This window comes from Ranitomeya variabilis, chromosome 4 (assembly GCF_051348905.1).
Source record: "Ranitomeya variabilis isolate aRanVar5 chromosome 4, aRanVar5.hap1, whole genome shotgun sequence".
Lineage (NCBI taxonomy): Eukaryota > Metazoa > Chordata > Amphibia > Anura > Dendrobatidae > Ranitomeya > Ranitomeya variabilis.
Window position 1 is genome coordinate 670705271 of NC_135235.1, and position 230390 is coordinate 670935660.

The following is a 230390-nucleotide window of genomic DNA, read 5'->3' on the forward strand; positions in this document are numbered from 1 at the left end:
CAATTTCTCCTGAGTACGTCGATACCCCATATATGGGGGTAAACCACTGTTTGGGCGCACCGCAGAGCTTGGAAGAGAAGGAGTGTCGTTTTACTTTTTCAATGTAGAATTGGCTGGAATTGAGATCGGACGCCATGTCACGTTTGGAGAGCCGCTGATGTGCCTAAACAGTAGAGACCCCCCACATATGACACCATTTTGGAAACTAGACCCCTTAAGGAACTTATCTAGATGTGTGGTGAGCACTTTAAACCCCCAGGTGCTTCACAGAAGTTTATAACGTAGAGCCGTGAAAATAAAAAAATCGCATTTTTTCTACAAAAATGATCTTTTTGCCTCCAAATTTTTATTTTACCAAGGGTAACAGGAGAAAATGGACCCCAGAAGTTGTTGTACAATTTGTCTTGAGTACGCCGACACCCCATATGTGGGCGTAAACCACTGTTTGGGCGCATGGCTGAGCTCGGAAGCAAAGGAGCGCCATTTGACTTTTCAATGCAAAATTGACTGGAATTGAGATCGGACGCCATGTCGCGTTTGGAGAGCCCCTGATGTGCCTAAACAGTAGAAACCCCCCAAAAGTGACCCCATTTTGGAAACTAGACCCCCCATGGAACTTATCTAGATGTGTAGTGAGAACTTTGAATGCCCAAGTGCATCACAGAAGTTTATAATGCAGAGTCGTGAAAATAAAAAAAAAATATTTTTTAACAATAAAGATTTTTTAGCCCCCAAGTTTTTATTTTCACAAGGGTAACAAGAGAAATTGGACCCCAAAAGTTGTTGTCCAATTTGTCCTGAGTACGCTGGTACCCCATATGTGGGGGTAAACCACTGTTTGGGCGCACGGCAGAGCTCGGAAGGGAAGGAGCGCCATTTTGGAATGCAGACTTTGATAGAATTGTCTGCGGGCGTTATGTTGCGTTTGCAGACCCCTAATGTACCTAAACAGTAGAAACCCCCAACAAGTGACCCCATTTTGGAAAATAGACCCCCCAAGGAACTTATCTAGATATGTGGTGAGGACTTTGAATGCCCAAGTGCTTCACAGAAGTTTATAATGCAGAGTAGTGAAAATAAAAAATATTTTTTTTCCCACAAAAAAGATTTTTTTAGCCCCCAAATTTTTATTTTCACAAGGGTAACAAGAGAAATTGGACCCCAAAAGTTGTCCAATTTGTCCTGAGTATGCTGGTACCCCATATGTGGGGGTAAACCACTGTTTGGGCGCACGGCAGAGCTCAGAAGGGAAGGAGCGCCATTTTGGAATGCAGACTTTGATAGAATTGTCTGCGGGCATTATGTTGCGTTTGCAGACCCCTAATGTACCTAAACAGTAGAAACCCCCAACAAGTGACCCCATTTTGGAAAATAGACCCCCCAAGGAACTTATCTAGATATGTGGTGAGAACTTTGAATGCCCAAGTGCTTCACAGAACTTTATAATGCAGAGTAGTGAAAATAAAAAATATTTTTTTCCCACAAAAAAGATTTTTTTAGCCCCCAAATTTTTATTTTCACAAGGGTAACAAGAGAAATTGGACCCCAAAAGTTGTTGTCCAATTTGTCCTGAGTATGCTGGTACCCCATATGTGGGGGTAAACCACTGTTTGGGCGCACGGCAGAGCTCGGAAGGGAAGGAGCGCCATTTTGGAATGCAGACTTTGATAGAATTGTCTGCGGGCGTTATGTTGCGTTTGCAGACCCCTAATGTACCTAAACAGTAGAAACCCCCAACAAGTGACCCCATTTTGGAAAATAGACCCCCCAAGGAACTTATCTAGATATGTGGTGAGAACTTTGAATGCCCAAGTGCTTCACAGAAGTTTATAATGCAGAGTAGTGAAAATAAAAAATATTTTTTTTCCCACAAAAAAGATTTTTTTAGCCTCCAAATTTTTATTTTTACAAAGGTAACAAGAGAAATTGGATGCCAATATTTGTTCTCCAATTTGTCCTGAGTATTCTGGTACCCCATATGTGGGGGTAAACCACTGTTTTGGCACACGGCAGAGCTCGGAAGAGAAGGAGCGCCATTTTGGAATTCAGACTTTGATAGAATTGTCTGTGGGTGTTATGTTGCGTTTGCAGAGCCCCTGATGTACCTAAACAGTAGAAACCCCCACAAGTGACCAAATTTTGGAAACTAGACCCCCTAAGGAACTTATCTAGATATGTGGTGAGAACTTTGAAAGCTCAAGTGCTTCACAGGGGTCCCTGCACCGCCATACAAGCTGCCGGCGCGTTGGCTGTGAGCTGACATCAGAGGTGCAGCCACAGGGAGCGGTGCATGAAATGGCACACACTCTGATGTCAGCTGCCGGGCTGTGCGGTGGCTACAAAAGACACTGGGCGACGTGGGAGCAGAGGAAAGGTGAGTAGAATGTTATTTTTAATTATGCATTAGGGTCAGAACGGGGATACATACACTAGGATTCGGGACCATGTAAACCAGAATAGGGACATATATACCGGAAAGGGGGCATAAATACCAGGATGGAGATCATGTGGATCATACATACTAGGATGGGGACCATATATACCAGCATTAGGACATATATACCAGGATGCAGACATATTCACCAGGATGATGGACATATATACCAGTATGGGGGACATTACTACATAATGAATGGGGAGAGGGGCAATTCATACGTCTTTATAGAATTTAGAACACTACAGGGGCCCATACATCTGACCAACGTGTGTGTGGGGGGGCAAGGTCCAAATTTTGCACTGGGGCCCATCGGACTCAACTGCAAAAGCATATCATACATTCTCAGCAAGAACACAGAGTGGTACAAGTGACAGAATCTCACCTTTCTGCTGTGCCTTCTGGGCTTCCAGGACCAACTTTCTCTGCCAGCAGCAGTGATACTTTTGTGAACACTGATAGCAGTGATGGCTCCTCTGGATCACACTGCTGCTGGTTCTGCATGTGCTGCTGTTTTGGGCTGGTGGGAGGAGTAAGGCAGAATCAGTGAGAGATGAGAGCAGACTAGATCTATCTATTGCTGATAATGACAGACTGCTGTAAACCACAGATCATCATTTTTGCAGTTTTGCACTAGGTCAACTGTAAATCACAAGTTGATCACATATTATGTGAACATCCTCACCTTGCACCTCAAATATAGATCTGAAACTTTGTGATGCTGCAATTGGCAATTTTCCATGTGGGTAATTTTCCATGTGGGCAAATTTCTGTGTGGGCAAATTTCTGTGCGGGTATTTTTCCATGTGGGCAATTTTCCGTGTGGGCAATTTTCCTGTGGGCATTTTTCCTGTGGGCAATTTTCCTGTGGGCATTTTTCAGGGAACCGAGTGGTTAGTGACGTGTTGCGGTTTCATACGACGTGACACGGGAATAACGTCCAGGCAATTTTCCTGTGGGCATTTTTCAGGGAACCGTTTCAGATGTTCATTTCTACACTTGTTTCCAAACTTACAGCAGCCCTCAATGAAGTATTTGCAGATCACCTTGTACAGCAAGTTGCGGTTCCCTGAAAAATGCCCACAGGAAAATTGCCCACAGGAAAAATGCCCACAGGAAAATTGCCTGGACGTTATTCCCGTGTCACGTGGTATGAAACCGCAACACGTCACTAACCACTCCAGACACATCTGGTTGGGAAAAGCCATGATGGGTCTCAGATTTGCAGCGCCCTGTAGGTGGCGCGCTGTGTGCGGCCGTAGTGACAGAATTTCGGCTGGTCACTCAGTCACACGGTGCGTTCTGATTGGGCGCTGTAAGGCCCAGGCTCTGTGATTCTTTACTAACCAGTTATTATAGTGGCCCATGGGAGGGGGAACAAACAAGGTCAAGAGGGAAAGGAGGGGTTGGTAGTCCTGTTGAAGAATAGCCTCAATTTCCTTATCTTTAAAGCAGAAACTAATACATATATTGTTATATATAGCATAAACATAGGTGGTAAAACAATTACACGGTTTAGAGCTTAATCTTGTTTTGGTATTGATGCCATCTTTCTCAAAGTTTATCTTGGTTGGGGTGAATCAGGCAATTTTTTTCGAATGAGTATATGATATGCTGTTTCATTCATTAATCCAGTCTGAAAGAGAGGGAGGATCAGTATCCTTCCAGTGCTAAGTATTTTAGCTGCATTAAGAAGATGGGATATTATAATATAATCACTAATATGCTGATATTTAGGATGAAAGTTAAGAAGGACTAGTTGGGGAGCTAAAGGGGGAGATATGTGGAGAGCTTTTCCTACATGTCTATGTATTATTTCCCAAATGGGTGTAATTCTAACACACTCATACCAAATATGGGTGGGTGTACCAGGTAGCAAATTACATCCCCAGCAATTGGGTGAATAAGAGCTGTCAATTTTATGAAGGATATCTGGGGTTTTATACCAACGAGATATAATTTTGTAGTTTAATTCTTGGTATCTGAGGGAGAGATAAAGTGAACCTTTTTTAGAAGTTTAGAAATCTCTTCTGTCTTCAGTGTTATATTTAATTCTTTCTCCCATTTGCCAATAAATTGTGGGGTTTCTCCTGAGTGACAATTAATTATATATATTTTAGAGATTATTTTTTGGGTTGTATTCATTCCAAGAAAGACGTTTTGTGTCAAACTATCAACTGTTTTACTAGAGATATTTGGAAGGTGGATTCTGGCTGTTTCTTTTATAATCTCAGGTTCAGAATCTGTCAAATTTATGTTATTAAATAAGGTTTTAAGTATGCTAGTGGAAAGAATATTGTTTTCCCAAAATAGTTGTCCGACTTGTATGTAAGAAGGTTTTCCTGAGAATTTGAACTTATTTTTGATAGATCTATATCTGTTTGGTATCAGATATAGCAGCGGGGTATATGTTCAGATATTACAGGCCAGGTTGTATTTTTTGTTAGTTTTGTTCCAAAGGTTTATGGATAAGTTTGGTGAGCGGATTTGTAACTTCACAGTATTTGAATTTGTTATGTGATGTTGGCCAGATATAAGGATTGATGTTTCTGTTTAGGGAAATGAGTTCAATGCCAACCCAGAGCTTCGTAGGAGGGACTATTCTTCCTTCTCTGATTCTAGCCAAGTGCGTAGCAAGTCTGTATTTTTCAAAATCCAGAAGTCCAAGTCTTCCATTGCTTTTCCTTTTTATTAGTGTGGAATATTTAATTCTGTAACCTTTATTTTGCCAAAAAAATTTGGAGCTCAAAGTTTTGCTTTTTTGAAAAAAGGATTGTGGAATGTCAATAGGTAGGACTTGGAAAAAGTATTGTAGTTTGGGTAATGTGATCATCTTTATTAGGTTGATTCTGCCAAAAAAGGAGATGGACCCCTCCTTCCATGAAGAAATATGCTCTACATTGTGGATTAGAGGTATAAAATTAAGTATATAGAGAGAGGAGACAGAATTACTAATCTTGGTCCCTAAATATGTAATATGGGAACAATTATTTTTGAATGGGGATGTTTTAGAAAGGAGGGTCCAACTTTCTCTGTTTACGTTGATATTTAAAGGGGACCGGTCACCCCCAAAATCGTATATGAGGTAAGCCCACCGGCATCAGGGGCTTATCTATAGCATTCTGTAATGCAGTAGATAAGCCCCTGATGTATCCTGAAAGATAAGAAAAAGAGGTTTTATTATACTCACCCAGGGGCGGTCCCGCTGCGATCCGGGTCCGATGGGCATCGCAGGTCCGGTCCAGGGCCTCCTATGTTCATAGGATGACGTCCTCTTGTCTTCACGCTTCGGCTCCAGCACAGGCGTACTTTGTCTGCTCTGTTGAGGGCAGAGCAAAGTACTTCAAGTACTGCAGTGCGCAGGCCCTGGGCCTCTCTGACCTTTCCCAACGCCTGCGCACTGCAGTACTTTGCTCTCCCTCAACAGGGCAGACAAAGTATGCCTGCGCCGGAGCCGCAGTGTGAAGACTAGAAGAGGACGTCATCCTATGAACATAGGAGGCCCCGGACCGGACCTATTTGATACAAAGCTAAATTCACACGTCTTTGAGTTTTTGGTTGATAGAGTTACATTGATCTGTGAGGTAAAAAAGAACATTGTCTGCAAATGCAGCTATTTTATGCTCTCTCTAGCCATATCTTACACCTTTGATTAAGGTATTCTGTCTTGTTTTTCACTCTTTTTTATTAAACAGTACATATCAACCCAATAACATGTCATAGACTCCATGTCAAGATGTCTTTTCCATTCTGTTCAATATGACATTATTGTCACAGCAATAAACTTATCTAAACTCTACCTATTCTGTAGTCCCTCCACTTAATCCCCCCATCCCTCTTTGTGCATCCAGAAAAATGTAGAGTTTATGGAATCGGGATGTGTCCATCAGTACACTTAAGGAGATACCATCTGGTGTCCTTTGACTGAGCTCTCAGTCTATCTTTGATAGCTGGTGATAATGTAGGAATAAGAAAAGACCAAGTCATGAGAAACTTCCTCGTTAGTCTGTCTCTGTGAGTTAATGATTCCAACCAATCCATTTTGAATAGGAACATTATTTTTGTCTGTATTAGTGATTGGGATGGTATATTAGGGTTCAACCAATGTTCTAATATACTCTTCCTAACTGCCGAAGTCCATATTACCAAAGTTGCCTTTATATTTTTGGGCAGAGATTGCTGAAATTCCCGTATGGAACAAGGGACAACAATTAAGCTAAGTGATCCAATGTGATCGTATACTTAAGAAAATGGGCCTATAGTTGTGTATGACGTACTAATATTTATTTTGCCTGCTTGTAATTTTGCCTAACACCACCTAACAAATAATTATGACTGCTCACCTTTTATATGGTGGTGACTTTTTGAAAGTGTTATGACCTCTCAATATTTTGCCTGCTTGTAATTTTGTGTATCACCACCTGACAAATAATTATGTTAGCTCACTTTGCTATACTGTGGTGATTTTTTTTAAAAGTGGTTATGTTATTACCTCTCAATAATTTTGCCTATCACAATCTGACAATTCTGTCAAGTTTACAGGCTATATTGTGATTTTTTGAGGGTGGCTTTTTCTATGAGATAGTACATGGGCATTTACATTTTCTACATTGATTTTTAGTCTTTCCTAAATAACAGAAATGGTGGATAGTTTAGCCCTTGGCCATTTAGCCAATTAGTTTGTTCATAGCCTATTCCTCTGAGAGGACAAGCAGAGATATTTTGTGTACCGAACCTAGAACAGAGATGATGGATAGTTTAGCCCTTTGCTATTTAGCTGTTAATTTGTTTATTCATAGCCTATGAGATACATCCTTCTGAGAGGACAAGCGAAGATATTTTGTGTATTGATTTTTGTCTCTCTCTGATAATGAGCTGATATTTTAGAGAAAGCTATTTAGCTATTAGAGTTATTCACAAACACTTAGTGTTATAGACAATTTATACATTGTATGCATGTTGGGTTTTTGCTTCTAATTTTAGAATAGGGGCTGGTAGGGATATAAGGGACCGCTGGCGTTAAGCGGGGGTGCCACATCAAATCATAGGGTGCCAACCTCCGCTTTTAGGTAGTCTATCAGCCTGATAGGGTCCTACTAGAGCCATTTTAGGAATAGTACATTTATATAAATTCTCTACTGAGTAATGTGATTTAATTATCTGCCCCATTCAAAAGATACAGGAGGTGCTGTTCCTTTTTAATTTTTTTTAATTAAATTGTGAATTTTTTATATAAATAATTAAAAGTTATATGTTGTAGGGTTTTTCAGCCACCATGGTGCATCCCTGTTTTGCCAAGGCCACATAATGTACAGGTGAATAATTATTCATGAATTTAGGGTTGCCTAGAAATGGCTGACAGGGAGACAGCTCGCCTGTCCCACCACAAATTTTTCTCCCTCTCCTCCATGTCAAAATAGTTTGCCATCAGACCGAGTGCTCTCTAATATCATCATAGAGCTCATCGTTATCCAGATGGATCAGAGCGGTTAGTGACACCCGAGGGCTCAACTGTTGCTCCAATTGTACGTTGGCAAAATGGGACACCCCGAAAATCCAATCCAAAATGTACCTAAAGTTAGCTGCCAGATTGTATCTTCCAATATCCGGAAAATTAATTTCTCCCTCTCTTCTGGGCAATTGTAGCTTGAGCAACCCTATGCTCATTCTTCCTTTCTCACTCCATATGAACCTCCTAAATGCTGCATTTAATTGTATAATATCTAGTTGTCACACTAGCAGCAGGAGAGCTTGGAATAAGTATAGCAACTTTGGAAAGATGACCATTTTAGTTTCAACAGTTTTTATTTCAAAGAAAACATCATTTAACATAGGACTCATGGATTATAAACTTCAAGGATCCCCTCGCAGGGGGAAATATTTGACAGACTGAGAATAAATTTAAAAAAAAAAAGGAAAAAGTATCCTTCATAATCCGATAATGATTGCTAGTGTCCAAAGAATCATGGGACTTATGGATTACAAATTCCAAGGATCCCCGCGTAGGGGAAATATTTAACAGAGTGTGATTCAAAGAGCAAAAACAAAGAAATAATATCCTTGGTAACACGATAATGATTGCAAGTGTCCAATGCATAACAGTTTTCATTTAGTTGAATTCAGATTAAGCCTGGGTTCACATTGCGCTAGGGCAGTCCGTCTAACGGACACGTTTTTAAGTAGTAAAAACGCAATGTAATGGACACTAACGTACCCATAGACTTTCATTTGTATTACGCATCGTAGCGCATGTCAAAATTGGCATGCGTTTGCAACATTCCGTTTTTTTATGACGTACCTTCGAACGCGGCCTGCAGCTTTTTAGGATCCGGTCAAGCTAACGCAAGATTAACGGAAGCGCTAATTCTAGCAAGTCTATTGCTAACGCAGCCAGACGCAAATCAAGCAAAATGTCCAAATGAAACCATACGTTGGATTGCGTTAATGAGGGTGGTGGGTGGTCCATGAGGGTCCATGTGGTCATGTGACAGAAAATATGATTGCAGCCATTTTGGAGCACATACTCTGCCAGCACATATTGTGAAAACGCCAGCAGCACAGTGTGTGTGTCTTGCAAGCGATCAGAGGCAATGTAAGTACAATTCTATGTATATATTTTTTTGTGTACATCATTTGAGTGTGTAGTGCCCGTCGGATGTGTGTGTACTAAATGTATTGTTTTGTTTGTACACAGATGTCGGATAGTGAGGGATCGAGCAGCAGCGTGTCTGCAGTGTTCTCTTCACAATCGGTATGCTTTCAATTTAAAAAGCCACAGTAATGTTGTGTGTCACTCCAGTGTATTGAGGTAATAATGTGTAATCATGTTTTTATTGCAAATAGGAATCTTCTGATCCCGAACCTGCCAGGCCACCCCCCAAAAAAATTGGCAAAAGTGACAAAGAAGGTACATGCCACACATTTTGTGTCTTTAATTAACACATAAATTACTTGATACAAGAATTGTAATTTTTTTTTTTTTTTTTACTACACCATAGGTTGTTGAAAAGGGAAAAAAAAGAAACAGCCTCGCCGTCTGTCTTCACCTCACCTTGAAGTGGTAAATATCACTCAAAATGTTCCTTTTTGACCAAAAAAAATACTAATTAGTTGTTTCCTTTTTTTTATTAAAAATATACCGGCGCACAGAAATATAATGTTTAGGCAAAGACTTAATGACCTAGTCGAGGAATTTTTGGGCCCCCAGGAACCATGGACATGCCGTCATACAAACCACAATACAGAGGCCAGGGTGAACGAATATGGAAATGCAAAGGCAATGTAGCAGTCCAGCGTACAATTGGGCAGACAAAAGCCCGCGCAATATCACAGTCTGTAACTACTGTTTAAACAATCACCAAACTTTGGCAATTCCTGCGTTTAAATTGTTTGTGTACATTTTTTTGTACCCAAGTTAATCGTGTATGTTTTTGTTCATCCCTATGGGATCTCATATGTTAAAATGTCTACCAACAATCAGGTTGGACGCACAATGTCTTCAGAATATTTTTTAGTAAAGTTAACTCTTATTATAACATTTCATATTCTTGTATGGATTGAACTTTTTACAATTGATTAAGGTAATATAAACAAATTTTAAAAAAAGAAAAAAAAAAGGAATTTCCCCACACATTGCACCAATATCAACAGGCTTCAACATTTTCACGCGTGTATGTCTTGCCATGGAACAAGACCTTCATGTATGAAGCAATTTACAAATTGATCACGAATCCTCATTATTTCAACTGTAGACCGAACAGTTGTCGAATCTATGCTCATGAGGTTTGACTCACAGTCATCGGAGTCAACCACCTGGGGTTCATGCCTGGAAACAAAATTGTGCAGACAGGTGCATGCATTCACTACACGGTCCACATTTTCAGGTTGTAGTTGCATGCAAGTTAGTAAGATACGCCATTTTAAGGTCAAAATACCAAAGACACATTCCACATAACGTTTTGCCCGGCTCAAGCGATAATTAAAAATGCGTCTTGTGTGGTTTAGATTACGGCTTGAGTATGGCTTTAGGAGATTTTGTCCAAGTTGGAATGCCTCATCCCCAACTAAAACATAGGGCAAACTTGGGCCTTCAGTCCCCGGAAGAGTTCGTGCTGAGGGTATGTTGAAGTTGTTGCTGTACAAACATTTCCCCATGTTGGACTCTTTAAAGACTCTGGAATCGTTCGTCCGTCCATATGCACCAATTACCACAGCAACAAAACGCTATCTAGCATCCGCAATAGCCATCAATACAATGGAAAAGTATTTCTTATAGTTATAGTAGAGGGATCAACTATGCACTGGTTTCTGAATCAGAACGTGTTTGCCATCCACAGCACCAATACCATTGGGGAAATTATCCACATCCTCAAAATGTTTGGAAATCGCTAGCCACATTTCTGTTGTCGGGGCTGGTAGCACAAGTGGTTGTAAGTTGTTCCAAATGGCATCACAAGTTTCACGAACTAGTTGGCAAACGGTTGATTTCCCCAGTTGAAAATGCAGTGACGCAAAAGATTCTCCGGTAGCCAGATATCTGTTGGAAATAAAAAAAAATAAATAAATTAGCACTATGGACATATTGATAAGATTTTAAAGGACAACTAAAATAAAGGCAAGTTAAAATGGAATCGGACAATTGCCAAAGTGTACATAATTATATGAGACATGCTCCACGATAAATTACATCCTGTCTTTTTCAATAGAACAATGTTAAAAAAGGATAATTAAATCAGAGTCACCACTAAACGTTGCTCCGCACAAATACTATCACGGAAAGTGCTGCGCTGATGAGGTATCTCATCCTTCACATGTGAGAACAGAATATCAAAGGTTTCAATGGACATCAGTAGATAACATTGAAATTTAAAGGGATGATCCTGAAGCTGAAAATACAGGGTGTGAAAGGCTCCATATGTAATCCGTAAAAAATTCACTTCATGGATCCAATATCTCATTTTGGAGATACGCCTTCTCCGCCGAAGTCGCAACTGCGTCAAGCGAAATATATCAAGCTCAGACACAAACATCTTGCTAGCAGAAGTTCACTCAATGCTTGCAAAATGGAGAATGTTTTCCACACACACCCAACGCTGACAAAAGAGCAAAAAAAAAGAACAACTTTATTGATAGTGCCTGAACGCAGACAAACGGATGCTTCACGAACGGACATCAAAATGACATAAACGCAGTCACATGTGTTAACGCATGAGTTAAAGTGAAGCCAAATTTTCACCAAATTTGGCTCATTTCTGGACATGTGTTTAACGGATCCGTTAAACGGATTGTACTAAACGCAATGTGAACCTAGCCTAAGAAGGGGGAGGGTAGGGAAAAAACAAAGATTTTGAGTGTTGGCGACAGGAAATAGGTTGGCATGAATAATCAGGTTATATGTACCAGAATTTTTAGATATCAGTCAATAAAGGTATTGCTATGAGTTATACAGCTAGAGACATTGTTCTAGAAAAAATATCAGCATCCTTTGCTTGGATCCAAGTATCTCATATGCTCTGGAACAGAACTGTGGTATCTGATTTAGTAGCCTCAATTTTTTTATATAGCATTATTAGATCAATCCGTCTCTTCACTTGAATTATTTATAATGTATTTTTTTCCATTTACATGCTATATGGTTTCTGGTAGCCATAGTAATAAAATCAATTAAACGACAAGTTTTGTTAGCATGAACTGGTCTGTCTCCCAAAAGTAATACTGACGGAGGAAGAGTCAGTTCTGTTTTTAGAACTGTGTTAATTAACTTTATCACATCCTTTCAGAGAGACTTCAATATTGGACATGTCCACCAGATATGAAGTGTATCTCCCACATCAGAGCATCCTCTAAAACATTTATTAGGGATTGTATGATAGATATTATGTAAAAAGCTGGGGACATAGTGTATTCTATGGAATAATTTAAGACATGTCTCGGTTAATGAAATTTGGTTACTTCCCTTTAATATATTTTTGTAACATTTAAACCATCTTTGAGGTGTGAGATTTATTCGTAGGTCTTCCTCCCATAGTTCCATAGCCTTCAGTTTCGAACCATCTCGTGGTTGGTTAGATGTAGAGTATAAATGCGATATGAGGCCATTTCCCAAAGGGTCATACAAACATTTTAATTCAAAGCGTGTGGGTTTTGGATTTGGTGCGCTGGTAGACAATGCGTGCAAAAAATGAAAACTTTGCTGAAGTCTAAAATTTTCGGACGTTTGTACTTGATATTTAGTAACAAATTCTTGTTTCAACATCAATTGGAAATGAGATGTTAAACGATGTAACCTGGTTAGTTTGTTTTGTTTCCACCAAGTATGGTTCTTAGAAGCCACACCCGGAGGGAACATGGGATTGTCAAATAATTCTAAAAGTGGGGAGAGTTGAGACTGGAGTGTAAATTGAAATCTATTAGCTCTCCAGACAGGGGCGTAGCTAGAGCTTTTGCCGCCCGGGGCTGTTCCCGAGTTTGGCGTGCGCCCCCCCCCCCCCCTAGCTCAATACACACAAAGGTTACCAAAAATAGTCAGGACAACACGCACAGAAACAAAACTCTTTATTGTTTAACTGAAACTTTAAATTGTCACTTTGGGAGTAAAGTTGATTTCAAGTGTTATAGAATTTTACTTTTCTTGCCGTTCTGTTTGCAAAATCGTTGACAACATCATCAAAGTCTATTTCTTCACTCAGCTGATGTTCAATAGTCAGAATGGCCATATTTCCTAAACGCATGGCGCTCATTGTGGATCTTAGGTAATTTTTAATTAGCTTTAACTTGGAAAAACTCCTCACAAGTAGCAACACTTACAGCAATAGTAAGAAAAATTCGAAGGAGTATGACAATATTTGGAACTGAGTTCTCTAGACTGTATTTTATAATAAACTGCAACAGTTCACGCGGACTGTCCTCCTTCCATGTCTCTTTTGTCTTGTGTAACAGCAACATAAAGAAAACTTTTAAGCCTTTTTCTCTCAATGAGGAACTCTTCCTTATTAATATCATCGTGATCTTGATTTAGCTGACACTCATACTTCTCGTCCAAAAGGTGTGATGGAGTAAGGAAGGCATATTTTTCAGCAAGAGCATGAAGCTGTTGAAATCTTGTTGTGATTTCCTGGATCACTCTGTCCAACGAAAGGTACATTTCTCTCATCAACTCCGTTTCATATGGCAATTCAGCGTCTTGCGATTCTTCACCTGCCATCTTTTTCTTCTTTCTAGAGCAGCGATCCATATCTATTCCCAAATCTTCACAAATTTCTTTTGCATAAGCTACTGAATGCTTAACTAATTCCTCTCTGTTTTCTGTTAAAAATGCTTTTAATGCTCGAAGTTTTGTGTCACATTGTTGGATATTTAATCCTTTGGTCTGTAGGTAGACCTGTGTGTCATTAATTTCTTTAAGCACAGATTCCCACAGGCCAAGAAAGCACAGGAAGGAAAAAGATTGTAATGCAACAAGCAACACGCCAGCATCTGACCTGGTAACTCTATTTTCTTCGTCATCAGTTAAATGTTCTACAGCCTGTAAAATTTTGGAGTAATTTTTTTCTTCAAGTGTAGTGTTGCTGCTTGTAGCACTTGCCGTTATGCTGTAACAAAAAAGCATTTTCAGAATAAAGAGGGAACTAAGTCTTATTATATTAGGGATTTTATTAATTGTCACACAAGCAATGTTGTTTATAAGATAGATTGTAACTCTTGTAACCTTTCATACATTGGATGTACCACCAGAAAATTAAAGGTGAGGATATCTGAACATCTTAGGGATGTAGGTAATATTAGCGCTGGAAATCGTAACATATCAGCAGTAGCTAAACATTTTGCCACATACCACGCAGGAGATATGTCTTTCTTGAGAATACAAGGCATTGAACAGGTTAAAATGACACCACGTGGAGGGGATGTCAAAAGACGGCTTCTCACTAGAGAAGCTTTCTGTGTCATGGTTCTCAATGGCAAGAGAACGTAATAAAGCATACAAAAGGACTAGCTCTTGGAAGATGGGAACTCGAGCTGACCATGAGCTAAACCTACCGCACAACTAACAGTGGCCGGGTAGCGTGCCTACGTTTTATCCCTAGACGCTCAGCGCCAGCCGGAGAACTGACTGACCCTAGCAGAGGAAAATACAGACCTGGCTTACCTCTAGAGAAATTTTCCCCAAAAGGCAGACAGTAGCCCCCACATATATTGGCGGTGATTTTAGAGGAAATTGACATACGAAGTATGAAGATAGGTTTAGCAAATTGAGGTCCGCTTACTAGATAGTAGGAAGACAGAAAAGGGAACTTCACGGTCAGCTGAAAACCCTTTCAAAATACCATCCTGAAATTACTTTAAGACTCTAATATCAACTCATGACACCAGAGTGGCAATTTCAGCTCACAAGAGCTTCCAGCCTCAGAAATATTCAATCACAGAGAACTGGAACAAAAATGCAAAACAAACTTAGGACAACAAGTCCAACTTAGCTGATAGTAGTCTAGGAGCAGGAACATGCAACAGAAAGGCTTCTGGTAACATTGTTGGCCGGCATAGAAATGACTGAGGAGCAAGGCTAAATAGAAAACTCCCACATCCAGATGGAAAACAGGTGAACAGAGGAAATGAAGCACACAAGTGCAGTACCACCAGAAACCACCGGGGGAGCCCAGAAACCAAATTCACAACAGTACCCCCCCCTCAAGGAGGGGGCACCGAACCCTCACCAGAACCACCAGGGCGATCAGGATGAGCCCTATGAAAGGCACGGACCAAATCGGAGGCATGAACATCAGAGGCTGTCACCCAAGAGTTATCCTCCTGACCGTAGCCCTTCCACTTGACCAGATACTGAAGTCTCCGTCTGGAAACACGGGAGTCCAAGATCTTCTCGACAACGTACTCCAACTCACCCTCAACCAACACCAGAGCAGGAGGCTCAACGGAAGGCACAACCGGTACCTCATACCTGCGCAACAGTGACCGATGGAAGACATTATGAATAGAAAAAGATGCAGGGAGGTCCAAACGAAAGGACACAGGGTTAAGAATCTCCAATATCTTGTACGGGCCGATGAACCGAGGCTTAAACTTAGGAGAAGAAACCTTCATAGGGACAAAACGAGAAGATAACCACACCAAGTCCCCAACACAAAGACGAGGACCAACACAACGACGGCGGTTGGCAAAATGCTGAGTCTTCTCCTGGGACAACTTCAAATTGTCCACCACATGCCCCCAAATCTGATGCAACCTCTCCACCACAGCATCCACTCCAGGACAATCCGAAGACTCCACCTGACCGGAAGAGAAACGAGGATGAAACCCCGAATTACAGAAGAAAGGAGTCACCAAGGTGGCAGAACTAGCCCGATTATTGAGGGCAAACTCCGCCAAGGGCAAAAAGGCAACCCAATCATCCTGATCCGCAGACACAAAACACCTCAAATAAGTCTCCAAGGTCTGATTAGTTCGCTCGGTCTGGCCATTAGTCTGAGGATGGAAAGCAGACGAAAAAGACAAATCAATGCCCATCCTAGCACAGAACGCTCGCCAAAATCTAGACACGAATTGGGTTCCCCTGTCAGAAACGATATTCTCCGGAATACCATGCAAGCGCACCACATTTTGAAAAAACAGAGGAACCAGCTCGGATGAGGAAGGCAATTTGGGCAAGGGAACCAAATGGACCATCTTAGAGAAACGGTCACACACCACCCAGATGACAGACATCTTCTGAGAAACAGGGAGATCAGAAATAAAATCCATGGAGATGTGAGTCCAAGGCCTCTTCGGAATAGGCAAGGATAACAACAATCCACTAGCCCGAGAACAACAAGGCTTGGCCCGAGCACAAACATCACAAGACTGCACAAAACCTCGCACATCTCGCGACAGGGAAGGCCACCAGAAGGACCTAGCCACCAAATCCCTGGTACCAAAGATTCCAGGATGACCTGCTAACGCAGAAGAATGGACCTCCGAGATGACTCTACTGGTCCAATCATCAGGAACAAACATTCTACCAGGCAGGCAACGATCAGGTCTATTCGCCTGAAACTCCTGCAAGACCCGTCGCAAGTCTGGGGAAACAGCAGATAATATCACTCCATCCTTAAGGATACCTGTAGGTTCAGAATTACCAGGGGAATCAGGCTCAAAACTCCTAGAAAGGGCATCCGCCTTCACATTTTTAGAACCTGGTAGGTAAGAAACCACAAAATTAAACCGAGAGAAAAATAACGACCAGCGCGCCTGTCTAGGATTCAGGCGCCTGGCAGACTCAAGATAAATCAAATTCTTGTGGTCGGTCAATACCACCACCTGATGTCTAGCCCCCTCAAGCCAATGACGCCACTCCTCAAAAGCCCACTTCATAGCCAAGAGCTCCCGATTACCAATATCATAATTTCGCTCAGCGGGCGAAAATTTACGAGAAAAGAACGCACAAGGTCTCATCACGGAGCAGTCGGAACTTTTCTGCGACAAAACCGCCCCAGCTCCGATTTCTGAAGCGTCAACCTCAACCTGAAAAGGAAGAGTAACATCAGGCTGACGCAATACAGGGGCGGAAGAAAAGCGGCGCTTAAGCTCCCGAAAGGCCTCCACAGCAGCAGGGGACCAATCAGCAACATCAGCACCCTTCTTAGTCAAATCAGTCAACGGTTTAGCAACATCAGAAAAACCAGTTATAAATCGACGATAAAAATTAGCAAAGCCCAAAAACTTCTGAAGGCTCTTAAGAGAAGAGGGTTGCGTCCAATCACAAATAGCCTGAACCTTGACAGGGTCCATCTCAGTGGAAGAGGGGGAAAAAATGTACCCCAAAAACGAAATCTTTTGAACCCCAAAAACGCACTTAGAACCCTTTACACACAAGGAATTAGAGCGCAAAACCTGAAAAACCCTCCTGACCTGTTAGACATGAGAGTCCCAGTCATCCGAAAAAATCAAAATATCATCAAGATACACAATCAAAAATTTATCCAAATAATCACGGAAAATGTCATGCATAAAGGACTGAAAGACTGAAGGGGCATTTGAAAGACCAAAAGGCATTACTAAATACTCAAAATGGCCCTCAGGCGTATTAAATGCGGTTTTCCACTCATCCCCCTGCTTAATTCGCACCAAATTATACGCCCCACGAAGATCAATCTTAGAGAACCACTTGGCCCCCTTTATTCGAGCAAACAAATCAGTAAGCAGTGGCAAAGGATACTGATATTTAACCGTGATTTTATTCAAAAGCCGATAATCAATACACGGCCTCAAAGAGCCATCTTTTTTAGATACAAAGAAAAAACCGGCTCCTAAGGGAGATGACGAAGGACGAATATGTCCCTTTTCCAAGGACTCCTTAATATATTCCCGCATAGCAGCATGTTCAGGCACAGATAGATTAAATAAACGACCCTTTGGAAACTTACTGCCCGGAATCAGATCTATAGTACAATCGCAATCTCTGTGCGGAGGTAGTGAACCAAGTTTAGGCTCCTCAAAAACGTCACGATAATCAGATAAAAATTCCGGAATCTCAGAGGGAATAGATGACGAAATGGAAACCAAAGGTACGTCCCCATGAGTCCCCTGACATCCCCAGCTTAACACAGACATTGCTTTCCAGTCGAGGACTGGGTTATGAGATTGCAGCCATGGCAATCCAAGCACCAACACATCATGTAGATTATACAACACAAGGAAGCGAATAATCTCCTGGTGATCCGGATTAATACGCATAGTTACTTGTGTCCAGTATTGTGGTTTGTTACTAGCCAATGGCGTGGAGTCAATACCCTTCAGAGGTATAGGAACTTCCAGAGGCTCTAAATCAAACCCGCAGCGTTTGGCAAAGGACCAATCCATAAGACTCAAAGCGGCGCCAGAGTCGACATAGGCGTCCGCGGTAATAGACGATAAAGAGCAAATCAGGGTCACAGATAGAATAAACTTAGACTGTAAAGTGCCAATTGAAACAGACTTATCAACCTTCTTAGTACGTTTAGAGCATGCTGATATAACATGAGTTGAATCACCACAATAGAAGCATAACCCATTTTTTCGCCTAAAATTCTGTCGTTCGCTTCTGGACAGAATTCTATCACATTGCATAATCTCTGGCGTCTTCTCAGTAGACACCGCCAAATGGTGCACAGGTTTGCGCTCCCGCAAACGCCGATCAATCTGAATAGCCATTGTCATGGACTCATTCAGACCTGTAGGCACAGGGAACCCCACCATAACATCTTTAATGGCATCAGAGAGACCCTCTCTGAATTTCGCCGCCAGGGCGCACTCATTCCACTGAGTAAGCACAGACCACTTACGAAATTTTTGGCAGTATATTTCAGCCTCATCTTGCCCTTGAGACAGGGCCATTAAGGCTTTTTCAGCCTGAATTTCTAAATGAGGTTCCTCATAAAGCAACCCCAAAGCCAGGAAAAACGCATCCACATTGAGCAACGCAGGATCCCCTGGTGCCAAAGCAAATGCCCAATCCTGAGGGTCGCTCCGGAGCAAGGAAATTACAATCCTGACCTGCTGTGCAGGATCTCCAGCGGAGCGAGATCTCAGAGACAAAAATAATTTACAATTATGTTTGAAATTCTGGAAGCGAGATCTATCCCCAGAGAAAAATTCAGGTAAAGGAATTCTAGGTTCAGATGTAGGAGCATGAATAACGAAATCCTGTAAGCTTTGAACCTTCATAGCGAGATTATTCAAACCTGTAGCTAAACTCTGAGGATCCATATTAATCAGGTGAAATCAGAACCATTCAAGGATTAGAAGGAGAGAGAGACGAAGGCTGCAGTAAGCAGAGATGCAAGTGAATCAACTAATGAGCAAACTCAGGAAAAAAAAAAAAAAAATTCTCTGCAGACTTCTTTTCTCTCCTTTCTTCTGCCAATTATTTTAACCCTTGGTCCGGCCAAACTGTCATGGTTCTCAATGGCAAGAGAACGTAATAAAGCATACAAAAGGACTAGCTCTTGGAAGATCCTGAAATTACTTTAAGACTCTAATATCAACTCATGACACCAGAGTGGCAATTTCAGCTCACAAGAGCTTCCAGCCTCAGAAATATTCAATCACAGAGAACTGGAACAAAAATGCAAAACAAACTTAGGACAACAAGTCCAACTTAGCTGATAGTAGTCTAGGAGCAGGAACATGCAACAGAAAGGCTTCTGGTAACATTGTTGGCCGGCATAGAAATGACTGAGGAGCAAGGCTAAATAGAAAACTCCCACATCCAGATGGAAAACAGGTGAACAGAGGAAATGAAGCACACAAGTGCAGTACCACCAGAAACCACCGGGGGAGCCCAGAAACCAAATTCACAACATTTCTGGATATATAACTTGCAAACCAGATATCTGTCTGGTCTCAACCGCAAAAACGAAATTATGTATCATTATTGTTAGAACGTTTATCAATTGTATATATTTTGTATTTCGTAACTTAGTTTTTGAAAAAACTTTTTTAAATGTTGTATATAGTTGTGAGAGAAAGATTTCCCGTGTAGGACCTGCAGTGATAGGTGACTTGAACTGCTTCCAGCATTGGTCCGGAAACAGTATAAAAAGTGTTGGATTTAAAATAGAATTATGCATTGACTAAGATCGGATTCGATCGAAACGCGTCGCATATTTCATATACCTGAGCATTCGCATTTATGCAAGGATGTATCTTATTGGAAGAATTTTAAAGAATAAAGTATCATTGTTTTATGGAGCTGGAACGCCCTTTTCTTTGCTGCTGAAATTTTTTTTCACTGCACTCACAGCATCTCCCCGTGCACTCCACCGAGTTTCTAATACACGCTTGACACTTTGACCAGTGACTGAAATCAGAACATCCCAGCGATGGGTAGAAGAAGAAAAAAATGTGAACAAAGGCTCCACAGTTCCAAAAAACGTAACAGAACTCAGTGCAACAGAATATGCATGTACACCTGCCAAATTCAGAGAGTGATTTGTACATGCAACAAATTCAGCTTTTTTGTTTATTTCCTTAATGCGTCTCTGAACGCCAGTATGTTGACCAGCCATTACAGCAGCATTATCATATGCTTGTCCTCTACAATTTTGGATGTCAATTCCGTATTTTTCTAATTGTTGCAAAATCACAGTTGAAATACTCTCTGAAGTTTTACCTTTTATTTCAATAAAATAAACAAATGATTCCACAACCTTAACTTCATTTCCATTGATCATAACGTAGCGTAAAACTTGGCACATTTGATCTTTATGAGAAATATCAGGGGTGCTGTCAAATATAATAGAAAAATACTTTGCTATTTTTACTTGCTCCACAACTTTGCTTCTAACTTTCCCTCCCAAAATTTCTATAAACTCATTCTGAATTGTAGGAGAGAAATATGATGTATCAAACTTTTTTCCCAACTTGATTCTTAGAATATGTTCACGTAGCACTGGATCATATTTCGCCAACAAATGAATTAATTCTAAAAAATGTCCCTTATTTCCAGTTGATTCAGGTTCAATCAGTCTCATGATGGATTACTTCTCTGTGACCCCGTAAAGCCAAATTTTGTTTAGCCAGGAATCTAATGATATCCAACAATCTTGAAAGTATCTCCCTCCACTTCTTCACATTATTTTCTACTTCTTCCTGTACTTTTTTATCAATTGTTACGCCATGTTGGAGTCTAATTTCTAACTCCTTCCATTTAGTGAAACATTCTACATGGGCCACACTACATTCATGGTTGTATACTTTAGGATTAAGGTTTTTTTCGCCACTTAGATAAAAAATAACCTAGACATGTTAGGTGTCTATGAACTCGTAATGACCTGGAGAATCATAATGGCAGGTTAGTTTTAGCATTTGGTGAACCTAGCAAAAAAGCCAAACAAAAAACCAGTGTGAGATTGCACTTTTTTTGCAATTTCATCACACTTGGAATTTTTTTCCCGTTTTCTGTTACACGGCATGGTAAAACCAATGATATCGTTCAAAAGTAGAACTCGTCCCGCAAAAAATAAGCCCTCACATGGCCAAATTGACAGAAAAATAAAAAAGTTATGGCTCTGGGAAGGAGGGGAGCGAAAAACGAAATAACGGAAAAAGCTCCGGGGGTGAAGGGGTTAATAGTAGGAGTATGCTCACACTGTGCAAAGAAAGTTTTCAGCATAATCTTGCAGTGTAGAAAGTCTCTAGCAGTGCTAGATGGTGTGTGGCTAATGTTTTATTATTAAGTGCAGTTCTAAAGTTAGCCACTAGATGTCTCTGTTGTTTCAGGGACAGTTCGATACTTGTAGATGGTCCTGTTGTAGTGTAGAGACAATGTTTTTTAGAGAGATTTGTGGAGAGATCTAAAGTCAATAAATTCTGGGGGTAATGGTCACTCAAACGATGAAGCTGTTTTCTCCCTTGTCCTTTCTTATCTTCTCTGACCTCTGTTATTTTCCACCTCCACTCTCTCTTCGCTCCCTCCTCCCAATTGTATACGGTCCCTTCTTGTTATTTTATATTATTATTACTTTCCTCTTCTTCCTCCATCAAAAGTCCCCATTTGAGTGGCAGGAACCGCTCTGAGGTGTTACCACACTTCTAACTGCGGTTAGAATCCGCAAGTCCTCGGCGCTCTGTGGCGTTTTTCAATATGGCGCCGGTTTGTGGCGGGAAAACTCCCAGCTCCTCCGCAGCCCCAAGTCCGGCCTGCCGACAACCCGTACGGTGGGGAGAGCAGAAGAAGCCGGCAGAGCTCCTCAGCGGTGAGCGGGCGCTGTGTGCCACCTGTTTGTGGCGTCCTCCCTGCTGGTTTAGAGGAGCCTGTGTGAAATGTCCGGGGAGTTTGTGGCAGGGTTCTGCACCACTCGGTGTGCCGGTGCTGGGGACTAGTGGAGGGGCAGCCCAGCCTGGGGACTCAGGTGCGACAGTGGGGAGAGGGCCAGACAATCCCGCTTTATGTTACCTCCGTGGTTTACACCACAAGCCAATCTTCTGGCAGCTGCAGCCCTCCGTCTCAAGAAGATGGCGTCCATGCTCCTCCTGTTTGGTCTGCACAGTCTCCCAGCTCGGCCAGTAATGCCACAGAAACACACACTGGTGTTGATTTCTTCTCCCTACTACTCAGGGTGAGTTCAAGACTATTTTGGTAGTCAATTGGGATCCTAGAGTTCACCTATATCCCACTATTCATCTGGTTTTTGCAGGAGCTCCTGGCCAGCATGTCCTTTCCTCTCAGCAGTCAGGCCACGCCCCCCGGAAAGATGACCATTTTAATCAAATAACAGCTACCTGAAAAGGATAGTACAAAATGTTTCCATGAGTTTAAAAGACCAATTGTCGATGCTATATGTGGTCTAAAATTAATTTTATATAACTTTGAGGGGTTTCTGGGAGTCGAATGCCCAAATACTTAATGGATTCTTCACTCCAGTGGAATGGAAATGCTGCATCTTTTATCCTGCCTGATCGAAACAGCGCTAGAGCCTCTGACTTACTATACACCTTGAAACCAGAATTTCCTCCAAATGAGTCCAGGATCGTCATTATAGCTGGGATGGCTTGAGCCGAGTTGGAAATAACAATATAATGTCAGCAACGGCTAGTAATTTAACTGATGTGTTACCTACTGTAATTCCTTGGAAAGCAGGTACATTTTGAAGGGTTCTGAGGAGGAGGTCCAATGCTAGGTTGAATAATCTGTCTTATTTTTTGTACAAAAGCTTCCATGACCAAGACAAATGAGGGGAAAGGAGAGTTACAAAAGTAACCATTACTGACTACCACATTTATTTTGTTCTTTATTTCTTTCAGGCTATGTGTGCACGTTCAGGTTTTTTGCGTTTTTTCGGCCGTTTTCCGCGGAATAAATGATAAAAAAATGGTAACATAAGTATCCCATCATTTTTAATGCATTCCGCAATTTTTGTGCACATGCTGCATTTTTTTCTGTGAAAAAAACGCATCGCTGAAAAAAATGCAGCATGTTAATTAATTGTGCGGATTTTTTGCGTTTTTGCCGCAATATTATTGCATTGGGGATGCTCCGGAAAAAAAAAGGCAAAAAAAAAAAGCAAAAAAAGCAAAAATTCCGTAAAGGATCTTGACGTGTGCACATAGCCTTAGTGTTTCTTAAAGCCATAATTTTTTCCCTCATAAGGAATGAGTGACTCCATAATTTTTACCCTATGCTTGGTTATAAAAAGTAACCATTACTGACTACCACATTTTTTGTTCCTGATTTTTTTTAGTGTTTCTTAAAGCCAGAAAGTTGCCATTTGAAATGACTGTAGTTTTGTGCCATGTCTGTGATCTGCTTTTTTTCTGCAAAATTACACAACTGATTGAACATCCTCCAAGGCCGGTGATTCCATAATTTTTGCCAGGGGTTGTATAACCTCATAAAGTGACAGTGGTCAGAATTGTAAAATTTGGCTTGGACATTAAGTACCAAATTGGCTCTGTCACTAAGGGGTTAAAGAGAGGGCTGGATGATTTCCTCAGTACACATAACATTGTGGGTTTTAGTTAATTTACTGAAAAACCTGTATAATTTGTGAATAAAGGTTGAACTTGATGACCTAGGTCTTTTTTTCAACCTATTTAACTATATCTGTAAGATCAGAGACCTGGTGGGTGCCCTCACTGTCTCTGGAGCAGATTCCTCAGGTTTTGTAGTAAGTCATAAATCCTTGTGACAGATTTAGTCCTGTGTGGAGGATATCACAGACTGTAATTCATTTTTGCTCCCAGACCCTTTGGTGTTTTCTGATTTGAAGTTGTCTTTTAATATGATATTTTCATATTGCTGATGTTTCCTGGAACACAGAGATGTTTGGCCTCAGGTAGATGTTTTTTTTTCTGTAATCGTATGGTGATGAGACCTCATCCTTGCAATCAGATTCTGTCCTGTTTCTCCAACATAGAGACCCTCAGTAGGACAAATAGTGCACAGAATTAAGTACACCATTGGAAAAGGAACATTGTAATGTCTTGGGAATCTTATATTCCTGCTGGGCTGATCTGTATCCTGTCTGTGGTCATTACATGAGTGCAGGTTCTGCAGCTCCTCACACTGCAAGGATAAGTTCCTCTTAGGGGATCAGAGGGCACTGAGCTTCTGATATTACTTATATTTGGCGGCTGTCTGTAGTAATGGGGGTCTTTGAATATTATTTTTAGCCGGTCATCTTTGTGTAGGTTATAGGGGAAGACCCCGTACACACACGGCTCCGCTCCGTACACCTCGTACACACACGGCTCTGCTCCGTACACACGGCTCCGCTCCGTACACCTCGTACACACACGGCTCTGCTCCGTACACCTCGTACACACACGGCTCTGCTCCGTACACCTCGTACACACACGGCTCCGCTCCGTACACCCTGTACACACGGCTCCGCTCCGTACACCTCGTACACACACGGCTCCGCTCCGTACACCTTGTACACACACGGCTCCGCTCCGTACACCTCGTACACACACGGCTCTGCTACATCCACCCTGTAAACCCCTCCTGACCCCACACATAAACTTCCCCTCATCCAGCACCATGACAACCAGCACAGCAGAGTCCTGCATACACTGAGGCCCCTGATCATGTGACCCCTGACTCCTCCCCTCCTGTGACCTCATCACAGGTCCTGTGCGCACAGAGCAGCCATATATGAGGAGTGCGGCTCTGCAGGTGGAGGTAGGTGCTGGAGCCCCGTTATTCTCTATCAGGATTAGCCGCTGGTCACACTCGGCCATTTTTCCTCCCCATATAATAAATGGCCTTTCCCATCTCTGTGCTGTTCCGTTTTCCATGTTTCCCCCCTGAATACACACGTTCTCCCCAGTTGCTGGTCGCTGGGCTCTGACCTGTGACCCGGAGACCCTGAGATTTGGGCTCTGCAGTCCTGGGTGTCTGGGGGGTTTGTGCTCGGCCTCCACTCATTATGGTGCAACATTAGGGGAATCTGTCACCACATCGGACCTGTCTGAGCCGCTGATATCCGGGTTACAGACAGCTGAGGACAGTGACCCCTGTTCATTTATGTAATTGACGTCTTCCAGGCTCTGGGCAGGACATTGCCTGGAAGATAACTCTGCCTCCACCATTCATCTCCATCTTCCGAGCAACGTCCTGCCCAGAGCCTGGAAGACGTCTATTACATAAATGAATAAAAATTTATCACCAACAAAGCCTCTGATGTTGGACATACAGGAATCACTCTTTTCAGCAGTCTATAAACTGTATGCCCATATTAATAATTTAGTTACGTCAAGAATGGTGACAGATTGCCCTTAAGGGTGTAAAAACTCATAAGGTTTATAGATGGAGAGATACAGACCTATTTTAGTGCTTACAAAATATCAGAATTATTTTTATTTGGCTTGCGCCACCATTTTCTAAGACCCACAAGTTTTTTTTTCTATTCACCTGTCTGAGGCTTTATTTCTAGTGTGGCTTTGATCACTTTTTTTTTATTTTAGATTTTTGGGGGGGTCTATAGTGACTGTGGGTTGTTGCTAGGGTAAAAGAAACCCCATCAGCCCAGACCATGAGACGTATATTATGCTGCTCTACCGAAACATAAAATGCCTCCTCACAGATAACAGCTTGCGAGCAGGGACCTCACTCCTAATGTCACTGTTTAAATTGTCTTAATTCGTACCGAATTTATTGTTTGTACATGTCCCCGCTTAATTGTAAAGTGCTGCGGAATATGTTGGCACTATATAAATAAAAATTATTATTATAATGATCTAAGGACACATAATGTAGTAGATGTGTATATATATATATATATATATATATATATATATATACAACGGCTACGGACGAATATTTTAAAGGGAATGTGTCACCCCCCCCCCCCCCACTGCGGGACAAATATGACCTATTAATATGGGCATACAGGTTATAGAAATGTTACACTAGTCCTACCTGTATGCCTCATGTTATTGGTCTTGTTGTTGAGAAATGTTATATTCTTTCTTCATGTTAATGATTTCTTCCAGGCTCCAGGATGGGCGGTGCTGTTAGAAATCCCTGCCTCCTCTCATTATAATACTACTCCCCTCCCATCAGAGACAGTTTCGGCCCCGGAATCCTGCGCCTGCACCCTGCACACCCTCAGAAATACATACTTCATCCTATCTTCTATGGGCACTGCATTCAGGGATCTTCTGCGCAGGCGCTGGCAACTTCCAATCCCCAGTGTGCACGTCGATAAGGTGCTCTCCCTGCATAGTCATCCCCGTATACACATGGTTCCTTGCGATGACTGTGCAGGGAGGAAGTGGGGAGAGCATATTATTGGCACGCACCGGAGGTCACAGTGACTCGCCTGCGCAGAAGATCCCTGAATGCTGTGCCCACAGAAAGGAGGATGAGGTATGTATTTCTTAGGGAGTGCAGGGCATAGGCGCAGGATCCTGGAGCCATAACTGACGTGCATGGGAGGGGAGTAGTATTACAATGAACACAGGAGGCAGGGATTTCTTCCAGGTACTGTACGCCCCGGATCCTGTAAGAAATCATTAGCATACAGAAAGAATATAAAATTTGTCAACAACAAGACCAGTAACATGAGGCAGACAGGAAGGACTAGTATAACATTTCTATTACCCGTATGCCCATATTAAAAGGTCATATACGTCCCAGGGGGACAGATTCCCTTTAAGAAAAGGGCGACTAATTTAAAATGGAATATATATAATTCCCTGTTAGTTATTTTTGTGACCTAAAAAATTCTGAAGTTTATTTAAAAAAATAAATAAATTGGTTTGTGTCGTCATTTTCTGAGACTGATCACCTTTATTTCTGTCAATGGAGCTGTATGAGGGCTTTTCTTGCTTAGTTGTAGATTTTATTAGTGCCATTTTGGGGTACATATAACATATTGTTCACTTTGTAGTGCTTTTTTTTTAGGAGTGGTACCAGGGTCAGCGTCAGCACCCGTGCAAGTGCCGGGGCCCTGAGCAGGCTGGCGCCCGCGAGTGGGCCCCCTCGCTTGATCAGGCCCCCTTGATTGATCAGGCCCCCTTGCTTGGTCAGGGTGCTGCCACCTCTCCCCGCTCCACCACTCTGCCTGAATAGTCACAGTGCAGACAGCCGGAAGATGCCAACACGGTGGAGCCGGGAGAGTCCGGAGCAGAGCAGTGACCAGAGGTATTTTTTTTAATGTTTGGAGCAATATATGGGGCATATTATACACTGGAGCATCAAATGGGGCCCATTATATATTGAGAATTATATGGTCCTATCATACACTGGAGCATCATATATGAGTCCCATTATATATTGAGCATTATATGGGCCCATCATATGTGGGGCTTATTATACATTGGAGCATCATACATGGAGCCCATTATATATTGAGCATTATATGGGCCCATCATACACTTGAGCTTGATATATGAGTCCCATTATATATTGAGCATTATATGGGCCCATCCTACACAGAGCATCATATATGGGGCCCATTATATATGGAGTATTATATGGGCCCATCATATACTGGAGCATCATATGGGACCCATTATATATGGAGCATTATATGAGGCCTATTTTGTATGGAGCATTATATGGGACCATTCTGTAAGGAGCAATACAGTATATGGGGCCCATCATATATTGTATTGAGTATTATATGGGAATCATTTTACTGTATGAAGCAATATATTGGGCTCATTATACTCTATGGGGCCCATCCTATACTGTATGGAGCATTATATGGGGCCCATCATATATGGGGCCTACTATACGCTGAAGCATCATATATGGAGCCCATTATATATTGAGTAATATATGGACCCATCATACACTGGAGCATCATATATGGGTCCATTATATATGGAGCATTATATGGGACATACACTGGAGCATCATATGAGTCCCATTATATATTGAGCATTATATGGAGCCCATCATATAATGTATGGAACATTATATGGGACCCATTATGTATGGAGCAATATATGGGGCTTATTATTCTTTATAGAGCATTATATGGGTCTCAATATACCGTATGGACCAATACATGGAGCTCATTATACTGTATGGAGCAATATATGGGGCCCAATATATACTGTATTGAGCAATATATGGGGCCTAATATATACTGTATGGGGCATTATATGGGACTCATTCTGTATGGAGCAATATATGTGGCTGATTATACTGTATGGAGCACTATATGGGGCTCATTATTCTGTATGGAGCAATATATGGGTCTCATTATTCTGCATGGAGCACTATGTGGTGCCCATAATATTGTATGGTGCAATATATGAGGCCCATTATTCTGTATGGAGCAATATATGGGGCTCATTATACTGTATGGAGCACTATGTGGTGCCTATAATACTTTATGGAGGACGATACTGTCCAGTTTTTGAGCAAAATATACCACTCATGTAATGTGAGAAGTAAGTGAAATCTTTGGCATTGTACTATACCTATATTTCTCTGCTGTATCTGTGTATCATGAATCGTGGTGTGTGTTAAAGGGGCCCACTGAGACTCTTTCGCCCGGGGCCAACGAAAACCTGGAGTTGGCCCTGGGTGGTACACTGACCAAAAAAAAATTTCCTGGTCGTCCTACTGCAGCACACAATGGTTTAATACCCTATCTCTAGCTGTGATACAGACTTAGCCAATAGACAATATAAACCTACAACTTGGTCACGGTGGCCAAACGGAACCTTACACCTTAGGCCTAACACATTCCACCAATAAAACTCCTTACTTTGGTCTCTATTATAAGCATATTCTACTTTATCAATGGACCATGCCGTATAAAAACTTGTAAACTAGAGATCCCAATAAAGAGTTAAAGAGTTAATGAAGAAAGTATAAATTTTATTGCACATATTTTAGCAGACAAAAAAACACACAAAGGCAATCAGATGTAAGAAGCAGCTAAAAGAATCATCAGTAGCATGAAAAGTTGGTAAATATGATGCCAGATAGAAAAATAACCGTGTCTGGATTGGCACTACAACGCAGGGCAGTAATAAATAGTAGGTAAATCTAGTGCACCATATTAAGTTATTGGGGCAGGTTAGAGGCTAATATGAGGACTGTGCCTAATAGAGAGCCTATGTGCAGAGTAAATGTGGTCTGCACCTATAGTTCCCAATTGCTCTCCATCATGACCCAATGAACGATATAAGGTTGGTGAACTGATCTGTCCGCGGTAAGAAGATGAAATAAGGTTCACATGTGAAGTTATTTACCTTGAGACATAGTAGCTGACGTGTGCTGGTGTGCCAGTGAGACATGCAGGAGCCTCGATGCGCGTTTCACCGCCTTCGGCTTCGTCGAGGCGTGGTTGAAAAGATGAGGTCAGGGGTATATATATGGAAGGGTAAGGATCAATCAGCGAATCGACGCGCCGCCTTGCGTGATCCCCCGCGGCGAAGCAGGCTGTCGCGCGACATGCATGATGGGAAGGAGGATGTGCGTCATCACTTCACATCACCATGGCGACACGTCCATGCCCGTGACGCTGCGGGGAGAGTGCAGCGCACGCATCGGGCTCGTCTGCGCATTAGTAGGTGCTTCTATTCTAAGCTGCAGCTGATAAGTAAGTACTTATATAACGGGGACAGAGCGTCTCTCAAATAGCCACGGCAGCAAATCGAGCTGTCAGTCCTATAAGCATATATTTGAAAGAATTTTTGGGTAAGTGCCAAAAGCTATTCTATAGAGATCAAGAAAGCCATACAATGGCACATAAATCCCTGATAGATATGCTTCTAGCTACAGAATAAACACAACAATAAATAACCCCCCAAAAAAGTAAAATGATAGCGCCTAATATAGCATAGGATATAGGTCAAACTTCCAATCATAACGACTGTCAATCAAATTCTGGAGTAAACATCTAAACCTTTGGCAGCGCAATAAATAATTACATAGCAAATGAATATTTCAATGCTGCTGCATCAGATAAATATTACATAGGTACCAGTGCCAATTTATTTGTCCATAGAATAGACACTAGAGTATTGCTATAATAATATATCTCCAATATACAAACAGACAAAAATCAACATACACATATCAAATATTGTATAACTCTTGACATATAAAGAAATCAAATATATAAAAAATCAAAATAAGAAAAAGTATAATAGTATTAATTATGACTCTATAGTCCAAGGTACATATCATGATCCGTCGTAGATTGACACAATGTATGTTGAGATTTTGAAGTCCCAAAACAGTTTTCTTGAAATTATCCAATAACTGTAATTAGTGCTGATGATTGATCCAGAATTATAGTACGATGATGATTTATCATGAAAATAGTAGGGTAGAATATATCTACAAAATTGAGAAAATTAATTAATCGCACAAAAAAACAACTAAAAAAAGGACCCATGACCCATATAAAATAGCGCACATATAGAAATTAGAGAAAAGACTTGAAACTGATGGCTTCATTAAGGCCGTTGGGTGTTAGTGTCCAGTGTAACCATCCAACGTGTTTCTGTAAAAGTTTTTCTTTAAGATTACCACCACGCATGCCCATATAGACGTGGTCTATGCCCCGAACGATAAATTCCATTGGGTTACATTGATGGGCCTCAAGGAAGTGTTTCGGAATGGTTTTTAAAAGGTGTGATTCCAGACAAGCTGCCGCATTTCATTTTTTATGCCCCTTATGTGCTCCTGTACACGAATTTTGAGGGGTCTGGTTGTCATGCCTATATATGTGAAACCACAGGGGCAGCTGGCATGACAGACAACTGCCTCTGTGTTACACATAATATGGTGAACAATTTTATAGGTTTTGTGACCAATATTTTTCAATCTAAACCGAAAAAAATGAACTGTAGTATAAGTTGGTATGCATGTAAAATGTAGGAGCATGTGCACACTGGCCATGAAACAGACAAAACCTAACATAGAAACAAAATGAACATATACCCTGCTGTAAATAAATAAGTAATTGCAATAGCACATATAAACAACATAAGGGGCTTGGTAAGCACCTGTGTTGCACAGCTTTTGGCTGGCCCACACAGCGAGGAGGTAACGACAAGCTAGCCAAGAGCAGTGAGGTATGTGACCAGGTGACCCAACTGTTCCAACCTGGATTCTTTAAGACATCTCTGGAGTTTCAGTGATGGTCCATGAAGCAGTCCTGTGTTCTTCCAGCTGGGGCTGTAGCCCCCTAAGCTGAGATCCTGAAGAGTCACAGGGACCAGAAGAAAAAGTCTCTTTATATAGTTCTCAACTGTCCATCTACCAGGATCCAAAGGCCAGAGAGAGATGTGAATGAGGCCAACTTGCATTGTTTGATTATGTAATCTATTTTCATAGTTTTTCCTCCTCTGTTTGAGAATGCCAACGAACTGTCTAGCATGGACAATGCATCTAATCAACATATCAGCAAACATCATTGTTCAGGGGCCATGCATTATTGTTTTGCAAAGATAACAGAAATTATCTGTAGAAGATAATATTGGAGGTAAATATTTGTCCTACAAGAAGAGTTAATACTTCAGAAAACAGTTTAAGATTCTGGACCTACACAATTTACGTCTGGCATAATTAAAAGAACCTAACCTCTAGTATGTTTCGATGAGTGATTTTTTTTTTTTCCACTAACCAAATCTGCATGTGAAGCTACAATGCGATTCTTTGACATAGGAAATTGTAAATTGTCTTAAAAAGAATTAATAGCTACTGATGTAAAAAAAAAAAAATGAATTGCACACGGATGACAAATAAGAAAAAAATAGTTCAAGTTTTCTGGATGAAACTCTGATTATTTCTTATGCGAGCCTTGTGAACATCGTCGTATGGCATTAGAGGCAGTTACAAGAGAATGGATTTAAGTAGAAAGCTAAAGGCTATGTGCACACGTTGCGGATTTACTGTGGATCCGCAGCGTTTTTTAACAAGCAGAAACATTGCAGATCCGCAAGTGATTTACAGTACTATGTAAATCAATGGGAAAAAAAATGCTGTGCTAATTGTGTGGAAAATTCTGCACGGAAAAGCTGCGGATTAAAAGAAGGAGCATGTCACTACTTTTGTGCGGATCTGAAGCGTTTTTGTACTCATTCCATTATAGAAATCCACAGGGGTAAAAACGCATGAAATCCGCAAGAAAATAAACGCACCTGCGTTTTCTGCCAAGAGATGCAGAATCCGCACAAAAAATTCCAGAGGCAAATCCGCAACATGTGCACATAGCCAAAAGCTTTCCCTTCACTGAATATTTATGACAGGACTTCAGTCACATCTGGTCTACTGGTATAACAGGCTCCGTACCAGAAAACTTCGGTCTCAATTCATCAATTGTGATGTTTTTGTTTTGTTTGTTTTTTTAAGTCCCTTTTTTTTTTGCCTTGTGGTATTCAGTGAAGTTTTTTGCTCCAAACTCTTCAAAATGGCGCATGTAGTTCATTAATTTAGCATAAAATAAAAATCTCTTATGCAAAAAAATCTCACGTTTTGCTTAATGGCACAAAATTTGCACCAAAATGCCTAGGATACATAAAGTAGCTCGGAGATGAACTGGAGTACATCTCTGACAAATTTTGTGAGTTTTTAAAAAGTTGCAGTAGTTGAATTGGCCAAAAACATCTGGAAACCCCTAAACCACGGCCTCAATGGTGAACAATAAAAAACAAAACAGGTGAACACATAAAATAGTGATGTGCCATACATGTTAGCATAATTTATCTGGCTAGCAATTGGATATAAAGTCTCCAGCAATTTGTAATATTACATTATTTATGATTTTACAGTGACAAGCTTTTTATTCAAGTCCCTAAAACATCAGAGAGCTTCTATAACAGAATATTCCTGACTGACCCATCGAGGATGGAAAAGAGCAGTGACAAGATGGCGGAGAGGATATTACACCTCACCCTAGAGATGCTCTTCCAGCTTACTGGAGAGGTGAGAGATTCTGATGACGTCACATTATATCATTCTCATCTATGGGAATAACAGATGGACAGAACTGGAGAGGTGAGGACTCTAGAAATGTCTGTAGTGAGATTTATTAATGTGTCTCTCCATAACCAGGATTACACAGTAGTGAAGAAGACCTCTAGTGAGCACTGTCAGGCCCCCATGTCTGATGGACATGGAAAACCCCTGAGCCCAATTGTGGGGCCTCCACCTCAACCCTTGATGCGTGAGGACATCAATGACCAGAAGATCCTAGAACTCGCCTACAAGATGATTGAGCTGCTCACTGGAGAGGTGACACTGCTGGGAATGTTGGGACATAATACAGTAACGCTATGAAGGGATCGGGGGGTTGACGGTATCATTGTATGTGTCAGGTTCCTATAAAGTGTCAGGATGTCGCTGTCTATTTCTCCATGGAGGAGTGGGAGTATTTAGAAGGACACACAGATCTGTACAAAGACGTCATGATGGAGGTTCCCCAGCCCCTCACATCACCAGGTAATAGGACTAAATAAACACAGCCTATAATTATCTGTATGTAAAGAATGAATTCAGTCCCTGTATGTGTTTCCCCCAGATATATCCAGTAGGAGGACAACACCAGAGAGATGTCCTCTTCTTCCACAGGACTGTAAACAAGAAGATCCCAATGTTCCTCAGGATCATCAGGTAGATGGAGAGAAGGTGTCATGAGATCTCCCCTATGATGTGTAGACGGCTGTAAAGGTCTCAGTCCTGTTTTATCCACCAGTATTATATGATTTATACTTGTGTAATCAGAATGGTGGAGATGGCAGGATTAGAGCTGATCATAGATGTGACATGTGCCTGTGACTTTTCCAATATTTGTTTCAGGGTGAAGAGCTGAATAATATTGATACTAAAGAAACATATGAGAGAGCTGATGATTGGTTTAAAGTGGAGATTATTACAGATGACAGCGCAGGTGACTAGTGACCTTTATATTTACTTATTCACTGGTTGGTACAATTATTTTGTTTAATTTTGTAGTCCTTCTTTTAAATTATTGTATACGTTTTGCTGTCCTGCCTGATAAGCTATGCAGTACTTAGCAGTCTGTTTTGCAATTGGTTCGGTTCTCAGGATCTGGACATTCACCAATCTACAGGACCTTTCATAATTTTTTTTACTAAGTGGTATATATCTCTGAAGATTGCAGTGATGCTGATTATTCAGTTTTTTTCTCCGCTGTATTGCAGTGTAATGGGTAATTGAAGTTTTGGGTGCCCATTATACAAATTTCCTTTCCTTCGAAACTCCTCTTCAACCAAAGGTGTTTAAGCATAGATTTCTTTGTGAAAGGGTTTACTTTTCCCCTCTATGACATTGCCCAATTGTAGAAAGGTAGTGTCAAAAAGGGTGAAAAAAAACAAACAAACGATCACAGAAAATGTCAAAACGGGCATTTTTAGCTTGACCACACTGAGAACTCTTCACCCATGTTGCTTTCTGTCATTACAGTGCTGGGAGAGGAGAAGAGTCGCAGTTTGTAGAGCCTGGAGCATTGAAGATCATTGTGTCAGCAGCATTTGTCATATACAGCATTCTGGTTCTACTACTGGTATCAACGCATACCAGCAATCCCCTTATTCCCCAATACATGTAGTAGGTCCAGAGCTTTATATTTGACAAAACGCTGTTCCAACAATGATCTTCACTGTTCTGGCAGCAGATTCGTGTTTGTTTTTACATACTATTTTTTACCAGTATAAGATAATTTTGTTCCCTGCAGGCAGCAGAACAATGAATAAAGAAGCAAAGCCTAATTTTGGTCTTGGAAAAAAAGTATGTTTTTGGGGTGCAGCTGTTTAATGTTTGAGTACATTTTTTTCCTGTGAAGTGTAGGCATCACTTCCAAGAGAAGAACAGTATAGGCCATAAAGAAGCAAAGGCTTCTTTTAGCCTTCCAAAAATTATCCCTTTTGTGGAGTTGTTTAGATTTACCCTGTGCAGGGCAAAGTTCCATCTCAGGAGCAGCACAGTATGGAACATAATTGACAGGAAAATATTTCTGGTTGTTTAGGGGCATTAGTAGCAGCAGTACGGGTTGAAACATAATAGGCAGGTAGAAGATTTCTAGAACTGGCTACTTATTGAATATAGTTTGGATCATTATGAAAAAGCAGACTGCAGCAGTGGAAATATGGGGCTGTTGATAAATTGCCAGTCTCTACTGGTAGATCTAATTATTGGAGTTTGCTGTCTTACTCACCTGTCCTGGCCAGGCTCGGCTACGTTCCTCTGTGGCCGCTGCCCTTTGTTTTACTCCACATCGGGTTTTACAACATCATTTCACTGAGAATTTGTAACCCAGTGATCAAAAAGAGTAAAAACGGTAATGCTCTTTTGGTTTTAGAAGGTTTGCACAGATATTAACTTTAGAGACCCAAGAGACCCCAAGAATACCCCCATCTAAGAATTCTCCTGTAATATAGAAATAGGAAGTCTAGCAAGTTGTTCAGAGCCGTAGGTTTGAGAGCAAAGCATTTATAACTTTACCAGGAAAAGCATGAATATCTTGCACTCTCCAGAAAATCATTCGGATGAGTTTAACATGAGTTCAGGAATAGCATCAGCCAGCATTAAGGAATACTTCCTCAGTTTGAATTTTGTTTGCCCCATTCACTCTCCAGCATTCCATTGACTTGATCCACTATAGATTGCAGATGGTCCATTCTTACATCTATCTTGTTACCAGCATAGTGAGGCAAACTGCAATGAGCTTGGTCAAGGTTACACCCGGAGATGATTCCTATAGATTCTTTGATGTCGAAACAAAGATTTAGACTTTTGCTGAAATATCGGTCACCAATTCAAGGTCAATAATGGCAGTCAAAATAGAAGTCAATCTGGAGATCATAGACAGAGTGGGTGTACTATGGTTTACATACAACCCCTGGCAAAAATTATGGAATCACCGGCCTTGGAGGTTGTTCATTCAGTTGTTTAATTTTGTAGAAAAAAAGCAGATCACAGACATGGCACAAAACTAAAGTAATTTCAAATGGCAACTTTCTGGCTTTATGAAACTAAAAGAAATCAAGAACAAAAAATGTAGTCAGTAATGGTTACTTTTTTTAATCAAGCAAAGGGGAAAAAATTATGGAATCACTCAATTCTGAGAAAAAAATTATGGAATCACCCTGTAAATTTTCGTACCCAAATTTAACGCCTGCATCAAATTAGATCTGCTCATTAGGCTGCATCTAAAAAGGAGTGATCACACCTTGGAGAGCTGTTGAACCAAGTGGACTAACATGAATCATGGCTCCAACATGAGCGGTGTCAATTGAAATAAAGGAGAGTATTATCAAACTCTTAAAAGAGGGTAAATCATCACTCAATGTTGCAAAAGATGTTGGTTGTTCACAGTCAGCTGTGTCTAAAATCTGGACCACATACAAACAACATGGGAAGGTTGTAAAAGGCAAACATAATGGTAGACCAAGGAAGACATCAAATTGTCAAGTCCGGAAACTTCAAGCAATATGTCTCCAAAACAGGAAATGCTCAACTAAGCAAATGAGGAACGAATGGGTGGAAACTGGAGTCAACGTCTGTGATAGAACTGTGAGAAACCTCCTAAAGGAAATGATATTTACATACAGAAAAGCTAAACGAAAGCCATCATTTACACCTAAACAAAAAAAAAACAAGGTTACAATGGGCCAAGGAAAAGCAATCGTGGACTGAATGAAAGTCATACTCCGTGATGAATCGCAAATCTGCATTGGGCACAGTGATGTTGCTGGAACTTTTGTTTGGTACCGTTCCACTGAGATTTATAAAGATGACAGCCTGAAGAGAACATGCAAATTTCCACAGTCTTTGATGATATGGGACTGCATGTCAGGTAAAGGCACTGGGGAGATGGCTGACATTACATCTTCAATAAATGCACAAGTTTATGTTGATATTTTGGACACTTTTCTTATCCCATCAATTGAAAGGATGTTTGGGGATGATAAAATCATTTTTCAAGATGATAATGCATTCTGCAATAGAGCAGAAATTGTGAAAACATTCCTTGAAAAAAGACACATAAGGTCAATGTCATGGCCTGCAAATAGTCCGGATCTCAATCCAATTGAAAATCTTTGGTGGAAGTTGAAGAAAATGGTCCATGACAAGGCTCCAACCTGCAAAGCTGATCTGGTTAACAGCAAATTTGGAGCCAGGTTGATAAAGAGTACTGTTTGACACTCATTAAGTTCATGCCTTAGAGACTGCAAGCTGTTATAAAAGCCAGAGGTGGTGCAGCAAAATCCTAGTGATCTTTTAAAGTATTTTTGTTTGTTTTTCATGATTCCATAATTTTTTCCTCAGAATTGAGTGATTCCATAATTTTTCCTCTATGCTTGGTTAAAAAAAGTAACCATTACTGACTACCACATTTTTTGTTCTTGGTTTCTTTTAGTGTTTCTTAAAGCCAGAAAGTTGCCATTTGAAATGTGTCACGGGGTCCTTCTCCAGTACCACACAATCAACGGGGCCAACGAAGAGTGAACAATCCCAAGACCTTTATTTAGGCAAAAATACGAAAGGTCCATATACGATCCACCACACAAAGGATAAAATACTCCAGAACACGAATGCAGTTCAGTAACAGGATACAAGTCCAACAATCCAGCAGACAGAGGATAGCATAGTCCATATACATTTCTTTATACGCCCTATATGAGTCTGGGGTGATAGCATGGTAATCCAGAATAGTCTGCTTTACAATGTTGTAATCCTGATTCCGCTGTGAGTCAATGGTTCTGTAAGTCTCCGCCATGCTACCGTTCAGGAGTCCCACAACCAAAACACATCCAGCCAGAGTGGGGCACCTCCATCACAGCAAACTGCTGCTCAAGGTCCTTGAAGAATCCCTCCACATCTCCAGAAGCCTCATCAAATGGCTTAAACTCTGTCTGGGTGATCCGTACAGGCTCCAGGTTTTACACTCCACATTGCATTACTCCCACTTTCAAGCTCCTTTGCTTCTTGTCTCCGCTGAGTCTGGCGGGCAGCCTCCTCCTTATACACCTGAGAGATGCCGGGGCCCAGAACCGCCATCTCTTCTTCGTACCACACCACCCACTGACTTTTTGGGGTGGGGGTCCTCGTCTCCTGGGCTTGTCCTTCAGACATATGGGAGTAGGTGGTCTGGCTAGCACCCACAAGTAGATCAATTAAGGCTTCTTTAGTCAGTCCCTGGTAGTTCAGGCCCAGGTTTCTGGCTCTCTCCTGTAAACTGGATACAGTCCAATTTTTGTACTCAGTCTGTGGGTTGTTCTCTATTTGGTTATGCTCTGTTGATCCCACCGCTGCCACCAGTTGTCACGGGGTCCTTCTCTGGTACCACACAATCAACAGAGCCAGCAAAGAGTGAACAATCCCAAGACTTTTATTTAGGCAAAAATATGAAAGGTCCATATACGATCTACCACACAAAGGATAAAATAGTCCAGAACACGAATACAGTTCAGTACCAGGATAAAAGTCCAACAATCCAGCAGACAGAGGATAGCATAGTCCATATACGCTTCTTTCTCTCTGAGGTGCTGTGAACACATCATTCCACACAGGACTGCTCTGTGTCTCACCTCCCTGATATTTTAAGTCTCCCTCCTCATTCACAGGTGAGGAGGGGTAAAGGTACCTTCACACTGACCAACTTTCCAACGATAGCGATCCGTGACGTTGCAGCGTCCTGGATAGCGATATCGTTGTGTTTGACACGCAGCAGCGATCTGGATCCTGCTGTGATATCGTTGGTCGGAGCTAGAAGGCCAGAACTTTATTTGGTCGTCAGATCGGCGTGTATCGTTGTGTTTGACAGCAAAAGCAATGATGCCAGCAATGTTTTACAATGGTAACCAGGGTAAATATCGGGTTACTAAGTGCAGGGCCGCGCTTAGTAACCCGATACTTACCCTGGTTACCATTGTAAAAGTAAAAAAAAAAACACTACATACTCACCTTCTGATGTCTGTCACGTCCCCCGGCGTCCGCGCTGCTGCTCAGAGCTTCAGAGTCAGTGCCGGACGTAAAGCAAAGCACAGCGTTGATGTCACCGCTGTGCTTTAGGGCCGGCGCTTACACAGTGCAGGGAAGCGGACGCCGGGGGACCCGACAGGCACCGAAATGTAAGTATGTACTGTTTTTTTTTTTTTACATTTACACTGGTAACCAGGGTAAACATCGGGTTACTAAGCGCGGCCCTGCGCTTAGTAACCCGATGTTTACCCTGGTTACCCGGGGACTTCGGCATCGTTGGTCGCTGAAGAGCTGTCTGTGTGACAGCTCTCCAGCGACCACACAACGATGAAACAGCGATGCTGCAGCGATCGGCATCGTTGTCTATATCGTTGCAGCGTCGCTTAATGTGACGGTACCTTAAGGTCTCAGGAGCTCATTGTTTCAACAAGCTAGGTCAACATGTTATTAGCATATTAGCAAACAATACTGTACTGTGGGGGCTGGTATCAGATGGCAGCAACAGCCATTCATCAATTAGCAACTAACTCCTTCTACAAGAGAACACCATGAAAATAAGTTTAATAGAAAAATACACAAAAATGATACCCACATAGCATATCACATCATCACAAAATGACTTTAGTTTTGTGCCATGTCTGTGATCTGCTTTTCTTCTACAAAATTAAACAACTGAATGAACATCCTCCAAGGCCAGTGATTCCATAACTTTTGCCAGGGGTTGTAGATTATGAGACCACGCAAATTGTGCACCCGTCGGGAAGCATCCCCACCAGTGCTGTTCAGGGTTCAGAAGATCATGGCACCTGGCTACACATGCACCTGCTCTGCATGAATCTGCTTTGCCTTCCAGGTAGTTGTGCAGATTTCCTTTCTACCAACTGTCAAAGATTGCAGCCAGGGGGTCGTAACTGAACCTCTCGTGCTGCTATTTTTGTGTCACAAACACCCCTCTGCTCCCCCTATCGTCCGGACAATTATGAAATTGACCGACGATTAACGGAGGAGGCTGTGGCTGTTTCCACTAAGGCTAGTTATTGGGGAACTAACACTAAGCGTATTGTATATACACCTCTAATTCCCATGCATGGGATATGTGTATGTACCTCTGGTAAGGTCATGGCTATCCCCACGATAACCCAAAAACTACTCGCTGCCACCACTAGTCATTTTTATACAGGCTGACTGCACGCCCAGGTCGGGTACCGTATGGCTTCGGGGTGTGGTTTTACATAACAAAAAGAGCATAAATATTACAGATTATATTTCATCCATAACTATACAATTACATAAAATTAACAGGATTAATAAGGAAACTACGCTGGACCCAAGGATGGTTCAGCTAGTGGATGGAAGAAATCTGATTACAAATGTTTGATTAATGGGATCAAACCTACACTGATATTTATCTTCCTTAGCATTGAGCACAGATCATAAAACACGCAGAATTTCGAGATCAATGCCATATTTTTTATCAGGATTTTACCTTTACCCAGAGACTAAACATGACATGGCTGTTGTCAGCGATCTGGCCACTATTGATTTACGACTTATAGGCAGATATCACAGTGATGAGAAAATATGCATATTTTTCCCCAATTAGTCCTGAAGTTGAAAATGTATGTCCCATTACTATCGGATCTATATGAACCCTGATATTCATAACTCTGTCTGTGCCTCTTTGTCTGGTTGCAGGTGTAACATTTCCTCTGAAGGGAACAAAAGTTTCCATTCACCTCAGGATGTGTTCCTGGGAACAAAGGGGACATCTACACTTCTCTATTTATGCGTAAACACTTGTCCCTTTTGTTATCTGAATCTCAAGAAAGATCTTTCCTGTCTAATTACCTGTACTCTGATGGGAAACTTGGCTTCAAACGGGATTTTAATTAAATTTGTCAGTTCCCAAATATAGGTAATTTACCCATTTCCCTATGTCCTCTGTGCAATTCTATTTCGATTGTAAGCTCTTTTTCATTACTGGAAAAGAGAGAGCGGCAGTAGGAGGGGGGTTAAAGTCCCTTCACTAGTGGCTTCAGGTATCTTAATATTTTCTATGACAGATTTGGTCCCTTATTTATCTTTAGCGGAGTTCGCAGAGAATAATTGTCATTATGAATCTAGACACAAGTCCCCGTTCTGTGGAGCATATGGCTTTCATCCTAAATTGTGCACCTTTTAATGGAAATTGTTCCCGGGGAGAAGGTTTTTTTTCCATCTATTACCTCTGTGTGGTGTGGTGTTCTTAACAATTTAACCCCTTCATGACCCAGCCTATTTTGACCTTAATGACCTGGCCGTTTTTTGCAATTCTGACCAGTGTCCCTTTATGAGGTAATAACTCAGGAACGCTTCAACGGATCCTAGCGATTCTGAGATTGTTTTTTCATGACATATTGGGCTTCATGTTAGTGGTAAACTTAGGTCGATAATTTCTGAGTTTATTTGTGAAAAAAATGGAAATTTGGCGAAAATTGTGAAAATTTCGCAATTTTCACATTTTGAATTTTTATTCTGTTAAAGCAGAGAGTTATGTGACACAAAATAGTAAATAAATAACATTTCCCACATGTCTACTTTACATCAGCACAATTTTGGAAACAACATTTTTTTTTGCTAGGAAGTTATAAGGGTTAAAATTTGACCAGTGATTTCTCATTTTTACAACACAATTTACAAAACCATTTTTTTTAGGGACCACCTCACATTTGAAGTCAGTTTGAGGGTTCTATATGGCTGAAAATACCCAAAAGTGACACCATTCTAAAAACTGCACCCCTCAAGGTGCTCAAAACCACATTCAAGAAGTTTATTAACCCTTCAGGTGTTTCACAGCAGCAGAAGCAACATGGAAGAAAAAATGAACATTTAACTTTTTAGTCACAAAAATGATCTTTTAGCAACAATTTTTTTATTTTCCCAAGGGTAAAAGGAGAAACTGGACCACAAACGTTGTCCAATTTGTCGTGAGTACGCTGATACCTCATATGTGGCGGTAAACCACTGTTTGGGCGCACGGCAGGGCTCGGAAGGGAAGGAGCGCCATTTGACTTTTTGAATGAAAAATTGGCTCCAATCTTTAGCGGACACCATGTCGCTTTTGGAGAGCCCCCGTGTGCCTAAACATTGGAGCTCCCCCACAAGTGAGCCCATTTTGGAAACTAGACCCCCCAAGGAACTTATCTAGAAGCATAGTGAGCACTTTAAACCCTCAGGTGCTTCACAAATTGATCCGTAAAAATGAAAAAGTACTTTTTTTCCACACAAAATTTCTTTTAGCCTCAATTTTTTCATTTTCACATGGGCAACAGGATAAAATGGATCCTAAAGTTTGTTGGCCAATTTCTCCTGAGTACGCCGATACCTCATATGTGTGGTTAAACCACTGTTTGGGTGCACGGCAAGGCTCGGAAGGGAAGGCGCGCCATTTGACTTTTTGAATGGAAAATTAGCTCCAATCGTTAGCGGACACCATGTCGCGTTTGGAGAGCCCCTGTGTGCCTAAACGTTGGAGCTCCCCTACAAGTGACCCCATTTTGGAAACTAGACCCCCCAAGAAACTTATCTAGATGCTTAGTGAGCACTTTAAACCCCCAGGTGCTTCACAGAAGTTTATACCACAGAGCCGTGAAAATAAAAAATAATTTTTCTTTCCTCAAAAATGATTTTTAGCCCGGAATTTTTTATTTTCCCAAGGGTAACAGGAGAAATTGTACCCCAAATGTTGTTGTTCAGTTTGTCCTAAGTACAATGATACCCCATATGTTGGGGTAAACCACTGTTTGGGCGCACAGCAGGGCTCGGAAGGGAAGGCACGCCATTTGGCTTTTTGAATGGAAAATTAGCTCCAATCATTAGCGGACACCATGTCGCGTTTGGAGAGCCCCTGTGTGCCTAAACATTGGAGCTCCCCCACAAGTGACCCCATTTTGGAAACTAGACCCCCCAAGGAACTAATCTAGATGTGTGGTGAGCACTTTGAACCCCCAAGTGCTTCACATAAGTTTATAACGCAGAGCCATGAAAATAAAAAATAATTTTTCTTTTCTCAAAAATGATTTTTTAGCCCACAATTTTTTATTTTCACAAGGGTAACAGGAGAAATTGGACCCCAATAGTTGTTGCCCAGTTTGTCCTGAGTACACTGATACCCCATATGTGGGGGTAAACCACTGTTTGGGCACAAGCCGGGGCTCGGAAGGGAGGTAGTGACGTTTTGAAATGCAGGCTTTGATGGAGTGGTCTGCGGGCGTCACATTCCATTTGCAGAGCCCCTGATGTGCTTAAACAGTAGAAACCCCCCACAAGTAGCCCCATTTTGGAAACTAGACCCCACCAAGGAACTTATCTAGATGTGTAGTGAGCAATTAGAACCCCCAAGTGCTTCATAGAAGTTTACAACGCAGAGCCGTGAAAATAAAAAATAATTTTTCATTCCTCAAAAATTATGTTTTAGCAAGCAATTTTTTATTTTCGCAAGAGTAACAGGAGAAATTGGACCCCAATAGTTGTTGGTCCAGTGTGTCCTGAGTACGGTGGTACCCCATATGTGGGGGTAAACCACTGTTTGGGCACACATCGGGGCTCGGAAGGGAAGCAGTGACGTTTTGAAATGCAGATTTTGATGGAATGGTCTGCGGGTGTCACGTTGCATTTGCAGAGCCCCTGATGTGCCTAAACAGTAGAAACCCCCCACAAGTGACCCCATTTTGGAAACTGGACCCCCCAAGGAACTTGTATAGATGTGTGGTGAGCACTTTGAACCCCCAAGTGCTTCACAGAAGTTTATAATGCAGAGCCGTGAAAATAAAAATTAATTTTTAATTCCTCTAAAATTATGTTTTAGCAAGCAATTTTTATTTTCGCAAGGGTAACAGGAGAAATTGGACCCCAACAATTGTTGCCCACTTTGTCCTGAGTATGCTGGTACCCCATATGTGGGGGTAAACCACTGTTTGGGCGCACGTCAGGGCTCGGAAGGGAGGAAGCACCATTTGACTTTTTGAACGCAGGATTGGCTGGAATCAATGGTGGCGCCATGTTGCGTTTGGAGACCCCTGATGTGCCTAAACAGTGGAAACCCCTCAATTCTAACTCCAACACAACCCTAATCCCAACTCTAGCCATAACCCTAATCACAACCCTAACCCCAACACACCCCTAACCACAACCCTAATCCCAACCCTAACCCTAATCCCAACCCTAACCACAACTTTAACCCCAACACACCCCTAACCATAACCCTAACCACAAGCCCATTCTTAACCCTATTTCCAACCCTAGCCTTAATTCCAACCCTAACTCTAATTCCAACCCTAAGGCTATGTGCCCACGTTGCGGATTCGTGTGAGATTTTTCCGCACCATTTTTGAAAAATCCGCAGGTAAAAGGCACTGCGTTTTACCTGCGGATTTACCGCGGATTTCCTGTGTTTTTTATGCGGATTTCACCTGCGGATTCCTATTGAGGAACAGGTGTAAAACGCTGCGAAATCCGCACAAAGAATTGACATGCTGCGGAAAATACAACGCAGCATTTCCGCGCTGTATTTTCCGCACCATGGGCACAGCAGATTTGGTTTTCCATAGGTTTACATGGTACTGTAAACCTGATGGAACACTGCTACGAATCCGCAGCGGCCAATCCGCTGCGGATCCGCAGCCAAATCCACACCGTGTGCACATAGCCTAATTCTAACGCTAACCCTAGTTCTAACCCTACTCCTAACCCTAGTTCTAACCCTAGTGGGAAAAAAAATATTTTCTTTATTTTATTATTGTCCCTACCTATGGGGGTGATAAAGGGGGGGTTCATTTACTATTTTTATTTTGATCAATGTGATAGGTTTTATCACAGTGATCAAAATGTACATGGAAGGAATCTGTCGACCGGCAGATTCGGCGGGCGCACTGCGCATGCGCCCGCCATTTTGGAAGATGGCGGCACCCAGGGAGAAGACGGACGGACGGACTGCAGGAGGATCGGTAAGTATGAGGGGGTGGTGGGGTGGATCGGAACACATGGGGGGTGGAGCGGAGCACGGGGGGAGCGGACAGGCGGACGGGGGAGCGGACAGGCGGACGGAGGGGAGTACGGGACAGAACGGAGGACTGGAGAGGAGATCGGTGGCAGTGGGGGGGGGGGGGGGCAGATCTGGATTTCCAGCCATGGCAGATGATAATGCAGCATCAGCCATGGCTGGATTGCAATATTTCACCATTTTCATAGGTGAAATATTGCAAATTGCTCTGATTGCCCCTGGGCTAAAGTACAACTCCCCCTGTCCCTGCAGATCGGGTGAAATTGGAGTTAACCCTTTCACCCGATCTGCAGGGACGCGATCATTCCATGACGCCACATAGGCGTCATGGGTCAGATTGGCACTGACTTTCATGACGTCTACGTGGCGTCATGGGTCGGGAAGGGGTTAAGGATGATGGCTTCCAAATATAAGAGTATGGCTGCCGTCACACTAGCAGTATTTGGTCAGTATTTTACATCAGTATATGTAAGCCAAAACCAGGAGTGGAACAATAAGAGGAAAAGTATAATAGAAATATATGCACAACTTCTGCATTTATCACCCACTCCTAGTTTTGAGTTACAAATACTGATGTAAAATACTGACCAATTACTGCTAGTGTGACGGCAGACCATGGCTGATCTGAAAGGCTTGGCTGGTCCGGACCTGTGTGTTGATGATTTGGTGTGGCTTTCTAACAAAAAATAATTAAGTTGAATGTTCCCTTTTGAAAATTGGGACCCAGGTTCATAGGTCCCTATAAGATAGTTGGCCTAGTCAACCCAGTAGCATTTCGCGTTGGTTTACCACCTACTTTCAGAATCCATAATGTGTTTCTCCGGTCACTTTTCAAGAAATGCATTTCATCCTCAGAATTGGTCTACAACCTCCTACCCCGGTTGTCGGTAATGGGAAACATAAAGCTATAAAAAAGCTAGCATTAGAAGAAAAACTATGAATTGAAAGTGCATGACCTTTTGGTTTAATCTATTAGTCTTTGCATTGAAGTCTACAGTTTGTACCCCTGTCTTCATCAGCTAATTATTGAATTTAAATGCAATTTGTTCCAAAAGGCAGAATTATATATATTTTTTTCTTGGCAGATGACTGTTCATCAGAGGGATATCCTACATTTACTGATTTTGAAGCGGCTGATTATGGTATCACACCATATATATATGAAGAGAATACCATTGTTCCAGATATACCTCCAGCCATTCACAGCAGAAATCTATCCTCTATTTCTTATGAACAGGTCCAATCTTCTAATTCATTACAGACTGTTAAGCAAAATGAAAATAACAAAAGGGATGCTGAATATCAAAAAACTCGTACAGGGGAGAAACCATTTTCATGTTTAGAATGTGGGAAATATTTTAACCAGAAAGCAAATCTTTCTGCACATCAAAGAATTCATACTGGGGAGAAGCCATTTTCATGTCCAGATTGTGGGAAGTGTTTTACCTACAAAACAAATCTTGTTAGCCATATGACAACTCACACAGATGAAAAACCATTTTCATGTTCAGAATGTGGGAAAAGTTTTACCAAGAAAGCAAGTCTTAGTGTACATCAGAGAATTCACACAGGGGAGAAACCATTTTCATGCCAAGAATGTGGTAAATGTTTTACTTACAAAGGAGATCTCATTAAACATAAGAGCACACACACAGGGGAGAAGCCATTTTCATGTTCAGAATGTGGAAAATGTTTTACCAAGAAAGCAAGTCTTACTGTACATCAGAGAATTCACACAGGGGAGAAGCCATTTTCATGTCAAGAATGTGGGAAATGTTTTACATACAAAGGAGATCTTGTTAAACATGAGATAAGTCACACAGGAGAGCAGCCATTTTCATGTTCAAAATGTGGAAAATCTTATAGCATTAAATCACAACTAGTTAGACATCAGATAAGTCACACAGAAGAAAAGCCATTTTCATGTTCCGTATGTGGGAAATGTTTTAACAAGAAAGCAAATCTTACTGCACATCAGAGAATTCACACAGGGGAGAAGCCATTTTCATGTCCAGAATGTGGGAAATATTTTACCTACAAAACAAATCTTATTGCTCATAAGAAAATTCACACAGGAGAGAAGCCATTTTCTTGTTCAGAATGTGGGAAACGTTTTAATAAGAAAGCAAATTTTTCTGCACACCTGAGAAGTCACACAGGAGAGAAGCCATTTTCATGTCCAGAATGTGGGAAATGTTTTACGGACAAAACAAATCTTGTTAGGCATAAGCGAACACACACAGGGGAGAAGCCATTTTCATGTTCGGAGTGTGGGAAAGGTTTTACCAACAAATCAAATCTTATTGCACATCAGAGAATTCACACAGCGGATAATCCATTTTCATGTCCAGATTGTGGGAATTGTTGTTCCTGTAAATCAACTCTTCTTATGAATCAAAGAATACATACAGAGGAAAAGCCATTTTCACATTGAGAATAGGAAAATGTTTTACAAGGAAATAACAGTTTGTTAAATTTTACATCAGATACATTACATAGAGTAATAGCCATTGCATATTTTATAAAATGATTTTATTGATGAAATGTACAAGAAACATTATAGTAAAAGTTAAAGTGAACTTGTCAGCAGGATTTTGCTAAGTAACCTACAGACACTGTCAGGTTGGCAGTGTTAAACTGATTAAAAGGATACCTGGGGTGAAGAAACCTGTCTTGTAGTGATGGGCAGTCCGGCTCTTTTTGGTGATCCGGCTCATTCGGCTCCGCTCACCATAAAGAGCCGGCTCTTTCGGCTCGTGAACCGACTCTTTTTGTAAATAAAAATAGATTTTACACTGTCATCGTTCCAGGTCTTTGCCTGTAAAGTGACAGCCTCATTATACACCTGTATAAGTCTCTAGTGAAGCAGTAGACTGTTTTTTAGCATTGCTGTTTCCTCAGATTGTTGGCTCTTGTGAACAGGGCCCTGCTACTCGGTTGTAGTCCTGACCTGTATTACTGTGTAATATGTGGCGTTTTTTGTACATGTCCTTTCTGAATTAGTAAGTGCTGTGATATATGTTGGTGCTGTATAAGATCGTATTAAAGATTCGTAAAAATAAAGGCATGCTGCAAGCACTGTGCTAAGACGCACACTGTATACACACACAAACACACACTGTATACACACACACTGTACACACACCAAAATATGTAAGCAAATCATACGGAATAGTAAACTCAGTTTATTTCAACACAACCTGGAACAGAAATGTATAAATGCTACTATACCATGGTATCAACTTCTGCTGCTGGTGGTGAACAGCACTACAAATCCCAGCAAGTCAAGCAGAATATGGCAATGCAACCCTAGTTACATACCAACTTTATTAACAGTTAAGTTACAGTAAATATAATTGAGGTAGTATTACACATAGAACAAGTTTAACCCCTTACTGACCTCGGACGGGATAGTACGTCCGAGGTCAGCTCCCCTGCTTTGATGCAGGGCTCCGCGGTGAGCCCGCATCAAAGCCGGGACATGTCAGCTGTTTTGAACAGCTGACATGTGCCCGCAATAGCGGCGGGTGAAATCGCGATTCACCCGCCGCTATTAACTAGTTAAATGCCGCTGTCAAACGCAGACAGCGGCATTTAACCACCGCATCCGGCCGGGCGGCCGGAAATGACGTCATCGCCGACCCCCGTCACATGATCGGAGGTCGGCAATGCTTTAGAATGGTAACCATAGAGGTCCTTGAGACCTCTATGGTGACTGATCTCCGGCAGCTGTGAGCGCCACCCTGTGGTCGGCGCTCACAGCACACCTGATTTTCTGCTGCATAGCAGCGATCTGATGATCGCTGTTATGTAGCAAAGCCGATCGTGCTGTGCCTGCTTCTAGCCTCCCATGGAAGCTATTGAAGCATGGCAAAAGTAAAAAAAAAAGTACAAAAAAAATGTGAAAAAAATAAAAAAAATATAAAAGTTTAAATCACCCCCCTTTCGCCCCAATCAAAATAAATCAATAAAAAAAATCAAATCTACACATATTCAGAATCGCCCGATCTATGAATAAAAAAAAAGCATTAACCTGATCGCTAAATGGCGTAATGAGAAAAAAATTAGAAACGCCAGAATTATGTTTTTTTGGTCGCCGCGACATTGCATTAAAATGCAATAACGGGCGATCAAAAGAACGTATCTGCACTAAAATGGTATCATTAAAAACGCCAGCTCGGCACGCAAAAAATAAGCCCTCACCTGACCCCAGATCACGAAAAATGGAGACGCTACGAGTATCGGAAAATGGCGCATTTTTTTTTTTCTTTTGCAAGGTTTGGAAATTTTTTTCACCACCTAGGTAAAAAATAACCTAGTCATGTTAGGTGTCTATGAACTCGAAATGACCTGGAGAATCATAGTGGCAGGTTAGTTTTAGCATTTAGTGAACCTAGCAAAAAAGCCAAACAAAAAACAAGTGTGGGACTGCACTTTTTTTGCAATTTCACCGCACTTGGAATTTTTTTCCCGTTTTCTAGTACACGACATGGTAAAACCAATGATGTCGTTCAAAAGTACAACTCGTCACGCAAAAAATAAGCCATCACATGGCCAAATTGACGGAAAAATAAAAAAGTTATGGCTCTGGGAAGGAGGGGAGTGAAAAACGAACACGGGAAAACGGAAAATCCCAAGGTCATGAAGGGGTTAAAGAGATTGTCCATGACTAACATTGATGGCCTGGCCTTACTATAGGTGATCACTGTGTGATCGCTGGAGCGCAGATGTGCAGTACCTAGCCGCAGTCACTACATAGAAGATGGAGCACCTTCATAAGGCCGGGGTCACACTAGACCGTAATACGGACGAGTGCTATGCGATAAAAAATCGCATAGCACTCGGCCCAATGTTAATCTATGGTCCAGCTCCCATCATCCGATATTTTCTCCACCGTATTTCGGATCCAAGGGAACTCGCAGCAGGCTGCGATTGTCAGCGTATCTCGGCCGAGACTCGACAATGAAAGTCTATGGGGGCTAGAATAAATGGGATTACACACGGACCAGCAGTGTGCATTGCGAGAAATACGCAGCGGTGTTCTATAGAAAAGCCGGTAATTCAATTGACGGCTTTGCATTTCTCCTTCACAAACCCGACAGGATATGAGACATGGTTTACATACAGTAAACCATCTCATATCCCCCTTTTTTTTGCATATTCCACACTACTAATGTTAGTAGTGTGTATGTGCAAAATTTGGCCGCTGTAGCTGCTCAAATAAAGGGTTAAATGGCGGAAAAAATTGGCGTGGGCTCCCGCGCAATTTTCTCTGCCAGAATGGTAAAGCCAGTGACTGAGGGCAGATATTAATAGCCAGGAGAGGGTCCATGGTTATTGGCCCCCCCATGGCTAAAAACATCTGCCCCCAGCCACCCCAGAAAAGGCACATCTGGAAGATGCGCCTATTCTGGCACTTGGCCACTCTCTTCCCACTCCCTGTAGCGGTGGGCTATGGGGTAATGAAGGGTTAATGCCACCTTGCTATTGTAAGGTGACATTAAGCCAGATTAATAATGGAGAGGCGTCAATTATGACACCTATCCAATATTAATCCAATTGTCTGAAAGGGTTAAAAAACACACACACATTATTAAAAATTATTTTAATGAAATAAACACACAGATTGTTTTAGTATTTTATTGTTCTCTCAATCCAGCTGCAGACCCTCGCTTGGCAAAATAATAAACGCACAAGATACATACCCTCAGATGACCCGTCACGTCCCACGAGGTAATCCATCTGAAGGGGTTAATTATTTTACAGCCATGAGCTGCGCTAAAGCACTCGCTCGTGTCTGTAATCCCCGGGTAATGAAGGAAATCTGAGTGATCTGTACTTACATTGAGTTGCGGTGATGCGCCCTCTGGTGGATGTTCTCATGAACTGCAGCCTTGGAAAAGTTCCCACGCTCGAGTTCATATGAGTTCATCCACCAGAGGGCTTTTTTGAACAACTTTTGGAGTCCAATTTCTCCTGATACCCTTGTGAAAATAAAAACTTGGGGGCTAAAAAATCTTTTTTTGTGGAAAAAAAAATATTTTTTATTTTCACGACTCTGCATTATAAACTTCTGTGAAGCACTTGGGCATTCAAAGTTCTCACCACACATCTAGATAAGTTCCTTGGGGGGTCTAGTTTCCAAAATGGGGTCACTTCTGGGGGGTCTCTACTGTTTAGGTATATCTGGGGCTCTGCAAATGCAACATAACGCCCGCAGACCATTCTATCAAAGTCTGCATTCCAAAACGGCACTCCTTCCCTTCCGAGCTCAGCCATGCACCTAAACAGTGGTCCCCCCCACACATGGGGTATCAGTGTACTCAGGACAAATTGGACAACAACTTTTGGGGTCCAATTTCTCTTGTTACCTTTGTGAAAATAAAAATTGGGCTAAAAAAAATCTTTTTTGTGAAAAAAATATTTTTTTTTGTTTTCACGACTCTGCATTATAAACTTCGGTGAAGCACTTGGGCATTCAAAGTTCTCACAACACATCTAGATAAGTTCCTTGGGGGGTCTAGTTTCCAAAATGAGGTCACTTGTGGGGGGTTTCTACTGTTTAGGTACATCGGGGGCTCTGCAAACGCAACATAATTCCTGCAGACCATTCTATCAAAGTCTGCATTCCAAAACGGCGCTCCTTCCCTTCCAAGCTCTGCCATGCGCCCAAACAGTGGTTTATTCCCCACATATGGGGTATCAGCCTACTCAGCATAAATTGCACAATAAATTTTGGGGTCCAATTTCTCCTGTTACCCTTGTGAAAGTAAAAATTTGGGGGTGAAAAGATCATTTTTGTGGAAAAAAATATGATTTTTTTAATTTTCATGGCTCTACATTATAAACTTCTGTGAAGCAGTTGGGGGTTCCTAGTGCTCACCACACATCTAGATAAGCTCTTTGGGGGGTCTAGTTTCCAAAATGGAGTCACTTGTGGGGGGTTTCTACTGTTTAGGTACATCAGGATCTCTGCAAATGCAACATGACACCTGCAGACCATCCCATCAAAGTCTGCATTCCAAGCGGCGCTCCTTCCCTTCCGAGCCCTGATGGGTGCCCAAACAGTGCCCTCCCCCCACGTATGGGGTATCAGCGTATTCAGGACAAACTGGTCAACAGATTTTGTGGTCCAATGTCTCCTGTTACCCTTGATAAAATAAAAAATTGCAGGCTAAAATTTTTTTTATTTTCACGACTCTACGTTATAAACTTCCGTGAAGCACCTGGGGGTTTAAAGTGCTCACCACACATCTAGATAAGTTCCTTAAGGGGTCTAGTTTCCAAAATGGTGTCATTTGTGGGGGGTTTCCACTGGTTAGGCACATCAGGGGCTCTCCAAACGCGACATGGCATCCGATCTCAATTCCAGCCAATTCTACATTGAAAAAGTAAAACGGCACTCCTTCTCTTCCAAGCTCTGCAGTGCGCCCAAACAGTGGTTTACCCCCACATATGGGGTATCGATGTACTCAGGAGAGGTTGCACAACAACATTTGTTGTCTAATTTCTCCTGTTACCCTTGTGAAAATAAAAATTTGGGGGCAAAAAGATCATTTTTGCAGAAAAAATGCGACTTTTTTATTTTCACGGCTCTACGTTATAAACTTCCGGGAAGCACCTGGGGGTTTAAAGTGCTCACCACACATCTACATAAGTTCCTTATGGGGTCTAGTTTCCAAAATGGTGTCACTTGTGGGGGGTTTCCACTGTTTAGGCACATCAGGGGCTGTCCAAACGCGACATGGCGTCCGATCTCAATTCCAGCCAATTCTACATTGAAAAAGTAAAACGGCACTCCTTCTCTTCCAAGCTCTGCGGTGCGCCCAAACAGTGGTTTACCCCCACATATGGGGTATCGACGTACTCAGGAGAAATTGCACAACAACTTTTGTGGTCTAATTTCTCCTGTTACCCTTGTGAAAATAAGAATTTGTGAGTGAAAATATCATTTTTGTGTAAACAAATGCGATTTTTTATTTTCACGGCTCTACGTTATAAACTTCTGTGAAGCACTTGGGGGCTCAAAGTGCTCACCACACATCTAGTTAAGTTCCTTTAGGGGTCTAGTTTCCAAAATGGTGTCACTTGTGGAGCATTTCCACTGTTTAGGCACATCAGAGGCTCTCCAAACGTGACATGGCATCCGATCTCAATTCCAGCCAATTCTGCATTGAAAAAGTAAAACGGCGCTCCTTCTCTTCCAAGCTCTGCGGTGCGCCCAAACAGTGGTTTACCCCCACATATGGGGTATCAGCGTATTCAGGAGAAATTGCACAACAAAATGTATGGTTAAATTTCTGTTTTTACACTTGTGAAAATAAAAAAATATGGTTCCGAATTAAAGTGTTTGTCTTCCAGATGTGCCTTTTCTGGGGTGGCTGGGGGCAGATGTTTTTAACCACGGGGGGGCCAATAACCATGGACCCTCTCCTGGCTATTAATATCTGCCCTCAGTCACTGGCTTTACCATTCTGGCGGAGAAAATTGCGCGGGAACCCATGCCAATTTTTTCCGCCATTTACCCGCCATATGGGGTATCAGCGTATTCAGGAGAAATTGCACAACAAAATGTATGGTTAAATTTCTGTTTTTACACTTGTGAAAATAAAAAAATATGGTTCCGAATTAAAGTGTTTGTCTTCCAGATGTGCCTTTTCTGGGGTGGCTGGGGGCAGATGTTTTTAGCCACGGGGGGGCCAATAACCATGGACCCTCTCCTGGCTATTAATATCTGCCCTCAGTCACTGGCTTTACCATTCTGGCGGAGAAAATTGCGCGGGAACCCATGCCAATTTTTTCCGCCATTTAACCCTTTATTTGAGCAGCTACAGCACCCAAATTTTGCACATACACACTACTAACATTAGTAGTGTGGAATATGCAAAAAAAAAGGGGATATGAGATGGTTTACTGTATGTAAACCATGTCTCATATCATGTCGGGTTTAGGCAGGAGAAATGAAAAGCCGGCAATTGAATTACCGGCTTATCACAGATGTCGCGCTGAGTGAAATATAAATACAGAATATATATATATGTGTCTCAATGATATATATATATATATATATATATATATATATATATATATATATATACTGTATATATGTTTTCCCGAACATTTGAGCACATAAATCCATTAGATGTTGGTTTTGCAAGCTTGCGAGAAAATCTCGGCATACGGATGCCATACGGATGTCACACGGATGTCACACGGATCATTTGATGCGAGGAAATCGCATCCTCGCACTGCACACGGATCACTGTTTTTGAAACATTTGTGCGATTCTCGGCTGTGAAAAACGGACCGTTTTTTTATACGTTAAGTGTGTCCCCGGCCTTACTCAGCAACTCTGGCCGGCATTGGGAATAGCTGATCATTGGGGTGCCAGGTGCCGCCCTCCCGTGATCACACATTGATTACCTAAAGCAGGTGTGGGGAACCCCAGGCCCCGAGGGCCGCCAACAGTGCCTGCTTTCAGCATTTTCTTAGTATTGCACAGGTGATAATATAATCACCTACACTGGTGATGATTCCAACCCCTGTGCAATGCTAAGGAAATGCTGAAAACATGCACTGTTGGTGGCCCTCGGGGCCTGGAGTTCCCCACCCCTGACATAAAGTAATGCCAGGCCATCACCGCTAGTCATGGACAACCTCTGTAAATATCAATAGCACCACAAAAGAAAACAACACAAAATAGTTGTACATAGTACAACTAAAACAAAGTGCAAACAAAATAAGTCACAGGTGTAAATGGGTTGTCCAATGAAAATAGGTAATTACTTATCCACAGGATCAGTGATCTCTTGTTGATCACTGGGTGTTCACCCCATTACAATATAGCAGCAGTGTGGCACATGTCTGACGACTACTGCTCTGTTTATTGTTTTTCAGCAGCCCAAAACAGAATGAGTGGGGCATCCAACCTACCATTCCATTTTGTAACAGCATTAAAATTTCACCTTTCTGCTAATTGGTGCAGGTCCCAGTGGTTGGACAACCACTTTTTAGATATTATTATTATTATTATTATTCATTTTTATAGCGCCATTTATTCCATGGCGCTGTACATGTGAAATACGGGGCAAATATAGACAAATACATTAGACATGAGCAAAAAAAACAAGGCACACGGGTACATAAGGAGGGAGGACCCTGCCCGCGAGGGCTCACAATCTGCAGGGGATGGGTGATGATACACTAGGAGAGGGCAGAGCTGGTTGTGCGGCGGTTCAGTAGGTTCAGGATCACTGCAGGCTGTAGGCTTGTCGGAAGAGGTGAGTCTTCAGGTTCTTTTTGAAAGTTTCTATGGTAGGCGAGAGTCTGATGTGCTGGGGTAGAGAGTTCCAGAGTATGGGGGAAGCACGGGAGAAGTCTTGGATGCGGTTGTGGGAAGAAGAGATGAGAGGGGAGTAGAGAAGGAGGTCTTGAGAGGATCGGAGGTTGCGTGTTAGTAGGTACCGGGAGATCATGTCACAGATGTATGGAGGAGATAGGTTGTGGATGGCTTTGTAGGTCATTGTGAGGGTTTTGAACTGGAGTCTCTGGGCAATAGGAAGCCAGGGAAGGGCTTGGCATAGGGGAGAGGCTGGGGAATAGCGGGGAGACAGGTAGATTAGTCGAGCAGCAGAGTGTAGGATGGATTGGAGTGGTGCCAGAGTGCTAGAGGGGAGTCCAGAGAGTAGGAGGTTGCAGTAGTCGAGGCGGGAGATGATAAGGGCATGCACTAGTGTTTTTGTGGTGTCACGGTCAAGGAATGCGCGGATCCGGGAAATGTTTTTGAGTTTGAGGCGGCAGGAGGAGGCAAGGGCTTGTATATGTGGCTTGAAAGAGAGGGCAGAGTCGAGGATCACCCCGAGGCACCGGGCGTGTGGGACTGGGGAAAGTGAGCAGCCATTGACATTGATGGATAGGTCTGGTGGAGGGGTAGAGTGAGATGGGGGAAAGATGATGAATTCTGTTTTGTCCATGTTCAGTTGTAGAAAGCGAGCAGAAAAAAAGGCTGAAATAGCAGACAGACAGTGCGGGATTTTGGTAAGTAAGGAGGTGAGGTCAGGTCCGGATAGGTAGATCTGCGTGTCATCAGCATAGAGATGGTACTGCATACCGTGGGATTCTATGAGCTGTCCCAGACCGAAGGTGTAGATGGAGAAGAGTAGGGGTCCTAGAACAGAGCCTTGAGGAACACCGACGGACAAGGGGCGAGGTGAGGAGGTGGTGTGGCGGAGGGAGACACTGAATGTCCGATCTGTCAGATATGATGAGATCCAGGAAAGGGCCAAGTCTGTGATGCCAAGAGATGAGAGGATTTGTAGCAGAAGGGAGTGGTCCACAGTGTCAAAGGCAGAAGACAGGTCCAGGAGAAGGAGGACAGAGTAGTGTCGCTTGTTCCTGGCAGTTAGTAGGTCATTGGTGACTTTAGTTGGGGCAGTTTCAGTTGAGTGATGGGAACGGAAGCCAGATTGTAATCGATCAAAGAGGGAGCAGGAGGAGAGGTGAGAGGACAGTTCAAGATGGATGTGTTGCTCCAGCAATTTGGAGGCATAAGGAAGGAGAGATATCGGGCGATAGCTAGACACAGAAGATGGGTCGAGGGAGGGCTTTTTGAGGATGGGTGTGATCTTGGCATGTTTGAAGGATGAGGGGAAGACACCTGTTGTGAGTGAGAGGTTGAAGAGGTGCGTTAGGGTTGGGATGAAGACCGTGGAAAGGTTAGGGATGAGGGGAGATGGGAGCGGGTCGAGCGTGCAGGTGGTGAGGTGTGATCTCGACAGGAGGGTGGAGAGCTGATCTTCTGTCATGGTGGAGAAGCTGGTTTTGGAGGAGCAGGGGTGAGCAGCTAAGAGGGGCAGTGGGCGCTGTGGGCCAAAGCTTTCTCTGATCGTATCGATCTTCTGTTTAAAGAAAGAGGCAAAGTCTTCAGCAGAAATGAGAGGGGAGGGAGGGGGTGCAGGGGGATGGAGTAGAGAATTGAAAGTGTTGAAAAGCTGTTTAGGGTTGTGAGACAGGGAGGATATGAGAGATGAGAAGTAAGTTTGTTTTGCGGCAGTGAGCGCGGACTTGAAGCTGGCGAGGGACTGCTTGTATGCGGTGAAGTGGTCAGCAGAGCGGGATCGCTTCCATCTTCGCTCAGCGATCCTGGAAGCCCGTCTCAGTTCTTTAGTCAGGCTGGTCAGCCAGGGCTGCCTGTTGACTGTACGAGTTTTGCTATGCATGAGCGGGGCAGCCGAATTGAGTGTTGCTGTTATTGTGGCGTTATAAAAAGCAGCAGCAGCATTTGTGTCATGAAGGGAGGCTATGTCGGTAAGAGGGAGAAGGGACTCAGAGAGTGATTGTAAGTTGAGATGTTTGAGATTTCTGCGAGGGAGTTCGTGGAGTGGGGGTTGCACACTAGGAGAGGAGAGGGAAGAGAATGTCAGTAGGTTGTGGTCAGACAGGGGGAGGGGTGAGTTAGTGAGATTAGTAAGGGAGCAGAGGTGGGTGAAGACGAGGTCCAGCGTGTGGCCATCTTTGTGAGTGGCCTCAGAGGACCATTGAGTGAGGCCAAAGGAGGCAGTCAGTGATAAAAGTTTAGAGGCAGCTGAGGTGGAAGTGTCAATCGGGATGTTGAAATCACCCATGATGATAGTGGGGATGTCAACAGAGAGGAAATGAAGTAGCCATGTGGTGAAGTGGTCGAGAAAGGTGGAGATGGCTAGTTCTGGGGGGCGGTAGATGACAGCCAGCTGGAGGTTGGAGGGGGAATAGATGCGGATGGAGTGCACCTCAAATGAGGGAAGAGTAGCGGAGGGTGGTAGCGGGATTGGAGTGAAGGAGCAGGTGTCAGACAGGAGCAAGCCAACCCCTCCACCACGATATCAAAAAGTTATCAGCTATACAGCAGATAAGCAATACTTTTTTTTAACCAGACAACACCACTATGTACTAATGCTAGTAACAGGTAGAAAAACAGCATAAAATGGCTGTAAACTGTGCAATCATTGTAAAAAAAAAGTCAGGTGTTATTGCCACTTTCAACTGGATTAGATTAAACCCATACGAATACAGCAAAAAAATACAGCAAAATAACATTAAGTAGTGCAACAAAGATATTTGAGTGAATAGATGGCTTCACCACTAACAGTTAAACAGTACTTTTAGCAGCCTGTAGGAAAACAGTATACAATTACTGTAAACAGAGCAATTGTAGCAAGTCATTCAGGTGGTATTGCCACCTTTAACAGGGTAACAAAAAATGTTCTTCCAAGCAGGAAAACTATGCCAAATATCTATTTTAGCACTATCACATTAACACCGCTATAGCAGTTTGCCTAACTGGGTGCTATGTGACAACTCATAGCAACCAACAGGAATGTTTTTCGAAATGAGCAGTTAAATTAAAGAATTGTCTGGTGAAGGCATATTGATGTCCAACATCCACCCAACACTCTCTCATGTCCTTCAATGGCTGCTGAATATAACACTATGAACTGAGCTGCAAAAAAAACACTCTATTTAGTTTGCAGTGACCACTGGTGGATACTGCAAAACAGCTTCTATTCAAAAGAAAATTACAGTACTCCACAGCAGCCACCATAAATTGAATAGATGCACTCTGCAACTGAGTTCAAATTGTTTACATGAAGTGGCCACAGGAGCCAATAAGAGCTGATAGGTGGAGGTGCTAGAGGCTGACACCAAAGATCTCAAATTGATGACCTATCCTGTCGATATAATGTCAATATGCGTGACTGGACAAAACTCTGAAAAATCACTGAGGTAATCTTGCCACCTTATACAGGATTATTTATTACTCATAAAACCTATATGGAAACAGCATAAGGTCAGGATCACACATGCGAGAAATACGTCCGAGTCTCGCATGGTAATACCCGGCCCTGCCGCCGTCACTCAGGAGCGGAGAGTGCAACCGCATGGCAATACATAGAGCCGCACGCTCCGCTCCAGAGTGACGGCGGCAATGCCGGGTATTACCATGCGAGACTCAGACGTATTTCTCGCATGTGTGATCCCGGCCTAAAAGTGCAAACAGTATTAAAGTAAATATTAATTTACAAGGGCTAGGAGTCACGTTTTCCATATACTGATACTGGCCTCAAGTAAACCTGTCACATTAGGCAGCATGTTATAGAGCAAGTATAGTTGAGCAAGTTAACATTTGTTTTTGAGTAGTAGACAAGACTGCATTTTCAATGTGAGATCACTTGAACACTAGATTTAGGGCAGATTGGCATTAAGAAAGACTAAGTACTTCTGTTTATCTGAGCTGATTCGGTTTTTTCGCTCAGTAATTATCTGTCCTGTTTTTGAGAAAACTCTTTCTGAAGGTACAGATGTTGCTACAATACACAGTCTTTCTGCCATCACCTTGACAAGTCTGGGGTGTATTGAAGTCTTGGACTTCCACCAGGTCAGTGGGTCTTCAGATCGTTGTATAAGGGGTTCTTCAACATAACTTCTTACCTTCAGTTATGGCATCTGCAGTGGGATTCCTTCTTGCGGTTTTTCCTGTTGCCCTTTCATCAAAAAAATTCCATGCAGAAGACACTTGTTGAGCCACTTCTAATGACATTGCCTCTTCTCTCCCTTGGTCTCTTGGTGAAGCTGGTTGGACGCTGAAGCTGCATTTGGCTGCTGCTGCAGTTATTCTTTTAAGTGCTTCATCAGCAGCTCAACCATCATTAAAGGCCAACCTTTTGAATTGTTGATCCAATATGGTGGATTCAGACAGTAAAATGTTGTATTCCATTCTGTGGAACCTTCTGTCCATAGATGTAATAAGTGAGGTCACAAGCTCTGTTGCCTGTGATGTGCCTACAGTTCCATCTGTCTGATGTTGGGCAGTGACTCTCTGCAGACCCCTGCACAAAATGAGCATTTTAGAGGAGGTCACGTACCTTAGAAAGAGAAAACAGTAATTTTTTAATACAACAAACAGGAGAATAAGCAAAAACAACGTCACCATACTAATCAGGTACGGACTGGGGCTGAAATTCTGCCCTGGCATTTGAAATCACACAGGCCCATGTTGTCCCCGTCCCCATGAACCAGATGGGATGTATTACTAATATTACCCTGGATGGAGGAAAGGAAGATTTTCTACAAGACCAATATTTCTAATGATACCCGTGGCCTGCTGGGGTAAGTGACGGAGTCAACGACTTTGTGCTCCATCACAACTCTTAACAGTATGGGGGTCTGGAGAACACTGATTCTGCTAACAACGTACCAGACAAGGCGGCCCATGACCAGACAGACCCTTCTGGCATTTGCAATAACATCAGAAATGTGCCCTAAGCCTGAGCAAGCGCTTTAACCTTTAGCTTTAATAAATTAGTAAATGTCTATTGTACCTTTCTGCACTGATCTCCACAGTGACCTGCTCCAACACAGTGCATGCCTCTCTCGCTACTTCCCATTCTTCTTGGTTTAGTGTTTCAAAAGGTGCAGAGATAATGGCCAGGGTTGAGATTATTGCATCTTTTGACTCCAGAATTCGTTTTAGCATATAATATGATGAATTCCATCGTGTAACACAATCTTGTTTCAGTCTCAACTCGGACATACTCATCTGTCGTTGAGTAGACTTCAGTTTTTCTGTGGCTATTGTGCTCTTATGGAAATATTCCACTATTATTTTGACTTTGTCCACAGTGGGCTTAATAACCTTCATGGAATCTCTCACAATCAGATTAATAGTTTGTGCCAGACAGGGAATGTGGACCCAATTTAGATTTCGAATAGCTTTTGTTATGTTAGCCGCATTATCACTAACACAACAAATAACTTTACTTTCTATTTGCCAATCTTTTGCGACTCTCGTTGTGTGGTCGCTGGAGAGCTGTCACACAGACAGCTCTCCAGCGACCAACGATGCCGAAGTCCCCGGGTAACCAGGGTAAACATCGGGTTACTAAGCGCAGGGCCGCGCTTAGTAACCCGATGTTTTCCCTGGTTACCAGTGTAAATGTAAAAAAACCCAAACACTATGTTATGATCTACGTAATAATGATAAATTACTGCGTGATGGCTATTGGGAACATTTCAGAAGTTGAAGTGCCATAAAGCATGAGTTATTGTGTGTGCACGCGCCATCGTGCCATAGAGCTGCTATACGCTGCTGGTTATTGGGTACAGTGTGCGCAAGCGCCATTGTGTTACTAAGTTTCCGTATGCTGTTTGTTGCTGAGCTACGGTGTGCGCATGCGCCACTGCGCTTCTAAGTTGCCGCACGCAGCCAGTTACCATGGGTACTAGACCGGAAGTGTGACGGCAATAGGTAGGGGGATTCTCTTGTATGTCTGAGGTATGATCCGGAGATAGCTGTGTTCTCATGGCCCCAGGATAAACGCAGTACACGTACATAGATAGAGATGAGAGTGATGAAGCCCTGCTAGTTCTTTAGCTGTGAGCGCACACAGCCGGTAATCGTGGGCATTAGACCGGAAGTGTGATAGCAAAACTCCTGTGTCAGACGCGGCGGATTAATGGGAGACTGCCGAGTTCCTAGGGCACCATGGCAACCACAGCATGTGTACTAAGATAAAGGTAGGAGGAGTGGTGGACTTCTGTATGTTCATTGGCCGTGTTTGAATGCGGCACCGCCCCTGGAAATTCTGAACGTGTCTGCCTCTGTTAGGCATCACAGCTGCAGCTGCTTAAAAAAGTAATCACTGGACTAAATAAGGATGCCGGATTCCCACAGGAGCTACCCCTGACGAAGCCACTGTTGTGGCGACACGCGTCGGGTCTTTGCTCCTCCTGTCGGCACCCCCCACTGAGAATGGGGCTTGAGCAGCGCTTGGGTTTGCATGCAAGTTGAATAGTCTTGTGACCAGGGACACATTTAATATGCTTTTTCCATCTACCAGCAGGCTGTCTATATGTCCCATCATGGGGGCTGTGGTATTGTATGCGTAAGGGTGTACCATATGACTTCATCTTTAAGAGAAATGCTATACAATCTATTGTGATCGCATATTGATGTGGTTTATAACAAGCAGAGTTGTTTGTCATCATTGGGGTTTGGAACCCAACTTATTATGCATTCATATTGATGTGACATGGTTTTTCTTATGCATCAAAATTGCTAGTGGGGGTATTTGTCCTACACACATCTGTTTGTTCATGTCATAAGTCAACCTGTTGAAGCAAGGTACTTATTCACTGGTGCAATTCCTTTTATGGGTAAATTGCTGCCCTAAGACACAAACACATTTTTATTGTAAAGGTTTTGTGCTGTTCATGCAGACGTCCCACACAACTATAGCTTCTTCATAACAGAAGGGGCGTGGGTGGTGTCGTACGAGGGGGAGGGTTCTATTGTGAGCCGAGTGTTCATGTATATAGGTCCTATGTGTGACCATTTTTAAATGTTTTTAATGTGTGTGCTCCATGTGGGTTTTTGTACGTCCATATATGACATTTCAATAAAGATTATATATTTTTTTCAAATTTAATCCATTGCCTTGGGTGATCCCCGTTCATGGTCTATCCTTGGTTTGTTTGTATGGTTTAGAAGTAGATAGGCCTGGTTGGATCCCCGGTTCTTATGTGGTGCCCCCGTTTCAGTAACTAGGTTGCGCAGGACACCAGTACACAGCGCAGGCGCCGGTTTTGAAACGATAACCGCTGAGGGGGCGGCGCCGAAAGCGCAGGAAGATGTGAGTGACGGCAGAGGATCTGGCCAAGCTGGGGAGTGAGGACCCGCCTACCTGGCTAGAGACAGCAATTGTGGCTAAGTATAAAAACGCTTTATTTGGGGTATACTTGAACCTAAAACTAAAAGAGCCACCTTGTTAGAATGCAGCATTACTGCTGCACAAGGTGGCTCTTTTAGTTTATAACGGCTGGAGGGGGGTGACAGTGGCCCTTTAAGTGCTTCATCAGCAGCTCAACCATCATTAAAGGCCAACCTTTTGAATTGTGGATCCAATATGGTGGATTCAGACAGTAAAATGTTGTATTCCATTCTGTGGAACCTTCTGTCCATAGATGTAATAAGTGAGGTCACAAGCTCTGTTGCCTGTGATGTGCCTACAGTTCCATCTGTCTGATGTTGGGCAGTGACTCTCTGCAGACCCCTGCACAAAATGAGCATTTTAGAGGAGGTCACGTACCTTAGAAAGAGAAAACAGTAATTTTTTAATACAACAAACAGGAGAATAAGCAAAAACAACGTCACCATACTAATCAGGTACGGACTGGGGCTGAAATTCTGCCCTGGCATTTGAAATCACACAGGCCCATGTTGTCCCCGTCCCCATGAACCAGATGGGATGTATTACTAATATTACCCTGGATGGAGGAAAGGAAGATTTTCTACAAGACCAATATTTCTAATGATACCCGTGGCCTGCTGGGGTAAGTGACGGAGTCAACGACTTTGTGCTCCATCACAACTCTTAACAGTATGGGGGTCTGGAGAACACTGATTCTGCTAACAACGTACCAGACAAGGCGGCCCATGACCAGACAAACCCTTCTGGCATTTGCAATAACATCAGAAATGTGCCCTAAGCCTGAGCAAGCGCTTTAACCTTTAGCTTTAATAAATTAGTAAATGTCTATTGTACCTTTCTGCACTGATCTCCACAGTGACCTGCTCCAACACAGTGCATGCCTCTCTCGCTACTTCCCATTCTTCTTGGTTTAGTGTTTCAAAAGGTGCAGAGATAATGGCCAGGGTTGAGATTATTGCATCTTTTGACTCCAGAATTCGTTTTAGCATATAATATGATGAATTCCATCGTGTAACACAATCTTGTTTCAGTCTCAACTCGGACATACTCATCTGTCGTTGAGTAGACTTCAGTTTTTCTGTGGCTATTGTGCTCTTATGGAAATATTCCACTATTATTTTGACTTTGTCCACAGTGGGCTTAATAACCTTCATGGAATCTCTCACAATCAGATTAATAGTTTGTGCCAGACAGGGAATGTGGACCCAATTTAGATTTCGAATAGCTTTTGTTATGTTAGCCGCATTATCACTAACACAACAAATAACTTTACTTTCTATTTGCCAATCTTTTGCGACTCTCGTTGTGTGGTCGCTGGAGAGCTGTCACACAGACAGCTCTCCAGCGACCAACGATGCCGAAGTCCCCGGGTAACCAGGGTAAACATCGGGTTACTAAGCGCAGGGCCGCGCTTAGTAACCCGATGTTTTCCCTGGTTACCAGTGTAAATGTAAAAAAACCCAAACACTACATACTTACAATCCGGTGTCTGTCGCGTCCCCCGGCATCCGCTTCCCTGCACTGTGTAAGCACTGGCCCTAAAGCAGAGCGGTGACGTCACTGCTGTGCTCTGCTTTACGGCCGGCGCTGACACAGTGCAGGGAAGTGGACGCCGGGGGACGCGACAGACACCGGAATGTAAGTATGTATTGTTTGGGTTTTTTTTACATTTACAATGGTAACCAGGGTAAATATCGGGTTACTAAGCGTGGCCCTGCGCTTAGTAACCCGATGTTTACCCTGGTTACCAGTGAAGACATCGCTGAATCAGCGTCACACACGCCGATGCAGCGATGTCAGCGGGAGATCCAGCGACGAAATAAGGTGCTGGCCTTCTAGCTCCGACCAACGATGTCACAGCAGGATCCTGATCGCTGCTGCGTGTCAAACACGATGATATCGCTATCCAGGAAGCTGCAACGTCACGGATCGCTATCGTTATCGTTGTTAAGTTGTTCAGTGTGAAGGTACCTTTAGCAGTTCTTCTGCCAATTTCTCTGAAGTGTGTCTTTCACACAACTCAACACAGTCCAGAAGACAGGACACCAGCTTATAGATTTCAATGAAATGGCAGGTAACTGACATGAATGCAGTGGTGGTCCTGGATGTCCAGCAGTCTGTCGTCAGGCACACTGCTGTAGCTCTTTTAACCCTCTCCTGCAATGAGTCACGTTCTCTGTTATATATTCTCGGAAGGAGTGTCTGGGAGATGGTTTTCCTGCTTGGAATATTATACATAGGATTGAGAGAAAAAATTAGTTTTCTGAATCCTTTGTCCTCCACAATTGAAAGTGGTTGAAAATCCCTGGCAATCATTGCAGCCAATTCCTCATCTACTGTAGCTTGCTTTAATGGTGTCATCGCTGTACTTATAAACTGTGTAATCGAGCTTTGAGTTTTTGCAACAGGTTGGGGATTAATTGGAGCAGGAGGAGTGGCTGGTGCTGTAGATGTAGACATTGCTGCTGAAACTGTTCCTGAAGTAGAAGCAGTGGCACTGACTTCATGTGCGGCAGCCGGAAGGCTAACCTGACCACGATCTTGCCTTCTTCCCTCTGTCGTTACAGTTGGATGCAGCAATCTCAGATGCCTGTGAAGGTTATTAGTAGACCCTGCTCGGAATGAAAGTTTTTTTTTTTTTTTACAAATTTTACATTCTGCCTTTATGTTGTTGAGATTTTTGAAATGGATCCAAATGTCACTTCTTTTTCGACACTCCGACATTTTCTTGTCTGTTATTGGTAGGCAGCCTTTCGTGTAAGTGGTATACTGCAAGGATAAGAATTGTAATAAAGCCATGTGCAGTAAAAATAGTTTCATATCGCCACTAGTGATCTGATAATTAACCAGTAGTAGCCCAGTATGACATCTATTCCCCCAGACTAGTACTCTGCACCTTCACTGCTGTAGTCATTCCCTCTTGGACATGATTTATCTGCATCCGTATTTTTTCTGCAAGCGCATGGAACTGCAGCCTGATCAGGATTTGGTTGAAAATGTGAAATTATGACTTCTGAGGCAGAGGGGAGAGGGGAGAGACTGGTGAAAGTGAAAGAAAAAAAAAATGGTTCTCCGAGCCTGCGCAGTATCACATCCACATGAAGATTGGACGCAGGCATCCTGATTCGGGGGCGTCTACATTGACAATCATATGTTTTTGGATGCGCTTCCACGGATCAGGATGTCTGCAGATTTTTTAACACCCAAAATTCGCAACAAACTGCATTTTGGGAGCACATGAAAAATCCTGATGCAAACGCAGGTCCATACGTCCCTATGTTAGGTATAGGGATGCAATCTGGATCAAGATTGCTACACATCACAACGTCCTGTTACCGTACCAAAACGCTAGTGTGAAAGCAGACCCACCCGTGCAGCCCCTAACCAGGAGCCCCCATGTTATATACGGGCTCCCAATACATTTTATTGACACACTATAACATAGGGCACAAGCTCCTCTAGTGCGGCCGTTCACTGTATGACAGCACAGCATGCATAGTCTACATTATGTCTGCAATGCATCCTGCTCCCATACAGTTTTATCACTTTCCCATACAGCACATCCCTTGTTCTGAGCATGCTTAGTCCCACATATCGGATCCCTGCACACGGAATCATATGGATCCGTGCATGTCCTGGATCCATGCTCCATGGTAATTCCAGACGTGTAGCCACGGATCCGTGCAGGTCCCTGTGCCTGCGTGTTTTTCAGATGACACAGAACTGCAACAAGTTGCGTTTTTGTGCGTCTGGTAAAATATGCAGATACACGGAATCCGAGGGAAACCGGTGACAACTGGATGCACATACAGGTCCCATCCATCAGAGACGAAAACGGATCTGCATGCCTCCATATTCACACAGATTAAATAAAATATGCAAGTGTGAAACCAGCATAACTCTATACACTGCTGTACTAGATCTCGCCACGGCCATAGGTTTTGTCTAAAATCACTTTGTAAATTACTTACTCTCCCCTCAGCAGCAACTGACGTGCATATCCTCCTCACTGTAGCATTGTCCTCCTCTGATGTCTGACTCCGTCACTCCTGATCCTCAGTTCTGAGACTATTCTAATACTTTTAGATGATACCAAATAACTTGCTGAGTCCCTCCTCCTAATACCATATATGTATATATGCCATGGATGAGGCCACAGTAAAGTGTATCTTTATTTGGGACAAAAGGTAACTCACATGTCATTGCAGATGATGATTAGTGCAGAGCCGACTCCTTTCGTTCACAGCAGGGAGCCGGCTCTTTGTGTCGGCTCGTTCACGAACGACACATCACTACTGTCTTGTGGTTCTTGTGTAATCAGAGTTAAACGTTTGCATCTAATTATGTACCCGGTACTGTAGGCAGAGTTCTATCTTCCTGCTCTTTCCTGCTCTAAGCCAGAGAAACGAAGGAGAGACCTGCCCACAGACCACCCCTAAGCGCAAACATGTTCCTCTTTATAGAGACAGACTGTTTCTGCTTCGGGGCGGCCTATGGGATGGTCTTTCCTTGGTTTCTTTGGCTTAGAGCAGGAAGATAAGACTCTGCCTACAGTGCCGCCCTAGAGCACGGGCATCTCATTAGGTGCAAACTTCATTGATTACACAAGAACCACAAGATGGATTTCTTCACCACAGATATCATTTTAATCAGTGTAACAGCACCATCCTGACAGTGTCTGTAGGTTACTTAGCAAAATCCTGCTGACAGGTTTGCTTTATGTCACATGTCTACAAGGGAAAGCAATTTAAAACACTTAAGGATAATGATTAGGAAATGTACTGTATGTAATGACAAATAAACATCAGCAAGTAGAATGCATATAACAATCTTAAATATTTCACCATGTATATAGAACACTTTATCATTATGTGAACACTACAACTGCATCTTAAAGGGGTTGACCAGCCCTTCTGTTATACATGATCAGGACAGTTGCTGAAGAAAACGTCTGATGCCAAGAATGTCATCTGCTATATAATTGTCTAAGGGTCACGTCTGTCTGTCACGGATATTCATTGGTCGCGGCCTCTGTCTGTTATGTAATCCAAGTCGCCGATTGGTCGTGGCAAAACAGCCACGACCAATCAGCGACAGGCACAGTCCGGCGGAAAAATGGCCGCTCCTTCCTCCCCGAAGTCAGTGCCCGCTCCATAATCCCCCTCCAGTCTGCCCTCACACAGGGTTAATAGCAGCGGAAACGGACCGCGTTATGCCGCGGTGTAATGCACTCCGTTACCGCTGCTATTAACCCTGTGTGACCAACTTTTTACTATTCATGCTGCCTATGCGGCATGAATAGTAAAACGATGTAATGTTAAAAATAATAAAAAAAAATAAAAAATCGTTATATACTCACCGTCCTTCGGCCCCCGGATCGACAACAGGCCTTTCCTGCTCGCGATGCTCCGGTAACCGGTCCATGCTGCGATCTCGCAAGATGATGACGTTGCGGTCTCGCGAGACCGCTACGTCATCATCTCGCGAGACCGCAATGCACTCTTGGGACCGAAGCGCACGAACAGCGTCGGTAACCGCTTCGCTTGGAAGGTGAGTATATAACTTTTTTATTTTATTTCTTTTTTTTTTTTTAACAGGGATATGATGCCCACATTGCTATATACTACGTTGGCTGGGCAATATACTACATGAGCTGGGCAATATACTATGTGGGCTGGGCAATATACTACATGGGCTGTGCAATATACTACATGGGCTGGGCAATATACTACGTGGCTGGGCAATATACTACATGGGCTGGGCAATATACTACGTGGCTGGGCAATATACTACATGGGCTGTGCTATATACTACGTGGCTGGGCAATATACTACATGGGCTGGGCAATATACTACATGGGCTGCGCTATATACTAGGTGGGCTGCGCAATATACTACGTGACTATACAACGTGGGCTGCGCAATGTACAACGTGGGCTGCGCAATGTACAATGTGGGCTGCGCAATATACTACGTGGGCTGTGCAATATACTATGTGGGCTGCGCAATATACAACGTGGGCTGCGCAATATACTACGTGGGCTGCGCAATGTTCTACGTGGGCTGCGCAATGTAATGCGTTGGCTGCGCAATGTACTATGTGGGCTGCACAATGTACTGCGTGGGCTGCGCAATGTACTGCGTTGGCTGCGCAATATACAACGTGGGCTGCGCAATATACTACGTGGGCTGCGCAATGTTCTACGTGGGCTGCGCAATGTAATGCGTTGGCTGCGCAATGTACTATGTGGGCTGCACAATGTACTGCGTTGGCTGCGCAAGTACTGCGTTGGCTGCGCAATGTACTGCGTGGGCTGCGCAAGTACTGCGTTGGCTGCGCAATGTACTGCGTTGGCTGCGCAGTGGGCTGCGCAATGTACTGCGTGGGCTGCGCAATGTACTGCATGGGCTGCGCAATATACAATGTGGGCTGTGCTATACACTACGCATACATATTCTAGAATACCCGATGCGTTAGAATCGGGCCACCACTCAGTATGTAATAAGAATGATTTCTTATTAATCAGATGAGACCAAGTGGGGACTGGATGGTTCCCTCTTCAACGGTCCTGATCAAGTTTAACAGCATCGACTCACACGTGATACCAGACAACATGGAAGAGAGAGGTGTCGGACCACCCCTTTAAAACTTGTAACCAATGATTACTGAACAACTACTTTTAATACCAATATCCATCTGTATATATATTTTATCTTTATATGTTAAGATATTGCCTTAAGCTCTGTATAGTTGAGGGACAGCAGGTATACAAATATTGAAGGCAGAATTACATTAAGGATCTCCGGTTTGTTAAGACACTTTTCTGTTTTTGAAATTATCCTTTTATAGGAGCCAAGCATAATTACCCAGCTTTGCATTGCCCTGTAAGATTTCCCGAGGACCTTTCACCAGTTTAGGCATTTTAACTGGCCACATCATGGAATAGTGGCTGCAGAGCAGAGTAAAACTTCTTAGCTTTTATTTTTTTAAATTTTCCTTTGTTGCTGAGATATTAGCTTGTAAAATTTAGGCCATTATTTATGTTATAGTTCAACTGGATGTTACTACAGATTTGTCTCTGGGGACTTGTACTTCTTGCCCTGAATGGGATTGGTAATCATAAGTAGGCAGCATCATGCAGGGGAGAAACGAGCATGCCCTCCTCTCCTGACTGATATCTGCAGCTACTATGTAGAGATGCCGCAGAGCTCTGAATCATTATAAACCCTTCCAGATCTCATCGAACAGCAGTCAGTGTGGGGGGAGGATTAGTGCTGGGATTCAGAAGGTGTGCTGGAAAGAGCCTCACTGAGTAAGTGCTGTCTTGTCATTGTTTGGATATCTGCAGTCTATTCTAAAGGTACCTTCACACTAAGCGACGCTGCAGCGATACAGACGACGATGCCGATCGCTGCAGCGTCGCTGTTTAATCGCTGTGTGGTCGCTGGAGAGCTGTCACACAGACGGCTCTCTAGCAACCAACGATGCCGAAGTCCCCTGGTAACCAGGGTAAACATCGGGTTACTAAGCGCAGGGCCGCGCTTAGTAACCCGATGTTTACCCTGGTTACCAGCATAAATGTAAAAAAAAAACAAACAGTACATACTCACATTCTGGTGTCCGTCAGGTCCCTTGCCGTCCGCTTCCCGCACTGACTGACTGCCGGCCGTAAAGTAAAAGCAGAGCACAGCGGTGACGTCACCGCTGTGCTCTGCTTTCACTTTACGGCCGGCACTCAGTCAGTGCGGGAAGCGGACGGCAAGGGACCTGATGGACACCGTAATGTGAGTATGTACTGTTTTTTTTTTTTTTTACGTTTACGCTGGTAACCAGGGTGAACATCGGGTTACTAAGCGCGGCCCTGCGCTTAATAACCCGATGTTTACCCTGGTTACCAGTGAAGACATCGCTGGATCGGTGTCACACACACCGATCCAGCGATGTCTACGGGAGATCCAGCGACGAAATAAAGTTCTGGACTTTCTTCTCTGACCAACGATGGCACAGCAGGATCCTGATCGCTGCTGCCTGTCAAACACAACGATATCGCTAGCCAGGACGCTGCAACGTCACGGATCGCTAGCGATATCGTTGAAAAATCGTTTAGTGTGAAGGTACCTTTAGTTTGTCGGTTGGCTCTCCTGTTTTTTGTTTGTTTGACCACAAGGGGCCCAGAGTGAAGACAACCGATTTATGGTAGCAGGGTTGACACTCACACAGTGTAAGCTTTTTTTCTTGTTGTTCACATCCCACTTTTTTTTCACGCTAATATCTTTGAAATATACATGAAAAATTAAATAACTATGTTTTACTAAGTGCCACAGCCACTATAACATGATGTGGCCAGTTTCACATGCTCAAACTGGCAAAAGGTCCTTCTTAATAGTTGATGTATGTGTGTGTGGTTGAAAAGTTTGCTACTGATTTGAAGCCAACATATCTGAGTTATGCGTAGAAATTTTATGCATCTGTAGTCGTGTTCCGAAAAGATTGAAATATTTTCTTTGTATTCCATTTTTTTGCTAATATGTTGAGAACATAAAACCCTATGTATCTGAATACCGTTTTGCCTATGCGGAAATTTGGGGCAGAATGGTCCTGCCGTAAATTCAAATTTGCTTTGTGTTGCGGTTTTTGATGATGGTTTTTGAAGATCTCAAGAACTGTAGATCACAGTAAGCCGAAATTCAGTCTAAAAACTTCCTATATGTCCGATTTACTGATAAGCTAAATTTGGTGCTGCTTGGTCTTGACTGTTGCATAACAGACAACAGAATTTCAATATATATATGTGTGTATGTATATATATATATACAGTACAGACCAAAAGTTTGGACACACCTCATTTAAAGATTTTTCTGTATTTTCATGACTATGAAAATTGTACATTCACACTGAAGGCATCAAAACTATGAATTAACACATGTGGAATTACAAACTTAACAAAAAAGTGTGAAACAACTGAAATTATGTCTTATATTCTAGGTTCTTCAAAGTAGCCACTTTTTGCTTTGATGACTGCTTTGCACACTCTTGGCATTCTCTTGATGAGCTGCAAGAGGTAGTCACCGTGAATGGTCTTCCAACAATCTTGAAGGAGTTCCCAGAGATGCTTAGTTGGCACTTGTTGGCCCTTTTGCCTTCACTCTGCGGTCTAGCTCAACCCAAACCATCTCGATTGGGTTCAGGTCTGGTGACAGTGGAGGCCAGGTCATCTGGCGCAGCATCCCATCACTCTCCTTCTTGGTCAAATAGCCCTTACATATCCTGGAGGTGTGTTTGGGGTCATTGTCCTGTTGAAAAATTAATGATGGTCCAACTAAACGCAAACTGAATGGAATAGTTTGCCGCTGCAAGATGCTGTGGTAGCCATGCTGGTTCAGTACGCCTTCAATTTTGAATAAATCCCCAACAGTGTCACCAGAAAAGCACCCCCACACCATCACACCTCCCCCTCCATGCTTCACGGTGGGAACCAGGCATGTAGAGTCCATGCTTTCACCTTTTCTGCTTCGCACAAAGAAACGGTGGTTGGAACCAAAGATCTCAAATTTGGACTCATTAGACCAAAGCACAGATTTCCACTGGTCTAATGTCCATTCCTTGTGTTCTTTAGCCCAAACAAGTCTCTTCTGCTTGTTGCCTGTCCTTAGCAGTGGTTTCCTAGCAGCTATTTTACCATGAAGGCCTGCTGCACAAAGTCTCCTCTTAACAGTTGTTGTAGAGATGTGTCTGCTGCTAGAACTCTGTGTGGCATTGACCTGGTCTCTAATCTGAGCTGCTGTTAGCCTGTGATTTCTGAGGCTGGTGACTCGGATAAACTTATCCTCAGAAGCAGAGGTGACTCGTGGTCTTCCTTACCTGGGGCGGTCCTCATGTGAGCCAGTTTCTTTGTAGCGCTTGATGGTTTTTGCAACTGCAGTTGGGGACACGTTCAAAGTTTTCCCAATTTTTCGGACTGACTGACTGACCTTCATTTCTTAAAGTAATGATGGCCACTCGTTTTTCTTTACTTAGCTGCTTTTTTCTTGCCATAATACAAATTCTAACAGTCTATTCAGTAGGACTATCAGCTGTGTATCCACCAGACTTCTGTACAACACAACTGATGGTCCCAACCCCATTTATAAGGCAAGAAATCCCACTTATTAAACCTGACAGGGCACACCTGTGAAGTGAAAACCATTCCCGGTGACTACCTCTTGAAGCTCATCAAGAGAATGCCAAGAGTGTACAAAGCAGTCATCAAAGCAAAAGGTGGCTACTTTGAACCTAGAATATAAGACATAATTTCAGTTGTGTCACACTTTTTTGTTAAGTTTATAATTCCACATGTGTTAATTCATAGTTTTGATGCCTTCAGTGTGAATGTTCAATTTTCATACACATGAAAATACAGAAAAATCTTTAAATGAGGTGTGCCCAAACTTTTGATCTGTACACACATATATATATGTGTGTGTGTATATATATATATATATATATATATATACACTCACTGGCCACTTTATTAGGTACACCTGTCCAACTTCTTGTTAACACTTAATTTCTAATCAGCCAATCACATGGCGGCAACTCAGTGCATTTAGGCATGTAGACATGGTCAAGACTATCTCCTGCAGTTCAAACCGAGCATCAGTATGGGGAAGAAAGGTGATTTGAGTGCCTTTGAACGTGGCATGGTTGTTGGTGCCAGAAGGGCTGGTCTGAGTATTTCAGAAACTGCTGATCTACTGGGATTTTCACGCACAACCATCTCTAGGGTTTACAGAGAATGGTCCAAAAAAGAAAAAAAATCCAGTGAGCGGCAGTTCTGTGGGCGGAAATGCCTTGTTGATGCCAGAGGTCAGAGGAGAATGGGCAGACTGGTTCGAGCTGATAGAAAGGCAACAGTGACTCAAATCGCCACCCGTTACAACCAAGGTAGGCCTAAGAGCATCTCTGAACGCACAGTGCGTCGAACTTTGAGGCAGATGGGCTACAGCAGCAGAAGACCACACCGGGTACCACTCCTTTCAGCTAAGAACAGGAAACTGAGGCTACAATTTGCACAAGCTCATCGAAATTGGACAGTAGAAGATTGGAAAAACATTGCTTGGTCTGATGAGTCTCGATTTCTGCTGCGACATTCGGATGGTAGGGTCAGAATTTGGCGTAAACAACATGAAATCTTTGGGATGTGGTGGAACGGGAGATTCGCATCAGGGATGTGCAGCCGACAAATCTGCGGCAACTGTGTGATGCCATCATGTCAATATGGACCAAAATCTCTGAGGAATGCTTCCAGCACCTTGTTGAATCTATGCCACGAAGAATTGAGGCAGTTCTGAAGGCAAAAGGGGGTCCAACCCGTTACTAGCATGGTGTACCTAATAAAGTGGCCAGTGAGTGTATATATATATTTATTTATTTAATTAATCATCTTCTACTACTAAGGAAGGCCAGGCCGGGGTCCACCTATCCATTCATCTATTCTAGTGAAACCTTTCACTTATCGATATGCCATTGTGATGTAGCCACTGCTGATCAAGAAGACCTAACAGGAGTATCCTAGGAGTAGTTGACACAGGGCTAAAGCCAACACACGAGGCTAAAGAATGAGCAAGTTTACACAACATATATTATATATATATTACGCTTTGCTTCTATCTCACATGTATTTAGATTTATGGATTAAAGGGAACCTGTCACCCCCCCCCCCCACCAGGCATTTTTAACTAAAAGAGCCACCTTGTGCAGCAGTAATGCTGCATTCTGACAAGGTGGCTCTTTTAGTTATTGGTGCTGTAACTGCCGAAATAATCCGTTTTGTAATTTGTCCTAAATACCTTTTCTTCAGTCAAGGAGGCAGGCATTTCCCCCCTGCTGCAGACGCAGGGGGGGGGGGTGACAGGTTCCCTTTAATAAATAAAAGTAAAGTTTTTTTGTCATTTGCTGAGTGCTGCATGTTTCCTTTTAACTATTGCTGGATCCTTAACTAATGATTATTTTTTTAAATAAATTATTGATTTAACACAAACTTTAGTTATGATTTTATGTTTCTATTAATACCAGAGTGAGAGCAGACACAAGACAACGTAGAACTCACAGGGCAAGAATTACTGTTCCAGTAGCTAAAAGCTGATACACAATATGCCACAGTATTGGCTCTGCCAGACTATGACAAGCTCTTCACAGGGAATTTTTACCCAACATGATGGGAGTAAACAATGACTCTAGATATTGCTATTACGTCTGTCAGAGGCCGTAGCCTCAAGAAGGCTACCTCCACTAGCCACTCCGTCTGCCAGATTCCAAAACAATACCAGTCTTCGCTAATTAACCCTTGACCCTGGCCCAGGTGTTATATCGAGGACCAGTAGATTGCTTCCATAAGAGAGCTGCTATCCAGAGAATCAAACCAGAGACAAAGAATTCACACCCTATGAATCTAGCTGTAAAACCATATTTAAAAGCACAGCTTGCTCAACCAAGGTATACCACAATAGGCTCATGATCACCTTTTAGAATCCGTACCTCTTATGAACAAAGATTTTGGCCTCCTGATGAACCATGAAAGGAGAACTGCATTGAGGCAGAGGCATAGAAACAATTCCTATTGACAAGCATCAAAATAATAAGTGATTCATGCTTTTATATAATATCATGTATTGTCCTGTATTTTTTATAACTCCCCTCTGAAGATAGTTGAGGACTGTCTAGTTTAGGTTCCATTAGTATTATTTGCTGTATCAGGGGCATATAGGGAAAGTGAGGAGCCGCCGCGGAGCAGGGCCACCAAAACTTCGTTATCTAGGGTGCCGACCCCCCTGACAGTGACTATATAGCGGTCATCTCAGGGCTTCATAGGCCACATGTGGTATGTATTGTTCCATAACCCAATAAGTTCACCTGTTCTTCTTGGCATTGTGATTAATTGACTGACTGAGCAGCACCACCAGACACAGGAATTAAACAGGACCTCCACTCCACATCACCCATGAAAAAAGGCACGGCGCCTCCCAGCAACCATAGTGGGAACAAATGAGACAGTCTCTGGCCTGGATGGTACAATTAGATCCAGTAATAAGAGCGACCTATTTCTGTATTCAAGCAGTGGCAGAACATAAACATACACTAGATACAGACATGACACTCTATCACCCATTTATAATACAATATCACCTTCAGTCACTGAAACGCTGACCCAGGCTTGCGGAAAACATCGATGTGCTACCAGACTCGCCAAGTATGATGTTGTCTTCTTAACTCCCTCTGACATTACCTTCAAAAGATGTTCAAATCTGAACCCAGCTATGATGTTGGGTCGAAAATAGGGGACTGATGAGTAGGAAGACCAGTTATGGGAGAGAGAAGAGGCCGAGAAATGAGTGGGAAACTGGGAATCAAGAAAGGAAATCTGTTATCAAATAACCCACACATTTTTTTATTTCCTTTTTCTCAACTGGATGATTATCATAACCGTCTCAAGCTGATGAAAATTGAAACGACAGAGGTAGAACTGCAATACATAGACCAGACTGAGTTTTTTTTAGTATACGGATCCCGATACTAGCATAAGGTAGTCCATGCACGGGTTATGCGGTCACCCCACTTCCTTGGCTCAGGAGGCAGAATTGGAAGCATTTAAGAAAATGATAGCGGATTTGTGAACATACTATGACTTTCTTATTTTCAATTCAACTCCAAATAGTGCAGTTACTGTAGCTAATGCTTACTATGGAACTTGTAAAGTAGAAGGAAAATCACTCAAATGATATAACAAAATCAAACATCTAGGTAATGAAACTCAGAAAATGAGTAAAACAGAATGCCTTTCATTTTGAAATCATTTGACTTTATTAAAAAATATTTAAAAAACAAGGTTGACAAAAGAAGATGCAGAGTTACTAAAGCGGGGCATGTAAAGTAATCCAAATAGATAATACATATAGGTAACACAATTACCAACTACTAGATGACTGTTAATCCTGTAGATAGAATAAAAGTTATAACTTGCCGCAAAGCACAATTGCACCTATACAAAATTGGTACTGAATTATGATTAATATGAGCAAAAAAGGATAAGGAGTGGTGGACTAAACGAATATATAGCCCTATATTAATGCTCATAATAGTTGATAACATATAAGGGGCAGAAAATCATTTTGACAAAAAGTTTGAGGATATGTAATATATAGTGATGAGTGAGTATACTCGTTGCTCGGGTTATCTCCAAGTATTTGTGAGTGCTCGGAGATTTCGTTTTCGGTGCCGCAGCTGCATGATTTGCGGCTGCTAGACAGCTTGATTACATGTGGGGATTCCCTAGCACCCAGGCAACCCCCACATGTACTCAGGCTGACTAGTAGCTGTAAATCATTAAGCTGCGTCAACTAAAACGAAATCTCCGAGCACTCAGAAATACTCGGAGGACCACCAGAGCGTGCTCGGGAAAACATGAGCAATGAGTATACACGCTCATCACTAGTAATATATTGTAAAAATAAAGTTCATGAAAAGTAGAAAGGGTAGTAATAAAGATCCCTTTTAGTGTCTGTAAGAAAGTCCTTACTGAGAGCTGGAAGAGCCAGGAAAAATATATAGACAATCCTCTCCATTAGAACTCGTATGTTCCTCTTAAGGTACCGTCACACTCAGCGACGCTGCAGCGATATAGACAACGAGCCGATCGCTGCAGCGTCACTGTTTAGGTCGCTGGGGAGCTGTCACACAGACAGCTCTCTCCAGCGACCAACGATCAGGGGAACGACTTCGGCATCGTTGAAACTGTCTTCAACGATGCCAAAGTCCCCCTGCAGCACCCGGGTAACCAGGGTAAACATCGGGTTACTAAGTGCAGGGCCGCGCTTAGTAACCCGATATTTACCCTGGTTACCATTGTAAAAGTAAAAAAAAAGCACTACATATTCACCTTCTGATGTCTGTCACGTCCCCCGGCATCCACAGGGTTACGTGCTGCTGCTCAGAGCTTCCTGCACTGAATGTGTCAGCGCGGCCGGAAAGCAGAGCACAGCGGTGATGTCACCACCGTGCTCTGCTTTACGGCCGGCCGGCGCTGACACAGTCAGTGCAGGAAGCTCTCGACAGCAGCGCGTAACCCTGTGGACGCCGGGGGACGTGACAGACATCAGAAGGTGAGTATGTAGTGTTCTTTTTTTTTTTTTACTTTTACAATGGTAACCAGGGTAAATATCGGGTTACTAAGCGCGGCCCTGCGCTTAGTAACCCGATATTTACCCTGGTTACAAGTGAACACATCGCTGGATCGGTGTCACACACACCGATCCAGCGATGACAGCGGGTGATCTAGCGACGAAATAAAGTTCTGGACTTCTAGCTCCGACCAGCGATATCACAGCGGGATCCAGATCGCTGCTGCGTGTCAAACACAACGAGATCGCTATCCAGGATGCTGCAACGTCACGGATCGTCATCGTTCTCGCTGCAATGTTGCTTAGTGTGAAGGTACCTTTAGGTTCTGTCATTGATCACTTAATACACTTATTTATTACCATATGTTGCCCTTTTCTTATCATCTCATTGCCCTGCAGTTGATCCAATTAACCTGTGTGTATGCCAGCTATACCTGCTAATGGCTATGTTCTCATCTTGTGTCTCTAATCTGTCTAGAGCTTCCAGAAGTACATCTTATTAGCTTTTTAGAAGCATTATGAGTTGGTTTCTAACTTTGCACAAGATGGCTGCTAGAGACAACATGGCTGCTCAGTATTTTATGGCTGACTGTTCTCTTCCAATAAGCGTTAAGTGTTAAAAATTGACCAGCGATTTCTAATTTTTATAACAAAATTTGTAAAAACATTTTTTTTAGGGACCATCTCACATTTGAAGTGACTTTGAGGGGCCTATATGACAGAAAATACCCAAAAATTATACCATTCTAAAAACTGCATTCCTCACAGTACTCAAAACCACATTCAAGAAGTTTATTAACCCTTCAGGTGCTTCACAGGATTTTTTGGAATGTGGAAGAGAAAAAAAAAAAAACATTTACTTTTCCGTCACAAAATGTTTCTTTTAGACCTAATTTGTTTTACTTTTGCAAGGGTAACAGAAGAAAATGAACTATACATTTTGTTGTACAATTTCTCCTGAGTTTGCTGCTACCCCATATTGTGGGGAAATCTACTCTTTGGGCACTTTGCAAGTCTTGGAAGGCGCAATTTCACTTTTTGAATGTAAAATTTGCTGGACGTCATGTTTGGAGAGCCCCTGATGTGCCTAAACAGCAGAAACCCCTATAAGTGACACAATTTTGGGAACTAAACCCCTTATGGAACTTATCTAGATGTGTACTGAGCACCTTGAACCTACAGGTGCTTCAGAGAAGTTTATAACGTTAGGCCGTGAAAATAAAAAATATCACATTTTTCCCAGATAAATCTTTTTTAGCTCCATACTTTTCATTTTCCTAAGGGTAACAGGAGAAATGGCTCCATACAATTTGTTGTGCAATTCCTCCTGAGTTCACCGATACCCCATATGTGGTCGAACACTACTATTGAGGCACAGTGCAAAGCTCAGAAGGGCCATATTACAGTGCAGATTTTGCTGCACTTGTTTGAGGGTGCCATGTTACATTGGCACAGCCCCGGGGGGTGCCAGTACAGCAGAACCCCCTTATAAGTTACCACATTTTACCAATTAAACCTCTCTCAATGAATTCATATAGGGGTGCAGTGATTATATTGACAGCACAGGTGTGTCACAGACTTTTATACCATTGGGCAGTGAAGAAAAAATAGTTTACATTTTTACCACCAAGATTGTGTGTTAGCCCCGAGTTTTACAGTTTCACTGTTAGGGTTGGCGGAACGCACTAAACAACATATGATAGTAAAATGCTTTCACCACCCGGGGTCCACCGTGCAGAGATGGAAACCTGCAGCTAGAGTACAATGGCAAGCCTAGCAGCGAGCGTAAGTGACTCGCACTGAGTTAACGTCACTCAGTGGAGAAGCATGTGGCTGTGCCAATCACATAGCAATGGAAAAGCAATTCTGCAACAGGACTGTGTTTATCGGCACACAGCTGCAAGAGTGAATATGGTGCTAAATGCGTACCCTGTTAGCATCACAGGTGTACGCAAGCCCCCATTGTGGCAAGGGAACAGGTAGAGGACTCAGACACAGCGAATACATACAAACTTCTCTCTGGAGGTGCCAGAATTCTAAAGGCTGAACGCCCGCCCTGTGCGCACACACAAACTCCTCTCCAGATAAGCCGGAATTCTATAGTCAATACGCCTGCCCGGAGCACACGCAAACTAGTCCACACCACCTTAGTGTTCCTCTCACACATGTAACACAAATAATTTAAAAAAAATGTCCTTTTATAGTTTCTGTCAATCTGACAGGACCTTGCTCACTGGCCAATCCGGACCAGGACCTGAGCATGTGACGGGCGAGCACCAACTAGAAGTCTTCCCATGAGCATGCTCAGTAGAGCGAAACCAGGACTTCGACTCAGGAGTGATCGCTTGCTGCAGTCTACTATTGGTTACTAAAGCAGAACCTGTTAAGGCAGGGGTAACCATGCTCAAAGACTGAGTCTGAGCAAGATGCTGAGCACCATCCACTGCAGACGGAACTGAATGGGAGACCGAAGAGGAAGTTTTGGGATCCATCCTGTGCAGCGGGAGAATCCCGGCACCTAACATTCACACTGGGAAATGGGTAAAAATGGCACCAGAATTTGTCCCACAATTTCTGCTTAATGTAGAAATACCCCATATGTGGCTGTACAGTACTACTTTGCCATACGGAGCGACTCGGGAGGGACAGATCACTATTTGTCTCCTGGAGCAGAATCCCCCCTCAAGTGACCACATTTTGGAAAATATAATCCTTTGGGAATTTATCTACAGGTGTAGTGACTATTTTGACTCCATGGGTGTTTTCCAGAAACAGGCAGCAGTGGATTTTGCTGAGTGAAAATTGCAAACTGCCGTTGTTGTGACCAGTACGTTGCAGTCACCAGTACATTATGCTCATGCTTCTGGAGACATGCTGCTGTAAATTAGGTGGGCTCTCATCACTACAGAAATGCCAAACATGTGGGTGCTAAATGTTGTTTAGGCACACTGGGGCTCAGAAGGGAGTGGGGGGGGGCATTTATATTTGGGAGTGGAGAATTTGCTGAATTTGTTTTGGGGAGCGATGTGCCATTTTGCTTTTCCAGAGCCTTTGTACTACCAGTAACGTGGAAGCCCCCTATATTTCCGTTAACAGTTGACAGACTTGAGTGAGGGCTTACTTTTTCTGTGGATTGAGGTGAAGCTTTTGTTGGGAACATTTCACACAACGTTTGGGATCACATTTATCTGGCGCTCTACGCTGAGCACTTTGGGATTTCCATCTAAATCACCGAGTGATGTGACAGATGAAACCCCCCAAGGAATCCATTCACTATAATGAGGCAGCAGATTTACTCTGGACTCCGTCTGGCCTCTGTACAGCTGTGTCCTTTTCAGAAGTGCACATAACTGTGGCCGACAGCACTTTTATGCAATCCTAAAAAGATGGACAACGCTGGATCACAGGTCAGACGGCGTCCACAGTGGCTTCATCTGCCTCATTATAGGGAGTCTGGGGGTTCTGTCTGTATCACGCATTTCAGAGATTTACACGGAAACCCCGGTATAAGCACTCAGCGTAGAGCAATGTGCCCTGAGTCTTACTGCTATCTTTGGGAGGCAAAATGAAAAAATCAACAGCAGGTGAAGAATTGGTTTTATTTTTTACGCCATTCCTCGTGCGGTATAAGTGATTAGGCGACTTTATTCTTTGGGTCGGTGCGATTACAGCGATACCAGATTTATATTGGGTTTTTATGTTTGGCTGCTGTCACACACTAAAAGACGCTTTTTATTGCGAAAACTAGTTTTTGCATCACCATATTTTGAGAGCTATAATTTTTTCATACATGGACCCGTAGAAGCGCAGTAAGGGATCATACCCATTTGTGCGAGAAACGGATGAATGCAATACGATAAAAAATCGGATTGCATTAGGACCAATATTATTCAATGGGTGACGTCTCATCTGCGATTTTTTTTCTCAGCTGAAATTGGACTGAGAAAAAAATCGCAGCATGCTGCAATTTGCTGCGTATCTCGGATGAGACTCCCCAATGCAAGTCACGAGAAAAAAATGCAAAGCACTCGCACCATGCAAGTGCTGTCCCTTTTTTTTCTCACCGGTGTCCTTTGAAAAGCTGGTAATTCATATGCCGCAACTGTAAAAATCACACTCACAGGTTATAATAGAAAAGATAGAATAGATATATACACATAGAATAGATATACACTCACCGGCCACTATATTAGGTACACCATGCTAGTAACGGGTTGGACCCCCTTTTGCCTTCAGAACTGCCTCAATTCTTCGTGGCATAGATTCAACAAGGTGCTGGAAGCATTCCTCAGAGATTTTGGTCCATATTGACATGATGGCATCACACAGTTGCCGCAGATTTGTCGGCTGCACATCCCAAAGATGCTCCATACAAGGCAGGATGGATCCATGCTTTCATGTTGTTTACGCCAAATTCTGACCCTACCATCCGAATGTCGCAGCAGAAATCGAGACTCATCAGACCAAGCAACGTTTTTCCAATCTTCTACTGTCCAATTTCGATGAGCTTGTACAAATTGTAGCCTCAGTTTCCTGTTCTTAGCTGAAAGGAGTGGTACCCGGTGTGGTCTTCTGCTGCTGTAGCCCATCTGCCTCAAAGTTCGACGCACTGTGCGTTCAGAGATGCTCTTAGGCCTACCTTGGTTGTAACGGGTGGCGATTTGAGTCACTGTTGCCTTTCTATCAGCTCGAACCAGTCTGCCCATTCTCCTCTGACCTCTGGCATCAACAAGGCATTTCCGCCCACAGAACTGCCGCTCACTGGATTTTTTTTCTTTTTCGGACCATTCTCAGTAAACCCTAGAGATGGTTGTGCGTGAAAATCCCAGTAGATCAGCAGTTTCTGAAATACTCAGACCAGCCCTTCTGGCACCAACAACCATGCCACGTTCAAAGGCACTCAAATCACCTTTCTTCCCCATACTGATGCTCGGTTTGAACTGCAGGAGATTGTCTTGACCATGTCTACATGCCTAAATGCACTGAGTTGCCGCCATGTGATTGGCTGATTAGAAATTAAGTGTTAACAAGAAGTTGGACAGGTGTACCTAATAAAGTGGCCAGTGAGTGTATATACGTCAGTGACATACACATAAATATATGTATTTATATTGCATAGATAGAAGAAAAGCCGGTAATTCATTTGCCGACTTTGGTAAAATCACTGCAGGAGCCGACAGGATAGGAGACATGGTTTACATACAGTATATCCATGCAGAATAGTTAGATATATAGATGTGTGTGATTAATACAATTAGTACAGTGTGTGAATTACTGGACATGTATTTAATTAATAAACAATTATTTATTGGAAAAAGGCAGCAGTGCTAATGCGACCTGCCCGGCTGTAAACTACTAATGAATGAAAGAGAAGCTGCTGGCACCAGCATCAGTGACTAGCGCTGATGTCACTGATGCTGCGCTGACTCATAGCTTGACCGGCGGTGAACTCTTCAGCGTGGGAAAATGAACTGGCATTTTCCCACGCTACAGAAGTCATCCCATTTCAGGCTGTGAGGGAGCGTAGCTTCAGTGACGTTTTCAGCGGTACCATTTTTATTTCCATCCGTCTTTTTTATCGCGTTTTATTGTACTTTTTGTTTGGCGGTATGATGATAAAGCATTGTTTTTTGCCTTGTATTTTGCCTTTTTTTTTTTTTACGGTATTCACTTAAGAGGTTACCTAATGGGACAGTTTTATAGAGTTAATTGTTACGGACGATACCAAAAATGTGCACTTTGTTTTTTTAATTTACAAAAATAAATGTATTTATTGGATAAATATTTATTTTTTAGGGATTTAAAAAAAAATATTTTCACACTTTAATATTTTTAAGTTTTTTTACATTGTCCTAGTATGTGACATTACACTGCTCAAAAAAATAAAGAGAACACTTAAACAACAGAATATAACTCCAAGTAAATCAAACTTCTATGAAATCAAACTGTCCACTTAGGAAGCAACACTGTTTGACAATCAATTTCACATGCTGTTGTGCAAATGGAATAGGCAACAGATGGAAATTATTGGCAATTATCAAGAGACACTCAATAAAGGAGTGGTTCTACAGGTGGAGACCACATCTCACATCTCTGGCTGATGTTTTGGTCACTTTTGAATGTTGGTTGTGCTTTCACACTCGTGGTATCATGAGACGGACTCTACAACCCCCACAAGTGGCTCTGATAGTGCAGCTCATCCAGGATGGCACATCAAAGGGAGCTGTGGCAAGAAGGTTTGCTGTGTCTTTCAGCGTAATGTCCAGAGGCTAGAGGCGCTACCAGGAGGCAGGCCAGTACTCCAGGAGAAGTGGAGGGGGCCATAGTTGGGCAACAACCCAGTAGCAGGACTGCTACCTCAACCTTTGTGCAAGGAGGAACAGGAGGAGCACTGCCAGAGCCCTGCAAAATGACCTCCAGTAGGCCACAAATGTGCATGAGTCTGCACAAATGGTTAGAAACCGACTCCATGAGGATGGTCTGAGTGCCCGACGTCCACATTTGGGGGTTGTGCTCACAGCCCAACACTGTGCAGGATGCTTGGCATTTGCCACAGAACACCAGGATTCGCCACTGGCGCCCTGTGCTCTTCACAGATGAAAGCAGGTTCATACTGAGCACATGTGACAGAGTCTGGAGACGCCATGGAGAGCGATCTGCTGCCTGCAACATCCTTCGGCATGACCGCTTTGGCAGTTGGTTAGTAATGGTGTGGGGTGGCATTTCTTTGGATGGCCGCACTGTCCCCCATGTGCTCGCCAGAGGTTGCCTGACTGCCATTAGATACCGAGATGAGATCCTCAGACCCCTTGTGAGACCATATGCTGGTGCGGTTGGCCTTGGGTTGCTCCTAATGCAGGACAATGCCAGACTTCATGTGGCTGCAGTGTGTCAGCAGTTCCTGCAAGATGAAGGCATTGAAGCTATGGACTGGCCCGCCCGTTCCCCAGACCTGAATCCGATTGAACACATCTGGGACATCATGTCTCGCACCATCCACCAATGTCACGTTGCACCACTGACTGTCTATGAGATGCTTTAGTCCAGGCCTGGGAGGAGATCCCTCAGGAGACCATCCGCCACCTCACCAAGAGCATGCCCAGGCATTGTAGGGAGGTCATACAGGCACTTGGAGGCCACACACTACTGAGCATCATTTCCTTGTTTTAAAGCACTTCCACTGAAATTGGATCAGCCTGTAACTTCATTTTCCACTTTGATTTTGAGCATCATTCCAACTCCAGACCTCCATGGGATATTAGTTGTGATTTAAGTTGATAATTTGTAGGCTTTATTGTTCTCAACACATTCCACTATGTAATGAATAAAGAATTACAACTGGAATATTTCATTTAGTGATATCTAGGATGTGGGATTTTAGTGTTCCCTTTATTTTTTTGAGAAGTGTATATTACATCAGATCGCTGATCTGGCACTCTGCACAGCAGAGTATCAGATCAGGATCTGACAGACCGGGAAGTAGGCGATCACAAGTCACCTTTCCTGCAGGACCCCGTGGCCATCTTGGTGCCGGGGGTCTCCATGGAGACATCAAGACAACACGATGCCCCTCTATTGCGCTGTCACTCAAATATCATAGATCTAAAACTTTGTGATGCTGCAATTGGCAATTTTTTGTGTGGGCAATTTTCCGTGTGGGCATTTTTCCATGTGGGCATTTTTCCTGTGGACATTTTTTTTAATCATTCTACTGACAGCGGCATCTGTGAACTCGAGTGTGGGAACTTTTCCCAGGCTGCAGTTCATGAGGACATCCAGCAGAGGGTGCCTCACCGCGACTCAAGGTAACTACAGATCACCCTGCTTTCCATTCAGTACCCGGGGTTTTACAGGCAGGAGCGAGTGCATTAGCACAGCTCCTGGCTGTAAAATGATTTAACCCCTTCAGATGGATTTACATCGTGGGACATAACGACGGAAGGTATGGAATATTGTTGTTTGTTTTTTTAACTTTGTTTCAGGACGATGGTCTTCAGGTGGATTAAGAGTCTAATAAAATATTACAACACCCTATGTCTTTATTTCATTAAAATACTTTGTAATAATGTGTGTGTGTTTTATTAACCATTTAGTACTATTGGATTAATAATGGATAGGTGTCATAATTGACGCCTCTCCATTATTAATCTGGCTTAATGTCACCTTATAATATCAAGGTGACATTAACCCTTCATTACCCCATATCCCACCGCTACACGGGAGTGGGAAGAGAGTGGCCAAGTGCCAGAATAGGCGCATCTTCCGGATGTGCCTTTTCTGGGGTGGCTGGGGGCAGATGTTTGTAGCCAGGGGGGGGCCAATAACCATGGACCCTCTCTAGGCTATTAAAGGGCCACTGTCACCCCCCTCCAGCCGTTATAAACTAAAAGAGCCACCTTGTGCAGCAGTAATGCTGCATTCTAGCAAGGTGGCTCTTTTAGTTTTAGGTGCATGTATTACCAAAATAAAGCGTTTTATATTTTCGGCAAAATACCTTTCTTTCGCCAGGGACGCAGGTCCTCACCCCCCTGCTTGTAACACCACATTGCCGTCACCCGAATCTTCAGGGGTGCCGGGCACCGCCCCCTCAGCACTGTTTACCCATGAAATCCGGCGCCTGCACTGTGTATAGCTGTTTGGTGCAGGCGCAGAGAGCTCTGGCCGTCCGACGTCACAGCCAGGCTTGCAGACTGCGCCTGTGCGGTGAGTGCGGCCACCCACCTTGGTAATCCCAGCCCCGCAGTGTGTTATGCATTATGCAGAGTGCGGGGCTGGGAATCACAAGCAGGGCGGCCGCACAGGCGCAGTCTGCAAGCCTGGCTGTGACGTCAGACGGCCAAAGCTCTATGCTCCTGCACCAAATAGTGATACACAGCGCAGGCGCCGGATTTCATGGGTAAACAGCGCTGAGGGGGCGGTGCCCGGCACCCCTGAAGATTTGAGTGATGGCAATGTGGCGTTACAAGCAGGGGGGTGAGGACCTGCCTCCCTGGCGAAAGAAAGGTATTTTGCCGAAAATATAAAACGCTTTATTTTGGTAATACATGCACCCAAAACTAAAAGAGCCACCTTGTTAGAATGCAGCATTACTGCTGCACAAGGTGGCTCTTTTAGTTTATAACAGCTGGAGGGGGTGACAGTGGCCCTTTAATATCTGCCCTCAGTCACTGGCTTTACCACTCTGGCGGAGAAAATTGCGCGGGAGCCCACGCCAATTTTTTCCACAATTTAACCCTTTATTTTAGCAGCTACAGCGGCCAAATTTTGCACATACACACTACTAACATTAGTAGTGTGGAATATGCAAAAAAAAAAAAAGGGATACGAGATGGTTTACTGTATGTAAACCATGTCTCATATCCTGTCGGGTTTGTGAAGGAGAAATGAAAAGCCGGCAATTGAATTACCGGCTTTTCTATAGAACACCGCTGCGTATTTCTCGCAAGTCACACTGCTGGTCCATGTGTAATCCGTATTTTTCTCGTCCCCATAGACTTCCATTGACAATTTTTTTTGCGCAATACGGTGACAAACGCAGTATGCTGCGATTTTCTACGGCCGTACAAGACCGTATAATACGGATCAGTAAAATACAGCTGATAGGAGCTGGGCCATAGAGAATCATTGGGCCGTGTGTTATGCATATTTTACGGACGTATTTTCTGCGCTCATACATCCGTAAAACTCGCCAGTGTGACGCCGGCCTTAGTCTGGCCGTGAATTGGCCCCTCCCTACTCTCCTCAAGTCAGTGCCCCCTCCCTACTCCCCTCCAGTCAGTGCCAGTGTGTCGCCCCATCCCGGACCATTTAATGTTAAAAATAATTAAAAAACTTGTGCTATTCTCACCTTCCAACGTCCACCGATGCGCGCGATGCTGCCGCCAGCCTCCGTTCCCAGTGATGCATTGTGAAATTACCCAGATGACATAGCGGTCTCGCCAGACCGCTAAGTCATCTGGTTAATTTTGCAATGCATCACAGGGAAAGGTAGCTGGCAGCAGCATCGGGACAGCTTCGTTGGACGCCGGAGGGTGAGTATATAACTATTTTTTATTTTAATTTTTTTTAACAGGGATATGGTGCCCACACTGCTATGTACTGCGTGGGCTGTGTTATATACTGCGTGGCCTGTGTTATATTCTACGTGGGGTGTGTTATATACTACGTGGCTGTGAAATATATTACGTGGGCTGTTATATACTGCCTGGCTGCTATATACTACGTGGGCAGTGTTATATACTGCGTGGGCTGTGTTATATACTGCGTGGGATGTGTTATATACTACGTGGGCTTTGTTATATACTGGCTGGCTGCTATATACTACATGGGCTGTGTTATATACTGCGTGGGCTATGTTATATACTGCGTGGGCTGTGTTATATTCTACGTGGGCTGTGTGTTACTGTGTGGGCTGTGCAATATATTACGTGGGCTGTGTTATATACTGCCTGGCTGCTATATACTACGTGGGCAGTGTTATATACTGCGTGGGCTGTGTTATATACTGCGTGGGATGTGTTATATACTACGTGGGCTTTGTTATATACTGCCTGGCTGCTATATACTACATGGGCTGTGTTATATACTGCGTGGGCTATGTTATATACTGCGTGGGCTGTGTTATATTCTACGTGGGCTGTGTGTTACTGTGTGGGCTGTGCTATATATTACGTGGGCTGTGTTATATACTGCATGGGCTGTGTTATATACTACGTGGCTGCTATATACTACGTTGCTGAGCTATATACTATGTGGCTGTGTTACGTGAGCTGTGCTATATACTATGTGGCTGCTATATACTATGTGGCTGCTATATACTACGTGGCTGTGCTATATACTACGTGGCTGTCTGTGTTATATACTACGTGGCTGTTACATACTATGTGGCTGTGCTATATACTACGTGGCTGGCTCTGCTATATACTGCGTGGCTGTCTGTGTTATATACTACGTGGCTGTGCTATATACTACGTGACTGTGCTAAGCGCAACGTACATACATACATACATACATATTCTAGAATACCCGATGCGTTAGAATTGGGCCACCATCTAGTTAATATATAATAAATAGTGTTGAGCATTCCGATACCGCAAGTATCGGGTATCGGCCGATACTTGCAGGTATCGGAATTCCGATACCGAGATCCGATACTTTTGTGGTATCGGGTATCGGTATCGAAACAACATTAATGTGTAAAAGAAAGAATTAAAATAAAAAATATTGCTATACTCACCTCTCTGACGCAGCCTGGACCTCACCGAGGGAACCGGCAGCGTTCTTTGCTTAAAATGCGCGCGTTTACTTCCTTCCGTGACGTCACGGCTTGTGATTGGTCGCGTGCCGCCCATGTGGCCGCGACGCGACCAATCACAGCAAGCCGTGACGTAATTTTCAGGTCCTCAATGCCTAATTCTAGGCATTCAGGATTTTAAAATTACATTCCGGCTTGTGATTGGTCGCGTCGCGGTCACATGGGCGACGTGACCAATCACAAGCCGTGACGTCACGGGAGGCAGGAAACGCGCGCATTTTAAAATTACGTCACGGCTTGTGATTGGTCGCGTGCCGCCCATGTGGCCGCGACGCGACTAATCACAGCAAGCCGTGACGTAATTTTCAGGTCCTCAATGCCTAATTCTAGGCATTCAGGATTTTAAAATTACATTCCGGCTTGTGATTGGTCGCGTCACGGTCACATGGGCGACGTGACCAATCACAAGCCGTGACGTCACGGGAGGCAGGAAACGCGCGCATTTTAAAATTACGTCACGGCTTGTGATTGGTTGCGTGCCGCCCATGTGACCGCGACGCGACCAATCACAGCAAGCCGTGACGTAATTTTCAGGTCCTGAATGCAGAATTAGGTGAGTATAGCAATATTTTTTATTTTAATTCTTTCTTTTACACATTAAGGATATGTTTCCACGTTCAGGAAACGCTGCTTGTTTGACGCTGCGCAGCGCTGCAGCGTCAAACAAGCAGCGTCCAGATGTTCCAGCATAGTGGAGGGGATTTGATGAAATCCCATCTCCACTATGCGTGGAAACCCGCACGCGGCGGCCCTGCGACTACGGACATGCTGCGCGTCTTTTCAGATCGCAGCATGCCCGTACACCTTGCGGGGACGCAGCGTCCCCGCAAGGCATATCACAGGGCCCTATGGGACAGAGCGATCATCCCGGATGTGAAGAGTTAACACATCCGGCATGATCGCGTCCCATTAAGGGGGCGGGGCTTAGCGCCGAGCGGCTTCGCCGCTGCGGCGATACCGCCGGCCATCCTGAACGTGGAAACATACCCTGATATGGATCCCAGGGCCTGAAGGAGAGTTTCCTCTCCTTCAGACCCTGGGAACCATCAGGGATACCGTCCGATACTTGAGTCCCATTGACTTGTATTGGTATCGGGTATCGGTATAGATCCGATACTTTGCCGGTATCGGCCGATACTTTCCGATACCGATACTTTCAAGTATCGGACGGTATCGCTCAACACTAATAATAAATCATTATACTCTATAATAGATTCATAAAATCCTGAAAGAAAACAAAATTCCTATGCCTACCTGTGCTAAGATGTGAATTGAGTTGTTCTGTTAGAATGCAGAGATGGTTCCATGAATGAGGATTAGCCGAGTGGGAAAAACCCGGTCAGGCCTCAATCCGTGGTACACTAGGTGCTCCAGTGTTCTGTCCAGTTGCACTGATTTCATACACTCCCTGAGGAAGGTGGACGCTACCTCCGAAACACGTAGGATAGAATAACGGACTACTGTTTTTTTCCCCAAGGGGAGACCCATAGCAAGTGACGTAACTTTTTTGTAGTGTCTCAAATCAGTGCATACGGCCGGATCACTGGAGACACCGAAAACCCCACAGATTGAGGTCCGATTATTCCCCAATCAGCTAATCCTCCTTCAGTGAATAATCAATGCTCCCCTAAATATACCGAAAATCATGGACTGTATTAAATATTGGATACAAACACAGATGTGATTCCATTTCTTGTGAGAAGTCTCATGGAGAAGACACGAGAGGGACAGCAATTATACACACTGCTCTGCTAACATAGTAACATAGTTAGCAAGGCCGAAAAAATACATTTGTCCATCCATTCAGCCTATAAAAATATGCTACATACCCTCCATACACACACGTCTCAGCTACTTACGCTATGTACACACAGGGCTGTGCTACATACCCTCCATACACATACGGCTCTGCTACATACCCTCCATACACATACGGCTCTGCTACATACGCTCTGTACACACAGGGCTCTGCTATATACCCTCCATACACACATCTCTGCTACATACCCTCCATACACATACGGCTCTGCTACATACCCTCCATACACACACATCTCTGCTCCATGCGCTCCGTACACACAGGGCTCTGCTACATACCCTCTATACACACATACACATCCCTGCTACATATTCTCTGTACACACAGGGCTCTGCTCCATGTGCTCCGTACACACAGGGCTCTGCTTCATACACTCCATACACACACACATCCCTGCTACATATGCTCTGTACACACAGGGCTCTGCTCCATGTGCTCCGTACACAGGGCTCTGCTACATACCCTCTATACACACATACACATCCCTGCTACATATTCTCTGTACACACAGGGCTCTGCTCCATGTGCTCCGTACACACAGGGCTCTGCTTCATACACTCCATACACTCCATACACACACACATCCCTGCTACATATGCTCTGTACACACAGGGCTCTGCTCCATGTGCTCCGTACACACAGGGCTCTGCTCCATGTGCTCCGTACACAGGGCTCTGCTACATACTCTCCATACACACAAGGCTCTACTACATACGTTCCGTACATACACGGCTCTGCTACATATGCTCCGTACACACAAGGCTCTGCTACATACACTCCGTACGCATAGGGCTCTGCTACATACCCTCCATACACATATGGCTCTACTACATACGTTCCGTACATACACGGCTCTGCTACATATGCTCCGTACACACAAGGCTCTGCTACATACACTCCGTACACATAGGGCTCTGCTACATACCCTCCATACACATATGGCTCTACTACATACGTTCCGTACATACACGGGTCTGCTACATATGCTCCGTACACATAGGGCTCTGCTACATACTCTCCATACACACAAGGCTCTACTACATACGTTCCGTACATACACGGGTCTGCTACATATGCTCCGTACAGACAGGGCTCTGCTACATACACACACGGCTCTGCTACATACGCTCTGTACACACAGGGCTCTGCTACATATACTCAGCATACACACGGCCCCTCTACATATGCTCTGTACACACACTACTCCACTACATACTCTCTGTAGACACACGACTCTGCTACATAATCTCTATACACACATAGTTGGCTGCATATGCTCCGTACACCTCGTACACACACGGCTCCGCTCCGTACACCTCATACACACGGCTCTGCTACATCCACACTGTAAACCCCTCCTGACCCCACACATAAACTTCCCCTCATCCAGCACCATGACAACCAGCACAGCAGAGTCCTGCATACACTGAGGCCCCTGATCATGTGACCCCTGACTCCTCCCCTCCTGTGACCTCATCACAGGTCCTGTGCGCACAGAGCAGCCATATATGTGGAGTGCGGCTTTGCAGGTGGAGGTAGGTGCTGGAGCCCCATTATTCTCTACTAGATTGTGGCCCGATTCTAACGCATCGGGTATTCTAGAATATACATGTCCCCGTAGTATATGGACAATGATGATTCCAGAATTCGCGGCAGTGCCCGTCGCTGATTGGTCGAGGCAACCTTTATGACATCATCGTCGCCATGGCAACCATTATGACATCTACGTCGATACTGTGCCCGTCGCTGATTGGTCGAGCTCAGGCGGCCTCGACCAATCAGAGATGCGGGATTTCCAGGACAGACAGAAAAACCGTTAGACAATTATATATATAGATCAGGATTAGCCACTGGTCACACTCGGCCATTTTTCCTCCCCATATAATAAATGGCCTTTACCATCTCTGTGCTGTTCCGTTTTCCATGTTTCCCCCCTGAATACACAAGTTCTCCCCCAGTTGCTGGTCGCTGGGGTCTGACCTGTGACTTATATGTCATAGTAGCATAGTTAGTAAGGCCGAAAAAACACATTTGTCCATCCAGTTCAGCCTATATTCCATCAGAATAAATCCCCAGATCTACGTCCTTTTAAAGAACCCAATAATGTAAGATACAATATTGTTACCCTCCAGGAAGACATCCAGGCCTCTCTTGAACCCATCGACTGAGTTCGCCATCACCACCTCCTCAGGCAAGGAATTCCAGATTCTCACTGTCCTAACAGTAAAGAATCCTCTTCTATGTTGGTGGAAAAACCTTCTCTCCTCCAGACGCAAAGAATGCCCCCTTGTGCCCGTCACCTTCCTTGGTATAAACAGATCCTCAGCGAGATATTTGTATTGTCCCCTTATATACTTATATATTGTAATTAGATCACTCCTCAGTCGTCTTTTTCTAGACTGCTCCTTTATACTCGCTCTAGTTCCATTATATCCTTCCCACTACAGAACGCTGCGACTAATGACTACATGGGCTCCAATATTGGTGTAAACGTTAGTACCGTTCGGTCCTCAGTCTCTTTCCCACACAAGGTCTCCTTGTCTCTCCCCATTCAGATATTCGGCACATGGAGAGGTCATTAGTGATCGGCTCTGGCCATATTAATGGTCATCGTGACGTTCTCGGAGGCTTTTGCGCTCTTTCATTAACAAAATGCTAGCAGTACCTTACATTTCTCAACGAGTTCATGTGTTTATTAATGGCAGTGTGCGGACACAACGTGTATGTATATGTTCTGATAACAATGATAAGTCTCCGAGTACAGATAATGTAGTAGATGTTTCTTGCAGTCTTATGTAACACCACAGATAATATAGTAGATGTCACCTGCAGTCCTATGTAACACCACAGATAACACAGTTATAACTCTGAATACAGGTAATGTAGATGTCATCTGCAGTCCTATGTAATACCACAGATAATGTAGATGTCATCTTCAGTCCTATGTAACACCACAGATAACACAGTGATAACTCTGTGAGTACAGATAATGTAGTAGATGTTACCTGCAGTCCTATGTGACACCACAGATAATGTAGTAGATGTTACTTGCAGTCCTATGTAACCCTACAGATAACACAGTGATACCTCTTAGAGTACAGATAACGCACTGAGGGCCCTGTATGTAGGAATAGTATTGACAGATCAGGTATGGTGAGGCACTTCCTAGCTGGGGCACAGTAGATGGGTAAGTCTCCGGTTTGGGCATTATTCATTGTCTATGGGACTGCAGGAATTATATCGGCACTATGCGCTGCTTTCTCTGGCAGTCCCACATACAGTGAATGAGGAGATTGAGCCTATGCACCTTCACTCAATTCAGTATAGAGTGCTGCAGGTTTTGTTTCCAGTGGCATCACTCTCAGGATTCCTGGAGGTCCATCAACATAAGCTATTCACTATACAATGGATATGGGATACATTACTATCATTTAAAAATAACCCTTTCTTGGGCTTTACTACTCATATGGTATTCATTAAATAGCTCTATTTACGTGAGATTGGTTGGATATGTCTGTCAACAACAATTTTCAAGTCTTGAAACAGATTCTCAATGTGATTTAGGTCTGGACTGTGACTGTGCCATTCACACACATGACTTTACCTTGATCAATTCTATACCATCCATTGTAGCTCTGACCGGATGTTTAGAGCCATTGTCCTGCTGTCCTTAGTCTCTAGTCTTTTGCAGCCTCTACCATTTTTTACTCCAGGGTTGCCCTGTATTTAACTCCATGCATCTTCCCATGAACTCTGATAAGCTTCCCTGCATTTGTTAAAGAAAAGCCTCCCCGCAACTTGATCATGCCACCACCATGTTTGACAGTGGGGATGGTGTTTTCAGAATGAGGTGCAGTGTCTTTTTCGGCCACACATAGCATTTTGCATTCAGCCCAAAATGTTCTGCTTTGGTCAGTTGCCCAGAGCACCTTCTTCCTCATGCTAGCTGTGTCCCCTACATGGCTTTTTTCAAACTGCAAATAGGACTCCTTATGGCTTGCTTTTAAAAATGACTTTCTTGCCACTTTTTCATAATGGCCAGATTTGTGGAATATACAACTAAAAGCTTACTCCCACTTGCGATTAACTTGGACGAATGCAATCGTAGTGCATTCATACGAATGTAATCCTATTTTTCTGTTCTCAATTGTGTTCTTTTTTTCCGCCTCTGATCGGCCAGGAAAAAAATCGCAGCATGCTGCAGTTACATGCTGAATTCTTATAGCACGCACCCACCCATATAAGTCTATGGGTGAGTGTGAAACAGCATGCTGCACTCGGATATTGCCCGAGTGCAGTGCGATTCCCGCCGACGCTGGCAGCAGTGGAGATAGAGAAGGGCCATCTTGATCCCCAACAATTCTTCATCTCCAGTTAAGTAGGTTCGTATCGAAGCTGAGAAAATCTTGTAAAAGAATCCGCAAGTTACCAAACGACCGGAGAAAGACTTCTGTGTGAGAACTGCGCCTGCTCTAGAGGACAAAGCATCCACTTCCAGGAAGAATTGTTTAGTTAGCTCAAGTCTTTGAAGCACAGGAGCAGAACAGAATTCCTGTTTTAGAGAAAGAAATGCCTCCTCAGCCTTTGAAGTCCAGATCTTGGGATTAGCACCCTTGCAGATCATTGCATAAGTGGCGAGACCAGAAATGAGGAATAAACTGGTGATAATCGGCAAATCCCAGGAATCACTGATTCATCAGGACAGGACCAATTGAGAATGGAAGACCACCTTCTCTGGATCCATCTTCAGACCCATATCTGTGATGATATATCCTAGTAAAGGCAGGGACGTCTGCTTGAAAACACATATCTCATACTTAGCAGACAGGTGATCCTCTCTGAGTCTTTGCAAGACTACATTCCATCCACGAGAAGGCAGATGTGGAGAGAAAACCAGAATATAGCTCAGGCTACACCACCATGCAGGAGTAAAGGAGACCTCTGAAGACACCGCCTACAAACTCTTGGAAGACGGCACAGCCGTTACTGATCCCAAATGGCATAGCACCATATTGTAGTGGCAGTCTCGGGTGTTGAAAGCAGTCTTCCACTCGTCTCCTTGGCTATTGAGGATCACATTATATGCTCCTCTAAGATCCAACTTGTTGAAGATCCTGGCACCTCTTAAGCAATCGAACAATTCCGGAATCCGAGGAAGCGAATATTTATTTTTGATTGTTATATGGCTGAGACATCCTTAATTGGTACACTGTTGAAGAGAACCATCCTTCTTCTAAAAGGGGTTGTCTGGTCAAAATCAATAAGTCAGCAGTTACTCTGTGTGACTGCAGACTTATGAATTCCCCCAGCACACGCACTGGGGATTCTCAGTGTCAGACCCGGGACTAGAGGGTATGTATGAGTTATACAGGTCCTTCTCAAAAAATTAGCATATAGTGTTAAATTTCATTATTTACCATAATGTAATGATTACAATTAAACTTTCATATATTATAGATTCATTATCCACCAACTGAAATTTGTCAGGTCTTTTATTGTTTTAATACTGATGATTTTGGCCTACAACTCCTGATAACCCAAAAAACCTGTCTCAATAAATTAGCATATCAAGAAAAGGTTCTCTAAACGACCTATTACCCTAATCTTCTGAATCAACTAATTAACTCTAAACACATGCAAAAGATACCTGAGGCTTTTAAAAACTCCCTGCCTGGTTCATTACTCAAAACCCCCATCATGGGTAAGACTAGCGACCTGACAGATGTCAAGAAGGCCATCATTGACACCCTCAAGCAAGAGGGTAAGACCCAGAAAGAAATTTCTCAACAAATAGGCTGTTCCCAGAGTGCTGTATCAAGGCACCTCAATGGTAAGTCTGTTGGAAGGAAACAATGTGGCAGAAAACGCTGTACAACGAGAAGAGGTGACCGGACCCTGAGGAAGATTGTGGAGAAGGACCGATTCCAGACCTTGGGGAACCTGAGGAAGCAGTGGACTGAGTCTGGTGTGGAAACATCCAGAGCCACCGTGCACAGGCGTGTGCAGGAAATGGGCTACAGGTGCCGCATTCCCCAGGTAAAGCCACTTTTGAACCATAAACAGCGGCAGAAGCGCCTGACCTGGGCTACAGAGAAGCAGCACTGGACTGTTGCTAAGTGGTCCCAAGTACTTTTTTCTGATGAAAGCAAATTTTGCATGTCATTCGGAAATCAAGGTGCCAGAGTCTGGAGGAAGACTGGGGAGAAGGAAATGCCAAAATGCCTGAAGTCCAGTGTCAAGTACCCACAGTCAGTGGTGTGGGGTGCCATGTCAGCTGCTGGTGTTGGTCCACTGTGTTTCATCAAGGGCAGGGTCAATGCAGCTAGCTATCAGGAGATTTTGGAGCACTTCATGCTTCCTGGCACCTGCTCACAGTGCCAAAACCACTGGTGAATGGTTTACTGACCATGGTATTACTGTGCTCAATTGGCCTGCCAACTCTCCTGACCTGAACCCCATAGAGAATCTGTGGGATATTGTGAAGAGAAAGTTGAGAGACGCAAGACCCAACACTCTGGATGAGCTTAAGGCCGCTATTGAAGCATCCTGGGCCTCCATAACATCTCAGCAGTGTCACAGGCTGATTGCCTCCATGCCACGCCGCATTGAAGCAGTCATTTCTGCCAAAGGATTCCCGACCAAGTATTGAGTGCATAACTGAACATTATTATTTGATGGTTTTTTTGTTTGTTATTAAAAAACACTTTTATTTGATTGGACGGGTGAAATATGCTAATTTATTGAGACAGGTTTTTTGGGTTATCAGGAGTTGTATGCCAAAATCATCAGTATTAAAACAATAAAAGACCTGACAAATTTCAGTTGGTGGATAATGAATCTATAATATATGAAAGTTTAATTGTAATCATTACATTATGGTAAATAATGAAATTTAACACTATATGCTAATTTTTTGAGAAGGACCTGTACATACTCCCGGCCAGTGGGTGCGGACTCGCTCTCCATACACTTGTATTGATCAAGGCCACTCCCTCTCCCCTAGCCAGATTCTCCTTTACACATTCAGACATGGCTAGAGTGACAAAGAATAGATGCAGCCTCAAGGAGGTTAATATCCTGGTAACAGATCAATGGGACAATTGAAGACAGGTGTCGAATGGGAATTTGCTACTGATCTACCACTTCTTGCGGCATGAAATTTCCACCTGCCCTTGAATCTAGGTAAGCAGTTTCAACGAACCGTGAACCCCGACGGGAAAATTGGCCCTGGGTTTCTCCTAATGCAGGACAGTGCCAGACCTCATATGGCTGGAGTGTGTCAGCAGTTCCTGCAAGATGAAGGCATTGAAGCTATGGACTGGCCCGCCCATTCCCCAGACCTGAATCCGATTGAACACATCTGGAACATCATGTTTCGCACCATCCACCAATGTCACGTTGCACCACTGACTGTCTAGGAGATGCTTTAGTCCAGGCCTGGGAGGAGATCCCTCAGGAGACCATCCGCCGCCTCATCAGGAGCATGCCCACGCATTGTAGGGAGGTCATCCATACACGTAGAGGCCACACACACTACTGAGCATCATTTCCTTGTCTTGAGTCATTTCCACTGAAGTTGGATCATCCTGCAACTTCATTTTCCACTTTGATTTTGAGTATCATTTCAACTCCCGGCATCCATGGCATATTAGTTGTGAATTACGTTCATCATTTTTAGGTTTTATTGTTCTCAATACATTCCACTATGTAATGAATAAAGATTTACAACTGGAATATTTCATTCAGTGATATCTAGAATGTGGGATTTTAGTGTCCCCTTTATTTTTTTGAACAGTGTATATTGCCAAGGGGATAAAAATACAGAGGTTCTTTACGAGGTTTCCCAACCAGTTCCCAGCAAGCGGTCTATAAAAAAAATGAGAGTAGCAGATGCCATCTATATGCTGCCCACATTTTTTTTTCTCAAATCCAATCATTTAAATGGCCAAGTTTAGTCTCCAAACTGGCCCAGAGTAGAAAATTTTGACTCCCCTTTTTTTTATGTGAATAGGCATAACTAAATTGCTATGGGCCTCAGGGTAACTTTTGAGCCTACGTGCTATACATGTCGGCATCATTTCTGCTGCCAGTGATTGAATATAAAGTGTCTAGTAATTGTATTATTACACAGGATTCAGGCCATTTAGGTCTCTACAATGTCGGATCCTCTCAGTGGAGAACTTCTATATAAGAGAATTTTCCTGATTGACCCGTCAAGGATGGAAAGGAACAGTGAGAAGATGATAGAGAGGATATTACACCTCACCCTAGAGATCCTCTTCCGGCTTACTGGAGAGGTGAGAGATTCTGATGACGTCACATTAAATCATTATTATCTATGGGAATAACAGATGGACAGAACTGGAGAGGTGAGGACTCTGGAAATGTCTGTAGTGAGATTTATTAATGTGTCTCTCCATAACCAGGATTACACAGTAGTGAAGAAGACCTCTAGTGAGCGCTGTCAGCCCCCTGTGTGTGAGGCATGGGAAAGACCCCTGAGCCAAAACGCGGGGCCTCCACCTCACCCCCTGATATTTGAGGACATCAATGACCAGAAGATCCTAGAACTTACCTACAAGATGATTGAGCTGCTGACTGGAGAGGTGACACTGCTGGGAATGCTGGGACATTATAGAGTAACGCTATAAAGGGATCGGGGGGATGACGGTATCATTGTATGTGTCAGGTTCCTATAAGGTGTCAGGATGTCTCCGTCTATTTCTCCATGGAGGAGTGGGAGTATTTAGAAGGACACAAAGATCTGTACAAGGACGTCATGATGGAGGTTCCCCAGCCCCTCACATCACCAGGTAATAGACAGGACTAAATACACACGGCCTATAATTATCTGTATGTAAAGAATGAATTCAGTCCCTGTATGTGTTTCCCCCAGATCTATCCAGTAAGAGGACAACACCAGAGAGATGTCCCCGTCCTCTTCTTCCACAGGACTGTAAAGAAGAATATCCCAGTGTTCCTCAGGATCATCAGGTAGATGGAGAGAAGGTGTCATGAGATCTCCCCTATGATGTGTAGACGGCTGTGAAGGTCTTGTGCTCAGTCTTGTTTTATCCACCAGTATTATATGTTTTATATTTGTGTAATGAGACCGGTGGAGATGGCAGGATTAGAGCTGATCATAGATGTGACTTCTCCATCTGTCTGTGACTTTTACAATATTTGTTTCAGGGTGAAGATCTGACCCATATTAATACTACAGAGACACATGTGAGGGGTGATGAGTGGTGTAAAGAGGAGATTCTTTCAGATAACTGCCCAGGTGAGTAGTAGCCTGTATATTTTACTTATTCACTGGTTGGTACAAAAATGTTTTTTATTCTGTTGAATTTGTACTATGTTCTGCACCGCTATGTATGCCAAATGAAAAGCAATGCCTAAGTATAGCTGTGAAAAATTACATTTCTGGGGGGCGTCTGTTTAATGTCTTGCTAAATTTTTATTCTGTGCTGGATAGGCATCCCTTCCAAGAGAAGGAGATTGGGAACTGTGAAAAAGCAATGATTCCCTTTAGTCTTCAAAAAATTAACCCTTTTTCCAAGTTTTTTTGGGGGCAGATTTCCAGGTGAAAGATTTCTGGCTGTTTAAGGGCAGAAGCTGTAGTACAGTTTGAAACCTAATGAACAGGCAGGAGATGTCTTTAGCACTGGCTGCTTATTCAGTACAGTTTGAGTCATGGTGAACAGGCAGGCAGCGGCCCTTTTCCTCTGTCCCCACTGGTAATCTTTAGCTTTATCCCATTGGGCTCACAATCTAAATTCCCTATCAGTATGTCTTTGGAGCATGCAGGAAAACCCACGCAAACACAGGGAGAACATACAAACTCCTTGCAGGTTTTGTCCTTGGTTAGATTTGAACCTAGGACCCCATCGCTGCAAGGCTGCAGTGCTAACCACTGAGCCACTGATGATTCCTGCATACCCTCAGTACTATTGGTTAATTTTCTCCTACCCAGTTTCTGGACTAACCCATCGGTTGCCGTAAGCATATCAAATTGTTATTGGACTGTTCAGATTGTGCAGTTACTTTTCAACTCTCCTGTTATTCCTTCAGCCTTTCAGTCTTGACCGTTAACCCTTTACTAGCCACCTGGATTAACGCTTTGGTTGCAATAAGCATATGAACTGTCATTGTTCATATTGTGCATAGTGGTTCTTCTGCCTGCCTGTGTGCTACTTTGGACTAGCCGTTTCACTCTGTTCTGGCTCCATGGTCTACCCTGTGCCCTCCAGCTGACTGCCAACATTTTGTGTCCGTGTGCCCACCTTGACATGCGACTTCATGAATCCACCTCCAGTAAGTGAGTGGAACAAACTGTAGGTGTGCGAACATAGATGTACCGTTTTCCACACCTGTGGAGGACAGTCTTGTCTGCCTCAGTGTGACATTGCCATCTGCTGCACTTATTATCCTCTCTGAGGCTGGACAAGCAGCAAGTAGACTAATGGCAAACTGGGCAAAATCCTGCTACTGTTCCAATTGTTTCATGTAGAAGTTCATTGGATCAGATCTCAAGAAACGACGCAGTCGAGATCTATATGGCTGGTCCTGGCTGGTGAGGGGATGCATCTGCTTTTACTGATGTGCGTCAGGTTGGCACAGCTGATGATAAAATATCTGGCCCATAAATTTATGTTCACTACTGCTGTGACTACTTGTGTCTCTGACAGAAGTGGTGGAGTATTGACTCTGCAGGAAGTGGTGAGGGACCTTCAGGTCAGACATACAAACAGCAGGTATCTGTTGGGTGAAATCTACCACAGGCTGAGTATAGAGCTTATCCAGGTAATACTTCAGGTTTGTCTCACATTTTGCTTTTATAGTGAGGGTCTTGCAACATGGCTAGCCAATAGTCACCACTTTGCTTGATCCTAAAGTTACACCTGTCAGCCTGCAAGCAACAAAGAGGTCAGCTTGCTATGCTCACCAGAGTGACTAAAGACCATGCTAATTCTGTCTCCTCTCCAGAATGTGACATTTAGTCATTCATCATCTAGTGTCTTCATTGTCATCATTATCAAGTTCACAATGAGTGTAAGGCTACTTTCACACTAGAGTCGTACTCGGCCCGTCGCACCGACGCTAGCGTTGTTTGCGCTGCACAACGGGTGCAGCGGATGCTGATTTTCAGCGCATCCGCTGCCCCATTGTGAGGTGCGGGGAGGAGGGGGCAGAGTTCCGGCCGCGCATGCGCGGTCGGAAAAGACGTTCTCGACGCAGCAAAAAACGTTACAAGCAACGTTTTTTGCTGCCGACGGTCCGCCACAACACAATGCAACCGTCGCATGACGGTTGTGACGTGTGTCAATGCGTCGCAATGCGTCGCTAATGTTAGTCAATGGGGAAAAAAACGCATCCTGCAGACAACTTTGCAGGATGCGTTTTTTCGCCAAAACGACGCATTGCGACGTATTGCAAAAAAACGCTAGTGTGAAAGTACCCTAAGCCATATCGTCTGTATGAGCCTGGGACAACTCAATGTCGGCATCTACAGTTGTGCTCAAAAGTTTACATACCCCAGCAGAATTTTTGCTTTCTTTGCCTTTTTTCAGAGAATGTGAATGAAAACACCAAAACTTTTTTTACACTCATGGTTAGTGGTTGGGTGAAGCAATTTATTATCAAACTACTGTGTTTTCTCTTTTTAAACCATAATGACAACCCATGTTTTGGATTGTTGTCATGTTGGAACGTCCAAGTACGTCCCATGCGGAGCTTCTGGGCTTATGAGTGCAAATTTGCCTCCAGTATTTGCTGATAACATGCTGCATTCATCTTTCCTTCAACTTTGACTAAGTTTCCTGTGCTTTTGTAGCTCACACATCCTGAAAACATCAGCATTCCACTTCCATGCTTTACAGTAGGAATGGTGTTCCTTTCATCATAGGCCTTGTTGACCTTTCTCCAAATGTAACGTTTATGGTTGTGGCCAAAAAGTTCAATTTTGGTCTCATCACTCCAAATTACCTTCTTCCCCAAGTTTTGAGGCTTGTCTCTGTGCTGTTTTGTGTATTGTAGGCTAGATACTTTCTGGCATTTGCGCAGTAATGGCTTTCTTCTGGTGACTCGAACATGCAGCCCATTTTTCTTCAAGTGCCTCCTTATTGTGCATCTTGAAACAGCCACACTGCTAGTTTTCAGAGAGTCCTATATTTCAGCTGATGTTAATTGTGGGTTTATCTTTGCATCCCAAACAATTGGCAGTTGTGGATGACATTTTTGTTGGTCTACCTGACTGTGGTTTTGTTTTTACAGAGCCCCTCATTTTCCATTTGTTAATCAGAGTTTGAACGCTGCTGACTGGCATTATCAATCCTTGGATATCTTTTTTTATCCCCTTTCTTGTTTTATACAGATCAACTACCTTTTTTTCCGTAGATCCGTTGACAATTCTTTTGCTTTCCCCATGACTCTCATTCCAGAAACGTCAGTGGCTGGATGAAAGATGCAAGAGTCTGTCTGGATCCCAGAAACTCACTCAGCTTTTATGCACACCCATTGATTACAAGCAAACAGGTCTCAGGTGAGGATATTAACTTTAGTAGCCATTCAAACCCATTTGTGTCAACTTCTGTGCATGTTATCAGGCGAAAATCACCAGGGTAAGTGAACTTTTGATCAGGGTCATTTAGACGTTTTGGGTTGTCATTATGATTTGAAAAGAGAAAACACAGTAGTTTGACAATAAATGGCTTCACCCAACCACTAACCATGAGTGGAGAAAAAGATTTGGTGTTATCATACATATTCTTTGAAAAAAGGCCAAGAAAGCAAAAATTCTCCCAGCGTATGTAAATTTTTTTAGCACAACTGTAAATCCGCCAATTACCCCTCCTCCTCAAGTCCTCCTAGTTCCTGATGTCAATCATACTTCACTGTAAACTCTATAAAAAATAGTGTTAAAACAATTCAATATTTTGGTTTCCAGTAAAGTGGATGGGATTGATAGAAATTTCTTGCCAACTGTGATTATTATTATTATTTTTTTTATTTTTCTGCATCAAAATTTGACATACGATGTGTGTTTCAAATCAAATGTCGCTTTGTCTTGGGGAGTACGCTGAATACTATGTGCGCATTTTCCCTATAGAATTGCATTAAATGTGGAAAGTCTACAGGTAAAAAACGCATATGTTTTTAGTGAGTTTCCACTTGCTTGTAATCTGCAGATGACTGTATTGATAAATTTGTTATTAAAGCCAAATACCAGGAAGTATCAAAAACAAAGGAACTTTATTTTAAGCATGACACCCCAAAGAGAGACGAAAACCACAGTGTCAAAAACACGCTAGAAACGTATGTAAGGAAAGCAGTTGAAAACGCAATGAAAAATGCAAGTAACCTAATTTACCTAATACGTGCAGAATTAATGATGCAGAAAGAAAAACTGGCAGAAGTGTTTTTTATTTTATATTACTTTCCATTAATAGTTAATAAAAAGTGCGTTAATAAGTTACATGTACACAAAAATGATGCCACTGACACAAACTAGTCATCCTGAAAAATGGATCTCATGTGACCAGGGTCGGACTGGCCTGGTTGGGTATTGGGGAAATCCCTGGTGGGCCCTTTCAGTGGATCCCATAGAGAAGGAAAGAAGTCGTGAGGAAGAAAAAAAAATTCTGCGGCTTTTAAAAGCACAGGCAGAGTATGTGCAGGGGCGCGCGTACGCAGCGTCCATTACCTGAACTGCCGCGTCGCACTTCCCAATGAGCACTGACTAGTTTGCCTGTTGTCACCAGCCTATGACTTTCATTGTCGTACGACGGGCGAACACACACAAGTCAGCCGTTGACCTCTGCTAGGTCGGCGGCCATCTTAATATGAGCGTGTCAGACCTGCAGAGGAGAAGGAGGAGGGCGCCAGGAGCGCAGGAAGGTAAGATGAATCTTTTTTTTTTCCAGGACGTCCCTCCTGACAGCACCATGGAGGATGTCCTCCTCCTCCTTGCATGGACAGGAAAGCAAACGAGAGGTTAAAAGGCCCCTCACCACCCTCATTCCCTCAGTGTTTTTCATGTCCCTGCATGGAGGGACGCACAAGAGGATCTTTCTCTTACCGGACGGAGCCCAGGGGGATCGGGTGGCTGGTCCAAACCTTCTCCCTGTCAAGTAGCCCGGGGCTGAAACCCTCCTGGGTGGGGGTCCATCAGCCACAGAGACCAGGGTGCGGACGATGCCCCTGGGTAGAGCCGCTTCCTCCCGCAGTGGAGGCTCCGAGGCCGGCCAGTATGCATCGCTGAGATCGGAAGTCACGCGGATGGGAGTCCCGACACACTTCCGGTGACAACAACGCTGGAGGTAAGAGGCCGGTGTGCGTTCCAAGGAAGGAATGCTAAAGCAGAAAGACAGGCAGTGGTACCCTTCCTGTTTCTCGCAGGGCTCAGGACCGCATCGGCAAAGCTGACCATGGAGGAGCCAAGCAGGACGGGGTAAGTGCGCCGTGCGCAACCTGCTGTCCCGTTTCACGGCCCTGAATGTTCCTTCTCTTGCACTATGTAGAAAAAGGGATCCCCCGCAATGCCCCTACCCGTGCCCAAGCGACCCGGGAAGGTGCCAGCAAAATCAAACAGATGCCCTGTATGCCACATAAAGCTAACTGACACATGTTGCAGGACTCTCTGTGACATGTGCACGGCCAAGATCATGAGGGACGAACAGCCATCCCTCCTTTCTGAGATGAGGTCTATTATCTGGGAAGAAGTCCAGGCTTCCATGTACGACTTTTCCCGTCCAAAGCCCCCCATCCCTGGCCCAAGTGCTAAGCGAGCCAGGTGGGAGATGGAGCTAAGTTCAGATGAAGATTCCTATTCCCGGGGGTCTGACCAGGAGGAGGGCGAAGCAGTTTCAGAACAAGAGCAAGGCAGAAGATATCTGTTCTTGTCTGAGGATATGGGTGACCTGGTCCGAGCAGTCTGGGACACAATGTAGGTGGAGGAGACCCCAAAACCACAGTCCAGACAGGACATAATGTTTGGAGGCCTTAGGGCATAAAAGCAACGGATGTTCCCAGTGAACGATCACATTCGTGCTATGGTCTTAGAGGAGTGGGAAGATGCTGAGAAGCAACTTCTGATATCTCGGAAATTTAAGAAACGGCTTCCATTTGATCCAGAGGACATCAAAGTGTGGGAAGAAGTTCCAAAAATTGACGTTTCGATGGCTAAAGTCACCAGAAAGACATCCATCTCCTTTGAGGATTCGTCCAGCTTAAAAGACCCTATGGACAGAAAGGCGGATAATTTACTAAGACGAGCATGGGAGACATCAGTGGCTTTAATCAAAACAAATATAGCTGCTACTTCAGTTGCTAGAGCTATGTTTTTATGGATGGAGCAACTGGAGGAGCATCTGACTAGTGAAACTCCAAGGGAGGATATCTTAGCTTCCCTTCCTCTTATGAAGTTAGCTACTGCCTTTTTAGCCAATGCATCAGCCAAATCTGTAAGATTCTCTGCCAGAAATAGCTCTCTTTCCATCTCGGCTCATAGACCTATCTGGTTGAAAATGTGGTTGGGGGATGGTGCTTCTAAAAACAAGCTCTGATCCCTTCCTTTTTCTGGGTTGAAAGTATTCAGGCCTGCACTAGACAATGTCCTAGAGAAGGCTGCTGACAAAAAGAAAGGGTTCCCGGAAGAGAGAGGTAGAAGGGAGCAGCTCTTTCTTAGGCCGGGCACCTCTAGGAGGCAGAGTACAGGAACCAAGGAAGGCCTCGTAGGGGTCCCTACAGCAGTACCCACTCTAGAGGTGGGAAAAGTAGGGGTTCCCTGTTCGGATGAGGTGCAAGATCCATGAAACAATGACTCTGTTTGTATTGGGGGGCGACTCAAGCAATACTCAGAGAACTGGTCTCAGAGCTCTCCGAATCAGTGGGTCATAAAGACCATATCAGAGGGTTACGTGATAGAGTTCACCCCCCCCCCCAGTCCCCTGAGAGTCATCACTTACGGTGAAGGCAGACTCCCAGATGTGGGCAGATTTGGTGGACCTAGTGAATTCGGCGGTTATAGGTCCAGTTCCCCTCCGCAGAAATAGGCTTGGGTCACTACTCGTCTGTTTTCCATCACAAAACCATCCAGAGAGTCTCGCACGATTATAAACTTAAAACCCTTAAACGCCACGGTCCACCTAATAAACAAAACTGACTTAATGTGCACCCTAGACATGAAAAGAGCCTACTATCAGGTTCTGGTCCACCCAGCATCCCAGAAACACCTGAGATTTGTGGTGAGGCTGCTAGATCGGACCTGCCACTTTCAGTTTCAGTGCCTTCCATTTGGTCTGGCTTCAGTTCCCCGAGTGTTTACCAAACTGGTCTCAGAGGTGGTAGCCTTTCTAAGAAACCTGGGAATAATCATACAATATCTGGATGCTGGGCTCAGTTTCACTCAAGAGCCTTGCAGAGGGAAGTCATGTCTGCCTGGGATCGTCATCAGTCCTCCCTCAACAAGAAAATATCCTTATCCGCAAGAGGTCACTACTATGGTTGATTCCGCCTGCAAACCTAAAGGAGGGCGTTCCCTGGATCACCTCTCCATGCACCACGATCACCACAAACGCCAGCAAGTGGGGATGGGGGGCACAGCTGAAGGACTTTTGATTGTGACTTGCTTGCCAAGAAGAAGTTGTTTTCCGCTCCTGGGGATTATGGCAGCAGAACACCCGGTACTGCTTCTGCAGAGGGAAGATCTTATCCACCAGGGTCCAATCTTCCATCAGGATCCGGGAAGGTTTCATCTTTCGGCTTGGATCCTGAGTGGGACATCCTGAAGGCTGGGGGCTGTCGGATGAGATCATGTCCACAATCCAGGCCAGCAGGAAACCGGTTACTTCAACAATATATTACAAGATCTGGAAGAGGTTCTGTCTGGAGGGGGGCAGGTCCGAATTGACAGAAGGAAAACCAGATATCCCAAGGGTATTAGATTTTTCTGCAGGGGCTTTAATAAGAGACTTAGACCTAGTACCCTAAAAGTCCAGATCTCGGCCTTAAGTACCTTTCTCGACTACTCCATGGCCACGGTTTCTCAGGTAATTCGGCGTCTGCACCCCACAATGAGGCAGTCAGTTCTCCCCTGAGATCTTAATTTAGTCCTTCTGTCCCTATGTTCAGTCCCCTTCGTTTCCGGGGAACAGATGTCCATCTCTCATCGAACAATGAAGGTGGCATTTTTAGTGGCTATCACCACGGCAAAACGTATAGGGGAAATTCAGGCCTTGTCCATTCGAGACCCATATCTCCGAATCTGGGATGACCGTATAATCATGAGGTTAGACCCTGCTTTTTTACCAAAACTTGCTTCCTGCCAAATGACTACATTGAAGCCATGCGTAGTTGGAGGCAGGATCATAGCCAATTCATCCTGTTTGGGGGAAAATTAGAGGGAAGAAATCCTCTAAGTCCACCATCACAAGATGGATTACTTCAGTGATTACCGTAGCCTATCAGTGTCAGGACTCTGAACATTTTTTACCTTTTGTGCATCACTGCCCTTTTCCAACATGGCGTCTTTGGTCTCATGTGCACTTGTCTTCCTGCTATAAAACTCCACCCCAGCCTTCAGTCTGTGCTAGATTATTCTGTCTTGCATCCAGCTCCTGACCTCTGATTACTCCCAGGCTACACACCTGCTCCTGTGAACCTGTGTGGTGATCCTGCTACTCTGCTCTGAGTTTCTGCTGCATATACAAGTCTCCAGTAATGCTCCTTCATCTGCTGCTCGTGTTCACTTTATCTGCATTTGCTGGACATGTAAGCTGCTGCTGCAATAACCTGAGACTATTAACCAGGCCTCCCTGGTTGAGCTAAGATATGATTTGAACTGCCTTACAAGCATATCTATCTGTGTCTGGACTAAGTGAAGGATTTATTCGTGTCAAGTTTCCTCAAGTATAACTGTACTTCATAGACTTTCTGCTTGATTGCTTGTTTCTCTGAAGTTTCCTATAGACTGCTAAGCTGCGTTTATTATTTGCACCAAGTGTTGTGGACTTGAGTTTCTCTCTGCACCTGTTTGAATCACCGTGTGATAATATAGACTTTACCACTTATAAAACTGTGTCCTGTAGTTATCTTGTTCCATGCAAAGAGTCTCCTGAGTTTATCCCCTATAATTATTACAATCAGTCTCGGGGCATCTGCCTCCCGGAAGGTTTAAGAGCCCACTCAAATCGAGCTTTAGCAACCTCCTGGGCAGAGAGGGTGGAGGCATTAGTAAATCAAATTTGTAGGGCCTCAACCTGGTCCAGGCTGGACACGTTTTGTAAACATTACAAACTAGATGTGTTATCTGGCCAACAAACAGCCTTTGGGAGAATTGTTCTCCAGGCTGTGATCCCACCCTGAGGAGGTACTTTGGTATTCTCCATAGTGCTGTCAGGAGGGACATCCTGGAAAATAGGTATTGGACCTACCGGTAATTATGTTTCCAGGAATCCATTCTGACAACACGGTTAGTTCCCCCCCGATTATATTATGTCATATGTCGTAAAATGATATTGTCTAATAAATGTGTTAGGTTGCATCATCCATGGTGTGGTACTTGCTAAAACACTGAGGGAATGAGGGTGGGGAGGGGCCTTTAACCTCTTGTGTGCTTTCCTGTCCCTGCAAGGAGGAGGACATCCTCCGTGGTGCTGTCAGGATGGACTCCTGGAAACCTAATTACCGGTAGGTCTAATACCTATTTTTTTTATATATGCGAGCGGCATGGTTTAGGGCACCAGGATAGATATATGGGGGGAGCAGGGCAAGGAGCTAGGATAGATATATGGGGGCAGGGGGAGCAGGACAAGGAGCCAGGATGGATATATGGGGGGTAATCAGGACAAGGGGCCACGATGGATATAAGGGGGGATGGAGCAGGACAAGTGACCAGGATAGATATATGGGGGGAGCAGGACAAGGGGCCAGGATGGATATATGGGGGGAAGCAGGACAAGGGGCCAGGATGGTTATACGTGGGGGGAGCAGGACAAGTGACCAGGATAGATATATGGGGGGAGCAGGACAAGGGGCCAGGATGGATATATGGGGGAAGCAGGACAAGGCCAGGATGGTTATACGTGGGGGGGCAGGACAAGTGGTCAGGATGGATATATGGGGGGCAGGACAAGTGGTCAGCATGGATATATGGGGGGAGCAGGACAAGGGGCCAGGATGGATGTATGTCAGAGCAGGACAAGGCCAGGATGGATATATGTGGGGAAGCAGGCCTAGTGACAGGGATGGATATATGGGGGGGTCAAGACAAGGGGCCAGGATGGATATATGGGGGATCCAGGATGGATATGTGGGGGGGAGTGCCAGGACAAGGGACCAGGATGGATATATGGGGGGGAGGGCCAGGACAAGGGACCAGGATGGATATATGGGGGTAACGAGGAATGGATATATGGGGGGAGCCAGGATGGATTTATGGGGGGTGTCATAACAAGGGACCACTATATACAAACCTGTGATCACTGTATTATCTGTACAATGACACTATATACAGAGCTATGTATAATGTCACTGGTGATCACTATTACCTGTACACTGACAATATATACAGAGTTACTGTGATCACTGTATTAGCTGTACACTAACACTATATACAGAGCTCCTGTGTATAACATCACTGGTGATCACTGTATTACCTGTACACTGACACCATATACAGAACTCCTGTTTATAATGTCACTGGTGATCACTGTATTATCTGTACAATGACGCTATATACAGTGCTCCAGTGTATAATGTCACTAGTGATCCCTGTATTACCTGTACACTATATACAGAGCTCCTGTGTATAATGTCACTGGTGGTAATAACAGTGTTGTTAGTATTGTGGTTTGTATTCATGATCAGCACTGTAGTATTTAATCACTATGTGGTGGTAATTTGTGGTCTGACCATGGGATGGGGGTATTTATCCCTTGTATGTGGTATTATTCGATCACTATGTGGTGGTAATTTGTGGTCTGATCATGGTGTGGCGGTATTTATTCCCTGTATGTGGTATTATTTGGTCACTATGGTGGAATATGTAGTCCAGTTATGGTGTGGCGGTATTTCTCCTTGTATGTAGTATTATTTGGTCGCTATATGCTGATAATATGTGGTATTATTCGGTCACTATGTGGTGTGGTCATGGTGTGGTATTATGGGTCTTGGTATAGTGGATTGTGTTGGGTATGGCGGTCATTTGTTCTCTCTGATATTAATTAGGAGAAGATTCTTTATTTCCATTAGATTAACTACTTGGTACACAACAGCAGAGATTCCCTTACAGTGGTTCTCCTGTGTAAAAAGTAATCACATCTCCACAGGATAAATGATAACAAATTGATTGGTGGGGGTCTGACTAATTGGACCCAATCGGCAAAATGAGGAGCTTTTATCCCAAGTAAACTGGAGTGGCATGTTTGACTTGACCACTGATCCATTCATTCCCTCAGTGGCTGCAAGCGCTGCTCTTGTTTTTTCTGGAAGCCCCAAAGAGAATGAAAGGAGCTGCGGTCAGACATCCCACCCACTGCTACATTTTAAAGTGTCTTATCAGGGATAAAACTTCCTCATTCAGTGCTATTTGTAATGGTCGGACCTAAGCGATCACCTATCCTGTAGAGCCCATGGATCAGTGAAGACTTGTTTTAACAAAATAACCCCTTTAATGTAAACTACTGTAATTATACATCACAGTTATTATGGTGGTATATATGTAGGAGCCGCCTGTGTTTTACAGTTGATTCTCCACTATAGTGGGGATAACGGCTTACAGATATTTGCATATAGCTGTAGATTGGGCCCCTAGGTTCAATTTCCCCTGTGGGTCCCAGACACCCCTGTCCGACTCTGCATGTGACCATCACTTAAAATAGAGCTCCCAGAACGTGATAAAATGAAAGTAGATAAAAAGAAGAAATAACCAGTCATAAAGATTAAATCTGGCTGTGATGCCAAGGAGTTAAAAAAAAAAAAAAAAAAATTGTATCACGAAATCCCTGATATGTGCCACGCAGAGATATTGTGATAGATTGCATGTCGAGAAGGTGATGCTGCCCAATCATGCAGAACCAGACCTGCACCACTGGCGGGTTTTACCCTTGGGGGCGTAACTGACTACCTGGTCTTCACTAGAGCCTCTTATGGTGAATATATCATAAGGCCCCGTCTCACATAGCGAGATCGCTAGCGAGATCGCTGCTGAGTCACAAGTTTTGTGACGCAACAGCGACCTCAGTAGCGATCTCGCTATGTGTGACACGTACCAGCGATCAGGCCCCTGCTGTGAGATCGCTGGTCGTGTCGGAATGGCCTGGACCATTTTTTGGTCGTTGAGGTCCCGCTGACATCGCTGAATCGGTGTGTGTGACACCGATCCAGCGATGTCTTCACTGGTAACCAGGGTAAACATCGGGTTACTAAGCGCAGGGCCGCGCTTAGTAACCCGATGTTTACCCTGGTTACCAGCGTAAATGTAAAAAAAAAAAAACAGTACATACTCACCATCTGATGTCCGTCAGGTCCCTTGCCGTCTGCTTCCTGCTCTGACTGACTGCCGCCGTACAGTGAGAGCACAGCACAGCAGTGACGTCACCGCTGCGCTCTGCTCTCACTGTACGGCGGCACTCAGTCAGAGCAGGAAGTAGACGGCAAGGGACCTGACGGACACCGAAAGGCGAGTATGTACTGTTTGTTTTTTTGGTAACCAGGGTAAACATCGGGTTACTAAGCGCGGCCCTGCGCTTAGTAACCCGATGTTTACCCTGGTTACCCGGGTGCTGCAGGGGGACTTCGGCATCGTTGAAGACAGTTTCAACGATGCCGAAGTCGTTCCCCTGATCGTTGGTCGCTGGAGAGAGCTGTCTGTGTGACAGCTCCCCAGCGACCACACAACGACTTACCAACAATCACGGCCAGGTCGTATCGCTGGTCGTGATCGTTGGTAAATCGCTATGTGAGACGGGGCCTTAACATAATAATTTTATTTATATATAGCGCCAACATATTCCGCAGCGCTTTACAAATTATAGAGGGGACTTGTACAGACAATAGACATTACAGCATAACAGAAATCACAGTTCAAAACAGATACCAGGAGGAATGAGGGCCCTGCTCACAAGCTTACAAACTATGAGGAAAAGGGGAGACACGATAGGTGGATGGTAACAATTGCTTTAGTTATTTGGACCAGCCATAGTGTAAGGCTCGGGTGTTAATGTAAAGCTGCATGAACCAGTTAACTGCCTAAGTATGTAGCTGTACAGACACAGAGTGCTATTAACTGCATAAAGTGTATGAGAACATGATGCGAGGAACCTGATTATGTTTTTTTTTTTTGTTTTGTTTTTTTTTTAAATAGGCCACACAGGGATAGTTAGGTTAATGCGTTGACGGTAGGCAAATCTGAACAAATGAGTTTTTAGGGCACGCTTAAAACTGTGGGGATTGGGGATTAATCGTATTAACCTAGGTAGTGCATTCCAATGAATCGGCGCAGCACATGTAAAGTCTGGGAGACGGGAGTGGGAGGTTCTGATTATTGAGGATGCTAACCTGAGGTCATTAGCGGAGCGGAGGGCACGGGTAGGGTGGTAGACTGAGACCAGAGAGGAGATGTAGGGTGGTGCTGAGCCATGGAGTGCTTTGTGGATGAGGGTAGTAGTTTTGTACTGGATTCTGGAGTGGATGGGTAGCCAGTGTAATGACTGGCACAAGGTAGACGCATCGGTGTAACGGTTGGTGAGGAATATGATCCTGGCTGCAGCATTTAGGACAGATTGGAGCGGGGAGAGTTTAGTAAGAGGGAGGCCGATTAGTAGAGAGTTACAATAGTCCAGACGAGAATGCATAAGTGAAACAGTAAGAGTTTTTGCAGAGTCGAAAGTAAGAAAAAGGCGAATTCTAGAAATGTTTTTGAGATGCAGATAAGAAGAGCTAGCCGGTGATCGGATGTGGGGGGTGGATGAAAGCTCGGAATAAAGGATGACCCCAAGGCAGCGGGCATGTTGCTTTGGAGTAATGGTGGAACCGCAAACGGAGATGGCAATGTCAGGCAAAGGTAAGTTAGTAGAGGGAGAGAACACGAGGAGTTCAGTTTTTGACCGGTTCAGTTTCAGATAGAGGGAGGACATGATGTTAGAGACAGCGGTAAGACAATTACTGGTGTTTTCTAAAAAGGTCGGCGTGATAACAGGAGAAAAGGTGTATAATTGGGTGTCGTCAGCATAGAGATGGTACTGGAAACCAAATCTACTGATTGTTTGTCCAATAGGGGCAGTATACAAAGAGGAGGGGGCCTAGGACTGATCCATGAGGAACCCTAACAGTAAGGGGAAGGTGAGATTAGGAGGAACCAGCAAAACATACAGTGAAGGATCGGTCAGAGAGGAGGAGAACCAGGAGAGAACGGTGTCCTTGAGGCCGATGGAGCGGAGCATAGTGAGGAGGAGCTGATGATCCACAGGAGGAGAGATCCAAGAGAATTAGCATGGAGTAGTGACCATTAGATTTAGCTGTTAGTAAGTCATTAGAGACTTTAGTGAGGGTAGTTTCAGTAGAGTGTAAAGAGCGGAAGCCAGATTGAAGAGGGTCGAGAAGAGAGTTATCTGAGAGATAGGGGGTAACATTATCAAATGCCCCCTTTAAGGTAAGACCTCTCAGTTGAGCAGTCCTAAAGTTCTCTTCGGGCAGTTAGAACTCAGGGAAGATGGGGACCCTGTCACTGTCTCGTCCCCCTCTCCAGCGAGGACACATAGGGGAAACTCATCCATCTTTGCTTTTGATGGAGACTAGTCCAGAGGGACCTGGCTTTTGTCTGGGCCACTCCATGTAACCCCCTTTTGCCATAAGTTCCAAAGTAATGAAAAATCCTGCCCCAGTATGACATTATGTATCAAGTCCTTTACTACTCCAACCTCATGGGACTTAAGGTACCGTCACACTAGGCGATATCGCCAGCGATCCGTGACGTTGCAGCGACCTGGATAGCGATATCGCTGTATTTGACACGCAGCAGCGATCTGGATCCCGCTGTGAAATTGCTGGTCGCTGCTAGAAGGTCTGCACTTTATTTGGTCGCTAGGTCGCCGTGTATCGCCGTGTTTGACAGCAAAAGCAAGGATACCAGCGATATTTTACTCTGGTAACCAGGGTAAACATCGGGTTACTAAGCGCAGGGCCGCGCTTAGTAACCCGATGTTTACCCTGGTTACCAGCGTAAAAGTTAAAAAAACAAACAGCACATACTCACCAGCGCGTCCCCCAGCCTCTGCTTCCTGACACTGACTGAGCGCCGGCCCTAAACTGAAAGTGAAAGCACAGCGGTGACGTCACCGCTGTGCTGTTAGGGCCGGAGCTCAGTCAGTGTCAGGAAGCAGAGGCTGGGGGACGCGCTGGTGAGTATGTACTGTTTGTTTTTTTAACTTTTACGCTGGTAACCAGGGTAAACATCGGGTTACTAAGCGCGGCCCTGCGCTTAGCAACCCGATGCTTACCCTGGTTACCCGGGGACCTCGGCATCGTCGGTCGCTGGAGAGCGGTCTGTGTGACAGCTCTCCAGCGACCAAACAGCGACGCTGCAGCGATCGGCATCGCTGTCGCTATCGCTGCAGCGTCGCTTAATGTGACGGTACCTTTAGTATGACAGTCTGTTCCCATGGTCACGCTTGCCACAGGGTAGTCCTTGGCGTCTTCATGTATCCAGGGAACACCCACAAACTTATTCGGGATCAGCTGGTGGGGCAAATTTGCACTGATTAGAGCCCAAAATTCCAAAAACCAGTACTCCATTGATGGACATGGTACACGCCTGTGGCCCCTCGCTGGGTTGACAGTCCACACTGCAGACCGGATAGGCGTAATAGGAGCAACGCCTGCCTAGGCTGCAGTCCATTGGTTCAGGGGACATATGACAGCTGGCGGCTGTCCAGGATTGTGACATAGCGAACAAACCACATCATTAATAACAGCCTTAGGGGACCCCTCAGTGGGATTAAGATGCCTCCCATTTGTGGGTCTAGCCATCCTCTGTGGTGAGCCTGCCCCCCTTTGGATATCCCAGTACGAGGAAGAGGCAATGTCTGGTTTCCCAAGGGATTTTTCAACCATCTGGTATCTCTCAACCAGGCTAACCAGGTGTTGTGAACTCTATTTTTGGGCTCCCTCTAGTGGTCACAAGCGGTACTGTGTAGTGTTGTCTTTCTGCAGGTTGGCTTCATCACCTGGTTCGTTATCCTTGGTTGGTTTCCTAATCCATAATCCTAATCCATCCATAATGTGTTCCATAGGTCTTTGTTGCGGAGGTATGTGGTACCTGTGGTTCCTTCTGTTGAGCCTCCTGCTCCGGTGCTGGTCGAGGGCGAATTGGAGTATGTGGTGGAGAAGATTTTGGATTCTCGTATCTCTAGACGGAGACTTCAGTATCTGGTTAAGTGGAAGGGCTATGGTCAGGAGGATAATTCCTGGGTTGTCGCCTCTGATGTTCATGCGGCCGATTTGGTTCGTGCCTTCCACGCAGCTCGTCCTGATCGCCCTGGGGGTCTTGATGAGGGTTCGGTGACCCCTCCTCAAGGGGGGGTACTGTTGTGAACTCTATTTTGGGGCTCCCTCTAGTGGTCACAAGCGGTACTGTGTAGTGTTGTCTTTCTGCAGGTTGGCTTCATCACCTGGTTCCTTATCCTTGGTTGGTTTCCTATTTAGCTCACCTGGATACTCAGTTCCTTGCCTGCTATCAATGTATTCAGTGCTCTTCAGATTCCTGGTGACTACCTTGCTCCCAGTCTCTCCAAGACAAGCTAAGTTTTTGTTTGTTCAGTTTCTGATTATCAGCGTTCATCATGTTTTTTGTCCAGCTTGTTAAAATGTGATTTCTTACTTGCTGGTTGCTCTAGGGGACTGAGTTTCTCCCCTCACACCGTTAGTTGGTGTGGGGGTTCTTGAAATCTCAGTGTGGATATTTTGTAAGGTTTTTTTACTGACCGCATAAACCCCTTTTCTATTTTCTGCTATCTAGAATTAGTGGGCCTCTTTTGCTGAATCTGCTTTCACCCCTGTGTATGTGCCTTCCTCTTACCTCACCGTTATTATCTGTTGGGGGCTTCTATATCTTTTGGGGATTATTTCTCTGGAGGCAAGAGCGGTCTTTCTTTCTCTCTAGGGGTAGTTAGTTCCTCAGGCTGGCTCGAGACGTCTAGGATTTTAGACACGTTCACCGGCTGCCTCTAGTGTGGTTGGATAGGTTCAGTTTTGCGGTCAGTCCAGTTTTCCACCTCCCTAGAGCTTGTCCTATGTTTAGTCACCTTGCTGGAGTAATTTGTGATCCGCAACCACTAAGGATCATAACAGTATAGCAGGCCAAAAAGTGTTTTATGCATCGCAGAAGTGGGATTAAAAGAAGACCTGAGTATAGATATATATATATATTTTTTTTTGTGCTGCAGTCTGTCTAGCTTCTTTCATCCCCTTGAACTCTGAGTGGTTTTGAGCTCAGCTGCAGACATGGATGTTCAGACTCTGACTTCTAGTGTGGATCATCTTGCTGCACGGGTACAAAGTATTCAGGATTTTGTTATTCATATCCCTATGTCAGAACCAAAGATACCCATTCCTGAGTTGTTTTCTGGAGATAGATCTAGGTTTCAGAATTTTAAGAATAATTGTAAGTTATTTCTATCTCTGAGACCTCGTTCCTCTGGTGATTCCGCTCAGCAAGTAAAAATTGTTATCTCCTTGTTGCGTGGCGACCCGCAGGATTGGGCTTTCTCTCTGGCGCCAGGAGATCCTGCATTGCTTAATGTGGATGCGTTTTTTCTGGCTCTTGGATTGCTTTATGAGGAGCCTAATCTTGAGAATCAGGCAGAAAAAGCGTTGCTGGCCCTCTCTCAAGGGCAGGATGAAGCAGAGGTGTATTGTCAAAAATTTCGGAAATGGTCAGTGCTTACCCGATGGAATGAGTGTGCCCTGGCTGCAAATTTCAGAGAAGGTCTTTCTGAAGCCATTAAGGATGTTATGGTGGGGTTCCCCACCCCTACAAGTCTGAGTGATTCTATGGCTTTGGCCATTCAGGTTGATCGGCGTTTGCGGGAGCGCAAATCTGCTCATCCTTTGGCGGTATTTTCTGAACAGGGACCTGAGTCTATGCAATGTGATCGAACTCTGACCAGAATTGAGCGACAAAGTCATAGACGTCAAAATGGGTTGTGCTTTTACTGTGGTGATTCTGCTCATGTTATCTCAGCATGCTCTAAACGCTTAAAAAAGGTTGCTAAACCTGTCACCATTGGTACTTTACAGCCTAAATTTATTTTGTCTGTTACTTTGATTTGTTCTTTGTCGTCCTACTCGGTTATGGCCTTTGTGGATTCGGGTGCTGCCCTGAATCTGATGGATTTGTCATTTGCCAGGCGCTGTGGTTTTGTCCTGGAGCCTTTGGAATTTCCTATTCCTCTGAGGGGAATTGATGCTAAGCCATTGGCTGAGAATAAACCTCAGTATTGGACGCAAATGACCATGTGCATGACTCCCGTTCATCAGGAGGTGATTCGCTTTCTTGTTCTGCATAATTTACATGATGTTGTCGTTTTGGGTCTGCCATGGCTGCAGGCTCATAATCCAGTTTTAGATTGGAAAGCTATGTCTGTGTCTAGTTGGGGTTGTCAGGGAATTCATGGCGATACTCCATTGGTGTCTATTGCTTCTTCCACTCCTTCTGTGGTCCCTGAGTTTTTGTCTGACTACCAGGATGTATTTGATGAGCCCAGGTCCAGTGTCCTGCCCCCTCATAGGGATTGTGACTGTGCTATAAATTTAATTCCTGGTAGTAAATTCCCTAAGGGACGACTTTTTAATTTGTCTATACCAGAGCATGCCGCGATGCGGAGTTATATAAAGGAGTCTTTGGAGAAGGGACATATTCGCCCATCCTCTTCCCCTCTTGGTGCAGGATTCTTTTTTGTGGCCAAGAAGGACGGTTCTTTGAGACCGTGTATAGATTATCGCCTTCTGAATAAAATCACAGTCAAATTTCAGTATCCTTTGCCACTATTGTCTGATTTGTTTGCTCGGATTAAGGGTGCCAGTTGGTTCACCAAGATAGATCTCCGTGGTGCGTATAATCTTGTGCGCATTAAGCAGGGAGATGAATGGAAAACAGCATTTAATACGCCCGAAGGCCATTTTGAGTACTTGGTGATGCCTTTTGGACTCTCTAATGCTCCTTCTGTGTTTCAGTCCTTCATGCATGACATTTTCCGAGAATATCTGGATAAATTTATGATTGTTTATCTGGATGACATTTTGTTTTTTTCTGATGATTGGGAGTCCCATGTGAAGCAGGTCAGGATGGTGTTTCAGGTCCTGCGTGCTAATGCTTTATTTGTGAAGGGCTCAAAATGCCTCTCCGGAGTACAGAAGGTCTCTTTTTTGGGTTTTATTTTTTCTCCTTCTACTGTGGAGATGGACCCAGTCAAGGTCCAGGCTATTCATGACTGGACTCAGCCCACGTCTGTTAAGAGTCTTCAGAAGTTCTTGGGTTTTGCTAATTTTTACTGTCGTTTCATCGCTAATTTTTCTGGTGTGGTTAAACCTTTGATGGATTTGACCAAGAAGGGCTCTGATGTGACTAATTGGTCTCCTGCGGCCGTGGAGGCCTTTCGGGAGCTTAAGCACCGGTTTTCTTCAGCTCCAGTCTTATGTCAGCCAGATGTCTCTCTCCCCTTCCAGGTCGAGGTTGATGCTTCCGAGATTGGAGCAGGGGCTGTTTTGTCGCAGAGAAGCTCTGAGGGCTCTGTGATGAAGCCGTGTGCTTTCTTTTCAAGAAAGTTTTCGCCTGCCGAGCGAAATTATGATGTTGGTAATCGGGAGTTGTTGGCTATGAAGTGGGCATTTGAGGAGTGGCGACATTGGCTCGAAGGAGCTAAACATCATGTGGTGGTCCTGACTGATCACAAAAATCTGATTTACCTCGAGTCTGCCAAGCGCCTGAATCCTAGACAGGCTCGTTGGTCGTTGTTTTTCTCCCGTTTCAACTTAGTGGTCTCGTACCTGCCTGGTTCGAAGAACGTGAAAGCTGATGCACTTTCTAGGAGTTTTGTGCCTGACTCTCCGGGAGTTTCTGAGCCGGCTGGTATTCTCAGAGAGGGAGTGATTTTGTCTGCCATTTCTCCAGATTTGCGACGAGTGCTGCAGAAATTTCAGGCGGATAGACCTGACCGTTGTCCACCAGAGAGACTGTTTGTCCCGGACAGATGGACCAGCAGAGTTATTTCCGAGGTTCATTCTTCGGTGTTGGCGGGTCATCCTGGGATTTTTGGTACCAGAGATTTGGTGGCTAGGTCCTTCTGGTGGCCTTCCTTGTCGCGGGATGTGCGTTCCTTTGTGCAGTCTTGTGGGATTTGTGCTCGGGCTAAGCCTTGCTGTTCTCGTGCCAGCGGTTTGCTTTTGCCTTTGCCTGTCCCGAAAAGGCCTTGGACGCACATTTCCATGGATTTTAGTTTGGATCTGCCAGTATCTCAGAAAATGTCTGTCATCTGGGTGGTGTGTGATCATTTTTCCAAGATGGTCCATTTGGTGCCCTTGCCTAAGCTGCCTTCCTCCTCCGATTTGGTTCCTCTATTTTTTCAGAATGTGGTTCGCTTGCACGGCATTCCTGAAAATATTGTGTCTGATAGAGGATCCCAGTTTGTGTCCAGGATTTGGCGAACTTTTTGTGCTAAGATGGGCATTGATTTGTCTTTTTCGTCGGCCTTCCATCCTCAGACTAATGGCCAAACCGAGCGAACTAATCAGACGTTGGAGACTTATTTGAGATGTTTTGTTTCTGCTGATCAGGATGATTGGGTTACTTTTTTGCCATTGGCCGAGTTTGCCCTTAATAATCGGGCTAGTTCTGCTACCTTGGTTTCGCCTTTTTTCTGCAATTCTGGTTTCCATCCTCGTTTTTCCTTGGGTCAGGTTGAGTCTTCTGACTGTCCTGGGGTGGATTCTGTGGTGGATAGGTTGCAGCAGATTTGGAGCCATGTGGTGGACAATCTGAAATTGTCACAGGAGAGGGCTCAGCGCTTTGCCAACCGCCGCCGCGGTTTGGGTCCCCGACTTCGTGTTGGGGATTTGGTGTGGCTGTCTTCTCGGTATGTTCCTATGAAGGTTTCATCTCCTAAGTTTAAGCCTCGCTTCATCGGTCCTTATAAGATCTTGGAAATCCTTAACCCGGTGTCTTTTCGTTTGGATCTCCCGGCATCGTTTGCCATCCATAATGTGTTCCATAGGTCTTTGTTGCGGAGGTATGTGGTACCTGTGGTTCCTTCTGTTGAGCCTCCTGCTCCGGTGCTGGTCGAGGGCGAATTGGAGTATGTGGTGGAGAAGATTTTGGATTCTCGTATCTCTAGACGGAGACTTCAGTATCTGGTTAAGTGGAAGGGCTATGGTCAGGAGGATAATTCCTGGGTTGTCGCCTCTGATGTTCATGCGGCCGATTTGGTTCGTGCCTTCCACGCAGCTCGTCCTGATCGCCCTGGGGGTCTTGATGAGGGTTCGGTGACCCCTCCTCAAGGGGGGGTACTGTTGTGAACTCTATTTTTGGGCTCCCTCTAGTGGTCACAAGCGGTACTGTGTAGTGTTGTCTTTCTGCAGGTTGGCTTCATCACCTGGTTCCTTATCCTTGGTTGGTTTCCTATTTAGCTCACCTGGATACTCAGTTCCTTGCCTGCTATCAATGTATTCAGTGCTCTTCAGATTCCTGGTGACTACCTTGCTCCCAGTCTCTCCAAGACAAGCTAAGTTTTTGTTTGTTCAGTTTCTGATTATCAGCGTTCATCATGTTTTTTGTCCAGCTTGTTAAAATGTGATTTCTTACTTGCTGGTTGCTCTAGGGGACTGAGTTTCTCCCCTCACACCGTTAGTTGGTGTGGGGGTTCTTGAAATCTCAGTGTGGATATTTTGTAAGGTTTTTTTACTGACCGCATAGACCCCTTTTCTATTTTCTGCTATCTAGAATTAGTGGGCCTCTTTTGCTGAATCTGCTTTCACCCCTGTGTATGTGCCTTCCTCTTACCTCACCGTTATTATCTGTTGGGGGCTTCTATATCTTTTGGGGATTATTTCTCTGGAGGCAAGAGCGGTCTTTCTTTCTCTCTAGGGGTAGTTAGTTCCTCAGGCTGGCTCGAGACGTCTAGGATTTTAGACACGTTCACCGGCTGCCTCTAGTGTGGTTGGATAGGTTCAGTTTTGCGGTCAGTCCAGTTTTCCACCTCCCTAGAGCTTGTCCTATGTTTAGTCACCTTGCTGGAGTAATTTGTGATCCTCAACCACTAAGGATCATAACACCAGGTTGTCCACATTCCGAGGGTTGCCCTGGGCAACCCAGGTCTGTATAGACCTGGGAAGGGAATGGATGAACCTGTCCATCCCCACACACTCGACCATCTGGGCAGGAGTGGATGTCTCTGGTTGCAACCACTTTTGGACTAGGTGCAACAAATTAAACAAGGGGGTTTGTCGCTCAGCAGTCGACTCGCTCAGCTCTAATGGACATCATTACTCCCAAGCATGCCAAGATTTTGGTCTTTAATTTAGTGTATTCTTTGGAATCCTGTAGTGGTAAGTCATAATACGCTTTTTGGGGTTCGCCTGTCAAACATGGCACAAGCACCTCCTCCTACTGCTCTGGCTTTCTGGACATGCAAGTCATCACCTGGAGTTGGGGAGGAGACCGCCGGCCTCCCATGAACCACCTCTGCAAGTTGTTTGATTTCTCCTGTTGCTGTCGCTGCTGCTGCTGGATATGCTGTACCAACAGTTTATTCATCTTCTGTTGCGCCATTTGCTGCTGTTTACTGGCCAGCTGTTGGTGCTGTTGAACCTGGACCTGATGCTTTACAAGCTCCTCCATGCTGCTGGATGTCTCGTACTGGATGGCTGATTTTACCCAGGACATACAGTGGGGGAAATAGGTATTTGATCCCTTGCTGATTTTGTAAGTTTGCCCACTGACAAAGACATGAAGAGCCTATAATTTTAAGGGTAGGTTAATTGTAACATTGAGAGATAGAATATCAAAAATAAAATCCAGAAAATCACATTGTATAAATTATATCAATTTATTTGCATTTTGCAGTGATAAATAAGTATTTGATCCTTCTGGCAAACAAGACTTAATACTTGGTGGCAAAACCCTTGTTGACAAGAACAGCAGTCAGACATTTTTGTAGTTGATGATGAGGTTTGCGAACATGTCAGGAGGAATTTTGGTACATGGCTCCATCCATTCTCCCATTGATGCGGTAAAGTAGTCCTGTGCCCTTAGAGAAACACCCCCAAAACATAATGTTTCCACCTCCATGCTGCCTTTACCCCTAGAACAGCCCCGGCCAAATGTCCCTGGTCCATCTTAAATTTGTTAAAAATTTGCCTAATTGGGAGGAAAGTAAGGGAGTGTTTTGTAATGTTCTTGGTTTTGAATCATGGCTGGATAAATTTCAGATTAAATCTAAGGAAGATGCTTCCCGTTATTTCTTGTCTTTTGTTCCCCCTGAGTTCATGTCCCATCTTAAAGCCCAGCAAGCAAGACGGATTCAATATGATCTAACAGAATCCCAGGGGAGACTGAAGTGTGTGATTTCAAAGAAGTTAGGGGGAGGAAGCCTTCTCCAGCATTGTTAGATTCCTTTAAAATTAAGAAGGGGAATGATCTCAGAATAGAAGCAGATAAATGGGTTGCTGATTGGTGCGTTGTGTTTGATAAGTCCTTAGATACTATGGATCAGGGTGATAAATTTGCTATGATGGAACAATTTGTGAAAAAGGTGCCCTTGGAGTTTTGCCGAATGCAGAATCTATTGAAGATGTTGTGGAGGCTATGTTAACAAATGTTAGGACAATGCAGTCTGAGGTGAAGGGTGATGAGTCCAACATTTTTGCATACCATTCACCTTGGGGTGCATCTGTGTTATGACCTGGTGGTTAGGAGCACCCGAAGTGACCTGATGGTTAAAACAGAAAACCTGGGACAAGCTCTGAGGAAGTGGTAACTCTACTGACCGCAATCCCTAATCCTATCACACACACTAGAAATAGCCGTGGAGTGTACCTAACTCTCCCTAGATCCCTAGACGCCTCTTCACAGCCTAAGAGGTAACTACCCCTAAAGATAGAAATAGTAGCCTACCTTGCATCAGAGAAATTCCCCAAAGTAAAGGTAGCCCCCCACAAATATTAACTGTGAGTTAAAAGGGAAGTGACAAACACAGGAATGAAACAGATTTTAGCAAAGGAGGCCGAATCTTCTCTAGAAAGACAGAGGATAGGAAAGAAAACTATGCGGTCAGTATAAAAAACTACAAAAACCACACAGAGTGTGCAAAAAGACCTCCACACCGACTCACGGTGTGGAGGTGCAGCTCTGCACCCCCAGAGCTTCCAGCTAGCAAGGAAATATCATAATAGCAGGCTGGACTGAAACATAGCATGTACTGAAAAATATATTCACAAACCAATGAACAGCAAATAACTAGCAAGGACTTAGCTTCTGCTGGAGTAGTCAGGTCTTCTGAGAATTCCAAGAGAGATCTGAACCAGTACTGAGACATTGACAGCTGGCATGAACTAACGACCTGGGCAGAGTTAAATAGGGAAGCGAGCAGAAGCAATAAACGAGGGCAGCTGAGAAAGCCAACCTCAAAGATCAGCAGTTCCACTCAAAGCCACCAGAGGTGTCCAAGGACAGAACTCACCAAAGTACCATTCACGACCACAGGAGGGAGCCCGAGAACGGAATTTACAACAGTACCCCCCCTTGAGGAGGGGTCACTGAACCCTCACCAGAGCCCCCAGGCCGATCAGGATGAGCCAAATGAAAGGCACGAACCAAATTGGCAGCATGGACATCGGAGGCAACAACCCAGGAATTATCCTCCTGACCATAGCCCTTCCATTTAACCAGGTACTGAAGCTTCCGTCTCGAAATACGAGAATCTAAAATCTTCTCCACCACATACTCCAACTCCCCCTCAACCAACACCGGAGCAGGAGGATCAACGGAAGGAACCATAGGCGCCACATATCTCCGCAACAACGACCTATGGAACACATTATGGATGGCAAAAGTAGTTGGAAGGGCCAAACGAAACGACACAGGATTGATAATTTCAGAAATCTTATAAGGACCAATGAAACGAGGCTTGAACTTAGGAGAAGAAACCTTCATAGGAACATAATGAGAAGACAACCAAACCAAATCCCCAACACGAAGTCGGGGACCAACACAGCGACGGCGGTTAGCAAAACGTTGCGCCTTCTCCTGAGACAACGTCAAATTGTCCACCACGTGAGTCCAAATTTGTTGCAACCTGTCCACCACAGAATCCACACCAGGACAGTCAGAAGACTCAACCTGCCCTGAAGAAAAACGAGGATGAAAACCAGAATTACAAAAAAAGGCGAAAGCAAAGTTGCAGAACTAGCCCGATTATTAAGGGCGAACTCGGCCAATGGCAAGAAGGTCACCCAATCATCCTGATCAGCAGAAACAAAGCATCTCAGATAGGTTTCCAAGGTCTGATTGGTTCGTTCGGTTTGGCCATTTGTCTGAGGATGGAACACTGAAGAAAAAGAAAAATCAATGCCCATCTTAGCACAAAAGGACCGCCAAAACCTAGAAACAAATTGGGAACCTCTGTCCGACACAATGTTCTCCGGAATGCCATGCAAACGAACCACATGCTGAAAAAATAATGGAACCAAATCAGAGGAGGAAGGCAATTTAGGCAAGGGTACCAAATGGACCATCTTAGAAAACCGATCACAAACCACCCAGATGACAGACATCCTTTGAGAGACAGGAAGATCAGAAATAAAATCCATGGAAATATGTGTCTAGGGCCTCTTCGGGACAGGCAAAGGCAAAAGCAACCCACTGGCCCGAGAACAGCAAGGTTTGGCCCGAGCACAAGTCCCACAGGACTGCACAAAAGAACGCACATCCCGTGACAAGGAAGGCCACCAAAAGGACCTGGCAACCAAATCTCTGGTACCAAAAATCCCAGGATGACCAGCCAACACTGAACAATGAACCTCAGAAATAACCCTACTAGTCCATCTATCAGGGACAAACAGTTTCTCCACTGGGCAGCGGTCAGGTTTATCAGCCTGAAACTCCTGCAGCACCCGCCGCAAATCAGGGGAGATGGCAGACAGAATCACCCCTTCTTTAAGAATACCAGCCGGCTCAGGGACTCCTGGAGAATCAGGCAAAAAACTCCTAGAAAGGGCATCAGCCTTCACATTCTTAGATCCCGGAAGGTATGAGACCACAAAGTCGAAACGGGAGAAAAACAGTGACCATCGAGCCTGTCTAGGGTTCAACCGCTTGGCGGACTCGAGGTAAGTCAGATTCTTGTGATCAGTCAGGACCACCACGCGATGTTTGGCTCCCTCAAGCCAATCTCGCCACTCCTCAAATGCCCACTTCATAGCCAACAACTCCCGATTGCCGACATCATAATTACGCTCGGCAGGCGAAAACTTTCTAGAAAAGAAAGCACACGGCTTCATCAAGGAGCCATCAGAACTTCTCTGAGACCAAACAGCCCCTGCCCCAATCTCAGAAGCATCAACCTCGACCTGAAAAGGGAGCAAAACATCTGGCTGACGCAACACAGGGGCCGAAGTAAAACGACGTTTAAGCTCCTGAAAGGCCTCAACGGCCGCAGGGGACCAATTCACCACATCAGCGCCTTTCTTCGTCAAATCAGTCAAAGGTTTAACCACACTAGAAAAATTAGCGATGAAGCGACGGTAAAAATTAGCAAAGCCCAGGAACTTCTGAAGACTCTTCACAGATGTAGGTTGAGTCCAATCATAAATGGCCTGAACTTTGACAGGATCCATCTCGATAGTAGAAGGGGAAAAAAAGAAGCCCAAAAAGGAAACCTTCTGAACTCCAAAGAGGCATTTAGAGCCCTTCACAAACAACGCATTAGCACGAAGGACCTGGAACACCATCCTGACCTGCCTTACATGAGACTCCCAATCATCCGAAAAGACCAAAATATCATCCAAATATACGATCATGAACCTATCCAGACACTTCCAGAAGATGTCGTGCATAAAGGACTGAAACACAGATGGAGCATTAGAAAGCCCGAATGGCATCACCAGGTACTCAAAATGGCCCTCGGGCGTATTAAATACTGTTTTCCATTCATCGCCCTGTTTAATACGCACAAGATTATACGCCCCTTGAAGGTCAATCTTGGTAAACCAACTAGCCCCCTTAATCCGAGCAAACAAATCAGACAACAGAGGCAAAGGGTACTGAAATTTTACCGTGATTTTATTGAGAAGGCGGTAATCTATACAGGGTCTCAGAGAGCCATCCTTCTTGGCCACAAATAAGAACCCTGCTCCCAACGGCGACGAAGACGTGCGAATATGCCCTTTCTCCAAGGACTCCTTTACATAACTCCGCATAGCGGCATGTTCTGGCACAGATAAATTGAACAGTCGGCCCTTAGGGAACTTACTACCAGGAATCAAATTAATAGCGCAATCACAGTCCCTATGAGGAGGTAGGGCACTGGACTTGGGCTCATCAAATACATCCTGGTAATCCGACAAAAACTCAGGGACTTCAGAAGGAGTGGAAGAAGAAATTGACATCAAAGGAACATCACCATGTATCCCTTGACAACCCCAGCTAGACACAGACATTGATTTCCAATCCAGTACTGGATTATGAACCTGTAACCATGGCAAACCCAACACGACAACATCATGCAAATTATGCAACACCAAAAAGCGGATATTTTCCTGATGTGCGGGAGCCATGTACATGGTCAGCTGAGTCCAGTACTGAGGTTTATTCTTGGCCAATGGCGTAGCATCAATCCCCCTTAAGGGAATAGGACTCTGCAAAGGCTCCAAGGAAAAACCACAGCGCCTGGCAAACTCCAAGTCCATCAAGTTCAGGGCAGCGCCTGAATCCACAAATGCCATAACAGAGTAGGACGACAGTGAGCAAATCAGAGTAACAGATAAGAGAAATTTAGGCTGCAAAGTACTAATGGTGACAGACCTAGCGAACCTCTTAGTGCGCTTAGGACAATCAGAGATAAGCATGAGAGGAGTCACCACAGTAAAAACACAGCCCATTCTGACGTCTGTGTTCTTGCCGTTCAGCTCTGGTCAAAGTCCTATCACATTGCATAGGCTCAGGCCTCCGCTCAGAGGACACCTCCAAATGGTGCACAACTTTGCGCTCGTGCAAACGCCGATCAATCTGAATGGCCAAAGACATTGACTCATTCAGACCAGCAGGCGTGGGGAACCCCACGATAACATCCTTAAGGGCTTCAGAAAGACCCTTTCTGAAAATTGCTGCCAGGGCACACTCATTCCATTGAGTAAGCACAGACCACTTTCTAAACTTCTGGCAACATACTTCTGCCTCATCCTGACCCTGACATAGAGTCAGCAAGATCTTTTCTGCCTGATCCACAGAATTAGGTTCGTCATAAAGCAATCCAAGCGCTAGAAAAAATGCATCCACATAAAGCAATGCAGGATTTCCTGGCTCAAGGGAGAATGCCCAGTCCTGCGGGTCACCACGCAACAAAGAAATAATAATCTTTACTTGCTGAATGGGATCACCAGAGGAGCGGGGTTTCAGAGCAAGAAACAGTCTGCAATTATTTTTGAAATTCAAAAGTTTAGATCTATCCCCAGAAAACAAATCAGGAATAGGAATTCTAGGCTCTAACATCGGATTCTGAACTACATAATCTTGAATACTCTGTACCCTAGCAGTGAGTTGATCCACACAAGAGGACAAACCTTGAATATCCATATCTACACCTGAGTCCTGAACCACCCAGAGGTTAAGGGGAAAAGAAAGACAAAACAAGCTGCAAAGAAAAAAAAAAATTGACTCAGAACTTCTCTTATCCCTCTTTTGAGATGCATTAACACTTTGCGGGCCAGCTGTACTGTTATGACCTGGTGGTTAGGAGCACCCGAAGTGACCTGATGGTTAAAACAGAAAACCTGGGACAAGCTCTGAGGAAGTGGTAACTCTACTGACCGCAATCCCTAATCCTATCACACACACTAGAAATAGCCGTGGAGCGTACCTAACTCTCCCTAGATGCCTCTTCACAGCCTAAGAGGTAACTACCCCTAAAGATAGAAATAGTAGCCTACCTTGCCTCAGAGAAATTCCCCAAAGTAAAGGTAGCCCCCCACAAATATTAACTGTGAGTTAAGAGGGAAGTGACAAACACAGGAATGAAACAGATTTTAGCAAAGGAGGCCGAATCTTCTCTAGAAAGACAGAGGATAGGAAAGGGAACTATGCGGTCAGTATAAAAAACTACAAAAACCACACAGAGTGTGCAAAAAGACCTCCACACCGACTCACGGTGTGGAGGTGCAGCTCTGCACCCCCAGAGCTTCCAGCTAGCAAGGAAATATCATAATAGCAGGCTGGACTGAAACATAGCATGTACTGAAAAATATATTCACAAACCAATGAACAGCAAATAACTAGCAAGGACTTAGCTTCTGCTGGAGTAGTCAGGTCTTCTGAGAATTCCAAGAGAGATCTGAACCAGTACTGAGACATTGACAGCTGGCATGAACTAACGACCTGGGCAGAGTTAAATAGGGAAGCGAGCAGAAGCAATAAACGAGGGCAGCTGAGAAAGCCAACCTCAAAGATCAGCAGTTCCACTCAAAGCCACCAGAGGTGTCCAAGGACAGAACTCACCAAAGTACCATTCACGACCACAGGAGGGAGCCCGAGAACGGAATTCACAACACATCTGCTGATTCAAGGACACCAGGAATTCCTGGGGGGTATGCGCAGCTGGCAAGAATGGGCAGGTAGCAGATAGCTCCTTTTGAACCAAAGGACCCCTTCCGTTCCAAAGGGGATGTCTATTGTGAATGAGACAGATTTATAGTAATTAGACAGGAGAGGCCTTTTAAGTTGAGAAAGGAAGGGAAGCAAGTCTCTTAACACCTTTTAGAGAGAGCTATTGTACCTCCAGGATGAGCTTCCTTCGATCCAAACATCTACACTAGACAGTTGGGCACCGGTGGAAAATTATGAATATTGGCGATTGTATAGATCCGATATCGATGAGATATGCATTTTTAGCTTTATGGCTAATCGGGGAAGAATATGCATGTTTTCTCATAACTGTAACACCTAACTATAAGCCCCAATTCAATAGTGGCCAGATAACTGGCACCAGCCATGTTATGTTTATGATCTATGGAAAGGTAAAATCCCAATAAAAAATATGGCTGCGATCTCGAACTTCTTCGATCGTCAGGAGGGAAAATATTGTTAATGTTGGTATAAAGGGCTGAGAACTTTGTACAACTCGGACATCAAGGGGGTGGGTGTGTGTGGGTGTAACTCAGGTGCCGATAAAATGCAAGGCCAATTATGGTCTGTGTTCCTATAGAGAGATACACATCAGTGTATACATGAATCCCGTTCACTGAACGTCTCCAATCGAAGTGCTCTCTTTCACTAAGCTGAAGACGCAGAGTGCAGTTTGGGACACAAAGATAATAGTGTGGGTGGTTTAGTTACAATCCCCCTGGCAGCAACCTTTGACAATTGGTGGCAGAAATATGACTCTACGTGACCCGTGGTGTCATACCTTGACAATTATTATGCTTACCAGCAAAGTGAGGTAAATTGCAGTGAGCTTGGTCATGGTTAACCCAGGCAATGAGTCCAAGAGATCTCTGGTATTTATAGTGCTTTGGCACAAAGCACTATATTGTAATCCTAACGTGGTTAACTTCTTATTATTATTCAGTCCGCAATTAATGCGGCCCAAACCGCTGCACTCACAGACTCCACTGAAGCATCATTTCGAAGCCAGCGTCCCCAAGAGGTGTGCTAAGTATTTTTCGTGTCGATCGGATTTGTAGTTTTGGCGCAATTTGCGTTTGAAAATTTTTTGCCCCTCATTGCTCAATGTATTTCAATAGGGAAATTTTCCCATAAGGTTATATTGGCCTGATTTCTGAGGCAATTTGAAATGTAACTGCCACCTGGGCTGATTAGCTCATTGATATGCGCAGTCAGACCCAGTTACTATGCCAACGCCTACGAACTCTACATGACCCCACCAGGACACAGTTTTGCCAGATAAATCGGACCCCGAGTGACCCCGCCCACCAAATCGGACCCCGAGTGACCCCGCCCACCAAATCGGACCCTGAGGTGCCCCGCCCACCAAATCGGTTCCAGAGTGACCCCGCCCACCAAATCGATCCCAGTGACTCCGCCCACCAAATCGGTCCCAGAGTGACCCTGCCCACCAAATCGGACCCAGAGGGGCCCCGCCCACCAAATCGGATCCAGCGGGGCCCCGCCCACCAAATCGGACCCAGAGGGGCCCCGCCTGCCAAATCAGACCCCGAGGGGCCCCGCCCGCCAAATCGGACCCCCAGGAGCCTTGCCCACCAAATCGGACCCCCAGGGGCCCTGCCCACCAAATCGGACCCCCAAGTGTAAAACTTGCAGGGGCAGCCTGGGCACCATTCCAAAGCACTATCTGTAGTTCCTTCAAGAAATACCCATCTAGCTACCCTTTATGATTCAAATTCCAGGATGGCAAGCAAAATAGAATCAATCTGGAGATCAGCAGCAAGTATATAGACAGATTGGGGGAGAATCCAGAAGCAAGGTCAAATAACAAAGTGGGTCAGATACCAGTAGCCATACTCGTAATCACAAAATGAAGCCAATTGTCTAAACAAATAGCTGTCACATAGTGTCTTATCTCCCATGTATGCAGTTAGATTGGGAGACAACATGCGTTGTACACACATCATGCAGCACCCCCATCAGCACGTCCATGGACTCTATTAATGCAGCTGGTATTACGTGATAGAGCTTCACATGTCCCCACATCACATCCACAGTGGTGACAAAGCTTAACATGTCCCCACACCACATCCACAGTGGTGAGAGAGCTGTGTTGTGAATTTGGTTTCTGGGCTCCCCCGGTGGTCACTGGTGGTACTGAACTTGTGTGCTTCATCGCCTCTGTTCACCTGTTTCCATCAGGATGTGGGAGTTGTCTATTTAGCCTTGCTCCTCAGTCATTTCTATGCCGGCCAACAATGTTACCAGAAGCCTTTCTGTTGCATGTTCCTGCTCCTAGACTACTATCAGCTAAGTTGGACTTGTAGTCCTAAGTTTGTTTTGCATTTTTGTTCCAGTTCTCTGTGTTTGAATTTTTCTGAGGCTGGAAGCTCTTGTGAGCTGAAATTGCCACTCTGGTGTCATGAGTTGATATTAGAGTCTTAAAGTAATTTCAGGATGGTGTTTTGAAAGGGTTTTCAGCTGACTGTGTAGTTCCCTTTTCTGTCTTCCTACTATCTAGTAAGCGGACCTCAATTTGCTAAACCTATCTTCATACTTCGTATGTCAATTTCCTCTAAAATCACCGACATTATATGTGGGGGCTACTGTCTGCCTTTTGGGGAAAATTTCTCTAGAGGTAAGCCAGGTCTGTATTTTCCTCTGCTAGGGTCAGTCAGTTCTCCGGCTGGCGCTGGGCGTCTAGGGATAAAACGTAGGCACGCTACCCAGCCACTGTTAGTTGTGCGGTAGGTTTAGCTCACAGTCAGCTCGAGTTCCCATCTTCCAAGAGCTAGTCCTTTTGTATGCTTTACTACGGTCTCTTGCCATTGAGAACCATGACAGTTTGGCCGGCCAGGGGTTAAAATAATTGGCAGAAGAAAGGAGAGAAAAGAAGTCTGCAGAGAATTTTTTTTTTTTTTTTTCCTGAGTTTGCTCATTAGTTGATTCACTAGCATTTCTGCTTACTGCAGCCTTCGTCTCTCTCTCCTTCTAATCCTTGAATGGTTCTGATTTCACCTGATGAAAATGGATCCTCAGAGTTTAGCTACAGGTTTGAATAATCTCGCTATGAAGGTTCAAAGTTTACAGGATTTTGTAATTCATGCTCCTATATCTGAACCTAGAGTACCTTTGCCTGAATTTTTCTCCGGGGATAGATCTCGCTTCCAGAATTTCAAACATAATTGTAAATTATTTTTGTCTCTGAGATCTCGCTCCGCTGGAGATCCTGCACAGCAGGTCAGGATTGTAATTTCCTTGCTCCGGGGCGACCCTCAGGATTGGGCATTTGCTTTGGCACCAGGGGATCCTGCGTTGCTCAATGTGGATGCGTTTTTCCTGGCTTTGGGGTTGCTTTATGAGGAACCTCATTTAGACATTCAGGCTGAAAAAGCCTTGATGGCCCTGTCTCAAGGGCAAGATGAGGCTGAAATATACTGCCAAAAATTTCGTAAGTGGTCTGTGCTTACTCAGTGGAATGAGTGCGCCCTGGCGGCGAATTTCAGAGAGGGTCTCTCTGATGCCATTAAAGATGTTATGGTGGGGTTCCCTGTGCCTGCAGGTCTGAATGAGTCCATGACAATGGCTATTCAGATTGATCGGCGTTTGCGGGAGCGCAAACCTGTGCACCATTTGGCGGTGTCTACTGAGAAGGCGCCAGAGATTATGCAATGTGATAGAATTCTGTCCAGAAGCGAACGACAGAATTTTAGGCGAAAAAATGGGTTATGCTTCTATTGTGGCGATTCAACTCATGTTATATCAGCATGCTCTAAACGTACTAAGAAGGTTGATAAGTCTGTTTCAATTGGTATTTTACAGTCCAAGTTTATTCTATCTGTGACCCTGATTTGCTCTTTATCGTCCATTACCGCGGACGCATATGTCGACTCTGGCGCCGCTTTGAGTCTTATGGATTGGTCCTTTGCCAAACGCTGTGGGTTTAATTTAGAGCCTCTGGAAGTTCCTATACCTCTGAAGGGTATTGACTCCACGCCATTGGCTAGTAATAAACCACAATACTGGACACAAGTAACTATGCGTATTAATCCGGATCACCAGGAGATTATTCGCTTCCTTGTGTTGTATAATCTACATGATGTGTTGGTGCTTGGATTGCCATGGCTGCAATCTCATAACCCAGTCCTCGACTGGAAAGCAATGTCTGTGTTAAGCTGGGGATGTCAGGGGACTCATGGGGACGTACCTTTGGTTTCCATTTCGTCATCTATTCCCTCTGAGATTCCAGAATTTTTATCTGATTATCGTGACGTTTTTGAGGAGCCTAAACTTGGTTCACTACCTCCGCACAGAGATTGCGATTGTACAATAGATCTGATTCCGGGCAGTAAGTTTCCAAAGGGTCGTTTATTTAATCTATCTGTGCCTGAACATGCTGCTATGCGGGAATATATTAAGGAGTCCTTGGAAAAGGGACATATTCGTCCTTCGTCATCTCCCTTAGGAGCCGGTTTTTTCTTTGTATCTAAAAAAGATGGCTCTTTGAGGCCGTGTATTGATTATCGGCTTTTGAATAAAATCACGGTTAAATATCAGTATCCTTTGCCACTGCTTACTGATTTGTTTGCTCGAATAAAGGGGGCCAAGTGGTTCTCTAAGATTGATCTTCGTGGGGCGTATAATTTAGTGCGAATTAAGCAGGGGGATGAGTGGAAAACCGCATTTAATACGCCTGAGGGCCATTTTGAGTATTTAGTAATGCCTTTTGGTCTTTCAAATGCCCCTTCAGTCTTTCAGTCTTTTATGCATGACATTTTCCGTGAATATTTGGATAAATTTATGATTGTGTATCTGGATGATATTTTGATTTTTTCGGACGACTGGGACTCTCATGTCCAACAGGTCAGGAGGGTTTTTCAGGTTTTGCGCTCTAATTCCTTGTGTGTAAAGGGTTCTAAGTGCGTTTTTGGGGTTCAAAAGATTTCGTTTTTGGGGTACATTTTTTCCCGCTCTTCCATTGAGATGGACCCTGTCAAGGTTCAGGCTATTTGTGATTGGACGCAACCCTCTTCTCTTAAGAGCCTTCAGAAGTTTTTGGGCTTTGCTAATTTTTATCGTCGATTTATAACTGGTTTTTCTGATGTTGCTAAACCGTTGACTGATTTGACTAAGAAGGGTGCTGATGTTGCTGATTGGTCCCCTGCTGCTGTGGAGGCCTTTCGGGAGCTTAAGCGCCGCTTTTCTTCCGCCCCTGTATTGCGTCAGCCTGATGTTACTCTTCCTTTTCAGGTTGAGGTCGACGCTTCAGAAATCGGAGCTGGGGCGGTTTTGTCGCAGAAAAGTTCCGACTGCTCCGTGATGAGACCTTGCGCGTTCTTTTCTCGTAAATTTTCGCCTGCTGAGCGAAATTATGATATTGGTAATCGGGAGCTCTTGGCTATGAAGTGGGCTTTTGAGGAGTGGCGTCATTGGCTTGAGGGGGCTAGACATCAGGTGGTGGTATTGACCGACCACAAGAATTTGATTTATCTTGAGTCTGCCAGGCGCCTGAATCCTAGACAGGCGCGCTGGTCGTTATTTTTCTCTCGGTTTAATTTTGTGGTTTCTTACCTACCGGGTTCTAAAAATGTGAAGGCGGATGCCCTTTCTAGGAGTTTTGAGCCTGATTCCCCTGGTAATTCTGAACCTACAGGTATCCTTAAGGATGGAGTGATATTATCTGCTGTTTCCCCAGACTTGCGACGGGTCTTGCAGGAGTTTCAGGCGGATAGACCTGATCGTTGCCCGCCTGGTAGAATGTTTGTTCCTGATGATTGGACCAGTAGAGTCATCTCGGAGGTCCATTCTTCTGCGTTAGCTGGTCATCCTGGAATCTTTGGTACCAGGGATTTGGTGGCTAGGTCCTTCTGGTGGCCTTCCCTGTCGCGAGATGTGCGAGGTTTTGTGCAGTCTTGTGATGTTTGTGCTCGGGCCAAGCCTTGTTGTTCTCGGGCTAGTGGATTGTTGTTATCTTTGCCTATTCCGAAGAGGCCTTGGACTCACATCTCCATGGATTTTATTTCTGATCTCCCTGTTTCTCAGAAGATGTCTGTCATCTGGGTGGTGTGTGACCGTTTCTCTAAGATGGTCCATTTGGTTCCCTTGCCTAAATTGCCTTCCTCATCCGAGCTGGTTCCTCTGTTTTTTCAAAATGTGGTTCGCTTGCATGGTATTCCGGAGAATATCGTGTCTGACAGGGGAACCCAATTCGTGTCTAGATTTTGGCGAGCGTTCTGTGCTAGGATGGGCATTGATTTGTCTTTTTCGTCTGCTTTCCATCCTCAGACTAATGGCCAGACCGAGCGAACTAATCAGACCTTGGAGACTTATTTGAGGTGTTTTGTGTCTGCGGATCAGGATGATTGGGTTGCCTTTTTGCCCTTGGCGGAGTTTGCCCTCAATAATCGGGCTAGTTCTGCCACCTTGGTTTCTCCTTTCTTCTGTAATTCGGGGTTTCATCCTCGTTTCTCTTCCGGTCAGGTGGAGTCTTCGGATTGTCCTGGAGTGGATGCTGTGGTGGAGAGGTTGCATCAGATTTGGGGGCATGTGGTGGACAATTTGAAGTTGTCCCAGGAGAAGACTCAGCATTTTGCCAACCGCCGTCGTCGTGTTGGTCCTCGTCTTTGTGTTGGGGACTTGGTGTGGTTGTCTTCTCGTTTTGTCCCTATGAAGGTTTCTTCTCCTAAGTTTAAGCCTCGGTTCATCGGCCCGTACAAGATATTGGAGATTCTTAACCCTGTGTCCTTTCGTTTGGACCTCCCTGCATTTTTTTCTATTCATAATGTCTTCCATCGGTCATTGTTGCGCAGGTATGAGGTACCGGTTGTGCCTTCCGTTGAGCCTCCTGCTCCGGTGTTGGTTGAGGGTGAGTTGGAGTACGTTGTCGAGAAGATCTTGGACTCCCGTGTTTCCAGACGGAGACTTCAGTATCTGGTCAAGTGGAAGGGCTACGGTCAGGAGGATAATTCTTGGGTGACTGCCTCTGATGTTCATGCCTCCGATTTGGTCCGTGCCTTTCATAGGGCTCATCCTGATCGCCCTGGTGGTTCTGGTGAGGGTTCGGTGCCCCCTCCTTGAGGGGGGGGTACTGTTGTGAATTTGGTTTCTGGGCTCCCCCGGTGGTCACTGGTGGTACTGAACTTGTGTGCTTCATCTCCTCTGTTCACCTGTTTCCATCAGGATGTGGGAGTTGTCTATTTAGCCTTGCTCCTCAGTCATTTCTATGCCGGCCAACAATGTTACCAGAAGCCTTTCTGTTGCATGTTCCTGCTCCTAGACTACTATCAGCTAAGTTGGACTTGTAGTCCTAAGTTTGTTTTGCATTTTTGTTCCAGTTCTCTGTGTTTGAATTTTTCTGAGGCTGGAAGCTCTTGTGAGCTGAAATTGCCACTCTGGTGTCATGAGTTGATATTAGAGTCTTAAAGTAATTTCAGGATGGTGTTTTGAAAGGGTTTTCAGCTGACTGTGTAGTTCCCTTTTCTGTCTTCCTACTATCTAGTAAGCGGACCTCAATTTGCTAAACCTATCTTCATACTTCGTATGTCAATTTCCTCTAAAATCACCGACATTATATGTGGGGGCTACTGTCTGCCTTTTGGGGAAAATTTCTCTAGAGGTAAGCCAGGTCTGTATTTTCCTCTGCTAGGGTCAGTCAGTTCTCCGGCTGGCGCTGGGCGTCTAGGGATAAAACGTAGGCACGCTACCCGGCCACTGTTAGTTGTGCGGTAGGTTTAGCTCACAGTCAGCTCGAGTTCCCATCTTCCAAGAGCTAGTCCTTTTGTATGCTTTACTACGGTCTCTTGCCATTGAGAACCATGACAGAGCTGCACATGTCCCCACATCACATCCACAGTGGTGAGAGAGCTTCACATATCCCCACATCACATCTACAGTGGTGATAGGGCTTCACATGTCCCCACCACATCCACAGTGGTGGTAGAGCTACACATATCCCCACATCACATCTACAGTGGTGATAGGGCTTCACATGTCCCCACACCACATCCACAGTGGTGGTAGAGCTTCACATATCCCACATCACATCAACAGTGGTGATGGAGCTTCACATGTCCCCACATCACATCCACAGTGGTGACAAAGCTTCACATATCCCCACATCACATCCACAGTGGTGATGGAGCTTCACATGTCCCCACATCACATCCACAGTGGTGATAGAGCTTCCTGTTATGATCCGGTGGTAGGATCACAAAACTGACCCGATAAATAAACCTGTATATTAGGACGAGCTCTGGGGATGTGGAAACTATACTGACCGCAACCCTGATCCTATCCAAACACACTAAAGGCAGCCGTGGAGCGTTACCTAAAAACCTAGACGCCTCTTCACAGCCTGAGGAACTAACTACCCCTAGAGAGAAAGCAAAGCCTCACTTGCCTCAGAGAAATAATCCCAAAGTTTAGACAGCCCCCACAAATAATAACGGTGAGTTAAGGGGAAAATACAAACGTAGTAATGAAAAACAGGTTTAAGCAAATGAGGCCCGCTAACACTAAATAGACTGAAGATAGCAAGGGATCTGTGCGGTCAGTACAAAAACTATCAAAAACTATCCACGCAGAAAATACAAGAACCCCCACACCGACTCACGATGTGAGGGGCGCACTCTGCACCCCAGAACTTCCAGCAAGCGAAAAATCACATATAAGCAAGCTGGACTGAACTCATCATATATTGAGAAACATTTTCAAGAAAAATATGAGCAAACATGAACTAGCAAGACTTAGCTTCTCCGGATGGAGACAGGTCACAAGGAAGTCCAGAGAGATCAGAACCAGTACTGAATACAATGACAGCAGGCAACAAGTAAATGTCCAGGTGGAGTTAAATAGGAACCAGCATAGCAGGAAATGAGGCAGCTGAGCCCAGCTCCAGACCCGCAGTATTGCTAAAGGCCACCAGAGGGAGCCCAGACGGAATTCACAACCGCTTCCCATGTCTCCACATCACATCCACAGTGGTGATAGGGCTTCACATGTCCCCACATCACATCCACAGTGGTGGTAGAGCTTCACATATCCCCACATCACATCCACAGTGGTGATAGAGCTTCCCATGTCTCCACATCACATCCACAATGGTGATAGAGCTTCACATGTCCCCACATCACATCCACAGTGATCATAGAGCTTCACATGTCCCCACATCACATCCACAGTGTTGATAGAGCTTCACATGTCCCCACATCACATCCACAGTGGTGATAGAGCTTCACATGTCCCCACATCACATCCACAGTGGTGATAGAGCTTCACATGTCCCCACATCACATCCACAGTGGTGATAGAGATTCACATGTCCCCACATCACATCAACAGTGGTGGTAGAGCTTCACCTGTCCCCACACCACATCCACAGTGGTGAGAGAGCTTCACATATCCCCACACCACATCCACAGTGGTGAGAGAGCTTCACGTGTCCCCGCATCACATCCACAGTGGTGATGGAGCTTCACATGTCTCGGCATCACATCCACAGTGGTGATAGAGCGTCACATGTCCCCACATCACATCCACAGTTGTGATAGAGCGTCACATGTCCCCACATCACATCCACAGTGTTGATAGGGCTTCACATGTCCCCACATCACATCCAGTGGTGATAGAGCTTTACATGTCCCAACATCACATCCACAGTGGTGACAGAGCTTCACATGTCCCCACATTACCTATGACATACGAATATTGTGAAGAATCTACAGTGATGTGTGTGTGGATAGATGGATATGTGTGTGTGTGTGGATAGATGGAGGTGTGCGTAGATGGATGTGTGTGTGGATGGATGCACACAGCACATTATAATCCCCTGTGTACAAGCCTTTTACTTTCTGCTTTGTCTAATCAGTCATTTCCCTGCTGCCTCGCACTGTGTGCTACATGGGGAGGCTGGTTATGACCACACACAAATTATACAGAAAGCCCAGACAACCCTTTTAAGCTGGGTGATAACTCAAAGACCTGAGACTGTCAACCATGACAGGATAACACTACTTCAAATTAATTTTCAGGTGTCTCAGTGCTTCCATATACAGTATGTCTTAAAAGCCAATGTATCACTTGTCATTCTTTTATTATGGTGCTTGAACCCTCTAGGTTCAAGCAACATATTGTAATCCGATTTCTTATATTTTATTATCATTCTACTTTTTCTCCGCGTTTTCCGCTATTAATGCGGCCCAACTGCTCGGCCAGAGACCCGTTCAGGCGGCGTTTCGAAGCCCTCGGTGGGGACAGGTGTGCTATGTATTTTGGGAGTCGATCCGATTTGTAATTTTTTTTTAAATCGCATTTTAAGCAAAAATTTTCCCATACGAATTAATGGCGACCTTTCCATGACCTCCAACTGACATGGATTAAAGCCACAGCGCAGGTCCGCTGACCTTACAAAGATGGCAGCTATGCAAATGTACGGTGTCCATTTTAGGACATGATCATTTATCAAAGTCAAACGTCAGAATAATGTGACTGACTCGTGACTACCGAGGGGCCGAATGTGCCAAAGTGGCTACCAAGTGGCCAAAGTGGCTACCGAGGGGCTTAATGTGTCAAAGTGGCTACCAAGTGGCCAATGTGGCTACCAAGTGGCTACCGAGGTGCCGAATATGCCAATGTGGCTCCCGAGGTGCCGAATGTGCTAAAGTGGCTGCCAAGTGGCTACCGAGGTGCCGAATGTGCCTATGTGGCTACCAAGTGGCCAAAGTGGCTACCAAGTGGCCAAAGTGGCTACCGAGGTGCCGAATGTGCCAAAATTGCTACCAAGTGGCCAATGTGGCTACCAAGTGGCTACCGAGGTGCTGAAGGTGCCAAAGTGGCTACCAAGTGGCCAAAGTGGCTCCCGAGGTGCCGAATGTGCTAAAGTGGCTACCAAGTGGCCAATGTGGCTACCAAGTCACCAAAGTGGCTACCGAGGTGCCGAATGTGCCAAAATTGCTACAATGTGGCTACCAAGTGGCTAAAGTGGCTACCGAGTTGCCGAGTGTGCTAAAGTGGCTACCAAGTGGCCAAAGTGGCTACCAAGTGGCCAAAGTGGCTACCAAGGTGCTGAATATGCCAATGTAGCTACCAAGTGGCAAAAGTGGCTACCGAGGTGCCGAATGTGCTAAAGTGGCTACCAAGTGGCAAAAGTGGCTACCGAGTTGCCGAATGTGCTAAAGTGGCTACCAAGTGGCCAAAGTGGCTACCAAGGTGCCGAATATGCCAATGTGGCTACCAAGTGGCAAAAGTGGCTACCGAGGTGCCGAATGTGCTAAAGTGGCTACCAAGTGGCAAAAGCGGCTACCGAGGTGCTGAATGTGCTAAAGTGGCTACCAAGTGGCCACTGTGGCGACCGAGGTGCTGAATGTGCCAAAGTGGCTACCAAGTGGCCAAAGTGGCTACCAAGTGACAAAAGTGGCTACTGAGTTGCTGAATGTGCCAAAGTGGCTACCAAGTGGCCAAAGTGGCTACTGAGTTACCGAATGTGCTAAAGTGACTACCAAGTGGCCAAAGAGGCTACAAAGTGGCTACCAAGGTGCCAAATGTGCCAAAGTGGCTACAAAGTGGCTACCGAGGTGCCAAATGTGCCAAAGTGGCTACCAAGTGGCCAAAGTGGCTACCGAGTTGCCGAATGTGCCAAAGTGGCTACCAAGTGGCCAAAGTGGCTACCGAGGTGCCAAATGTGCCAAAGTGGCTACCGCGTTGCCGAATGTGCCAATGTGGTTACCGAGTGGCCAATGTGGCTACCAAGTGGCCAATGTGGCTACCAAGTGGCCAAAGTGGCTACCGAGGTGCTGAATGTGCCAAAGTGGCTAAAAAAGGTGCCGAATTTGCTAAAGTGACTACTAAGTGGCCAAAGTGGCTACAGAGGTGCCGAATGTGCCAAAGTGGCTACCAAGTGGCAAAAGTGGCTACCAAGGTGCCGAATGTGCTAAAGTGACTACCAAGTGGCAAAAGTGGCTACTGAGTTGCTGAATGTGCTAAAGTGGCTACCAAGTGGCAAAAGTGGCTACCGAGGTGCCGAGTGTGCTAAAGTGACTACCAAGTGGCTACCGAGTTGCTGAATCGGCTAAAGTGGCTACCAAGTGGCCAAAGTGGCTACCGAGTTGCCGAATGTGCTAAAGTGGCTACCAAGTGGCCAAAGTGGCTACCAAGTGGCCAAAGTGGCTACCAAGGTGCCGAATATGCCAATGTGGCTACCAAGTGGCAAAAGTGGCTACCGGGGTGCCGAATGTGCTAAAGTGGCTACCAAGTGGTAAAAGCGGCTACCGAGGTGCTGAATGTGCTAAAGTGGCTACCAAGTGGCCAAAGCGGCTACCAAGGTGCCGAATATGCCAATGTGGCTACCAAGTGGCAAAAGTGGCTACCGAGGTGCCGAATGTGCTAAAGTGGCTACCAAGTGGCAAAAGCGGCTACCGAGGTGCTGAATGTGCTAAAGTGGCTACCAAGTGGCCACTGTGGCGACCGAGGTGCTGAATGTGCCAAAGTGGCTACCAAGTGGCCAAAGTGGCTACCAAGTGACAAAAGTGGCTACTGAGTTGCTGAATGTGCCAAAGTGGCTACCAAGTGGCCGCAGTGGCTACCAAGTGGCCGCAGTGGCTACCAAGTGGCCAAAGTGGCTACTGAGTTGCCGAATGTGCTAAAGTGACTACCAAGTGGCCAAAGAGGCTACAAAGTGGCTACCAAGGTGCCAAATGTGCCAAAGTGGCTACAAAGTGGCTACCGAGGTGCCAAATGTGCCAAAGTGGCTACCGAGTTGCCAAAGTGGCTACCGAGTTGCCGAATGTGCCAAAGTGGCTACCAAGTGGCCAAAGTGGCTACCGAGGTGCCAAATGTGCCAAAGTGGCTACCGCGTTGCCGAATGTGCCAATGTGGCTACCGAGTGGCCAATGTGGCTACCAAGTGGCCAATGTGGCTACCGAGGTGCCGAGTGTGCTAAAGTGACTACCAAGTGGCTACCGAGGTGCTGAATGGGGCAAAGTGGCTACCAAGTGGCCAAGGTGGCTACCGAGTTGCTGAATCGGCTAAAGTGGCTATCGAGTGGCCAAAGTGGCTACCAAGTGGCCAATGTGGCTACCATGTGGACAAAGTGGCTACAAAGGTGCCGAATGTGCCAAAGTGGCTACCAAGTGGCCAAAGTGGCTACCGAGGTGCCAAGTGTGCTAAAGTGACTACCAAGTGGCTACCGAGGTGCTGAATGGGCCAAAGTGGCTACCAAGTGGCCAAGGTGGCTACCGAGTTACTGAATCGGCTAAAGTGGCTACCGAGTGGCCAAAGTGGCTACCAAGTGGCCAATGTGGCTACCATGTGGACAAAGTGGCTACAAAGGTGCCGAATGTGCCAAAGTGGCTACCAAGTGGCCAAAGTGGCTACTGAGGTGCTGAATGTGCCAAAGTTGCTACCCAGTGGCAAAAGTGGCTACCGAAGTGCAGAGTGTGCCAATGTGGCTACCAAGTGGCAAAAGTGGCTACCGAGTTGCCGAATGTCCTAAAGTGGCTACAAAGTGGCTACCAAGTGGCCAATGTGGCTACCAAGTGGCCAAAGTGGCTACCGAGGTGCTGAATGTGCCAAAGTGGCTACCGAGGTGCCGAATGTGCCAAAGTGGTTACCAAGTGGCCAAAGTGGCTACAGAGGTGCTGAATGTGCCAAAGTGGCTACCAAGTGGCCAAAGTGGCTACCAAGTGGCTACCGAGGTGCTGAATGTGCTAAAGTGGCTAAAGTGGCTACCGAGGTGCCGAATGTGCCAAAGTGGCTACCAAGTGGCCAAAGTGGCTACCGAGTTGCCGAATGTGCTAAAGTGGCTACCAAGTGGTCAAAGTGGCTACCAAGTGGCCAAAGTGGCTACCAATGTGCCGATGCCAATGTGGCTACCAAGTGACCAAGGTGCTAAATGTGCCAAAGTGGCTACCAAGTGGCCAAAGTGGCTACCGAGGTGCTGAATGTGCCAAAGTGGCTACCAAGTGCCCAAAATGGCTACCGAGGTGCCGATTGTGCCAAATTGGCTACCAAGTGGCTACCGAGGTGCCAAATGTGCCAATGTGGCTACAAAGTGGCTACCGAGGTGCCAAATGTGCCAAAGTTGCTACCGCGTTGCCGAATGTGCTAAAGTGGCTACCAAGTGGCCAATGTGGCTACCAAGTGGCCAAAGTGGCTACCAAGTTGCCGAATGTGCCAAAGTGGCTACCAAGTGGCCAATGTGGCTACCAAGTGGCTACCGAGGTGCCGAATATGCCAATGTGGCTCCCGAGGTGCCGAATGTGCTAAAGTGGCTGCCAAGTGGCTACCGAGGTGCCAAATGTGCCTATGTGGCTACCAAGTGGCCAAAGTGGCTACCAAGTGGCCAAAGTGGCTACCGAGGTGCCGAATGTGCCAAAATTGCTACCAAGTGGCCAATGTGGCTACCAAGTGGCTACCGAGGTGCTGAAGGTGCCAAAGTGGCTACCAAGTGGCCAAAGTGGCTACCGAGGTGCCGAATGTGATAAAGTGGCTACCAAGTGGCCAATGTGGCTAACAAGTGGCCAAAGTGGCTACCGAGGTGCCGAATGTGCCAAAATTGCTACAATGTGGCTACCAAGTGGCTAAAGTGGCTACCGAGGTGCTGAATGTGCCAAAGTGGCTACCAAGTGGCCAAAGTGGCTACCGAGTTGCCGAATGTGCTAAAGTGGCTACCAAGTGGCCACTGTGGCGACCGAGGTGCTGAATGTGCCAAAGTGGCTACCAAGTGGCCAAAGTGGCTACCAAGTGGCCAAAGTGGCTACCGAGGTGCCAAATGTGCCAAAGTGGCTACCAAGTGGCCAAAGTGGCTACGGAGTTGCCGAATGTGCCAAAGTGGCTACCAAGTGGCCAAAGTGGCTACCGAGGTGCCGATTGTGCCAAATTGGCTACCAAGTGGCTACCGAGGTGCCAAATGTGCCAATGTGGCTACAAAGTGGCTACCGAGGTGCCAAATGTGCCAAAGTTGCTACCGCGTTGCCGAATGTGCTAAAGTGGCTACCAAGTGGCCAAAGTGGCTACCGAGGTGCCGAATGTGCCAAAATTGCTACCAAGTGGCCAATGTAGCTACCAAGTGGCTATTGAGGTGCTGAAGGTGCCAAAGTGGCTACAAAGTGGCTACCGAGGTGCCGAATGTGCTAAAGTGGCTACCAAGTGGCCAAAGTGGCTACCAAGGTGCCGAATTTGCCAATATGGCTACCAAGTGGCAAAAGTGGCTACCGAGTTGCAGAATGTGCTAAAGTGGCTACCAAGTGGCCAAAATGGCTACCAAGTGGCCAAAGTGGCTACCAAGGTGCCGAATTTGCCAATATGGCTACCAAGTGGCAAAAGTGGCTACCGAGGTGCCGAATGTGCTAAAGTGGCTACCAAGTGGCAAAAGCGGCTACCGAGGTGCTGAATGTGCTAAAGTGGCTACAAAGTGGCTACCGAGGTGCCGAATGTGCTAAAGTGGCTACCAAGTGGCCAATGTGGCTACCAAGTCGCCAAAGTGGCTACCGAGGAGCCGAATGTGCCAAAATTGCTACAATGTGGCTACCAAGTGGCTAAAGTGGCTACCAAGGTGCCGAATATGCCAATGTGGCTACCAAGTGGCAAAAGTGGCTACCGAGGTGCCGAATGTGCTAAAGTGGCTACAAAGTGGCAAAAGTGGCTACCAAGGTGCCGAATGTGCTAAAGTGGCTACCAAGTGGCCACTGTGGCGACCGAGGTGCTGAATGTGCCAAAGTGGCTACCAAGTGGCCAAAGTGGCTACCAAGTGACAAAAGTGGCTACTGAGTTGCTGAATGTGCCAAAGTGGCTACCAAGTGGCCGCAGTGGCTACCAAGGTGCCAAATGTGCCAAAGTGGCTACAAAGTGGCTACCGAGGTGCCAAATGTGCCAAAGTGGCTACCGAGTGGCCAAAGTGGCTACCGAGTTGCCGAATGTGCCAAAGTGGCTACCAAGTGGCCAAAGTGGCTACCGAGGTGCCAAATGTGCCAAAGTGGCTACCGCGTTGCCGAATGTGCCAATGTGGCTACCGAGTGGCCAATGTGGCTACCAAGTGGCCAATGTGGTCACCAAGTGGCCAAAGTGGCTACAACGGTGCCGAATTTGCTAAAGTGACTACCAAGTGGCCAAAGTGGCTACAGATGTGCCGAATGTGCCAAAGTGGCTACCAAGTGGCAAAAGTGGCTACCAAGGTGCCGAATGTGCTAAAGTGACTACCAAGTGGCAAAAGTGGCTACTGAGTTGCTGAATGTGCTAAAGTGGCTACCAAGTGGCAAAAGTGGCTACCGAGGTGCCGAGTGTGGTAAAGTGACTACCAAGTGGCTACCGAGGTGCTGAATGGGCCAAAGTGGCTACCAAGTGGCCAAGGTGGCTACCGAGTTGCTGAATCTGCTAAAGTGGCTACCGAGTGGCCAAAGTGGCTACCAAGTGGCCAATGTGGCTACCATGTGGACAAAGTGGCTACAAAGGTGCCGAATGTGCCAAAGTGGCTACCAAGTGGCCAAAGTGGCTACCGAGTTACCGAATGTGCCAAAGTGGCTACCAAGTGGCCAAAGTGGCTACTGAGGTGCTGAGTGTGCCAAAGTTGCTACCCAGTGGCAAAAGTGGCTACCGAAGTGCCGAGTGTGCCAAAGTGGCTACCAAGTGGCCAAAGTGGCTACCGAGGGGCCGAATGTGTCAAAGTGGCTACCAAGTGGCCAATGTGGCTACCAAGTTGCTACCGAGGTGCGGAATATGCCAATGTGGCTCCCGAGGTGCCGAATGTGCTAAAGTGGCTGCCAAGTGGCTACCGAGGTGCCGAATGTGCCTATGTGGCTACCAAGTGGCCAAAGTGGCTAACGAGGTGCCGAATGTGCCAAAATTGCTACCAAGTGGCCAATGTGGCTACCAAGTGTCTACCGAGGTGCTGAAGGTGCCAAAGTGGCTACCAAGTGGCCAAAGTGGCTACCGAGGTGCCGAATGTGCTAAAGTGGCTACCAAGTGGCCAATGTGGCTACCAAGTGGCCAAAGTGGCTACCGAGGTGCCGAATGTGCCAAAATTGCTACAATGTGGCTACCCAGTGGCTAAAGTGGCTACTGAGGTGCTGAATGTGCAAAAGTGGCTACCAAGTGGCCAAAGTGGCTACCGAGTTGCCGAATGTGCTAAAGTGGCTACCAAGTGGCCAAAGTGGCTGCCAAGGTGCCGAATATGCCAATGTGGCTACCAAGTGGCAAAAGTGGCTACCGAGGTGCCGAATGTGCTAAAGTGGCTACCAAGTGGCCACTGTGGCGACCGAGGTGCTGAATGTGCCAAAGTGGCTACCAAGTGACAAAAGTGGCTACTGAGTTGCTGAATGTGCCAAAATTGCTACCAAGTGGCCAATGTGGCTACCAAGTGTCTACCGAGGTGCTGAAGGTGCCAAAGTGGCTACCAAGTGGCCAAAGTGGCTACCGAGGTGCCGAATGTGCTAAAGTGGCTACCAAGTGGCCAATGTGGCTACCAAGTGGCCAAAGTGGCTACCGAGGTGCCGAATGTGCCAAAATTGCTACAATGTGGCTACCCAGTGGCTAAAGTGGCTACCGAGGTGCTGAATGTGCAAAAGTGGCTACCAAGTGGCCAAAGTGGCTACCGAGTTGCTGAATGTGCTAAAGTGGCTACCAAGTGGCCAAAGTGGCTGCCAAGGTGCCGAATATGCCAATGTGGCTACCAAGTGGCCAAAGTGGCTACCGAGGTGCCAAATGTGCCAAAGTGGCTACCAAGTGGCCAAAGTGGCTACCGAGGTGCTGAATGTGCTAAAGTGGCTACCGAGGTGCCGAATGTGCCAAAATTGCTACCAAGTGGCCAATGTGGCTACCAAGTGGCTACCGAGGTGCTGAAGGTGCCAAAGTGGCTACCAAGTGGCCAAAGTGGCTACCGAGGTGCCGAATGTGATAAAGTGGCTACCAAGTGGCCAATGTGGCTAACAAGTGGCCAAAGTGGCTACCGAGGTGCCGAATGTGCCAAAATTGCTACAATGTGGCTACCAAGTGGCTAAAGTGGCTACCGAGGTGCTGAATGTGCCAAAGTGGCTACCAAGTGGCCAAAGTGGCTACCGAGTTGCCGAATGTGCTAAAGTGGCTACCAAGTGGCCACTGTGGCGACCAAGGTGCTGAATGTGCCAAAGTGGCTACCAAGTGGCCAAAGTGGCTACCAAGTGGCCAAAGTGGCTACCGAGGTGCCAAATGTGCCAAAGTGGCTACCAAGTGGCCAAAGTGGCTACCGAGTTGCCGAATGTGCCAAAGTGGCTACCAAGTGGCCAAAGTGGCTACCGAGGTGCCGATTGTGCCAAATTGGCTACCAAGTGGCTACCGAGGTGCCAAATGTGCCAATGTGGCTACAAAGTGGCTACCGAGGTGCCAAATGTGCCAAAGTTGCTACCGCGTTGCCGAATGTGCTAAAGTGGCTACCAAGTGGCCAAAGTGGCTACCGAGGTGCCGAATGTGCCAAAATTGCTACCAAGTGGCCAATGTAGCTACCAAGTGGCTATTGAGGTGCTGAAGGTGCCAAAGTGGCTACAAAGTGGCTACCGAGGTGCCGAATGTGCTAAAGTGGCTACCAAGTGGCCAAAGTGGCTACCAAGGTACCGAATTTGCCAATATGGCTACCAAGTGGCAAAAGTGGCTACCGAGTTGCCGAATGTGCTAAAGTGGCTACCAAGTGGCCAAAATGGCTACCAAGTGGCCAAAGTGGCTACCAAGGTGCCGAATTTGCCAATATGGCTACCAAGTGGCAAAAGTGGCTACCGAGGTGCCGAATGTGCTAAAGTGGCTACCAAGTGGCAAAAGCGGCTACCGAGGTGCTGAATGTGCTAAAGTGGCTACAAAGTGGCTACCGAGGTGCCGAATGTGCTAAAGTGGCTACCAAGTGGCCAATGTGGCTACCAAGTCGCCAAAGTGGCTACCGAGGAGCCGAATGTGCCAAAATTGCTACAATGTGGCTACCAAGTGGCTAAAGTGGCTACCAAGGTGCCGAATATGCCAATGTGGCTACCAAGTGGCAAAAGTGGCTACCGAGGTGCCGAATGTGCTAAAGTGGCTACCAAGTGGCAAAAGTGGCTACCAAGGTGCCGAATGTGCTAAAGTGGCTACCAAGTGGCCACTGTGGCGACCGAGGTGCTGAATGTGCCAAAGTGGCTACCAAGTGGCCAAAGTGGCTACCAAGTGAGAAAAGTGGCTACTGAGTTGCTGAATGTCCCAAAGTGGCTACCAAGTGGCCGCAGTGGCTACCAAGTGGCTACCAAGGTGCCAAATGTGCCAAAGTGGCTACAAAGTGGCTACCGAGGTGCCAAATGTGCCAAAGTGGCTACCGAGTGGCCAAAGTGGCTACCGAGTTGCCGAATGTGCCAAAGTGGCTACCAAGTGGCCAAAGTGGCTACCGAGGTGCCAAATGTGCCAAAGTGGCTACCGCGTTGCCGAATGTGCCAATGTGGCTACCGAGTGGCCAATGTGGCTACCAAGTGGCCAATGTGGTCACCAAGTGGCCAAAGTGGCTACCGAGGTGCTGAATGTGCCAAAGTGGCTACAAAGGTGCCGAATTTGCTAAAGTGACTACCAAGTGGCCAAAGTGGCTACAGATGTGCCGAATGTGCCAAAGTGGCTACCAAGTGGCAAAAGTGGCTACCAAGGTGCCGAATGTGCTAAAGTGACTACCAAGTGGCAAAAGTGGCTACTGAGTTGCTGAATGTGCTAAAGTTGCTACCAAGTGGCAAAAGTGGCTACCGAGGTGCCGAGTGTGGTAAAGTGACTACCAAGTGGCTACCGAGGTGCTGAATGGGCCAAAGTGGCTACCAAGTGGCCAAGGTGGCTACCGAGTTGCTGAATCTGCTAAAGTGGCTACCGAGTGGCCAAAGTGGCTACCAAGTGGCCAATGTGGCTACCATGTGGACAAAGTGGCTACAAAGGTGCCGAATGTGCCAAAGTGGCTACCAAGTGGCCAAAGTGGCTACCGAGTTACCGAATGTGCCAAAGTGGCTACCAAGTGGCCAAAGTGGCTACTGAGGTGCTGAGTGTGCCAAAGTTGCTACCCAGTGGCAAAAGTGGCTACCGAAGTGCCGAGTGTGCCAAAGTGGCTACCAAGTGGCCAAAGTGGCTACCGAGGGGCCGAATGTGTCAAAGTGGCTACCAAGTGGCCAATGTGGCTACCAAGTTGCTACCGAGGTGCGGAATATGCCAATGTGGCTCCCGAGGTGCCGAATGTGCTAAAGTGGCTGCCAAGTGGCTACCGAGGTGCCGAATGTGCCTATGTGGCTACCAAGTGGCCAAAGTGGCTAACGAGGTGCCGAATATGCCAAAATTGCTACCAAGTGGCCAATGTGGCTACCAAGTGTCTACCGAGGTGCTGAAGGTGCCAAAGTGGCTACCAAGTGGCCAAAGTGGCTACCGAGGTGCCGAATGTGCTAAAGTGGCTACCAAGTGGCCACTGTGGCGACCGAGGTGCTGAATGTGCCAAAGTGGCTACCAAGTGGCCATAGTGGCTACCAAGTGACAAAAGTGGCTACTGAGTTGCTGAATGTGCCAAAATTGCTACCAAGTGGCCAATGTGGCTACCAAGTGTCTACCGAGGTGCTGAAGGTGCCAAAGTGGCTACCAAGTGGCCAAAGTGGCTACCGAGGTGCCGAATGTGCTAAAGTGGCTACCAAGTGGCCAATGTGGCTACCAAGTGGCCAAAGTGGCTACCGAGGTGCCGAATGTGCCAAAATTGCTACAATGTGGCTACCCAGTGGCTAAAGTGGCTACCGAGGTGCTGAATGTGCAAAAGTGGCTACCAAGTGGCCAAAGTGGCTACCGAGTTGCTGAATGTGCTAAAGTGGCTACCAAGTGGCCAAAGTGGCTGCCAAGGTGCCGAATATGCCAATGTGGCTACCAAGTGGCAAAAGTGGCTACCGAGGTACCGAATGTGCTAAAGTGGCTACCATGTGGCCACTGTGGCGACCGAGGTGCTGAATGTGCCAAAGTGGCTACCAAGTGGCCAAAGTGGCTACCAAGTGACAAAAGTGGCTACTGAGTTGCTGAATGTGCCAAAGTGGCTACCAAGTGGCCGCAGTGGCTACCAAGTGGCCGCAGTGGCTACCGAGTTGCCGAATGTGCTAAAGTGACTACCAAGTGGCCAAAGAGGCTACAACGTGGCTACCAAGGTGCCAAATGTGCCAAAGTGGCTACAAAGTGGCTACCAAGGTGCCAAATGTGCCAAAGTGGCTACCAAGTGGCCAAAGTGGCTACCGAGTTGCTGAATGTGCCAAAGTGGCTACCAAGTGGCCAAAGTGGCTACCGAGGTGCCGAATGTGCCAAAGTGGCTACCGCGTTGCCGAATGTGCCAATGTGGCTACCGAGTGGCCAATGTGGCTACCGAGTGGCCAATGTGGCTACCAAGTGACCAATGTGGCTACCAAGTGGCCAAAGTGGCTACTGAGGTGATGAATGTGCCAAAGTGGCTACCAAGGTGCCGAATGTGCTAAAGTGACTACCAAGTGGCAAAAGTGGCTACTGAGTTGCTGAATGTGCTAAAGTGGCTACCAAGTGGCAAAAGTGGCTACCGAGGTGCCGAATGTGCTAAAGTGACTACCAAGTGGCTACCGAGGTGCTGAATGGGCCAAAGTGGCTACCAAGTGGCCAAGGTGGCTACCGAGTTGCTGAATCTGCTAAAGTGGCTGCCGAGTGGCCAAAGTGGCTACCAAGTGGCCAATGTGGCTACCATGTGGACAAAGTGGCTACAAAGGTGCCGAATGTGCCAAAGTGGCTACCAAGTGGCCAAAGTGGCTACCGAGTTACCGAATGTGCCAAAGTGGCTACCAAGTGGCCAAAGTGGCTACTGAGGTGCTGAATGTGCCAAAGTTGCTACCCAGTGGCAAAAGTGGCTACCGAAGTGCCGAGTGTGCCAATGTGGCTACCAAGTGGCAAAAGTGGCTACCGAGTTGCCGAATGTCCTAAAGTGGCTACAAAGTGGCTACCAAGTGGCCAAAGTGGCTACCGAGGTGCTGAATGTGCCAAAGTGGCTACCAAGTGGCCAAAGTGGCTACCAAGTTGCCGAATGTGCCAAAGTGGCTACCAAGTGGCCAAAGTGGCTACCGAGGGGCCGAATGTGTCAAAGTGGGTACCAAGTGGCCAATGTGGCTACCAAGTGGCTACCGAGGTGCCGAATATGCCAATGTGGCTCCCGAGGTGCCGAATGTGCCAAAGTGGCTACCAAGTGGCCAAAGTGGCTACCAAGTTGCCGAATGTGCCTATGTGGCTACCAAGTGGCCAAAGTGGCTAACGATGTGCCGAATGTGCCAAAATTGCTACCAAGTGGCCAATGTGGCTACCAAGTGGCTAACAAGGTTCTGAAGGTGCCAAAGTGGCTACCAAGTGGCCAAAGTGGCTACCGAGGTGCCGAATGTGCTAAAGTGGCTACCAAGTGGCCAATGTGGCTACCAAGTGGCCAAAGTGGCTACCGAGGTGCCGAATGTGCCAAAATTGCTACAATGTGGCTAAAGTGGCTACCGAGGTGCTGAATGTGCAAAAGTGGCTACCAAGTGGCCAAAGTGGCTACCGAGTTGCCGAATGTGCTAAAGTGGCTACCAAGTGGCCAAAGTGGCTGCCAAGGTGCCGAATATGCCAATGTGGCTACCAAGTGACAAAAGTGGCTACCGAGGTGCCGAATGTGCTAAAGTGGCTACCAAGTGGCCACTGTGGCGACCGAGGTGCTGAATGTGCCAAAGTGGCTACCAAGTGGCCAAAGTGGCTACCAAGTGACAAAAGTAGCTACTGAGTTGCTGAATGTGCCAAAGTGGCTACCAAGTGGCCGCAGTGGCTACCAAGTGGCCGCAGTGGCTACCAAGTGGCCAAAGTGGCTACCGAGTTGCCGAATGTGCTAAAGTGACTACCAAGTGGCCAAAGAGGCTACAAAGTGGCTACCAAGGTGCCAAAGTGGCTACAAAGTGGCTACCAAGGTGCCAAATGTGCCAAAGTGGCTACCAAGTGGCCAAAGTGGCTACCGAGTTGCTTAATGTGCCAAAGTGGCTACCAAGTGGCCAAAGTGGTTACCGAGGTGCCGAATGTGCCAAAGTGGCTACCGCGTTGCCGAATGTGCCAATGTGGCTACCGAGTGGCCAATGTGGCTACCAAGTGACCAATGTGGCTACCAAGTGGCCAAAGTGGCTACTGAGGTGATGAATGTGCCAAAGTGGCTACAAAGGTGCCGAATTTGCTAAAGTGACTACCAAGTGGCCAAAGTGGCTACAGAGGTGCGGAATGTGCCAAAGTGGCTACCAAGTGGCAAAAGTGGCTACCAAGGTGCCGAATGTGCTAAAGTGACTACCAAGTGGCAAAAGTGGCTACTGAGTTGCTGAATGTGCTAAAGTGGCTGCCAAGTGGCAAAAGTGGCTACCGAGGTGCCGAGTGTGCTAAAGTGACTACCAAGTGGCTACCGAGGTGCTGAATGGGCCAAAGTGGCTACCAAGTGGCCAAGGTGGCTACCGAGTTGCTGAATCTGCTAAAGTGGCTACCAAGTGGCTACCAAGTGGCCAATGTGGCTAACAAGTGTCCAAAGTGGCTACCGAGGTGCTGAATGTGCCAAAGTGGCTACCAAGTGGCCAAAGTGGCTACAGAGGTGCCGAATGTGCCAAAGTGGCTACCAAGTGGCCAAAGTGGCTACTGAGGTGCTGAATGTGCCAAAGTTGCTACCCAGTGGCAAAAGTGGCTACCAAAGTGCCGAGTGTGCCAATGTGGCTAAAAAGTGGCAAAAGTGGCTACCGAGTTGCCGAATGTTCTATAGTGGCTACAAAGTGGCTACCAAGTGGCCAATGTGGCTACCAAGTGGCCAAAGTGGCTACCAAGTGGCCAAAGTGGCTACCGAGGTGCTGAATGTGCCAAAGTGGCTACAGAGGTGCCGAATGTGCCAAAGTGGCTACCTAGTGGCCAAAGTGGCTACCGAGGAGCTGAATGTGCCAAAGTGGCTACCAAGTGGCCAAAGTGGCTACCGAGGAGCTGAATTTGCCAAAGTGGCTACCGAGGTGCCGAATGTGCCAATCTGGCTAACAAGGTGCCGATTATGCCAATGTGGCTACCACGTGGCCAAAGTGGCTACCGAGGTGCTGAATGTACCAAAGTGGCTACCAAGTGGCCAAAGTGGCTACGGAGGTGCCGAATGTGCTAAAATGGCTACCAAGTGGCCAAAGTGGCTACCGAGGTGCTGAATGTGCCAAAGTGGCTAAAAGTGGCTACAGAGGGGCCGAATGTGCCAAAGTGGCTACCAAGTGGCCAAAGTGGCTACCAAGCTGCCGAATATGCCAATGTGGCTACCAAGTGGCAAAAGTGGCTACCGAGGTGCCGAATGTGCCAAAATTGCTACAATGTGGCTACCAAGTGGCTAAAGTGGCTACCGAGTTGCCGAGTGTGCTAAAGTGGCTACCAAGTGGCCAAAGTGGCTACCAAGTGGCCAAAGTGGCTACCAAGGTGCTGAATATGCCAATGTAGCTACCAAGTGGCAAAAGTGGCTACCGAGGTGCCGAATGTGCTAAAGTGGCTACCAAGTGGCAAAAGTGGCTACCGAGTTGCCGAATGTGCTAAAGTGGCTACCAAGTGGCCAAAGTGGCTACCAAGGTGCCGAATATGCCAATGTGGCTACCAAGTGGCAAAAGTGGCTACCGAGGTGCCGAATGTGCTAAAGTGGCTACCAAGTGGCAAAAGCGGCTACCGAGGTGCTGAATGTGCTAAAGTGGCTACCAAGTGGCCACTGTGGCGACCGAGGTGCTGAATGTGCCAAAGTGGCTACCAAGTGGCCAAAGTGGCTACCAAGTGACAAAAGTGGCTACTGAGTTGCTGAATGTGCCAAAGTGGCTACCAAGTGGCCAAAGTGGCTACTGAGTTACCGAATGTGCTAAAGTGACTACCAAGTGGCCAAAGAGGCTACAAAGTGGCTACCAAGGTGCCAAATGTGCCAAAGTGGCTACAAAGTGGCTACCGAGGTGCCAAATGTGCCAAAGTGGCTACCAAGTGGCCAAAGTGGCTACCGAGTTGCCGAATGTGCCAAAGTGGCTACCAAGTGGCCAAAGTGGCTACCGAGGTGCCAAATGTGCCAAAGTGGCTACCGCGTTGCCGAATGTGCCAATGTGGTTACCGAGTGGCCAATGTGGCTACCAAGTGGCCAATGTGGCTACCAAGTGGCCAAAGTGGCTACCGAGGTGCTGAATGTGCCAAAGTGGCTAAAAAGGTGCCGAATTTGCTAAAGTGACTACTAAGTGGCCAAAGTGGCTACAGAGGTGCCGAATGTGCCAAAGTGGCTACCAAGTGGCAAAAGTGGCTACCAAGGTGCCGAATGTGCTAAAGTGACTACCAAGTGGCAAAAGTGGCTACTGAGTTGCTGAATGTGCTAAAGTGGCTACCAAGTGGCAAAAGTGGCTACCGAGGTGCCGAGTGTGCTAAAGTGACTACCAAGTGGCTACCGAGTTGCTGAATCGGCTAAAGTGGCTACCAAGTGGCCAAAGTGGCTACCGAGTTGCCGAATGTGCTAAAGTGGCTACCAAGTGGCCAAAGTGGCTACCAAGTGGCCAAAGTGGCTACCAAGGTGCCGAATATGCCAATGTGGCTACCAAGTGGCAAAAGTGGCTACCGGGGTGCCGAATGTGCTAAAGTGGCTACCAAGTGGTAAAAGCGGCTACCGAGGTGCTGAATGTGCTAAAGTGGCTACCAAGTGGCCAAAGCGGCTACCAAGGTGCCGAATATGCCAATGTGGCTACCAAGTGGCAAAAGTGGCTACCGAGGTGCCGAATGTGCTAAAGTGGCTACCAAGTGGCAAAAGCGGCTACCGAGGTGCTGAATGTGCTAAAGTGGCTACCAAGTGGCCACTGTGGCGACCGAGGTGCTGAATGTGCCAAAGTGGCTACCAAGTGGCCAAAGTGGCTACCAAGTGACAAAAGTGGCTACTGAGTTGCTGAATGTGCCAAAGTGGCTACCAAGTGGCCGCAGTGGCTACCAAGTGGCCGCAGTGGCTACCAAGTGGCCAAAGTGGCTACTGAGTTGCCGAATGTGCTAAAGTGACTACCAAGTGGCCAAAGAGGCTACAAAGTGGCTACCAAGGTGCCAAATGTGCCAAAGTGGCTACAAAGTGGCTACCGAGGTGCCAAATGTGCCAAAGTGGCTACCGAGTTGCCAAAGTGGCTACCGAGTTGCCGAATGTGCCAAAGTGGCTACCAAGTGGCCAAAGTGGCTACCGAGGTGCCAAATGTGCCAAAGTGGCTACCGCGTTGCCGAATGTGCCAATGTGGCTACCGAGTGGCCAATGTGGCTACCAAGTGGCCAATGTGGCTACCGAGGTGCCGAGTGTGCTAAAGTGACTACCAAGTGGCTACCGAGGTGCTGAATGGGGCAAAGTGGCTACCAAGTGGCCAAGGTGGCTACCGAGTTGCTGAATCGGCTAAAGTGGCTATCGAGTGGCCAAAGTGGCTACCAAGTGGCCAATGTGGCTACCATGTGGACAAAGTGGCTACAAAGGTGCCGAATGTGCCAAAGTGGCTACCAAGTGGCCAAAGTGGCTACCGAGGTGCCAAGTGTGCTAAAGTGACTACCAAGTGGCTACCGAGGTGCTGAATGGGCCAAAGTGGCTACCAAGTGGCCAAGGTGGCTACCGAGTTACTGAATCGGCTAAAGTGGCTACCGAGTGGCCAAAGTGGCTACCAAGTGGCCAATGTGGCTACCATGTGGACAAAGTGGCTACAAAGGTGCCGAATGTGCCAAAGTGGCTACCAAGTGGCCAAAGTGGCTACTGAGGTGCTGAATGTGCCAAAGTTGCTACCCAGTGGCAAAAGTGGCTACCGAAGTGCAGAGTGTGCCAATGTGGCTACCAAGTGGCAAAAGTGGCTACCGAGTTGCCGAATGTCCTAAAGTGGCTACAAAGTGGCTACCAAGTGGCCAATGTGGCTACCAAGTGGCCAAAGTGGCTACCGAGGTGCTGAATGTGCCAAAGTGGCTACCGAGGTGCCGAATGTGCCAAAGTGGTTACCAAGTGGCCAAAGTGGCTACAGAGGTGCTGAATGTGCCAAAGTGGCTACCAAGTGGCCAAAGTGGCTACCAAGTGGCTACCGAGGTGCTGAATGTGCTAAAGTGGCTAAAGTGGCTACCGAGGTGCCGAATGTGCCAAAGTGGCTACCAAGTGGCCAAAGTGGCTACCGAGTTGCCGAATGTGCTAAAGTGGCTACCAAGTGGTCAAAGTGGCTACCAAGTGGCCAAAGTGGCTACCAATGTGCCGATGCCAATGTGGCTACCAAGTGACCAAGGTGCTAAATGTGCCAAAGTGGCTACCAAGTGGCCAAAGTGGCTACCGAGGTGCTGAATGTGCCAAAGTGGCTACCAAGTGCCCAAAATGGCTACCGAGGTGCCGATTGTGCCAAATTGGCTACCAAGTGGCTACCGAGGTGCCAAATGTGCCAATGTGGCTACAAAGTGGCTACCGAGGTGCCAAATGTGCCAAAGTTGCTACCGCGTTGCCGAATGTGCTAAAGTGGCTACCAAGTGGCCAATGTGGCTACCAAGTGGCCAAAGTGGCTACCAAGTTGCCGAATGTGCCAAAGTGGCTACCAAGTGGCCAATGTGGCTACCAAGTGGCTACCGAGGTGCCGAATATGCCAATGTGGCTCCCGAGGTGCCGAATGTGCTAAAGTGGCTGCCAAGTGGCTACCGAGGTGCCGAATGTGCCTATGTGGCTACCAAGTGGCCAAAGTGGCTACCAAGTGGCCAAAGTGGCTACCGAGGTGCCGAATGTGCCAAAATTGCTACCAAGTGGCCAATGTGGCTACCAAGTGGCTACCGAGGTGCTGAAGGTGCCAAAGTGGCTACCAAGTGGCCAAAGTGGCTACCGAGGTGCCGAATGTGATAAAGTGGCTACCAAGTGGCCAATGTGGCTAACAAGTGGCCAAAGTGGCTACCGAGGTGCCGAATGTGCCAAAATTGCTACAATGTGGCTACCAAGTGGCTAAAGTGGCTACCGAGGTGCTGAATGTGCCAAAGTGGCTACCAAGTGGCCAAAGTGGCTACCGAGTTGCCGAATGTGCTAAAGTGGCTACCAAGTGGCCACTGTGGCGACCGAGGTGCTGAATGTGCCAAAGTGGCTACCAAGTGGCCAAAGTGGCTACCAAGTGGCCAAAGTGGCTACCGAGGTGCCAAATGTGCCAAAGTGGCTACCAAGTGGCCAAAGTGGCTACGGAGTTGCCGAATGTGCCAAAGTGGCTACCAAGTGGCCAAAGTGGCTACCGAGGTGCCGATTGTGCCAAATTGGCTACCAAGTGGCTACCGAGGTGCCAAATGTGCCAATGTGGCTACAAAGTGGCTACCGAGGTGCCAAATGTGCCAAAGTTGCTACCGCGTTGCCGAATGTGCTAAAGTGGCTACCAAGTGGCCAAAGTGGCTACCGAGGTGCCGAATGTGCCAAAATTGCTACCAAGTGGCCAATGTAGCTACCAAGTGGCTATTGAGGTGCTGAAGGTGCCAAAGTGGCTACAAAGTGGCTACCGAGGTGCCGAATGTGCTAAAGTGGCTACCAAGTGGCCAAAGTGGCTACCAAGGTGCCGAATTTGCCAATATGGCTACCAAGTGGCAAAAGTGGCTACCGAGTTGCAGAATGTGCTAAAGTGGCTACCAAGTGGCCAAAATGGCTACCAAGTGGCCAAAGTGGCTACCAAGGTGCCGAATTTGCCAATATGGCTACCAAGTGGCAAAAGTGGCTACCGAGGTGCCGAATGTGCTAAAGTGGCTACCAAGTGGCAAAAGCGGCTACCGAGGTGCTGAATGTGCTAAAGTGGCTACAAAGTGGCTACCGAGGTGCCGAATGTGCTAAAGTGGCTACCAAGTGGCCAATGTGGCTACCAAGTCGCCAAAGTGGCTACCGAGGAGCCGAATGTGCCAAAATTGCTACAATGTGGCTACCAAGTGGCTAAAGTGGCTACCAAGGTGCCGAATATGCCAATGTGGCTACCAAGTGGCAAAAGTGGCTACCGAGGTGCCGAATGTGCTAAAGTGGCTACAAAGTGGCAAAAGTGGCTACCAAGGTGCCGAATGTGCTAAAGTGGCTACCAAGTGGCCACTGTGGCGACCGAGGTGCTGAATGTGCCAAAGTGGCTACCAAGTGGCCAAAGTGGCTACCAAGTGACAAAAGTGGCTACTGAGTTGCTGAATGTGCCAAAGTGGCTACCAAGTGGCCGCAGTGGCTACCAAGGTGCCAAATGTGCCAAAGTGGCTACAAAGTGGCTACCGAGGTGCCAAATGTGCCAAAGTGGCTACCGAGTGGCCAAAGTGGCTACCGAGTTGCCGAATGTGCCAAAGTGGCTACCAAGTGGCCAAAGTGGCTACCGAGGTGCCAAATGTGCCAAAGTGGCTACCGCGTTGCCGAATGTGCCAATGTGGCTACCGAGTGGCCAATGTGGCTACCAAGTGGCCAATGTGGTCACCAAGTGGCCAAAGTGGCTACAAAGGTGCCGAATTTGCTAAAGTGACTACCAAGTGGCCAAAGTGGCTACAGATGTGCCGAATGTGCCAAAGTGGCTACCAAGTGGCAAAAGTGGCTACCAAGGTGCCGAATGTGCTAAAGTGACTACCAAGTGGCAAAAGTGGCTACTGAGTTGCTGAATGTGCTAAAGTGGCTACCAAGTGGCAAAAGTGGCTACCGAGGTGCCGAGTGTGGTAAAGTGACTACCAAGTGGCTACCGAGGTGCTGAATGGGCCAAAGTGGCTACCAAGTGGCCAAGGTGGCTACCGAGTTGCTGAATCTGCTAAAGTGGCTACCGAGTGGCCAAAGTGGCTACCAAGTGGCCAATGTGGCTACCATGTGGACAAAGTGGCTACAAAGGTGCCGAATGTGCCAAAGTGGCTACCAAGTGGCCAAAGTGGCTACCGAGTTACCGAATGTGCCAAAGTGGCTACCAAGTGGCCAAAGTGGCTACTGAGGTGCTGAGTGTGCCAAAGTTGCTACCCAGTGGCAAAAGTGGCTACCGAAGTGCCGAGTGTGCCAAAGTGGCTACCAAGTGGCCAAAGTGGCTACCGAGGGGCCGAATGTGTCAAAGTGGCTACCAAGTGGCCAATGTGGCTACCAAGTTGCTACCGAGGTGCGGAATATGCCAATGTGGCTCCCGAGGTGCCGAATGTGCTAAAGTGGCTGCCAAGTGGCTACCGAGGTGCCGAATGTGCCTATGTGGCTACCAAGTGGCCAAAGTGGCTAACGAGGTGCCGAATGTGCCAAAATTGCTACCAAGTGGCCAATGTGGCTACCAAGTGTCTACCGAGGTGCTGAAGGTGCCAAAGTGGCTACCAAGTGGCCAAAGTGGCTACCGAGGTGCCGAATGTGCTAAAGTGGCTACCAAGTGGCCAATGTGGCTACCAAGTGGCCAAAGTGGCTACCGAGGTGCCGAATGTGCCAAAATTGCTACAATGTGGCTACCCAGTGGCTAAAGTGGCTACTGAGGTGCTGAATGTGCAAAAGTGGCTACCAAGTGGCCAAAGTGGCTACCGAGTTGCCGAATGTGCTAAAGTGGCTACCAAGTGGCCAAAGTGGCTGCCAAGGTGCCGAATATGCCAATGTGGCTACCAAGTGGCAAAAGTGGCTACCGAGGTGCCGAATGTGCTAAAGTGGCTACCAAGTGGCCACTGTGGCGACCGAGGTGCTGAATGTGCCAAAGTGGCTACCAAGTGACAAAAGTGGCTACTGAGTTGCTGAATGTGCCAAAATTGCTACCAAGTGGCCAATGTGGCTACCAAGTGTCTACCGAGGTGCTGAAGGTGCCAAAGTGGCTACCAAGTGGCCAAAGTGGCTACCGAGGTGCCGAATGTGCTAAAGTGGCTACCAAGTGGCCAATGTGGCTACCAAGTGGCCAAAGTGGCTACCGAGGTGCCGAATGTGCCAAAATTGCTACAATGTGGCTACCCAGTGGCTAAAGTGGCTACCGAGGTGCTGAATGTGCAAAAGTGGCTACCAAGTGGCCAAAGTGGCTACCGAGTTGCTGAATGTGCTAAAGTGGCTACCAAGTGGCCAAAGTGGCTGCCAAGGTGCCGAATATGCCAATGTGGCTACCAAGTGGCCAAAGTGGCTACCGAGGTGCCAAATGTGCCAAAGTGGCTACCAAGTGGCCAAAGTGGCTACCGAGGTGCTGAATGTGCTAAAGTGGCTACCGAGGTGCCGAATGTGCCAAAATTGCTACCAAGTGGCCAATGTGGCTACCAAGTGGCTACCGAGGTGCTGAAGGTGCCAAAGTGGCTACCAAGTGGCCAAAGTGGCTACCGAGGTGCCGAATGTGATAAAGTGGCTACCAAGTGGCCAATGTGGCTAACAAGTGGCCAAAGTGGCTACCGAGGTGCCGAATGTGCCAAAATTGCTACAATGTGGCTACCAAGTGGCTAAAGTGGCTACCGAGGTGCTGAATGTGCCAAAGTGGCTACCAAGTGGCCAAAGTGGCTACCGAGTTGCCGAATGTGCTAAAGTGGCTACCAAGTGGCCACTGTGGCGACCAAGGTGCTGAATGTGCCAAAGTGGCTACCAAGTGGCCAAAGTGGCTACCAAGTGGCCAAAGTGGCTACCGAGGTGCCAAATGTGCCAAAGTGGCTACCAAGTGGCCAAAGTGGCTACCGAGTTGCCGAATGTGCCAAAGTGGCTACCAAGTGGCCAAAGTGGCTACCGAGGTGCCGATTGTGCCAAATTGGCTACCAAGTGGCTACCGAGGTGCCAAATGTGCCAATGTGGCTACAAAGTGGCTACCGAGGTGCCAAATGTGCCAAAGTTGCTACCGCGTTGCCGAATGTGCTAAAGTGGCTACCAAGTGGCCAAAGTGGCTACCGAGGTGCCGAATGTGCCAAAATTGCTACCAAGTGGCCAATGTAGCTACCAAGTGGCTATTGAGGTGCTGAAGGTGCCAAAGTGGCTACAAAGTGGCTACCGAGGTGCCGAATGTGCTAAAGTGGCTACCAAGTGGCCAAAGTGGCTACCAAGGTACCGAATTTGCCAATATGGCTACCAAGTGGCAAAAGTGGCTACCGAGTTGCCGAATGTGCTAAAGTGGCTACCAAGTGGCCAAAATGGCTACCAAGTGGCCAAAGTGGCTACCAAGGTGCCGAATTTGCCAATATGGCTACCAAGTGGCAAAAGTGGCTACCGAGGTGCCGAATGTGCTAAAGTGGCTACCAAGTGGCAAAAGCGGCTACCGAGGTGCTGAATGTGCTAAAGTGGCTACAAAGTGGCTACCGAGGTGCCGAATGTGCTAAAGTGGCTACCAAGTGGCCAATGTGGCTACCAAGTCGCCAAAGTGGCTACCGAGGAGCCGAATGTGCCAAAATTGCTACAATGTGGCTACCAAGTGGCTAAAGTGGCTACCAAGGTGCCGAATATGCCAATGTGGCTACCAAGTGGCAAAAGTGGCTACCGAGGTGCCGAATGTGCTAAAGTGGCTACCAAGTGGCAAAAGTGGCTACCAAGGTGCCGAATGTGCTAAAGTGGCTACCAAGTGGCCACTGTGGCGACCGAGGTGCTGAATGTGCCAAAGTGGCTACCAAGTGGCCAAAGTGGCTACCAAGTGACAAAAGTGGCTACTGAGTTGCTGAATGTCCCAAAGTGGCTACCAAGTGGCCGCAGTGGCTACCAAGTGGCTACCAAGGTGCCAAATGTGCCAAAGTGGCTACAAAGTGGCTACCGAGGTGCCAAATGTGCCAAAGTGGCTACCGAGTGGCCAAAGTGGCTACCGAGTTGCCGAATGTGCCAAAGTGGCTACCAAGTGGCCAAAGTGGCTACCGAGGTGCCAAATGTGCCAAAGTGGCTACCGCGTTGCCGAATGTGCCAATGTGGCTACCGAGTGGCCAATGTGGCTACCAAGTGGCCAATGTGGTCACCAAGTGGCCAAAGTGGCTACCGAGGTGCTGAATGTGCCAAAGTGGCTACAAAGGTGCCGAATTTGCTAAAGTGACTACCAAGTGGCCAAAGTGGCTACAGATGTGCCGAATGTGCCAAAGTGGCTACCAAGTGGCAAAAGTGGCTACCAAGGTGCCGAATGTGCTAAAGTGACTACCAAGTGGCAAAAGTGGCTACTGAGTTGCTGAATGTGCTAAAGTTGCTACCAAGTGGCAAAAGTGGCTACCGAGGTGCCGAGTGTGGTAAAGTGACTACCAAGTGGCTACCGAGGTGCTGAATGGGCCAAAGTGGCTACCAAGTGGCCAAGGTGGCTACCGAGTTGCTGAATCTGCTAAAGTGGCTACCGAGTGGCCAAAGTGGCTACCAAGTGGCCAATGTGGCTACCATGTGGACAAAGTGGCTACAAAGGTGCCGAATGTGCCAAAGTGGCTACCAAGTGGCCAAAGTGGCTACCGAGTTACCGAATGTGCCAAAGTGGCTACCAAGTGGCCAAAGTGGCTACTGAGGTGCTGAGTGTGCCAAAGTTGCTACCCAGTGGCAAAAGTGGCTACCGAAGTGCCGAGTGTGCCAAAGTGGCTACCAAGTGGCCAAAGTGGCTACCGAGGGGCCGAATGTGTCAAAGTGGCTACCAAGTGGCCAATGTGGCTACCAAGTTGCTACCGAGGTGCGGAATATGCCAATGTGGCTCCCGAGGTGCCGAATGTGCTAAAGTGGCTGCCAAGTGGCTACCGAGGTGCCGAATGTGCCTATGTGGCTACCAAGTGGCCAAAGTGGCTAACGAGGTGCCGAATATGCCAAAATTGCTACCAAGTGGCCAATGTGGCTACCAAGTGTCTACCGAGGTGCTGAAGGTGCCAAAGTGGCTACCAAGTGGCCAAAGTGGCTACCGAGGTGCCGAATGTGCTAAAGTGGCTACCAAGTGGCCACTGTGGCGACCGAGGTGCTGAATGTGCCAAAGTGGCTACCAAGTGGCCATAGTGGCTACCAAGTGACAAAAGTGGCTACTGAGTTGCTGAATGTGCCAAAATTGCTACCAAGTGGCCAATGTGGCTACCAAGTGTCTACCGAGGTGCTGAAGGTGCCAAAGTGGCTACCAAGTGGCCAAAGTGGCTACCGAGGTGCCGAATGTGCTAAAGTGGCTACCAAGTGGCCAATGTGGCTACCAAGTGGCCAAAGTGGCTACCGAGGTGCCGAATGTGCCAAAATTGCTACAATGTGGCTACCCAGTGGCTAAAGTGGCTACCGAGGTGCTGAATGTGCAAAAGTGGCTACCAAGTGGCCAAAGTGGCTACCGAGTTGCTGAATGTGCTAAAGTGGCTACCAAGTGGCCAAAGTGGCTGCCAAGGTGCCGAATATGCCAATGTGGCTACCAAGTGGCAAAAGTGGCTACCGAGGTACCGAATGTGCTAAAGTGGCTACCATGTGGCCACTGTGGCGACCGAGGTGCTGAATGTGCCAAAGTGGCTACCAAGTGGCCAAAGTGGCTACCAAGTGACAAAAGTGGCTACTGAGTTGCTGAATGTGCCAAAGTGGCTACCAAGTGGCCGCAGTGGCTACCAAGTGGCCGCAGTGGCTACCGAGTTGCCGAATGTGCTAAAGTGACTACCAAGTGGCCAAAGAGGCTACAACGTGGCTACCAAGGTGCCAAATGTGCCAAAGTGGCTACAAAGTGGCTACCAAGGTGCCAAATGTGCCAAAGTGGCTACCAAGTGGCCAAAGTGGCTACCGAGTTGCTGAATGTGCCAAAGTGGCTACCAAGTGGCCAAAGTGGCTACCGAGGTGCCGAATGTGCCAAAGTGGCTACCGCGTTGCCGAATGTGCCAATGTGGCTACCGAGTGGCCAATGTGGCTACCGAGTGGCCAATGTGGCTACCAAGTGACCAATGTGGCTACCAAGTGGCCAAAGTGGCTACTGAGGTGATGAATGTGCCAAAGTGGCTACCAAGGTGCCGAATGTGCTAAAGTGACTACCAAGTGGCAAAAGTGGCTACTGAGTTGCTGAATGTGCTAAAGTGGCTACCAAGTGGCAAAAGTGGCTACCGAGGTGCCGAATGTGCTAAAGTGACTACCAAGTGGCTACCGAGGTGCTGAATGGGCCAAAGTGGCTACCAAGTGGCCAAGGTGGCTACCGAGTTGCTGAATCTGCTAAAGTGGCTGCCGAGTGGCCAAAGTGGCTACCAAGTGGCCAATGTGGCTACCATGTGGACAAAGTGGCTACAAAGGTGCCGAATGTGCCAAAGTGGCTACCAAGTGGCCAAAGTGGCTACCGAGTTACCGAATGTGCCAAAGTGGCTACCAAGTGGCCAAAGTGGCTACTGAGGTGCTGAATGTGCCAAAGTTGCTACCCAGTGGCAAAAGTGGCTACCGAAGTGCCGAGTGTGCCAATGTGGCTACCAAGTGGCAAAAGTGGCTACCGAGTTGCCGAATGTCCTAAAGTGGCTACAAAGTGGCTACCAAGTGGCCAAAGTGGCTACCGAGGTGCTGAATGTGCCAAAGTGGCTACCAAGTGGCCAAAGTGGCTACCAAGTTGCCGAATGTGCCAAAGTGGCTACCAAGTGGCCAAAGTGGCTACCGAGGGGCCGAATGTGTCAAAGTGGGTACCAAGTGGCCAATGTGGCTACCAAGTGGCTACCGAGGTGCCGAATATGCCAATGTGGCTCCCGAGGTGCCGAATGTGCCAAAGTGGCTACCAAGTGGCCAAAGTGGCTACCAAGTTGCCGAATGTGCCTATGTGGCTACCAAGTGGCCAAAGTGGCTAACGATGTGCCGAATGTGCCAAAATTGCTACCAAGTGGCCAATGTGGCTACCAAGTGGCTAACAAGGTTCTGAAGGTGCCAAAGTGGCTACCAAGTGGCCAAAGTGGCTACCGAGGTGCCGAATGTGCTAAAGTGGCTACCAAGTGGCCAATGTGGCTACCAAGTGGCCAAAGTGGCTACCGAGGTGCCGAATGTGCCAAAATTGCTACAATGTGGCTAAAGTGGCTACCGAGGTGCTGAATGTGCAAAAGTGGCTACCAAGTGGCCAAAGTGGCTACCGAGTTGCCGAATGTGCTAAAGTGGCTACCAAGTGGCCAAAGTGGCTGCCAAGGTGCCGAATATGCCAATGTGGCTACCAAGTGACAAAAGTGGCTACCGAGGTGCCGAATGTGCTAAAGTGGCTACCAAGTGGCCACTGTGGCGACCGAGGTGCTGAATGTGCCAAAGTGGCTACCAAGTGGCCAAAGTGGCTACCAAGTGACAAAAGTAGCTACTGAGTTGCTGAATGTGCCAAAGTGGCTACCAAGTGGCCGCAGTGGCTACCAAGTGGCCGCAGTGGCTACCAAGTGGCCAAAGTGGCTACCGAGTTGCCGAATGTGCTAAAGTGACTACCAAGTGGCCAAAGAGGCTACAAAGTGGCTACCAAGGTGCCAAAGTGGCTACAAAGTGGCTACCAAGGTGCCAAATGTGCCAAAGTGGCTACCAAGTGGCCAAAGTGGCTACCGAGTTGCTTAATGTGCCAAAGTGGCTACCAAGTGGCCAAAGTGGTTACCGAGGTGCCGAATGTGCCAAAGTGGCTACCGCGTTGCCGAATGTGCCAATGTGGCTACCGAGTGGCCAATGTGGCTACCAAGTGACCAATGTGGCTACCAAGTGGCCAAAGTGGCTACTGAGGTGATGAATGTGCCAAAGTGGCTACAAAGGTGCCGAATTTGCTAAAGTGACTACCAAGTGGCCAAAGTGGCTACAGAGGTGCGGAATGTGCCAAAGTGGCTACCAAGTGGCAAAAGTGGCTACCAAGGTGCCGAATGTGCTAAAGTGACTACCAAGTGGCAAAAGTGGCTACTGAGTTGCTGAATGTGCTAAAGTGGCTGCCAAGTGGCAAAAGTGGCTACCGAGGTGCCGAGTGTGCTAAAGTGACTACCAAGTGGCTACCGAGGTGCTGAATGGGCCAAAGTGGCTACCAAGTGGCCAAGGTGGCTACCGAGTTGCTGAATCTGCTAAAGTGGCTACCAAGTGGCTACCAAGTGGCCAATGTGGCTAACAAGTGTCCAAAGTGGCTACCGAGGTGCTGAATGTGCCAAAGTGGCTACCAAGTGGCCAAAGTGGCTACAGAGGTGCCGAATGTGCCAAAGTGGCTACCAAGTGGCCAAAGTGGCTACTGAGGTGCTGAATGTGCCAAAGTTGCTACCCAGTGGCAAAAGTGGCTACCAAAGTGCCGAGTGTGCCAATGTGGCTAAAAAGTGGCAAAAGTGGCTACCGAGTTGCCGAATGTTCTATAGTGGCTACAAAGTGGCTACCAAGTGGCCAATGTGGCTACCAAGTGGCCAAAGTGGCTACCAAGTGGCCAAAGTGGCTACCGAGGTGCTGAATGTGCCAAAGTGGCTACAGAGGTGCCGAATGTGCCAAAGTGGCTACCTAGTGGCCAAAGTGGCTACCGAGGAGCTGAATGTGCCAAAGTGGCTACCAAGTGGCCAAAGTGGCTACCGAGGAGCTGAATTTGCCAAAGTGGCTACCGAGGTGCCGAATGTGCCAATCTGGCTAACAAGGTGCCGATTATGCCAATGTGGCTACCACGTGGCCAAAGTGGCTACCGAGGTGCTGAATGTACCAAAGTGGCTACCAAGTGGCCAAAGTGGCTACGGAGGTGCCGAATGTGCTAAAATGGCTACCAAGTGGCCAAAGTGGCTACCGAGGTGCTGAATGTGCCAAAGTGGCTAAAAGTGGCTACAGAGGGGCCGAATGTGCCAAAGTGGCTACCAAGTGGCCAAAGTGGCTACCAAGCTGCCGAATATGCCAATGTGGCTACCAAGTGGCAAAAGTGGCTACCGAGGTGCCGAATGTGCCAAAATTGCTACAATGTGGCTACCAAGTGGCTAAAGTGGCTACCGAGTTGCCGAGTGTGCTAAAGTGGCTACCAAGTGGCCAAAGTGGCTACCAAGTGGCCAAAGTGGCTACCAAGGTGCTGAATATGCCAATGTAGCTACCAAGTGGCAAAAGTGGCTACCGAGGTGCCGAATGTGCTAAAGTGGCTACCAAGTGGCAAAAGTGGCTACCGAGTTGCCGAATGTGCTAAAGTGGCTACCAAGTGGCCAAAGTGGCTACCAAGGTGCCGAATATGCCAATGTGGCTACCAAGTGGCAAAAGTGGCTACCGAGGTGCCGAATGTGCTAAAGTGGCTACCAAGTGGCAAAAGCGGCTACCGAGGTGCTGAATGTGCTAAAGTGGCTACCAAGTGGCCACTGTGGCGACCGAGGTGCTGAATGTGCCAAAGTGGCTACCAAGTGGCCAAAGTGGCTACCAAGTGACAAAAGTGGCTACTGAGTTGCTGAATGTGCCAAAGTGGCTACCAAGTGGCCAAAGTGGCTACTGAGTTACCGAATGTGCTAAAGTGACTACCAAGTGGCCAAAGAGGCTACAAAGTGGCTACCAAGGTGCCAAATGTGCCAAAGTGGCTACAAAGTGGCTACCGAGGTGCCAAATGTGCCAAAGTGGCTACCAAGTGGCCAAAGTGGCTACCGAGTTGCCGAATGTGCCAAAGTGGCTACCAAGTGGCCAAAGTGGCTACCGAGGTGCCAAATGTGCCAAAGTGGCTACCGCGTTGCCGAATGTGCCAATGTGGTTACCGAGTGGCCAATGTGGCTACCAAGTGGCCAATGTGGCTACCAAGTGGCCAAAGTGGCTACCGAGGTGCTGAATGTGCCAAAGTGGCTAAAAAGGTGCCGAATTTGCTAAAGTGACTACTAAGTGGCCAAAGTGGCTACAGAGGTGCCGAATGTGCCAAAGTGGCTACCAAGTGGCAAAAGTGGCTACCAAGGTGCCGAATGTGCTAAAGTGACTACCAAGTGGCAAAAGTGGCTACTGAGTTGCTGAATGTGCTAAAGTGGCTACCAAGTGGCAAAAGTGGCTACCGAGGTGCCGAGTGTGCTAAAGTGACTACCAAGTGGCTACCGAGTTGCTGAATCGGCTAAAGTGGCTACCAAGTGGCCAAAGTGGCTACCGAGTTGCCGAATGTGCTAAAGTGGCTACCAAGTGGCCAAAGTGGCTACCAAGTGGCCAAAGTGGCTACCAAGGTGCCGAATATGCCAATGTGGCTACCAAGTGGCAAAAGTGGCTACCGGGGTGCCGAATGTGCTAAAGTGGCTACCAAGTGGTAAAAGCGGCTACCGAGGTGCTGAATGTGCTAAAGTGGCTACCAAGTGGCCAAAGCGGCTACCAAGGTGCCGAATATGCCAATGTGGCTACCAAGTGGCAAAAGTGGCTACCGAGGTGCCGAATGTGCTAAAGTGGCTACCAAGTGGCAAAAGCGGCTACCGAGGTGCTGAATGTGCTAAAGTGGCTACCAAGTGGCCACTGTGGCGACCGAGGTGCTGAATGTGCCAAAGTGGCTACCAAGTGGCCAAAGTGGCTACCAAGTGACAAAAGTGGCTACTGAGTTGCTGAATGTGCCAAAGTGGCTACCAAGTGGCCGCAGTGGCTACCAAGTGGCCGCAGTGGCTACCAAGTGGCCAAAGTGGCTACTGAGTTGCCGAATGTGCTAAAGTGACTACCAAGTGGCCAAAGAGGCTACAAAGTGGCTACCAAGGTGCCAAATGTGCCAAAGTGGCTACAAAGTGGCTACCGAGGTGCCAAATGTGCCAAAGTGGCTACCGAGTTGCCAAAGTGGCTACCGAGTTGCCGAATGTGCCAAAGTGGCTACCAAGTGGCCAAAGTGGCTACCGAGGTGCCAAATGTGCCAAAGTGGCTACCGCGTTGCCGAATGTGCCAATGTGGCTACCGAGTGGCCAATGTGGCTACCAAGTGGCCAATGTGGCTACCGAGGTGCCGAGTGTGCTAAAGTGACTACCAAGTGGCTACCGAGGTGCTGAATGGGGCAAAGTGGCTACCAAGTGGCCAAGGTGGCTACCGAGTTGCTGAATCGGCTAAAGTGGCTATCGAGTGGCCAAAGTGGCTACCAAGTGGCCAATGTGGCTACCATGTGGACAAAGTGGCTACAAAGGTGCCGAATGTGCCAAAGTGGCTACCAAGTGGCCAAAGTGGCTACCGAGGTGCCAAGTGTGCTAAAGTGACTACCAAGTGGCTACCGAGGTGCTGAATGGGCCAAAGTGGCTACCAAGTGGCCAAGGTGGCTACCGAGTTACTGAATCGGCTAAAGTGGCTACCGAGTGGCCAAAGTGGCTACCAAGTGGCCAATGTGGCTACCATGTGGACAAAGTGGCTACAAAGGTGCCGAATGTGCCAAAGTGGCTACCAAGTGGCCAAAGTGGCTACTGAGGTGCTGAATGTGCCAAAGTTGCTACCCAGTGGCAAAAGTGGCTACCGAAGTGCAGAGTGTGCCAATGTGGCTACCAAGTGGCAAAAGTGGCTACCGAGTTGCCGAATGTCCTAAAGTGGCTACAAAGTGGCTACCAAGTGGCCAATGTGGCTACCAAGTGGCCAAAGTGGCTACCGAGGTGCTGAATGTGCCAAAGTGGCTACCGAGGTGCCGAATGTGCCAAAGTGGCTACCAAGTGGCCAAAGTGGCTACAGAGGTGCTGAATGTGCCAAAGTGGCTACCAAGTGGCCAAAGTGGCTACCAAGTGGCTACCGAGGTGCTGAATGTGCTAAAGTGGCCAAAGTGGCTACCGAGGTGCCGAATGTGCCAAAGTGGCTACCAAGTGGCCAAAGTGGCTACCGAGTTGCCGAATGTGCTAAAGTGGCTACCAAGTGGTCAAAGTGGCTACCAAGTGGCCAAAGTGGCTACCAATGTGCCGATGCCAATGTGGCTACCAAGTGACCAAGGTGCTAAATGTGCCAAAGTGGCTACCAAGTGGCCAAAGTGGCTACCGAGGTGCTGAATGTGCCAAAGTGGCTACCAAGTGCCCAAAATGGCTACCGAGGTGCCGATTGTGCCAAATTGGCTACCAAGTGGCTACCGAGGTGCCAAATGTGCCAATGTGGCTACAAAGTGGCTACCGAGGTGCCAAATGTGCCAAAGTTGCTACCGCGTTGCCGAATGTGCTAAAGTGGCTACCAAGTGGCCAATGTGGCTACCAAGTGGCCAAAGTGGCTACCAAGTTGCCGAATGTGCCAAAGTGGCTACCAAGTGGCCAATGTGGCTACCAAGTGGCTACCGAGGTGCCGAATATGCCAATGTGGCTCCCGAGGTGCCGAATGTGCTAAAGTGGCTGCCAAGTGGCTACCGAGGTGCCGAATGTGCCTATGTGGCTACCAAGTGGCCAAAGTGGCTACCAAGTGGCCAAAGTGGCTACCGAGGTGCCGAATGTGCCAAAATTGCTACCAAGTGGCCAATGTGGCTACCAAGTGGCTACCGAGGTGCTGAAGGTGCCAAAGTGGCTACCAAGTGGCCAAAGTGGCTACCGAGGTGCCGAATGTGATAAAGTGGCTACCAAGTGGCCAATGTGGCTAACAAGTGGCCAAAGTGGCTACCGAGGTGCCGAATGTGCCAAAATTGCTACAATGTGGCTACCAAGTGGCTAAAGTGGCTACCGAGGTGCTGAATGTGCCAAAGTGGCTACCAAGTGGCCAAAGTGGCTACCGAGTTGCCGAATGTGCTAAAGTGGCTACCAAGTGGCCACTGTGGCGACCGAGGTGCTGAATGTGCCAAAGTGGCTACCAAGTGGCCAAAGTGGCTACCAAGTGGCCAAAGTGGCTACCGAGGTGCCAAATGTGCCAAAGTGGCTACCAAGTGGCCAAAGTGGCTACGGAGTTGCCGAATGTGCCAAAGTGGCTATCAAGTGGCCAAAGTGGCTACCGAGGTGCCGATTGTGCCAAATTGGCTACCAAGTGGCTACCGAGGTGCCAAATGTGCCAATGTGGCTACAAAGTGGCTACCGAGGTGCCAAATGTGCCAAAGTTGCTACCGCGTTGCCGAATGTGCTAAAGTGGCTACCAAGTGGCCAAAGTGGCTACCGAGGTGCCGAATGTGCCAAAATTGCTACCAAGTGGCCAATGTAGCTACCAAGTGGCTATTGAGGTGCTGAAGGTGCCAAAGTGGCTACAAAGTGGCTACCGAGGTGCCGAATGTGCTAAAGTGGCTACCAAGTGGCCAAAGTGGCTACCAAGGTGCCGAATTTGCCAATATGGCTACCAAGTGGCAAAAGTGGCTACCGAGTTGCCGAATGTGCTAAAGTGGCTACCAAGTGGCCAAAATGGCTACCAAGTGGCCAAAGTGGCTACCAAGGTGCCGAATTTGCCAATATGGCTACCAAGTGGCAAAAGTGGCTACCGAGGTGCCGAATGTGCTAAAGTGGCTACCAAGTGGCAAAAGCGGCTACCGAGGTGCTGAATGTGCTAAAGTGGCTACAAAGTGGCTACCGAGGTGCCGAATGTGCTAAAGTGGCTACCAAGTGGCCAATGTGGCTACCAAGTCGCCAAAGTGGCTACCGAGGAGCCGAATGTGCCAAAATTGCTACAATGTGGCTACCAAGTGGCTAAAGTGGCTACCAAGGTGCCGAATATGCCAATGTGGCTACCAAGTGGCAAAAGTGGCTACCGAGGTGCCGAATGTGCTAAAGTGGCTACAAAGTGGCAAAAGTGGCTACCAAGGTGCCGAATGTGCTAAAGTGGCTACCAAGTGGCCACTGTGGCGACCGAGGTGCTGAATGTGCCAAAGTGGCTACCAAGTGGCCAAAGTGGCTACCAAGTGACAAAAGTGGCTACTGAGTTGCTGAATGTGCCAAAGTGGCTACCAAGTGGCCGCAGTGGCTACCAAGGTGCCAAATGTGCCAAAGTGGCTACAAAGTGGCTACCGAGGTGCCAAATGTGCCAAAGTGGCTACCGAGTGGCCAAAGTGGCTACCGAGTTGCCGAATGTGCCAAAGTGGCTACCAAGTGGCCAAAGTGGCTACCGAGGTGCCAAATGTGCCAAAGTGGCTACCGCGTTGCCGAATGTGCCAATGTGGCTACCGAGTGGCCAATGTGGCTACCAAGTGGCCAATGTGGTCACCAAGTGGCCAAAGTGGCTACAAAGGTGCCGAATTTGCTAAAGTGACTACCAAGTGGCCAAAGTGGCTACAGATGTGCCGAATGTGCCAAAGTGGCTACCAAGTGGCAAAAGTGGCTACCAAGGTGCCGAATGTGCTAAAGTGACTACCAAGTGGCAAAAGTGGCTACTGAGTTGCTGAATGTGCTAAAGTGGCTACCAAGTGGCAAAAGTGGCTACCGAGGTGCCGAGTGTGGTAAAGTGACTACCAAGTGGCTACCGAGGTGCTGAATGGGCCAAAGTGGCTACCAAGTGGCCAAGGTGGCTACCGAGTTGCTGAATCTGCTAAAGTGGCTACCGAGTGGCCAAAGTGGCTACCAAGTGGCCAATGTGGCTACCATGTGGACAAAGTGGCTACAAAGGTGCCGAATGTGCCAAAGTGGCTACCAAGTGGCCAAAGTGGCTACCGAGTTACCGAATGTGCCAAAGTGGCTACCAAGTGGCTACTGAGGTGCTGAGTGTGCCAAAGTTGCTACCCAGTGGCAAAAGTGGCTACCGAAGTGCCGAGTGTGCCAAAGTGGCTACCAAGTGGCCAAAGTGGCTACCGAGGGGCCGAATGTGTCAAAGTGGCTACCAAGTGGCCAATGTGGCTACCAAGTTGCTACCGAGGTGCGGAATATGCCAATGTGGCTCCCGAGGTGCCGAATGTGCTAAAGTGGCTGCCAAGTGGCTACCGAGGTGCCGAATGTGCCTATGTGGCTACCAAGTTGCCAAAGTGGCTAATGAGGTGCCGAATGTGCCAAAATTGCTACCAAGTGGCCAATGTGGCTACCAAGTGTCTACCGAGGTGCTGAAGGTGCCAAAGTGGCTACCAAGTGGCCAAAGTGGCTACCGAGGTGCCGAATGTGCTAAAGTGGCTACCAAGTGGCCAATGTGGCTACCAAGTGGCCAAAGTGGCTACCGAGGTGCCGAATGTGCCAAAATTGCTACAATGTGGCTACCCAGTGGCTAAAGTGGCTACCGAGGTGCTGAATGTGCAAAAGTGGCTACCAAGTGGCCAAAGTGGCTACCGAGTTGCCGAATGTGCTAAAGTGGCTACCAAGTGGCCAAAGTGGCTGCCAAGGTGCCGAATATGCCAATGTGGCTACCAAGTGGCAAAAGTGGCTACCGAGGTGCCGAATGTGCTAAAGTGGCTACCAAGTGGCCACTGTGGCGACCGAGGTGCTGAATGTGCCAAAGTGGCTACCAAGTGGCCAAAGTGGCTACCAAGTGACAAAAGTGGCTACTGAGTTGCTGAATGTGCCAAAATTGCTACCAAGTGGCCAATGTGGCTACCAAGTGTCTACCGAGGTGCTGAAGGTGCCAAAGTGGCTACCAAGTGGCCAAAGTGGCTACCGAGGTGCCGAATGTGCTAAAGTGGCTACCAAGTGGCCAATGTGGCTACCAAGTGGCCAAAGTGGCTACCGAGGTGCCGAATGTGCCAAAATTGCTACAATGTGGCTACCCAGTGGCTAAAGTGGCTACCGAGGTGCTGAATGTGCAAAAGTGGCTACCAAGTGGCCAAAGTGGCTACCGAGTTGCTGAATGTGCTAAAGTGGCTACCAAGTGGCCAAAGTGGCTGCCAAGGTGCCGAATATGCCAATGTGGCTACCAAGTGGCCAAAGTGGCTACCGAGGTGCCAAATGTGCCAAAGTGGCTACCAAGTGGCCAAAGTGGCTACCGAGGTGCTGAATGTGCTAAAGTGGCTACAAAGTGGCTACCGAGGTGCCGAATGTGCCAAAATTGCTACCAAGTGGCCAATGTGGCTACCAAGTGGCTACCGAGGTGCTGAAGGTGCCAAAGTGGCTACCAAGTGGCCAAAGTGGCTACCGAGGTGCCGAATGTGATAAAGTGGCTACCAAGTGGCCAATGTGGCTAACAAGTGGCCAAAGTGGCTACCGAGGTGCCGAATGTGCCAAAATTGCTACAATGTGGCTACCAAGTGGCTAAAGTGGCTACCGAGGTGCTGAATGTGCCAAAGTGGCTACCAAGTGGCCAAAGTGGCTACCGAGTTGCCGAATGTGCTAAAGTGGCTACCAAGTGGCCACTGTGGCGACCGAGGTGCTGAATGTGCCAAAGTGGCTACCAAGTGGCCAAAGTGGCTACCAAGTGGCCAAAGTGGCTACCGAGGTGCCAAATGTGCCAAAGTGGCTACCAAGTGGCCAAAGTGGCTACCGAGTTGCCGAATGTGCCAAAGTGGCTACCAAGTGGCCAAAGTGGCTACCGAGGTGCCGATTGTGCCAAATTGGCTACCAAGTGGCTACCGAGGTGCCAAATGTGCCAATGTGGCTACAAAGTGGCTACCGAGGTGCCAAATGTGCCAAAGTTGCTACCGCGTTGCCGAATGTGCTAAAGTGGCTACCAAGTGGCCAAAGTGGCTACCGAGGTGCCGAATGTGCCAAAATTGCTACCAAGTGGCCAATGTAGCTACCAAGTGGCTATTGAGGTGCTGAAGGTGCCAAAGTGGCTACAAAGTGGCTACCGAGGTGCCGAATGTGCTAAAGTGGCTACCAAGTGGCCAAAGTGGCTACCAAGGTACCGAATTTGCCAATATGGCTACCAAGTGGCAAAAGTGGCTACCGAGTTGCCGAATGTGCTAAAGTGGCTACCAAGTGGCCAAAATGGCTACCAAGTGGCCAAAGTGGCTACCAAGGTGCCGAATTTGCCAATATGGCTACCAAGTGGCAAAAGTGGCTACCGAGGTGCCGAATGTGCTAAAGTGGCTACCAAGTGGCAAAAGCGGCTACCGAGGTGCTGAATGTGCTAAAGTGGCTACAAAGTGGCTACCGAGGTGCCGAATGTGCTAAAGTGGCTACCAAGTGGCCAATGTGGCTACCAAGTCGCCAAAGTGGCTACCGAGGAGCCGAATGTGCCAAAATTGCTACAATGTGGCTACCAAGTGGCTAAAGTGGCTACCAAGGTGCCGAATATGCCAATGTGGCTACCAAGTGGCAAAAGTGGCTACCGAGGTGCCGAATGTGCTAAAGTGGCTACCAAGTGGCAAAAGTGGCTACCAAGGTGCCGAATGTGCTAAAGTGGCTACCAAGTGGCCACTGTGGCGACCGAGGTGCTGAATGTGCCAAAGTGGCTACCAAGTGGCCAAAGTGGCTACCAAGTGACAAAAGTGGCTACTGAGTTGCTGAATGTCCCAAAGTGGCTACCAAGTGGCCGCAGTGGCTACCAAGTGGCTACCAAGGTGCCAAATGTGCCAAAGTGGCTACAAAGTGGCTACCGAGGTGCCAAATGTGCCAAAGTGGCTACCGAGTGGCCAAAGTGGCTACCGAGTTGCCGAATGTGCCAAAGTGGCTACCAAGTGGCCAAAGTGGCTACCGAGGTGCCAAATGTGCCAAAGTGGCTACCGCGTTGCCGAATGTGCCAATGTGGCTACCGAGTGGCCAATGTGGCTACCAAGTGGCCAATGTGGTCACCAAGTGGCCAAAGTGGCTACCGAGGTGCTGAATGTGCCAAAGTGGCTACAAAGGTGCCGAATTTGCTAAAGTGACTACCAAGTGGCCAAAGTGGCTACAGATGTGCCGAATGTGCCAAAGTGGCTACCAAGTGGCAAAAGTGGCTACCAAGGTGCCGAATGTGCTAAAGTGACTACCAAGTGGCAAAAGTGGCTACTGAGTTGCTGAATGTGCTAAAGTTGCTACCAAGTGGCAAAAGTGGCTACCGAGGTGCCGAGTGTGGTAAAGTGACTACCAAGTGGCTACCGAGGTTCTGAATGGGCCAAAGTGGCTACCAAGTGGCCAAGGTGGCTACCGAGTTGCTGAATCTGCTAAAGTGGCTACCGAGTGGCCAAAGTGGCTACCAAGTGGCCAATGTGGCTACCATGTGGACAAAGTGGCTACAAAGGTGCCGAATGTGCCAAAGTGGCTACCAAGTGGCCAAAGTGGCTACCGAGTTACCGAATGTGCCAAAGTGGCTACCAAGTGGCCAAAGTGGCTACTGAGGTGCTGAGTGTGCCAAAGTTGCTACCCAGTGGCAAAAGTGGCTACCGAAGTGCCGAGTGTGCCAAAGTGGCTACCAAGTGGCCAAAGTGGCTACCGAGGGGCCGAATGTGTCAAAGTGGCTACCAAGTGGCCAATGTGGCTACCAAGTTGCTACCGAGGTGCGGAATATGCCAATGTGGCTCCCGAGGTGCCGAATGTGCTAAAGTGGCTGCCAAGTGGCTACCGAGGTGCCGAATGTGCCTATGTGGCTACCAAGTGGCCAAAGTGGCTAACGAGGTGCCGAATATGCCAAAATTGCTACCAAGTGGCCAATGTGGCTACCAAGTGTCTACCGAGGTGCTGAAGGTGCCAAAGTGGCTACCAAGTGGCCAAAGTGGCTACCGAGGTGCCGAATGTGCTAAAGTGGCTACCAAGTGGCCACTGTGGCGACCGAGGTGCTGAATGTGCCAAAGTGGCTACCAAGTGGCCATAGTGGCTACCAAGTGACAAAAGTGGCTACTGAGTTGCTGAATGTGCCAAAATTGCTACCAAGTGGCCAATGTGGCTACCAAGTGTCTACCGAGGTGCTGAAGGTGCCAAAGTGGCTACCAAGTGGCCAAAGTGGCTACCGAGGTGCCGAATGTGCTAAAGTGGCTACCAAGTGGCCAATGTGGCTACCAAGTGGCCAAAGTGGCTACCGAGGTGCCGAATGTGCCAAAATTGCTACAATGTGGCTACCCAGTGGCTAAAGTGGCTACCGAGGTGCTGAATGTGCAAAAGTGGCTACCAAGTGGCCAAAGTGGCTACCGAGTTGCTGAATGTGCTAAAGTGGCTACCAAGTGGCCAAAGTGGCTGCCAAGGTGCCGAATATGCCAATGTGGCTACCAAGTGGCAAAAGTGGCTACCGAGGTACCGAATGTGCTAAAGTGGCTACCATGTGGCCACTGTGGCGACCGAGGTGCTGAATGTGCCAAAGTGGCTACCAAGTGGCCAAAGTGGCTACCAAGTGACAAAAGTGGCTACTGAGTTGCTGAATGTGCCAAAGTGGCTACCAAGTGGCCGCAGTGGCTACCAAGTGGCCGCAGTGGCTACCGAGTTGCCGAATGTGCTAAAGTGACTACCAAGTGGCCAAAGAGGCTACAACGTGGCTACCAAGGTGCCAAATGTGCCAAAGTGGCTACAAAGTGGCTACCAAGGTGCCAAATGTGCCAAAGTGGCTACCAAGTGGCCAAAGTGGCTACCGAGTTGCTGAATGTGCCAAAGTGGCTACCAAGTGGCCAAAGTGGCTACCGAGGTGCCGAATGTGCCAAAGTGGCTACCGCGTTGCCGAATGTGCCAATGTGGCTACCGAGTGGCCAATGTGGCTACCGAGTGGCCAATGTGGCTACCAAGTGACCAATGTGGCTACCAAGTGGCCAAAGTGGCTACTGCGGTGATGAATGTGCCAAAGTGGCTACCAAGGTGCCGAATGTGCTAAAGTGACTACCAAGTGGCAAAAGTGGCTACTGAGTTGCTGAATGTGCTAAAGTGGCTACCAAGTGGCAAAAGTGGCTACCGAGGTGCCGAATGTGCTAAAGTGACTACCAAGTGGCTACCGAGGTGCTGAATGGGCCAAAGTGGCTACCAAGTGGCCAAGGTGGCTACCGAGTTGCTGAATCTGCTAACGTGGCTGCCGAGTGGCCAAAGTGGCTACCAAGTGGCCAATGTGGCTACCATGTGGACAAAGTGGCTACAAAGGTGCCGAATGTGCCAAAGTGGCTACCAAGTGGCCAAAGTGGCTACCGAGTTACCGAATGTGCCAAAGTGGCTACCAAGTGGCCAAAGTGGCTACTGAGGTGCTGAATGTGCCAAAGTTGCTACCCAGTGGCAAAAGTGGCTACCGAAGTGCCGAGTGTGCCAATGTGGCTACCAAGTGGCAAAAGTGGCTACCGAGTTGCCGAATGTCCTAAAGTGGCTACAAAGTGGCTACCAAGTGGCCAAAGTGGCTACCGAGGTGCTGAATGTGCCAAAGTGGCTACCAAGTGGCCAAAGTGGCTACCAAGTTGCCGAATGTGCCAAAGTGGCTACCAAGTGGCCAAAGTGGCTACCGAGGGGCCGAATGTGTCAAAGTGGGTACCAAGTGGCCAATGTGGCTACCAAGTGGCTACCGAGGTGCCGAATATGCCAATGTGGCTCCCGAGGTGCCGAATGTGCCAAAGTGGCTACCAAGTGGCCAAAGTGGCTACCAAGTTGCCGAATGTGCCTATGTGGCTACCAAGTGGCCAAAGTGGCTAACGATGTGCCGAATGTGCCAAAATTGCTACCAAGTGGCCAATGTGGCTACCAAGTGGCTAACAAGGTTCTGAAGGTGCCAAAGTGGCTACCAAGTGGCCAAAGTGGCTACCGAGGTGCCGAATGTGCTAAAGTGGCTACCAAGTGGCCAATGTGGCTACCAAGTGGCCAAAGTGGCTACCGAGGTGCCGAATGTGCCAAAATTGCTACAATGTGGCTAAAGTGGCTACCGAGGTGCTGAATGTGCAAAAGTGGCTACCAAGTGGCCAAAGTGGCTACCGAGTTGCCGAATGTGCTAAAGTGGCTACCAAGTGGCCAAAGTGGCTGCCAAGGTGCCGAATATGCCAATGTGGCTACCAAGTGACAAAAGTGGCTACCGAGGTGCCGAATGTGCTAAAGTGGCTACCAAGTGGCCACTGTGGCGACCGAGGTGCTGAATGTGCCAAAGTGGCTACCAAGTGGCCAAAGTGGCTACCAAGTGACAAAAGTAGCTACTGAGTTGCTGAATGTGCCAAAGTGGCTACCAAGTGGCCGCAGTGGCTACCAAGTGGCCGCAGTGGCTACCAAGTGGCCAAAGTGGCTACCGAGTTGCCGAATGTGCTAAAGTGACTACCAAGTGGCCAAAGAGGCTACAAAGTGGCTACCAAGGTGCCAAAGTGGCTACAAAGTGGCTACCAAGGTGCCAAATGTGCCAAAGTGGCTACCAAGTGGCCAAAGTGGCTACCGAGTTGCTTAATGTGCCAAAGTGGCTACCAAGTGGCCAAAGTGGTTACCGAGGTGCCGAATGTGCCAAAGTGGCTACCGCGTTGCCGAATGTGCCAATGTGGCTACCGAGTGGCCAATGTGGCTACCAAGTGACCAATGTGGCTACCAAGTGGCCAAAGTGGCTACTGAGGTGATGAATGTGCCAAAGTGGCTACAAAGGTGCCGAATTTGCTAAAGTGACTACCAAGTGGCCAAAGTGGCTACAGAGGTGCGGAATGTGCCAAAGTGGCTACCAAGTGGCAAAAGTGGCTACCAAGGTGCCGAATGTGCTAAAGTGACTACCAAGTGGCAAAAGTGGCTACTGAGTTGCTGAATGTGCTAAAGTGGCTGCCAAGTGGCAAAAGTGGCTACCGAGGTGCCGAGTGTGCTAAAGTGACTACCAAGTGGCTACCGAGGTGCTGAATGGGCCAAAGTGGCTACCAAGTGGCCAAGGTGGCTACCGAGTTGCTGAATCTGCTAAAGTGGCTACCAAGTGGCTACCAAGTGGCCAATGTGGCTAACAAGTGTCCAAAGTGGCTACCGAGGTGCTGAATGTGCCAAAGTGGCTACCAAGTGGCCAAAGTGGCTACAGAGGTGCCGAATGTGCCAAAGTGGCTACCAAGTGGCCAAAGTGGCTACTGAGGTGCTGAATGTGCCAAAGTTGCTACCCAGTGGCAAAAGTGGCTACCAAAGTGCCGAGTGTGCCAATGTGGCTAAAAAGTGGCAAAAGTGGCTACCGAGTTGCCGAATGTTCTATAGTGGCTACAAAGTGGCTACCAAGTGGCCAATGTGGCTACCAAGTGGCCAAAGTGGCTACCAAGTGGCCAAAGTGGCTACCGAGGTGCTGAATGTGCCAAAGTGGCTACAGAGGTGCCGAATGTGCCAAAGTGGCTACCTAGTGGCCAAAGTGGCTACCGAGGAGCTGAATGTGCCAAAGTGGCTACCAAGTGGCCAAAGTGGCTACCGAGGAGCTGAATGTGCCAAAGTGGCTACCGAGGTGCCGAATGTGCCAATCTGGCTAACAAGGTGCCGATTATGCCAATGTGGCTACCACGTGGCCAAAGTGGCTACCGAGGTGCTGAATGTACCAAAGTGGCTACCAAGTGGCCAAAGTGGCTACCGAGGTGCCGAATGTGCTAAAATGGCTACCAAGTGGCCAAAGTGGCTACCGAGGTGCTGAATGTGCCAAAGTGGCTAAAAGTGGCTACAGAGGGGCCGAATGTGCCAAAGTGGCTACCAAGTGGCCAAAGTGGCTACCAAGCTGCCGAATATGCCAATGTGGCTACCAAGTGGCAAAAGTGGCTAGCGACGTGCCGAGTGTGCTAAAGTGGCTACCAAGTGGCCAAAGTGGCTACCGCTGAATGTGCCAAAGTGGCTACCAAGTGGCCATATTGGCTACCAAGTGGCCAAATTGGCTACCGAGGTGCCGAATGTGCCAAAGTGGTTACCATGTGGACAAAGTGGCTACAAAGGTGCTGAATGTGCCAAAGTGGCTACCAAGTGGCCAAAGTGGCTACCAAGTGACAAAAGTGGCTACTGAGTTGCTGAATGTGCCAAAGTGGCTACCAAGTGGCCGCAGTGGCTACCAAGTGGCCAAAGTGGCTACTGAGTTGCCGAATGTGCTAAAGTGACTACCAAGTGGCCAAAGAGGCTACAAAGTGGCTACCAAGGTGCCAAATGTGCCAAAGTGGCTACCAAGTGGCCAAAGTGGCTACCGAGTTGCCGAATGTGCCAAAGTGGCTACCAAGTGGCCAAAGTGGCTACCGCGTTGCCGAATGTGCCAATGTGGCTACCGAGTGGCCAATGTGGCTACCAAGTGGCCAAAGTGGCTACCGAGGTGCTGAATGTGCCAAAGTGGCTAAAAAGGTTCCGAATTTGCTAAAGTGACTACCAAGTGGCCAAAGTGGCTACAGAGGTGCCGAATGTGCCAAAGTGGCTACCAAGTGGCAAAAGTGGCTACTGAGTTGCTGAATGTGCCAAAGTGGCTACCAAGTGGCCGCAGTGGCTACCAAGTGGCCGCAGTGGCTACCAAGTGGCCAAAGTGGCTACTGAGTTGCCGAATGTGCTAAAGTGACTACCAAGTGGCCAAAGAGGCTACAAAGTGGCTACCAAGGTGCCAAATGTGCCAAAGTGGCTACAAAGTGGCTACCGAGGTGCCAAATGTGCCAAAGTGGCTACCGAGTGGCCAAAGTGGCTACCGAGTTGCCGAATGTTCCAAAGTGGCTACCAAGTGGCCAAAGTGGCTACCGAGGTGCCAAATGTGCCAAAGTGGCTACCGCGTTGCCGAATGTGCCAATGTGGCTACCGAGTGGCCAATGTGGCTACCAAGTGGCCAATGTGGCTACCGAGGTGCCGAGTGTGCTAAAGTGACTACCAAGTGGCTACCGAGGTGCTGAATGGGGCAAAGTGGCTACCAAGTGGCCAAGGTGGCTACCGAGTTGCTGAATCGGCTAAAGTGGCTATCGAGTGGCCAAAGTGGCTACCAAGTGGCCAATGTGGCTACCATGTGGACAAAGTGGCTACAAAGGTGCCGAATGTGCCAAAGTGGCTACCAAGTGGCCAAAGTGACTACCGAGGTGCCGAGTGTGCTAAAGTGACTACCAAGTGGCTACCGAGGTGCTGAATGGGCCAAAGTGGCTACCAAGTGGCCAAGGTGGCTACCGAGTTACTGAATCGGCTAAAGTGGCTACCGAGTGGCCAAAGTGGCTACCAAGTGGCCAATGTGGCTACCATGTGGACAAAGTGGCTACAAAGGTGCCGAATGTGCCAAAGTGGCTACCAAGTGGCCAAAGTGGCTACTGAGGTGCTGAATGTGCCAAAGTTGCTACCCAGTGGCAAAAGTGGCTACCGAAGTGCCGAGTGTGCCAATGTGGCTACCAAGTGGCAAAAGTGGCTACCGAGTTGCCGAATGTCCTAAAGTGGCTACAAAGTGGCTACCAAGTGGCCAATGTGGCTACCAAGTGGCCAAAGTGGCTACCGAGGTGCTGAATGTGCCAAAGTGGCTACCGAGGTGCCGAATGTGCCAAAGTGGCTACCAAGTGGCCAAAGTGGCTACAGAGGTGCTGAATGTGCCAAAGTGGCTACCAAGTGGCCAAAGTGGCTACCAAGTGGCTACCGAGGTGCTGAATGTGCTAAAGTGGCCAAAGTGGCTACCGAGGTGCCGAATGTGCCAAAGTGGCTACCAAGTGGCCAAAGTGGCTACCGAGTTGCCGAATGTGCTAAAGTGGCTACCAAGTGGTCAAAGTGGCTACCAAGTGGCCAAAGTGGCTACCAATGTGCCGATGCCAATGTGGCTACCAAGTGGCCAAAGTGGCTTCCAAGGTGCTAAATGTGCCAAAGTGGCTACCAAGTGGCCAAAGTGGCTACCGAGGTGCTGAATGTGCCAAAGTGGCTACCAAGTGCCCAAAATGGCTACCGAGGTGCCGATTGTGCCAAATTGGCTACCAAGTGGCTACCGAGGTGCCAAATGTGCCAATGTGGCTACAAAGTGGCTACCGAGGTGCCAAATGTGCCAAAGTTGCTACCGCGTTGCTGAATGTGCTAAAGTGGCTACCAAGTGGCCAATGTGGCTACCAAGTGGCCAAAGTGGCTACCAAGTTGCCGAATGTGCCAAAGTGGCTACCAAGTGGCCAATTTGGCTACCAAGTGGCTACCGAGGTGCCGAATATGCCAATGTGGCTCCCGAGGTGCCGAATGTGCTAAAGTGGCTGCCAAGTGGCTACCGAGGTGCCGAATGTGCCTATGTGGCTACCAAGTGGCCAAAGTGGCTACCAAGTGGCCAAAGTGGCTACCGAGGTGCCGAATGTGCCAAAATTGCTACCAAGTGGCCAATGTGGCTACCAAGTGGCTACCGAGGTGCTGAAGGTGCCAAAGTGGCTACCAAGTGGCCAATGTGGCTAACAAGTGGCCAAAGTGGCTACCGAGGTGCCGAATGTGCCAAAATTGCTACAATGTGGCTACCAAGTGGCTAAAGTGGCTACCGAGGTGCTGAATGTGCCAAAGTGGCTACCAAGTGGCCAAAGTGGCTACCGAGTTGCCGAATGTGCTAAAGTGGCTACCAAGTGGCCACTGTGGCGACCGAGGTGCTGAATGTGCCAAAGTGGCTACCAAGTGGCCAAAGTGGCTACCAAGTGGCCAAAGTGGCTACCGAGGTGCCAAATGTGCCAAAGTGGCTACCAAGTGGCCAAAGTGGCTACCGAGTTGCCGAATGTGCCAAAGTGGCTACCAAGTGGCCAAAGTGGCTACCGAGGTGCCGATTGTGCCAAATTGGCTACCAAGTGGCTACCGAGGTGCCAAATGTGCCAATGTGGCTACAAAGTGGCTACCGAGGTGCCAAATGTGCCAAAGTTGCTACCGCATTGCCGAATGTGCTAAAGTGGCTACCAAGTGGCCAAAGTGGCTACCGAGGTGCCGAATGTGCCAAAATTGCTATCAAGTGGCCAATGTAGCTACCAAGTGGCTATTGAGGTGCTGAAGGTGCCAAAGTGGCTACAAAGTGGCTACCGAGGTGCCGAATTTGCCAATATGGCTACCAAGTGGCAAAAGTGGCTACCGAGTTGCCGAATGTGCTAAAGTGGCTACCAAGTGGCCAAAGTGGCTACCAAGTGGCCAAAGTGGCTACCAAGGTGCCGAATTTGCCAATATGGCTACCAAGTGGCAAAAGTGGCTACCGAGGTGCCGAATGTGCTAAAGTGGCTACCAAGTGGCAAAAGCGGCTACCGAGGTGCTGAATGTGCTAAAGTGGCTACAAAGTGGCTACCGAGGTGCCGAATGTGCCAAAATTGCTACCAAGTGGCCAATGTGGCTACCAAGTGGCTACCGAGGTGCTGAAGGTGCCAAAGTGGCTACCAAGTGGCCAAAGTGGCTACCGAGGTGCCGAATGTGATAAAGTGGCTACCAAGTGGCCAATGTGGCTAACAAGTGGCCAAAGTGGCTACCGAGGTGCCGAATGTGCCAAAATTGCTACAATGTGGCTACCAAGTGGCTAAAGTGGCTACCGAGGTGCTGAATGTGCCAAAGTGGCTACCAAGTGGCCAAAGTGGCTACCGAGTGGCCAAAATGGCTACCAAGTGGCCAAAGTGGCTACCAAGGTGCCGAATTTGCCAATATGGCTACCAAGTGGCAAAAGTGGCTACCGAGGTGCCGAATGTGCTAAAGTGGCTACCAAGTGGCAAAAGCGGCTACCGAGGTGCTGAATGTGCTAAAGTGGCTACAAAGTGGCTACCGAGGTGCCGAATGTGCTAAAGTGGCTACCAAGTGGCCAATGTGGCTACCAAGTCGCCAAAGTGGCTACCGAGGAGCCGAATGTGCCAAAATTGCTACAATGTGGCTACCAAGTGGCTAAAGTGGCTACCAAGGTGCCGAATATGCCAATGTGGCTACCAAGTGGCAAAAGTGGCTACCGAGGTGCCGAATGTGCTAAAGTGGCTACCAAGTGGCAAAAGTGACTACCAAGGTGCCGAATGTGCTAAAGTGGCTACCAAGTGGCCACTGTGGCGACCGAGGTGCTGAATGTGCCAAAGTGGCTACCAAGTGGCCAAAGTGGCTACCAAGTGACAAAAGTGGCTACTGAGTTGCTGAATGTCCCAAAGTGGCTACCAAGTGGCCGCAGTGGCTACCAAGTGGCTACCAAGGTGCCAAATGTGCCAAAGTGGCTACAAAGTGGCTACCGAGGTGCCAAATGTGCCAAAGTGGCTACCGAGTGGCCAAAGTGGCTACCGAGTTGCCGAATGTGCCAAAGTGGCTACCAAGTGGCCAAAGTGGCTACCGAGGTGCCAAATGTGCCAAAGTGGCTACCGCGTTGCCGAATGTGCCAATGTGGCTACCGAGTGGCCAATGTGGCTACCAAGTGGCCAATGTGGTCACCAAGTGGCCAAAGTGGCTACCGAGGTGCTGAATGTGCCAAAGTGGCTACAAAGGTGCCGAATTTGCTAAAGTGACTACCAAGTGGCCAAAGTGGCTACAGATGTGCCGAATGTGCCAAAGTGGCTACCAAGTGGCAAAAGTGGCTACCAAGGTGCCGAATGTGCTAAAGTGACTACCAAGTGGCAAAAGTGGCTACTGAGTTGCTGAATGTGCTAAAGTTGCTACCAAGTGGCAAAAGTGGCTACCGAGGTGCCGAGTGTGGTAAAGTGACTACCAAGTGGCTACCGAGGTGCTGAATGGGCCAAAGTGGCTACCAAGTGGCCAAGGTGGCTACCGAGTTGCTGAATCTGCTAAAGTGGCTACCGAGTGGCCAAAGTGGCTACCAAGTGGCCAATGTGGCTACCATGTGGACAAAGTGGCTACAAAGGTGCCGAATGTGCCAAAGTGGCTACCAAGTGGCCAAAGTGGCTACCGAGTTACCGAATGTGCCAAAGTGGCTACCAAGTGGCCAAAGTGGCTACTGAGGTGCTGAGTGTGCCAAAGTTGCTACCCAGTGGCAAAAGTGGCTACCGAAGTGCCGAGTGTGCCAAAGTGGCTACCAAGTGGCCAAAGTGGCTACCGAGGGGCCGAATGTGTCAAAGTGGCTACCAAGTGGCCAATGTGGCTACCAAGTTGCTACCGAGGTGCGGAATATGCCAATGTGGCTCCCGAGGTGCCGAATGTGCTAAAGTGGCTGCCAAGTGGCTACCGAGGTGCCGAATGTGCCTATGTGGCTACCAAGTGGCCAAAGTGGCTAACGAGGTGCCGAATATGCCAAAATTGCTACCAAGTGGCCAATGTGGCTACCAAGTGTCTACCGAGGTGCTGAAGGTGCCAAAGTGGCTACCAAGTGGCCAAAGTGGCTACCGAGGTGCCGAATGTGCTAAAGTGGCTACCAAGTGGCCACTGTGGCGACCGAGGTGCTGAATGTGCCAAAGTGGCTACCAAGTGGCCATAGTGGCTACCAAGTGACAAAAGTGGCTACTGAGTTGCTGAATGTGCCAAAATTGCTACCAAGTGGCCAATGTGGCTACCAAGTGTCTACCGAGGTGCTGAAGGTGCCAAAGTGGCTACCAAGTGGCCAAAGTGGCTACCGAGGTGCCGAATGTGCTAAAGTGGCTACCAAGTGGCCAATGTGGCTACCAAGTGGCCAAAGTGGCTACCGAGGTGCCGAATGTGCCAAAATTGCTACAATGTGGCTACCCAGTGGCTAAAGTGGCTACCGAGGTGCTGAATGTGCAAAAGTGGCTACCAAGTGGCCAAAGTGGCTACCGAGTTGCTGAATGTGCTAAAGTGGCTACCAAGTGGCCAAAGTGGCTGCCAAGGTGCCGAATATGCCAATGTGGCTACCAAGTGGCAAAAGTGGCTACCGAGGTACCGAATGTGCTAAAGTGGCTACCATGTGGCCACTGTGGCGACCGAGGTGCTGAATGTGCCAAAGTGGCTACCAAGTGGCCAAAGTGGCTACCAAGTGACAAAAGTGGCTACTGAGTTGCTGAATGTGCCAAAGTGGCTACCAAGTGGCCGCAGTGGCTACCAAGTGGCCGCAGTGGCTACCGAGTTGCCGAATGTGCTAAAGTGACTACCAAGTGGCCAAAGAGGCTACAACGTGGCTACCAAGGTGCCAAATGTGCCAAAGTGGCTACAAAGTGGCTACCAAGGTGCCAAATGTGCCAAAGTGGCTACCAAGTGGCCAAAGTGGCTACCGAGTTGCTGAATGTGCCAAAGTGGCTACCAAGTGGCCAAAGTGGCTACCGAGGTGCCGAATGTGCCAAAGTGGCTACCGCGTTGCCGAATGTGCCAATGTGGCTACCGAGTGGCCAATGTGGCTACCAAGTGACCAATGTGGCTACCAAGTGGCCAAAGTGGCTACTGAGGTGATGAATGTGCCAAAGTGGCTACCAAGGTGCCGAATGTGCTAAAGTGACTACCAAGTGGCAAAAGTGGCTACTGAGTTGCTGAATGTGCTAAAGTGGCTACCAAGTGGCAAAAGTGGCTACCGAGGTGCCGAATGTGCTAAAGTGACTACCAAGTGGCTACCGAGGTGCTGAATGGGCCAAAGTGGCTACCAAGTGGCCAAGGTGGCTACCGAGTTGCTGAATCTGCTAAAGTGGCTGCCGAGTGGCCAAAGTGGCTACCAAGTGGCCAATGTGGCTACCATGTGGACAAAGTGGCTACAAAGGTGCCGAATGTGCCAAAGTGGCTACCAAGTGGCCAAAGTGGCTACCGAGTTACCGAATGTGCCAAAGTGGCTACCAAGTGGCCAAAGTGGCTACTGAGGTGCTGAATGTGCCAAAGTTGCTACCCAGTGGCAAAAGTGGCTACCGAAGTGCCGAGTGTGCCAATGTGGCTACCAAGTGGCAAAAGTGGCTACCGAGTTGCCGAATGTCCTAAAGTGGCTACAAAGTGGCTACCAAGTGGCCAAAGTGGCTACCGAGGTGCTGAATGTGCCAAAGTGGCTACCAAGTGGCCAAAGTGGCTACCAAGTTGCCGAATGTGCCAAAGTGGCTACCAAGTGGCCAAAGTGGCTACCGAGGGGCCGAATGTGTCAAAGTGGGTACCAAGTGGCCAATGTGGCTACCAAGTGGCTACCGAGGTGCCGAATATGCCAATGTGGCTTCCGAGGTGCCGAATGTGCCAAAGTGGCTACCAAGTGGCCAAAGTGGCTACCAAGTTGCCGAATGTGCCTATGTGGCTACCAAGTGGCCAAAGTGGCTAACGATGTGCCGAATGTGCCAAAATTGCTACCAAGTGGCCAATGTGGCTACCAAGTGGCTAACAAGGTTCTGAAGGTGCCAAAGTGGCTACCAAGTGGCCAAAGTGGCTACCGAGGTGCCGAATGTGCTAAAGTGGCTACCAAGTGGCCAATGTGGCTACCAAGTGGCCAAAGTGGCTACCGAGGTGCCGAATGTGCCAAAATTGCTACAATGTGGCTAAAGTGGCTACCGAGGTGCTGAATGTGCAAAAGTGGCTACCAAGTGGCCAAAGTGGCTACCGAGTTGCCGAATGTGCTAAAGTGGCTACCAAGTGGCCAAAGTGGCTGCCAAGGTGCCGAATATGCCAATGTGGCTACCAAGTGACAAAAGTGGCTACCGAGGTGCCGAATGTGCTAAAGTGGCTACCAAGTGGCCACTGTGGCGACCGAGGTGCTGAATGTGCCAAAGTGGCTACCAAGTGGCCAAAGTGGCTACCAAGTGACAAAAGTAGCTACTGAGTTGCTGAATGTGCCAAAGTGGCTACCAAGTGGCCGCAGTGGCTACCAAGTGGCCGCAGTGGCTACCAAGTGGCCAAAGTGGCTACCGAGTTGCCGAATGTGCTAAAGTGACTACCAAGTGGCCAAAGAGGCTACAAAGTGGCTACCAAGGTGCCAAAGTGGCTACAAAGTGGCTACCAAGGTGCCAAATGTGCCAAAGTGGCTACCAAGTGGCCAAAGTGGCTACCGAGTTGCTTAATGTGCCAAAGTGGCTACCAAGTGGCCAAAGTGGTTACCGAGGTGCCGAATGTGCCAAAGTGGCTACCGCGTTGCCGAATGTGCCAATGTGGCTACCGAGTGGCCAATGTGGCTACCAAGTGACCAATGTGGCTACCAAGTGGCCAAAGTGGCTACTGAGGTGATGAATGTGCCAAAGTGGCTACAAAGGTGCCGAATTTGCTAAAGTGACTACCAAGTGGCCAAAGTGGCTACAGAGGTGCGGAATGTGCCAAAGTGGCTACCAAGTGGCAAAAGTGGCTACCAAGGTGCCGAATGTGCTAAAGTGACTACCAAGTGGCAAAAGTGGCTACTGAGTTGCTGAATGTGCTAAAGTGGCTGCCAAGTGGCAAAAGTGGCTACCGAGGTGCCGAGTGTGCTAAAGTGACTACCAAGTGGCTACCGAGGTGCTGAATGGGCCAAAGTGGCTACCAAGTGGCCAAGGTGGCTACCGAGTTGCTGAATCTGCTAAAGTGGCTACCAAGTGGCTACCAAGTGGCCAATGTGGCTAACAAGTGTCCAAAGTGGCTACCGAGGTGCTGAATGTGCCAAAGTGGCTACCAAGTGGCCAAAGTGGCTACAGAGGTGCCGAATGTGCCAAAGTGGCTACCAAGTGGCCAAAGTGGCTACTGAGGTGCTGAATGTGCCAAAGTTGCTACCCAGTGGCAAAAGTGGCTACCAAAGTGCCGAGTGTGCCAATGTGGCTAAAAAGTGGCAAAAGTGGCTACCGAGTTGCCGAATGTTCTATAGTGGCTACAAAGTGGCTACCAAGTGGCCAATGTGGCTACAAAGTGGCTACCAAGTGGCCAAAGTGGCTACCGAGGTGCTGAATGTGCCAAAGTGGCTACAGAGGTGCCGAATGTGCCAAAGTGGCTACCTAGTGGCCAAAGTGGCTACCGAGGAGCTGAATGTGCCAAAGTGGCTACCAAGTGGCCAAAGTGGCTACCGAGGAGCTGAATGTGCCAAAGTGGCTACCGAGGTGCCGAATGTGCCAATCTGGCTAACAAGGTGCCGATTATGCCAATGTGGCTACCACGTGGCCAAAGTGGCTACCGAGGTGCTGAATGTACCAAAGTGGCTACCAAGTGGCCAAAGTGGCTACCGAGGTGCCGAATGTGCTAAAATGGCTACCAAGTGGCCAAAGTGGCTACCGAGGTGCTGAATGTGCCAAAGTGGCTAAAAGTGGCTACAGAGGGGCCGAATGTGCCAAAGTGGCTACCAAGTGGCCAAAGTGGCTACCAAGCTGCCGAATATGCCAATGTGGCTACCAAGTGGCAAAAGTGGCTAGCGACGTGCCGAGTGTGCTAAAGTGGCTACCAAGTGGCCAAAGTGGCTACCGCTGAATGTGCCAAAGTGGCTACCAAGTGGCCATATTGGCTACCAAGTGGCCAAATTGGCTACCGAGGTGCCGAATGTGCCAAAGTGGTTACCATGTGGACAAAGTGGCTACAAAGGTGCTGAATGTGCCAAAGTGGCTACCAAGTGGCCAAAGTGGCTACCAAGTGACAAAAGTGGCTACTGAGTTGCTGAATGTGCCAAAGTAGCTACCAAGTGGCCGCAGTGGCTACCAAGTGGCCAAAGTGGCTACTGAGTTGCCGAATGTGCTAAAGTGACTACCAAGTGGCCAAAGAGGCTACAAAGTGGCTACCAAGGTGCCAAATGTGCCAAAGTGGCTACCAAGTGGCCAAAGTGGCTACCGAGTTGCCGAATGTGCCAAAGTGGCTACCAAGTGGCCAAAGTGGCTACCGCGTTGCCGAATGTGCCAATGTGGCTACCGAGTGGCCAATGTGGCTACCAAGTGGCCAAAGTGGCTACCGAGGTGCTGAATGTGCCAAAGTGGCTAAAAAGGTTCCGAATTTGCTAAAGTGACTACCAAGTGGCCAAAGTGGCTACAGAGGTGCCGAATGTGCCAAAGTGGCTACCAAGTGGCAAAAGTGGCTACTGAGTTGCTGAATGTGCCAAAGTGGCTACCAAGTGGCCGCAGTGGCTACCAAGTGGCCGCAGTGGCTACCAAGTGGCCAAAGTGGCTACTGAGTTGCCGAATGTGCTAAAGTGACTACCAAGTGGCCAAAGAGGCTACAAAGTGGCTACCAAGGTGCCAAATGTGCCAAAGTGGCTACAAAGTGGCTACCGAGGTGCCAAATGTGCCAAAGTGGCTACCGAGTGGCCAAAGTGGCTACCGAGTTGCCGAATGTTCCAAAGTGGCTACCAAGTGGCCAAAGTGGCTACCGAGGTGCCAAATGTGCCAAAGTGGCTACCGCGTTGCCGAATGTGCCAATGTGGCTACCGAGTGGCCAATGTGGCTACCAAGTGGCCAATGTGGCTACCGAGGTGCCGAGTGTGCTAAAGTGACTACCAAGTGGCTACCGAGGTGCTGAATGGGGCAAAGTGGCTACCAAGTGGCCAAGGTGGCTACCGAGTTGCTGAATCGGCTAAAGTGGCTATCGAGTGGCCAAAGTGGCTACCAAGTGGCCAATGTGGCTACCATGTGGACAAAGTGGCTACAAAGGTGCCGAATGTGCCAAAGTGGCTACCAAGTGGCCAAAGTGACTACCGAGGTGCCGAGTGTGCTAAAGTGACTACCAAGTGGCTACCGAGGTGCTGAATGGGCCAAAGTGGCTACCAAGTGGCCAAGGTGGCTACCGAGTTACTGAATCGGCTAAAGTGGCTACCGAGTGGCCAAAGTGGCTACCAAGTGGCCAATGTGGCTACCATGTGGACAAAGTGGCTACAAAGGTGCCGAATGTGCCAAAGTGGCTACCAAGTGGCCAAAGTGGCTACTGAGGTGCTGAATGTGCCAAAGTTGCTACCCAGTGGCAAAAGTGGCTACCGAAGTGCCGAGTGTGCCAATGTGGCTACCAAGTGGCAAAAGTGGCTACCGAGTTGCCGAATGTCCTAAAGTGGCTACAAAGTGGCTACCAAGTGGCCAATGTGGCTACCAAGTGGCCAAAGTGGCTACCGAGGTGCTGAATGTGCCAAAGTGGCTACCGAGGTGCCGAATGTGCCAAAGTGGCTACCAAGTGGCCAAAGTGGCTACAGAGGTGCTGAATGTGCCAAAGTGGCTACCAAGTGGCCAAAGTGGCTACCAAGTGGCTACCGAGGTGCTGAATGTGCTAAAGTGGCCAAAGTGGCTACCGAGGTGCCGAATGTGCCAAAGTGGCTACCAAGTGGCCAAAGTGGCTACCGAGTTGCCGAATGTGCTAAAGTAGCTACCAAGTGGTCAAAGTGGCTACCAAGTGGCCAAAGTGGCTACCAATGTGCCGATGCCAATGTGGCTACCAAGTGGCCAAAGTGGCTTCCAAGGTGCTAAATGTGCCAAAGTGGCTACCAAGTGGCCAAAGTGGCTACCGAGGTGCTGAATGTGCCAAAGTGGCTACCAAGTGCCCAAAATGGCTACCGAGGTGCCGATTGTGCCAAATTGGCTACCAAGTGGCTACCGAGGTGCCAAATGTGCCAATGTGGCTACAAAGTGGCTACCGAGGTGCCAAATGTGCCAAAGTTGCTACCGCGTTGCCGAATGTGCTAAAGTGGCTACCAAGTGGCCAATGTGGCTACCAAGTGGCCAAAGTGGCTACCAAGTTGCCGAATGTGCCAAAGTGGCTACCAAGTGGCCAATTTGGCTACCAAGTGGCTACCGAGGTGCCGAATATGCCAATGTGGCTCCCGAGGTGCCGAATGTGCTAAAGTGGCTGCCAAGTGGCTACCGAGGTGCCGAATGTGCCTATGTGGCTACCAAGTGGCCAAAGTGGCTACCAAGTGGCCAAAGTGGCTACCGAGGTGCCGAATGTGCCAAAATTGCTACCAAGTGGCCAATGTGGCTACCAAGTGGCTACCGAGGTGCTGAAGGTGCCAAAGTGGCTACCAAGTGGCCAATGTGGCTAACAAGTGGCCAAAGTGGCTACCGAGGTGCCGAATGTGCCAAAATTGCTACAATGTGGCTACCAAGTGGCTAAAGTGGCTACCGAGGTGCTGAATGTGCCAAAGTGGCTACCAAGTGGCCAAAGTGGCTACCGAGTTGCCGAATGTGCTAAAGTGGCTACCAAGTGGCCACTGTGGCGACCGAGGTGCTGAATGTGCCAAAGTGGCTACCAAGTGGCCAAAGTGGCTACCAAGTGGCCAAAGTGGCTACCGAGGTGCCAAATGTGCCAAAGTGGCTACCAAGTGGCCAAAGTGGCTACCGAGTTGCCGAATGTGCCAAAGTGGCTACCAAGTGGCCAAAGTGGCTACCGAGGTGCCGATTGTGCCAAATTGGCTACCAAGTGGCTACCGAGGTGCCAATGTGGCTACAAAGTGGCTACCGAGGTGCCAAATGTGCCAAAGTTGCTACCGCATTGCCGAATGTGCTAAAGTGGCTACCAAGTGGCCAAAGTGGCTACCGAGGTGCCGAATGTGCCAAAATTGCTATCAAGTGGCCAATGTAGCTACCAAGTGGCTATTGAGGTGCTGAAGGTGCCAAAGTGGCTACAAAGTGGCTACCGAGGTGCCGAATTTGCCAATATGGCTACCAAGTGGCAAAAGTGGCTACCGAGTTGCCGAATGTGCTAAAGTGGCTACCAAGTGGCCAAAGTGGCTACCAAGTGGCCAAAGTGGCTACCAAGGTGCCGAATTTGCCAATATGGCTACCAAGTGGCAAAAGTGGCTACCGAGGTGCCGAATGTGCTAAAGTGGCTACCAAGTGGCAAAAGCGGCTACCGAGGTGCTGAATGTGCTAAAGTGGCTACAAAGTGGCTACCGAGGTGCCGAATGTGCCAAAATTGCTACCAAGTGGCCAATGTGGCTACCAAGTGGCTACCGAGGTGCTGAAGGTGCCAAAGTGGCTACCAAGTGGCCAAAGTGGCTACCGAGGTGCCGAATGTGATAAAGTGGCTACCAAGTGGCCAATGTGGCTAACAAGTGGCCAAAGTGGCTACCGAGGTGCCGAATGTGCCAAAATTGCTACAATGTGGCTACCAAGTGGCTAAAGTGGCTACCGAGGTGCTGAATGTGCCAAAGTGGCTACCAAGTGGCCAAAGTGGCTACCGAGTTGCCGAATGTGCTAAAGTGGCTACCAAGTGGCCACTGTGGCGACCGAGGTGCTGAATGTGCCAAAGTGGCTACCAAGTGGCCAAAGTGGCTACCAAGTGGCCAAAGTGGCTACCGAGGTGCCAAATGTGCCAAAGTGGCTACCAAGTGGCCAAAGTGGCTACCGAGTTGCCGAATGTGCCAAAGTGGCTACCAAGTGGCCAAAGTGGCTACCGAGGTGCCGATTGTGCCAAATTGGCTACCAAGTGGCTACCGAGGTGCCAAATGTGCCAATGTGGCTACAAAGTGGCTACCGAGGTGCCAAATGTGCCAAAGTTGCTACCGCGTTGCCGAATGTGCTAAAGTGGCTACCAAGTGGCCAAAGTGGCTACCGAGGTGCCGAATGTGCCAAAATTGCTACCAAGTGGCCAATGTAGCTACCAAGTGGCTATTGAGGTGCTGAAGGTGCCAAAGTGGCTACAAAGTGGCTACCAAGGTGCCGAATTTGCCAATATGGCTACCAAGTGGCAAAAGTGGCTACCGAGTTGCCGAATGTGCTAAAGTGGCTACCAAGTGGCCAAAGTGGCTACCAAGGTGCCGAATTTGCCAATATGGCTACCAAGTGGCAAAAGTGGCTACCGAGATGCCGAATGTGCTAAAGTGGCTACCAAGTGGCAAAAGCGGCTACTGAGGTGCTGAATGTGCTAAAGTGGCTACAAAGTGGCTACCGAGGTGCCGAATGTGCTAAAGTGGCTACCAAGTGGCCAATGTGGCTGCCAAGTCGCCAAAGTGGCTACCGAGGAGCCGAATGTGCCAAAATTGCTACAATGTGGCTACCAAGTGGCTAAAGTGGCTACCAAGGTGCCGAATATGCCAATGTGGCTACCAAGTGGCAAAAGTGGCTACCGAGGTGCCGAATGTGCTAAAGTGGCTACCAAGTGGCAAAAGTGGCTACCAAGGTGCCGAATGTGCTAAAGTGGCTACCAAGTGGCCACTGTGGCGACCGAGGTGCTGAATGTGCCAAAGTGGCTACCAAGTGGCCAAAGTGGCTACCAAGTGACAAAAGTGGCTACTGAGTTGCTGAATGTGCCAAAGTGGCTACCAAGTGGCCGCAGTGGCTACCAAGTGGCCGCAGTGGCTACCAAGTGGCCAAAGTGGCTACTGAGTTGCCGAATGTAGTAAAGTGACTAACAAGTGGCCAAAGAGGCTACAAAGTGGCTACCAAGGTGCCAAATGTGCCAAAGTGGCTACAAAGTGGCTACCGAGGTGCCAAATGTGCCAAAGTGGCTACCGAGTGGCCAAAGTGGCTACCGAGTTGCCGAATGTGCCAAAGTGGCTACCAAGTGGCCAAAGTGGCTACCGAGGTGCCAAATGTGCCAAAGTGGCTACCGCGTTGCCGAATGTGCCAATGTGGCTACCGAGTGGCCAATGTGGCTACCAAGTGGCCAATGTGGTCACCAAGTGGCCAAAGTGGCTACCGAGGTGCTGAATGTGCCAAAGTGGCTACAAAGGTGCCGAATTTGCTAAAGTGACTACCAAGTGGCCAAAGTGGCTACAGAGGTGCCGAATGTGCCAAAGTGGCTACCAAGTGGCAAAAGTGGCTACCAAGGTGCCGAATGTGCTAAAGTGACTACCAAGTGGCAAAAGTGGCTACTGAGTTGCTGAATGTGCTAAAGTGGCTACCAAGTGGCAAAAGTGGCTACCGAGGTGCCGAGTGTGGTAAAGTGACTACCAAGTGGCTACCGAGGTGCTGAATGGGCCAAAGTGGCTACCAAGTGGCCAAGGTGGCTACCGAGTTGCTGAATCTGCTAAAGTGGCTACCGAGTGGCCAAAGTGGCTACCAAGTGGCCAATGTGGCTACCATGTGGACAAAGTGGCTACAAAGGTGCCGAATGTGCCAAAGTGGCTACCAAGTGGCCAAAGTGGCTACCGAGTTACCGAATGTGCCAAAGTGGCTACCAAGTGGCCAAAGTGGCTACTGAGGTGCTGAGTGTGCCAAAGTTGCTACCCAGTGGCAAAAGTGGCTACCGAAGTGCCGAGTGTGCCAAAGTGGCTACCAAGTGGCCAAAGTGGCTACCGAGGGGCCGAATGTGTCAAAGTGGCTACCAAGTGGCCAATGTGGCTACCAAGTTGCTACCGAGGTGCGGAATATGCCAATGTGGCTCCCGAGGTGCCGAATGTGCTAAAGTGGCTGCCAAGTGGCTACCGAGGTGCCGAATGTGCCTATGTGGCTACCAAGTGGCCAAAGTGGCTAACGAGGTGCCGAATGTGCCAAAATTGCTACCAAGTGGCCAATGTGGCTACCAAGTGTCTACCGAGGTGCTGAAGGTGCCAAAGTGGCTACCAAGTGGCCAAAGTGGCTACCGAGGTGCCGAATGTGCTAAAGTGGCTACCAAGTGGCCAATGTGGCTACCAAGTGGCCAAAGTGGCTACCGAGGTGCCGAATGTGCCAAAATTGCTACAATGTGGCTACCCAGTGGCTAAAGTGGCTACCGAGGTGCTGAATGTGCAAAAGTGGCTACCAAGTGGCCAAAGTGGCTACCGAGTTGCTGAATGTGCTAAAGTGGCTACCAAGTGGCCAAAGTGGCTGCCAATGTGCCGAATATGCCAATGTGGCTACCAAGTGGCAAAAGTGGCTACCGAGGTGCCGAATGTGCTAAAGTGGCTACCAAGTGGCCACTGTGGCGACCGAGGTGCTGAATGTGCCAAAGTGGCTACCAAGTGGCCAAAGTGGCTACCAAGTGACAAAAGTGGCTACTGAGTTGCTGAATGTGCCAAAATTGCTACCAAGTGGCCAATATGGCTACCAAGTGTCTACCGAGGTGCTGAAGGTGCCAAAGTGGCTACCAAGTGGCCAAAGTGGCTACCGAGGTGCCGAATGTGCTAAAGTGGCTACCAAGTGGCCAATGTGGCTACCAAGTGGCCAAAGTGGCTACCGAGGTGCCGAATGTGCCAAAATTGCTACAATGTGGCTACCCAGTGGCTAAAGTGGCTACCGAGGTGCTGAATGTGCAAAAGTGGCTACCAAGTGGCCAAAGTGGCTACCGAGTTGCCGAATGTGCTAAAGTGGCTACCAAGTGGCCAAAGTGGCTGCCAAGGTGCCGAATATGCCAATGTGGCTACCAAGTGGCAAAAGTGGCTACCGAGGTGCCGAATGTGCTAAAGTGGCTACCATGTGGCCACTGTGGCGACCGAGGTGCTGAATGTGCCAAAGTGGCTACCAAGTGGCCAAAGTGGCTACCAAGTGACAAAAGTGGCTACTGAGTTGCTGAATGTGCCAAAGTGGCTACCAAGTGGCCGCAGTGGCTACCAAGTGGCCGCAGTGGCTACCAAGTGGCCAAAGTGGCTACTGAGTTGCCGAATGTGCTAAAGTGACTACCAAGTGGCCAAAGAGGCTACAACATGGCTACCAAGGTGCCAAATGTGCCAAAGTGGCTACCAAGGTGCCAAATGTGCCAAAGTGGCTACCAAGTGGCCAAAGTGGCTACCGAGTTGCTGAATGTGCCAAAGTGGCTACCAAGTGGCCAAAGTGGCTACCGAGGTGCCGAATGTGCCAAAGTGGCTACCGCGTTGCCGAATGTGCCAATGTGGCTACCGAGTGGCCAATGTGGCTACCGAGTGGCCAATGTGGCTACCAAGTGACCAATGTGGCTACCAAGTGGCCAAAGTGGCTACTGAGGTGATGAATGTGCCAAAGTGGCTACCAAGGTGCCGAATGTGCTAAAGTGACTACCAAGTGGCAAAAGTGGCTACTGAGTTGCTGAATGTGCTAAAGTGGCTACCAAGTGGCAAAAGTGGCTACCGAGGTGCCGAATGTGCTAAAGTGACTACCAAGTGGCTACCGAGGTGCTGAATGGGCCAAAGTGGCTACCAAGTGGCCAAGGTGGCTACCGAGTTGCTGAATCTGCTACAGTGGCTGCCGAGTGGCCAAAGTGGCTACCAAGTGGCCAATGTGGCTACCATGTGGACAAAGTGGCTACAAAGGTGCCGAATGTGCCAAAGTGGCTACCAAGTGGCCAAAGTGGCTACCGAGTTACCGAATGTGCCAAAGTGGCTACCAAGTGGCCAAAGTGGCTACTGAGGTGCTGAATGTGCCAAAGTTGCTACCCAGTTGCAAAAGTGGCTACCGAAGTGCCGAGTGTGCCAATGTGGCTACCAAGTGGCAAAAGTGGCTACCGAGTTGCCGAATGTCCTAAAGTGGCTACCAAGTGGCCAAAGTGGCTACCGAGGTGCTGAATGTGCCAAAGTGGCTACCAAGTGGCCAAAGTGGCTACCAAGTTGCCGAATGTGCCAAAGTGGCTACCAAGTGGCCAAAGTGGCTACCGAGGGGCCGAATGTGTCAAAGTGGGTACCAAGTGGCCAATGTGGCTACCAAGTGGCTACCGAGGTGCCGAATATGCCAATGTGGCTCCCGAGGTGCCGAATGTGCTAAAGTGGCTGCCAAGTGGCTACCGAGGTGCCGAATGTGCCTATGTGGCTACCAAGTGGCCAAAGTGGCTAACGATGTGCCGAATGTGCCAAAATTGCTACCAAGTGGCCAATGTGGCTACCAAGTGGCTAACAAGGTTCTGAAGGTGCCAAAGTGGCTACCAAGTGGCCAAAGTGGCTACCGAGGTGCCGAATGTGCTAAAGTGGCTACCAAGTGGCCAATGTGGCTACCAAGTGGCCAAAGTGGCTACCGAGGTGCCGAATATGCCAAAATTGCTACAATGTGGCTAAAGTGGCTACCGAGGTGCTGAATGTGCAAAAGTGGCTACCAAGTGGCCAAAGTGGCTACCGAGTTGCCGAATGTGCTAAAGTGGCTACCAAGTGGCCAAAGTGGCTGCCAAGGTGCCGAATATGCCAATGTGGCTACCAAGTGACAAAAGTGGCTACCGAGGTGCCGAATGTGCTAAAGTGGCTACCAAGTAGCCAAAGTGGCTACCAAGTGACAAAAGTAGCTACTGAGTTGCTGAATGTGCCAAAGTGGCTACCAAGTGGCCGCAGTGGCTACCAAGTGGCCGCAGTGGCTACCAAGTGGCCAAAGTGGCTACCGAGTTGCCGAATGTGCTAAAGTGACTACCAAGTGGCCAAAGAGGCTACAAAGTGGCTACCAAGGTGCCAAAGTGGCTACAAAGTGGCTACCAAGGTGCCAAATGTGCCAAAGTGGCTACCAAGTGGCCAAAGTGGCTACCGAGTTGCTTAATGTGCCAAAGTGGCTACCAAGTGGCCAAAGTGGTTACCGAGGTGCCGAATGTGCCAAAGTGGCTACCGCGTTGCCGAATGTGCCAATGTGGCTACCGAGTGGCCAATGTGGCTACCAAGTGACCAATGTGGCTACCAAGTGGCCAAAGTGGCTACTGAGGTGATGAATGTGCCAAAGTGGCTACAAAGGTGCCGAATTTGCTAAAGTGACTACCAAGTGGCCAAAGTGGCTACAGAGGTGCGGAATGTGCCAAAGTGGCTACCAAGTGGCAAAAGTGGCTACCAAGGTGCCGAATGTGCTAAAGTGACTACCAAGTGGCAAAAGTGGCTACTGAGTTGCTGAATGTGCTAAAGTGGCTACCAAGTGGCAAAAGTGGCTACCGAGGTGCCGAGTGTGCTAAAGTGACTACCAAGTGGCTACCGAGGTGCTGAATGGGCCAAAGTGGCTACCAAGTGGCCAAGGTGGCTACCGAGTTGCTGAATCTGCTAAAGTGGCTACCAAGTGGCCAAAGTGGCTACCAAGTGGCCAATGTGGCTAACAAGTGTCCAAAGTGGCTACCGAGGTGCTGAATGTGCCAGAGTGGCTACCAAGTGGCCAAAGTGGCTACAGAGGTGCCGAATGTGCCAAAGTGGCTACCAAGTGGCCAAAGTGGCTACTGAGGTGCTGAATGTGCCAAAGTTGCTACCCAGTGGCAAAAGTGGCTACCAAAGTGCCGAGTGTGCCAATGTGGCTAAAAAGTGGCAAAAGTGGCTACCGAGTTGCCGAATGTCCTATAGTGGCTACAAAGTGGCTACCAAGTGGCCAATGTGGCTACCAAGTGGCCAAAGTGGCTACCAAGTGGCCAAAGTGGCTACCGAGGTGCTGAATGTGCCAAAGTGGCTACAGAGGTGCCGAATGTGCCAAAGTGGCTACCTAGTGGCCAAAGTGGCTACCGAGGAGCTGAATGTACCAAAGTGGCTACCAAGTGGCCAAAGTGGCTACCGAGGAGCTGAATGTGCCAAAGTGGCTACCGAGGTGCCGAATGTGCCAATCTGGCTAACAAGGTGCCGATTATGCCAATGTGGCTACCAAGTGGCCAAAGTGGCTACCGAGGTGCTGAATGTACCAAAGTAGCTACCAAGTGGCCAAAGTGGCTACCGAGGTGCCGAATGTGCTAAAATGGCTACCAAGTGGCCAAAGTGGCTACCGAGGTGCTGAATGTGCCAAAGTGGCTAAAAGTGGCTACAGAGGGGCCGAATGTGCCAAAGTGGCTACCAAGTGGCCAAAGTGGCTACCAAGCTGCCGAATATGCCAATGTGGCTACCAAGTGGCAAAAGTGGCTAGCGACGTGCCGAATGTGCTAAAGTGGCTACCAAGTGGCCAAAGTGGCTACCAAGTGGCCAAAGTGGCTACCGCTGAATGTGCCAAAGTGGCTACCAAGTGGCCATATTGGCTACCAAGTGGCCAAAGTGGCTACCGAGGTGCCGAATGTGCCAAAGTGGTTACCATGTGGACAAAGTGGCTACAAAGGTGCTGAATGTGCCAAAGTGGCTACCAAGTGGCCAAAGTGGCTACCAAGTGACAAAAGTGGCTACTGAGTTGCTGAATGTGCCAAAGTGGCTACCAAGTTGCCGCAGTGGCTACCAAGTGGCCAAAGTGGCTACTGAGTTGCCGAATGTGCTAAAGTGACTACCAAGTGGCCAAAGAGGCTACAAAGTGGCTACCAAGGTGCCAAATGTGCCAAAGTGGCTACCAAGTGGCCAAAGTGGCTACCGAGTTGCCGAATGTGCCAAAGTGGCTACCAAGTGGCCAAAGTGGCTACCGCGTTGCCGAATGTGCCAATGTGGCTACCGAGTGGCCAATGTGGCTACCAAGTGGCCAATGTGGCTACCAAGTGGCCAAAGTGGCTACCGAGGTGCTGAATGTGCCAAAGTGGCTAAAAAGGTTCCGAATTTGCTAAAGTGACTACCAAGTGGCCAAAGTGGCTACAGAGATGCCGAATGTGCCAAAGTGGCTACCAAGTGGCAAAAGTGGCTACCAAGGTGCCGAATGTGCTAAAGTGACTACCACGTGGCAAAAGTGGCTACTGAGTTGCTGAATGTGCTAAAGTGGCTACCAAGTGGCAAAAGTGGCTACCGAGGTGCCGAGTGTGCTAAAGTGACTACCAAGTGGCTACCGAGGTGCTGAATGGGCCAAAGTGGCTACCAAGTAGCCAAGGTGGCTACCGAGTTGCTGAATCGGCTAAAGTGGCTACCGAGTGGCCAAAGTGGCTACCGAGTGGCCAATGTGGCTACCATGTGGACAAAGTGGCTACAAAGGTGCCGAATGTGCCAAAGTGGCTACCAAGTGGCCAAAGTGGCTACCGAGTTACCGAATGTGCCAAAGTGGCTACCAAGTGGCCAAAGTGGCTACCGAGGTGCTGAATGTGCCAAAGTTGCTACCCAGTGGCAAATGTGGCTACCGAAGTGCCGAGTGTGCCAATGTGGCTACCAAGTGGCAAAAGTGGCTACCGAGTTGCCGAATGTCCTAAAGTGGCTACAAAGTGGCTACCAAGTGGCCAATGTGGCTACCAAGTGGCCAAAGTGGCTACCGAGGTGCCGAATGTGCCAAAGTGGCTACCAAGTGGCCAAAGTGGCTGCAGAGGTGCTGAATGTGCCAAAGTGGCTACCAAGTGGCCAAAGTGGCTACCGAGGTACCGAATGTGCCAAAGTGGCTACCAAGTGGCTACCGAGGTGCTGAATGTGCTAAAGTGGCCAATGTGGCTACCCAGTGGCCAAAGTGGCTACCGAGGTGCCGAATGTGCCAAAGTGGCTACCAAGTGGCAAAAGTGGCTACCAAGTGGCCAAAGTGGCTACCAATGTGCCGATGCCAATGTGGCTACCAAGTGGCCAAAGTGGCTACCGAGGTGCCGAATGTGCCAAAGTGGCTACCAAGTGGCCAAAGAGGCTACAAAGTGGCTACCAAGTGCCCAAAATGGCTACCGAGGTGCCGATTGTGCCAAATTGGCTACCAAGTGGCTACCGAGGTGCCAAATGTGCCAATGTGGCTACAAAGTGGCTACCGAGGTGCCAAATGTGCCAAAGTTGCTACCGCGTTGTCGAATGTGCTAAAGTGGTTACCAAGTGGCCAAAGTGGCTACGGAGGTGCGGAATGTGCCAAAATTGCTACCAAGTGGCCAATGTGGTTACCAAGTGGCCAAAGTGGCTACCGAGGTGCTGAATGTACCAAAGTGGCTACCAAGTGGCCAAAGTGGCTACCGAGGTGCTGAATGTGCCAACGTGGCTACCAAGTGGCCATCATGGCTACCAAGTGGCCAAAGTGGCTACCGAGGTGCTGAATGTGCCAAAGTGGCTACCAAGTGGCCAAAGTGGCTACCGAGGAGCTGAATGTACCAAAGTGGCTACCGAGGTGCTGAATGTGCCAATCTGCCTACCATGTAGCAAAAGTGGCTACCGAGGTGTGCTAAAGTGGCTACCAAGTGGCCAAAGTGGCTACCGAGTTGCTGAATGTGCCAAAGTGGCTACCAAGTGGCCAAAGTGGCTACCGAGGTGCCGAATGTGCCAAAGTGGCTACCGCGTTGCCGAATGTGCCAATGTGGCTACCGAGTGGCCAATGTGGCTACCGAGTGGCCAATGTGGCTACCAAGTGACCAATGTGGCTACCAAGTGGCCAAAGTGGCTACTGAGGTGATGAATGTGCCAAAGTGGCTACCAAGGTGCCGAATGTGCTAAAGTGACTACCAAGTGGCAAAAGTGGCTACTGAGTTGCTGAATGTGCTAAAGTGGCTACCAAGTGGCAAAAGTGGCTACCGAGGTGCCGAATGTGCTAAAGTGACTACCAAGTGGCTACCGAGGTGCTGAATGGGCCAAAGTGGCTACCAAGTGGCCAAGGTGGCTACCGAGTTGCTGAATCTGCTAAAGTGGCTGCCGAGTGGCCAAAGTGGCTACCAAGTGGCCAATGTGGCTACCATGTGGACAAAGTGGCTACAAAGGTGCCGAATGTGCCAAAGTGGCTACCAAGTGGCCAAAGTGGCTACCGAGTTACCGAATGTGCCAAAGTGGCTACCAAGTGGCCAAAGTGGCTACTGAGGTGCTGAATGTGCCAAAGTTGCTACCCAGTTGCAAAAGTGGCTACCGAAGTGCCGAGTGTGCCAATGTGGCTACCAAGTGGCAAAAGTGGCTACCGAGTTGCCGAATGTCCTAAAGTGGCTACAAAGTGGCTACCAAGTGGCCAAAGTGGCTACCGAGGTGCTGAATGTGCCAAAGTGGCTACCAAGTGGCCAAAGTGGCTACCAAGTTGCCGAATGTGCCAAAGTGGCTACCAAGTGGCCAAAGTGGCTACCGAGGGGCCGAATGTGTCAAAGTGGGTACCAAGTGGCCAATGTGGCTACCAAGTGGCTACCGAGGTGCCGAATATGCCAATGTGGCTCCCGAGGTGCCGAATGTGCTAAAGTGGCTGCCAAGTGGCTACCGAGGTGCCGAATGTGCCTATGTGGCTACCAAGTGGCCAAAGTGGCTAACGATGTGCCGAATGTGCCAAAATTGCTACCAAGTGGCCAATGTGGCTACCAAGTGGCTAACAAGGTTCTGAAGGTGCCAAAGTGGCTACCAAGTGGCCAAAGTGGCTACCGAGGTGCCGAATGTGCTAAAGTGGCTACCAAGTGGCCAATGTGGCTACCAAGTGGCCAAAGTGGCTACCGAGGTGCCGAATGTGCCAAAATTGCTACAATGTGGCTAAAGTGGCTACCGAGGTGCTGAATGTGCAAAAGTGGCTACCAAGTGGCCAAAGTGGCTACCGAGTTGCCGAATGTGCTAAAGTGGCTACCAAGTGGCCAAAGTGGCTGCCAAGGTGCCGAATATGCCAATGTGGCTACCAAGTGACAAAAGTGGCTACCGAGGTGCCGAATGTGCTAAAGTGGCTACCAAGTGGCCAAAGTGGCTACCAAGTGAGTAGCTACTGAGTTGCTGAATGTGCCAAAGTGGCTACCAAGTGGCCGCAGTGGCTACCAAGTGGCCGCAGTGGCTACCAAGTGGCCAAAGTGGCTACCGAGTTGCCGAATGTGCTAAAGTGACTACCAAGTGGCCAAAGAGGCTACAAAGTGGCTACCAAGGTGCCAAAGTGGCTACAAAGTGGCTACCAAGGTGCCAAATGTGCCAAAGTGGCTACCAAGTGGCCAAAGTGGCTACCGAGTTGCTTAATGTGCCAAAGTGGCTACCAAGTGGCCAAAGTGGTTACCGAGGTGCCGAATGTGCCAAAGTGGCTACCGCGTTGCCGAATGTGCCAATGTGGCTACCGAGTGGCCAATGTGGCTACCAAGTGACCAATGTGGCTACCAAGTGGCCAAAGTGGCTACTGAGGTGATGAATGTGCCAAAGTGGCTACAAAGGTGCCGAATTTGCTAAAGTGACTACCAAGTGGCCAAAGTGGCTACAGAGGTGCGGAATGTGCCAAAGTGGCTACCAAGTGGCTACCGAGGTGCTGAATGGGCCAAAGTGGCTACCAAGTGGCCAAGGTGGCTACCGAGTTGCTGAATCTGCTAAAGTGGCTACCAAGTGGCCAAAGTGGCTACCAAGTGGCCAATGTGGCTAACAAGTGTCCAAAGTGGCTACCGAGGTGCTGAATGTGCCAAAGTGGCTACCAAGTGGCCAAAGTGGCTACAGAGGTGCCGAATGTGCCAAAGTGGCTACCAAGTGGCCAAAGTGGCTACTGAGGTGCTGAATGTGCCAAAGTTGCTACCCAGTGGCAAAAGTGGCTACCGAGTTGCCGAATGTGCTAAAATGGCTACCAAGTGGCCAATGTGGCTACCAAGTGGCTACCGAGGTGCCGAATGTGGCTCCCAAGTGGCAAAAGTGGCTACCGAGTTGCTGAATGTCCTAAAGTGGCTACCAAGTGGCCAAAGTGGCTACCGAGGTGCCGAATGTGCCAAAGTGGCTACCAAGTGGCCAAAGTGGCTACAGAGGTGCCGAATGTGCCAAAGTGGCTACCAAGTGGCCAAAGTGGCTACCGAGGAGCTGAATGTGCCAGAGTGGCTACCGAGGTGCCAAATGTGCCAATCTGGCTAACAAGGTGCCGCTTATGCCAATGTGGCTACCAAGTGGCCAAAGTGGCTACCGAGGTGCTGAATGTACCAAAGTGGCTACCAAGTGGCGAAAGTGGCTAACGAGGTGCCAAATGTGCTAAAATGGCTACCAAGAGGCCAAAGTGGCTACCGAGGTGCTGAATGTGCCAAAATGGCTAAAAGTGGCTACAGAGGGGCCGAATGTGCCAAAGTGGCTACCAAGTGGCCAAAGTGGCTACCAAGGTGCCGAATATGCCATTGTGGCTACCAAGTGGCAAAAGTGGCTACCGAGTTGCCGAATGTGCGAAAATGGCTACCAAGTGGCCAATGTGGCTACCAAGTGGCTACCGAGTTGCTGAATGTCGTAAAGTGGCTACCAAGTGGCCAAAGTGGCTACCAAGTGGCCAATGTGGCTACCGAGGTGCTGAATGTGCCAACATGGCTACCAAGTGGCCAACGTGGCTACCAAGTGGCCAACATGGCTACCAAGTGGCCAAAGTGGCTACCAAGTGGCCACAATGGCTACCGAGGTGCCGAAAGTGCCAAAGTGGCTACCGAGGTGCCGAATGTGCCAAAGTGGCTACCGAGTTGCCAAATGTGCCAAAGTGGCTACCAAGTGGCCAAAGTGGCTACCAAGTGGCCAAAGTGGCAAAAGTGGCTACCGAGTTGCCGAATGTTCTAAAGTGGCTACCAAGTGGCTACCGAGGTGCCGAATGTGTCTACCAAGTGGCAAAAGTGGATACCGAATTGCTGAATGTCCTAAAGTGGCTACCAAGTGGCCAAAGTGGCTACCAAGTGGCCAAAGTGGCTACCGAGGTGCTGAATGTGCCAAAGTGGCTAAAAGTGGCTACAGAGGGGCCGAATGTGCCAAAGTGGCTACCAAGTGGCCAAAGTGGCTACCAAGGTGCCGAATATGCCAATGTGGCTACCAAGTGGCAAAAGTGGCTACCGAGGTGCCGAATGTGCTAAAGTGGCTACCAAGTGGCCAAAGTGGCTACCGAGTTACCAAATGTGCCAAAGTGGCTACCAAGTGTCCAAAGTGGCAAAAGTGGCTACCGAGTTGCCGAATGTGCTAAAATGGCTACCAAGTGGCCAATATGGCTACCAAGTGGTACCGAGGTGCCGAATGTGGCTCCCAAGTGGCAAAAGTGGCTACCGAGTTGCTGAATGTCCTAAATTGGCTACCAAGTGGCCAAAGTGGCTACCGAGGTGCCGAATGTGCCAAAGTGGCTACCAAGTGGCCAAAGTGGCTACAGAGGTGCCGAATGTGCCAAAGTGGCTACCAAGTGGCCAAAGTGGCTACCGAGGAGCTGAATGTGCGAAAGTGGCTACCGAGGTGCCAAATGTGCCAATCTGGCTAATAAGGTGCCGCTTATGCCAATGTGGCTACCAAGTGGCCAAAGTGGCTACCGAGGTGCTGAATGTACCAAAGTGGCTACCAAGTGGCCAAAGTGGCTAACGAGGTGCCAAATGTGCTAAAATGGCTACCAAGTGGCCAAAGTGGCTACCGAGGTGCTGAATGTGCCAAAATGGCTAAAAGTGGCTACAGAGGGGCCGAATGTGCCAAAGTGGCTACCAAGTGGCCAAAGTGGCTACCAAGGTGCCGAATATGCCATTGTGGCTACCAAGTGGCAAAAGTGGCTACCGAGTTGCCGAATGTGCGAAAATGGCTACCAAGTGGCCAATGTGGCTACCAAGTGGCTACCGAGTTGCTGAATGTCGTAAAGTGGCTACCAAGTGGCCAATGTGGCTACCGAGGTGCTGAATGTGCCAACATGGCTACCAAGTGGCCAATGTGGCTACCGAGGTGCCGAAAGTGCCAAAGTGGCTACCGAGGTGCCGAATGTGCCAAAGTGGCTACCGGGTTACCAAATGTGCCAAAGTGGCTACCAAGTGGCCAAAGTGGCAAAAGTGGCTACCGAGTTGCCGAATGTTCTAAAGTGGCTACCAAGTGGCCAATGTGGCTACCGAGGTGCCGAATGTGGCTACCAAGTGGCAAAAGTGGATACCGAATTGCTGAATGTCCTAAAGTGGCTACCAAGTGGCCAAAGTGGCTGCCAAGTGGCCAATGTGGTTACCAAGTGGCCAAAGTGGCTACCGAGGTGCTGAATGTACCAAAGTGGCTACCAAGTGGCCAAAGTGGCTACCGAGGTGCTGAATGTGCCAACGTGGCTACCAAGTGGCCATCATTGCTACCAAGTGGCCAAAGTGGCTACCAAGTGGCCAAAGTGGCTACCGAGGTGCCGAAAGTGCCAAAGTGGCTACCAAGTGGCCAAAGTGGCTACCGAGGTGCTGAATGTGCCAAAGTGGCTACCAAGTGGCCAAAGTGGCTACCGAGGAGCTGAATGTACCAAAGTGGCTACCGAGGTGCCGAATGTGCCAATCTGGCTACCATGTAGCAAAAGTGGCTACCGAGGAGCTGAATGTGCCAAAGTGGCTACCGAGGTGCCAAATGTGCCAATCTGGCTAACAAGGTGCCGATTATGCCAATGTGACTACCAAGTGGCCAAAGTGGCTACCGAGGTGCTGAATGTACCAAAGTGGCTACCAAGTGGCCAAAGTGGCTACCGAGGTGCCGCATGTGCTAAAATGGCTACCAAGTGGCCAATGTGGCTACCAAGTGGCTACTGAGGTGCCGAATGTGGCTCCCAAGTGGCAAAAGTGGCTACCGAGTTGCTGAATTTCCTAAAGTGGCTACCAAGTGACCAAAGTGGCTACCAAGTGGCCAAAGTGGCTACCGAGGTGCTGAATGTGCCAAAGTGGCTAAAAGTGGCTACAGGGGGGCCGAATGTGCCAAAGTGGCTACCAAGTGGCCAAAGTGGCTACCAAGGTGCCGAATATGCCAATGTGGCTACCAAGTGGCAAAAGTGGCCACCGAGGTACCGAATGTGCTAAAGTGGCTACCAAGTGGCCAAAGTGGCTACCGAGTTACCAAATGTGCCAAAGTGGCTACCAAGTGTCCAAAGTGGCAAAAGTGGCTACCGAGTTGCCGAATGTGCTAAAATGGCTACCAAGTTGCCAAAGTGGCTACCAAGTGGTAAAAGTGGCTACCGAGGTGCCGAATGTGCTAAAGTGACTACCAAGTGGCAAAAGTGGCTACCAAGTGGCCAAAGTGGCTACCGAGGTGCCGAATGTGCCAAAGTGGCTACCAAGTGGCTACCAAGTGGCCAAAGTGGCTACCGAGGTGCCGAATGTGCCAAAGTGGCTACCAAGTGGCCAAAGTGGCTACCGAGGTAACGAATGTGCCAAAGTGACTACCAAGTGGCAAAAGTGGCTACCGACGTGCCGAGTGTGCCAAAGTGGCTACCAAGTGGCCACCAAGTGGCCAAAGTGGCTACAGAGGTGCCGAATGTGCCAAAGTGGCTACTAAGTGGCCAAAGTGGCTACCGAGGTGCCGAATGTGCTAAAGTGGCTACCAAGTGGCCAATGTGGCCAAAGTGGCTACCGAGGTGCTTAATGTGCCAAAGTTGCTACCAAGTGGCCAAAGTGGCTACCATGGTGCCGAATATGCCAAAGTGGCAAAAGTGGCTACCGAGGTACCGAATGTTCTAAAGTGGCTACCAAGTCGCCAAAGTGGCTACCAAGTAACCAAAGTGGCTACCAAGTGGCCAAAGTGGCATAAGTTGCTACCGAGCTGCCGAATGTGCTAACGTGGCTACCAAGTCGCCAAAGTGGCTACCAAGTAACCAAAGTGGCTACCGAGGTGTTGAATATGCCACAGTGGCTATCAAGTGGCCAAAGTGGCTACCGAGGTGCTGAATGTGCCAAAGTGGCCAAAGTGGCTACCGAGGTGCTGAATATGTCAAAGTGGCTACCAAGTGGCCAAAGTGGCTACCGAGGTGCCGAATGTGCCAAAGTGGCTACCAAGTATCCAAAGTGGTTACCGAGGTGCTGAATGTGCTAAAGTGGCTGCCAAGTGGCCAAAGTGGCTACCAAGTGGCCAAAATGGCTACCGAGGTGCTGAATGTGCCAAAGTGGCTACCAAGGGGCTACAAAGTGGCTACCAAGTGGCCAAAGTGGCTACCGAGGTGCCGAATGTGCTAAAGTGGCTAGTAAGTGGCCAAAGTGGCTACCAAGTGGCCAAAATGGGTACCGAGGTGCTGAATGTGCCAAAGTGGTTACCAAGTGGCCAAAGTGGCTACCAAGATGCTGAATGTGCCAAAGTGGCTACCAAGTGACCAAAGTGGCTACCGAGTTGCCGAATATGCTAAAGTGGCTACCAAGTGGCCAAAGTGGCTACCAAAGTGCTGAATGTGCCCAAGTGGCTACCAAGTGGCCAAAGTGGGTACCTAGATGCTGAATGTGCCAAAGTGGCTACCAAGTGTCCAAAGTGGCTTCCAAGGTGCCGAATATGCCAATGTGGCTACTAAGTGGCCAAAGTGGCTACCGAGGTACCGAATGTGCCAAAGTGGCTACCAAGTGACCAAAATGGCTACCGAGGTACCCAATGTGCCAAAGTGGCTACCAAGTGGCCAAAGTGGCTACCGAGGTGCCGAATGTGCTAAAGTGGCTACCAAGTGGCCAAAGTGCCTACGGAGTTCCCGAATGTCCTAAAGTGGTTACCAAGTTGCCAAAGTGGCTACCAAGGTGCCGAATGTGCCAAAGTGGCTACCAAATGGATAAAGTGGCTACCGAAGTGCTGAATGTGCCAAAGTGGCTACCAAATGGCTAAAGTGGCTACCGAGGTGCCGAATTTGCCAAAGTGGCAAAAGTGGCTACCGAGGTGCCGAATGTGCTAAAGTGGCTACCGAGGTGCCGAATGTGCTAAAGTGACTACCAAGTGGCAAAGTGGCTACCGAGGTGCCGAATGTGCCAAAGTGGCTACCAAGTGGCCAAAGTGGCTACCGAGGTACCGAATGTGCCAATGTGGCTACTAAGTGGCCAAAGTGGCTACCGAGGTACCGAATGTGCCAAAGTGGCTACCAAGTGACCAAAATGGCTACCGAGGTACCCAATGTGCCAAAGTGGCTACCAAGTGGCCAAAGTGGCTACCGAGGTGCCGAATGTGCTAAAGTGGCTACCAAGTGGCCACAGTGCCTACGGAGTTCCCGAATGTCCTAAAGTGGTTACCAAGTTGCCAAAGTGGCTACCAAGGTGCCGAATGTGCCAAAGTGGCTACCAAATGGATAAAGTGGCTACCGAGGTGCTGAATGTGCCAAAGTGGCTACCAAATGGCTAAAGTGGCTACCGAGGTGCCGAATTTGCCAAAGTGGCAAAAGTGGCTACCGAGGTGCAGAATGTGCTAAAGTGGCTACCGAGGTGCCGAATGTGCTAAAGTGACTACCAAGTGGCAAAGTGGCTACCGAGGTGCCGAATGTGCCAAAGTGGCTACCAAGTGGCCAAAGTGGCTACCGAGGTACCGAATGTGCCAAAGTGGCTACCAAGTGGCAAAAGTGGCTACCGAGGTGCCGAATGTGCTAAAGTGACTTTCAAGTGGCAAAAGTGGCTACCGAGGTGCCGAATGTGCTAAAGTGGCTACCAAGTGGCCAAAGTGGCTACAAAGGTGCCGAATATGCCAATGTGGCTACCAAGTGGCAAAAGTAGCTACCGAGGTGCCGAGTGTGCCAAAGTGGCTACCAAGTGGCTACAGAGGTGCCGAATGTGCCAAAGTGGCTACCAAGTGGCCAAAGTGGCTATGAAGGTGCCGAATATGCCAATGTGGCTACCGAGGTGTCAAATGTGCCAAAGTGGCTACCAAGTGGCCGAAGTGTCTTTAGTAATTAGCTGTGTGTAACCTCTAGGCTGCAGCAATTCATATATTGGCTTTTTCCTATCTGACAATAGATCCTCATTAACCCCTTTACCCCCAAGCGTGGTTTGCACGTTAATGACCGGGCCAATTTTTACAATTCTGACCACTGTCCCTTTATGAGGTTATAACTCTGGAACGCTTTAACGGATCCCTGTAATTCTGACATTGTTTTCTCGTGACATATTGTACTTCATGATAGTGATAACATTTCTTTGATATTACCTGCGTTTATTTGTGAAAAAAACGGAAATTTGGTGAAAATTTTGAAAATGTCTCAATTTTCCAACTTTGAATTTTTATGCAATAAAATCACAGAGATGTGTCACACAAAATACTTAATAAGTAACATTTCCCACATGTCTACTTTACATCAGCACAATTTTGGAACCAAAATTTTTTTTTGTTAGGGAGTTTTAAGGGTTAAAAGTTGACAAGCAATTTCTCATTTTTACAACACCATTTTTTTGTTTAGGGACCACATCTCATTTGAAGTCATTTTGAGGGGTCTATATGATAGAAAATACCCAAGTGTGACACCATTCTAAAAACTGAACCCCTCAAGGTGCTCAAAACCACATTCAAGAAGTTTATTAAGCCTTCAGGTGTTTCACAGGAATTTTTGGAATGTTTAAATAAAAATGAACATTTAACTTTTTTTCACTAAAAATTTAATTCAGCTCCAATTTGTTTTATTTTACCAAGGGTAACAGGATAAAATGGACCCCAAAAGTTGTTGTACAATTTGTCCTGAGTACGCCGATACCCCATATGTGGGGGTAAACCACTGTTTGGGCGCATGGTAGAGCTCGGAAGTGAAGGAGCGCCATTTGACTTTTCAATGCAAAATTGACTGGAATTGAGATGGAACACCATATTGCGTTTGGAGAGCCCCTGATGTGCTTAAACATTGAAACCCCCAACAAGTGACACCATTTTGGAAAGTAGACCCCCTAAGGAACTCATCTAGATGTGTTGTGAGAGCTTTGAACCCCCAAGTGTTTCACTACAGTTCATAACGCAGTCGTGAAAATAAAAATTCATTTTTTTTCCACAAAAATTATTTTTTAGCCCCTAGTTTTGTATTTTTCCAAGGGTAACAGTTAAAATTAGACCCCAAAAATTGTTGTCCAATTTGTCCTGAGTACGCTGATACCCCATATGTGGGGGGGAACCACCATTTGAGCGCATGGCAGAGCTCGGAAGGGAAGGAGCGTCATTTGGAATGCAGACTTAGATGGATTGGTCTGCAGTCATCACATTGCGTTTGCAGAGCCCCTAATGTACCTAAACAGTAGAAACCCCACACAAGTGACCCCATATTGGAAACTAGACCCTCCAAGGAACTTATCTAGATGTGTTGTGAGAACTTTGAACCCCCAAGTGTTTCACTACAGTTTATAACGCAGAGCCGTGAAAATAAAAATTCTTTTTTTTCTGACAAAGATTATTTTTTAGCCCTCAGTTTTGTATTTTCCCAAGGGTAACAGGAGAAATTGGACCCGAAAAGTTGTTGTCCAATGTGTCCTGAGTACGCTGATACCCCATATGTTGGGGTAAACCCCTGTTCGGGCGCACGGGAGAGCTCGGAAGGGAAGGAGCACTGTTTTACTTTTTCAACGCAGAATTGGCTGGAATTGAGATCGGACGCCATGTCGCGTTTGGAGAGCCCCTGATGTGCCTAAACAGTGAAAAAACCCCAATTATAACTGAAACCCTAATCCAAACACATCCCTAACCCTAATCCCAAAGGTAACCCTAACCACACCCCTAACCCTGACACACCCCTAACCCTAATCCCAACCGTAAATGTAATCCAAACTCTAACCCTAACTTTAGCCCCAACCCTAACTGTAGCCTTAACCCTAACCCTTGCCCTAACCCTAGCCCTAACCCTAACGGGAAAATGGAAATACATTTTTTTAATTTTTCGCTAACTAAGGGGGTGATGAAGGGGGGTTTGATTTACTTTTATAGTGGGTTTTTTAGTGGATTTTTATGAGTGGCAGCCGTCACACACTGAAAGACATTTTTTGATCGCTTTTTATTCTAATTTTTGTGAGGCAGAATGACCAAAATCCAGCTATTCATGAATTTCTTTTGGGGGAGGCGTTTATACCGTTCCACGTTTGGTAAAATGGATAAAGCAGTTTTATTCTTCGAGTCAGTACGATTACAGCGATACCTCATTTATATCATTTTTTTATGTTTTGCTGCTTTTATACGATATAAACTATTTTATAGAAAAAATAATTATTTTTGCATCGCTTTATTCTGAGGACTATAACTTTTTTTATTTTTTCTTTGATGACGCTGTATGGCGGCTCGTTTTTTGCGGGACAAGATGACGTTTTCATCGGTATCATGGTTATTTATATCCATCTTTTTGATCGCATGTTATTCCACTTTTTATTTGGCGATATGATAATAAAGCGTTGTTTTTTGCCTCTTTTTTTTTTTTACGGTGTTCACTGAAGGGGTTAACTAGTGGGACAGTTTTATAGGTCGGGCCGCTACGGACGCAGCGATACTAAATATGTGTACTTTTATTGTTTTTTTATTATTTAGATAAAGATAAATGGGCAGCACGGTGGCGCAGTGGTTAGCACTGCAGCCTTGCAGCGCTGGAGTCCTGGGTTCTAATCCCACTCAGGACAACATCTGCAAAGAGTTTGTATGTTCTCTCCGTGTATGCGTGGGTTTCCTCCGGGTACTCCGGTTTCCTCCCATATTCCAAAGACATACTGATAGGGAATTTAGATTGTGAGCCCCATCGGGGACAGCGATGATAATGTGTGCAAAACTGTAAAGCGCTGCGGAATATGTTAGCGCTATATAAAAATAAAGATTATTTAAGATTATTAAAGAAATGTATTTATAGGAACAATATTTTTTTATTTTTTTTTTGCATTTTTTTTTGGAATTTTTTTTTTTTTACACTATAACATTGCCCCGGGGGGGGGCATGATGTTATAGTGTAAGATCGCCGATCTGACACTTTGCTGTGCACTGTGTCAGATCGGCGATCTGACGTGCACAGCTCCTCCAGGCTTTCCGGCGCCTGCTACGAGCAGGCGCAGTGAAGCCACCTCCCTGCAGGACCCGGATGCCGCGCGGCCATCTTGGATCCGGGCCTGCTGCAGGGAGGAGGAGGTAAGAGACCCTCGGAGCAACGCGATTACATCGCGTTGCTCCGGGGGTCTCAGGGAAGCCTGCAGGGAGCCCCTTCCCTGTGCGATGCTTCCCTATACCGCCAGAACACTGCGATCACTGCGATAGTCAGCTGACACCCAGCCGCGCTCCCCCCGTGAACGCGGCCGATCGCGCTGGACGTACTATCCCGTCGGTGGTCATACGGGCCCACCCCACCTCGACGGGATAGTACGTCCAATGTCAGAAAGGGGTTAAAGTCACCACAGATAACAACTGTACCATGTTCTAAGATATGTAACGAATTCAACAGGCTACAAAACTGGTAAAAATAGATTAGTATTGTAGTCAGGAGGCCTGTAAATAACTGAAATTATTGCTTGAATTGGTGCTGCAACTTTCAAAACCAAGAATTCCAGATCAGTGACGCCATGTATATACTGCATTTGATTTACTTGAATATCATGTTTCATGTAGATGGCTACTCCGCCGCCATTTTTGTTGGACAGATGAGAGTAGGTAGAGTATGAAACGAGTCTGTTGTGTTTATATAGTTGATAGTTTTGCAACTGTATTTTTTCAGGGACAAATTGGCCAGACAGATGAGATTTTTTGTCATGAGAATTACGGACAATTTTCTCTCTAAAAATCATGACCCATTGTTAACAATGGGCATATTCACATGTGGCCATGTGAATACGGCCATTGAAAATAATAGGTTGTGATTTGTAGAGCTAAAATGTCCGGCCAAAGTGGCTACAGAGGTGTCAAATGTGCCAAAGTGGCTACCGAGGTACCGAATGTGGCTACAAAGTGGCTACCAAGTGGCCAAAGTGGCTACCTAGGTGCCGAATGTGCCAAAGTGGCTAGCAAGTGGCCGAAGTGGCTACCGAGGTGCCGAATGTGCCAAAGTGGCTACCAAGTGGCAACCTAGGTGCCGAATGTGCTAAAGTGGCTACTAAGTGGCCAAAGTGGCTACCGAGGTGCCGAATGTGCCAAAGTGGCTACCAAGTGTAAATGTAAATAACTGAAATTATTGATTTACATTGGCTGCATATACAACCCATCCCAGGTTGTTCCATCGCTATACTCAACATTCATATTCCAACTTTACTTTCTTACAGTCGACACCTGATACACTGCTGTAAAGCTGGCAGCGCTGTTCAAGCACTATGTATTTCCTTCAGGAAATGCCCATCTAGTTTCTCTTTGCTCCTTAATTTTGTAATGAAAATACATACAAAAATCCATGTACTATGCCAACCTTACATCTACTCTAAAGTCATGACTTCTTTGTACACAAGCATCCTGCCCCTCCCCTTTGCCTTATTCTGTGCTATAGTTCATGTAGATGTCAGGGAGATAATAAAGAAAACTACTTGAACAAAAAAAATCAATAAATAAAATGTCAATTCCATATAACAAATTGTATTTTATTTAATTGAGAAACTAATTAGGACAGGACTATTTAAAAATACAAAAAGTGACTAGACATAATAAAATATTTAGAATTGAGAGTCCTCAGTGGTTGATACCTTTTAATGGCTAACTGAAAAGATGGTAACAAATTGCAAGCTTTCGAGACTACATACGTCTCTTCATCAGGCAAAGACTAAAACAAATTCTGAAGAATCACATATTTATGCACAACATAGTATAGAGAAAAAAAAAAAAAAAAGAGGGGAAAAAAACCCATGGATAAGCTAGGTGACATGAAACAGAATTACCATGGGTGATAAACAGTTACGTCCATAAATATTGGGCCAATTCTTAGATAAGGATTGTTTTATTGTCCTGTGATTAGGGTCTCGTTCTGTTGTGATGACCCCACATGGTCTGAGGGGCAAGTTCATTAGTTGATGTAAAAAGACATAAATCCGTGTGACACATTCATTCCTGCATTTAGAGTGTCAAAGGTCGTCATCAGTTTATACTCCCAGACTCTTCTGTCTCTCTGAGTTTTGAAGTTACTTTTCAATACAAGTAATTTCATGTCCATAATGCTATGATTTGGGAGACAGAAATGTATTGCCACAGGTATATCCATTCTTTTTTCTTTTATTGTATGGCGATGAGAGTTCATCCTTGTTCTCAGTTTCTGCCCTGTCTCCCCCAGAACAAGGATGAACTCTCATCGCCATACAATAAAAGAAAAAAGAATGGATATACCTGTGGCAATACATTTCTGTCTCCCAAATCATAGCATTATGGACATGAAATTACTTGTATTGAAAAGTAACTTCAAAACTCAGAGAGACAGAAGAGTCTGGGAGTATAAACTGATGACGACCTTTGACACTCTAAATGCAGGAATGAATGTGTCACACGGATTTATGTCTTTTTACATCAACTAATGAACTTGCCCCTCAGACCATGTGGGGTCATCACAACAGAACGAGACCCTAATCACAGGACAATAAAACAATCCTTATCTAAGAATTGGCCCAATATTTATGGACGTAACTGTTTATCACCCATGGTAATTCTGTTTCATGTCACCTAGCTTATCCATGGTTTTTTTTCCCCTCTTTTTTTTTTTTTTTCTCTATACTATGTTGTGCATAAATATGTGATTCTTCAGAATTTGTTTTAGTCTTTGCCTGATGAAGAGACGTATGTAGTCTCGAAAGCTTGCAATTTGTTACCATCTTTTCAGTTAGCCATTAAAAGGTATCAACCACTGAGGACTCTCAATTCTAAATATTTTTCTATCTACTGGCTAACACGGTACCAAGATATATTTCTTTCCTGTATAGACATAATAAAACATAAATACAAAACATTTAATTAAAAAACGAAGGGGAGCAGGTCAGCACATACAGAACTGATAAATGTGACCAGTATATACCATATGCAAAACTGGAGGATTTCATCCTTAAAGGGAACCTGTCACCACGTTTTTGGAAGATGGGATAAAAATAGCGTTAAATAGGGGCAGAGGTGGGCGTTACATTAGTGTGTGTGTTATGCGTTTATTACCCACCTAAGTTGCCGAAATAACTTTGCAAAGTCTCCGTTTTCGCCTGTCAATCAGGCTGGTCAGGTCGCATGGGCGTGGTGTCTTCACCCAGATTTGGCGTAGTTTTCCGTTGGTGGCGTAGTGGTGTGCGCATGCCCAAGGTCCCGAATCCTCTTCCAGGGGATTTAAAATAGCGCGGTGTTCGTTATTGCATTGGTGATCGGTGGGCGCGGCCATCTTCCTTTGGCCGCGCGTGCGCAGAAGCGGCGCTCTGCTGGCCGCGGCTTCAGGAAAATGGCCGCCGCGATGCCGCGCGTGCGCAGATGGCTATCGCGGCGGCCATTTTCCTGAAGCCGCGGCCAGCAGAGCGCCGCTTCTGCGCACGCGCGGCCAAAGGAAGATGGCCGCGCCCACCGATCACCAATGCAATAACGAACACCGCGCTATTTTAAATCCCCTGGAAGAGGATTCGGGACCTTGGGCATGCGCACACCACTACGCCACCAACGGAAAACTACGCCAAATCTGGGTGAAGACACCACGCCCATGCGACCTGACCAGCCTGATTGACAGGCGAAAACGGAGACTTTGCAAAGTTATTTCGGCAACTTAGGTGGGTAATAAACGCATAACACACACACTAATGTAACGCCCACCTCTGCCCCTATTTAACGCTATTTTTATCCCATCTTCCAAAAACGTGGTGACAGGTTCCCTTTAATAAGTACCGTAATATGCAATTTAAGCAGTATAAAGTGCATTGCATAAAAAGATGGTGATAGTCAGCTGCGTGTTGTCACATACGTTCATAGTAAGAGATATAATCAGTATCCATTCAGTATCCATTATGTGCAAAATTGCAATCAATTAAGGTGAACAGTAAAGTATAAATAGGGGTGTATCTCATAAGAGTGAGGAAAAGGTAAGTATTTATTAACCTGTGTGCTGGCACTGCTATCCCACACTCCAGTGACACCACCTAATAGCACTGACTTACAGGCCTCTTTATGATTTTTCACTGAACACTTCATTAGAAAAATTTGATGACAAGTACATTGAAATATAAAGCGATTAAAGAAAAGCTGTAAAAGAAGAGAAATTAAAAATTGTACAACCTCCTGACTTGATATCATAATTTATTAATCCTTGCATTGAAGTCTACAGTTTGTACCTCTGTCTTCATCAACTAGTAATTGAATTTTAATACAATTTGTTTCCAAAGGCAGCATTTATGAAAAATATTTTTTTTCTTGCCAGATGACTGTACTTCACAGGAACATGTGACCGTTACTGATTTTGAAGCTGCTAGTTATGGTATCACACCATATATATATGAAGATCATGACCTTATTCCAGATATACCGCCAGCACTTCACAGCAAAAATGTATCATCTATTCCTTATCAACAGGGTCCATATTCTGATTCACTACAGACTGTTAAGCAAAATGAGAATAACAATAGGGATGCTAAACCTCAAAAAGCTCATACAGGGGAGAAGCCATTTTCATGTCAATACTGTGGGAAATGTTTTACTCTCAAAGGAAATTTATGTAAACATAAAAGCACTCACACAGGGAAGAAGCCATTTTCATGTTCAGAATGTGGGAAATGTTTTAACCAGAAAATAACTCTTACTGTACATCAGAGAATTCACACAGGGGAAAAGCCATTTTCATGTTCAGAGTGTGGGAAATGTTTTAACCAGAAAATAAGTCTTACTGCACATCAGAGAATTCACACAGGGGAGAAACCATTTTCATGTTCAGAATGTGGGAAATGTTTTACCAAGAAATCATGTCTTACTGTACATCAGAGAATTCACACAGGGGAGAAGCCATTTTCATATCAAGAATGTGGAGAATGTTTTACTAGCAAAGGAGATCTCGGTAAACATAAAAGCACTCACAGTGGGGAGAAGCCATTCTCATGTTCAGAATGTGGGAAATATTTTACCAAGAAATCAAGTCTTACTGTACATCAGAGAAGTCACACAGGGGAGAAGCCATTTTCATGTGCAGAATGTGGGACATCTTTTACCAAGAAATCAAGTCTTACTGTACATCATAGAATTCACACAGGAAAGAAGCCATTTTCATGTGCAGAATGTGGGAAATGTTTTATCAAGAAATCAAATCTTACTGAACATCACTCAATTCACACAGGGGAGAAGCCATTTTCATGTTCAGAATGTGGGACATGTTTTACCAAGAAATCAAGTCTTACTGTACATCAGAGAATACACACAGGGGAGAAGCCATTTTCATGTGCAGAATGTGGGAAATGTTTTACTAGCAAAGGAGATCTCGGTAAACACAAAAATACACACAGGGGGGAGTAGCCATTTTCATGTTCAGATTGTGGGAAAAGTCGTACCAACAAATAAATCTTGCTGCAAATCTGAGGATTCACACAGGAGAGAAGCCATTTTCATGTCCAGCATGTGGGAATTGTTGTTCCTGTAAATCCACTCTTTTTATGAATCAATGAATACACACAGAGGAGAAGCCTCTTCGTACACATCAGAGAAAATACACAGAGAAGTAGTAATTTCATATTTTATTTAATAATTTATTGATGAATTGTAAAAGGAAAGTTACAGTAAGAGTTAAGTGACAAATCTAAAATGGAGAGCATTTTAGAACGCTAAATGATACTGATTGCAATGACCAATAAACATCAGCAAGTAGAATTCATATTACAATCCTAAATATTTCACCACTGATATAGAATACTTCATCGTTATGTGATCACTATAACTTTATCTTAAAGGGGATGACCAGCACTTCTTTGGTATACATGATCGGGACATTTGCAAAGGCAAACGTCAGACACCAAGCATGTGACATCTAATAAGGATGATGTCTTATGAATCAGATGAGACCAAGTGGAAACTGGATGATTCCCTCTTCAACTGTCCTAATCAAGTTCAATAGCATATATCCACACGTGATACCAGACCACATGGAAGAGAGAGGTGTCGGATCACCATGTTTTTAAAACTTACAGTGGGTACGGAAAGGATTCAGACCCCTTTCAATTTTTCACTCTTTCATTGCAGCCATTTGGTAAATTCAAAAAAGTTCATTTTTTTCTCAGTAATGTACACTCTGCACACCATCTTGACTGGAAAAAAAAACAGAAATGTAGTCATTTTTGCAAATTTAGTAAAGGGCCACTGTCACCCCCCTCCAGCCGTTATAAACTAAAAGAGCCACCTTGTGCAGCAGTAATGCTGCATTCTAACAAGGTGGCTCTTTTAGTTTTAGGTTCAAGCATACCCCAAATAAAACGTTTTTATACTTAGCCACAATTCCTGTCTCTAGCCAGGTAGGCGGGTCCTCACTCCCCAGCTTGGCCAGCTCCTCTGCCGTCACTCACATCTTCCTGCGCTTTCGGCGCCGCCCCCTCAGCGCTGTTATCGTTTCAAATCCGGCGCCTGCGCTGTGTACTGGTGTCCTGCGCAGACGCAGTAAGCTCTGGCCGTCTGATGTAATGGCTGATACCAGAGAACAAAAGACATCCACAGAACACCAGGATGGATCTGCTGCACAGCAAATAGCTGTAGGACCTGCGATGATGTCACTGCCATGTGATTGCCCTAAGGAAGATGTGAGTGACGGCAGAGGAGCTGGCCAAGCTGGGGAGTGAGGACCCGCCTACCTGGCTAGAGACAGAAATTGTGGCTAAGTATAAAAACGTTTTATTTGGGGTATGCTTGAACCTAAAACTAAAAGAGCCACCTTGTTAGAATGCAGCATTACTGCTGCACAAGGTGGCTCTTTTAGTTTATAACGGCTGGAGGGGGGTGACAGTGGCCCTTTAAAAAAGAAAAACTGAAATATCACATGGTCATAAGTATTCAGACCCTTTGCTCAGTATTGAGTAGAAGCACCCTTTTGAGCTAGTACAGCCAGTAGTCTTCTTGGGAATCATGCAACAAGTATTTCACACCTGGATTTGGGGATCCTCTGCCATTCTTCCTTGCAGATCCTCTCCAGTTCCGTCAGGTTAGATGGTGAATGTTAGTGAACAGCCATTTTCAGGTCTCTCCAAAGATGCTCAATTAGGTTTTGGTCAGGGCTCTGGCTGGGCCAGTCAAGAATGGTCACAGAGTTGTTCTGAAGCCGCTCCTTTGGTATTTTAGCTGTGTGCTTAGGGTCATTGTCTTGTTGGAAGGTGAATCTTTGGCCAAATCTGAGGTCGAGAGCACTCTGGAAGAGATTTTCATCCAGGATATCTCTGTACTTGGCCGCATTCATGTTTCATTTCATGTTTCATGACAGCCAGTCGTCCTGTCCCTGCAGCTGAAAAACACTGATGCTTCCACCACCATGTTTCACTACTGGGACTGTATTGGGCAGGTGATGAGCAGTGCCTGGTTTTCTCCACACATGCCGCTTAGAATTCTCGCCAAAAAGGTCTGTCTTTGTCTCATCAGACTAAAGAATCTTATTTCTCATGGGAGTCCTTCATGTGTTTTTTAGCAACTACTATGCGGGCTTTCATATGTCTTGCACTGAGGAGAGGCTTCCATCGGGCCACTCTGCCATAAAGGCCCGACTGTTGAAGGGCTGCAGTGATAGTTGACTTTGTGGAACTTTCTCCCATCTCCCTACTGGAGCTCAGCCACAGTGATCTTGAGGTCCTCTCTCACCAAGGTTCATCTCCCATGATTGCTCAGTTTGCCTTGACGGCCAGGTCTTGGAAGACTTCTGGTGGTACCAAACTTTTTCCATTTAAGGATTATGGAGGCTACAGTGCTCTTAGGAACCTTGAGTACTGCAGAAATTGTGTTGTAACCTTGGCCAGATCTGTGCCTTGCCACAATTCTGTCTCTGAGCTGCTTGGCCAGTTCCTTTGACCTCATGATTCTCATTTAGTCTGACATACACTGCGAGCTGTGAGGTCTTGTATAGACAGACATGTGCCTTTCCAAATCAAGTCCTATCCATTTAATTAAACATAGCTGGACTCCAATGAAGGAGTAGAATCACCTCAAGGAGGATCACAAGGAAATGGACAGCATGTGACTTAAATATGAGTGTCTGAGAAAAGGGTCTGAGTACTTATGGCCATGTGATATTTCAGTTTTTCTTTTTTTTATAAAATTTGCAAAATTTTCTACATTTCTGTTTTTTTGTTTAGTCAAGATGGGGTGCAGAGTGTACATTAATGTGAAAAAATGAACTTTTTGAGTTTACCAAATGGCTGCAATGAAACAAAGAGTGAAACATTTATAGGGGTCTGAATACTTTCAGTACCCACTGTATAACCAAGGATTAATAAACAAGTGCCTTTAATACTAATATACAGGGTGGGCCATTTATATGTATACACCTAAATAAAATGGGAATGGTTGGTTATATCAACTTCCTGTTTGTGGCACATTAGTATAGCGGAGGGGGGAAACTTTTCAAGATGAGTGGTGACCCAAGCACACCATTGTTTTTCTTATGAAATCCTCTATAAGTTTGATATCACATGACCCTCTTCCCATTGAAAAATATAAAGTTGGATCAAAAATGGCCGACTTCAAAATGGCTGCCATGGTCACCACCCATCTTGAAAAGTTTCCTCCTCCTTCCATATACTAATGGGCCGAGGTGACTGTTCAGAAATGGAGGATGAGGAGGAGGGTGTTCAGGAACTGGTGTAGGAGGTGGAGGAAACCCTGATGGAACTAGGGCCCGCAATCCTTACCGTCAGTAGCATGTGTGCTGTCCCTGGGTCTGAATTGGTAGCGGCCTCCAGAAGGTTCATCCAGTGTGTCGTCAGGGATTGGTAGCATCCTTTGCCACAAGCACTTGTCCACGTGTTGGTCATTAAGTGAACCTTTCCATTAACTGCATTGGACATGGCATGAGTGATGTTATGGGACACGTGCTGGTGTAAGGCGGGGACAGCACACCGGAAAATATAGTGGGGACCGTGTACCGAGGGACGGCCCAATGAGATTGTGGAAAGCCTCAGTGTCCACAAGTCTAAACACCAATATTTCCAGGGCAAGCAATCTGAAAATGTGTCCTTTTAGTGTTTGGACCTGTGAGTGGGTGGCTGCAGGGCCAACTCCAGGTTTTTGTGGGCCCCACATACCACAATTCATGATGCACAGATACGGCAGAGAAATATAGGTATAGTACAATGCCAAAGATTTCACTTCTTACATTACTTGAGTGATATCTATTGTAAATTCTACAATAGGTCAGAAACTGGACAATATAGTCCTACGTACAGTATTATGGACGCCACATAGTGCTCCATACAGAATATGAAGCCCCATATATTGCTCCATACAGTATTATGGGAACCACATAGTGCTCCATACAGAATAATGAGCCCCATATATTGCTCCATACAGTATTATGGGCACCAAATATTGCTCCATACAGTATAATGGGTCCCATATAATGCTCCATACAGTATAATGAACCACATATATTGTTCCATACAGAATGAGCCTCATATGTTGCTCCATACAGTATATAATAGGCCCCATATATTGCTCCATCTATATATATAATTGTCTAAGGGTTTTTCCGTCTGTCTGTCTGTCCCGTTTATTCATTCGCTGATTGGTCGAGGCCGCCTGCGACGGGCACAGTATCGACGCAGAAATCCCATGTCTCTGATTGGTCAAGGCCGCCAGGCCTCGACCAATCAGCGACGGCACAGCATGGCGACGATGATGTCATAATGGAAATCCCGCGTCTCTGATTAGTCGAGGCCGCCAGGCCTCGACTAATCAGCGACGGGCACAGTATCGACGTAGATGTCATAATGGTTGCCATGGCGACGATGTCAAAAAGGTTGCCTCGACCAATCAGCGACGGGCACAGTCGGAATCATCATTGTCCATATACTACGGGGACATGCATATTCTAGAATACCCGATGCGTTAGAATCGGGCCACAATCTAGTACAGTATAATAAGCCCCATATATTGCTCCATACAGTATAATGGGCCCCATATTATGCTCCATAAAGAATAATGAGCCCCATATATTGCTCCATACAGAATTATGGGCACCACATAGTGCTCCATACAGAATATTGAGCCCCATATATTGCTCCATACAGCATTATGAGCACCAATATTGCTCCATACAGTATAATGGCCCCCATATAATGCTCCATACAGAATTAACTTCATATATTGCTCCATACAGAATGGACCCCATATAATGCTCCATACAGTATAATGAGCCACATATATTGTTCCATACAGAATGAGCCTCATATGTTGCTCCATACAGTATATAATAGGCCCCATATATTGCTCCATATGGTATAATAAGCCCAATATAATGCTCCATAAAGAATGAGCCCCATATATTGCTCTATACATAATGGGTCCCATATAATGTTCCATACAGTATATGATGGACTCCACACAATGCTCCATACAGTATAGGATGGGCCCCATAGAGTGTAATGAGCCCCATATATTGCCCATACAGTATAATGAGTCCCATATAATGCTCCATACAGTATATGATGGGCCCCATATAATGCTCCATACAGAATAGTCCCCATATAATGCTCCATATATAATGGGCCCCATATGCTCCATGATGAGTCTCATATAATACTCCATATATAATGGGCCCCATATATGATGCTCCAGTATATGTTGGGCCCCATATATGATGCTCCAGTGTATGATGGGACCCATATATGATGCTCCAGTGTATGATGCTCCAGTGTATGATGGGCCCCATATATAATGCTTCAAACATTAAAAAAATACCTATGGCCGCTGCTCTGCTCCGGACTCCTCAGCTCCACCCTCTTCCGGCTCTCTGCACTATGACTGTTCAGGCAGAGGGCGCACACTAGTAACGTCATCGCACCCTCTGACCTGAACGTCACAGTCGTAAGACGCAGCGGTGGAGCGGGGAGAGGTAAGTATCTCAAGTGCCGGGGCCCTGAGCAAGTGGGTGGCCCACTTGCGGATGCCGGTACAAACATGGGGACTGCATAGCGCGTCTATGTCCCCAATGGCGTGTTGGCCCCCTCCCCCCGCCTGCTCAGGGCCCAGGCACTTGCTTGGGTGCTGACACTGGCCCTGGGTTGCTGGGTATTTGTGTTTGCATTCCAAGGTCTGGGGTAGGAATGGCTAAACGCTGTGTTGGGACAAAGAATTGGACATGGTTGCTGATGGTGCTTAAAAATGTGCAGGTCAGGAAGCCTCAGTGCCTTCATCCTGGACAGGGGATTAGCAAGGACACAGCATGGGGAAGAGTCAGTGTTGTCACCCGCAGACACGAATTGTGGACCCAGGCATTCGGCACACCTAGTCGGGTGCTTTGATGACGTGCCTGAGCATGCTGGTGGTGGTCAGGTCCCTGCTGATGTTAGTATAGCATAGGTTGTAAGTGACTGTAATTTCATCATCCGAACTTTGTTTCAAAAAGCGCCAGACTGGGGGACATCTAACCCTTGGCCTGGAAACTTGTCATGTATGGGTGCTCTGGGGAACAGTTTCCTACCTTCTCCCTCTGGCCACCCCACTGCCTCTTCCTGCCTGTTGCAGTGCTGTGGATTCCTTCCCCTCTGCGCTGCTGTCCTTGCTCTACATGGCATCTTCCAAAGGTTGGGTCAGTGAATTTATTGTCCACCTCGTCTTCCACTTCTGCACTCTGGTCCTCCTGACTTGTTGACTTAACATCACTTGTTGGAAACTGAGTCTCATCATCATCTACCTCTTAAGACACTAATTGCTGTTCCCCACCGTTGTCTTCTTCTGACTGCGCCTGCCCAAATATTTGGGCATCACTACATACAATCTCCTTATGTAACTCTTGAACTGTGCAGGGTGAGAGGCCAGAATCAATAAATGGAAATAGCTCCTCGAAGTGTCCGAGTGTTGGATAACTTTTCTAACGGAACTCTGCATGATGGGAGGAAGGAGGATCAGGGTGAGGATTATGTGGTCCAGACTCTTGGCTAGTGAGACTGGACTGTGTGGAAGACAGGGTGGTGCTGGCAAACATACTGGAAGCATTATCTATCATCCAACTGACCGTATGTTAGCATTGTTTTGTCTTCAGGAGTGGTGTGCTGCTCTCCCATGCAAAGTGGGAGAGGAAGCAAGGTCTTGTGGATGAGCAGCGTATTTGTTGTGCTCAAACAGCAGGCTGTTTCACCTGGCCCACAGACTCGGCCTCTGCATGCACCATCAGCAGCACATCCACTTTACCATCCCTTATCGCATGCCTTGCTCATGTTAAATGAGTTATTTAATATATGTCTGCAAATTTTCCAGTATTAATAGTTAAAATAAAATATATAGCTTTGAAAATAACTTTTGTTTTAAGGTTGCAGCAGCAGTGCACCTATAGAAAGATTGTAAGGCAATAAACCCTGCCTCTATGTCTCTAATCCAAACTATCCATCCTCTGCCAGCTATATCCCTTCACTGAATACAGGTAACAGCGGGTTTACAAGAGAAAGGAAAGGTGCAGCAGTGGTATACGACTACTCCAATAGCAATTAAGCACTGCCTATATGCCTGCTCTAATCTAAGTTGTCCCTTCTAGATCAGCTCTCCCTGAATTGCTTGCAGAGGAGAGTGTGCCGAGCATCGTGTCTCCAGGTTTTATAGAAGACCAGATAACATGATGCAGCCAGCCAATCACAGGAATGTCAGTAACCAACATGGCTAGCAATCCCTGCATGTTTATTGGCTGTCTATCAGCCGCGAAACATGTGGGCAGAGGCTCGAGCACTCGCGATACTCAATCGAGTAATGAGCATACCCGAGCACCCTGATGCTCTATCGAATATCGCGCATTCTTGCTCATCGCTATTCTCTTCCCCTGGTAAACACTTGCCTATTTGTTATCTAGTTACCAGAGAAGACTTTTCCTGTGTGATTACCTGTACACCACAGGGAGTCTCTGCCTCAAGGTGTGTTTTAATTAGTTTACCTCACCTAGCTATACATAAGTTTTCCTCTGCCCTATGTGTCCAAAGTGTTAGCTCTTTGTCCCTGATGTCCTATGTGGGGGGCTGAATGTGCCCTCCCTGGAGAGATCTTATGGATTTTAACCCCTTAATCCCATATGATGTACTATCCCGTCAAGTGACCTGGGACTTAATTCCCAGTGACGGGATAGTACGTTATATGCGATCGACCGCGCTCACGGGGGGAGCGCGGCCGATCGTGGCCGGGTGTCAGCTGACTATCGCAGCTGACATCCGGCACTATGTGCCAGGAGCGGTCACGGACCGCCCCCGGCACATTAACCCCTGGCACACTGCGATCAAACATGATCGCAGTGTTCAGGCGGTATAGGGAAGCATCGCGCAGGGAGGGGGCTTCCCTGAGACCCCCGGTTGCTCCGAGGGTCTCTTACCTCCTCCTCCCTGCAGCAGGCCCGGATCCAAGATGGCCACGGCATCCGGGTCCTGCAGGGAGGTGGCTTCACTGCGCCTGCTCAGAGCAGGCGCCGGGAAGCCTCCAGGAGCTGTGCACGTCAGATCGGCGATCTTACACTATAACATCATGCCCCACCTGGGGCAATGTAATAGTGTAAAAAAAAAAAATCCAAAAAAAAAAATATATATATTTGGTCCTATAAATACATTTCTTTATCTAAATAAAAAAAAAACAATAAAAGTACACATATTTAGTATCGCCGCGTCCGTAGCGACCCGACCTATAAAACTGTCCCACTAGTTAACCTCTTCAGTGAACACCGTAAAAAAAAAAAAAAAAACAAAACAGGCAAAAAACAACGCTTGATTATCATATCGCCAAATAAAAAGTGGAATAACACGCGATCAAAAAGACGGATATAAATAACCATGGTACCACTGAAAATGTAATCTTGTCCCGCAAAAAACGAGCTGCCATACAGCGTCATCAAAGAAAAAAGAAAAAAGTTATAGTCCTCAGAATAAAGCGATGCAAAAATAATTATTTTTTCTATAAAATAGTTTTTATCGTATAAAAGCACCAAAACATAAAAAAAATATAAATGAGGTATCGCTGTAATCGTACTGACCCGAAGAATAAAACTGCTTTATCCATTTTACCAAACGCGGGACGGTATAAACGCCTCCCCCAAAAGAAATTCATGAATAGCTGGTTTTTGGTCATTCTGCCTCACAAAAATCGGAATAAAAAGCGATCAAAAAATGTCACGTGCCCGAAAATGTTACAAATAAAAAACGTCAACTCGTCCCGCAAAAACAAGACCTCACATGACTCTGGACCAAAATATGGAAAAATTATAGCTCTCAAAATGTGGTAACGCAAAAAATATTTTTTGCAATAAAAAGCGTCTTTCAGTGTGTGACGGCTGCCAATCATAAAAATCCGCTATAAAACCCACTATAAAAGTAAATCAAACCCCCCTTCATCACCCCCTTAGTTAGCAAAAAATTAAAAAAATGTATTTATTTCTATTTTCCCATTAGGGTTAGGGGTAGGGTTGGAGCTAAAGTTAGGGTTAGGGTTGGGGCTAAAGTTAGGGTTGGGGCTAAAGTTAGTGTTAGGGTTGGGGCTAAAGTTAGGGTTAGGGCTAAAGTTAGGGTTGGGGCTAAAGTTAGGGTTAGGGTTTGGATTACATTTATGGTTGGGATTAGGGTTGGGATTAGAGTTAGGGGTGTGTTAGGGTTAGGGGTGTGGTTAGGGTTACCGTTGGGATTAGGGTTAGGAGTGTGTTTGGATTAGGGTTTCAGGTAGAATTGGGGAGTTTCCACTGTTCAGGCACATCAGGGGCTCTCCAATCGCGACATGGCGTCTGATCTCAATTCCAGCCAATTCTGCGTTGAAAAAGTAAAACAGTGCTCCTTCCCTTCCGAGCTCTCCCGTGCGCCCAAACAGGGGTTTACCCCAACATATGGGGTTTCAGTGTACTTGGGACAAATTGGACACCAACTTTTGGGGTCCAAGTTCTCTTGTTATCCTTGGGAAACTAAAAATTTGGGGGGCTAAAAATCATTTTTGTGGGGAAAAAAAGATTTTTTATTTTCACGTCTCTGCGTTGCAAACTGTAGTGAAACACTTGGGGGTTCAAAGTTCTCACAACACATCTAGATAAGTTCCTTGGGAGGTCTAGTTTCCAATATGGGGTCACTTGTGGGGGGTTTCTACTGTTTGGGTACATCAGGGTCTCTGCAAATGCAACGTGACGCCTGCAGACCAATCCATCTAAGTCTGCATTCCAAATGGTGCTCCTTCCCTTCCGAGCTCTGCCATGCGCCCAAACAGTGGTTCCCCCCCACTTATGGGGTATCAGCGTACTCAGGACAAATTGGACAACAACTTTTGCAGTCCAATTTATCCTGTTACCCTTGTGAAAATACAAAACTGGGGGCTAAAAAATCATTTTTGTGAAAAAAAAAAAATAATTTTTATTTTCAAGGCTCTGCGTTATAAACTAGTGAAACACTTGGGGGTTCAAAGTTCTCCCAACACATCTAGATAAGTTCCTTGGGAGGTGTAGTTTCCAATATGGGGTCACTTGTTCAGGGTTTCTACTGTTTGGGTTCATCAGGGGCTCTGCAAATGCAACGTGACGCCTGCAGACCAATCCATCTAAGTCTGCATTCCAAATGGCGCTCCTTCCCTTCCGAGCTCTGCCATGCCCCCAAACAGTGGTTCCCCCCCACATACGGGGTATCAGCGTACTCAGGACAAATTGGACAACAACTTTTGGGGTCCAATTTCTGTTACCCTTGGGAAAATACAAAACTGGGGGCTAAAAAAATCATTTTTGTGGAAAAAAAAAGAATTTTTATTTTCAAGGCTCTGCGTTTTAAACTGTAGTGAAACACTTGGGGGTTCAAAGTTCTCACAACACATCTAGATAAGTTCCTTGGGAGGTCTAGATTCCAATATGGGGTCACTTGTGGGGGGTTTCTACTGTTTGGGTACATCAGGGGCTCTGCAAATGCAACGTGACGC

The 230390-nt window shown here is 46.9% G+C and overlaps 1 protein-coding gene and 1 long non-coding RNA gene across 4 annotated transcripts; both read left to right on the top strand.

Annotated features, from left to right (window-relative positions):
• The first annotated feature begins 13485 nt into the window (after window positions 1–13485).
• Window positions 13486–20305, top strand: LOC143766295 (uncharacterized). Its single transcript, XR_013213555.1, has 3 exons — window positions 13486–13571; window positions 13844–13917; window positions 20205–20305. It is a non-coding gene; the product is annotated as an uncharacterized LOC143766295 (long non-coding RNA).
• A 4699-nt stretch (window positions 20306–25004) lies between these two features.
• On the top strand, window positions 25005–220287 carry LOC143766286 (uncharacterized). 3 transcript variants are annotated; one of them, XM_077253842.1, is made up of 7 exons: window positions 25005–25085; window positions 33152–33305; window positions 33435–33614; window positions 33698–33821; window positions 33901–33992; window positions 34179–34269; window positions 46452–50320. In XM_077253842.1, exons 2-7 carry the CDS (start codon window positions 33228–33230, stop codon window positions 47798–47800), a joined length of 1914 nt encoding a protein of 637 aa, XP_077109957.1. In that variant the 5' UTR covers window positions 25005–25085; window positions 33152–33227; the 3' UTR covers window positions 47801–50320. The 3 variants fall into 3 exon arrangements, with proteins under 3 accessions (XP_077109957.1, XP_077109958.1, XP_077109956.1); XM_077253843.1 differs by lacking the exons at window positions 33152–33305; window positions 33435–33614; window positions 33698–33821; ... (1 more) ...; window positions 34179–34269; window positions 46452–50320 and adding exons at window positions 99530–99695; window positions 99825–100004; window positions 100088–100211; ... (1 more) ...; window positions 100591–100681; window positions 218731–220287 and having other exon boundaries at window positions 25020–25085; XM_077253841.1 differs by lacking the exon at window positions 25005–25085 and adding an exon at window positions 27407–27551.
• The last annotated feature ends 10103 nt before the right edge of the window (window positions 220288–230390 follow it).

Bases quoted from the DNA above. Each gene is read 5' to 3' on its own strand.
- LOC143766286 (XM_077253841.1), top strand. From the start codon at position 27,502: ATGCCAACACGGTGGAGCCGGGAGAGTCCGGAGCAGAGCAGTGACCAG. The intron at 27,552-33,151 runs GTATTTTTTTTA...ATGATTTTACAG, and splicing joins GAGCAGAGCAGTGACCAGAG to TGACAAGCTTTTTATTCAAG. The intron at 33,306-33,434 runs GTGAGAGATTCT...CTCCATAACCAG, and splicing joins TCTTCCAGCTTACTGGAGAG to GATTACACAGTAGTGAAGAA.